Genomic DNA, 288,358 nt, shown 5'->3' on the forward strand with positions numbered 1-288,358 from the left:
ACCTATAAGGTCCTTCTCTTGTTAACTCTATTTCTTGTACTCACTATTTTTTACTTTTATTGATGATCACACTCGATTTACTTGGTTTTACTTGCTAAAAAAAAAAGGATAAAGCATAACCTACTTTTCTAAAGTTTAAAGCTCTCATTAAAAATCAATTTGACACTAAGATTAAGATTGTACAATCTAATTGGGTTAAAATTGTTGTATCTATATATTTTTTTCAAAACCCCATCTTGGTCATGCTAAGATGTATTTAGGCAAGCAAGTATACAACACACCACATGTTAATGAGCAATACGATTTCTTGCCTGTGTCAATTGTCAACTCACCATGGTCATGACTTCTCACCAAGTCCCCAAAAAAGTTGGAATTAAGAGAAGATACAAAGAGAGAGTAGGAGGAATTAAGGGAAGATCCAAAGACAAGTTTTGCAACACTAACAAGTGGTGACTTACTTTGGCCAAGTTGATTTTCAAGAAAAATGGACCATATTTAATACTTAATTCAGTCACACAAATCCATTCATTTTACTTAACAAAAATGTGGAAAAATAATATAGGTTATGTTATACCATCAAATTTCAAACTCGTGGATTAGATTGAAATTAAATCTTATTGGTTAAATTTATATTAGTTGAAAGTAATTAGAGTAAATGATCAAGTTCTTTTACAAATATGGTCATATTACAAGATTGGACCCACTATCTCAAATCTTAATAGGTTATTAGATCATGTCATCAATGGAGCACTACAAGCTAAAAACAAATCATTCCCAACCGGTGAGAGGGAAAGACGGTGGGCTGGGGCCTGCAATCGGAGCCCACACGTGGGCCTTAAAATTGGATTGGACCAGGCTAATCCTAGACATTCTTAGAAGTTAGAAGTTAGAACCTAAAACCCCTAGTATCGGCCTATATCGAAGTTTGATTTTAAAAACTGGAACACCTGTTAAACCCACCCTGAAGTTGGAGATAAGAAGAGGAGAGAGAGGGAGAGAGATGGATTGGAGTTGTTGCAGTAAAGCTCCATTATCTAATCTTGTTCCATTTTCCTCGTTTACCTCATCCCACTCCCACCAACATCTTGCTCTCTCATCTTTCTCCAAGTCCTCTTCCTTTACTTGCTACGCTGGCATCAGGTTGAAACACTGGCCTCTTCACTCTTCGCTCACCACCAAATCACAGCCACAGCTCCATTCTCTGGTTTTTTCTTCTTCCTCTTTCGCAAATCACATTTGCCGGGCGGCCGAATACAAATTTCCCGATCCAATTCCTGAATTCGCCCAAGTTGTAAGTCCGTTACTTTCTTCTTTTTCATTTTCTTATTTTATATGTAATAGACTGAGAAACTCTCTGCGATGATTTTTTGTTTTCGTTTTATCTTTCTGGGTTACAGGAGACGGAAAAGTTTAGGACCCATCTTATTAACAAATTCTCCAAGAAAGATATATATGGAGATTCTGTTGAAGAAGTTGTTGGAATCTGCACGGAGGTAGATTTTCTTTCTCTCTCACAAATTTTCTTTTATTTGCACAAGTTTCTGGTTTGTTGGAATGGGTATGACTCTAATTTAGTAGGAAAATAGAGGTTTGTCTCGTTTTTTTGATGGATACGAGGCTTGATTGTTTGTTATTCACCTTCATGAATTAAACATGCGTAGCATATATCCCCATATGATGTGGCCTCCTTCAAGGTTGGACTACTCAATCCTCATTCCCCTTTACATGTGTGAGGCACCACTTTGGCATTTTAGTTTGAGAAGTAAACAGCCGTCTAAGTGAAAATAAAATCTCAATTTTGTTTTCATTTTTGTGCTTTATCCTTTTGTTTAGTGATTAAAAACCAAAAAACCATGAACTCTATGCAGATGTAATGTTGTTTATGCATATCTTCTGAGGTTTACCTTTAGTGAAGGGTTTGTGCATTGTTGAATGGCGGGTGTTGGGTTTTGTTTAAATATGTATAACCATTACTAATTTTTCTTTAATAACAATAAAAAGAATGGAAGCAAAAGAAAAATGACCAAATGGCATTCATTCCTGTGTCAAGATAACTCTCACAATACATTCAACTAAAACAGTGGATCAAATATGTGGATCAAAAAGCTTGTCAGATCCCCATACCACAAGTCATGCCACAATGAGATGACCGAAAAGAAATTTACAGCCATGTGGCTAATACCTCTTGTACTGTACAGTCTCATAGAGGAAAAACACATCTTCATTACCATACATGCTTTTGCTTTTGTTGCTTTTTCTTTATAACATATCTTCAAAGGCATTTCTAGGCCACCCAACCAGTTACCATTTTCGAGCATGGATATAGGTTCATGTTTCTAATGAGTAGATCCCCAACTTTCCCAAGTAGGATAATGACGATACATATTTAATTTGTAAGAATTTTTTTACATGATAAAATTATAAGAAAATTTTAAATAGTTTCATATTAGTATAATAAAACTTAATACCCAATGTTAACAGGAAACATCTCTCTCTCTCTCTCTCTCTGGAAAACTGTTGCTAGAGCTCTTTCTGCTTTTTTTCCTTGTATAGCAATTTGTTTACCAATGTGTAATGTATTGTGGTTTTAACAACAGTGGTGCAGAATTCTTGACCCCCATACATTTCTCACCTTCTCTCCACTACTCATCTCATCCACCCTATTTCCATCTACTCCAGAGCTTAATGGTCCATGGTACCCATTTTCCCATTGAAGCTCGTGATATAAGAAGTTTACTGTAAAATGCCATGAGATGTTTCCAATGAGAGCTCAAAAATGCAACTGGTTCCACTTATTAATTACTAATCTTACTTTAGGAACACCCTACCACATCAGAGAAAAGTCTCACAGTCCTCATCCATATACAGCTTCAAGTGGTAATGTGGACATTGTTTGCCAATCTTAGAATCGGTTGTCTTATCATAGTGATTGGATTAGCCACAAGTACTAAGAATTTTAACAGTTAATACCATTAACATTATGAGGGAAAAGAAAAAGGACTGAAATTGCCTCCAGCACAAATTTCCAACTGAACACAAACTTGGGATATTTAGGTATCTGCTTGCAAAAGAATAAAAGAAAGGTTAAAAGAGAAAAAGGGTAAAAAATCAAAGAATTGAAAAATTATTTGCTGGTTGTCACACTGGTGAAACCAAACACTAGTACTTTCAGCAAAATAAGGGGAAATTGTGTAAACGGTTTACAAGATTATGTTATTTTGAAATAGGACTCAATTACAGTTTGTATTTATCTTTTTCCCTTGGAAAGAGAAAGTATGGGAGATACTTCTAAATGACATCCTTATTTAATTATCAAGCAATCTTTCACGTAAATATAGATACTTGAAATATCTCTTTGTGATTCCTCTCTTGAAGTTGTTGATTCAAGCATCTCCTGTACTTAAAACTCGTCATGTTAGAGATGTATTTTATGGGACCTTAGGTAGTTCGTTTTCTTATTCTGCCTTTGTCAAGGCTACTTCTCTTGATTGGATATGCAGAAAGTGTAAAAGGTGCTGAGCTATTTTGCTTGTGATAATACTCTGAACAGATTTTCAGTACTTTCTTACACACCGAGTATGGGGGTCCTGGGACACTCTTGGTCATTCCTTTCATTGACATGGCTGATACTCTGAATGAACGGGGTTTGCCTGGATCACAAGCTGCCCGTGCTGCAGTCAAATGGGCCCAAGACCATGTTGACAAGGACTGGAATGAATGGACTGGTGATGATGGTAATTAATAGGAAAGCCTCCTCATGTTCAAGTAATCATTACGAGTATTGATTAGGTTGTGAGAGCTCATGGTGCAGTTTTGAAATCCTTAATTCATGCACACCGTGTAAAACCGACTGGTGACTTTAAGTCACTTGAGGATGTAAAAGTTTTGCAGGTTTTGTTCTAATTGAGATTTGGCAAGAAAGTTTATGAACTTTTTGCTGTTGGGATATTCAGTGCTGTGCTTTGAGAAGAACTTCAATTGAAGGTTTTATGATGTGGAAGATTGTTCTAATATCTTTTCATCTTTTGTTACTCAATTTACAGAGGCAATATACAGCAAATGGATTCATGATCTTCTGTTTTTAATGCATCCAATGTTTTTGTTTTGCTGCTGGTATAAACTACTAAAATTGAGATACCATCCAACAAACAACCAGGATTTTGACAAATATCAATCCAAAGCTGGATTTTCATTTTTTGGAGAGATCAGTTCTTGATATTTCTTAGACCCTGTTGGTATCCCAACTCTCGGAGTGGTACAAAATTCAGAGACAAGGGGTGGGACTTGAGGTGACTGATATCTTTCCTGGAGAATTTTTGGAACAAGCCTGGTGGCATTGGGAACTTGAATAGGGTGGATATAGCAAACTATTGGAGAAGATGATGATATACAATTGAATCCGAGTCTTCCTGAAATGTTCATAGAACGTTTTTCGGGACTTCCATTTTCCTAATAAAGTGGGTCATCTAAGTAGTATAGACTAGCTTCCCGACCTCATATTTTACTAGAGAAACTATGCTACTAAAAATGTAGAATGAAAAGAATACTATGATTGAAAAATCGACGCATAGTCTCTTAATAAGTGTGGAACATAATATAACATTATATTAGATGTAATTAGTTCATAATGAGGCCATTTGGATCCAATCTCACAGAAAACTGGCTGCTTCAGGCATCAAGTACTGCCTAGTGTTTGTTCCCTTGGTGCTTCATGGGATGCATTATATCTACTGAATGCAATGCTTTCCAAGTGCTTTCTATTCGTATGCCTGGCACTTTATTTGGATTATGACTACATTCTAACAATTAGCGAGACACTCATCCTCTGATGCAAGTGAAGAATGTATTATAAGTTAGCACTCAGCTCTGCCGGGGTCAGTTATGGGATTCATCCATATATCAAAATCAAATTGATGCACATTTTTGTATCGTCAACAGGGTGCAATCCTTATACTGGGCCAACAGACATGCATGATATTCCATTGAGAAATATATAAACTGGTAAACATGTAAAAATTATTTATTTTCTCCAGTCTCACAGGGCAATCTTTCACCAGTGTCTCTGACCAAGAATGATATTTGGGGTATATTGCGGTAATCTTGATAGTACAGTGCATGAACAACTTTACATTTGATTATACTAATCAAATATGATCGACTCCAATCTGGTGTTTCTTTCTTATCTCTATAAAAGCCTCAAGCATCTCTTTCCCTTGAAAACTAGAGAATCTTGACACAATGGTACCACGAGGGCTAATCACGAATCTGATCGATTCTGGTCCAACATTTCTTCCCTGTCTATGAAACGCTCAAGCATCTCTTTCTCTTTCAAAACCAAGCAATCTTCTTCTTTTCCAAACCAGTCATACCGTCGCTTGGCAACATAATCATAGATAGCATCTCTTAAAGGAGTCGGGATTATCAAGAGCATGCTTAAAGCAGAGTAGGGTAATGGCAGGTAAGACAGCACTCTCAGTGCAGCTGCAAAATCACATGAAAGAATCAGAAGGTGTTCACTCTCATATGGGGAAAATATGAAAGGAGAATCACTAAGAATCTAAATGATAATATTCGCCATTCATGAGTCCTATGTAAACAAAATTCAGCACCAACAAGCAGCAATATGGTTCAAGTCTATGAAGGGGACAAAACATGGTGACTTTATTTTAACAAAAATCAACACCAATGAGGAAGCAATAGAATTAATGTAGCAAACACCAAATAGTTGCAATAACTCTCGCCCTTTCCCTTTTAATGTAACTGATCCATAGATCCTATAAATAGATGGTTCAAGACAAACAGTTTCTGAATGCCTAATAGATTTAATTTGACAAGTACTTCCATTCATCTTCAGAATCCCTTGGTATAAAGTATACCAGCATATTATGCATGTTAGAACACATTAATTCCGTGAACAATGCATCTGAATGGCAAATACAGATTTCACCAAATATACTCTGCCTTAATGATTTCAAGTGGTGCCACCACCATGTCAGTATTCCCATCATCCATCCTGCCCCCAAATTGTGTTGAGTTTTTGGATGCATACCCAACAATTGCTTGTTCATACACTATTCAATATTTAATATGTTGGTTGGTAAGGAATCACTAAGCACCCATGGGGTTGAAGGGATGTTCTCTAACTAATATATGTCTAGTTAGTCAAAGAGTAGTTCTAGGCCTCATGAGTGGCTTCTTTCTTAAATGAGACATCAGGATTGAAGTTAGCATCACTCCCCTAAAAAAAATGCAAATGGAGAAGGGTTGATCTTAAGATTGACAAAAATGTTGATTTATTCTTGCAAGATGACTACAAATCAAGCAAACCCAAATGGAGCTCAATACGTAGATAGGCTAGGTTTCGATTAACGATCATAAAAAAATTTCTGTTAAAGAGAAAAATATTATGTTAGAGATGTAGAACAAAGGACAGAGCGAGGAGACAAACCAGTGGAGGCCTGGTGGTATAAACCCGGGCCTTCAATGAACAAAAAGCGACGGAGAACATCCTCTCGGTCCAGGCCACATACTCTCAAGTATGGTTCAGCAGCCTTAGACTGGAGGCAACAGAACTTGATCTTCCTATGCTTGTCTGCTGCAATAACCCTTTTCACTCCTGCAAAATTAAGGGATTGTGACATAAACCATTTATCAATCAGGGAATTTCTACCCAATTGACAAAAACAAAAGAAACGAAGCAACTGACCGTCTTTTTTCTTATTTAACTGAAGAATTCAATTGGCCTTTCGTGAATTATAACAGAAATGCAAATACCCTAGAAAACAAGAAGAAAAAGAGAAGAAAATATTGATGTAATGATGCAATATTACCTTGGTGGCAGAGATGGCAGACGCCATCGTAGACCACCACCCGTGGCTGAAGGAGGGTGGGTATAAGGGGCTTAACAGGGGGAGGAGGTGAGTGCTGCAACAGCAGATCATCGCCAACAACATCAACGGGAGCACCAGAAAGAAGACGGGACGGCGGTGAGCGAGAAAACAGGGAATGAAATGAAGGAGAGACCGTCCTTGTTATTTTCAAGCTTCCACCGCCTCTCAATCTCGGCAACATATTCAATGTCATTTGCATTTTTCTCTTCTCCTTCCTCAAATCAATTCGGTGATCAGCTGCTACATTGAAGGGGCATGGGCGGTGTGTCAGAGAAGCTGTTTTTGGAGGCCGCGCCTTCCACACTCGTATTCCTTTCTGGTTTCTCCAATTCTCCATATACCGAGTCGGTTCCCCGGCAAAAAAGCCCATTGGGCCCTAATGAGCTGGACTTCAGTTCACCATCTCTCGTAAACTATTTTTTTTAAAAGAAAATCCTAAAAAATAATTAAAAAACTTAAATTTTTTTTTTTTAATTATCTAATGTACTTCTTGAATTTCAAAACCGGTTCATAAAAATAATAGTTTTTCGAGATCACCTCATGTATATAATGATAATGATAATAGAGCTAGAAAATTAAGAAGTCTGGGGTCATTTGCCGGAAAATATTCTAGAAGCTTTTTCAAAAGAGTACATTTTGGGAGACGAGTTTTTGCAATGCGAGAGTTTTGGTATCATGCAAGCTTATAAAATACTAAATTATGCGAAACTTCCTGACAAGGTGCAAGAATATGTTAAATAGCATAGAGATTCGAGAATGTTGGAAGGTTTGAAGAGTCTCCAGAAATTGGGGTCAAGTGTAACGCTTTCCATAACAATTCAAAAAAGAAAAAAATAAAAATTAATTTCTTTTAGGAATGAAAATGTACTTAAAATCCGAAATATGAAAAATAATTTAATTCACATCCAAGATTTAGTGTGAGTGCATTTCAAAGTTTGCCTATTAAAATCTCTTTAAAAATATTATATACAGATGAAATTTTTAAGAGCACACCAAACCCAGAGTGAAATTAATCCATAATTTTATTACTTGTTCTCTATAAAATTATTACAAATTTGTATACAATGCAAAATATAAAAATAAAATTAAAATATTATCCATATCTTAAAATAATATGTCATCAATGATTGTGAGCTTATACAAAACCACAACCTTTTTCATAGTGCGTCTCACTATATAAAATCAACTACAATCCAAAGTCTAATTCTAAACATTGATTACATTCCATTTCATAGAATCAACCATACTCCAACGTTTATACACATTCTATGAAGTATCAACCTCATGTTCATAATCTACCCTCTTTTAAGTCTCATATCATTTGGCTATTTGATAAATTTTTTACAAAAAAAAAAATTAATTAATTAATAAATAAATCCTATTTTAGAAAAGAGAATTATTTTCAACAACAAATTCCAATCAAAACCTTTGATTTTCAAGAAAGACGTGTATTTTAGCCATGGCACCAAGACCTGTAAAACTCATTTGTACAACAGGCTTCTATTTTTTCAATTCAAAGGTTTCAAGGGTTTTCTCTTCCTTGGCTTATGTATTTAGCTTTTATAATGGAAATACTAAACTTAGCAACATAAATTAGACTTCATTAGTCTACGTCATAGAAGTGCTTAGAAGAGGGAAGGTCCATGACAACAACATAACCCAAAAAATTTCATCCCAATTCACATGGTCTTCATATGATAAGACAAACAAAACAAGCATGAATCAACATAAGAGACATGATCTTCAACCTCCCTGCACCCAAAGATAAACAAATAAATAAATAAAAGAGAAAGAAATTGAACCTCACCAACACAGAAAGTACTTCTCATCCAAAGTAAGCAGGCATATTGGGTCACATTATGCCTGGTTCAATCAGCGCTATGGGTAGACAGAGTTGCCTTCTTCCTTATCATTCACAAGATGAATATAGTTTATCTAATACAAATTGAATGCCAAAAGGCATAAGACAGCAGCTATTTATGCTCAAAGGAATATGCACGGATCAAATAAGAAAGTTTCTTCCCAGTCATTCCCACCTTGTGCAGCCAATTTCATGTTTTGTTGGAATCAAGGCACTATAAGATAGAGTTTCCTCATGCTCTGCTGAGTTTTGAAAACCAAAAGCAAGTAACTTTGGCCCTGGTGCCAATCGAGAGCTTTAGTTCAAAATTGATACATCTTCAACATAGCACCGCCAATTACACTGGAAAGTTAGGCATGCATGCAGCCAGTATTGTATTGCCTCCTGACACAATGTATGTAACTGCAGAAAGACAAATTCACAGTTGAGGGAGTCTTCTAAGCATTGTAGGCATACACACCCTTCAGGTTTTGATCCACGAAAACAACGCCATGTACCTAAAGAACAACTTTTAGTCCAAAGCATACAATTTATTGCACATGGTTTACAAATACAAACCTGAAACATATCCAGCAGCTACAATCCTTTGAGCTACTACTCACACACCTCCTGAACTTCACCGACTGCAGCCATAGAGAGATCCCATGAACATTCACAAAGCCGTTGAATAAAAACTATGTAAGATGGTTAAAGAAAGCCTAATAGTCTCACCAGCAAGATGGACGGCCAAGTTTGCTTGAGCATCGGCCTCAGAGTTTAATCCCTTTAGAAAGTTGTATGACAAAATATCAGAATGTTGCAAAGAACCAACGTAGAGGTGAAAAAGAGCAGCAGCAGGTAAATTATAACAAGTAGGATCCTCAAAAACTGAAATGAAGAGATGTAACTCATTCAATAAAAAATTACTGTAGTTCATAGAATGACAATAGCCCACAATCTAAAGCATGCCAAATACTCGGCAATTATTCCATTTTGGAAATAACAGAAGCATAATACAGAGATCCTATGGGTGTTCAGGAAAAAGGTGCACCCTAGAAATGGTTCTGAAAGGGCCCCATTACCATTATGTTTGCAGCACAAGAACATTACTACATTTTCAGTAATAATTCTATGCTGCTCCTTCAAAACAAAGGAAAGGGACTTCCCTTTATATTTTTATAAATCACACTTTTAGATAGTAGGCCAGGGTTACTATCCAAGTTAAGAAGATTATAGTCCTCTGGAGAACCATATATCAACCACATCTGGTTCTAGCATTCACATCAGTAAGCTAACCACTGGCACAGAAAACCAGTTCAGTCTTTATAGGATCTGATGAAAAATGTGACTCCAGATCTCATTTGATTTCTATTCAGTGTAAGGAGGCCTACATGATTATGCTAAAAGCCGAAAAGTAAGAAAAGAAGAAATTGTACAAAGCATATGTAGTAGGTGCACCGGTCAGATTGTTAACCAGAGTTACAAACCTGGAACCTCCAGCCTTATTCCATCCCAGCTCATCTAAACTCAATCAAACTGAGATGCCCTGGGAAACTAAACCTGACTGACCAATGGGAGATTGATTTGGTGAAGATACCAGTTTTATTTGGTAGAAAATGAAATTTATTAGAAGGGAAAAGAGAGTACAAAGACAAAGAAGTTCCATAAGAACAAAAAGAGAAAATCTGAAAAAGACATATAAGCAACCGTAGAAGAGAATGCAGGCTTACTATACCATACCACTAAAGTGGCAGGGAATTTTCAACAATGTCTTCTAGACGAACAGTCAATGGAGTCTTTTTTAATATGAGCTTCTGAATATAATTTTTTTTTTCTTTTTTAATTTTAATGGTGGGTAAAAAATGTTTTGATTCTATTGGATAAGAACTTTTTTGTGGAAGACCATTTAACTATTCCTACTCCAGATTCCCTGTGCAAGAATTACAAATCTGTGTTAAAAATGTGTCGGTAAGACTTACTAGACAGTAGGAGCATGATATAACAGCTGTTTAGCTACAGTGTAGCTCTTTGGTGTTAGATACCAAATATTGCTTCCTTTTGCTTTTCCAAGGATCAAAACCTACTTCACTGTATTTCTTTACATCTTCAGTCACCATGTTATGGAAAATATATGAAAGCAATGCTGCACAAGAGCTTGAGATGATTTACAGTGGCTATAATGCCTTTCTGTTGTATTTAGGGTGGTAAAGACACCACCCTAAGAAGGGCAATGTACGAGGGCATCTTTAGGGTTCAAAACATTGTTATCTGTCATCCCACTAGTGTTATTACTCCAAGGAAGCTTTTATGATGGATTATTAAGATAAGCATTGGAGAAAAAAACATGTTCTAAAACTGGAAGCAGAATGCCACAGAGCATAAAAGAGGAATGCCATAGAGCATAAAAGAGATGCAGATTCTATTTCACATACCCTTAGAACATGATTGATCTCGACCGAAAGGAACTCATTCTTCAGTTTTTTAGCCTCCTTACACAAGATAGACATGTTCTTGTTTCTTGCCTTCCAGAGACCCTGAACCTGTCCCATGAAGCATCTTCATTTAAAAAAAGAGTTGAAGACACAAACACACACACACATCAAAGCAAAACAAAGAAAAGAAAAAAAGACAATGACGATAATGAGGTGCAAAATAATAAAAGGAATGCTGCCACAAATCAAACAAGTTACTAGGGAGATCATTACAATATAAACTAACTGATTTACGAGCATAAGGACCTCATTCAAAAAAAGAGTTGAAGACACACACACAACAAAACCAAACAAAAAACAAAAAGAAAGAAAGACAATGACTATAATGAGGTGCAAAATAATAAAAGGAATACCCCCACAAATCAAACAAGTTACTAGGGAGATCATTACAATATAAACTAAAAGATTTACAAGCATCAGGACCTACAGGTGAGAAATTGATATGATCATCCAGGTCGATACGAAGTAGGAACAAAAGTGTGGCAAATAGAACTCATACTTGATCTAAAGCTTTCAAATGGAAACATCTTTTCTTTTTTTTTTTTTTTTTTTTTTTGGTAAGTAAATAAATTTCATTAAAAAAAGAGACTCTAAGTATACAATACCTATACACACCCGCCTTCAAAAAGGCCAAAAGACAAAGAGAACCGAATACCACAAACCTACTTAGAACCTAACCAATCAATAAAATTAGCTATAGTTAGAGGGCAATCGTCTATGAACAACTTAGCCTCAGCCCAGAAAGTAAAAATAAAAGAGTGTTTCGGTCTCTGAATTGACAACGATTCATCCTTGAAAGCCAATCTATTCCTCTCCTTCCAAACGGTCCAAAAAATGTGAAGAGGAGCAGCTCTCCACGCCTTCTTGCGATTTTTGCCCAGGAAAAAACCATTCCAACTTAGAAGGGTCTCTTTAACTGAAAAAGGCAAAACCCAAGACACCCCAAATAAAGCAAAAAGAAGATCCCATAACGCCCTTGTTCTTGAACAATGAAGAAGAAGATGGTTTATGTTCTCCTCTTTCTCAAGACACATAAAGCATCTATTTGCCAAGGTCCATCCTCTTTTCTGGACCATATCCAAGGTTAAGGCTTTGCCCCACGTAGCCTCCCATGCGAAGAAGCTAATCTTGGGCTGCACATTCACAATCCAAATAAAGCTTGAAGGAAACAAAGATGAACCACCCGCTTCAAGGGCTACATAGAGAGACTTGACCGAGAATTTACTACTCTTGGTTTCAGTCCAGGACACCATATCCTCCACATCCTCAATAACTCTTTTACTCTAAAGCCTCTCCATAAATCTTTCCGCCTCCTCTACCTCCCAATCATTGAACGCTTTTAAAAAACAGGGGTTCCAACCCCCCCAACCCCCCTCATCCAAGGGATCCCATATATCTGCCACCCACGCTTCCTTTTCAACCGTCAAAGCAAAAAGAGAGGGAAATGACATACACAGAGGAGACTCCCCACACCATCTATCCCTCCAAAAACTCACCCTTCTCCCATTACCAACTATGTAAGCCAACCTATCACTCACCAAATTCCAATCCACCCTTATTCCTTTCCACAAACCCATACCATGAGCCTCTCTCACTTCCCGCGAGCACCATCCCCCTCTATCTTCTCCATACTTCCCTTTAATCACTTGATTCCACAAGGCCTCTCTCTCATTTGCGAAACGCCAATTCCATTTAGCAAGAAGAGTCTTGTTGAGAAGGGAAAGGCTTTTGACCCCTAATCCTCCTTTCGACTTACTTAAACACACCAACTCTCATCTTACTAAATGAGGCTTTCACTCCAGATTGCCCCCACCCCATAAGAAGTCCCTTTGGATTTTCTCTAATCTCCGTCTAACTGAGCTTGGTAAGCACAACAATGACATTAAATAGATGGGTAAATTCGATAATGTACTACGAATGAGAGTCGTCCTTCCTCCCTTGGATAAATATTGTCTCTTCCACATGGTTAACCTTCTTCGAAAGCGCTCTTCCACACCATCCCAAACTGTAACTGACTTAAAAGGAGCACTCAGGGGCATTCCCAAATAGGTGGTTGGAAGACTACCCAGACTACAGCCAAAATCCCAAGCAAGATCATCCATATTCTCCACCCTCCCTACTAGAATTAGTTCACTTTTTTCCAAATTTATTCTCAATCCTGAAGCAGCCTCAAACCACATAAGAAGCCAACTGAGGTAAGTCAACTGATCTTGTGAAGGTTTACAAAACACCAGTGTATCATCAGCAAACAACAAGTGGGAAATTAGGACCCCTTCTTCGCTCCAACCCTTCACCCTACAACCTGATAAAAAATCTCCCTCTAAGGCCCTTTTGATGAAAGCACTAAAGACCTCCATAGCTATGACAAAGAGGTAGGGGGAAAGGGGATCGCCCTGTCTCAAACCCCTGGAGCTTTGGAAGAAGCCCGTAAGGGTTCCATTGACCATCACTGAGAAACTTGCAGTGGATATGCACCACTGAATCCACCTAATCCATTTCTCCCCAAAACCCAATTTCTTCATGACTGTGAGAATAAAATTCCAGTCCACTTTATCATACGCCTTCTCTATATCTAGTTTGCACAAATGCCACTCTCATTATTCTTAAGGGTCGAATCAATAGCTTCATTGGCTATCAACACTGCATCTAGGATTTGTCTACCTTCCACAAACGCCCCTTGAGCTTTGGAGACCACTTTTCCAACCACCTTTTTTAGCTTATTGGCTAATACCTTGGCCAGCCACTTGTACAAGCTTCCCACCAAGCTTATAGGCCTATAATCCCCTAAAGCTTCAGCCCCTGCTTTTTTTGGAATTAAGACCATGAAGTTTGCGTTTAAGCTTTTAACAAATTTACCATTTTCGTAGAATTCCTTAAAGAAACTCATCACATCAGCCTTCACGAAATCCCAAGCAAAATGCCAAAAAGCCATAGAGAATCCATCTGGTCCCGGGGCTTTATCCCCATATCATCCCACTAGAGCGTCGAAAACCTCCTCTTCCGTAAAAGGAGTCTCCAATGCACTAGCGTCCAAAGACTCCCAACATCTCAAACTGCAGCCCGGTAACAAAAGGGCGTCATTCCCCCGGGTTAGACAACAACGTCTTAAAAGCATTGGCAATCCCTTCCTTAATATCATTCTCCTCCGTAAGCCAGGCTCCATTAATCTTAATTTTGTCCACGTTATTCCTCCTCCTGTGTGCGTTGGCCATTTTGTGGAAGAAACCGGTATTTCTATCCTCCTCTTTCAGCCACACTTCCCTAGATTTTTGCCTCCACGTGATTTCTTCAAGTAAGACCATTTTTTATATTCTTCCTTCACTTCGTTTCTAGCTTCCAACTCTTCCAACAACAGCCTACCGGTTTTCTCCTTTACATCCCAATACTCCATCTGCTCTAGAGCCGTATTCTTTCTATATTCAACCCTTCCAAAGGTGTTTCTGTTCCACTCCTTCAGCTTAGCCTTCAAAAATTTTAGTTTTTCAGCCAAGATAAAACTTGGGGATCCACTGAAGCTGCCTTCCTCCCACCAATGCTTCAATAGATCCTTTACACCTTCCACTTTCGACCACATATTCTCAAATCTAAACGGGGTAGGGCCTCTTCTCAGGCCCCCTCCCTCCATAAGAAGCAGAAAGTGATCGGACACGAGTCTTGGAAGAAGAAACTGCCTCACATCTCCAAAGTGACTGTCCCACCCCTCATTAACCAAAAAACGATCCAACCTTGAAAAAGACTGGTTATCCGCCCCTCCAGTCCAAGTAAAAGGGCCCCCAACCATGGGCAGATCCTTTAACTCTAGATCTTCTATCACTTCTGAGAACCTTCTCATGATTGAATTCAAGCTCCCTCCTCTGCTGCGCTCTTCCAGTCTCCAAATGGCATTAAAATCCACTGCAACGCACCATGGCCCATTCCAAAGCCCCTTAATGGCCCCCAGTTCTTCCCAAAAACTCTCTCTCTTCCTCCTCAAAGTTGGCCCATAAACCCCTATAAACGTCCATATAAAACCATCCTCGCAGCTCTTAAAAGTGCACGAAATAGAGAACAATTCTTTTTGCATGTCAACCAACTCCAACACCCTATTGTCCCAAAACACCACTATTCCTCTGGCGGCACCCCTTGAGTCAACAACTTCCCATTCAAGGAACCTGCCCACTCCTAAACTCCGAACAATGCCCGTTGACATTTCCTGAATCTTGGTTTCCTATAGGCAAACCAAGTCCACCCTATTTTTCCTAATCAAAGCTTTGATCACCTTCCTCTTGTCGCAATTATTAGCCCCTCTTACATTCCAGGTAAGCATGCGGAGCTTCATTTAGACCTGCTCGTGCTTCCCCTCCCCCCCCCCCCTTTCTCCTCCTCCTCCAATATAGTTCATAGTCCATTCCAATTTTCTCAATTCTCTTTCGAATTTTGACGACTCGAATTTCCTCCTTTTTCTACCATCCAACTTACCTTTTTGAAGCTTCCTCTCTTTCATTCTTTTGACAAAGAACAATATTTCTCCTTCAAATCCCTCCATCGGCATTCCTAGATAGCGGCTAAATTTAGCCAAGCTACTAGATTGCCAACACAGATCCCCCTCTTTACCCATCTCTTCCTCGTCCTCTTGGGAGACCCTTTCCAAAGCCCCCTCTGAAGTCTCCTCAGAATTCCCAGACTCTCTGCCCACCAAATCCGAGACCTCAACCTCCCTTCCATCCGCCAATATCATCCTTAACGGGCCCATAACTGCTCCCCCTTCAGCATCTGAATCTTTTCCCCGGTCGAAAACCCTAGCCATGACAACACCTTCCCCATCCCACCCAGAAGGAGTAGAAAAGAGAGAGATATCCTGCTTCCCCAAAGAAGACAAAGGATAAGAGATTTGATCAGAATACCTAGAAGCCTCCTCCAACAACGCCTCGTCAGTGATTTCTGAGAGATTGACGGCCAGACGAGGCAATCCCAGCTTGGACCCAAACAAATCCCCCTCCTGCTCTCCGCCACCACTGTGCCGCCCATTGGGAGCCCTAACCCCTTTTGAGATCTTCAGAGTGGGTCGTCCCTCCCCCACCAGGCCTTTAGAAGGCTTCGAATTGGGCCGGCCCATCTCCTCTAAACTTTTAATCTCTTGGCCCTCCACAGCGGGCTCTCTTTCCCAACCCGATTCTCCTTGCCGGCCCAATGGCAGATTTCCTCCAGGCCCAAAGCAAGAACTCTTCCCCCAAGCTGAAAACCGGTCTCCTGTTGTCCTATCAGCCTCTGTTACTACTCCCAACACAGTACCAGAGGGCTGAGTTTTCTTTCTGCAGCTTCCTTCACCTACCTTGCACGTCTCAGCCACTTTTGCAGGTTCCCCATGCATCTGTTCTCTCACCATTTTGAATCCAGCGTGTGAATCTCCTTCTCCATCATCCCAAACCTCTAGCTCCTTGCCCTTTTCATTTCTAATCACCGAAACCACTTCCAACAGCCCTGGTTTCACCTCCCACCATAGCTGGAAAGCATAACAAAGTGATCCCACTACTACTGGCATGGAGCTCGACCACTCTAAGCCTTCAGATCTCACTGATATTCTGGCCCACCTTAGCTCCTTGAAGTTAGCAGTGTTTTCATCCACTGCGACGAACCCCCCGCAATAGTCCCCTATCTTTCTAAAAGCTTCCGGACTCCAAAAATGCAACGGCAAGCCCACAACTCTCACCCAAACACTCTCGGCTCTCTCGCCATTTTGAGAACACCCCACTTTTGGGTCCCACCTGTCCAAGTGCAGAATCGATTCCTTGAACCATCGGTTTCCTCTTAAAAGCACCTTGTCTGCCTCATCTTTATTCTCAAACTCGATCAGCAAGAGAGGGCCCCCTATCCTCGCAAACTTCAACCCTCCTTTAATATTCCACAGGGTTCTCCCCCAACTTTCAAGAGCAAACATATCTGGATCCGACAATGGAGTTTGTCCCCATCTTCCAACCAGACATCGGTCCATTAACTTCCTCTCACTTGTGATATCTTTCTCCCCCAACTATAACCATACTGTTTCCCCTACCTTTTTCACTCTTGATTTCACCACATCAACATAGGATTTTTGGGCTTTTCCCTCATATTCCCCAACTGTACTCCCTGTCCCATAGGAAGCAGCATTTCCCCTAGGCTCATCCCGAGACAAAACACCAAGGAAACGAAGCTTTTCAGCCAACAAAACCCATCCTCCCAAAATACCTTTTCCTTCTGGAAACACTAAGCAATATCTCTTTGATTCCAAGTCAACCACGGAACACAATAAGAACCTACCTGCCTCATTTGCTTGACTTTCCAGCTTAAACCTCCTTTCTCCATCTTCCCACCTTTTAACAAGACCCTACACAATATCACCCCTACAGCAAGCCTCCACCCCTTCCAACAAGTAGCACAAACTAAGACTTCCAAACCTAACCCACGAAGTAAAGCCTCTACTCCTTTCCACAATGATTCCCTTACATCTCTCCCCATGCACCTCTACAGAAATTTCAAAGGATTTTGAATCCACTGCAAACCAACATCTACTCCCTTCCAAATATATGCATAATAACATGAAGATAATAATGACCAAATTCTAACATCTAGGAAGGATTCAAATGGAAACATCTTAAATCAAACTTCCTATGGATTTTGGTCAGCAAACAGTATTTGGTCCCTAAAGTTATAGCTGTAACAGGATAGATGAAGCAAGTTCCTCACTCTATGACAAGATAAGAGAGGGGAGGAGTTGATGGGTGGGTGGGGTGGAATGAAGTTTAAGCATGGATACCAATGTTCCCTCTCTGTTTGATAAGGATGATACCAATGTTCCCTCTCTGTTTGATAAGGATGATATAATCCTCTCACTGTCCTTGTGGAGGATCCGCAAATTTTGTTTACAACTTCGATTGCTAACAAGGCTATTGGTTTAGATAGAAGAGTAGGGGAGGGGAGGGAAGCCGGGAGGTTTGGTTTGTAAAGTAGACATTTTTTTTTATAAATAAATGTCAATTGAACATGGAGAGGATGGGCTTAGGTTAGGAATGGAATGATTGGATCAAGTTTTGAGTTTCAACAGTTAGGTTCTCAGTTTTGGTAAATCGGACACCTATCAGTTTTTTTGGACGCTTGAGAGGTTTGAGACAGGGTGATTCCTGTCACCCTATTTGTTTGTGTTAATGCTGGAGGCCATAAATTGTTCCTTTTCTAGGGCAAGGGAAGGAGGTGTTACTTAGGGATTGAAGGTGGGGATCAAGAAGGTGAGGAATGGAAATTTCTCATTTACATTTTGCTGATGATACCCTCTTATTTTATCAAACTTGTTCAGAGCAGCTGCTATACTTGAGATGAACATGTCTCTAGTTTGAGGGTTTAAAATGAATCTTGAATAATAGCGAGTTAACTCCTATAGAGGAGGCTCTTAACATGGAGAAGCTATCTACTTTCTTGGCTTGCAGAGTAGGTAAGTTGTCTGCCACCTACTGAGCCTTCCATCGAGTTCCCTGTTCAGCCTCTAATGGTATGAATGCAGTTGAGGACAAACTTCATAAAAGTTTGGCCCCAAGAAAATTAATGCCTTTCTAAGGGGGGCAAGACTTGCACTTTTAAAGAGCGCTCCATATAGCTTGTCTATTTATTACTTGTCTCTCTTGTTCCTAGGAAGGCGAATTAGGCTTGTGGGATGCTTTCAAGAAAAAACCTCACCTTTTGAAATGGTTGACTTAGTAATCAAATAAAAAGATGAGAGGATCAAGCATTAGAAGCCTATCTATGCTCAACAAGGCATTGCTTGGAAAATGGTGTTAGAGATTCACAAGGGAGTAGGACTGTCTTTGGAAACGTGTTATCTTAGGGAAGTTTAGGGAAGAGTTAGGTAGATGGTTCTCTAGAAGAGGGATAGAGGGCTTTGGGGCTGGCTTGTGGAAAGTGATGACAAGAGGTTGCAATGAGTTTCATGTAAGAACTTAGGTGTAGGTGATGGCAAGAGAGTTAAATTTCAGCATGTGTGTTAAGATGCTTCTCCATTATTATTATTATTATCAAGGCTGTAACAAAAAAAAAAAAAAAAAGAGCTAAATAAATAATAATAATTGTTACAGACTTAATAATAATAATAATAATTTGCTTTTATATGACAAACTTTACTTATCAACAAGTTTTTAGGTGTCACTTTTATACGATAATCTTTACTTATCAATAATGATAATAATTGTTGAGATTATAGGAGCGATCATAGGAAATTATGGGAATATTTTTTATTTATCTCATTTTCTTTTGTTGTTATAGGCTTATTAATACCCTTGTACCTATTTCAAAATATATAGAAAATATGAGATGAACATTCTTCTTTTCAACATGGTATCGAAGCATAGTTGTCCTAGTGCCACCATCCTCCATGATACCACCTACTTGTCTATTTTCATCTCAAAGTCATTTTACCTTGTTGTGAATGTTTTTACAATTTTTTTTTTCTCTAAGTCTCACTCAAATCTTGAGACAATTCTTTCTCATAATTATAAATGAAAACACGCCAAGCAAAGACTCACATTTCTATGACCCTATGACCTAGTGACAAATTAAATAGGTCTAACTATCTTCTATGATCCCAATCAATAGAAAATTTCATTAAGGGCACATAGTAAAATTTCTCATATTTGGTCACCTAAGCCTAAAGGTGTAAGGTTGCTTAAGAATATACTAGCTCCCTCATAATCCAATTCTAAAGTCGACTGAACAATATGTCACTATAGGGAATCAACTGCACTTCAATATCCTATGATATTAAATCAAGATATAAAGTTCAAATCTATGACATACTAACAATTGCATGCAAATTTCCCATGAACTAGTTTTTGTAATTTAACGAGGTGAATGTTTCAACCTTTTAAGATTACCTCTACCATCCTTGAATTCAAGTTCTCATATGTGATCAATTGACATATTCTAACTTTTTAAGAGCATATGTGAAATTTCACTTAAGAAATTACTGCAACCACAAGTTTCATAATCACTTGTCCTTGAGATCATCTAAGATGACACACTATCTCAAACTTATAAGATATTATGATGTCTATCTTGAGAATACCTATTGTCACCTGCCTTGATCAACAGTGACCCAATCCATAAGGAATATATATTACCTTAGGTCTCACCCATAGGTTAAATTGTCAAAGTCACTAAAAATCTCAACACTAGCTCAATATTCCTCATGGTTAAGAGCTCATGCAATATAATAGCTTGGCGAAGTTATGACAACTTGATAACCAATGTCATAACTCATTGTAAATTTTGTCCAATGTGCAACCATACACACTAGTGCACTCATCATGGGAACTTCATCCCGACAAGATAAGTCATCCTTCCTATTGGGAGATACTACAACCTCAGATGGATTGTTTAAATCTATAAACTAGGTGTAAACTTTTCTATATAATTCCTAAGGCACCCACTTCATGTACAATGCAAGTGATGCAGGCATGAATGCTTACCATAGATTATGCATAAATAAGATAGTGAAAGGAGAACCAAAATCATACTATAAATATTAATGAAATTCATTTATTATTACATCATTTTATGCTTTTAAGGATTCTTTTTTTTTTTTGATAAGTAAACACATATATTAGCAAAAGACAAAGCGCCGCAAAGCATACAGGAAGTATACGAGGCGACGAAGGCCTCACAACAACAACCAAAAGAAACAAAAAAACCCACCAACCCTTAACTGGAGGCTATCTATTCTAGGAAACCTATAAGGGAACGAGGCTCCGCAATGCTTTTAAGGATTCTATCCTAACAAGTATATGAAAGAATCCCGAGCTTCCCATCCATTGAGAGGTAGTAGGCAGGACTCAAGATACCTATGCATGACATATTCATACTTACAATCAATATTATCAAAACTCCATGTCTTGGTACCAATATTGTCTCAAACAAGATGAGATTCATTTATCTAACAATACCATAAAACCACATCGATCTTCATTTCGGTATCGAAGGACCATTACAATGTAATATGTATAAATTGTTGATATTTAATTAAATCAAATATTCAATTTAGATTAATATTAAGTGCACTCTTGCAAAATTTATATTTCTTATCTACACACACATGATATTATTGTTGGATATCACAAATAATATCAAACATATGACTTAGCTTTAGAATAGCATGGAAATAAAGGTATTCACCAGTGTCTTTTGTCTCAATTCTACTAAAGATTACATTGGTTGAAATGCATTCTTTTGCCACAAATGTTTCTCGAATATTAACTCAATCAAAATCTCTACTCTTGCCAACAAGGTAATAGATCAATTCAACAATTTTATTTTTTTTTATAGGTAAATATATATATTATAAAAACACTTGGAAAAGGCGCACCAAGTACACACAGAGTATACAAAATGCGTCAAAAAGCAAGCAATAGGAAAAGAGAAACAAACCACAACCCAATACAAAAACAATGTCCCAAAGTTTTAAAAAACAGAAGGCACCCATATGACCAACTTGCAAACAAACCAAGTTTGTTAATTAGTGAATGAATAGAGCCTCCATATCTCCTACCCAACCACTCTTCAAAACTCTAGCATGTACCCTCTGAAACCAATTTCCACTTGCTCTTCTGACGACTCCTCTCTTTTCTTTTTGATTCATTGTAATTAACCGAGTTGTGCAACTTCCAAAGCTCCCTCCCAAAACAAGACATAGACAAAGATCTCCTCTCAATACTCGAGGCCCTCACTCTATGCCCTTTCAAGCTTTCAACTTCCTCAAAAGGAATACAACTTCCTTCTCAAAACTATCCATTGGCAATCCCAAGGACTTACTAAAAAAGATGAATTCCTAAAAGAGGAGAGACCCCCATCTCCCGTAATGTACTAATTAAGGTCATCCTTTCCTGGAGCCCCTCCTCACTACACAAATCAAGGACAACACACTTTGCATATTCATAAGAGTTTTTTGGGACATCCACAAAAGTTCACAACCACCACCCTTGCTTTCTAAAGAAAATCCCTCATCTTGATCCTTCAACAGAACTAAGCACTTAGACAAATCCATCGATGCACCCCTGTCTTTGAAAATAGAAGAAGGGAAATCCCACCCCCTAATAATAAAGCAAAATACAAGGCTTTATCCATGAAACCTTCTGCTTCACACAAGTGAGCAACATCTGCAGATGACACTCTCTCGCCAATGATATGCATTGCTGCAGAGAAGCAAAGGTCTCAGGGAAGCCTCTAAACCCATGCTTCCTTCATCAGACAGTAGTGGAAGCCTCTTAAAAGAACCTTGGGTTTGGCCCAATATAAGATTGCACCAACCCTCTATAGGAATAGCTTAGCTCGAGGCAGAGGGGGGCTTCCCTCCAAGTAAAAATGAATAGTTAGAGAACAAAAACCTAAGGAAAGAGGTTGGTCCAAGTCAACAAAAAAAATTGTAGGCCTAAGGCACTCAGGGCCTCCCACCTCTTGGCTTGTAGGAGAAAGAGGCCTTGATACTGCTTGGCCCTCTAGCCTAACTCGAGCCAAAAAAGAGGCTCATAGACCATCCCCTCAACTAGCCCCTCAGCCTCCATATTTCTATCGCATGCAAAAAATGTTGAGCCTACTAAGACTTAGGGAACATGCAAACACTCCTTGGGTGGCTCTAAACTTTTTGCACGCTTCCCAACCTCAACCCCCATAGTCCACCCTACGTGTGGCCTCCCCTCACTATCATCCCTGACCTCCATCATCCTGCAAACCTCCAGAAAAACCATTAACGCATATGGTGGTATCTCCCACCATAACTGAATAGCGAAGACTGAAGACCCTACCACCCATGGTAATATTAGGATTGACCAGAAAGGAAATGAAACTTTGATTCATCACCTTAGCAACACTTTTCGCACTAAAGGTCTTGGTAAACTTTGTTATTTTCCAAGCATTGAAGTTGCAAGATCAAAGAAAGGAAGTTGTTTGTCTTAAAGGAATTACACTCTTGATATTTTAAGAAAATATAGGTTCTCTTGCTACAAAACCTATTATTACGCCAATGGAAACCAATCAAAAGTTGATGAATGATGGTGGGTTAGTGGATGATCCTAGATGGTATAGGAGAGAAGTGAGAAAGCTGATTTATTAAACCATTAGTCAGCCAACAATCCCTTACATGGTATTGTCAACCAATTTATAACCACTCCATAAGTTTCTCACTTGAACATAGTTATACAAATTTTGGAATATTTCAAGAGAAAACTTGGTTGTGGTCTTTTCTATCGATCCAAATTAGTTTGATTAGGTAAGATCTCCCCATGATAGAAAATCAACACTGGTCATTCATTTTTTTTATGGTAATTTCATAACATGGAGGAGCAAGAAATAATTAGTTTTGGCTTGTTCTAGTGCAAAGGCAAAGTATTGGGTAACAAGAAATACACTATGTGACCATACTTGATTGAAAACCTCTTTGAAAGAAATTGGCATACCAATATTAAACCAACTCTCTATTGCAACAATCAAGCAGTCATTTATATTGCTAGCAATCCTATTTTTCAAGACAAAAAACATCAAAGTAGATTGTCAATTCAATTGCTCTAAAGTGGGACAAAGGAAATCCTTAATTTATATTATCAAAGAACCAACTAGCAAACATCTTCACTAAAGCTTTTTCATAAGAAGCCCTTGACTTTTTTGTGACAATCTAGGAGTTGTTAATATCTACTCTCTAACTTAAGGGGGAGTATTGAGATTAGAGAACTGATTATAGAAGAAATTACTGGAGATATTCTCAGAAAGATCGTTGGAAAGATTGTAAGGAAGTCTAAAAGGAGAAATTATAGGAATATTTTTTATTTATTTACTTTTCTGTTCTTGTTATAGGTTTGTAAATATACATGTAACTTCATTCAAGATATACAAAAATATGAAATGAATTCTCTTCTTTTCAACAACAATAATAATAATAATAATGACAACAACGATACTAATAACAACAGTAATAATCTCCCACTATCTCAACCATAACATAACAATAAATCTTGTTAGCTTTGCCCGACTAATAGCAATAACAAGAAGAAAATGCAGAAAAACAGAAAACATAATTAATCAGCATAGAAATTAATGTAAATTAAAGATGCAAATGCAGAAAGTAAATAGATGTCATTCCAAGTAAATATCAAACAAAATATTAAAGAACAAATATAAAACAAAATTACAGCAGAAAAGTAACAAAATTACAGCAGAAAAGTATTATAAAACCAAGTAAATAGATGTCATTCCACACCCCATACATATCAAAGAAATAAAAGTACCTGCATACAGACAAGTTTGGAATCTCCTTGTACACGAATACTTGTATAACCTTTTTTAAGAGCATATTTCAACCCTAAAATAATAGCTTGATATTCAGCTACGTTATTTGTTGCTAAGCCCAAACCTTCACGCACTCTACAGATCTGTATACAAAATGCAGGATTAGAGAGATACAGTAAGAAAAAGGTACAAACCCAAACAACTAATGTGAATACCACTCTTCCACTGTCAGATCGCAGCACAGCTGCTGCACCAGCTGGTCCAGGATTCCCTTTTGAAGCACCATCAAACTCAACAACACAGGAACGCTGCACATAATTACTGGATCAGGTCTTGTTGTTTTAGCAAAAATTTGTGAAAGAATTCTACTCAACTCAGTAATTCAACAAGGCCTTCATCCCAAATACTTGGGTTTGGCTACAAATTCATGCACCTAACCCTGAAAGACAATCAAAAATCTTTCATCCATCATTTAGCATAATCAATGTTGCTAAGACCTATGGTGGAGAGCCATCCACTGACAAAAAGGACTAGTTAGTCTTAGTTAACGAACAAAGACAAAGAAGAAACAAACAAAGTCTAGCAACCATCAGGCTTCACCATGTAGTCCACCTACACAATCAGAAAATAGTGCTTGAGCCTCAACACGATCTAATTTGATATGCTCTTTCAATGGATCAGTTGTAATAGGTCTTGATTCAACTGCTCCCTGCCAAAAAGGAAGAATATAAAACAAAGAGCATAAACTATCAAAATCTTAGAGGATAAGTCTTAACTTACCACTATTTCTGTTTTTATGATAGACAACAAATCATGTATTAATAAACACTAAAAAGAGGAAGCGCACCCTACGTATATAGGCAATATACACAAAACTACCCAAAGCAAGTACCAAACAAAGAAAGAGTTAGCCTACAAAAACGGGGTATAGCTAACCACAGTAAAAAGCATCTAAGAAATTCAAAATCGAGGGAGATGTGGGAGGAGTTAGCCGTTGTAAGGAGGCTTTGGGATGAGCCGTGGTGATTAGCAGGTGATTTTAATGTGGTGCGGTTTCCAATCGAAAAGAGTAATTGTAGGTAGATGAAATCTGCTATGAGAGAATTCTCTAGCTTTATTAATAAGTTTGAACTTGTAGACCCGCCTCCTGGGGGGAGGGGGGGGCCTTGGAGTGGAGGGCAAGGCAGCTCGCTTAAGGCTCGATTGGACCATTTCTTATTCTCTGGTGATTGGGAGGATCTTGTTTCTAGGGTGATGCAACATTTTTTTTGCTACCAAGACCCGTCTCTAATCATTGCCCCATTTTCTTAGATTGTGGAGTGAGAAAAGAAAAAAGTCAATTTAGAATTGAAAACACATGGCTAAGGGTTGAAGGCTTTGCGGATAGAATTAAAGAATGGTGGCAGACTTACAATTTCAGGGGCAGTCCAAGCTTTGTGCTTGCCAAGATATTAAAAGCTTTGAAAATCGACCTAAAGAAGTGTGATAAAGAGGTGCTTGGAAATGTTTCAGCTAGGAAGGATGCTGCTTTAGAACAGATAAACTACTGGGATAATGTAGAAAGGCTAAGACCCCTCTTTGAAGAGGATAAGAGAAGTCAAAGGTCAGCTAAAGATGAGTATAGTCGTTTAGCCATCCTAGCAGAGACCTCTTGGAGACTGAAATCAAGGGCCCTCTAGTTGAAGGAAGGGGATAATAACACCAGGTTTTTTCATTGCATGGCTAATGAAAGGAAAAAAGGAAATTTTATCAACAGCCTTACTGTTAGGGGGATTCACTTGGAAAAAGAGAAGCTAAAAAAGGGGATTAACTCCTACTTCAAACTTGTGTTTGAAGAACCCCAAGCGAGAAGACCTAATGTGGCTTCAGAGTCATTAATGAGAATTGACGCCATGGATAATGAGGGATTGAAGGGTCCATTTTTAGAGTAGGAGATGACCAAGGCAATGTTAGAATTGGGGGGTGATAAGGCACCAAGGCCAGATGGGTTCTCATTGGCTTTCTAGAAGTTTTGCTGGCCTATAATAAGTGGGGAAGTGATACAGGTATTTGAAGAATTCCATTCGCAAAATATCGTAGTTAGCAACCTAAACACAATTGTTTTAGTCCTCATCCCAAAGAAGGGAGGGACAGGTGACATATAGGAATTCAGGCCAATTAGTCTTATGGGAAGTCTCTACAAACTTCTTGCAAAAGTCCTAACTAATAGACTGAAGAGGGTGATCAGCAAAGTGGTGTCGAACAACTAGAATGCATTTGTGGGGGGTAAACAGATTATGGATGCAACCTTGGTAGCAAATGAGGCGATCGACTCATGGAAACAAAGATCTAATGCGGGGCTGGTTTGCAAGTTGGACATAGAAAAAGCTTACGACAATGTAAACTGAAAATTCCTTCTTTCGGTTTTAGAGAAGATGGGTTTCAGCCCCAAATGGAGACAATGGATCCTCTATTGCATTTCTACTATAAGAATGGTTGTTTTAGTTAATGGCACTCCCACAAATTTTTTCTTGACACATAGGGGGTTGAGGTAGGGGGACCCACTTTCACCTTACCCATTCGTTTTGATTATGAAAGCATTCAATAGATTAATTGCTAAGGCTGAGGAGGGAGGTTTTATTAGGGGTGTTAAGATCGAAGGTAGAGGGGGAGAAGGGGTTCAAGCTTCTCACTTATTATTCGCAGACAATACTTCCCTCTTTTGCAAGGATGATGAAAATCAACTGAAATATTGGAAATGGATTATCACTTGTTTCGAGTTGGTTTCAGGACTCAAGATAAATTTGCAAAAAAAATGAAATCATTCCAAAAGGGGACATGGAGGATACAGACAAAGTTGTTGTCCTGTTTGGGTGCAAAGTGGGGAGATTTCATACTTCTTATCTAGGTTTACCCCTTCGAGCCCCAGAGCAATTGGTGTTTGGGATGTAATAGATGAGAGATTAAAGAGGAAACTGGTTGCATGGAAAAAAACAATACCTATCCAAAGGAGGAAGACTCGTTCTTATTAAGAGTACTCTCTCAAGCCTCCCGGTCTATTTTATATCACTTTTGTAATCCCTAAGAAAGTAAGAACCAAATTAGAGAGAATTCAAAGGAACTTTTTGTGAGGGGATACAGAAGAGAGGAGGAAGTTTCACTTGGTAAATTGGGCAGAGGTTTGTAAGGATAAAAAGCATGGAAGGTTGGGGCTAAGGCACTTGGAGGGTCTTAATCAAGCCTTGTTAGGCAAATGGTTATGGAGATTCTCCCTTACGAGGAAAAGTCTTTAGAGGAAAATCATTCTTGAAAAATTTGGGAAGGTGGAGGGGGATTGGACCATTAGAGAGGTGAAGGATTCTTATGGGCTAAGTCTTTGGAAAGACATTAGAAAAGGCCGAGAAAAGTTCACTCTTAGAACCAGCATCCACATTGGAAATGGTAGATGCACAAGATTTTGGTAGGATAGTTAGGTTGGGGAGATTAAGTTGAAGGATGTTTACCCAACTCTTTTCAAGCTTTCTCCCCACAAGAATGCAACAGTGGCATATTTATGGGGAATGGGAGGGGGTGGAAGTGGATGCTGGGAGGTTTCTTTTAGAAGACCCTTCCAAGATTTGGAGCTATAGGAAGTGTCTCGATTTTTGGAACACATCTCTTCTTCAAAAGTGCAAGAAAGGAAGAACACTTTAATTTGGGAAAATGATGGGACGGAAAAGTATAGTGTCAAGTTTTATTATATTTCTCTAAGGGCTAATAACAATTTTTTATTTCTAGCTAAAGAGGTTTGGGGATCAGGCGCTCCTCTCAAAACTCATATTTTTGCTTGGGAAATAGTGTGGGAGAAGATATTAATTGTAGATATGTTAATGAAGAGAGGATGGCCCTTGGTTAATAGATGTATTCTTTGTAAAGATTGTGAAGAGTTAGTTGATCATATTTTGATTCATTGTGATAGGACAAGACAACTTTGGACATTGCTATTAACAACTTTTGGTTTGGTTTAGATGTTTTCGGCTTTAGTGAGAAATCTTCTCCTAAAATAGAAATTCAAGGGACTAGGGAAGAAGAAAAGAACAGTTTAGTGGATGGCTCTGATTTGCTTATTTTGGTACATTTAGGGAGAGCGTAACCAAAGGATCTTCAAAGATGAAGAATTGTTGGACCAAATGCTAAGGATTCTTTTTTTTAGATCCCTTGTGGAGTGGTCCAAACAATTGTTGGATTTGGAGATTCTATCTCATTTGATTTTTATTGAGACTCTTTATTGTGGCTACCCTTACTCTTTTCTAGGTTTCTTCTTTCTTTTCCAGTGCTTGGGTTGTTTTTTTTTATATACTGCCTATATACATTGGGTGTGTCCCTTTTTTTTGTGCTTCTTAATACAAGCTTTTGTCTATCAAAAAAGAAATTCAAAATCGAAGGGTTCTCCAAATCTAAAGAATCCTAGGACCACTCTAAAACCAATCATATGAAGAAATCCTTTAGTCTTTTATCAAAAAGCTCTTCATCTTCGAAAGTCCTTCAGTTATGCTCTTTTCAAATACACCAAAATAAGCAAATCAAAGCCAAGCGCCAAACCGCTCTTTTCTTAAAATCTAACCCCTTTAATTTCCATTCTAATAAGAGATTTCTCACTAAGGCCAGAAACACCCAAACCAAGCCAAAGACTACTAACAAAAAAGTCCATAACTTACCACTATTTCTAATCCCATCACTTCTTGTGAACTCTCTCTTGGTAGATCCTTGCTCAATATTTCACCTTTGGAAGAAGCTGTTTGCTGAAAGAAAACAGAGAAACTTTGAGAATTCTTTGAGTCACCAACTCACACTTCTTCAAGTACCAAAGACATAGGAAATCATTTAAAATAGTTAAATTGGAAAAAACTATCCTAGTGTATGGAAAACATTTTATCATCTAAACAAAGAGCTATTTGTCTGGTTTCAAATAAAAAATGTGTTTGTTTTGTGGTTGATCATGATAAACACTATACTACATTGACATACAAAAAACAAGTGATACAAACTTGTCAATGTACTGGTTAGATACACTAAGAAGTAATGGTATTTGTAATTACATAGAATCAACTCAGCTCAACTCCAATCGACCTGACTTGTCTAGAGTTTAAGCTTTGTGCAATCCAGGCTCAATCCAAGAGAGTAGAGGAAGACTGCATTAGGTAAAAATCAAGCATATGTAACTTAATATTCAAAGCTTTATGAACATGAATCCTATATTAAATGCAAGTTTTAAAGTAAAAGGTATTTCCTATTTGCCCATCAAAAGAAATTAACGGAAAAGGTAATCTAGCCACAGAAAATGAAAAATTGAAGCTATGTGGTGGATCTTGAATCCTGAATTTCCAAAATTGTCTGCTAGCATTCAAGAGAAAGCAGAAGGACCTAAAAAAAGGAAGGAATGTAAGTCTGACAAGTTATACCTGCCACTGATGCCATGGACTTCCCTAAGTAAATTCATTTCAAACTTTTTCAAAACAATGATTTGAAAGAAGGTTATCAAGCTCAAAAGAACAATGCAAACTGTTATATAGTTCAATATTTCTTAGCTTATACCATAACACTTTATTAATTGGATTTTGGGGCTTAAATGATTGCATTGTTCCTCGTAAGTGGTTAGTATAGGGTTTCACTCAATGGATGGCAAGTGGTTAGTATAAGAATGCAAATCATCAACTCCATTTTAAAGGTCTTTTCCAATGAAGATCATCTCAACTAGGCCCAGATGATTATTTCAATTCAAATATTTGCATGTGAGGTGACCAGTCATCTCACCTGAAAAGCGCAAGGCATGAGTTTTCCGAAAAGATCCTCTTTCAAATCTGCAGCTCTGATGGTGTAAAGAGCATTCCTAAGACCACGGGATACCAAATATTCTTCAGTGTCCTTAGGTAAATAATATCCTTTGTATATGCTAACAGGCGGATCACATATCTATCAGGAAAGAAAGACCAATTAGACCATAGCAAATCATAATCCGCACAAAAAGGAAAATGATGCATTTAAATCTCTTACATCTTTCCAAATTCAGGAAGAAAACAAAGCAATGTAAACTTGTTCTATCATCGAATTTGTGTTGATATGCTGGCAAGTGTTGCCTTCCAGCAAAGTGAGACGAACCAAACCTAAGTCCGCTCAAAAGCATTTAAAATATTGTAGAGCATGATATACATTGTGGACCCAAATTCTACAATTTTAAGCTTTTTTTTCAGGAAAATCAGTAGTTCAACATGGTATCAAAGACTTGTTTGGAGGAAGGTCAAATGTTCAAACCTCACTACCCATGTTTATTTCTCCAATTTATTAAGTCTACATGTAAGCCTAAAAATGGAGGCTACATGTGAGGAAGGGTGTTGGAAAGTATGATATACATTGTGGACTTAAATCCTACAAAATTAAGCTTTTAAGAAAATCGGTAGTTCAACATCAAGTATGTGCAATGTAAAGTTTTGTTTTTTTTTTTTTTTTTTTTTTTGATAGGTAAGTATGTGCAATGTAAAGTATCTCAAACAACCATAGACAAAAAGAGCAGAGAGACAAGAATTTTATTAAATTTAAACAAAAGTTTAAGCATCAAACTTATCTCATGAGTTTGAATCTTTGTTCTCATTGAAAAATTAACATATATATGTGTGTGTGTGTGTGTGTGTGTGTGTGTGTATGCATCTTTCATACTTGTAGAATAAATGGAAACTAAATAAGACAATTGGCGTACTCCTAAAATTCTTCCAACAAATCATACTACAAAGCCTCTAAATTATAACTTCCATAATTTAAATAGTCAACTAATTTAAATATGCACAAAAATCAGGAGTCAATTGTTGGATTCCAACAGATCATTCATCAACCAATCTGAATCACCAATGTGATGTTATAAGAATTTTAAGTCCACAGAAAAAATCAGGAACAGAGAAAGGAAAAGAAGAAACATGATATTTGACCAGCAAGTCCTCACATATTATATTTGGTTGGTAAGTCAGCTGGATCTTCTAATTGCTACCAGACACTCTAGGTGTGAGATGACTTTGTAATGAGAGCCTTACACCCCCGTGGGATGCAAAGCCTTAGCCTCAAGTTTATGCTTCAAGGCATTTCCTTGTTTTCTGTCTCAAGGGATAAGCCTTAGTAGCCTCTTCAAAAAAGGGTTAATTTCATTCACCTCTCCTAAGGTTTTGGCTAAATGCACCTAGTCCCATTATTTTAAAATTTCATCAAATACATCTCCTAACTTTCTTATTTATTATTTTCATGGACCTCTCAAAATAAAATAAGGGAGATATTTGATGAGATTTGAAACCAATGGAGGGTAGATGTATTTAGTCAAGACCCAAGTGGGTGAGTGAAATGAACCCCAACTATGATACGTGTAAACATAAATTTGAGTGCAAGACCAATAAAATGTACTCAAACAAATGCAAACGAGTTTACGACAGCAAATGATTAGGCAAGAAAATAATTACAGAAGATCCAACTTGAGCTTGGCAATCACTGAAAGTCTTGTAAACACCAACAACATCCCCTTTCCGAACCACAAAAAATGCATCCTTCTCTTCTTCCATCACAGGTTTAGACTCTAACTTTTGAGATTGCGATTTGGCTCCACGCCCCCGAGATGAATAGCTCTGAACACGAAATCTCGTCAACATCAACTCTAAATTATTTGTTTTAACATTAGCATTCTCGAAGTTAATTTTCCATGATGAGGTAGAACATCCATATAAAGAGCTCTTAGCAATGAAACGACTGGTTTTTGAAAGTATGGCCGAATAGTAGGAAGAGACATGCGGCAGGCAGTTCATTACAGAGTAGTTTTGCCCGAGTGGTCCAGATTTCTGCCAGAATTAAATCTTTCATATTAGAATCACTCCAAAAAAAAAAATTCCTATCAAAAAAATCACTCCAAAAAACCAATTTTATAAAAGCAAATAAACAGACAGTGAATGACCCTTTGGTTCCTACAATTAAAGAGAGAGAGAGAATTGAAACCATTTTTTTCCATTTTGTTGGTTTCCCGAAGCGTAAAAGTCAGTTATACAAAATCATATGGTATTCTGAGTAACCAGACAACAGAAGAACAGAATCCAAAGGTGCAGAACAGAAATGTGAATGAAACCCTAGGCGTTAACGTATCGTAACATACCCGAAGAAGCCGTGGGCAGAAGAGGAGCCGTTTACTGAGCGCAGCCCCGGCTAGAGAGAGGGAAAGGAGAGAGGGGGACTGGGTTGTGCTCTTGGGTAACTGGTTCAGGGTGTGGGTGGGTAGGCTTTTTTGGTAGGTGTAAAGGGAATGGTTGGGCTCTTTCTATAGAATTTGGGCCGAAGGTCCCGTAAGTGACGATCGGGCCCCCAGTTCATACTTTTTAGGGTTCCAAAGCACACTGATGGATTTAAGGGTCTCTTTGTTAATTGCTTTAAAAAACCATTTTCTATTTTTGAGAATTTTAAAAAATAGAAAAATATATTTATAATCAAAAAACAAGAATAACATTTTGCTCTTAGAAATAAAAACATGATATTTTCTAAGAATGTATTTTAATTGTTTTGACTAAATCCCGTTTTAAAAAATAATGGAACAAATACGAATAATAATTAAAAATAGAACGCCACATATAAAATTTTTTTTTTAAATATAGGAAAAAAATTAACAACATTTCAAATTTATGAATAAAATTTTGTTTTAGAAAACATTCTCAAATAAACCCGAAGTATTTTTCATCAAGTCGTAGAGCCCATTGGTAAATTCCGAAAATTTTGGTTGATTTACATTCTTAAAAAAAGTTATTGCATTTTTCTTGTGTAACGTCCACACTCAAGATGTGCAAAAGGATGGTGTCTAGGGCACATATGGGATTCAACATTCTTTTGCAAAAGTCACTTAACCTGTTTTTCCTTTTATCTTGAATAAGTTTTGTAGTCCCCAAATGGGAAGATTTAGATGGTTGCCTCTTAAAGACTGCTGCTTTGGTGAACTCCATAGAAGTTATATACAGGCGCTTCTCCATTTTTTAATAGGCCAAAACAGAACTCATACAACATCCTGGAAAAGAAAAAGAGTAAATAAAATGGAATTTTGCTAGGTTGCTTTACAAAATTCGGTGATTAGAAGTCTTTTGTTCACTGAAATTGTCTAGAAATTCGCAGGAGTGGTAACAGCTTACACAAAAAGGAACAACATTTGCCTTCATGATCAAGCAGTTTACACTTAAGTTTGCAATAATGGTCCTTCATCTCAGTTGATCTCAAATGATTTGAGTCCACACTGTTTAGCCCTGTTGTTTTGTAGTGTTTGCAGCTTTTACTCCATACTTGGAGAACACATCAGTTAGCACAACTTTCTCCTTGATCCTTAACCTGCATCATGAGAAGTATAATTTTTTACTTTTTATTTTCCACAAGAATAACAGTGAAAACATGCTTGCCAATAGATGGCAGAATGCTGGTAACAAAAATTTAGTGTTACCTATTTGCAGATCCTGGAAGTTTCAACACTGGAGCCTTCTCTTGGTTTTTTTGGGCAATTTGCTTTTTCTCTAGTTTCTTCTTTTTCTTCTGCTGCTTTGAGGATACTGAATTGGTTGTAGGCTCATCTCTCGTTTCCCTCCTATCATCACCATTCAGCTCTGATGTTGGAATCTTCGACTTTGGAACCGTCCCCCATTTCCCTCTGGCAAGCGGCCTTCTCTCAAGTTCCTCGATACTCTCTAGCTGCTTTGAGGGCAATGAATCAGCTATAGGCTGCTGTCTAGGGTCCATGCTATCACCAAAATTCTGCTCAGCTGCATGAATATTTAACTTTGAAACCTTCCATTCTTTTCCTCTGGCAAGTAACCTTCTCTCAAGTGCCTGGATATTCTCTAATGGCTTGGAGGATGATGAATCAACAGCAGCCCCTACTCTTTGATCAGTAATATCACCATCATTAAGCTCTGATGCTTGAACCTTCAACTTCAGAACCTTGTCCCCTTGTTTACCAAGTGGTTTATTCTCAAGTGCCCAGATTTCCTCTAGCTGCTTTGAGGATAATGAATCACTTGCAGACTCTATACTTGGTTCCAATCTATCATCACCATCCATCTCTGAAATACTGAAAGATTCCAAATTCTCTCTCACATCTTCCCTTCCCACTGTTATCTGCTGCTCATCATCCAGGGCATTAGATTCATCAGAGGCGGTTTCCTGCCATGTATCCAAGGAAGTAATATCCATGTCGAAATCAGAAGCCATGTCCCCTTCTAAATCATCTGGACCATCAGACTTCTCTGAGGCAGTTTCCTCCCATACATCTAATGAAAAATTATCTATATCAAAGTCAGAAGCTGGAGTTTCATCAAAACTGGGAACTGTTGACTGGGGATCAGTGAAGGTGCTACCTGCTGATTGCTCATAAGTAACATTGGGAGAGCCTGAATTCGTTATTTCACATTTTATCTGCTTCTGAATCTTACCAAAAGTTATATTTTGTTCGGAAAACATACGTACAAACCTGCCATGATTAACAAAGCATAAGTCAGCAAATATTTTTATCAGATACAGTAAACAAATCAGGATCTCCTTGGACAAGCACTGAAGTCTATCCTAGACAATAAGATGCAAAATTTCGATACAGATATGACTTCCAGAATACATATATGCAGAACTTGTTCAGCCCAACAAATAGTCCATCACCATTTGTGTGTCTATGTGTGTATGCATGTGAGCATAAATTTCTTTCCCTGTCTCATCCACACTTGTAGCACAAAAGCCATCTGCTCTGACCATCAATATATTGCTAACTGCCTCTAGTAATTATTTCAGCTGTTGGACAAGAAATTCAGTTCTGTGAAAATAGATGTCCAGTTTTACCATGATGGAAAATATGCAAATTGAATAAAAATTTGCATATTAATCTTCACTGGAAGTGGAGTTGGAGATTGCGGAAGAGAGGGAGCCCCTTTGGAAACAAATCATTATTGGGAAGTTAGGAGATGAGGAAGGGGATGGTGTTCGAGAGGAGTGAGAGGAGGTTACGGTGTGGGGGTGTGGAAAGCCATCAGAAATGAATGGGAGGGTATAAGAAGTAGATCTCACTTTATAGTTGGGAACAGGAAGAAGGGTTAAGTTATGAAAAAACTTGTGGTGCAAGGACCGAACTTTGAAAGAAGCTTGTCCTAATTTATTTTCGTTGGCAATAAACAAAGATGGATGGGTGTCAAAGGCATGGGAGGAGGGTAGGGTTCAGGTAGTTGGAGCCCTTGCTTTTCAAGACATCTTAACAACAGGGAGATGAGAGAAGTGGAGAATTTGTTTTGTAAACTACAACCCTTAGTTGTTCGAAGGGAAGTGGAGGACATTTGAGTTGGAGAGAAAGCAAGAACCAAATCAATTAGATCTCTTTATTGCTCCTATACTAGGGCTTCTAGAGATCCTTTTCTGTATAGTATTATTTGGAGGCCCTGGGCTCCAGTTTGCTTGGGAAGCATCTTGGAGCAAACTTCCGACTCTTGACCAACTGAAGAGGAGGGGTTGGAATATCTCGAATAGGTGTTACTTGTGCAAAAAAGAGGAGGAAACTATGGATCACCTACTCCTAGTTTGCAACAAGGCTAGAATGTTGTGGAACTTGATTTACTCCCTTTTTGGCGTGCAGTAGGTTATGCATCCCTTAATTAGAAGGAATTTGTTAGGTTGACACGACTCTTTTGTAGGTAAAAAATGGGAGAATGCATGGATGGCTGTCCCCTAATGCTTATTGTAGATTATTTGGAAGGAAAGGAATAGAAGAGCTTTCAATGACGTTGAGCGGTCCAACAAGCAATTAAATCTATTTTCATGTATACTTTTGTGAATTGGGCTAGGGTGTATATAGAGGATCATATGTTGTCTTTAATTGATTTTGTAGATAGCTGTTTGTCAAGTAAGGGAAAGACTTTTTTTTTGGTCTCCTTACTTCCTAACTTTTTTTGGGCTTTGGTAGTATACTCCGTGTGTACTTGTTTTGCCATCTTTTTGGCAATTTTAATGCAAGCCCCTTTTATTACCTATCAAAAAAAAGAAAAAATTTCCAAGGCAGTGTACCTAATAAAAATTTGTAATTTTCTTCATAGTGATAGTAGCATTCATCCTAAATACTTTCCAAGGACAAAGAATGGTTCGGTGTCACTTGACTAATGTCTCATGCCAAGAAAGAATATACCAACAAGGTTGGTTTGTCACTGTTAAGGGCTATGCACAAGAAGTATATTGTAGCACACAACAGGGTTTCTTTTCTTAAACATGGTTTACCTATTTACGTCGTCCTCAGTCTTGAGATCAACAAAAGCAAAGCCTTGCAAACAGGATCCCTAGTCTTCTTATTTCCAGAGACTGCAGGGATTATATTAACTATACCAGGAACTCCTTTAAAAGCCAACTGCAGATCTCTATGGATGTTCTTTTTCTTAGGAAGGTTCGCCACACGTACACGAAATGCATTTGCAACAGGTTCAGGTGCTGCAAAATATGACTGCACCATCAGAATCAAGGTAAAATGTCATGCACCGCCATAACTTAACAAGAAAATAATACTTAAACAGATCCAGTTGCATCCTTGAAAAACTCAGCTAAGAAACATGCAAAAGCATCCATCCAATGATGTGAACCTAGGATAACTAAAATCCCATAAACACCATCAATAAGCAGAGACTGAAAGAGAAGATAGTGGTTAAAATAGGGACTACATATGTCAAGTGCAAGATCCTCCATCATGAAAATGATTAATAGAATGCTCTTCATTCCTCACAAGAGTAGTGTTCAACTAATGTGATGGCACAGCAACCAAATTCAGGATCATGGAAGTACTTAATGATGGAAAATTTTAAGTTTAGGAATTAATGAGATCATAACTAGTTAAGAAGAGGTCGAGAGGATTTCAGTGGGCAAGAGCAATGCGGCAAAAAGAACAAAAATATGTTTTGTTACTATGCAATCATTCATGGTAGTCAGGAACATTGCGAACCAAGGATTGACTTAACTTAATTATGCATGACAAAAGTAGTTTATATTCTGATAAAAAATAACTCAAAACAGTTGAGAACATCTTAAAACTTTCAAAACCAATAGTAGCCCAATTACTTGGTTTCCACACAATCAAAATAAAGGAGCAAGTGTCACATCAACTAGAAAAGGTAATGTTAAACCACCAATTTAACTCAAAAGCTTAAGCTGTTAGACATTAGGTTAACCATATACATCAAGCTGACTAAGGCTAAAGTTGGAAAGTGTCTTTAAAATGTCAATTTTTAAGTCCTTAATAATTTCTTATTAGAAGATTTTCTTTTGAGGAATTTTACCCATTCTTATAAAGTATCTTATTGTAAGATTTCCTTATAGAAATATGCCTCTTCTATAATTAGGCAATTGATTCCCTATATGGAAATATTTCTATTTTGTGAAGAAAAAAATATAAAAGGACATTTTGACCAAAAAAGAGTCCTTTCGGGTATACAATTAGGGCTTCAGGATTTGAAAATTCTAAGATTGTAACCTCCTTGCATAATGTTCATTGTTGTCTTCGACCATATAAGTAGGCTTTAGGTCAAACCATGTAAATCCTCATGTGATTGTCGTGTTTTCTATTTTTCTTCATTTTTTTTACTCCCTATTATTGCTTTTTGTCATGGTTTATTACAACAAACTATATTATAGCTAACGTTGTTAGACTTGTAATAAGAATAAAGTTCAGTTTAATGCATCCCCTATTGGTCCAATAGGGGTAGTCTCACGTGTTGAAAGGTAGAAAGGTTCTAACTATAATGTTGTTTGACGAAGAGAAAGCTGAACTTATAGAGAAAATGCATAAACCTGTTCTATTGTGCCTAGATAATGAAGTACTTCACAAGCTTGCATAAGGTTGCATAGAGCTACTGTCCTCATAAAGGATGTTAAGGTGGCCTTGGATTAAAAGCAGTTGAAGAAAAGGTGTTTGAGAGTAGAAAAGAAGGCTTAAGTGAAGGCTTTTTAGTTGTTAGTGAGAGAACAAGAAAGAAAAACCATGATAATGAAGTGTGGGACTCTAGCTTTGGTCAAGGAGGTTGGAACCTCAGATTTTCTAGAGACTTTAATGATTGAGAGTTGGATTTGATAGGGGAGTTGCTGATTTTGTTGAGGGATTGCAGGATACCTTCAGAGGAGGATTCAGTTTTTTGGAAAGGTGAGGAAAGTGGTATTTTTGGGGTTAAGGACGCTTATATTCTGTTGATCGCTCCCAATGACTTCACTTTCCCGAAGAAGAACATTTTGGTGGATAAGGCTCCAACCAAAGCTATTTTTTTTGCTTGGGAGGCCACTTGGGGGAAGATTCTCACCCTGGATAGGCTTCAAAAAGGGGGATGGCAACTCCCCAATCGTTGTTTTTTGTGTGGTTGTGAAGAAGAAACTGTAAATCATATTCTTTTACACTATACAGTGGTCAGGGTCCTTTGGGAGATCATACTCACCTTGTTTGGGGTTCCGTGGGTGTTCCCAGAGACAGTTAAAGAAGTGTTGTTCAGTTAGAAGGGTCCTTTTGTGGGGAAAAAAAAAGGAAAAAGATTTAGAATTCCATCTAGTTGTGTATTTTTTGGACGGTTTGAAAGGAGAGGAATAGGTTAGCTTTTAGGGGGGGGGGGGTTCTTTAGCTATTCAAAAGCTCAAAAATTCTTTTGTTTGTAATCTGTGGAGTTGGGCTCGGGTGTACATTGGTGAGGAGTCCTTGTCTCTCTTAGGCTTTTTGGAGTGGCTAGCGTCCACTTAAGGGCTGGTGAGGTTGTTTGTTTTTTGGTTTAGGCTACTATGTATACTCCCTGTATGCTTTGTGGCTTTTTGTCGTTTCTTATTCTATTGCTTGCTTATTTAGCAAAAAAAAAAAAAACCATGATAATGAAATGTTTGTTGGTTTAGATCTAAATCAAAATCCACCAGAAATGACAAGTGCTTCAATTGCAATAAGAAAGATACTATATAAGAAATTGTTAAAAGCACAAAGGAAAGGAAAGGAAAGGAAAGAAAAAGGAGAAAACTTCTACTTTTGGTGATGCTGCAATTATGGAGGGAAGTTTAGATAATGTAAATGTCCTTTTAGCAACTAGAACTCAAATGATGAGTGAATCTTTTATTCAAGGTGTTCCTATCATATTTCTCCAAATAGAGATGAGTTTCACACCTACCAATCTATAGATGGCGGAAAGGTTTTATGGAAAATAATGTGGTTTGTGATAGACACAATTCAAATTAATATGCATGATGATATTGTGAGGACATTGACTAATATACATCATGTTCTAGAATTTAAGAAATTTTCATTTCCTTAGGGATGATTGAATCCAATGGGAACACACAAAGTTGGAGGTAGATTCATAAGAAAGCTACTCTTCTTGTGATGAAAGGTAATGGTCTTTATACATTCGCAAGTTACCAAGGTTACAAGTGTAACTGCACATTCAACATAAAATTCATTTTTAAGAAACTAATAGACAATGACATATGTAATTTAGGTATATGAGTCAAAGAAGGCTGACAGTTTGAAACAAGTGGGGTTTGCTTTGTGGAGAGAAAATAGGAGGGCTGAATTTTGTTAGCATTGTGTGTTAAAAAAAAACTTATTAATTCAACATAAGTGTTCAACCAAAGGTACATATGATTTTATTCATTAAAATCTTGAGCATCCCTTCAATTTGCATCATATGGCAGTGAAAGATATTCATTAACCTTCATTGTTGACTGCTCTAGAAAATCTAGGTGTATATCTTGAAACACAAGAATAATGTTGTTGGAAAGTTTAAGCAATAGAACACTATGATCAAGAAGTAGAATGAGGAACATATCAAGCACTTAAGAACTAACAATGACACGAAATTCTAAGAAAAAGTTGTGTGATAACACACATTTAGGCATACTCCACAATAAGTGATATTGCAAAATGAATGAAAAGAACTCTAAAGATAACATGGTGAATGCTTTCTAACGCGGGGTTATTGAAGAAATTTTGGATTGAAACAATTAATTCAAATTGTTATCTTGACAATAAAGAAGATGCATTACAAGAGCAATAATATAGCTAGAAACAGATGGAGGAGGCTGATTAAGCCATCTCAAAGGTGCGCTAATATGGATTTAGTTGCTTATGCACTTAGCATGGTAAGAAATATTAAGGAAGGTGAGCCTAATACCTATCATAAGGTCACAAGATCATAAGTCATGCTTAGTAAACAGATCATTGTAATGGAGAATTTGATGGATGTAAATTTGTTCCTACTTTTTAGTTTAAGTATTGTATGGAGTTAATTTGTGTCTATAGTGGCTGGCCCTTTGGGACCGTGAATAAATTTCCTAGGTACTTTTGAGTCTCTTATGCTATGTTTGGTTATGGGAAAGTACGAAGGAAAGGAGAAAAAAAAAATGCTAAGAAAAATTATTCTCTTATGTTTGGTTTACTATGGAAAATACGAAAAGAAATCAAATATAATTAAAATTAATTATAAACTTATACATTTTCAAATTATTAATCTTTATATAGAAGAGAAAAATAAGTTTAGAGAATTAAATCTATTTTTTTATTTTTCTTTGCTTCTTTTTTTCTCTCTCTATTTTCTTTTCCTTGCATTTTCTCTCAAATTTTCTCGGAACCAAACATAACCTTAAGCTTAGGAATTTGAATCAAGATAGAGATTGATAAACATGCCTTAAATTCCCTCTTGAGTAAATTTCTAAGTCCTTTATATTTTCGTATTAGGAGTTATTTTAGTAAAATAACTTTCCTATTCCTATAACGGAAGTATTACATAGTAAAATTTTCTTATAAAAATAGGTTTCTTCTATAATTAAACAATTCCTTGTAAGGAATATTTCCATATAATGTGGGAAAAAATATAGGACAAGATGTTAATTGAGTCTTTTTTGGGTGTGTAATTGAAACTTTGGGATTGACAGTTTTAGGAAGTATTGTGGTTGTTTTGTTGCATTTTTTGTTTTTGTTCTCTTATTTCTTCCCCCTATTATTATTCTTAGCCATGGTCCATTATAAAAACTAAGGTAACCATATTTTGAGTCCCTTTAAACTAAATGTTAAACTTAGGTTTGCTTAATCTCGTGTTTTGATGATAAACAAAATAATATTTGGATTCAACTATATTTATGTATGATATGCAAGAAGATCTTCTTGAAATTATCAAGAAGAAGATACAAGAAGAATGAAGAAAATGGTTATGAAGTTTATTAGTAGGACACTTTATGTAAAATGATGGGTGCACTAAGTTAGGATTGCATATTTTTGTTAAGCACCAAAACATTCATCCATAAGTTTTTAATTGGTTTTATACTTTTACAATTTGGATGAAAATCATTTTGAGGATGAAAACACCTACCCAACCTAGAAGATTATGCTAGACATCAAGCTTTTAATGAAAATCTTTTAAGATTTTTTAAAGACGTTATCTACTTAACCGAAGTGCCTTAAACTTGAAAATTTCTCAAAATATCAATTAAGACTTTATTAGAAGGTGGTCTGCATTTACATGAGTTAGTTAAAAAAGGTCTTAGCCCCAAAATATGCAAAAACTTTGAAAAATATTGGGTTAAAGCACATGTGGATGACCAAACAGTCATCCAGATGTCATGTCGATGACCAGGCAGTCATCCAGTTGTCATGTGGATGTTTAGGCGATCATCCACTTGCTATGTGTAAGATCATGTGGTTGTTGGCTTGGCAATGTGGACAACCAGGTGGACATCCACATCTGTTTTTTTGGCCTCTAACAACTCTCTGCACCTCATTAAATGCTCTAACGGCTAGTATGTGAACGGCCATGTGGACGTCCAATTTTGGGAGACTTATTTCTAGTAACTAGTTTGACCTTTGAACTCCTATATAAAGGCTCTATACTTCATTTATAAAAGATATAAGAGTTTCAAACTATTATTCAATCATCTTTTAAGCCTTAGGAAGATATTTTTAGTGCATTGAGCTTAAACTTTCGTTTCATTCTTAGTGTACCTAATCAATCTTAGTTTTCTTTGTATCCCTTGAGGAAAATTTTGTAAACTAGGGATGTGTATTAAAATTTTCAATTCTTGTAAACCTTGTGAGGTGAGCTCAAGTGTGGGGTATCACTTTAGAGGAAAATCTAACTATGAAGTATCACTTAGGGTTTGTTAAGTGTGAGGTATCACGTAGGATTTGCAAAGTGTGAGGTATCACATGGGGAGTTCAAGAGTGAGGCATTGAGCAAAATTGTAATTGTAAGTGCTCATAGGATTTGATTAAACCAAGTGTAAAGCTTGAAGGCTTGTGTTGAAAGAACCGATAATGGAGGCCTCACTTGATTGGAGCATGAGAAGAGTATGTAAGCCGAGTTACACCGAAACACTATAAAAATCTTGGTTTACATTCTCTTTATCAATTCTTTATTCACTTCATGTAATTATTTGATTTATTGGTATATGTTATATTATTGCGTATTTGTCTCTTAGATTCATCTAAGTTAAATTGTTTAAAAATACCAACACCGAAATCAACCCCTTCTTGGGTGTTTACACTAGTTTGATATAACTATAATCCTAACACTTACATTTTTTCCTTCGTGTCCTAAAAATTGTCATATTATTAAATTTGAGCTAATAACTAGTAGGTGCTTTCAATGTCCCCCATTTCTACATTTCTAAAAGGTGCAGTACGCGAAGACGACAGTTTGCGAAAAAACCAAGAAAGAAAGAGGAAATAGGTATGCAAGAATGACAAGCACAATTCTCAACACAAAAAAATGAGGAAATGGGTTAACAATGCAGCGAACTATACAAAAACCATTCACATAATATAATGACAAACCTTTCTGTCCTTTATTGTTAGCTTTCTCGGAATTGGGGTTCACAGGATTCTTCTTAAGCTTATCGATATTGGCCAGCTGAGCCACTCTGCTCTGCTTTATTTCTTCAAGCAACTTGTCCTCAATATGAGTATCATACACTTTACCTTCACCAAATCCAGTTGGCTTGTTATTAAACCACCTCATCATATCAGGGAAAGCTATAAATGCATCTTCATCATCGGACTCGTCCCCATCATCACCAATACCATCCTCATCTAATGGGGTACCGTCACCGTTTCTTCGCTTGCGAGCAGAAACACAAAACCCAATTCGCTCTCGACCAAGAACAACACGAAAGCCCAATTGAGGTTCTCTTAATCGATGAATTGAAGAGAGAAATGAAGCAGTCGAAGATGCATTTACTGAGAGAAAAGGGAGAAGTGGTTGGTAGGTTTGGTAGGATTGGAGGGTTTTGCTTTGGGATAGGAGAGAAGAAGTGGTGTTGTGCAATGTGCAGAGTCGCGGACAGCCTCCTAGGCCAAGCATCTTAGTCGCTCGAGCTGCTTCTGCTTCTTACTGGATGATGTTCTCAGACGATGTCAGAAGAGCTATTTTGTGAGAAGATTGTCAGGGACGATGGGATAACTCCAAGTGAAACATCGTCGTTAAGGTTAAGGCCCAAAGTTCCGTCGGACTAATTTTCTATTCAGCCCATACACATCATCCAAACAGGCCTTACAAGTTACACCTTTACGTGGGCCACTCAAAATGGGCTTCAATTAGGCTTGTGTGGGTAGGCATTTAGTTTATCCTTGTAGGCAGTAACCCGGTGGAGGGAATTTTTCAAGAGAGGAGCCATGGCCCACCAGGCCCATGGGCCATACCCATAAGATGCTTGCACATAGACAGGTGTGGATGGGTCTTTTGCTGTTTATCTAAAGGAGTAGGCAGAATAATTCAATCATGACAACACCCAAATGGGCCGTCTCAGAAGAGGTAACAAAGATGGGCCCTACCAGGAAGGGCCCATAGAAGAGTGATAGTTGAGAATGTAAGAAAATCCAAGGGCCGGGAAGGCCCACCAGTGTCCCACTCACCAAACAGCATTGAGCAGTTAAAAGAGGGCAAATCTCGTCCCTGCAAATTGAGCACAAGCTGCCCCAAACACCCCTTCAACTACACAACATCTCGGTTCCCATTTCAGCTAGTGTCCTGCCTCCTCCAACTCAGCTTGGCCTCACATTCTAGTCACAATCTCTTTTAGTACAAGCTGATTCCCTTTTGTTGATTTGATTGGCCTTTTACATGCCTTGAAATAGGCGGAAAATCACCTCCCCTCCAATCATATTCATACATTTGGGGATTAAACACCCTAAGTAAAATATCATCAAATCCTACCCACCACCCTCACTTTAGGCAAAAAATCAAGTGCTGGCCCTGCACACCCTCAACATAACCTCAGAAAGGGCAAAAAAGAAAAGAAAATGGGATAAGAGGAGGAGAAGGGCAGATGAGAGGGGAATGATGACCCCACGACTAAGCAGCTTCCGTTTGTTCACGGGAAGCCTGATTCCAATTAATGGGGTTGGGGTCAGGGCTCCGTAGATATTGGTATTAGGTAAGAAGAGCTTTCCATCAAAGTCTAGAATCTTTTCATTTGATTGACACACCCACACCACTCAAGAATTAGTCAAATGGGAGGGTGAGAGCTGGGAGAGAGCATTCTCCTTCAAGCCAAGTTGGCCCATCAACCCCTCTTCACCCCCACCCCCCTTAACCCATATTTCAATTCACCACCACCCGCTCTCCATATTATTAAAACCAAAAAAAAAAAAGTATACATATATATATTGCAGGAAAGAGCCCTGACCATGGACAAGCCGGTTTGTCACCTGTACAAACGCTAGCCCATATTTCAAACCTCTCTTTTGTTATTGTTACGTTGTTGTATTTTCCTCTTGTTGTAAATAGCAGGTATGAGCCTTGGCCCGCCCCCTCATGCATCAGTGGCATTGATGATAAAGAGTAACTGGACTAGAAAACAAAAATAAATTTTCATTTTTAAATGTTGGAAAAATAAATAAATAAAAACAAAACCAAAATTATTGAGTAATATCGTATTTCCAATAATATCCCTGTGACGAGACTGATGCCAACATTACGTGTCTTGGATCTTTTCCCACCCCCTAAAACTCATTAAAGTGCCATCGACTTGTTTGTCTCCGACGAGATTACATCGTACATCATTAATTATATATGTACCAAGTTACAGAAATAGGTGTGCTGGGAACAGATTTGACTAGGAAAGGTATAAAATTGGTTAAATCAGCGGATAATATGGCATAGAATATAGGGTTTAGGTAGAATCTATGACCTGTTGTAGCCACCCAGGGAAAAAATTTCAGTTCATGATTGTTGGTGCAAGCGCAGCAATTATAAACACGCTCCAGGATGACATAAAGGGAGAGGCGGGGTTCATTATTAAATCACGTTCGTAGTCGTCGTGGCCGTATCATATTGTTAATCCTCCGCTTTCTATAAAATCATCATTATTTGCACTAAATAACCCAACAAAAAAAAAGGAAAAGAAAAAAACCTACTATACCTAAACGTCAGAACCACAGTTCCAGGGGGATAAGTAAAAGGGTCTTGAATTTTTTGCGGGTGGATGCGTCCCAATACATGGCACCGACCAAAGTCCAAAAGGCAGAAATGGGTCCTATATGGTTGTTTTGAGAACCCCCTAAGTCCAGATAGGAACTCATACCAGAATCCAAAGGTATCAAATATGTAGCTCATTTGCTTTTCTTCCATCATCAAAGTTGGGTCAATTCAAAATTTTCCTTTCACTTTGTCTAACGAAAAGGGAAAGGAAGAAAGAAGGGAAGAAAAAAAGAAAGAAAACCCACCCACCTAAGGCCCTAATAGACTAATTGTAATAGCCCCTGTGACTTGTGACTCTATGAGAGGCAAATAATACAAGGATGAACTAGAGAAAAAGAAAACACTGTGCTGAAAATGATGTTCCCACTATGCAATTTTTTTTCTTTTTAAGTAATTAATGATCATATTCAGGGACCAGCCCCCCTGCTACACTGGCCATGTCTCCTGTGAGCCTGTGGCCTTGCCCAATTAAAAAAAAATCCCACATCCAACACATCCCCATTTCTCCCCCCCTAGCATATGGGCAGCAATGCTCACTTCCTCTGCCACTCTGCACACATGAACATTGCACAATTGTGAGGTCATCCACTTCAAAAACAAAACCCTTTTCAACTCTTAAAACAAGAAAAAGAGAGCTTGTGAGGTATGGAGAGCCACTAAATTTGAAAGTCTAATTGAAGCAATAATGGTTAGCTATGTGAAGCATGATTTGGAGTCTTCTACTTTCTGCTTTCTACAGCAAAGATGGTTGAATCCTTGAATCCATATTTGATTGTGTCCATGCTGCCACTACATGTTGGAATTCATGGAGTCAAATTTGTATGATGCATGGTTCCAAGAAGAAAAGGGCCACACCTACCAATCTAATTTTCTGAGTGATCTGTCAGTGTCTACTACTCTACATCTACTCTACTTTAATAGTATCATAAATGAATGTCTCCCCTCCTCACACAATTTGTTAATATAAAAATAATTGAAGACACCCTTTAATCCAATAGTCTCTAGGTTTCATGGCATGTCACTTGGCCGCCTGCACCAACAGCCTTTAATAGATGAACCCACCCAATTGACTATATGATCAGTCATTTATCATTCATTTCCCTGAATGGGCCTCCTTATCCCTAATTTTCTTTTATTATCAGAAATGAATTACTATAAAATAAAAATCTAAACCTGCCCCTTTGACAATCATTCTAGATATTGAGGTCCATCATGAAAAAGTAAAAGAAGATATAGGGTGAGATTTGTACAAAATTAAGACAAAATTTCCCACTAATGATAAAAATTAAAATGTCCACATCTGATTGGAAAGTCATTTGGTACCCATTACTAGATATCATAATTAAAGGTGTTGAGGAGATTCTATGAATATTGGAAGTGTCTCTATTATGTTTTAGTGTTAGCATTTAAAGGTATAAATTAATTATGAGAAGAAATTCAATATTTAAGATATGGAAAAGAAAAGGTGGCACTCAAAATTAATGGATCCATAAATTAAATCTTAGACCATATGCCATTAATTGTATTAATTATACATAGTCTGATACCTATAAATTACTAAATGAAAGCCAACAAGTTGTTGAAATTTCATGGAAACTCCAAATGATCCTTAGAAAAATGTGACATTTCATGAGTTGTCATCACAATTATACATGTGAAACTTGAGTTTAAAGTCAAAATAGTGTTCTATGACCAAATTATTAGATATAGACATTATTTTAAATTTATGGTTAAAATAGTCGTCCTAACACTAAAGTCAAAAAATGCATTTAATTGAAAATAAATAATATCTATACGATTGGAGGTGAATTATTATAAATGATATCAGAGTTGATTACGAACTTTAATATATGAATTTGTTTGATCCTATAAAAAGCATCTATTTGTATGACGGAGTGACGGTGATATCCTACATCGAATATAAAAAAAATTATTTAAATTATATAAATATGAATTCTTTTTAATTTTATAAATATTTTTTAAAATTATGAAAGTTAATTCAACATAAATAACATTTACATGATTGGAAACTAATGTTTAAAAATGGGACCTAGGATTGATAGAAGCCCCTAAACCCCTACCTCTTAGGGCAAATTTTCCCCTTGTGGCTAGGAATCATCATTACTACATAGGCTCAATGTTTGTGGAGTCTCTGTTGGTGCAAAGAAAAGTTTGGAGCTGTCCAGCATTTTGAAATTAAATTTATTTTAAAAGTGATTAAAGACAAGAAAATAATAATAATAATTTGCCTTTCCGGGATTTGGAAGAGGCCGTTATGAATCTTTTGATCATCATCAACATGGAAAGGTAACTTGATAATTTCACTGCTAATCTGAACAAAAAAAACGCGTGAATGAAAAAGGGGACAGCCTATGAGATGAGAGCATGTGCAGAATGCAGTACTTATTTTTATTTTTTTAATCATTTTACTAACCTTTTTGATGAGTTCAAAATGTTAAATCATATCGAGATGCTCCACCAAAAGCCAGAGGGTACTTTGATGAATTAACAAAAAAATAAAATAAAAGCACTTTCTCTCCTTATGATATTGCTGGTTTTAAATCCAAATCTTCCTGTACTCTTGCCCCAAGCTTTATGACCTTCCATACAGTTCATGTTCTGTAAATCGATGGAATCTTTTTTTGTATCCTAGAAATGACATCAGACCACCTCTAGAAATGACCTCAGATCAGTAGCTCGTCCAACAATCATGTATCCTTCGTTCGTATACCTTTTCAAAAGGTAGCTTAGGACTCCCACCACCTACGGCGAATTAAACTCGGCTACAACTTGGACCGGTTGGACCGAGTTGCGTGGAACTCAACTTGAATCAAGAAACAATCCATTCAAATTCAATCCAATTCAAACATCACCTCATTTTTTTAAGCTTTGATTGAGTTCAAATTATTCAAGTTAGACCCATGTTTATGTTTATTGGGTTATATAATTCAAATTTTATTTATAATATTTTTAAAAAACTTTTTTAATGTATTCATATGATACTTTAAATAATAAATAAGACAAAATCTTGAAATAATTATAAAAGAATAAATATAATTTATATATTTTATAAAAAATGAATAAGTATAATAGAATATCATTTAGTATTTAAAAAAATAGAAAAAATTAATAGTGTTATATAAGATGATATGTATTATAAATATTATGAAAACATTAAATCGGGTTTAAGTTAGACTCGAGTTGTTTGAATTTTAACTTGTGTTCAACCTAAATTAAGTTTGAGTCAAAAAAACTTGATCCAAGTCCAAATCGAATATTAAAATGATTATCTAAATCCGTCCAACTTGAGTTAAGTCGGATCAACTGATTAAGTTACACCCTTAAGCATCATATTAAATTATCGATTTTTCTTAAAGTTTAAACTTATAGTATTTTGACTAAATATACATATCATGTTTTTTATTAAGAACTACTTTTTTTAACCAAATAATTATAAAAATTATCATATTTATCTATAAAAATAATTATCTTTAATATAATTAATTTTTAAAATTTAACTCACATTTAAATTATTATTAAGATGAAAATAAAAATTAATTTATTTAAGGCCGTTGCCATCCATATTCCCAGCCACACATCCACTTACAATTTGGGCCTGAATTTTATTACTTTCCATTTGCCTCGTTTTATCATCAAACCTTGGCGACATTGATGTTATGTCATTATAGTAAATGTAACCTTCCTCAGCAATGAAGGATGAAGCTTCAACATGAGAATTATATTTAGGTCATATTTGAATATACTTTTTATTTCATATTTTTAAAAATAATTATTTTTGTATAAAAATATAAGAATTTTATACAAAAACAGAAATTTATTTTATTATCTTAAAAACCCTTTTCGAAATTAAAAAAAAAAATTGACAAAGTTACTTTCTTAAATTTTAAAATATGTTTTTAACATCTACTATAAAAATTCTTATATTTTATATAAGAATTCTTAATTTGCTTTAAAAAAAAAAAACCTAAAATTCCCTTTATTCATATTTTTAAAACTTGATTTAAAAATTATTTTAAAGTTATATAAATATTTATATAATTATTTTTAAAAATAATCTTCATAAAATAACTAAAAATGATATTTTAAAACACCTCATTTTTGTTCTTAAAAATAAAAAATAGAAAACAAATTTTGGTTATCAAAATGAGTTGTTCAAGTTTCTTTATTATGAAAAATAGAAAATTGTTTTTAACCAATGATATATATATATATATATATATATATATAGTTTTTTATAAAGTTGTTTTTTAATTGGGCATATTGTCACGGGGCAATCCAACGCTAAAGAAAAACCAAAGGATAACCACCAATTCTATAACTTGTCAGCTTGTGAAGGCCAAAGGGCTCTGAGTTTAACGGTTTATTCTTTGCCGCGTTCGAAAAAGTGAGTCTCAAGTTTCAAGTAGTAATTTACGAAATAAAGTTGAAGAGACTAAAAGCATAATTATTAATTTATTACGAAATAAATGAAAAATTAATTTGTGGAGAAATGATTTTCTTGACTTTATAATCCCTTGGGAATTAAGGCCATGAGGCCATGGTGGAGGAAAGCTAGTAAAGCCGAACGATGGGGGTTGTTTTATTGTCTGAATAGGAGAGAAATGGGTTGCGTTGAAGCGGGCAATAATGATACCACTGAAAAGATTTTGAGATGATTATAGTCATATCAAAATGCTGAAGATGCCACATGCCCATTCTCTCTACTGGCCACTAGGCGTGTGGGTCTTGGGGTGGGGAGCCCCTCCCCCGACCCCATCTATATTATTACACTTGTGATTCTGTAGGACGCGTGTACGGCTACTAACTCCACAGTTTAACACCCTCCTCGTTCAACCCTCTCTTCGTTTGGGGAGTTAGGATAAGGCGAGACAGCTACGGAGGGGAACTTCTGTACCACCGAATCTGGCGGGAAAATATATACGTGGAAAATATCCCACCTTTTTCCTTTCGTTTTTTTGGAATATTCTTCACCATCCACCACCTCCTGTACAAAATATTTGCTACGTTTCCGTTACATTTTGGCATTTGATCTTCCTCATTCAATTTTAGAAAGATGAATCGGTAACTAATTAAAAATTTTAAATATATTTATATTTGTATAAAATAAATTAAAAAAAAATGTTACCTCGATCAAAAATATCTTTAACTCGGTTATGTTTTATTGGAACATTCGGATAGTGAAATTCTAAAATTCTTCTTTCAATTGCATATTGTACGAAGAAGAACGGTTTGGTACCAAAGTTTGAACCCTTTCTCTCCTCTACGACTCGTCAATTATATCTCCTTATTTACGGAAATTTGAGAAGAAGGCAAAATGAACTGTTACATAACATCATGCAAGTACTGAAATTGATGGTACATATAAGTTGATAATAATTTCTACTCACTTAAATTAGTGGAGCAATGGGAATTGAGTCGACACGGAGATAAAGAAAAGGGCAAAATATTTGTACAAGGTAAATAAAAAATTTAAAAAACAGTGAAGAGGGGAGAACTAATGAAGGATTTTGGAGGGGCAAGTGGTAATTGTAATTTGTAAGTGGGTGAGGGACATTCAACATTGAAGAGTGCGAAGGGAAGTGAGGGAAGTGTGGAAGCTCACCAGCTTGTCCGCCACGTGACATTACAAGATTCGTAGGGGGAGGTGAGTTACCTAACGTCCCCCTCATCTCAAGTTTCAACATATTATTTTAAGCTCCGGCGGCTCTCACTCCCTCCCATTATGAGCGTTCAAAACCTTTTTCTTCGTCTAACTTTTAATCTAATAATTAGTGAACACAGTTCAACCATTTTGGTTTCCAAGTGGAAATTTTCTTGCAGGAAAATTTATTCCCTTATTTTCTTGTCCTTTCCCTCGCATCCAAAATTTACCGGGAAAAAAAAAAGAAAAAAAGAAAAGAAAAGCAGAACACAACACCTCATATTTATATCCTGTGAGACAGATAGGACCTTCAAGCTCCAGCCAAACAGAAACCAATACTTTTCACGCAAAGATTCCGGCGAATTTTCCGATCACTTCTTCCGCGATGGAAAGAGAATGAGGTGCTATCCAACGTCATGTCACTCTCATACTCTGACCGCTTCTCCGACCTTCTCTGCGGTGAGGACTCTAGCATCTTATCCGGCGACTTGCCGGAGTGCTCTTCAGACCTCGAATCTCCGGCTGATATTGAGGAATCAATAGCTGGATTTATTGAAGATGAAAGGAACTTCGTGCCTGGATTCGATTACTTGGCCAGGTTTCGGTCACACTCGCTGGACGCCTCCGCTCGAGAGGAATCTGTTGCATGGATTCTTAAGGTACGATTCTCAGAATCTGATCATCTTTTCCCCCATCCATTCGCTAACGTGTGTAGGTGCCTATTTCCGCTTTATCAAGGCCTCCTACGGTCGGGTTGTAAGTTGCAGAATATTACGATAAATACCATCGAACAGTGTTAGTCTACGTGGTTTTGACGCCGCTAGAATGCGCTGGTGGAATCTCTCTCCTACACCAACCCACAGACGGCAGTGGCCGGATCTGAGTGGTTGAGTTCAGAGCCACTATTCGAGATGTCTTAGGGGCGCATTTTAGCTTCGTCTTCGGCCAAAGATGAGCCGGAAGATGAGATATGAGTTTCTCAGCCGTCCGATGAACGGCCAGATACGAATATTTGGCATCAAGGATTGCCAGCCGATAGTATAGATTATTTAGAACATGAGGATTAAATAACTTAACATGGAGGTGACTGACAATCGATCAACTGCGTGTTCCGCAGGTGCAAGCCTACCATGGTTTCCAACCACTAACGGCGTATCTCTCCGTCAACTACTTGGACCGTTTCCTCTATTCTCGCCGTTTGCCGGTGAGCTTCTTCAAGGGCTGAATTAATCAGAGATTATGCTAATTATTATTATTATTGTTGTTGTTCTTGCTATTCCCAAATTTTAATGGATTAATTTATGTTGACTTTTCAATTGTGAAGAGGACTCCACTTGTATGATGTATATACAGTGGAAGGGTAGTGCTGGAGTCCTCCAGAGGTGCACGCACTCCTTCCTGAAACTCTCTGATTGAAATTCATAATTATCAATCACTTACTATTACTTTGTCTAATTGCATGACAGATTAACTTTTTAGTATTATATACTTTTCACCTTCCATCAGCAGTAGGCCAAAAAGTGGAGCATAAAAAGAATTGGTTTTTTTGTTTTCTTGACTTACAATTAAATTCTGTATAAAACCGATGGTGACATCATTAATTAGTAGTGTTACTGTTATATTACTGTTACTATTCATGTGAGTTTTAACTTATAGTTTTGATGATTTTAGCAGCAAACAAATGGGTGGCCACTGCAACTCTTATCTGTTGCTTGCTTGTCATTAGCTGCAAAGATGGAGGAACCCCTAGTTCCTTCTCTGTTGGATCTCCAGGTATTTGTCTCTATCTCATCCAACTTTATTTTTGCATTCTGGGGGTGTACTTGGTCAAACTTAACAGCATTGTACCATTGACTAATGGTTCATAGGTTGAAGGTGCAAAATTTATATTTGAATCAAAAACAATTCGTAGGATGGAGCTCCTTGTACTTGGTGTTTTGGATTGGAGACTAAGATCGATAACACCTTTCAGTTTCATCGGGTTCTTTGCATACAAGCTGGATTCAAGTGGAAGTGTGATTGGATTTCTTATTTCCAGGGCCACGCAAATTATCTTGTCTAACATCCAAGGTAATAATTCTAGTAACATGCACGCACTGGAATGTATATAGAAATTGGGATCTTATGATTGAGTCAAGTGATTTGTTATGTGTGCAGAGGCGAGTTTCCTGGAGTATTGGCCGTCATGCATAGCTGCAGCAGCCATACTTTGCGCAGCCCATGAGATTCCAAAGTTGTCGCTTGTTGATCCTGAACGTGCAGAATCATGGTGTGATGGACTGAGCAAAGTAAGGACATAATTATGATTACTGTTGGGCCTATGTTTAACGACAAACAAGCTATTATGTATGCCAACTTGGAAACATATCAATTTTTGCAGGAGAAAATCATCAGTTGCTGTCAGTTAATGCAAGAAATCACGGTTGACAATAACCGGAGGAAGCCTCCAAAACTCCTACCACAGCTTCGAGTAACAATTCGGGCCACAGTTAGGTCGTCTGGCTCCTCATCCTCATCTTCCTCATCATCCTATAAGAGGAGAAAATTAAATAACTGCTTATGGGTAGACGATGACAAGGGGAACGGCGACTAAGTGGGAAAGAACTAAAGCAAAAGAAAGGGAGGGAAAATAAAAAACAAAAGAAGTGGTGGACCAAGGTGTCTAGAATCCTCAATATTTTTTTGGAGGGTTTTGAGGATAAATTGACTCAAGTGATGTAGATCATCAGTGTATATGTATGTATGAGAGTTTGGGAGATTTATTAATTTTTTTTGGTGGGAGTTGCCATTCATTAATGGCTTTGCAGATTCCCAAGGGTGGGGGATTTGTTACATATTTTTTCTTTTTTTAAATTTTGTGTGAGAAAGTGAGGGAGAGAAGTGTTTAATAGTGGAGTCATGGAGCAGGAGTATGAAAGGAGTGGGGGATTGAAAGTCCAAGCCAGCATTGATTGTTGAATGAAAGATTGGGGATGGTGGGACCATCCTACAGGAAAAATCAATGGGAGTTATGAAAACAAGGAATTGAGCTTTGAAGTTTGAGCTGCTCATGGGATGTAAGTCAAGCTTCTCATCTAGCCACCATCATTGCTTCAGCATCTCCTGTTCTTGATACGTGGAGAAGGCGAATAAAAAAAAAGGGGAAAGCAGGAATGGAAAGGGAATAATATGGCTCCAAAATAGTGTAGACTTTTGAGTGGTATGTGAGCACAAGCTTATGAGAGCGTGCCACATGTGTGTATGTGTGCTTTTTTGGCGGGAAATGCCTCTTCTAATATGGCCTCCTCAACCTTTAGGCCTAACCATACTGAACTCTTGGATGGAGTTCGCGCGTGTGGTGGTCGCACGTGTGTACTCTTCTGTTTTTAATATCTCCAATTTTTTTTTTCTTTTTTGACAGAGAGGAGAAGAATTCCTCCTTTTGGTGGCCCAAGAGTGAGCTAATAACACAAAGGTCTTTGGGGCCTTTTAATGCGTGTTGTTGTATTTGGATTCATCAATGTAATGTTTATATTATTAATCTCGATAAATATATATATTTCTTTCAATTTGATGCCTCTGTGCTTTTTTCTAGATTTCTGAGTATGCACGTGATTGACAATGCAGAGTTTGTAGGTATGCCATTTGTTTTATCAGTATGCGAAAGAACTTTATTGAGAAGAGCGGTGGAATATTGCGAGGCATAGGTGATGGAGTTGAGTGAAGTGAATGACCCATGGCCGGTCCCGCGTGCAATAAATTAACATGGTTAGTTCAATGAATACGACTCCTTTGGCATGCAAGTGCCCTCTTGTGACTGACCCATGGCTGTTCTCCCATCTCCTTTAGATTTCAGACAACTTTGCCCCCCCGCAACTCCCATCTACTCTGCTCCACCCTCCATCCATTGGATCCCCAACATGGTACCCTTGATTCTCCAAGCGGGTCACAAGGGAAATCATAGGAAAGAGCCAACGCCTTAAAGCTGCTTTTATTTACAGAGTCTCTACACTACAAGTAGAAACAGCCCAGCAATGAAATTGTCATTTAGCCTCCGCTCTCCGACACCGCTTCTAATCTTTCTTTCCTTCTCTCTTTTGGTTGCATACATACACTCGCTTATATATTGCACAATGCCCCTTTACATCGGGGCCAATACACTTTAGGCAGTACTCCCTTTCTGATGCGGTCTTATCACCGTGGCATTGTGAACCCTCCTCTCTCACCATCCACACACATCAAACATCTCGCACTCGCACATCAATTCCACACCATCACTGCTTTCTTAATGGACCACACCACACCAAGCAGCATGCATGGTGACAATTCTTGATCCGTCCTTTTTTTTTTTTGCCTTTTCACTCACCCTTCCCCTTGGATCGTTCATTCCTGCCCTAATTAATATCATCTTAATCAATTCTTTTTTCATATAATCAGAGTCAACACTTAATTAATTAGGACCACTCAATTATATTAATTTGAGGTTGCAATCCTAATTAATTAAGAATAGTACTGAATTTAGGGAGGAAAAAAAGGTTCATCCTTGATGCTGCATTCTCCTGGGTATTGGATTCTTGCCTGAGCAACATCATCTTTTTACGCATCCAGGCTTCAATCAAGGAAAGCAAGGGCCACCTGCTTGATACATACTTCACGGCTACTAAAGATATTTGGATGATCCATGTCATATTCATTATGAGTGAAGAACAAAAATAAAATTAAACCTTTTTAGTCTGATCCAAACAATGGGGTTCCCACACTCCACTCTGTTGGAATCCACTTGATGAGATAATATTGCGAATTGAATGAGATGCGGTTCTTCCCCATTAGATCACATCAGTGGGAGCCACGAATTCTTGGACTATATCACCCAATTAGAACATTATTTTACCACGGTAAAGAAAATGTAAGGCTGCTTTGTCCATCATCAACAACCCAGGAATGATAAGCTTATAATAATAGCCCAATCCATATGGACATGAGGAGTGACAAGAAATTGGGTTAACTAAAAACCATTATTAATCCGACACATAATAGGACAGGCCATGGAGTGCAATATGATCAGCTGATTCAGCACCCTGACCAGTTACCTCCATTATTCAATTTAGTCCTTGGAACCCGCGTATGAACTCACGCATGCTTTATTGTTGTGTTTTTATTGAATATTATATATTGCTTTCAACACGATGTTAATGGAAGATATATCCTACAAAAAATGTGTTGTTATATTTCTGATTGCCAAAACACCATGACCCTCAATAGTGACCTTTGAGGAATTATTCACTGGGGCCGCCACTGTTAGACCAACTAATCGAGAGGCTATGTTGTAGGTAACGTGATGCTCTCTCAATTGGTGACAAATTTACGTTGATGGGAACGTGAAAGTTGGGGTTCCTATGCAATGGGTTCCCGATATTATCTTTATTCCCCCATTATAAAAGGTCACATGACACAGAAATGAAAGTTTATTTGGGCCTGGGGTGGGTTACCTTAATGGCTATAATTCACCCATAATGGCATAAAGGAAGAATGAAGTGTAATAATGAGGATGAACAAGTTATGAGTAATGACAAGGGCTGAGTGGGCTACTTTATTTGAACTCAAAAGTGTAAGCGTCACCACCCCCCCACCCTCACATGGTTTCTTTTTTCTCAAAAAACAAAATGCCGTTTCAAGGGAGGAATCCTAAGTATAAACCCAAAAGCCAAAAATACTTTTTTTTTTCCTCTTCCAATGAGAGGCAGGGTTTTGGGACAACAGGGAACAGAATCTAGCTCTTTACCCACTCTTTCCTTCTTTCCTTTATTTTTTCTTAGGGGAATTTCATCAGCTTTTAAGTGGGCATGACAAAGATAGAGGACCCTTGGAATTCAGCTTTTATACAAGAACTTTAGTTGTGAACCATGCCCGTGGGGTTGCTGTAAAAGTCCATTGGCCCCTGGAGACTAAAGGGTTCAAAAGCTAGAATGATTCAGAAATCTCAGATATGGTTTGTGATTTTATGCTGAATGCAAGACAGCACCCAGTGTCCCCATTCTATGTCAAGTTTCAATAACAAAAAGAAAAAGGGAAAAAAGAAAATAAAAAGGAAGTATGAAAGAATCTCTCTTATACGTGAAACTTCATATTTTGTCTCGTCAATACTGATATCTTTTCCACATATCATCATACCCATTCCATTCCTCCACTGTTCCACTTGGTATCCACACTTTAAACAAACATCTTTTAGCAAAAAATTAGTGACAAATCTCCGGTTTACATCATGATGTCGAGCATCATGAAACTGATTGGCCTTCATTATTCTCGTAACCATAATTGATTATCTTGGCCTATATGTATGATGCTCATCAGCTTGTCCATGCGATATATTGCAGCTTTGGATGCCATCAAAAGAAAACGAAAGATGGAGATAAGGGGCTCCTACCGAGGGAGCGTGTATGTCGTGTCGTTCTTTATATCGCTTTGTGATAGTGCCCTGGACCTCCATTGCAAGAGTGGAGACAAAAGAGTCATCTGTTTAATCATCAACAACCACACACTTCTCTATCCCCTCATTACACCTTCCATACCCCATATCATATATTTCCATATCTCCATATCAAAACCCTTCAACCTTTTTGGGTGGAAATTTGTGAAAGTTGTCCACTGTGTAACTCTTTTTCTGCCCACAATAAACAAATCGAAAAATTATGATTAGCAAAGCCTTCCAAGTTCCAATGCATGCACCAAGGGATTAAAACAAACCCCATGCATGTTTTTCTCCTGTGGAGTAATTTCATAAAGGTGGGGGGATCCAAAAGAGAAGGAAACCGTGTGTTGGCCGAAAGCTTTTAACCCAACAACACTAGGGCGCTGTTAATCAGAAAAGATTACAAGGATTAGGGAAAGTACACACGGGTTTTTTGAGATTAGACTGATTGCGGATGTGGGTACAAATATAGCTTTATCCATTCGCTCTTTAAGTATAGTAAAGATTAAACATTTTCACTTTTGTCACCTTTAGCACTCAAAAATCCAGTCTAGAAACTAGAAAGATGATGATGGTTACTGTTTAAGCGCATGTCCACATAGACAAAGCCAAAGCTTTTCACAAATGCCTGTCCGCACTCCGCATCCCTAATATTGGTACATGCGTAGCCATGCAGTTTATTCATTCACTATTCTAACTTTTGTGGCTTGTCCACTAAAGCAGCATTGAAGAAGAAGATTTTGTTTTTACTTTTGTTTAAATTTTTTGACTTTAGAAAACAGAAAAAGAAAAATTATATAGAAAAATAAATTGATATAGTGCATTCCACATCAAAATCCCACATTGGAAAAAAAAATCATCCAACTTCACGACAAGAAAAAGGGGACTGCAGCGTGAAAGCCATGCCCCGGCCCCCAGTGTACAACAAACTTTTGATTTTTATTAATACGAGTACAACGTAATTGTGCTTAGTTGGGCCAATTCCACATCTATCAGGCCTGAGCCACTATGACCCGTTTAGGATTGGCCCCAATTAGCCAGTCAAACTATGGGTATGTTTGTTGGGCTTGGATAGTTTGGACTCGTGGTCAATCAGGTTAGAATTTTTGGGGTTCGGCCCAATCAGCTATTCATTTATCAATGGGTTGTGTTGGGTTGGGTGAGAGCGAGGTCCCAATGGCTCTTCAAACCTCATTGCTTGATTCTGTCCTCCGAATCCCTCCCGCCAAAAACTGGCCAAGCCCAAACATTCTTATCCTACGCACACCCTGTGTTAACGTACACCCATCTTCCTCCCCACTCCCAATTCTCTCCCGGAAAATCTTTCCTAAACCCCTCAGAGCTTCGACGCCCCAAAAATACGTTTATCCTGACCCAATTCCCGAGTTCGCCGAAGCTGTACTCCACTCTCTCCCTGTTTTCTGTCTCCAAATGTTTGATTTTTTCGGCTTAAGCATGTGTTCTCTTTGACACATTTTTTTGGTGTTATAACAGGAGACCGAGAAGTTCAGGGTCGAGCTTCTCAAGAAGCTATCCAAGGAGGACACGTTCAGAGATGACCTCCATGCGGTTGTAGCGGTCTGTGCACAGGTACTGCAGCCTTAATAATTATTGCTGGGTCTTGTGTTATTTCCGCAGTTATGCATTATTATCCTGCACTATGCTCGGCCACATTGATGGGCTTAGATAGAATCAGTTTTTCTCTACTCGGTGGGTAGCATGAATTTGTGATTGTTCCTCTTTCTATTTCTTTTATCATTCATTCATTTATTTATTTATTGNACTTTTGTTTCATATTTTTAAAAATAATTATTTTTGTATAAAAATATAAGAATTTTATACAAAAACAGAAATTATTTTATTATCTTAAAAACCCTTTTCGAAATTAAAAAAAAAAATTTGACAAAGTTACTTTCTTAAATTTTAAAATATGTTTTTAACATCTACTATAAAAATTCTTATATTTTATATAAGAATTCTTAATTTGCTTTTTTTTTTAAAAAAAAACTAAAATTCCCTTTATTCATATTTTCTAAAACTTGATTTAAAAATTATTTTAAAGTTATATAAATATTTATATAATTATTTTAAAAATAATCTTCATAAAATAACTAAAAATGATATTTTAAAACACCTCATTTTTTTCTTAAAATAAAAATAGAAAACAAATTTTGGTTATCAAAATGAGTTGTTCAAATTTCTTTATTATGAAAAATAGAAAATTGTTTTTAACCAAAGATATATATATATATATATATATATAATATATATATATATATATATATATATATATATATATAGTTTTTATAAAGTTGTTTTTAATTGAGCATATTGTCACGGGGCAATCCAACGCTAAAAAAAAACCAAAGGATAACCACCAATTCTATAACTGTCAGCTTGTGAAGGCCAAAGGGCTCTGAGTTTAACGGTTTATTCTTTGCCGCCTTCGAAAAAGTGAGTCTCAAGTTTCAAGTAGTAATTTACGAAATAAAGTTGAAGAGACTAAAAGCATAATATTAATTTATTACGAAATAAATGAAAAATTAATTGTGGAGAAATGATTTTCTTGACTTTATAATCCCTTGGGAATTAAGGCCATGAGGCCATGGTGGAGGAAAGCTAGTAAAGCCGAACGATGGGGGTTGTTTTATTGTCTGAATAGGAGAGAAATGGGTTGCGTTGAAGCGGGCAATAATGATATCACTGAAAAGATTTTGAGATGATTATAGTCATATCAAAATGCTGAAGATGCCACATGCCCATTCTCTCTACTGGCCACTAGGCGTGTGAGTCTTGGGTGGGGAGCCCCTCCCCCGACCCCATCTATATTATTACACTTGTGATTCTGTAGGACGCGTGTACGGCTACTAACTCCACAGTTTAACATCCTCCTCGTTCAACCTTCTTCGCTTGGGGAGTTAGGATAAGGCGAGACAGCTACGGAGGGGAACTTCTGTACCACCGAATCTGGCGGGAAAATATATACGTGGAAAATATCCCACCTTTTTCCTTTCGTTTTTTTGGAACATTCTTCACCATCCACCACCTCCTGTACAAAATATTTGCTACGTTTCCGTTACATTTTGGCGTTTGATCTGCCTCATTGAATTTAGAAAGATGAATTGGTAACTAATTAAAATTTTTAAATATATTTATATTTGTATAAATTAAATTAAAAAAAAATGTTACCTCAAAAATATCTTTAACTTGGTTATGTTTTATTGGAACATTCGGTTCTAAAATTCTTCTTTCAATTGCATATTGTACGAAGAACGGTTTGGTACCAAAGTTTGAACCCTTTCTCTCCTCTACGACTCGTCAATTATATCTCCTTATTTACCGAAATTTGAGAAGGCGGCAAAATGAACTGTTACATAACATCATGCAAGTACTGAAATTGATGGTACATATAAGTTGATAATAATTTCTACTCACTTAAATTAGTGGAGCAATGGGAATTGAGTCGACACGGAGATAAAGAAAAGGGCAAAATATTTGTACAAGGTAAATAAAAATTAAAAAACAGTGAAGAGGGGAGAACTAATGAAGGATTTTGGAGGGCAATGGTAATTGTAATTTGTAAGTGGGTGAGGACATTCAACATCTGAAGAGTGCGAAGGGAAGTGAGGGAAGTGTGGAAGCTCACCAGCTTGTCCGCCACGTGACATTACAAGATTCGTAGGGGGAGGTGAGTTACCTAACGTCCCCCTCATCTCAAGTTTCAACATATTATTTTAAGCTCCGGCGGCTCTCACTCCCTCCCATTATGAGCGTTCAAACCTTTTTCTTCGTCTAACTTTTAATCTAATAATTAGTGAACACAGTTCAACCATTTTGGTTTCCAAGTGGAAATTTTCTTGCAGGAAAATTTATTCCCTCATTTTCTTGTCCTTTCCCTCGCATCCAAAATTTACCGGGAAAAAAAAAAGAAAAAAAGAAAGAAAGCAGAACACAACACCTCATATTATATCCTGTGAGACAGATAGGACCTTCAAGCTCCAGCCAAACAGAAACCAATACTTTTCACGCAAAGATTCCGGCGAATTTTCCGATCACTTCTTCCGCGATGGAAAGAGAATGAGGTGCTATCCAACGTCATGTCACTCTCATACTCTGACCGCTTCTCCGACCTTCTCTGCGGTGAGGACTCTAGCATCTTATCCGGCGACTTGCCGGAGTGCTCTTCAGACCTCGAATCTCCGGCTGATATTGAGGAATCAATAGCTGGATTTATTGAAGATGAAAGGAACTTCGTGCCTGGATTCGATTACTTGGCCAGGTTTCGGTCACACTCGCTCGACGCCTCCGCTCGAGAGGAATCTGTTGCATGGATTCTTAAGGTACGATTCTCAGAATCTGATCATCTTTTCCCCCATCCATTCGCTAACGTGTGTAGGTGCCTATTTCCGCTTTATCAAGGCCTCCTACGGTCGGGTTGTAAGTTGCAGAATATTACGATAAATACCATCGAACAGTGTTAGTCTACGTGGTTTTGACGCCGCTAGAATGCGCTGGTGGAATCTCTCTCCTACACCAACCCACAGACGGCAGTGGCCGGATCTGAGTGGTTGAGTTCAGAGCCACTATTCGAGATGTCTTAGGGGCGCATTTTAGCTTCGTCTTCGGCCAAAGATGAGCCGGAAGATGAGATATGAGTTTCTCAGCCGTCCGATGAACGGCCAGATACGAATATTTGGCATCAAGGATTGCCAGCCGATAGTATAGATTATTTAGAACATGAGGATTAAATAACTTAACATGGAGGTGACTGACAATCGATCAACTACGTGTTCCGCAGGTGCAAGCCTACCATGGTTTCCAACCACTAACGGCGTATCTCTCCGTCAACTACTTGGACCGTTTCCTCTATTCTCGCCGTTTGCCGGTGAGCTTCTTCAAGGGCTGAATTAATCAGAGATTATGCTAATTATTATTATTATTGTTGTTGTTATTGCTATTCCCAAATTTTAATGGATTAATTTATGTTGACTTTTCAATTGTGAAGAGGACTCCACTTGTATGATGTATATACAGTGGAAGGGTAGTGCTGGAGTCCTCCAGAGGTGCACGCACTCCTTCCTGAAACTCTCTGATTGAAATTCATAATTATCAATCACTTACTATTACTTTGTCTAATTGCATGACAGATTAACTTTTTAGTATTATATACTTTTCACCTTCCATCAGCAGTAGGCCAAAAAGTGGAGCATAAAAAGAATTGGTTTTTTTGTTTTCTTGACTTACAATTAAATTCTGTATAAAACCGATGGTGACATCATTAATTAGTAGTGTTACTGTTATATTACTGTTACTATTCATGTGAGTTTTAACTTATAGTTTTGATGATTTTAGCAGCAAACAAATGGGTGGCCACTGCAACTCTTATCTGTTGCTTGCTTGTCATTAGCTGCAAAGATGGAGGAACCCCTAGTTCCTTCTCTGTTGGATCTCCAGGTATTTGTCTCTATCTCATCCAACTTTATTTTTGCATTCTGGGGGTGTACTTGGTCAAACTTAACAGCATTGTACCATTGACTAATGGTTCATAGGTTGAAGGTGCAAAATTTATATTTGAATCAAAAACAATTCGTAGGATGGAGCTCCTTGTACTTGGTGTTTTGGATTGGAGACTAAGATCGATAACACCTTTCAGTTTCATCGGGTTCTTTGCATACAAGCTGGATTCAAGTGGAAGTGTGATTGGATTTCTTATTTCCAGGGCCACGCAAATTATCTTGTCTAACATCCAAGGTAATAATTCTAGTAACATGCACGCACTGGAATGTATATAGAAATTGGGATCTTAAGATTGAGTCAAGTGATTTGTTATGTGTGCAGAGGCGAGTTTCCTGGAGTATTGGCCGTCATGCATAGCTGCAGCAGCCATACTTTGCGCAGCCCATGAGATTCCAAAGTTGTCGCTTGTTGATCCTGAACGTGCAGAATCATGGTGTGATGGACTGAGCAAAGTAAGGACATAATTATGATTACTGTTGGGCCTATGTTTAACGACAAACAAGCTATTATGTATGCCAACTTGGAAACATATCAATTTTTGCAGGAGAAAATCATCAGTTGCTGTCAGTTAATGCAAGAAATCACGGTTGACAATAACCGGAGGAAGCCTCCAAAACTCCTACCACAGCTTCGAGTAACAATTCGGGCCACAGTTAGGTCGTCTGGCTCCTCATCCTCATCTTCCTCATCATCCTATAAGAGGAGAAAATTAAATAACTGCTTATGGGTAGACGATGACAAGGGGAACGGCGACTAAGTGGGAAAGAACTAAAGCAAAAGAAAGGGAGGGAAAATAAAAAACAAAAGAAGTGGTGGACCAAGGTGTCTAGAATCCTCAATATTTTTTGGAGGGTTTTGAGGATAAATTGACTCAAGTGATGTAGATCATCAGTGTATATGTATGTATGAGAGTTTGGGAGATTTATTAATTTTTTTGGTGGGAGTTGCCATTCATTAATGGCTTTGCAGATTCCCAAGGGTGGGGATTTGTTACATATTTTTCTTTTTTTAAATTTTGTGTGAGAAAGTGAGGGAGAGAAGTGTTTAATAGTGGAGTCATGGAGCAGGAGTATGAAAGGAGTGGGGGATTGAAAGTCCAAGCCAGCATTGATTGTTGAATGAAAGATTGGGGATGGTGGGACCATCCTACAGGAAAAATCAATGGGAGTTATGAAAACAAGGAATTGAGCTTTGAAGTTTGAGCTGCTCATGGGATGTAAGTCAAGCTTCTCATCTAGCCACCATCATTGCTTCAGCATCTCCTGTTCTTGATACGTGGAGAAGGCGAATAAAAAAAAAGGGGAAAGCAGGAATGGAAAGGGAATAATATGGCTCCAAAATAGTGTAGACTTTTGAGTGGTATGTGAGCACAAGCTTATGAGAGCGTGCCACATGTGTGTATGTGTGCTTTTTTGGCGGGAAATGCCTCTTCTAATATGGCCTCCTCAACCTTTAGGCCTAACCATACTGAACTCTTGGATGGAGTTCGCGCGTGTGGTGGTCGCACGTGTGTACTCTTCTGTTTTTAATATCTCCAATTTTTTTTTTCTTTTTTGACACAGAGGAGAAGAATTCCTCCTTTTGGTGGCCCAAGAGTGAGCTAATAACACAAAGGTCTTTGGGGCCTTTTAATGCGTGTTGTTGTATTTGGATTCATCAATGTAATGTTTATATTATTAATCTCGATAAATATATATATTTCTTTCAATTTGATGCCTCTGTGCTTTTTTCTAGATTTCTGAGTATGCACGTGATTGACAATGCAGAGTTTGTAGGTATGCCATTTGTTTTATCAGTATGCGAAAGAACTTTATTGAGAAGAGCGGTGGAATATTGCGAGGCATAGGTGATGGAGTTGAGTGAAGTGAATGACCCATGGCCGGTCCCGCGTGCAATAAATTAACATGGTTAGTTCAATGAATACGACTCCTTTGGCATGCAAGTGCCCTCTTGTGACTGACCCATGGCTGTTCTCCCATCTCCTTTAGATTTCAGACAACTTTGCCCCCCGCAACTCCCATCTACTCTGCTCCACCCTCCATCCATTGGATCCCCAACATGGTACCCTTGATTCTCCAAGCGGGTCACAAGGGAAATCATAGGAAAGAGCCAACGCCTTAAAGCTGCTTTTATTTACAGAGTCTCTACACTACAAGTAGAAACAGCCCAGCAATGAAATTGTCATTTAGCCTCCGCTCTCCGACACCGCTTCTAATCTTTCTTTCCTTCTCTCTTTTGGTTGCATACATACACTCGCTTATATATTGCACAATGCCCCTTTACATCGGGGCCAATACACTTTAGGCAGTACTCCCTTTCTGATGCGGTCTTATCACCGTGGCATTGTGAACCCTCCTCTCTCACCATCCACACACATCAAACATCTCGCACTCGCACATCAATTCCACACCATCACTGCTTTCTTAATGGACCACACCACACCAAGCAGCATGCATGGTGACAATTCTTGATCCGTCCTTTTTTTTTTTTGCCTTTTCACTCACCCTTCCCCTTGGATCGTTCATTCCTGCCCTAATTAATATCATCTTAATCAATTCTTTTTCATATAATCAGAGTCAACACTTAATTAATTAGGACCACTCAATTATATTAATTTGAGGTTGCAATCCTAATTAATTAAGAATAGTACTGAATTTAGGGAGGAAAAAAAGGTTCATCCTTGATGCTGCATTCTCCTGGGTATTGGATTCTTGCCTGAGCAACATCATCTTTTTACGCATCCAGGCTTCAATCAAGGAAAGCAAGGGCCACCTGCTTGATACATACTTCACGGCTACTAAAGATATTTGGATGATCCATGTCATATTCATTATGAGTGAAGAACAAAAATAAAATTAAACCTTTTTAGTCTGATCCAAACAATGGGGTTCCCACACTCCACTCTGTTGGAATCCACTTGATGAGATAATATTGCGAATTGAATGAGATGCGGTTCTTCCCCATTAGATCACATCAGTGGGAGCCACGAATTCTTGGACTATATCACCCAATTAGAACATTATTTTACCACGGTAAAGAAAATGTAAGGCTGCTTTGTCCATCATCAACAACCCAGGAATGATAAGCTTATAATAATAGCCCAATCCATATGGACATGAGGAGTGACAAGAAATTGGGTTAACTAAAAACCATTATTAATCCGACACATAATAGGACAGGCCATGGAGTGCAATATGATCAGCTGATTCAGCACCCTGACCAGTTACCTCCATTATTCAATTTAGTCCTTGGAACCCGCGTATGAACTCACGCATGCTTTATTGTTGTGTTTTTATTGAATATTATATATTGCTTTCAACACGATGTTAATGGAAGATATATCCTACAAAAAATGTGTTGTTATATTTCTGATTGCCAAAACACCATGACCCTCAATAGTGACCTTTGAGGAATTATTCACTGGGGCCGCCACTGTTAGACCAACTAATCGAGAGGCTATGTTGTAGGTAACGTGATGCTCTCTCAATTGGTGACAAATTTACGTTGATGGGAACGTGAAAGTTGGGGTTCCTATGCAATGGGTTCCCGATATTATCTTTATTCCCCCATTATAAAAGGTCACATGACACAGAAATGAAAGTTTATTTGGGCCTGGGGTGGGTTACCTTAATGGCTATAATTCACCCATAATGGCATAAAGGAAGAATGAAGTGTAATAATGAGGATGAACAAGTTATGAGTAATGACAAGGGCTGAGTGGGCTACTTTATTTGAACTCAAAAGTGTAAGCGTCACCACCCCCCCACCCTCACATGGTTTCTTTTTTCTCAAAAAACAAAATGCCGTTTCAAGGGAGGAATCCTAAGTATAAACCCAAAAGCCAAAAATACTTTTTTTTTTCCTCTTCCAATGAGAGGCAGGGTTTTGGACAACAGGGAACAGAATCTAGCTCTTTACCCACTCTTTCCTTCTTTCCTTTATTTTTTCTTAGGGGAATTTCATCAGCTTTTAAGTGGGCATGACAAAGATAGAGGACCCTTGGAATTCAGCTTTTATACAAGAACTTTAGTTGTGAACCATGCCCGTGGGGTTGCTGTAAAAGTCCATTGGCCCCTGGAGACTAAAGGGTTCAAAAGCTAGAATGATTCAGAAATCTCAGATATGGTTTGTGATTTTATGCTGAATGCAAGACAGCACCCAGTGTCCCCATTCTATGTCAAGTTTCAATAACAAAAAGAAAAGGGAAAAAAGAAAATAAAAAGGAAGTATGAAAGAATCTCTCTTATACGTGAAACTTCATATTTTGTCTCGTCAATACTGATATCTTTTCCACATATCATCATACCCATTCCATTCCTCCACTGTTCCACTTGGTATCCACACTTTAAACAAACATCTTTTAGCAAAAAATTAGTGACAAATCTCCGGTTTACATCATGATGTCGAGCATCATGAAACTGATTGGCCTTCATTATTCTCGTAACCATAATTGATTATCTTGGCCTATATGTATGATGCTCATCAGCTTGTCCATGCGATATATTGCAGCTTTGGATGCCATCAAAAGAAAACGAAAGATGGAGATAAGGGGCTCCTACCGAGGGAGCGTGTATGTCGTGTCGTTCTTTATATCGCTTTGTGATAGTGCCCTGGACCTCCATTGCAAGAGTGGAGACAAAAGAGTCATCTGTTTAATCATCAACAACCACACACTTCTCTATCCCCTCATTACACCTTCCATACCCCATATCATATATTTCCATATCTCCATATCAAAACCCTTCAACCTTTTTGGGTGGAAATTTGTGAAAGTTGTCCACTGTGTAACTCTTTTTCTGCCCACAATAAACAAATCGAAAAATTATGATTAGCAAAGCCTTCCAAGTTCCAATGCATGCACCAAGGGATTAAAACAAACCCCATGCATGTTTTTCTCCTGTGGAGTAATTTCATAAAGGTGGGGGATCCAAAAGAGAAGGAAACCGTGTGTTGGCCGAAAGCTTTTAACCCAACAACACTAGGGCGCTGTTAATCAGAAAAGATTACAAGGATTAGGGAAAGTACACACGGGTTTTTTGAGATTAGACTGATTGCGGATGTGGGTACAAATATAGCTTTATCCATTCGCTCTTTAAGTATAGTAAAGATTAAACATTTTCACTTTTGTCACCTTTAGCACTCAAAAATCCAGTCTAGAAACTAGAAAGATGATGATGGTTACTGTTTAAGCGCATGTCCACATAGACAAAGCCAAAGCTTTTCACAAATGCCTGTCCGCACTCCGCATCCCTAATATTGGTACATGCGTAGCCATGCAGTTTATTCATTCACTATTCTAACTTTTGTGGCTTGTCCACTAAAGCAGCATTGAAGAAGAAGATTTTGTTTTTACTTTTGTTTAACTTTTTTGACTTTAGAAAACAGAAAAAGAAAAATTATATAGAAAAATAAATTGATATAGTGCATTCCACATCAAAATCCCACATTGGAAAAAAAAATCATCCAACTTCACGACAAGAAAAAGGGGACTGCAGCGTGAAAGCCATGCCCCGGCCCCCAGTGTACAACAAACTTTTGATTTTTATTAATACGAGTACAACGTAATTGTGCTTAGTTGGGCCAATTCCACATCTATCAGGCCTGAGCCACTATGACCCGTTTAGGATTGGCCCCAATTAGCCAGTCAAACTATGGGTATGTTTGTTGGGCTTGGATAGTTTGGACTCGTGGTCAATCAGGTTAGAATTTTTGGGGTTCGGCCCAATCAGCTATTCATTTATCAATGGGTTGTGTTGGGTTGGGTGAGAGCGAGGTCCCAATGGCTCTTCAAACCTCATTGCTTGATTCTGTCCTCCGAATCCCTCCCGCCAAAAACTGGCCAAGCCCAAACATTCTTATCCTACGCACACCCTGTGTTAACGTACACCCATCTTCCTCCCCACTCCCAATTCTCTCCCGGAAAATCTTTCCTAAACCCCTCAGAGCTTCGACGCCCCAAAAATACGTTTATCCTGACCCAATTCCCGAGTTCGCCGAAGCTGTACTCCACTCTCTCCCTGTTTTCTGTCTCCAAATGTTTGATTTTTTCGGCTTAAGCATGTGTTCTCTTTGACACATTTTTTTGGTGTTATAACAGGAGACCGAGAAGTTCAGGGTCGAGCTTCTCAAGAAGCTATCCAAGGAGGACACGTTCAGAGATGACCTCCATGCGGTTGTAGCGGTCTGTGCACAGGTACTGCAGCCTTAATAATTATTGCTGGGTCTTGTGTTATTTCCGCAGTTATGCATTATTATCCTGCACTATGCTCGGCCACATTGATGGGCTTAGATAGAATCAGTTTTTCTCTACTCGGTGGGTAGCATGAATTTGTGATTGTTCCTCTTTCTATTTCTTTTTATCATTCATTCATTTATTTATTTATTGCACTTGGGTATGAATTCATTGTCATGTGTTTGTGGGAAAAGAAATTAGAATGGCTTCATTTTCTTATGGGTTTAAAGTTAAACCCACGCTAATTAAGGGAGCGATTTCAAACATAACCTATTTGAGAAAATGTGTAACTGAAGATATGTTTTGCTTAATATTATAGGTATGGATGAGCAGGTCGGGTTTATTCTGAAATTCGTCTCAACTTCTCAACTAACTTCTTATGAATTCATCACAAGCTCATCCTGCATCCATTTACATTGGTTTCATCTATGTAGAACAGACAATATTAGAATCCTGAAAAAGTAGAATATGCACAAGCTGATGACAGAGTTATAAAATTTTCTATTTGAATTTTATATAATAACAGTTATAACATATTGGAAGATGAAACTCAACAGATATAATATATAAAATTGTATTATGTATACTTCTTCTTCTTCGTCTTCTCATTGTTATCTTTTCGCTACAGCCATTTTGTTTTTTTCTGTATAGTTAGATGTTGGCAATGGTCATTGGCTCATTGTTGTCTTTTCTCTACAGCCATATTGCACTCAGGAGAAGTGTCCAACCAGTGTGTATGTTTGCATTTCCTAGGAGTGTCATTAAGGTAGGAGTTAGGACTTGTGTCTAGGTCAATATTATGAGTTTAATTATCTTATATTTTCTTATAACTTATTAAGTTCATCATATTATAAACCTGTTTGGAAGTGATTATGTTTAAAATGCTTTTTGTTTGTAGCACTTTTATTTAGTAATGCTTCTATTAAGAGTGCATTTGATACTGATTTTAGAAAGTGTTTTTGGCATTTCTAGTACTTGGAAATTTTTATTTTCAAGTATTAAAAAAACTAAAAACACTTTCTAAAATTACTACCAAACGCACTCTAAAAATACTTTCAATAAAAAACACTCAGTGTTTGGATATAAATAAGAGTTTTTGATAATGTATTATATTACAAAAATATTCCCAAATGGGCTCTAAGTATTACTATATTGGTTTTTATCAACCATTTTCTTGTAACTAAGGTCTAGGCTTGTGCTTAGTTTATATATCATAGGAGTTTGTTAAAGGCTGTTAGTTTAGCCTATAAGCTAGAGTTGCAATTTACTTACTACAATAATATCAATTGAAATTCAGGCTTATCAGATCTTTCTAGGAGATATGGAAAGACAACTTATCGTACAACCCATTAGTGACTACCTAATTGTGAATCATGACCTAGCAACAACACTTGGCCTTGAAGACAGAATGCTCCATCTCCCTAATTAATTAAGCAACTAATAACCCCTATGGGAAACCTATAGCTGACAAGTGTTATTGCTGTAGTCAATCGGGGGATTGCTCCAATGTGTGTCCATTTAGGGGATGGGTGATATGGTGGAGGCTGCGAAGAAAAATATGAATTCAAGTGTAAACAACAAGACAAATAAAACGTGTTAAAGGGGCCAAAGTAGATGAATGTAATATACAAAGATTTAGGCTATGAGAAAGAAGGTAATCGTCAATGCCATGATACTTTTAGGGTAAGATGCAATGTTTTAAAAATCAGATTGGACCGACTAGATGAGGTTCAACTTTTGACTAGTCCCTTTTCTAGCTCGCCAGCATATTGGATTGTTTTCCTAGTTAAATCGGTGAATCAGCTGGTTGAACCGACTGATCTTGCAGATCGGATAGTTTTGTAAAGCAATTTTTGGAAAAATCAACTATCAAGTGATTTTCCATGGTGATTTTCTAGATCATTATATGTGATTTTCAAAAGTTGATCAAACACCTAATTTCACAAGACAATATTTTAATCATTAAAAAGCACTTTTAACCCTCTCGAAAACATTCCCAAATAGGCTCTAAGTATTATTTTACTGGTCTTTATCAACCATTTTCTTGTAACTAGGGTCTAGGCTTGTGCTTAGTTTCCATACCATATGAAGTTTGTTGAAGGTTGCTCTTTTAGCCTATAAGCTAGAGTTGCAATTTGCTTACCACAGGAATATCAATTGAAATTCAGGCTTATTAGATCTTTCTAGGAGACAAGGATAGACAACTTATCATACAATAAAACCTACTAGCGACCACCTAATTGTGAATTTGGATCTAGAAACAACACTTGGCCCTTAAGATAGAATGCTCCATCTCCTTAAATAATTAAGCAACTAATAATCCCTATGGCAAACCTATAGGTTGCAAGTGTTATAGCTTTAGTTAATTAGGGGATTGCTCTAATGTGTGCCTATTTAGGGAATGGATGATATGGTGGAGGCTACAAAGAAAAAGAGGAGTTTGAGTGTGGACAACAAGGTAAATAAAAGGTGTTAAAGGAGCCAAAGTAGATGAATGTATTGTACAAAGATTTAGGCCATGAGAAAGAAGTTAATCATTAATGCCACAATATTTTTAAGGTAAAATGCAAGACAAGACTAGTCGTGCAGGGATTTACTTAGATTTATGGAGTGGATTATTAACAGACCTTTGCTTATGTTGCAACACTTAATACTATAAGGGTTCTCCTATGTCTTGTAGCAAATCTAGACTAACCACTACACCAATTAGATATAAAGAATCCTTTTTTTAAATGGAGAATTGGATGAAAAGGTGTACATGGACCTACCGCTGGGCTTTGAGGAGATGGGAAGTTCTAACAAGGTATGTAGACTTAGAAAGCCACTTTATAGTTTGAAACAATCACCAAGAGCATGGTTTGATAGATTTAGGAAAGCAATCAAGAGCCACGATTTCACCCAAGCCCAAGTAGATCATACCTTATTATTTAAATATTCTTAGGATGGTAAGATCACTATCCTAATAGTCGATGTTGATGATATCATGCTTACAGGAGGTAATATGAGTGAGAAAGAAAGATTGAAGTGAATTCTTGCAAAAGAATTTGAGATCAAGGAATTAGGAAAGCTGAAATACTTTTTTGAAACGAAGGTTGCTAAGAGCAAACAAGGAATTTTGGTCTCATAGAGAAAGTACACTCTTGACCTCTTTGAAGGAAATTGGGAGTAAACTAGTAGAAACACCCATGGAGCTAAACTACAAGTTTGGACAAAAATGAAGGAGGGACACCCGTGGATAAGGATAGGTATCAAAGGCTAGTTGGTAAGCTTATCTACCTAGCACATACTAGACTCGACTTAGCTTTCATTGTAAGTGTGACAAGCTAGTGTATGCATGCACCTTGTGAGGAACATTTAGAGCCAATGAATGGAATATTGAGGTACTTGAAGAAGATTGTTTTTTAGATATTGAGGTAAGTGTGGCAAGCTAGTGTATTGAGAAGAGAGAGAGAGAAAAGGGAGAATCCTTAATTATTGTTATTGAAAAACTGTAAAGAATACACATTGGACTTGGGTATATATATACATGTTAGTGGGACCCACAATACAATAAGGAAAGAAAAGGAAAAGGAAAAGTAAATAACCTAAATAACTATACACTATCTAACATGTATGAATAGAACATTTAGAGGCAATGAATAGAATATCTAGGAAATGAATTGTTTTTTGGGAAGAGAATAGAGAAGAAGATTGAAGCTTTTATCAACACTAATTAGGTTGGGTTAGTAGAAGATAGGAGTGTTGGGAACTCTGGATTACTTTGTTTCTAGGCCTTGGATCTTGTTAAGTGCATGAAACTACTTCTCAGGCTACTAGATCCTATGCACAACAGAAACATAGCATATAAAAACTTTTATATGATCTAAATTATGGGTTTAGAGTGCTTACCTTATATTTGGATGTTCCCAAATCAAATCCTTGCAGTGAAGATTGTCGTTTGATGGTGTGGTGGTTGAAAGCGATCTTGTAAACCTCTGTTCTTTTGCTCAATGACTCTTCCTTGAAGCTGTACACTCAGATGTTGGAAATCTAAAAGGTTGAGGTTATGGCTCTCTCTCTAAAACGTAGAGAAAATGGTGGTAGAAACTTTAAAACCCTAACCTCATATGGGGTATATATAAGGTTCCTATTTGACTTAAGTGACTTGAGCCCACCTTGGGCTTGGGTCACTTAATTTAGCCCAAAAAAGGTCCTAATTGGTTAATTAATCTAATAGGGGTCCAATTAATCAATTAATCTAGTCCAGAGATGTCATTCATTAATTTTTGTGCAACCTTGCGTAATTACCAAAACGCCTTTATGTATATAAGTGAATCAAGAACCGATCTAATCCTCATAAACCATGTCATCATGACATATGAGATTAAACATGAACCATTAGGACCCATAGGATAATATTGACTCTCCATAATCCAATTTTAAAGTTGACACAATATCTTATTACAGAGAGTCAACTGCATTCCAGTACCCTACATATGTTACAACGAGACATTAAGTGTTTGGGTCATTGACATGTTATCCACTGTATATAGTCTCCCTATGAATTGGTGTTCGTAATCTAATAAGGTGAAAGCTATCAACCTCACAAGATCACCTCTACCATTCTTGAGTTACAAATCCTCCAATAGTGTGATTAATTGACATATCTTAGCTTACTAAGAGTTAATATCAAGTTTCACTTAAGGAACTATTATGGTCATAGTTTACCTTAACAGACATCCTTAGGATCACCCAAGGGGACACACCGTCTCAAAGTTCATGAGATATTATGTTGTTTCTATTGAGAATACCTATTGCTATTGGCTTCCATCAATAGTTATTCAATCCATTAAAAACATATGATCACTTTAGGATCTCATGCATGGATCAAAGCCACTATTAACTTTGGCACAAACCAATATTCTCTTAAGGTTGAAAGATAATACAACATAACAACTTGGTAAAGTGATGACTACCCAATAACCTTGTATCATGACTCACCGTAGGTTCTGTCCAATGTGTAACTATACAAACTAGTGCACTAACCCTTGGAACCCCATCCTGATGGCCAAGACTAATCATTTCTCCAATTAGAAGGTAGTGCAATTCAACCTCAAATGGATTGCTTAAGTCCATGAACCAACTATGAACAAATTATCTACTTGTAAGGAATTTATGACTTGGATCTTTTGTACAACTCCTAACACCTAAGTGTTGAAATTTGGCATTCAAAGTTAGGGTTTTTAATTTAGGAAAGTATTTTAGGAATAAAAAAGGAGAGATCATTTAGGATGATTCAGTTTCCTAATTTTAGGAGAGAATCAAGCTAGATTGATATTTTCTTATTCAGTCATTTGTGTATATATATGTGTATGGTGTGTACCTAAAAAAATCAATAAAGGAATTCAGAAATTCTTCATGGTATCAGAGCCAGTTTTCTGAAACCCTAATCCCTTCTGGCCACCTCTTATTCAGGCCATCATTCATTCCGGCCAAATCTCTCTGGCCATCTCTCAATCCTACCATCTCTCTCTCTGGCCATCTCTCATTCCGGTCATCAATCCCTGTTCTCAGAGCCAAGGGAGAAAACGCTTTCCGGTCGGTCGAATCGTCGTCAGAAAACATTCACCGTCGGCGATTTTTCCGGCGAACTTTCCCGGCGAACTTTTCCAACGACAGTTTTTTTCACACCGCAAGGAGCGTCTGGAGGAGATTTCCAACTTTTCCCAAAACACCGGAGCCAGAAAACCATCCACGCGTCGCCCCACGCGCGTTTTTCCCGCCAGCGACTGCATCTCACGCGCCGGCGCGTGAGGGCGCGTGAGCCACTTTTCGGCGACGCGCTTCCTACTCCAAGCTCGCCTGACGCCGACCAGCCACCCTACGTACATGTTTTTGCCATCCAAGCCCTGCACGTGCCTCTTTTGGGGTTTTTTTGCCTCCGCGAGCCCTCCGATCAGTTTTTCCGACGTCCTCCGGCTATTTTTCCTCAACTCCAATCCCTGCACGTGCCTTGGGAAGTGTTCTTCTACCTTTCCGGTCCATGACAAAATACGGAATGGCATCATCACAAGTATCCAACGTCACGTCACCAGAATCAGGAGGTAGATCTGAAATTCCAAACGTTGGTGGCAGTGATTCCTCTCCTATTCTCATCACAGAACACAAATTAAATGGCCATAACTATTTACAGTGGTCACAATCTGTGTTGCTGTTCATTTGCGGTAAAGGAAAGGATGAGTACCTCACTGGAGAAGCAGCCATGCTAGAAACTACAGAACTGGGTTTCAGGAAGTGGAAGATTGAAAACAGCATGATCATGTCATGGCTTATCAATTCCATGAACAATGACATAGGTGAAAATTTCTTGCTATTTAGGACTGGAAAGGACATATGGGATGCAGCCAAAGAAACTTATTCAAGTTCTGAAAATATTTTAGAACTTTTTCAGGTTGAATTAGCCCTACATGACTTCCGTCAAGGAGAGCAGACAGTTACTCAGTATTACAACACACTCACAAGGTATTGGCAACACCTTGACTTATTCAAGACTCACTCATGGAAATGTCCTGATGATGCAGCAACATACATGAAAATTGTGGAACAAAAAAGACTGTTCAAGTTTTTCCTAGGACTAAACAGGGAATTGGATGATGTTAGAGGCCGAATCATGGGCATTAAACCCCTGCCAAGTCTCAGGGAGGCTTTTTCAGAGGTTAGGTGTGAAGAAAGTAGAAAGAAAGTGATGATGGGATCCAAAGAGCAACCTGCCCCAACATTGGATGTCTCTACCCTTGCTGCTCGGTCATTTAATAGTAGTGGTGGAGATCGTCAGAAACGGGATAGGCCTTGGTGTGATTATTGTAAGAAACCAGGCCATTATAAGGAGACTTGCTGGAAGCTTCATGGCAAACCGGCTGATTGGAAACCAAAGCCACGGTCTGACAGAGATGGCAGAGCACACGTGGCTGCCAACTCTGAGAGCACATCTGTTCCCGAGCTGAGTCCATTCAACAAAGAGCAGATGGAGATGCTACAGAAACTATTAAGCCAAGTTGGCAGTGGCAGTACTACCGGTGTAGCCTTCACTGCTAATTGAGGAGGAATGAAGCCGTGGATAGTGGACACAGGTGCTTCTGATCACATGACAGGAGATGCTGCCATTCTTCAAAATTACAAGCCAAGTAATGGTCATTCATCCGTCCATATTGCTGATGGTTCAAAGTCAAAAATTGCCGGGACAGGTTCTATAAAACTTACTAAAGACTTATATCTCGACTCTGTCCTCCATGTTCCAAACTTGGATTGTAATCTTTTGTCCATTAGCAAATTGGCCCGTGATCTCCAATGTGTTACTAAATTTTATCCAAACTTGTGTATTTTTCAGGACTTGAAATCGGGGAAGATGATTGGCAGTGCTGAACTGTGTTCCGGGCTCTACCTCCTCTCATGTGACCAATTCTCAAACCAAGTCTCTCAAGCAAGTTGCGTACAGTCTCAGAGTATGTTAGAGTCTTTCAATTCTGTGTCAAATTCTAAGGTCAATAAAGATAGTGAGATTATAATGTTACACTATCGCCTTGGTCATCCTAGCTTTGTTTACCTTGCAAAATTGTTTCCCAAATTATTTATCAATAAAAATCCAGCATCTTATCACTATGAAATTTGTCAGTTTGCAAAGCATACTCGAACAGTATATCCTCAAATCCCATACAAACCTTCGACTGTTTTCTCTCTAGTACATAGTGATGTGTGGGGTCCTTCCCGGATAAAAAATATTTCTGGCACTTGATGGTTTGTGACATTTGTTGATGATCATACACGGGTAACATAGGTTTTCCTTATGAAAGAAAAGTCAGAGGTCGGGCACATTTTTCAAACCTTCCATCTTATGGTTCAAAATCAATTCAATTCCAAAATTCAAGTCCTCAAGGCAGATAATGCAAAGGAATACTTTACTAGTAGTCTCAGTACTTATCTTCAAAATCACGGCATTATCCACATAAGTTCTTGCGTTGACACCCCATAACAAAATGGGGTGGCTGAACGCAAGAATAGACATCTCTTGGAGGTTGCTCGGTGCCTTATGTTTTCCTCTAATGTTCCAAACTATTTCTGGGGGGAAGCTATTCTCACAGCTACTTATTTGATTAACCGTATGCCATCTAGAGTGCTTACCTTTCAATCCCCACGTCAATTTTTCTTAAAACAATTTCCTCACACCCGTGCAGCCTCTTCTGATTTACCACTCAAAGTATTTGGTTGCACGGCATTCGTTCATATGTATCCTCAAAATCGTAGCAAATTTGCTCCTCGAGCCAATAAGTGCATTTTCCTAGGGTATTCTCCAACCCAAAAAGGGTACAAATGCTATTCTCCAACCAACAAAAGATTTTACACCACCATGGACGTCTCTTTCTTTGAACATGTCTTCTTCTATCCCAAATCTCATGTTCAGGGGGAGAGCATGAATGAACATCAAGTTTGGGAGTCTCTTCTTGAGGGTGTACCTTCTTTTCACTCAGAGTCACCAAATCCTTTCCAATTCGCGTCCACTGAGTTGTCCACACCCATACCGTCATCAGTCCAGCCAGCCCAGCACACAAATGTTCCTTCTCCTGTGACCATCCAGTCTCCCATGCCTATTCAACCTATAGCCCCACAACTTGCTAATGAGAACTTACAAGTTTACATTAGGAGGAGGAAAGACAGGAATTAGAACACGGATCACAGTCAACATGTGGCCAATATATTGACTCTAATTCAAGTCTTCCTGAAGAGAACATAGGTGAGGATAGGGCTGGAGAGGTGTTAATTCCCAGCATTGATGATTCTACTCTGCCGATTGCATTGAGGAAGGGTGTTAGGAGATGTACAGATCATCCAATTGGGAATTATGTTACATATGAAGGGCTATCACCATCTTACAGAGCATTTGCTACTTCTCTTGATGATACTCAGGTTCCCAACACAATACAAGAGGCATTAAAAATTTCAGAATGGAAGAAGGTAGTACAAGATGAGATTGATGCACTTGAGAAGAATGGGACGTGGACTATCACAGATTTGCCGATTGGGAAGAGGCCCGTGGGGTGCAAGTGGATTTTCACCATAAAATACAAAGCAGATGGATCAGTCGAGAGATTCAAGGCTCGTTTGGTAGCTAGAGGGTTTACACAATCCTATGGGATAGACTATCAGGAGAGTTTTGCTCCTGTTGCAAAACTGAACACTATCAGGATTCTTCTCTCATTGGCTGTCAATCAAGATTGGTGTTTGCAACAACTGGACATAAAAAATGTGTTTCTAAATGATGACCTAGAAGAGGAAGTCTACATGGAAATACCACCTAGTTTCGAAGGAAGTATGACAAAGAATCAGGTTTACAAACTCCAAAAATCCTTGTACGGCCTTAAACAATCTCCCCGAGCCTGGTTTGATAGATTCACAAAAGCAGTCCTAAAGTTGGGCTACAAACAAGGTCAGGCTGATCATACTCTATTTGTCAAGAAGTCTCATGCCGGGAAAATGGCCATATTGATAGTCTATGTTGATGATATTATTCTATCTGGGAATGATATGGAGGAATTACAGAATTTGAAGAAGTATTTGTCAGAGGAGTTTGAAGTTAAAGACCTTGGAAATTTGAAATATTTCCTTGGTATGGAAATGGCTAGATCAAGGAAGGGAATTGTAGTCTCTCAAAGAAAATACATACTTGATCTTCTTAAGGAGACCGGTATGCTTGGATGCAAACCAATTGATACTCCTATGGATAGTCAGAAGAAACTTGGTATCGAGAAAGAAAGTACATCGGCAGACAGGGGGAGATATCAGCGGCTCGTCGGGCGTTTGATTTATCTCTCACACACTCGGCCAGATATTGGCTTTGCAGTGAGTGCTGTAAGTCAATTCATGCACAGCCCCATTGAGGAACACATGGAAGCAGTCTACAGGATTCTTAGATATTTAAAAATGACACCAGGGAAAGGTCTATTCTTCAGAAAGACAGAGAACCGTGACACTGAAGTATACTCAGATGCGGATTGGGCAGGAAACATCATTGACAGGCGGTCCACTTCTGGATATTGTTCTTTTGTCTGGGGAAATCTTGTTACCTGGAGGAGTAAGAAGCAATCAGTTGTAGCCAAAAGTAGTGCAGAAGCTGAGTACAGAGCTCTTGCACAGGGAATCTGTGAAGGGATTTGGATAAAAAGGGTTCTTAGTGAACTGGGGCAAACGAGTTCATCTCCAATTCTGATGATGTGTGATAATCAGGCAGCTATAAGCATAGCAAAGAACCCCGTGCATCATGACAGGACCAAGCACGTTGAGATTGACAGACACTTCATCACAGAGAAGGTGACTAGTGAGACAGTTAGATTGAACTATGTTCCTACCAAGCACCAAACCGCAGACATCCTCACCAAAGCTTTACCTAGGCCTAACTTTGAAGACTTAACTTGCAAGCTGGGATTATATGATATATATTCTCCAGCTTGAGGGGGAGTGTTGAAATTTGGCATTCAAAGTTAGGGTTTTTAATTTAGGAAAGTATTTTAGGAATAAAAAAGGAGAGATCATTTAGGATGATTCAGTTTCCTAATTTTAGAAGAGAATCAAGTTAGATTGATATTTTCTTATTCGGTCATTTGTATATATATATGTGTATGGTGTGTACCTAAAAAAATCAATAAAGGAATTCAGAAATTCTTCACTAAGTCATGTACAATGTAAAAGATGCAAACCAGAATATTCATAAAGAATAATGCATGGAACAAGGATGGATAAAAGTGCAACTTATTTATTGTTAAATAAACAATAAACTTCACATTTGTTATATCATGTCATGCTTTTAGGGATCTATCCTAACAAAGAGGTTTACCTCAGGATCTTCCATATTTGTTTAGAGAAATTTGGTGACATGACGAAGTAAAAGGCTGAGTGTAATTACTAAAAGTAGCGTTGAGGCCAAGTTTAGGTCTATGGCTTAATGATTTAGTTGAATTTGATGCTAAAGGAGTGGAGAATGCCTTCACACAATCCTATGAAACTCCATTGTGACAACAAAGTTCCCATAAGTATAGCTCACCCCTTAGTCCATTATGGTAGAACAAAGCACGTAGAAATTGATTGTCATTTCATCAAAGAGAAGATAAAAGAAAGGCTAATATGCATCACTTACATTACTCAAAGCAATAGATTGTAGACGTCTTAGAAAAGGCTTGTTGAGACAAAACTTTGAGGATCCAACATACAAGCTAGGAATGTTGGACTCTTTTTTCCTAGCTCGAGGGGGAGTGTAGAGAATATTAATTATGATCAAGTTTGTTATGTTTTAGTTTTATATATATATATATATATATATTTTTTTTTAAATTTTAAAATATAGTTGTTGTAGGTGATTAGGAAGCTTTATCTCTCTGAAGTTTCAGTTCCTATTTTTTAGGGATTTACTTTAGCCTAGATTCTATTTGGTTGTTAGGTTTTTTACTATAAATGTATTGGTTTTTTATTCAAATAAACTAAGAGAACCATTTCATTTATTTTCTAGTCTCTATTTACAATTAGATGAGTGAATATGAGAAGGGGAGGAACCTATTTTATTATCTAATAACTTAAATATTTATCGTGGTGAAGAAGGTAGAGACGTAGATGATGATGTCATAAGTCGTATAGTTAATAGGCATACTAGTAAAACTAAATAGGGAAGAGAATTGAGTCTTGTTGTAAAGATAAGGCTCCCATAAAGTTTTTTTCAAGTTCCAGTGACTACGATAATGAAAATGATGTTGGTGACAATGATGATGATAGGAGAAGCAACAATAATGGTGGTAGATCATCTAATAGTGGTGGTGGTGGTGGTGGTGGCAATGGTGTGGCTATTACGTTAGTTAAGCAAATCCTAGCATGTCATTGACACAAGGAAATAAAAATTACTATGCTACACAAGACACAAATCATAGACATAGACTAGGAATATGAGAATAGCGAAAAATTTAGAAAGACTAGTACATTTTTTAACAATGATGATTTTTCAAGTGGACATGATTAATATAGACACAATTATTAGGGTGTTGATGAGCACATGCGAACTTTGGATGTAGGATCAAGGGAGCATTTTTGAGTAGACAATGGATCATATCATAGATTCTACCAGTACTTCAAGTAGAAACTATTATGATCCAATTCTAAGGATGCATCACAAGGCATATTCAGATACTAGGATAGATATGATAAATCTTCAAGTAATAGTGGCATTGGGTATTGAGGTTTTGGATACTATTATCATGGTGTTGAACCCAAACAACCTTCAAAGTTATATTCCTGATTGGATCATCTAGCCAATCATTTCAACTAACAGATTTGAACTATGGACAATTCCTTTCAACTATATTCTTACTGTGGAAACTATCATCCCAATTTATACACTCGTTGTAGGAATGATGATGATGATGATTTTGAGCCCCCATGTCATTTAATGTAGAATTGACTATAGATTGCATGCCTTTTAGTAAAAATTTCATTGAATTTGAAATAATTTTCAATCCTTAATATTATCATAAATAACTTTGAATGCATACTTTTATAACTATTTAGACATTAATAAATATGATGCAAGTTTGTTTTATTAATTTTCTGAGCTCATTTAAATGCACCTTTTTTTTTTTGATAATTTTCACAACTTTTTTATAATTTTTTGAGCTTTTTAACTAGCTTATTGTGCATATTGCTCAATATTGATATGAGATATTGAGATTGATGCACCTTGGGACCTCCTAAGTTAATGACCAAGACCATGAACTTGAACCATGTTGTTAACTGGCCTACAACCCTTCTTTCTTCCTACATTATTTCCTTTGCTTCTTGTGTTCATCTAGTTTCATCCTTTCGCTTATGGCTAGAAGATCAATTTTACCAAAATCATTGTGTTATATGATCAGACATCTGTGGACATAATCATGCTGAAGTAATGTATAGAAGTAAAAAGGAGTGAGATTTCATTTGATTGTGGTGTTTATTTCTTTGTTTAGGTATACAGTCATTAGGACTAGAGAGTTAGAGTTGTTCATCTGGGTAGAGGTGGCTAGATAAGGAGAAAAAAATTGATTCCTTAAGGGGAGGATTTTAGGGTCACCTGGTGCATGAAACTTCTTGGTAGCTGCAAATTTTCTGATCTAATTTAATTGCCTGCCTGAAATTGTAGCACATAAATATACGTGGCCTTTAGAACTCATTAGAGGCAAAAGCTATATCTGACTTGCCAAATGGTAAAACACTGAACTTTATGCATGTTCTCATCTCCAGGTTCTTGAGCTATACATGAGATATTTATGGCTTGACATGGTATGAGCCGTAAAAGTCAATAATGCGAGCCCATCAAAAAAAAAAAAAAAGGTCAATAATGCAAAATTCTGCAGAATAACTCTGGACAAGGTCTCAACATGGATGACCAAAACTGGTTTGTGCTACGAGGGTGAGGAAAAAAACTTAAGTGCAATTCAGGTGGAGAATGCAAATCTAGAAGCTGTCCTGATAGGTATGCTTAGGTATATATGAGGGTGTTGCTGTGGATTCAGGAAAGAAAGGATGGTAAGTGATCTTACCTGGAGGCAAAGTGACTGAATACTGAGTCTAGATGGAAGCTGGTATATATATCAGGGTTTGGTATCCAACATTTTTCTTGTCCCAAATGTTCCAGAGTTGATAGAAGGAAAATGTTCTTAAAATTGCGTTTTCTGGGAGGAGTCATTCTCACTGCTAGTTCAATTATAAAGTCTTTGTATAGGAGAAAAGAAGCTGATCTTTGTAATCAATCAATTAATCTAAGTGGTTGATAATTTAATTGTTAGATACACTGACTGTAAGGTTTCAGTTTTCAGGATTGATAAGTCCATATTAGATGCAGAATGCAGATGCTTGGACATACATCTAAGGACTGGAAAACTCAAATTCCCTTCATTTATCCATTATGAAATTGATGGTTGCTTGGACTTGTCTGAAGATTTCAGCCTAGGCACAATTATTGATAAAATCTACTCTGCATTGGAAAATAACTCACATTTTCTTCAGATAGCTAAGTGATCTACCAGTCATTGACAGTTACACAAGGTCACATTGCCTTGACTATATGTTTATTCATGTTATCATGAAAAATATTCCCTTGTGTCTTGGAGTATCTGGAACAAGTGGTTAATTATAGTATCCTCCTAGGGATGGAATTGATACTGTATTTGTGACATCGATTTATTGGCAGGAACATAATAGAGGATTGAGTTGTTAAAAGGAACTCCTGTTCAAAATTCCCTGGACGATAATCAGTAGAGAAAAAAAAAAAAAGCAGATTTTGTATCTTCCTTTTGTAGTTACAGGCCTACACTTGTTAAAAATGACTTTGACCATATGTGGGAGAGAAAAAAAAAAATGCTTGTTTTTTATCTTCCCAGTAGTTACAATTTGAAATCATTTTTTTTTTCTCCCCATTACATCCACATTATCTCTTAAGGCTATAGGACAATGGGGTTCAACATCAGGGCATGAACCTTGGCTCAATCCTTCAGGGGTCACTGTAATGGACAATGATATTTTAGGATACAAAATAAACAAACAGGTGTGTGGGCTTGCAACGTGGTGTTCATCATCATCATCATCATCCAAACATTATCTGATTATCAAACTGCTTTGTGGTATTCTTATTCGAGAATGAAGAATGTTAAAATGACCAATTTAGTCTTCCGGTTAACCAACCTGCTTGATCTAGTTCGTGCCATCTTTTTTCTTCTCTTTTCTTAATGGAATAATTCCCTTCCTAGTTCCAGTTGGTTAGGGTTTCCAAATGCTAATTTATTATGAAGATCTGTACTCATCTTCCCCTTCTTATCTACTTGACTTGAAAACAGTGCAATTATTGACTTGCAAAAAGAAATATCTAGGGCTCACAAGAAGACGAGCACTATCACCTAGACGGTCTCGATCAAATAGTTATGAATTTTTGTGCCTGTTTTGCCATGACTCAGATCACCTGTATGTGTGGCGCTTTAAATTCATACTCTAAATATTCAAATTTCAAATATGAATCCTTGAAGAACATTGTTGCTAACCAGATTGTAGCGTGAAAACCAGATATTTAGTGAATTCTTGCACAAGGAGTATGGAGGACCTGGGACACTATTAGTTGAGCCTTTCACAGATATGTTGGTTGCTCTCAAGGAAAAGAAGTTGCCTGGAGCACCTTTGGCTGCCCGAGCATCCCTGTTATGGGCACAAAACTATGTTGATCAAGACTGGGAAGTCTGGAACTTGAAACCGAAACCACCCAAGTGACTGTTTTTCAATATTTTTTTTCTTTTCCAAGTTTTCCTCCTGTTGTATACTATCTACTATCTCCTATCTATCAAGAAGATACTCCACCACAAACTTAAGTTTTAAAAACAACGTCTGATCCATTGCACTTTCTTAGCTATACAGAGATCTTATTTACTCAAAATGGTTGGAATGTGGGATTTGTTGACAGTGGCTTATAACAGCTTGGTACTACCACTCTCCTGGATGTCTTGCGTCTTTGTTTCCAGGTTTGAGGAAGACCAGCAGTGAATGTTTTGTGGCTGTCCATTGCAGTTTCCACTGGACATCCTGCAAGTTAAAATTGGAAGAAGAATCAGCTTCCAGCCTCAGAGATGCTCTGCAATGAGGGTCGCCATGATTTTGACCTTGCCGCTGCAGCAGAAGTCGTTGATGCTGTCCTCGGTCGGTGTCTTTCATGGTTCACCACCTGGAATTTTGTTACAAATTGTAGCATTAGTTCATGTTTCATCACCAAGACACTTTGATCTGCTGTCATACTCTATTCTCTCTAATATGAAGGTGGGCACATTCTATCACACAAGGATTTGAATGTTTCCAGAGGAAACCAAGTCATTGATTTGCTAAAGGAAATCGTATGTGTGTTAATAATTAGTGAGTGTTATTAACTCCCTTATTATTACATGTCAGGAAGCGTCTTTCTCTTCTGTTTCATCTATTTGAACTCAGAAGTTCATAGATTGGAGACTTTGATAACGCTTCCAAGTTCCCATTACAGAGTTCAGCGACAGATAGGGTTTAACCCAGATTTGTAACCAGCTAATGAGATTTACCTGATTGGATTTCTCCATTTCAGACCTTCCTCCATCTTCTTCACAACTTGAACTCTGCCTCTCCGCCATTCCCTGTAACTTCTCTGCTGATTCCACCTGGTTCTTCTTCATCTTCGCATACTTCTTTGCCCGCAGCACCTTCATAACCTCTATAACCAGAGAGGCCAAGTTTAAAAATAAATAAATAAAGGAAAAGAAAAGAAAAAACTCAAAATATCGCACACTCTAGGGCAGGAGAAAAGCAAAGCGGTAGAAAGCAAACCTTGAGAAGTGATGAGGCGGTAGGCATGACCAAGAACAAGAGTATCGGTGGGGCGGAGAAGCTTAACACGGGTGAAGCGCACAGTCTTGTTATCAGGAGTGTCATGATCTTGAGGGATGGGCAATGGAATGATAAGAGAAACATAATGTCCCGGGTTCATTCTCATCACCTCTCCCGCACTCACCGTCCAATACAACCTCTCTATCCTGCCGCAAGGATGCTGTATGACCAACGCAGCTGCATCTATGGCCTGGCAATTCCCCATCTCTCTACCTCTCCTCACACACTATCTCTGTCTCTCTCTCGCACTCAATGAAGGTAGAATACAAATGTCTGAAGAAGAAGAAGGAGAAGAAGAAAATAGATAAGGAGGAAGAAAGAAGGAAGGAGGTGAAGTAAGCAGGAGTCACTTTCCAAGTAGAACCCACCGCACTCCCATACATATAAATGGTGAACATGGGTCAGGCCGGCCCAACTAATTCATGGTACGTGGGTCAATTCATTTTTAAAAATGTAATTAATACTTTATTTATTTATTTTGTGAAATAGAGAAGTTGAAAAAAGAAAAAGAAAAAAAAGAAAAGAAATGAGGCAGCAGGGTCCCTGAGATGCAGGTGAGGGTGCCAAGTGGTGGGAGGCCGAGGTTGGATGGACATGCTCGGCGGTGTCGACGTGGTCAAGGTTTGGACTTTGGAATGGAGAGACGGCCCGTTAATCATGATGTGTTAAAAACTTACAACTTAAAATAGTAAACAAAAGCCAAATCGTGGGTGTGAGATTCCTTCGTGAAAAGACAAAGCCCACCCACCACCATCTTATCCCATATATTTCTGCTTCACTTCCAACTCCTAACAGCTATGCCTATTTTGGATTTGAGCACCCTGTTTCGCACTGTCCTTTCCTCTCTTTTACTTGGGATATTTTTTCCTTTGTGCAACCATGCTTTTGTATTTCCTCATTTGGGATTTGCCTCACATCCTTTCATCTCATTATTTTGTATTATCTCCCTTAGGATTAAAGCAAATTTTAACTTCTCACGCAACCCATTGAAAGTCAAGACTACTAGTAGGAATTTTATATATCTTGAAACTTTCAACTTTTTATTTAATTTAGAAAATGAATATACATATTACATATTGTACAACTCATTAAATGCCTGTGGTCCTCACTCTGGGCTTTTTCTACTCATACACCTCTGTTCAATACAAACTTAAATTTGAGGGATTAATGGTATTGAGGCCACCCAAATCCAATGATTGGAGATCATCTTTATTTTGATTTTGGTCTAACTTATACAATACGTCGGAAAATTTTTGTTCTTCCAAAGACAAAATAGTGGAGCAATTATCCTCATCTTTTTGCCACTTGTTATCTTAGGTGGGACCCATTGATGTTTGGTCCCAAATTTCCCCATCTTGTATTTGCAATAAGTGTAGAAACAAACAGGGTGTGTACATAGGCAGCACTTTCACCCTGACTCAGGGACGATGACTTTCTGATTTGTTTTAACTTTTTCCTTCAAGCCACAATCTGAACTGCAAATCTTATCATACATGACGAAGAATTCTTCACATGTTATGATTACCAGTGTTTTGAACCATTTGGTCAGGAATCAATGATTTTATCATCAAAGCAGATGCCACTAGTGTTCTCTGATAGGGTGTACTCAAACCAAGCAGTCTCCCATTCATATGGCTCACTCTACTTTAATGCCAACCCAAATAAAGCAAAACATATGCAAATTAATATATGCAAGTAAAGTTTCCACTATCTTTTGCATGGAATATTAATTCCCTAAAAGCTTCAACATCCAGTGCTGCTCAACTGAACTCAAAGTGGCATCGCTTGGGATTCTTACTTTCTAGTTATGCTTTTTGATCATAACATTAGCAGGCTATAGGCCTTGTGGAGTCTGTGGAGTAATCATTAGAACCCCATCTCTTATTTAATTATCATCTAAGACATGATAACACAAATAATTAGCACTCAAGGCGGCCGCTGCCTGCCAGCATTGATCAACTAATGGTGCTGTGCCTGTGCCCCAGATCTTATAGAACAGTGGGGAAGAAAGGAAAAATAAAAAAAGGGTTCGAAGAAAGAGGAATCAGATGAATGGGTTTTCCCTTTTCCACCGGATGGCTCATTATTAATATGCTTAACGCTCCAGAGGAGGCCTGACTTATCAGGGAGTTAGGACAGAGATAATCTTTGTGAAGATCTTTGACTCCTGTAAATCTACCTCATGTTAAACAATTTGGATCCCAAGGTTTGAAAATTTGCTCTATGATTCACATGTGTAAACATCTCTGTTTAATGTCAGTCCATGTAAGCCATGTGAGGTGTTGGAGATCTTTGGTTCAAATATTAAATGATGAATGGACTATTTCTTGTTCAAACATGACTGATGTAGGGGACTACAGCCATTAATATTAAATGAAGGTGTCTTAACTTCTTATGGCTATGGTGTGAGGCAGGCATTAATATTTAAATGTTATGGGTCTCATTTTTCTACTACCTCTGCACCTTATAATATATAAGTGGAGGGAACTCAAACCATGCCTTGGTCACACATTGGAGCTTGTGGGGCAGCATTGTTAGGTCTTGTGTGTCTGTACCTGGGCCTTTAAACATTCCGACTTCTAATTAAAGGCCTTCCTATCAAACATTCAAGAGTTATTGTAAGTGGGGTTATTCTTTTTTGGTTGTGAAGGACATGATTAAAAGTTGCTTTCCTCACATTCCTCCCCTATAATACAAAACACCACCAAGTATGCATTCAAGAGTATTTTAAAGAATGTCTGATATTAAACATATAAAAATGCACTACACACTGTTGGAGATCCAAACGACAAGATGGAAGGGAAAAGAAAGCTCAAGGAAAAGAAACCAATTGATGGTATTCAGAGATGTTCATGAACTAGCAGTAGGTCGTACTAGACTATAACATCATGTTTGATGTATGAATCATATATAAAGTTGTACAGTAGTACTGTATATACATTATTAAGAGGAGATGGATATACAGTTTCTTGGCAGGCACATACATATATATATATATATATATATATATATTGGCCAAACTCTGACCATGTCCCATATAGAAAATCTATCACTAGCAGGCATAGGTGGATGATTTACTGTCAAAGACGGAAGCATCTCAAAGCCTGTACTTTCTCACTAAGCAAAGGGAATAGATTTCTTGGGCTGTGAGTGGGTAGATATGAACCTTCTTTTTTATTTCTTGTGACTCTTCAACAACGCATTAAACTTTGAATTGTAATGATCAATCATCGGTATATTCTCTATTATTTAATGGTGCATGTAATGGTCCTAAACTTGATAATGCAGCATCTCCATTGCATTTCAGCTAGTGGCAAAAACAGTTCTCTCTCTCTGCCTTTTTTTTTTTTTTTTTTGGGTGATTTTTTCTTCTTCTTTTTTTTTTTTAGAAAAAGAATCAATCTTTAACAAGGGTGATGGGGACTCATCTTATAAAAGATGGCCATATGTTTTTGTATGATATGAAAGATACGGCCAATTTTTGTAAAGCGTTTACCTCTTTGATGGAAGAGTTGTATGCTTTTCCTTGATTATGATCAGATTAGGATGCATATTATTGAGGAGAAGCGCCTTCTCAAACACGTAATGGGCTCAGCCTACCCACAAGGTGCTGAGATCGAGAGAATTTTTTGAAGGATGGAAAATTGCTCTTGTAGTTGCAATCAAGTGTATGCATCATAACAACAACTCTAATCAAAGCAGAGAGAAATTTCATGGCTTTTATCATATTAATCCCCTCCAATGGAGGAGATGACTGGAGATTCCACAACAGAAATATAGAGAATCTAAAGAGGCCCTTCATTGCTTTGAATACACTACAAAACATCTCTTTGCTTAGATGAGTCTTGGAATAATGGTAATGGTAAGTGGACAACTGACTCCAAACCCAAATTGCTAGCCTAACCGACATGGGAAACTGACAACAAAAGGTACTGTACATAGAAAGAAATATTCACACGGTTTTTACATGGCTATATATATAGATGGGGATTCAGGGGCATTACCTTTGATCCTCCAGAGAGGACCCCCACCCCCACCACCAACCCCTGAAACCTACTTGGCAACTACTATTCCTTGGAACCTTTGAAGCCCCACCGGTCCATTTTAATAGCAGTGGACCATAGAGGGATATTGACAGAATTGCAGACCCAAAAACACAACCCCATTGAAGATTGTAAAAAGTGATAGCAGCTGAACAACTGGAAATCGGACCAACTTTATTTCACAAAGTGATGCTGCCCTACATCTCCACTCATCCATGTCTTGCATACAGATTTCAAGTGTCTCTTTTCAGTTTAATTAACCGATCGGAAAAACATTGTGTGCTTGATCCAGTGATAAGCGGTTGGAGAGCACCATGATAAAACTGTTTGCTGCGGTCATTTTAGGGTAGCTGGTGTTTATGGGCAAATTCATGCATGATAAAAAGTTTTCCACTTTTCATCACTTTATGGTCGATGATTGTGATGGTTCCTTTTCATGCAATATTACGTAACGTTAGAGTTAATTGCCGCATAATCTGAATTATTGGTTAGGCAGGGACATTGGTTATATGAGTTGGAGAGATCAGAAATGGACACAAGCAGTCTTGTTGGCCACCCTGTCCCCCCTATGATTTGGACTAGTATATCACATCCAGCATGGGGCTGCCTCTGTTTTTGGAAACACTTAACGGGTTATCATGGGGTAATTATGCCCACATTTCCACACCTTTAATTAGCAGAAACATTGGGATTAGGTCTCCATTAATCCACATCAACTTATCCCCATTTCCCTTTACCGTCTCATTTCATTGAAAGGGAGGTTTATAACTTAATGATTTATTGAGTTGCATAATGGCATCATGTGATGAATGAATGAGAGAGTCATATTGGTATCGCTGTGAGAAACAGAAAAGCAATGGTGTGATTAAAGATGGAGGAAAATGATTTGACGCCCCAGAGGGGCCACACTGTGCCCTATGATTGTTGGCCTTCCCTCAATCCTTGAAATAGTATCCCTACTGAAACTTCGTTTTCTGTTGTTGGGGACAATAAGTATTTACAGACATCCCCAACCTAACTGCCTAAGCCCTTGCACAAACTGCATACATTAACTGCCCCTTACCTGCATGTGACCATGTCCTCCTCCTCTAAGCCCACATTTATGGCTTTCATCCTCCACATTTCGTCTCATCTCACTGCAAATGAGAGGATGACATTATAAGATGCAAACCCATATGTTTTTTCCTTCATTTTCCTTCTCTATGCATCTCTCTCTCTCTTTTCTTATCTCACATTTCACACAAATATTATACAGCTACGAAAGATAGAGGAATGATCAACCCGGTGACGTGGTGCATAGTAGGCTGTCCACATGCGCGGGCTGCACGCGCATGTCACGTGGCAGAAGTCTTCTTCACGTGTCCGTTAGTCTGTCCCTTGGCTTTGTTTTTTAAATTTAAAAAAAAAAAAAAAAAAAAATCCTCACCCTCCAATCCAAGTTGCCTCCTCCTGTTAAAATATTGGTTTGACCATGCCCCAAAAAATATAAGAAATCCAAGCATTTAATAAGAAAAACCCCGAAATATAAAACAAAAAGTTTATAAGCGTGGTCAACTCTATAAAACAATTGTTTTCTAACCTCTGACCTACCGACCTCTGTCTTCTGGTCCTTGTGTAATCTTCCAATTGTCGAGGTGCATTGAATTCTAATATGCCAATTGGGCCCAGCCTCTGGACCAGGCCCGGTTAGACAAATGGCCCATTGCTACTAATAAAATTTCATCCAATCTAACAAAATTATAACCCAAAACAAACTAGTTCTGTGGCATTATGCACCATCACCAAGGCAGTTTTGGCTTGAATGCAATCTTCTTAAACCAAATGACCAGATCATAACTCAGATTTAGTTGTCTTGTGGGATAAATTGAAGCAAGAGTCACTATTCCTTTCAAGCTAAAAAAGAAAAACTTCATGGCTAATAGATGGCTACAGGCATCATTACATCTGAATTTTCTTGGAGAGAAGACTAAACCTGTGCATGTTTCTAAGGACTGAATCTTACTGCTTAAATCTCCTGTGCCCCTTGCCTCTTAATCGCCTGCAGCAAAATCCCTTTTTCTAAATCAACCAAATAAGAGATGGTAGATGGTAGATGGTAAATTTGCTTGCAGTCCATTCCATAACCAGTTCAATAATCTGACACATGGGATAAGAAAAACAAAAATTACTACTAGTAGAAGTGCTGCAAAAAGAGATTTATTTATAACTGCAAGTTTGTCTTCAGTAGGTGAAAATAGAGATCAAAAAAAGAAAAGGGAAGGAAAACTAAATAGAAACCATGCTATAGTGCAATACCCACAATGATCAATTGAGGATCAGACCACCTAGGAACTCTCAGTCACACTGATGGGAAAAACTTGTTAAGATTGAAGGGAAGAGAATAGAACTCCTCGCTTCTTGAATCTGTCTTGAATGACCGGAATTTCTCCCACCAAACCATGCCTCTGTCCTTCCTAGTTGTATTGTCTTTACGGTGCAGTGTGCTGTCCAGGAAGAGAGCCAACAACCCCGCTACAAATGCTTCTGACGAGAATGGCACATTGATCATATCGTTGAACTGCCAAGGTGTACAAATTCGTTATTTTTCTTCAAGACAGGATTGAAATAAGCAGGATTAAGAAAAGTTGATGCAAGAATTTGCATACCCATCTTGCTCCAGTATGCACAGGACCATAACCATTGACTACTCTGTATTCATTGAAGTACTGTGGGATTGATAAGCCCATGAAAATAGAGAAGCCTAGAACGAACTTTGTTTTAAAGCTATTTAAATTGCAAAACTGAAGGAAGCTGAGACCTGCTGCACCTGCTCATGTGTAAAGAAAAACAGATGTCAAAACTTGAAATGATCTTTTTTTCCTTCTTTTGTGGGCTTAGACTTGAATTGATTCATGACATGAGTGTCTGCTATGTTATAAAACATACCAACATAGGCAAAGAAAAGGCAATACAAAGCAGCAATGATCGGTGGTGGGATTGAAGCAAAAACAGCTCCGAACTTTCCTGCATACCCATGTGTGTTAACAAATATTTATGGGATGAAAGCTTGAGAGAGAGAATACCATGAATAACATACCAAGTATGGAAAAGAAGATCATGAATCCAGCAGATATCTGCACAACCCTTCGGCTTCCAACACGTGTAAGAGCTAACAGACCAGCATTTTCACTGTAGAAAGGCCAATCAAAGTTTTCAACCAATCCAAAAAAGGAATTCCATGCAATTGATAGACCAAAATTGTTTCTAAATGCATGTGTTTGGTACACAAATCTTACACAGATACGGATGATCCAGTTCCAGTTCCAAATATCCCAGAGAACAAAATGCCCACTCCCTGAAATCAGCAAAGCAATAACACACAAGAAAAGAAAAACAAATTCCCATCAGTGATTAAGCAGTCATAACTAGCAAAATTGAACCAATTTGGTTACATAAAATCCATTGGGCAGTAAATCTCATATGCAAGCTTGGGATGATTTTAAATATGTCCAGTTACCTGCCAACCAACACCTCGGCTAAGAATTGTAGGTGGCATCGGAGTTGCACTGGCATACCTTGACACGGCAATGAAGCCACCAGTTGACTGGTCAAAGATAAAAGATTTTGTAGGAAACGAGTTACTTCCAAAGGATTTATGTAATTACAATCTGCCAAGTGCTAACTGAATGTGCTAAAGCACAGTGAGAATGACCACAAAGAGAAACTAACAGCAGAAAAGCTATTGCACACAATTTTTAGTTGAAATTCAGGAATGCACATTAAACATTAAAGCATCACATGAAGTTACTAAGAAAAATGAGGAAAAGAAAAGGCCTAGAAATGTTTGCTTCCTGAAGGGTTCAAGATGAAATAAAAGAACACAAAAAGGGTCATTCTGTGCCTACACCAGGGTTAGAGAAAGATATTCTGATGCAATCATTAAACTGAGATGTGACTGCTTATCAGAAGAATATAAACTGAGATGTGAAATTCTGAAAGAAAAAAAAAGGATGATGGGCAATATTCTCCATAAGCATCTCTTCTCCCTGACTATTAGCTCTCAGAAAAATGGGTTGCTGATAATGCATTATTCTCTCAGCATGCATCAATTGTCGCCTCTACAAGAGGTTGTGAATGATGCATCCAGGTTATATCTCATAAGCAGAGGGTAGAAGTATGCTGACCTCTACAAGAGCAACAAATGAAGCAGCCATCATAGCAAAAGCTTCTCCAGCATCAAATGTGGGAGCTCCCCATTGAAATGGATATGGAACCCTTATCCTGGGCACAAAGTATAGAAAAGCAAGGAAACCAAAATGGTTGTCACATTAAAGCATTAACACTTAGACAATCAACTTTAACCCATGACTATAGAGGACATAACATTACAAAAAGATCTGGCATTTACCACTGGCCTTACCATGGAGCAGCACCTATAATTCCGGCCCGATCAGTTCGGCAGCTTGCTTGAGTTTTTGTTCCCGTGTTCTTATAGGCTCCACCAACAGTGAGTAGATGAGCATAAATCCACACGAGCACCACCGAGAATATAACAGCAAAGCGGTCGAAAACATGTTTTTCCGACCGTATTATATGGGGAATATACTGGAAAGAAAAATTAAAACATATTGAAACTGCTTAACAACATTTCATCTGAGGTGAGATCAAGCATTGGCAACCTGTTTTAAATGTTTCTACATACTGAGGGCAAAGGATTAATTTAAAATCAAGATGTTTCAAATGTTGAATAGAAAGAGTAATTAGAAATTCAGAGAAATCCAGCTTTAAAAGAAAGAATATGTGATAAATTAACATACCTGTGAAAAAATTACTAGCACAATGAGCTGTGGCAGTCCAATCTCTATGCATCTTGCAAGCTAGAAGCCCAATACAAGAGTCAATCACCAATACCAGAAAAACATACAATCAAGCGTGCAGTGTGACAGATAGACCGATTTTAATATAATTATTTCCAAACCAAAAGCACCAGATAAAAACCATACCACAGGAAAGCCCAACTCATAGAGCCCAAAGCCAGACAGAGCTACCAAAGGGACTGCAGACAGAGGACTTAAGAACCTGGAGAATCAAGGGCAAAAAATTAATAACAATAATTAACAATATTTTAGAAGCTTCACCTTTATCATAAAACCATGAACTTAAGAGCCTAGACAAGCATAAAAATAGAACTTCAATCAACATAATTTTCAGAAGCTTCATTGATACAAACTCCAGACATTGGAATTCAACTGTTTTTATCATCATAAAAGAAATGATGTTGTATCAAATTAAGATAGGAACTTGAAAGAAGCCAATTAGTTTGATATCCAAAACAAGTGATAAATGGTTCATCCACGCCTTTTGCATTGTAAAGTGAAAGGAAAAACACTACCAAGACTTTTAGAGCTTCTAATCACATGGCAAGTTTTTAACTGACCTTGTCACATTGCGCCAAAGGCCACTGAAGCCAATGACTATTTGAAGTGTTGAAGCAACAATAAGAGCACCCTGAATTCCTCGCATTATCTTTTCAAATCTCTGCATATGCATCATAAAGTAGGTGATTCAGGACTAAACTAACATAAAAAACTAGTAAGGCAGTCCAAACAGGGTAAGGTTGCAATCAGGTGACCTCCTGAGGATTCACAATGTCACTGTATCGACCAGCCAAAACAATTGAAATTGTTGTTGGCACGAAGGAGAAAGAGCCACCAATAACTGCAGGCAATCGGGTCCCAAACAAAGTTTGACACAATGTGTTCAAGCCAGCCACGAATAGTAATGTCTGAATAACCTTTGCTTTCTCCTCCTGGTATGTACACCGACAACTTAATTATAAAGATGGTGTGTCGTGAAAATACTTGATCATAAAGATGATGAATTGAGATTTTGCACATGACCCATTAGACCAGAAACTTAATGAATCAAATATCAGTAGCAGTTTGTTTGGAAGTTACTGTCCTAGTGAAGCCTTACATTTCCTCCACCCATCTGGGGAACAAGAGAGCTTGGAATCAGAACTGTTGTGCCAAGCATCACCAAGTAATGTTGGAAGCCAAGTAGGATGGCCTCAGCTGCATCAAGAAACATCCACAGTTTACCATAATCCAAGGAGGATTATCCACAGAGAAACAAATGTAGTTCAGAAAATAAGTAGATAGAAAAAAAAAATTCAAAGGTTTTCCGACCCAAAGAAGTTCTATCAAGTTCATCAAATGCAGCAAAAACAGAAGAATATGAATTTCCTACATGAAGAAAAAAAAAATACAAAGTAAATGGGTACAAACAAAAGTATGAAAAAACTAAACAAGTAAGGAATTACATCTTTGTGACCATAAATAAAAGATGGATACAGAAAAATAAAGAAGAAATACAAAAGAGATCAAGGTCCAAGTGAAAATGATTATATGGAACAGAGTCAAAGGAGACCTATATGCGACAAAGTGCATCAAAACCATTTGAAATAAGGAAAAAAAAGAGCAAAAGCAATTATTAACAGTGCATTACAAGAATCATTCTGTATCTGGGACCGAAGGAATGCAACAGAGAAACGAATAAATAAAAGAGAAAAAAAAGGGGGGGAAAAAACAGCATGAACATTAGATCTTGCAATATTTGGGAAAACATTTATTGCAGTTTTACTTTGTTTTCCTTCTCTGTGTTTTCGAGCCAACAAAAGAAAAAGTAACGGAAGAATGAAGATAACACAACAGAGAATCAGAAAAAGAAAAAACTCACGCCAAGGAGGAGGACTGGTAATGCAGTAAGCAATGTTGGGCAGTTGATCTTTAGCCGGATGAGGCTGCAACTCGTCTTGTTTCGGCGGTGGGGCATGTCCTCCACCACCTCCACCTCCTCCTCCACCTCCTGCCATTCCTCTCTCACTTCTTCCTCTTCTATTTCTCTCTACAGCACCCACCAACAGTTAATCAACACTTACACAATGGAATAACCAAATCTCCAAACAAAACCCAAATCACAAATCTCCCAAACCCCAATAAAATCATTTTCTAAAAAAGAAAAACAAGAAGAAAAACACTAAACCCCAGATATTTCAACACCCCAAAACAGCCATATACCAGCTTCATAGAAACCAACTCACACGGAACAAGGTTAAGCAAAAACGAGAAAAACGACAATACAAAATAAAATCAGATTTGTAGCATTACAGTGACAGTCTCTCTTCCCTCTGGCCGCCTTCAAGTTGACACGAGAACAAAGAACAAAGCCCAGGTGCTTGTGTAGCACAAAAACCCCCAGTAAGAAAGAAAAAGTAAAAAATAAAAGAAAAGAAAAGAAAAGAAAAGAAAAAGGTGGCCAAACCAAAAGCAAGAGCCAAACCAAAAATACTCCCCCTAAGCCAAAGGAATCTCTCACTTGATTTTTTTAACTATTTTCTTCGTGGGGTCTTCCCTTCTTTTCTGCAATCACGTAAAGATAAAGACTTAAAGCATCTCCACCGTCCCCCTTTACTGATTTTACTTCCATTGATAAAGAAAAGAAATGTGGAAAAGAGAAATATTAAGTAAAGTTGGATTGTTCAAAATATATATATATATATCAAAAATTAATCCCATCTTATTAAAACTACTTTTATTTCTTATTTTGTAAATACGTGAGAAGTGTAAAGCTCGTGTAGAAAGCAATTGATTGATGTTTGAGTTTTTTGTGTTCATACTTGGAAAAAATACGTACAGCTGCAGAACTACAATTTTAATGCCTTTTGTCTTCTCTATAGTCTCTAGTCAATCTGAATGCTTTCACTTTCTTCTGGATTTTGTAATGCAGTGGAAAGGGAATGGGTTGGACTGTGTAAATTAAAAGAAAAATGAGGATAGATTTGTAAGAGTGTAGGGTCCTTTTCCTCTGGATCATTGACAAGCGTATACACAAAGCTCAATCTGTCCGATTGATGCACTGGACGACGCTTGCCACTGAGCTCCTCTGCCTATACGGACACCAGACACGTCTTCCCTTCTCTCTATTCTTCTGCATTCATTCCTTCATGCTCCCACAGACTTGATGAATCCCAATATTAAACTTGAGAAATTGGTAATCTTTTGAATTTTACTCTTTCCTTGCTAAATCAAAACTTCTTTTTGAGTGATATTAATTAAGGAAACAGGATATTCACTACTAGAAAAATAAAATTCTTTATTTTATAGTTAAAAAAATCGAGGATATACTCAATAGTCCAACCGGTCAAAGCGAGCAAATATGAAAAAGTATGGTACTAGAAAATATGATCTCAATAAATAACATATAATTTATCACTGACGAGACCTTAAATTTATTCATCGATTGTTGTAATTAGTGTGAAACATTGAAGTCCAATTAATTAAAAATATTACTTTCAATAATTTTTTGTCTATTGTGAAAATTTTTTTAAAAAAATGGATATGCTTGTTTTGTCGTACGTAGCGGAAGTTTCGGCGGCCCTCGCTTTCAACGACTGAACCTAGTTCCTCCAACTTCCAATCTGTAAGTTGTAAGTTCTAAACCTCCCATTCAAGCAAACACTGAAAGGTTTGATTCTCCGTCCCCACTCCCCACCTCTTCACAACATCATTATGCTCTAAACATATCGTACTTATCTAAGCAAACACTTCTCGAGTTATAGTTCCATAATGAATGAAAGGACAGGGAAGAAAAAGTCACTTCTCTTACTTTGATCTGCACCACTAATCTCTTCAAAAGCAATATTTTATTTCTTGTAATCGATGGACATGGACCCACATTGATATTCAAAGCCATGCTGCTTCGGCTTGGCCCTCCACCCACCACTTCCAAAACTCTATTGTAAGTGGGCTTTTCACTGTAGCAAACCAATGTATACCCTTTTGAAAGATGTAAATTTACGTAGTTGGTGCACTTTTTTCTTATCAGAGAATAGCTTTTGGAGGGTTGCATGCTTGAAATGAGGATTAGAGTGGGTTTAACAAAACTTTTATTTTAATGGTTTTTAGTAAAAATATTTTTAAAAGAATCATCTATAAAATAAAATTGTTTTTATAGATTTTTAAAAATATTTTTAAAATTTTATCAAATATTTATTTAAAAAAAATACTTTTTAGGTAAAAAGTGCTTCCGAGGATAACCGAGTAAAACCGAATTTGTTCGGAATTAGAGATATGATAAAGCATTGGAGAGGGCACTTTAGATTAAAGAAATATGAAGTACTTTAGTTGGGTTGTAGTGTCATAAAACGTTAAAGGAAAATAGCAAATGGGTACTATTGTAAAGAACAAAGAGACAGAGATGCCACCAGAGCAGGGCCAACTGCGACGTCCTATTCCCTTGCTCCCTAAGAAAAATGGTAAACCACTGCAGCCAAGGCACTTGGCAGAGTAGAGCCAGTGGAGCACCGGCAGACTCGTCTCAGGAGTCAAATCCTGTAAACTCTTCAGGTAAGTAATCCCACCCATGGCCGATCCGTAAAAACTGCATGAAGTTCATTTGACAATTGATTTTGCTCAATTTTTTATTTTTTTTTAATTTTTGAAGTAATATAAGTTATGACTTAGGCCGTCGTCAATACTAAAACGAAGCTGAAATGTAGCATGGGAAGTGAAGGCAATAAAGGAGGCAGGCGTAGGCTGGATGCAGGTCTTACCCTAATATGGACTGATTTAGTTTTTGGCCATATTCTTCACACCCTCCAAGAGTCACGTTGAGGGGCAAAATACCAAACTTTCCAATCAATGTAGGCCCTATCGCAGTAGAGAGTTTGGAGGCCTCTATGCATCTCGTGACCAATCTTCAGAATGCCCATCGGCTTCAAAAAACTTCCCCTCCACCACTTGGCCTCTCTTTTTCCCCCATTTAATGTTTATGCTAATTGTGAATGCCACCACCATAAATTTTTTGGTTTATAGCCATTTGATTACACATCAAATCACTTTGGGATTTTTTTTCTCTCTTTTTTTTTTTTTTTTGAAAATTGTCGTAAGGTTTAAACAATATTTGAAAAAATGAAATCAACTTTTTATTAATACAAAGAATAAAATTAACATTTAAAAAAAAATAGCGACTAAAATACTCTATTTTAATAGTTTTTATAATTTTTTTAAAATAAATTTTTCTCTCCTACTACTTTTCTTTCTTTTAATACAACTGCTTTTCTTTGCTCCAATAAAAAAACAAACTTAATTTCTTTATTTTTTTTATTTTAATAATCTAACATTTGTATTTTATATTTTCTTTTGTATATAAATTTACTTTTTTAGTTATTCTGAAATCATATCTACATCATAAATTTTTTAAGCAATCTATATTTAAAAGACACTAGCCAAAAAACCAAATCAAAACAAAAAATAAAAAGAGAATAATTTTAAAAATATATTGATTGAACCCATAAAAAATAAAACACATAAAATGGAAAAAATTAAGTAATTTTGATGCAAGAGATAGGTCAAAATGGATAAGAATTCTTGAATAAAAGAAAGTAAAGTTGCATGATATGATGGGTGTTGAAAATTAGAGTGAATAGAGTTTTTGAGAGGACCGATAAAAAGAAAATTACTGTTTTAAAATAGTTTTAGAACATATTTTATTTGTTTGTCGTTGTTTTGATTTTTTTATTAATTATTTTTAAAATAATAATATAAATACAAAAAATAATTAAAAATAAATCATTGTATATATAAATTATTTTTAAAACATACTTAAAAGTATAAACACAAATAAAAAAATATTTCAATTTTCAAATAGACTTTTGTTTTATAAAACATAAAAAAAACTCAAAAATAATTCTATAAAGTAAATTTTGAATAGTTTTTTAAAATTGTTTTATGATGTTTTATGGAACAAAAATTTATTTGAAAATCTAAAATATTCCTAATCTGTTTTCTATATTTTTAAATATGTATGTGATGTTTTATTTTTAAACATTCTCAATATGTATATAGTTGTTTTTCAAAATAGTCTATAGAAAATAAGTGAAAACAATTAAAATATGTTTTTACAAAAAAAATACTTCATTTTTTATTCTTATGAACAAAAAAAACTGTTTTTTGTGTTTTCCTTTCTTTTTTTTTCAAAAAATAGAAAATTATTTTAAAAAACAGTTACCAAAAAATGGTTTAAGTGTCCATTTGTATAAACTTTCTATTTTTTATTTTTGAAAAAAAAAATAGTAATAACTTTTATATAAAATATAATAATAGCTAAAGACTTATATTAACTTTCATAGAAAATATAATAATAGTTAAAGACTAATATTGAAAATATAATGGCTTTAAAAATTATTTAAAAGAATTTATGTATCAAATAATTTTTAATACATTAAATTTAAAAAATAAATAAATAATTTTTATAAATGTAAAATAATTCTACATATTTCGTGTTTTTCAAATAGAATTTATGTATCCAAATGAATACTAAAGCCTTGTTTGGTACTTGTGTTTTTGAAAACCGTTAAAAAAAGTAGGAAAGGGAAAACAGGAAAATGCGCTTAACAATCAGAAAACATAAAACAATTTATGTTATTAAAAACAAAAAATAAGATTTTTTTTCATAAAACATTTTTAACTATTTTCTTAAATTTATTTTTTTTAAAATATAAATATAGAGAATGATTAAAAATAAAGCATTATTATAAACCCTAAATTTTGTCCTCTTAACAGATACTTTGAATCTTACTTGATGCCCTACTCTGCTTTATGCCTTCGCTTAAATTTTGTCCTTGGTGGTCTGTTTGCTCTCTAATTTATTTTCATAAGTTTTATCTCTTAATCTATACTATCCCAAAATTTAATAAATAAAATATTTTAAAATTTAATTTAAAAAAAAAATTATATCCATTAAATTACTAAAAGTTTCGTATCATTTGCAATCATCCATATTTACCTACATTCACATCCATATATAATCAAATATATATAAGGAAATAAAAAGCACATATGGAAATAAATAAAAAGGGTTCCACGGCTAAGGAATATTTTTGCACAATAAATTTTCGAATTGTGCATGAGTGTCATGGTCTTAACTTGTCATATCTTGTCGCCAACTTTTGGCATCAAAATTTGTCAAAATAATGTCCAAAATTCAGAAGAATGCATCACCAAAATTAGCAACTTTCTGAATTAAAGTTCAGCATTTAGATTCCTCCATGTTCAATCCTTGAGGCACCAGATTTCTGCCTCAAAATCAACTTAAAAAAAAAAAAAAAAAAAACTCTAATTCATGTGATAGCAGTAGCCCACTATGGTGCCAATATCCAGCAACAAAACGCACCATAAATCTGCTCATTATCAATCAATAGTGGCAACCCATTATATGCCAATTTCTAAACCCAATACACTCCGTTAGAAAATATTTTTAATTTTTTTAATACTTAAAAATTTTATGTAAACTAATCATTTCTTTCTATGTAAATTTGTTGTCCTATTTTGGATATTATCAAAGTACACTCCTTGCACCCTTTGATTTGTTTGATCCTTAGCATGTTGTAGTATTATTGAATGTCTTTATTTGTTTAGTTTTGATCTTATGATCTTCTAGTATATATAGCTCATATATCATCAGCTTTTTGTTTTTCATCATTATGCCTTGTAGTGTATTGTTTCTTAGTATTCATAATCTATTAGTTAATTACCATAATTTTCTCCACTTATTTAGTAAAAACCTCTTTAGGGCTTAGAGGAGTGATATTTTATGGTACCTTTCTAATAAGTAACATAACTCTGGATTTAAACTCGGTTTTTCATAAATATGTTTTTCCTTAAAAACGAGTCACTTTAAAATTTTATTTCTTATTTTATTTTTAATTTCAAAATAAATAAAAATACGTACTAACTCCAATTTTTCAAAGTCAGTTTTTCACAAAATAAAAATAAGTTTCACCATCAAGTGAGAATACATGTGATCAACTACATATGAAAGTTATTTTTAAAACATACTTAAAAATATGAAAAATAAGTTTAAAACATTTCAAATTTTCAAACAAACTTTTGTTTTACAAAACATTAGAGAACAATTTTCAAAAACTATTCTCAAAAACCATTTTTTGAAACCATTTTCAAAAACACTTCCTAAACATAGCCTAGGATTTTTGGGTTTCGTAAAAAAGTTTCAAATAATATTTAATAGTTTAATAAATTATTGATAATACAAATACTTATGTGACATTTTATTTTTATCCAATTTAAAATTTTGCTTATATGAAATTTGAATTTCATAAAATAAAAAATTTCTTATTATTAGATAAAAAGTCATCAATTTAATTTTTAGTTATAGTATGTTGTGCGTGCTAAAACTTTAATTCAAACAATATTAATTAAATAATACAAAGATAAAACAATTCACACAAAATTACATAAGATTTTAACGTGGTTTGATCAATCATACTTACATCTACAAATGAGATAAAATCATTTTACTATATACTATAGAGAATATTAGAAAGGACAAAATCAAATATAATTATTGGATTTTTGAAACATCCAATTTTTTTTTCAATCTTTGTATTTATACCTTAAACCATAAACACTTTCTTGGATTGGGCTTTGTTGATCTCATCTGATTAGTGTCTAGTGATAGATTAAACCTTCTATGGCATTTGACCACCATCACTTGGGTGACCCATTCACCAAGCTTAAGAGTGACATTGTTGCACACCCCCACAATTCCTCCCTAACACGACACTCGACTCTAATACCAATTCTTAGATCATGTTTTGACCATTTCATCTAAAAACCAATTAGTGTGTAGTGAAGGTAGGTTAAACCTTTTATGGCATTCGACCACCATCGGGTGACTCATCCATTGGGATTAAAATCAACATTGTTGCACCCCAACATAATAAAATATAACAAATCATGAAAATATTAATGGTTGGATTTTATAAAAATATTCAACCAAAAGTTGGACAAAAAAAGATACAAACAATAAAAAGTTATTTTGCAAAAGAAAACAAGATATGGATGATATAATTTGTATTATTTAGTAATACTATCACAAATTTGAAAGCTCATTTAATACTAAAATATGATTAATTAAGTATTTAAGATATAAAATAAATAACTACATATGTATGTATTTTATGTTTAAAAATATTAATAATTTTATTTACAAATTTATCTCTCTCTATTTAATTTGAGTACAAAATATATAAAGAAAGACTTACTAATAAGATTATTACGATATTTTTTATATTTTTAATAACATGTTAAATAAATTTTGAAAAAGAAAATAATTAAAATAATTTAATCAAAATCAAAGTTTGGCAAGGACAAATAAGTTATAAATATATACCAAAAGTAATACATTCTCAAAGAGCCTTATATTCTCCTGCCAATCAACTGTTATTACAAAATCAAGTAACCCCTCGTCGTACATTTAATCCCACACAAATGACCATGAGCCATGCCACCAACTGTTTCCTTACATAGGCTAGCCCATCCCAACCCATTACATCAATTGAGCTGGGCTCTCGAACCAGCCATCCACCGGTCCATTAGATTCTACTACCCTAAACCCAACCTAAATAACCCATATCACACATGACACACCATTGGTCCATGGGCTTCCCACCCGCCGTGCCCTTAGAGGTGTTAAGCCACCAGCCCAATCTGTTGTAGCAATTGGGTCGACGGCTGGGCCAGGAGCCCACCCCCTGTTAGATTCTTCTAACCAACCAGACCCGTTTAGTGTTGATTGAAAACTAAATATTCTGTCATTTTTTTAATTAATTAACAAACTTATAAAAAATAATTAAATAAAAAATGAAATAAATTTTTTATTCTTTTTAAAAAATATAGTAACATCATGGAAATTCTATACATATATTTATTTTTAATAAAAAAATTATATATCAAATTAAAAGTAATTAATTATTTTTTTACTATTTAATAAACAAGCATATATTATTATTTATTGAAGTAGTGAGTATGACCTAATCTAGGATTTATTTGACAGGTCTTTTCCTAAAATTGTAATAAATAAAAAAATTATTAATTCTATTTAACTAGAATTTCTTAAAAATAATATTTCTTAAACTTTTAAGAAATTAAAATAATAATTTCAGATGAAATTTTTAACTCTTATCAAATTAAAATAAATAAAAAATTATAGTCCTAAATATATATATATATTATCTAAATCACAATGGATGAGATTATTCTTATCCATTGTGGGTGGATTTTTTTTTTTTTTTTTTTTATTCAGGTCAATATCTCTACAACGTCAACTTGTCAAACCTGGCACTCATTATTCATATCCAGTTTTAACATTAAATTTTCTATTATTTACGATTGTGCCACCATATGCCAGAAATCTTTAAAGAAAGGAAATGAGAATTCGATAAGTATTAGGAGAAAATAAGGTTCAAAAACAATCACAACAAAATTACATCCCCACCTTTATTATATAGTATAGAAACAACAAATATTTTAAGGAAGTTTAAATCCACCTATGATCTCTAACCCCTAACTCATCCCATCTGTTTGTTCTGAATTGCCAAGCACTTTTGTCAACAGATTCATCAGGTCCTTAAGACTCGCTACCATGGAGCCTAAATTCATATGACTCAATCCATAATTAGAATTATAGAAGTTGATAACCCTTAACATAGATCACATGCCATTATTGAGATTTTGATCATAACAGCAATATATCAGCACTCGATATTTCATTCATCTTATATTTTAGCATTTAGCTAACCAACTGCAATAATACTTATTTTCAATTTATCCTCAAGATGGGAAACCCTAAAGTGGATCGATGACAAAGACAGAAAGAAATCAATCGGCCCTGAGATCCAAGTAATTTTGCATGTTAGACTGCATTTTCCATAGGAAACATGTAAGCACTTTGCAACAGTCTTAACATGTGATCTCAATAAACCCAGAAAAACTGCTTCCAATCTACTCAATTAACAGGACGACGATTAAAATAATCAGCAAGGAGCAGCGCAGTGAAAGAATTGCTACAACTTGGTTATTTCTTGAAAACTAAGCTGTTTCATTAATTAAGCTTTTAGATTGTCTTGGCCAATGGATACTATGTTCTTCTCAGTAAGGTAGGGTACAAGCAACGAACCCTCATCATAAGTATTACCTTACGATCCTTTTCCCAGCAAAAAGACAACAGAAAAGTGAAACCATCACTGCCCAGCAACACGAGCTTGCAACCTCTTCCTTTCAAACTCAAGCTAAACGGTGCAGGGAAGGACAGAAAACAAAAAAAAAAAAAGGAAAAAAAAAGGAAAAGAACAAACAAAATGATTCTCCTTGTTAAACTTTAAGCATAATCAAATTTGGTTTTCTTCAAGCTTCTTACCACTTTCTTCACCCGCTCATTGGCAGCAGGAGTTCCTCCACTAACAGATTCAGGGAGATACGGACTACTGACACGCACTTCATTCATCACAACTATGGCAGTCTTGTCCCAGCGCACAGGAAGCCTGATTTTATATCAATTGAATCAGTTAAAATTAATAACAGGTCAATAGTAACATCTTCCTAGAAATTTCAACAAAGTTCTCAATGATGTGAGAACCATGGCCAACAAACTAAAATTAAAAAACAAAAATAGAACAAACCATGTTGCATGTTGGAGACATTGAAATCTAACCCAGAGCACTTTAATTCTCATATTACTAATAATTTCATGGTTCATGCACACAAAATATCATATCATGCATATAAGCACAAGTACAAATAGGAGTAGAAGGCACAAACAACTATTTTGCTAAGCAGCATTCAACAGTATTGGAAAATAAAATTACAAATACAGGTTATAAAAGCTACAAGCCACTTATCGAACATTCCAATTCACGAGGGAACCAAAGGACTCATTAAAGTCAATGCTGTCCATAAGTGATAAGTCAACTTCATATGGGAAGGGAAATAACTTTGAGGAAGCATACAAGGGAAGAGATCACCTTTTTATCGAAGAGATTTTTATTTTTTTTCAATCAGAAACAAACTATTCATTTCACAGAACTGTAAAACCATATACAAAAATCTGACCTGAAAAAAAGACCTGAAGTAATGAGACTAAACAATGTTTTGTTGAATAGACATGCCCATAAACAACTTGGACAGTAGATGGGAAGGGGATTAACTTGAAACTTAAAAAATTGTAATTCCATAATTAAAGAATTTGAATCTTGGAAAGTTTGAAGGAGAAAAATAGACATGAGAAGGAGGAGAAGGAAAGAAAAGAGCAAGGAAAAAAATTAAAATCCCAAAGAATGCATTTTTACTTGTTTGGTTATTGAAGCAAAAAACAAAAGGAAAATAAAATGAATATGAGAAGGACCTAAAACACCAATATCTCCATAATAACCAATATGGGAGACAAATATAGGAAAAGTGGACACAAAAGCAAAAACAAAGAAACTCAGGTTAGAACAACACGGCAAGCACATCAATGGCAGCTACATGTCCATCATAGGATGTGGACCCTAAAATTTCTGCTATTCAATGATACCACATGTAGAACACAAGAGAAGTTAGACAAAAAAATAAAAAAAATAATAAAAAGGGAATAACACAGGTGAAGATAGACTTGTGGTGAAAAGAGAGAGTTGTTCTGTGTTATGAAGAGCCCCATGATTTTCTTCCCCACTTTTTTCTCAACTTTCCTCACCTTTTTTTTTTTAGGAAAATAATAAGGAAAATATTTTAATCTTTTCCTTAGTATTTTCCTTCATATATTTTTTCCCACATGATTTTAAACATCATCCAAACATGGGAATGTGATTTTGCTTGCCAGGTTTTTCATTCCTTTGCATTTTCCAAGTTTCAAATATACCCTTATGCTATGTTTGGTTCTAGGAAAGCACTCAATGAAGTTAAAAAATGTTAAGGAATATGTTTGGTGTACCATGAAAAATATGAAAGAAAATCAAATATAATAAAATTAATAGAAATTATGCATTTTCAAATTCTTTAATCTTTATATAGAAGAAGCAAATTAAGTGAAATGAGTTTGAATAAGTATATAAAAATAACCTATTAATTTTAAATTTATTTTTTATTTTTCTTCTATTTTTCCTCTCTATTTTCTTTTCCTTGCATTTTCCCTTAAAATTTTCAAGAGCCAAACATAGGATTCAAGAGAAAATTTCAAATTCAAGGATGATTTAAAGGTTAACAAACTTGGCATTTATGAGCTAAAAGGTATGATGTTTCAGATTCCTTATCATCTCCAGAGCTGCATGAGGAAGCCAAAAACAACTGCATCATGTAAGATCCACTTTTTCTGAGGACACGTGCATTCAGTAGGTGTTGGACTTCAGTCTAAATTGTGCTGACAAGACCTTGCACCTTTGCAACTCCCAATTCTAGGCTGTTTTTACATAATATACATTTTAGCAATTTATAAAAATTTAACTTGGAATAGAGGCAGGAAAAGAATTCTCTTTTTCCCTATCATGATTCACAAAGCCTTTTGGTATACAGTCACTGAAAGATTTGGTGAACTTCACTACATACAAGATGCCTCATGCAAAACCAAATTATACACCACTAGTTTTTTTAGAGGGGCCTCTGACTTGCATCCTGTTCCTTAAGCAATAGAAGGCTCACCAATCTGCATAAAAATTAGCTTCTTTCTAGACATTAACCTCTTTGCAGCTCCAGTCTCTCCAAATAAAATTCCTAGCATTCATGCATCGAAATTGCATATGGGTTAACTTCAAATCTCCTCTACAGACAGTGTTGATACTCATTCAATGATTAGATTCAGGAATATGATCCTACAAAATATACTTCCCCAACATGAGCTTTAAGCCTGGGCACTATATTGATAGCCTTCCCAACCCTAAACACAAAGCATCTCGCTTACGCATCTTGATGAACTGAAACTGGCCACCCTAACTCCATTTATATCTTCTTAGTAGACTCATAAATATTTTCAGCTGCAATAAATTCATATCTGACATTTTTGGACTCTAAATCAACTGTGCCTAGTTCATTCAACACCTCTCTATGCATAGAAACTCCATCTCACCATTATAAATTTTGAAGTTGAACTTTGTAACTAGAGTATCTACTTCTTCTTATTTATTCATTTATTTATTTTAATAGGCATACAAGATGTATTAGACAACACTGAAACAATGGGGTGCACCCTATGTACATAGAAGGGTATACAAGAGGCATCCTATAAACAAAAGGAAGGGTGGATTGTAATTGGCTTTTGAGATTGTGTCAGGTTTGAAAATTAATCTGTAAAAAGGTTAGCTCATTCCAGTGGGGGAGATGGAGGAAGTGGATAATTGGCTTCTTTTCTCGGTTGTAAGGTTGGAAGGCTTCCCACTACTTGGTCTGCCCTTGGGACTGGGATTGACTCATAAGTCTTGCATTTTGTGGGATGCTGTCGAGGAAAGATTCAATAGGAGATTGGACTCTTGGAAGAAGCAATATTTGTCAAAGAGAGGTAGATTAATTCTTCTGAAGAGTACTCTCTCCAACTTTCCAATCTTAGTTTATGTCCCTCTTTTCTATTCCTAATAAGGTGAGAATCAAGCTAGAAAAGATGCAAAGAGATTTTTTTGGGGGAAATATTTGGGAATGCAATAAGGTGAACTTAGTGAGTTGGTCTAAGGTTTGAAGATAAAAAGTTTGGAGGTGTGGGTATTAGAAGACTAGAGGTTCTTAATTAGGCCTTACTTGGCAAATGGTTGTGGAGGTTTTTCCCTTGATCAGGAAAGATGATGGAGGAAAATTATTCAAGGAAATTATTGAGGGGGTTGGGGCAAAGAGGATAGGACAGTTGGCTAAGGGAGAGCTATTTGAAAGTAGCATTTTCTCTGCTGTTTAGTCTAGCCTCTCATAAGAATGCTATAGTTGTAGACCTGTGGGAAGGGAGAGGTAGTGGAGGTTAGTAGTTGGTGTAATTCAAAAGACCCTTCCATGATTGGGAGTTGGAGAGCGTATCCTAATTTTTTGCTTAGGAAATTCCTTCTTATTGAAAATCTTGATATTATGCTCTTTATCAACCTCACCTTTGTTGAAGTCTCCACTAACTCTTCCTCCCTAAAAAGATGTCAAACTTTCACTATCCATAATGCCAATGCACTTGAAGAAATCCTCCTCCACATCACATCTCCTATAATAATGATTCTCAAACATAGATTGGAAAACTACAAGATCCCACCCTTCAATTTTGCATGATCTGAATGCCAAATATAATTCCCTCTTCAGCATGCGTTAGACATATAATGGAAAAAATTAGTGCTTTAATCCCCTTCATTTGGCCATAGAAACCTAAATTTTCATTTGCATGAGTCGTCTTCCAAAATAGCTAGGTTATTGAGTTAATTTTTTTTTACCAAATTTTGGTTCATCTTGTCCCTGTCAAGCAATAGAGCTTTCCTGTCTTTACTAACGAAATATCTTATCTTGGGTAGACTTGCTTCTTTTTGAAAGGAGATATTGTCAAAGACCTATCCATTCCATTTCCTTACATCATCTTCCAAGGCTTGTGGTATCTCAACAAGCACAAACTAGGTTTTCACCTAAATTTATAATGCTGCCATGAAGACTTGACAAACTACCTACATCCTTTAACTTTCAACCATATGTTTTTGAATATAAAAAGAGACTTTCTGCTTTTGACACCCCCATAATCAAGCAAGTTAAGAGAATGATATGATATTTGCCTCGGTAGTGTCACTTAGATACAAAATAAGAATGCTCCTCCTAACCACTTGAGAACAAAAAGGGATCTAGATGAATTTAGAGAAGCCGTCCTACCCTCCACTCCAAGCCACCACCTACTAGAAGTAGGTCACCAAAAACTCCTTATGCACTTAGACAAACCCCTTATAGCTGATGATAAATCTCTATAGCTTCTCTTTTAAACTTGATGACGAATCATATTAAAACCCTTAACTAAACACCAGGGCTCTTCCCACAACCCTCTAATGGAGCCTAACTCCTCCAATGTCTCTTTTCTCACCTTCTAACTCAAAGGTCCATAAATCCCTATGAACACTCAAATGAAATCATCTTCTGATTTTTTAAATTGAAAAGATAGAGAATATGATGCAACCTTTAAATCTAAATACTCTAGAACTCTAGAATCCCACATCAAAAAAATCCTTCTTATTTCTCATTAAACCCCTAGCATCAAGAGAAGCCCATTCTAATTTCCAATCCACTCCCAGATTTCTTAGTAACCCAACAGTCATAGAACTGACTTTGTTTTCCTGGTAACAAATCAAGTCTCATTTTTTAGCCCAAACAAAAGATTTGATCACCTTACTCGGATTGTAGTTCTCTCACATTTCAAGAGAGACCAAACTTTTTCATTAGTGACCTCCTTTAGCTGCATTCTCCACTTCTTTTCTTGCATTTCCATCATCATTGATAGTATATAGTTTTATGAGTTGCATTGTCATTCCTTAAGCTGATTTTTACTTTTGTCTTCCTTAATCAAATTAAACTACTGAGACCCCTTTTTCACTTCAATCTCCATTAGAATTCTTAGAATATTATTTTCATGGTCTTCCTTAGCTACCCTTGCATTTTTGAAAAACTAGAGTAATTTCTTGTCTGGTTTAAGGGATGGATTTAAACCATATTTTGTGTTCCCCTTCAACAATGATAGGGGCATGCTAGAATCTTCCACCGAGGGTGAGAGACAATAAGATCCCCAAAGCAAGCTTCCCTAAACACTCTATCATTAACCTTTATTCTAGGGAATAGGGTTTAGAGTGATTTTTGAAAATTCAATACATCGTTTATTCGTAAGAATTATTTGCAATGGACCATTTCTAATTGAAGCCATGTTGGATTGATCCACCATTGTTGACTCCATTCTAACATTTGGATTTTCATTTGAATCAACCCTCTGCATCTCAAACTCCTTGAAAGATAAGGGAATATCAGTCGTTAAGCTACATGTGATAGACCTGAGAGACAAGTCGCGTGATCTTAACTTAAATTTCTTCACATAAAAGGCCCACCAACCTAAGATACTTTGAAGACCCATTCCCAATGTAAAGGAGAAAGGGTCTAGGTCCAAAGAAAAAACTATGACATTCCTTTACAAACTCTTGCCATTTTCTTTTTCACACATTTCAATAAAAATAAAAATAAAAATAAATAAAAAATAAAAGAGAGAGAGAGAGAGAGAGAAAGAGAACTTTGAAAGCCCACTTCCATTCCCAAATACTTAGGGGCACAAGATGTATTAGACCCTCTTTAAAAGGCTTTGCTTAATTCCACTAGCCCAAGTCTAAAAGATATCCTTACTCTTGAAACCCACTTTCAAATCCACCTCTCCATATCCCCTAGGTCCACACAACTCTCTAATACAAGCATACCACTAGGCCTAACATACTTCGGATGCTCCAACCCAATAGACTCTCCCCTACTTATGGCCCAATCGCCATATGCGCTAGTGGTTTCCCCTTATAAGTCCAACAAGCCATCCTAACCGGTCCATGTATGGCATTTGAGTGGCACATGCAACCCCCTTTTTTCTTTTTCCCATCAACAAACTTCAATGATAGACTTTTAAGGGGATATCGAATCCCATCTACAATCAAAAGGCCCAAGGAAGGGCATAGAAGTCATAACCTCTCTATGACACTCTTTCTCTTTGATAGTTGCATGTCCTCCTTTGGAAAGACCCTCTTTCCCACATGCATTAGGGCCCATGAATGTGCCCACACTTCTTCAATCTCATAACTCCCTTTTTCGTTTTGAAGAACGCTTGATGCAGCTCTCAATGCTGCTGCTATCTTTAAAGGCAAATACCATATTGAATCTTTCCACTATAATGGAATACGAAAGGATGCAAAATCAACTACCAACCCTAACTTACATGGCACCTCCCTATCCCATGCAATCGCGCATGTGTGTGTGTGTGTGTGTGTGTGTGTTTTTTTAATTTTTTTATTGTTTCTTTACCAAGATTCTCACCCACAAGAAATTTCCATCAAATCTCTATTTCTTCATCCACCACTATAAAGCCTCCACTTATATCACTCACTTCCTTGAAATTTTCTCTCCCCCACAATTGCACCAGCAGCCTAGGCAATTTCACCCATGATTCTTTTCTCTAAATGTCAGGTCGTCCCATAGGAGGACCCCACTTAAAGACAATCTCCTTCTAAAACTCTTTGCTTTACCACAGGAATAACAGCTCAAACAAAAACAAGGAATTGTTCAACATTACCACTTTCATCATCCATAGGTTTTCCAATAAAGGTTTTTCCCATTGTTACACATTAGCCAACTTTGGTGCAGAGTTGGCTTTTAGTCCCCACCTGCTCACCAAATCAATACTCACCATTCCCCATCTATAACTACATAGCGACCCCTGCCCTTTTAGATTTCTCTTGATAGCTTCTGCAAAGCAAACTCCTTCCAAGACAAGGAAGTGACCTCCTGTATATTTATTAAATTATTTGGCTTAATCTCTGCTGCTTTTTCGCCATTACAACCCACTATACTGCAACTTTTTATTTCAAAGCCATTGCAACCCATCCCACTTCTCCCTTGAACAACCTTTTCTCCTTCCACTTGCAATAGTCGTCCAAAGACTCTAGCAGCAAAAGCCAAACCCCTTCTGCTGGTCAGAATCCACCACATGCCCTTTAGCTCCTTCCACAATCTCCCATTCAACCCAACCCTAAACACAATTTGTGATGACCCTAAACCCTAAACACTACATTGGTTGGAAACTGTTTGAACCTTGAGCACTATGAACAATGTTACCACATCACAAAGAAAGGGACCAGCTGGGGGACATTTCATACTTCACTTTAGTTCAGTTATCTAGTAGGCTAGTAGCATGGTATTGATGACTTAGGTATCGGCCCAAATAACATTTACATAGACAGATATAAGTTTGTGGGTGGAGTGGAAGAGGAAGAGAGTGGGTGCTAGTGAGTTGGTTGCTGAAAGGTTCTAAACTATTGGATTCAGTCTCTTCTATCTTTCCATAATAAGTATACTAATTTGGTTGACAAGGTTTTATTAACGGAAAGTGGCTTGTCTGGGATTTCTTTGTTCCACATATGTATAAACAGTTGTAAATGAATGTAAGGACGGATATATGTGTGTGTAATGAACTCAATATGCACCCAACAATAAAAAGGGGGTACTTCCAAAAACATTTAGAAATTGCAATCGCTTCTATATAATGTTCCATAACAGGTAAAAGACAAGTTCCCCTCATGAATATTAGTAGGGTAGATGCAACATAAAAATATCACTCAATGCAATAAAAAAAAATTCATCTTCACCGAGTTTGGTGAAGAAAATTCTGAATTGAAACAAAACATACATCAGCAAAATATTATACCAAACAATCAAAAGGGTTGACAGAGCACTTACGTCTTAGAAAGTGCATCAAAAATGTTCTGGGCCTCAACAGTAACGCCCACTCCTATCCTCTCAGCATCTGCCTCCGCTTGTCTATAATTCACCCATCAGATCATAACAAAATCAGAAAAAGAGAAACAGAAACAAAAATAAAATAGGATTAAGAGCATTTTTTTTTTATCACCTTATGGCTACTTCTTCCCTAGCTTGGAGTGCATTAAGATCAATACAGCACTTCTTGGGATCAAGAGGGTCTTCAGCTTGACCCAAGTAAGAGAACTCCTTTATATAGTTAGCCTTTAGCAGCCTTATATTCCGGCGTGGTCCAGAGTCCGAACCCTCTTGTGCTAATCAAAGCAAAGTCATGGAATTCGAAACACTCGCATTTCTAGGGTTTCCCTAACACAAAGAATCAATTAAACAAAAATGAAATGGAAATAAAGAAGGATATGAAGGACGAGGATGTTGGAGGGTCGATCGTAGGTGATGATTTGGCCTTCAAATTCGTCTCCCAGGGAGGTTTTGATGGAGAGGATGCAACCCACCGCGAATTCATCTCCACTGCTGGCGTCCATGGCCGGTGATACAGTGATACTAGCCGCCCCTACAGCCAAACCAAATCAAAAGGCGTTACGTATGTGGAAATGGATCGGGTCATAAATATGGGTTCATTTAGTTTGGGCCTTTCTTAGGTCTATCGAAAATGGGCCAAAACTGGGCCGTTGGGCTTGTAATTTTAGAAACTACTTCGTATCTTCCATTGTTTGGAAAATATTTTTGTTGTTTTCTTTTAATTTCATCTCTTCTCAAAGGCTAAAACCATATTTAAAATATTTTTCATATATCCTTAAATCTCTTTAATTTATACTCATATTTTTTTAATTCCATCTTCAAAATAAATAAAATATATTAGATTATTTTATATATACAAATATATTATATATTCTTCCATTGCAAATCTTAATCTACCAAATTTATATATTTTTCTTTAAAACTTATTTATTTGGGATGGTAATAATGAAAGATGTTTATGTAATTTTATATATTAAGTATTTTTGGTCTAAAAAGTCCCATTAAAAAAAAATTACTTCCTTTTAGTAGACTTTTCTAAGTTTACATTTTCTTTTCATATAATTTTTCTTTCTTGGTTATTTTTTCTTAATCTCTCTATACACATTTTAAAATTAAAAACATACAAATTAATATTAAATCTTAATTCTTGTATTATGTTGAAGCAAGAAGTTACCTAAGTTGATTTCATTACAAGTTTCAAATTATAAATACCTTGTTAGAGATACATTTCCTTAATTAGTTTCAATTTATTTTCAAAATTTTCTCTAATATTAACATGTATTTATTTTGGAAATAGAAATGAGTTCATCCATATAAAATGATTTCAAGTTACAATATAATCACTCATTTGCTTTAATTACTATCTTTTGTTCTTAAGCTTTTTGGTTCGGGCAAAAATTGAGAAAATACTTTTTCTTGTATATTTTTTAAAAGACATAATGATATTATAAATACAAACAATAAAAAGAACAGGAAATAATTCTATATACAATAAAATGCAATAAAGATTCTTTAAATAATGCAAAGCTCACATTGTAGCTACATAATGGGATTACCTAGGCTTGTCAAGAAATTGACTAAAGATTTGCATACTACAAGTAATGTTTGGTCTATTGATTGTTTAGCATGACAAACAATCCACTAAACATCTATATTGAGTGGCATCAATCAAAAAATTTTAGTTTGTTTGGTTGAGCTTCAGATTTTGTTCCATGGGTGTTTTTGAAGGTCAATAATCAAGGTGGTTAAACTCCTTAAGAAGCTTTAGTGCATATTTTATTTAACTTTGATGGATCTCCTTCTTGGTGTGTGCAACCTCAATATCGAGGAAATATTTCCACTTTCTAAGATTTCTCAACTTAAAATGATTTTGTAGATTTTCTTTTACTACAATGATCCTTGTGATGTCATTACCCGTAATGAGAATATCGTCAACATAGATGATGATGAATGTAAAGGAATCATTCATGGTTTTGGTGAATAAAAAATAATCTACCTTGGATGATGTATATGTTGTATTCTTAAAAGTAGTAGATAGTTTGGCAGACCATTGATGCGATACTTGTTTAAGACCATAAAGGGGTTTCTGCAATTTGCAAACCAAGTTCTTTGTTCCTAATTACTTGAATCCCATTGGAAGTTGTATATATACTTCTTCATGCAGATCTCCGTTAAAGAACGCATTACTGATATCAAGTTGGTGAAGGTGTCAATTACGGATAACAACTATAGCAAATAGACAACACATGGTTGTGAGTTTTGCAATTGGTACAAAGATTTTTTGATAATCAACTCATTCTTGTTGGTTATATGCCACTAAACGAGCCTTATAACATTCAATTGAGTCATTTTGTTTATGCTTAATTTTGTAGACCCATTATCATCCTATTGTCATTTTATTCATATACAAAGGTGCAAGAATCCATGTTTGGTTGACCTTCAAGGTTTTGATTTCCTATACTATTGTTTTTTTCTAATTCTCATTAAGAACAATTTGTGTTAAAACTTTTGAGTTTTGCTATAGAAGAAATGGATACTAAAAAAAATTGATATGAAGCAAAGCATTTATCATGTAACAAATATTTATTTAATAGACAATAAGTGCTCATTTGACACACAAAAAAAAAAAAAAAAAAGACTTTAAACATGGTGGAGCACAAGTGGCCATTTCACAATGATAGTCACTAAGGTAAGATGGAGAGCATTTTTCACGAGTTGATCACCTAACTAGTGGTTGAGGACAAATGGATTCTAAAAAAGATTCATGAGCACCATAATATGTAGAGTTGGCATTTTCGGTATGCCTAAAAATTGGTTTTTGTTATTCCAAAAGAAAAGACACAATCAGTGCATTTGGAAACATGTTAATAGTCTTGTTTAAGGGAAAAACATTATGGTAAAAGACAAAACATTCTCTTGAAATTGAACATCTCTTGAAACAAAAAAATCTTTTAGTGTTCAAATCATATAGCTTATAGCCCTTCTTACCGTATGGATAACTAAGGAAAACACAACGAGAGACTCTTGTATCAAACTAGGTTTTTCTAGTACTAGTATTGGTTGTGAAACACGAACAACCAAACACTCTCAAATGATTATAAGAGGGAATGGATCCAAAAAGCAACTCATAAAGTGTTTTTTCTAAAAGAAAATGGATAGAAGTTCTCTTTATTAGGTATGTGACAATCAAAACACACTTACCCTAAAAATGAATTGGGAGGTTAGCTTGGAAATGCAAGACTCTAGCAACATTTAACAAATGGTCATGTTTTCTCTCCATAACTCCATTTTGTTGAGAGGTGTTGGTGTAACTTGTTTCATGGATAATTCCCTTATTTTGATAAAACTTTTTCATATCAAATTTGAACTCATTATCAAAATGAATGATTTTAATTTTCTTGCAAAATTAAGTTTCAACATGAACATGAAATGATAGTAAAAGTAGGCAAGTTTCACTATTATTTGCATAAATCCAAGTGCTCCTTATATAATCATCAATAATAGTAAGAAAATAATGAGCCCCATTAGAAAAACTTGTATGGTATTTTCTCCAAATGTATTGTGAATCAAATCAAAAGGAGCAACAAATTTTTTCTTACTAAAAAAAGAAAAGGAAAAAAGTTTGTTTAGCAAGATGACAAACTTTACATATTTGAGATTCAACAAAAGGATTAAGACCATAAATATATTTAGGAAATAATTTGAAATGACTAAGACTATAGTGTCCTAAACATTGATGTCATGAGGTAGGATTAAAAAAGGATGCGACTTGAGAGCATTTGGGTGTATCATAAACTGACTTTATAACAAACAGGCCATCATGTAATCTATTTGTTTCAATGGTCTTCTTTAAGGACTGGTATTGTATAAAGCAAGTATCGACGAAAAAAACAATCAAACAATTGACATCTTGGATAATTTTTGCAACAAATATTAAGTTGACATTAAAACTTAATACACAACACATTTTTTAAAACAATATTGGAAGTCAAATGAATGATTCCAATGTGAGTTGTGGATGCTTTTGAACCATTTGGCAGTTGAAAGTTTTTAAAACTGTCACACCCCATTTTTTTTTATTTTTTTTTTCAACTAAACAATTGATACTCAAATACAGTATAAGTGTTCTCAAAAATTTAAATGTTGAGTTTCTACTTAAATTTGTTCAAAAAGAGGATATGCAAAACCTGTTATAATGAGTACACCCTGTATTAAACATTGTGACTATTAAGTTAACAAAAGAAACTTGTACTACATTAATTTACATATATCCAACCCCATTGTTCACTACATGTAGCCCATACTACAAGTGTATTTGATAAATATATACATTACATCATTCCAACAAAAGGTTTAGTCTTGATACAAAAGGCAAGGCCTCAAAAGACTTTCAATGTGAGCAAACAACATCCAATCACAATAAAGTATTGCTCAAGCATTATTTCCTGCATAGGTCTTCTGACCTGCATCTAGAGGTGGAAGGATAGGGTGAGTTCACAACTCAGTAGAAAAGTTTATAACCATCCTAAGTATATCCTTAAAAACCATGAATTAAACGTTTAATAGTATGCATGATAAACATTTCATAACCATTAACAAATGTGTAATCATGTCAAACATGTATGCATGTGTTTGTTGGTTTCATCATTGCTTTTCCCCATCCATCCTTTCACAACTGATAAATTGCTAACTCCCAACAATCTACACAGCAGATACAATGCTCCACAAGAAACTCGATCAATATAATAATGACTATTCTGGGACATCACCCAAGGGCAAGTCATACTCCATGTCTTTTGGGACTCATACCCAAGGGCAGGACCAACCCCGTGTCTTTAGGGACTAAAACCCAGGGCCAGGACCAACCCCACACACCCACATCGGAGTGTCTTCCTCGAGGGCTTTAGGGACTTTCACCCAAGAACCCACGGTCCCACATAAACAATATATCAATTGATAATGCTTGTAACATCACATAAACACTTCCCACCAATCAATTCTCTAAATATCATCTGTGATAACTCCATATCCTTCTTGCAATGCAACCCCACCATGAACCATTTCGACAACACAAACCATGAATCTTCATACCAATATACGTTCCAATATCATGGTAACATTTCAATGCAATAAAACAAGATGCAATGACACTTTAAAACATTTTATGAAATCATAGAAATAACATGAAATTCCAACAAATAATTCAAGGAAAAAAATCAAATACACCATAGAATAGCATAAAATTCCCTACCTTACACCGACTTCCTTTTTGTGTTTCTTCTAAGTAGGCGATCTTTGCCTATTACGAGGAACTGAAATGAAACAACATAATTTATGTTTTAGTTTATTGTTGCAAATTTTTAATTCTCACATTCTCTAATCTATATCCTACATGTTTTCAAATCAAATTTGAATTGAATTAAACAATATTTACAATGCATATTAATTTCCCTAATTAATTACCAAACACTAATTCTTTTGATTTTCTTAAAGCCTAACCTATTAACAAATCCCAAGTGTCCAAATAACCCAATTCATCACATGTTTACTAATCTATTTTTCAATCAAACCAAATTAAACAAAGATTTATGCTGATCTTACCATTAATAAAATACTTTAATCTTTAATTAATTGTGATTTTTAACTAAAACGGGTTTATAGCTAATTATACTCAACTTTTACACAATTTTTACCGTTAATTCTTTTCAACATACCATTAGGAACCAAAATAAACGAAAATTACAAAATTAAACAACTTGTTTACCTCAAATCTACACTTTCTCTCTCTAGATTCTCTCTCTAACCCAAGTTGCTACAGGTGAAATGGTGCAAAACGAGCTGCAACCCCCTTATAAAGGGGTTTCCATGCACCCAAGCACGAATCCACCCAAGTAGGAGGTGGCATTCCACTAACTCCAATTTCCCAATTTTGCACTTTAGTCCTTCAAGTTATCAAAAATAAAACCCATAATTGCCCATTAGTCCTTTAGGTTTTCATAACCCTAATTAGTCCCTAAGAACCTAATAAGCATGCTTAGGTCATTAACTAATCCCACTTAACCATAATCAAAGTTTAATATATAATTAAATATGATTAGCACTAAACTAGTTTTAATATCTAATTAAGCAAGCTTAAAGTTAAATACTAAAATAATCATTATTGCCTATTTAATTCATTAGTACTAGGTGTTACAAAAACAATGTGAGGTGATATAAGAAATGAATGAAGGAGAATATACTATGTGTTTAGTTGCACCATAATCAACAATCCGAGAAATGGAGTTTGAAAAGGAAATGACATTTAAAGCAATACCTAATAGATTACTTTGTGGAAAAGTGTTACTTATAATGTTTGAACTTGGTTGTAAACTAATTAAGGTTAAAATTTGTTGCATTGCTCTGGAGTGAAGGGGAAAACCTCAGGGGTGAACATGGTAGCAGAAACTTAGTTGGTTGATGTTTGATTTGGAAGAGACTGATTTTTTTGGTTTGCTCCCTTGTAAAACTTATGGCTTGGAGGGCACCCGTGTAGTTTGTAACATTTTTTTTTGAATATGTCCTTACCTCCCACAAAAATTACAAATTGGTTTTGAGTTGCCTGAGTCGTTCTACTTCTTACGTTTTCCTAAATAGTTATTTTGTTTTACAACGAATGCAATGTTGTCTTGTTATGATGGTGGTGCCCTTAAGATTCCCCATTGTCTCTTTTCTTGAAACAACAAAGAGAAGATCTTTCCAACCACCGGAATTGGGTCTATTTGACCACATACACCCATGTACATTTCATTTGACCCATTAAAAACTGCATGGTACGATCTCTACCTTCATAAGCATTTAGAGTTTTGTTAGATTCATAATTGCATAGTGGTATAGGATAATAAATATTTAACTCGTCCCACAAAACTTTTAATTTGAATGATAAATAATCATAGAATCATGACCTTATGATATTGAAATGATCTTTTTTTGCAGTTTGAATATACAAATTCCATTAATTTGTGAAAACCTTTCTTTAAGATCCTTTCATAAGTCTTTTATCATTTTTGCATAAATCGTGTTTCTTGCAAATTCTAGAACGATGGTGTTTATGATCCAAGATGTAACCATGTCATCACATTGCTTTCAAAGAACGTAATTTTCATCAGCAACAAAAGGTTTGGTGATAGTTCAATTAACAAATCCAAAGTTATACTTAGTGCTAAGAGCTATGATCATTGTTTTGCTCCATATGGTGTAGTTGTCTCCATTTACGAGATTAGACACCAATGTAGTTCTAGGATTGTTTGAGGGATGCAAAGTGAAGAAATGCTCTTGCCATTCTTCCCTACATCATTCTTTTCAATATCTGTTTTGTTAGCAATAAGAACAAATATTAAAATAATAAATGTTGGAAAATGGAACAAGAACAAAAAAAGTTTATTGGGTTTGAAGAGGTGTTGTTGCTTTGATACCATGACTAAAATTTAGAAAATACTTCGTCTCATATATTCTTTAAAAGATACAATGGTCTTGTATACAAAAACAATAAAAGGAAAAAGAAATAATCATATATACAATAAAAGACAATAAAGATTCTCCTAAGAATATCTCCACTCGTAACATAAAGAATCGAATATCTCCGTATTTCCAACAATATCTCCATACGTAACATGGAAAGTCAAATATTTCCATATCTCCAATAGGTTCAATTAAGTATTAAAATAAAAAACAATATCCAACATAGATACAATCCCACTATTTGGAAAACATATCATTCGATTGTTCAATTTGAGCATCGTTAATACTTGAAACTCAATTCAATCCTTGCATATTAATATTTACAATTAGTTAGGACATGATATCGAGTTTGTGAATTATTACAATCTTTTTATGAACCAAACTATGGAAAGCAAGACATTGTAAGAAAATCAATTGAATCAAGTGAAGTAAGCAGAGTTAGATCAAGTTGATATTGAATCATACAAAAGGGGCGACTTGGGTATTGGATTCGTTCAAGTTGTACCAGACTTCGTCTATACTTTGAACGTAATAGAATCACTACTTAAGAAAAAAAATGACTTTTGTAGTTCAATAAAAAAATTTGCAAAAGCTTTTGAGAAAGTGGTTAAACGAAAATGATTCATAAAAAAAGTTTGATAAAAATCGAAAAAAATGAAGACAATGATAAGTTTGTATCAAATCAAGAGTAGTTTGAGCATTGAGTGATTGAGTTTCATTTGAAACCTATAAACATTAAAACCCTCATTTAGATCCTAGAAAATTATCAAAAAACAAAGAAACCAAAACCTTGAATTCTTTTGTTCCTATCATGCATAATGAAAAGATAAAACAAAAACATGTAATAACAAGTACATGATGAAAACTTTTGGTTTCTCTTATTTTCCCATATTTTATAAGTATTTAGAGAAACTCATAAGACATTAAAAAATAAACCATATAGATTGTGAGTTCTCACAATTACTAAAGTGGGAATGGAGAGAGTGAAGGTATGGATGGTGAAGACCGTTATAGAGATAAAGTAGATTTCTCATGCACAAAAAGGGAGAGACATGGAAGGCCACTTAGTAGAAGGCAATGGCCATTGAATTGGAAACAAAAAGGCACATAAAGGGAGAGATAAGAAACACCACTTAGAAGAAGGTAATGACCCCTATATAATTGGAAAACTAAAAGCTAACGAAAAATAACCACATTATAAAATATTTGAAAAGGCATTATGGTGGGAAAGTAGTATTTGAAAAGGCATCTTCAACGTTATGCCATGAAATTAAATTTTTTACACAAAAGAGGAGAGACGTGGAAAACCACTTCAAGAAAGGTAATAAGAAAAGTCATTGCAAAACAATGTGCATTGTGGTATGAAGGTTGTATCTAAAAAGGCATATTCCACGTTATAAAATATTTTTATACAGCAAAAGACATTTTCCACATTATAACTTGAAGTTATATTTTTTACACAAAAAGAAAAAAACATAGAAAACTACTTAAAAGGAAGGTAATGAGAAAAGTGAATAAGACAATTATCTATAGAAATTCAATAGACAATATCAAAATAAAAATTTCAACCTTATAAATAAAGGGTTCCTCTCATTTCAAAATATATCTTAGAAGAGCAGAGAAAATTTAAAGAGCTCTTAAAAAAACTCCCCAACAATTCGAAGATTTCTCGAAGAATCAAAGAAGATTTAAAGCTCTATTAAAGAAAAAAGTTTTTTTTTTGAAGATTTACACTTTATTAAAAAACTTTATAATTTATTGTTTATTAAGGAAACCGTTTTTTTATTCAAAATTAACTATTAAAGAGCTTAAAAGGATGTTTATCTTTGTAAGAAGAATAAGAGGGTATATTAGACCCTTAAATGATCAAATTTACAATTTTATCTACAATTTCTTCATTGGAGAGAAATTGTGTATGGTAAGAACTTGAGAAATTGAAAATCATTTTTTTTAATGAGGTGAGCCGCACCCTTTGATTATTATAAATCGATTTATAACTTCTTTAAAACATGCTTATTTAAAATTTAAATAAAAACCCATTCTTAATTATTTGAAGTATACATGCAACACTAAAATAATAAATCACATCTAAAATTAAGTTTTTGCACCTATAATTTTAAAATATAAAATAATATTAATTATTATAGCAAGCTATATATATTGTTTTTAGAATTCATATAAGTGAACAAAAATTATAAAGTAGAGATATAATTAAAACTACATAAGTAATATTATAATGAAGATTAGGGAGATTGAAATTCAAAATTCATTCAAAAACAAGAATTATTTATGCTAATAAAAGCATTAAAATAATGCATCAATTATAATAGCATTTTATTTTCTTGTTTTTTTCATCACATATAAGAATTAATTATATTAAAAAAGAAAAAAAATTATTTGAAATAAGTTTTTTATAAGCTTTTACAATTAAAAACTATTAAAGTAAAAAAGCCAAAAAATAAAAATAAAAATAGATCAAGAGATAAAATAGATAAGAAAAAGTTGTCAAAAAGAAAAGAAAACACCTGAAAAAAAATAAAAAAAATAAAATAATGGGTAATGGTGGAAAAAGAAAGGGAGTTGTGATTTAATTAAAAAAACAAAAATCATCAAAAACTTTGAAGTCTCTTCCTTTTATAAATCTCATATATTCTAAATACCAAGTCTCCTTTGAATTTACCTTTTGTTTTTTTCTTTTTTAAAAATTTCAAAATATAAAATAAGTCTACTTTTCAAATCTAGTTTTTGCTAATTTTTTTCTATTTTTAAAAACATAGACGGTATTGGATTGAAACCTTTAAAGGGTGTTTGGTACGTCGGAATAGTGAATGAAAATGAATATTTTATTTTCATTTCTATTTCTTAGTGGATATAAATTAATTTAATGATTCAATTTATAGAATTTGGATGAATCTAGGAATACGAGATTGGAATGATTATTTGTTTCCATTTCAATGTTTGATAATAATAGGAATGAAAATGAAAAAAAAAATTACAATAATATCCTTCCATATAATTTAAAATAAATTTTTTATTTTAAAAAAATAAAATTTGAGAGTTTTTTTGTTATTAAATAATAAGACTAAAAAAATATATATACTCAATAAATAAAAAATTAACCATAAAAAATTATATAACCCTAATGTATAGATATTCAATTATTATTTTTATTAAAAATCTGAATAATTTGTCATGCATGTTTAAGTAGTTATAAAATTATATTTTACAAATATATATATATATATATATATATATATATATATATATATATATATATATATATATATATATATATATATATATATATATATATTTATTATAATATTTAAATTATATTCTAAATGTCGTAGAAGGTTTGATTGATTCAGTCTGGGAGAATCACTTGTTGCATAGAAGTGGATGATGAATGAGTCTCTAGTTTTACAAAAAATATAAACATGGGGCTTGAAGAACGAGATAAAAGGGTAAAATAGTAAATATATGTTATTTTATATTATCAAATGGGTTTAATGAATCAGAATACCACCTACTTTTGATGAATTCAAATCCGACTTATAAGTTGGATTTGATTTATGCTTGATTAATTTTTATTACATTTCTGACTTCTTAATATTTATCCAAACACAGGAATAAGGGAGAAAATGAATGAGATGTTTATTCCCACTCCCTATTTCCATGTACCAAACACCTCCTAAAGGACTTTAAATTAATTATTTTATTTCTAAATCTCTTCATTTTAAATATAATATAAATACATTTTTAGTAGGTCTAAATAATTTTTTTATAAAATAATTGTTTTTCATTTATAATCTTTTCAAAATAATTTTTATGGTATAAATAATGTAAAAATATAAGTTTGCCCCTAAAATTTTTTTGGTCATAGTCCATTTGATTTTGAAATTCTTTAAATGTTTTGAATTTTGAATTTAATTAAGTAGTTAATATAGAATAACTACACAATTATTTAAATATATGTTATTTAATTGTTATAAAATTTGATTTTATTCAAATATTTGATATTTTACCAAATATTTTTTTAGTGGTAGGTATTTTTATAGTTTGAATTAAAGATTTTTGTAAATATTTAGATTTTTAAGTTTAATTAAATATTTATTAATTTAGAGTTTAATACTTAAGTTTTAGTGATGACATTTTAATTACATCATAGATAATTTTTAAATAAAAATTTTATCATTATTAAGTGATTTATAAAAAAGTCCAAAAACATTATCGGTGAAATAATTAAAATTTTCTAAAGGTTTTTAAATAAAATGTTTCAAAAAATGATTAAAAATGTTTTAATAAGATCTTTTACTATCTTTTAAAATTTGCTTACAAATATTATTTGAATTTTTGATAAATTTTTAATAAAATTTAAAACTCTTTTGTCCATGTTTTTAGTATTTTTTTTATTTAATTTATTATATTATATTTTTTTTATAGTGCTAATAATGGCTTATTTTATGGGTTTTAAAATCGGAAAATTGATCTATATTTATTATAATTTATAGATTTTTTATTTTGCCCCTCAACCAAAATTTCTAATTTCTGCTGCGCACTTGTCTAAAAGCGCTTGCATCTGACCAATAAGATCCGCAAACCAATTATAATACCCTTCCCTCCCTTCTCTTGCCAAAGCTTCCCTCCAATTGCAGAGAAACCCTAAATTCTTTTTCACTGCACCACACCAAATCCTCTCCTGCAAAACCCCGACTTCTGTTAAACCCTAGGGTTAAGGGATGACTTTGTGAGAAAGTCTAGAAAAATCCGAAAAAGAATGGGTCGACCTGAGCCTTGTGTCTTGTTCGCTCAGACATTCGTTCATCCCCAACTAGACGAGTACGTCGACGAGGTAAGCAGTTTTTCCGTGTTACTAATTTGGTATGATTTTAGGTTCCCGTTCTTGTGGAGTCGGGTTTTGCTTGGTTGCCAGGAAAGTGTGGGAGAAGGGAAGAAAGAAAAAGAAAGTAATGTAGTCTCGGACCTTTCTGTTTTTGGAGACAGGGGAGGATTTAGGACTAAGATGAATTGTGCTTTGTCTAGCATCGCTAATTGAATAAGTGGGGTTTTTATTTTTTTCTATTTTTTTTTCTTTCTTTTTCAAAATCAGACCATACAGTGGAATATTAAAGATTTTATTTTCTATTATTTTTCTCCGTTTTCTGAAACAAGTGGGTTTTTTTTTTTTCCTTTCTTTTTCAAAATCAGACCATAGAGAGTGGAACAGTAAATATTTTATTTTCTATTCTATTTCTCTGTTTTCTGAAACAAACAAAGTGGCAACTGATGGGTGGAAATCATATTTGCATATCTACCAACAGTGAGGGGATATCAAAACTTGTATGGAAATATTAATATTTTCACGGGTCGATCATTGAGAACAAAACAATATGGAATCTTGCGGTTTTGGGGGGCAAATGTAGATGGCTCCACAAATCCTTTCATGGATTTGTGTCGTAGGATTCATACAAGTAAGGAACTCTACGAGGGTTTGAACTTTGCAGACTTATTTAGAATTTTGTGGTTTTGGGTGGCAAATGCAGATGTCTTCTTCCATGGGATTTTTTTTTTTGATAGGCAAGAAGAAAATATGTTAACTGCACCTAGCAAAAGGGCATGCTGAGTCCTTTAAGAATTGGTATCATAGGGTTTTGGTGGGAAAAGAAACTTTATGAGGTTTTGAACTTTATGGGGTGGGGCTTTGGAAGGAAATCAATAAGGAAGGTTTGTTGCTGCTCAATAATGTTTCCTTCTCTGTGGGGGGATGGCAAAAGGGTGAGGTTTTGGAAGGATATTTGGTGCGGGAATAATTCCCTTTGCGAGGCCTTTCCCTCCTTGTTTGCATTAGCAGTTTCTAAAGATGCGTGGGTAGTGGACTGTTGGGATTCAATGGGGGAAGAGGGAGGGTGGATTCCCCGCTTCTCTTGACCTTTCAATGATTGGGAGGTGGAGGAGGTGGAGAGATTCCTTTCGACCATTCAAGGAAAGAGGCTGAATGCTGATGTGGAGGATAGGATGGTGTGGAAAGGGACAAAGAATGAGATTTTCACTGTAAAGTCCCTTTATAATTCTCTTGATCATAGCTGTGCAGTCCCGTTTCTGTGGAGCATTATTTGTAGACTGGATGTTCCTATAAAGGTGGGTTTTTTTTGCTTGGGAAGCTTCATGGGGGAAGGTTCTTACTCAAGATCAACTCAAGAGGAGGGGCTGGATTTTAGCTAACAGATGTTCCTTGTGTTGTGCTGAAGAGGAGACGATAAATCACATTCTTGTTCATTGTTCCAAGGCGAAGGTTTTGTGGGATCTCGTGTTTTCTTTGTTTGGTTTTAATTGGGTCCTTCCGTTTACGGTTAGAGACACTCTTTTAGGTTGGTGTGCTTCCTTTAAGGACAAGGAGCATAGAAAGGTTTGGTGGACAACTCCTCTTTGCTTAGTTTGGACGGTTTGGAAGGAAAGAAACATGATAGTTTTTGATAATGAGGTCTTGTCGATTCAAAGAATGAAAAATTCCTTTGTTTGTAATCTATTTTCTTGGGCTAAGTCTTCTATAGTTGTAGGTCCCTTATCTTTGATTAACTTTGTGGACTGGTTGGGTTCTTGTTGAGGGTCGGTGAGTGCTTGTCTCTGTTTTTTCTTGTTTTTAGGTGACTCTCGTATGCTCCCTGTATGCTTTGGGTCGCCTTTCAAGCACCCTTTATCTAATATATTTTTGTGGGTTTATCTATAAAAAAAAATCTTCAAAAACCTAAGGGAATTCTAAAAATATATGATTATGTTTTGATTGCTTGGAACCCACTAGTGGGCAGCTCTCCAAGCCTTTATAGCTCATAGATTAATGTTTTCTGTCTAATGTTTTTTTTTTTTTGAATTTTTTAAATAGATTTCTAACTCATAGTTGGTTTATTCGTTGCTCACCACTAATATGTTTATTCCTTTTGCAGGTAATATTTGCCGAACCTGTTGTGATCACTTCGTGCGAGTTCCTTGAACAAAATGCTTCTTCAGTTTCTCCAGTGATAACACTTCTTGGGTATGCAGCACCAGTTTCTGTGGCTGATTTTTGTGATATTCCTGGAGAATGCATGACTACCTAGTAACTATTCTGTGGTTCATGTAATAATAATAACTTGGGTATGCAGCACCAGTTTCTCTGGCGGATTTTTGTGATATTCTTGGAGATGCATGACTACCTAGTAACTATTCTGTGGTTCATGCAATAATAATAATAATCACTCTTGAATTATAGGAACCTGATTTGTCAACCAAAAATAATATTTGGTGTATTTTTTATAAATTGAATTTGATCTCAAAAGACTTCTTGTCCACCTCACAACAATAATAATGACTTGAATGATAGGAACCTACTTTGTCAACTAAAAATAATATTTGGTGTAGTTCTTATAAATTGAAGTTGATCTCAAAACACTTCTTCTCCACCACACAATAATGATAATAATAACCTTCTCCCCCTATCTCTTTGTTATAGCAATGGAGGTTTTTAGCGCTTTTCTCAAAAGGGCTGTAGAGGGAGGCTATTTATCAGGGTGTAGAGTCAAGGGAAGAAGTGAAGAAGGGGTCCTTATATCCCATTTGTTGTTCGCCGATGATACTTTGGTGTTTTGTAAGCCGTCTCAAGACCATTTGACTTATCTTAGTTGGTTGCTTATGTGGTTCGAGGCCGCTTCGGGATTGAGAATAAATTTGGAAAAAAGTGAACTCATTCCTGTAGGAAGGGTAGAGAATATGGATCACCTTGCTTGGGAGTTTGGGTGCAAAGTGGGTAGTCTGCCGTCCACATATTTGGGGATGCCCTTGGGGGCTTCTTTCAAATCAACATCAGTTTGGGATGGAGTGGAAGATCGCTTTCGTAAGAGGCTAGGAATGTGGAAGAGGCAATACTTATCCAAAGGAGGGAGGATGACCTTAATTCGAAGCACGTTATCGAACTTACCAATCTATCTTATGTCTTTGTTGTGCCTACCAAGTGTAGTCAGACGGAGACTAGAAAAGATTCAAAGGGACTTCCTTTGGGGGGTGGGGGTAATTTGGAGCGAAAGCCTCATTTAGTGAGATGGGAGGTGGTGTGCTTGAGTAAGAAGAAAGGGGGCTTAGGGGTAAAAAACTTATATATTCTCAACAAGGCCCTTCTTGCTAAATGGAATTGGCGGTTTGCTAATGAGAGAGAAGCTCTATGGAATCAAGTGATTAGAGGGAAATATGGAGAAGAGAGAGGGGGTTGGTCCACTCGGGAAGTGAGAGAGGCTCATGGCTTAGGGTTGTGGAAAGGGATAAGGATGGATTGGGAATTAGTGAGCAATAGGTTGACTTTCATTGTTGGTAATGGAAGGAGGGTGAGGTTTTGGAGGGATAAGTGGTGTGGGGATTCTCCTTTGTGTTCGTCCTTCCCGTCTCTATTTGCTCTGACTGTTGAGAAGGAAGAAAATGTGGTAGATGTTTGGGATTCCTTGGCGGAGGGGGGAAGGGGGGGTTGGAATCCATGCTGTCTAAGAGCTTTCAATGATTGGGAGGTAGAGAAAGCGTCAAGTTTCATGGAGCGGTTACATCGTCATAGAATTATTGAGGAGGTGGAGGACAGGGTCTCTTGGAATGAAACTAAGAGTGGTAAATTCTCGGTTAACTCTCTATACTTGGCCCTTGAAGCAGGGGGTTCGGCTCGGTTTCCTTCAAGCCTTATTTGGAATGAGAATGTGCAGCCCAAAATGAGTTTTTTTGCATGGGAGGCTACGTGGGGCAAAGCACTAACTTTGGACAAGGTGCAGAAAAGAGGATGGGCTTTGGCAAATAGATGTTTTTTGTGTCTTGAGAATGAGGAGACCATAGACCATCTCCTTCTTCATTGTTCAAGAACAAAGGTTTTATGGGATCTTCTCTTTACTGTTTTTGGGGTTTCTTGGGTGTTGCCTTCTTCTATTAAATAAACACTTCTAAGCTGGCATGGTTCTTTTGTGGGCAAAAAGCGTAAGAAGGTATGGAGAGCGGCTCCTCTGCACATTTTTTGGACGGTTTGGAAGGCGAGAAATTGCTTGGCTTTCAAGGATGATATATTGTCAATTCAAAGATTGAAATACTCCTTTATTCTTTCTCTTTGGGCTGAAACAAAATTGTTCATAGTTGATTGCCCTCTAACTATAGCTAATTTCATAGATTGGATGGGCTCTAATTAGGGTTGTATTTTGGGGCCTTGTGTTTTGTTTTTTTAGCATTTTCTTGAAGGAGGGTGTATAGGTTTGTAATTCTTGAGCCGCCTTCTTGGTGTCTCTTTCTTTCTTTAATAGAATCTCTTTTACCGATCAAAAAAAAAAAAATAATAATAACTCTTGAATTATAGGAACCTACTTTGTCAACTAAAAATAATATTTGATGTAGTTCTTGTAAATTGAATTTGATCTCAAAAGACTTCTTCTCCACCTCCAAAACCTTCTCCACCTACTCTCTCTTGCCATTTTTACCCACAACACCTATGAAGGTACAACAAATTTGTATATACAGGTACTTATCAATTTTTTTTTTTCCTTTTTTAGATATAGGTACAATAAATCTCGTGATGATCGTTTGGTTTGGAGAGTCTATTGGAGAGGCTTATTCTCTTTGAGGTCTTTTAAATTTTCTGTGTCTGCAGACGTTAATAACTTGTTACATTGGAGAGACTTAGGTTGTAGCTACCCCCTCCAAGGGGTGCTCCTTTGCACGGGAGGCAGTGTGGAGAATGGTAGTAAGTATCTACCAACCCTTGGCTCTGGGTTGATCTCTTGTTAAAAATCTGGAAGAATCAGCTAACCATGTTTCATTCATTTATAGTTAGGCTAGAAGTTGATGGGCTTTCTTATTCTCTCTCTTTGGAGGGTGCTTTCATGGACAATCAAAGTTTTTCTTGGGTGACATGATAGACATGTGAGAAAGAAGCACTAGAAAGACATAGAAAATGTCCCCCCTTATATCCACTTGGGTGTTTGTGGAGAGAGAAATGTGAAGACTTTGAAGGTATAAAATGGTTGGATTTGGCTCTTAAAGATCTTTTCTTTGAGATGCGTTCTTGAAACACGCTCAATCACATCTGATGGGCCTTACATGCTCATAAACATAGTTTTAAAAGGCATGCTTAAAGCACGCCTAGGCTCAAGGCGCAACCACTCCCTAGCTATAGCGCCTTGCCAAGACATGCACCTTGTTGAAGAGGCGCGCCTTGTCTACTTTACTTTTCATTTTTAAGCACTTTTATTCTTAAAATTTCTAATTCTATATTAAAATTTATATAATTTTATTATTTTTTTTGTTGAATGCTTTTTTTAAATGTTTGAAATCTTAAATTTTTTATTGACTGGATTGGATTTGGATCATATTTTATAAAATTGATATGCATACTAGGTCAGGTTTCACTTCACTTAGGTGCACGCTTTGTGTTGTGCCTTGTGCCTAAGCTAGAGGATACTTTTGCGCCTTTTAAAACTATGCTCATAAAATGGCAATTCTTCGTGCATGTAGAATGCAATTGGTTCATTGGTTGTATTTGGCTCTTAAAGATCTTTTTCTTTGAATTTTTTTTCTCTTCTAGGGAGTGGGAGATGTAATTTGTATTTCTAGATTTCATAGATTCTTTAGGTTTGGGGTAGGCTGCTTTATGGCCTCTTGTACTTTCTTGTTTTGGATTTATGGTGCATTTTATATACTTCCTTGTGCTTGTTGCGACCCCTTTTTGTTAGGTGTTTCTTAATATATTTCTTTTTGTTTGGCCATTAAATAAAACAAGCGGCACCTAACAAATGGGGCACAACCATGACTGATAGGAAGTGTGCAAGGAGCAACCAACAAGTAAACAAATAGAGGAAAATGGAGAAAATAAAGGGTCTAATGAGCCTTCGGCTAGACTTGATCATTTATGTTACGTGAAGTTTTAATACAATCTTATTAAAATATCAAATTTTGGTCAAGCGAACCAATTTTTTTCTTAATTTCTCATTGTAGGTTTTATCTATTCAAAGCTGAATTCAAACTCCTCCACTCTCATCCTCTCACAAGGCCGTATAACAAACACGCACACATATGAACTAACATTAATTTAAGTGGGTTTTATATTGAAACTTTTGGATGGTCATCATTGCAAGAGAAGCATACTAAGATTTGACTTTTTTTTTGGCGAATGATTTTTAAATTTAACTTTAAAGAATATATAGAATCTTTAGAGAAAGGAAAAATACAAGGAGGCTATGGAAGGATCTTCTTTGCACTCTATTAACCATTGTGGAAAAGGGTAGTGATTATAAAAAACAAAGGATTCAATGACCCTACAAATACAAGTGAAACCAATGCATATCTATTTGTGGTAAGTGATGCATCTCTCTTCTATAAATGGTAAATGAGGAACAACTTGTGTCATCTTAAATATTATTGAGGTATATTATTTTCATTTTAATGGTTTGGCATTAATTTATTAAACTTGAGCTATTGCTCTTAAGTTGCCTTACAATATGCAAACTATTGCATTATTGAATGGGTGCATGCTCATTTCCATTAGTGTTTAACTTTCAAATTTGTGGTTTACTATGCTTATGCTTTGATTATGTTTTCCTTTTTTCGTTTCCTTCTTTTAATGCAATCTCATGATAGAGGGGGCTGTATAAATTGTTAGCTAAGGTGCTAGCTAATAGACTCAAGAAAGTGGTTTCCCCCGATCAGAATGCGTTTGTCATGGGGAGACAGATTCTAGATGCCTCTTTAATTGCAAATGAGGTGATTGATTCATAGCAAAAAAGGGGAGAGAAAGGCCTAATTTGCAAATTGGATATAGAGAAGGCGTATGACAACGTTAACTGATAGTTTTTGCTGAAGGTTTTGCAAAAAATGGGGTTTAGGCCGAAGTGGTTGGGATGGATGTGGAGTTGTATATCTACAACCAAGTTCTCAATCTTGGTGAACGGAGTACCAGTTGGGTTCTTTCCAAGTTCTAAGGGGCTGCGTCAAGGGGACCCTTTTTCCCCCTATCTTTTTGTTATGGGAATGGAAGTGTTGAGTGCTTTAATTAGGAGGGCTGTTGAAGGGGGTTTTATCTTTGGGTGTAGCATATGGCGAGGTAGAAGACAGGCTGTCAATATTTCACACTTACTCTTTGCTGATGATACAATCGTTTTCTATGAGGCAAAGAAAGAGCACTTAACGCATTTGAGCTGGATTCTCTTTTGATTTGAAGCTGCTTCATGGTTAAGGATTAATCTGACCAATAGTGAAATATTACTGGTTGGGGAGGTGGAAGAGGTGGACGAGATGGTAGTGGAACTAGGGTGTAGGGTGGGACAGCTGCCTGCAGTCTACCTGGGGCTACCTTTGGGGGCGCCAAATAAGGCCTCTTCCATGTGGGATGGGGTGGAAGAATTACACTTATAAAGATCACGATGGCTAGTATGCCCTTGTATCAAATGTCCCTTTTCCGCATGCCAAAGTTAGTGGCAAGGAGGTTAGAAAAGTTGCAAAGAGATTTTTTGTGGGGAGGGGGTAATCTAGAAAAGAAAGCCCACTTAGTCAATTGGGAGGTGGTTTGTGTGCATAAGGAATAAAAAAAGGGGGGGGGGGTGGTTTGGCTTAAGAAATCTAGCCCTCTTGAACAAAGCCTTGCTTGGAAAATGGTTATGGAGACTTGCTTGTGTTAAGGAGGGTCTTTGGACGCAGGTGCTTATGGCAAAGTATGGGGAAGAGGATTTTGGTTGGAAGACAAAGAAGGCAAATGAGGTGTTTGGAGTAGGGGTTTGGAAGGAGATTTTGAAGGAATTTGTTTGGTGCTGGGAAAATTTGGCGTTTAAAGTGGGAAAAGACACCAAAATCAGATTCTGAATCGATCTTTGGTGTGGGTGTACAGTGTTGTCCTAAAGATTCCCGCATCTTTATGCTATGGCTGTGCACAAGAATGCCACAGTGGAAGAGATGTGGGACCAGAATTTCGGCCAAGGCAACTGGAATTTAAGGTTTCTTAGGGACTTTAATGATTGGGATTTGGACATGGTTGGCAATTTGCTTTTTGCTTTGAGGGGTCACAGGATTACTATGGAGGAAGACTTGGTTTTTTGGAAGGAGGGAAGAAATGGACAGTTTAGTGTCAAGAAAGCGTACAGCCTGTTGGTAAGCCCCATTGCTGCCGTTTTCCCAAAAGTAATGTTTGGGTGGATAGAGTTCCAACCAAAATTGTGTTTTTTGCGTGGGAAGCTGCGTGGGGGAAGGTGCTTACTCTTGATAGACTTCAGAAAAGAGGGTGACAACTTCCTAATTGTTGTTTCTTGTGTGGTTGTGAAGAGGAAACGATAAATCATATTCTAATACATTGTATAGTGGCCAGAGTGCTGTGGGATATTGTTCTTGGTTTGTTCAGCGCTCAGTGGGTTTTTCTAGAAACTATAAAGGATGTTTTATTTAGTTGGAGGGACTCTTTTGTGGGGAAAAAAAAGAAAAAGATTTGGAAATCCATTCTGTTGTACATTTTTGGACGGTTTGGAAAGAGAAGAATAGACTAACTTTTAGGGGGGAGGGTATTAGCAATTCAGAAGCTTAAAAATTCTTTTGTTTGTAATTTATGGGGTTGGGCTAAACTGTATATTGGATAGGAGCCGCTCTCCCTTATAGGCTTTTTGAAATGGTTAGCTTCTAGTTAAGGGTTGGTGAGTTTTTGTTTATCTTTCTTTGGTTGCGAGGCCTTAGCCGTCTTGTATACTTCCTGTATACTTTGTGGCTTTTTTGCCTCTTGTTAATACATGCTGCGTTTATTTATCAAAAAAAAAAAAAATGATAGACATTTTCTTGTGCAGGGCTACTTCCCCACCTTCATTTGCTTTGGAGGTTTTTGTTCAGAGTGAAGGGGAAACAAGGTTTAGGCGCTTGTGTCAACCTTTTCTTTATTCTCACTCTTCATCAAATGTGCTAGAAGTTGAGGTATTTACTATATTTTATGTTATTTTTTTATGAGAAACAACAATGTTATTCATTATGTTTGGAATCAAAAGGTTGCGGAATCCTCCAAAAAATCTAAATGAAAGGTATGTAGTAACCTCCAAAATACAAAGTAAACCTAATCAATTGTGAATAATTATCACCCATATGGAAAAATACAAATAAAAAACATTACTTGCTAACCCACATCTTTGAAACTAAAAACTGCAATCCAATCAAGTTGAACCACATTAAGGGGAATGCCCTTAAAAGTTGTGGTACAAGAGGCCCAAAAGGATGCGAAGAAATGAATGATGTCCCAACAAGTCCTTTCCTTCTCCTAAAAAATCTTAGCGTTTCTTTGCCGCCACACAACCTACATCAAAGCAAGACAAGCGGTTTGTATAACCTTGCCTCTAATGGAGTTTCCTAATCCCTTATATGAAATGATCATCATATTATAGATACTTTAGGAGTAACTTTGTCTAAATTAGCCAATTTGAATAATCTATGCCATAGCCCTAAAGTCAAAGGACAAAATAGGAAATGATGATCTACCGTTTCATCACTGTCCATATACACCAAACAAATATTAGAACTGGGGACTTTGTAGGATCTTCTTGACTATAGCATGTTATTGGTATTTATCTTCTTATGTGTCACTAACCAAACAAAGGACTTGACCTTAAAATAGACTTGGGATTTTCAAACAAAATTCGTAGGGAACAATGGAACTGGATCAACATGAGTAGACAAGACTAAAATGAATGACTTTACTATAAATAATGAGATGAATAAGTGTAGTGGGACTTTGCTATAAATGAATGACTTTACTCATTTACGATATGTTCTTCTTTGTTATCCCCAAAAGAGTGACATCTAGATTGGAAAAGATCCGAAGAGACTTCCTTTGGGGAGAGGGGGCTTTGGTGAATAAGTCACATTTGCTTAATTGGTCAATTGTTTGTATGGAAAAACAAAAAGGGGGGTTTGGGTTTTAAAAGCCTTTCACTTTTCAATAAGACCCTTTTGGGGGAATGGTCTTGGAGATTTGTAAGGGAAAGGAATCCTCTTTGGAAACGGGTAATTGTTGGTAAGTATGGGCTATAGGAGTGGGGTTGGTCCACAAAGGAGGTGAGAGAGAGGTATGGTGTAGGGGTTTGAAAGGCAATTAGAAATGGTTGGGAGGTTTTCAAAGATAAAACAAATCTTCAAGTTGGCTTAGGGAATCAGGTGAAATTATGGAAAGATAGGTGGTGTGGGGATTGTCTTTGAGGGATACATTCTCAGGCCTTTATGCTATTGCTTCCTCTAAGGATGTTTGGGATGGGGGTAGTTAGGGTCCAAGGTTTATTAGATAATTCAACGATTGGGAGTTGGAGGATGTTGATGCCTTTTTTGGGAGGTTGCATGACTACTCCATCGTTTTGGGTACTGATGATGCCATGGTTTAGTTGGAGACTAAGAATGGAGATTTTTCAATTCAGCCCTTGTACTTCTCTCTGGCAAGTAGGAGAGCGGAGCCTTTCTTGCGCAGTTCAATGTGGAACTCTTAGGCCCTTGTAAGAGCTAACTTTTTTGCTTGGGAGGTAACTTGGGCTAAGATATTGATCCAAGATGAGCTTAGAAGGAGGGGATGGAGGATGCCAAACAAATGCTACATGTGCGAAGAGGAAATGAGAGATCATATTCTTTTGCACTGTCTGAAAGCAAGCATATTGTGGCAACTGGTTTTTGCTCTATTTCATGTATGGTGGGTGATGCACTCTTCTTTGAGAGGGGTGCTCTTAAGTTGAAGTGGCTTCTTGGTTGGCAAAAAAAGGAAAAAGGCTTGGATATTTGCTCCTCTATGCATTTTTTGGTTTATTTGGAGGGAAAGAAATAGGAGAGCTTTTGAGAGGATAGGGAAAACTTAGATCAAACAATTAAAAGTTCTTTTTTGCATCTCTTTTGAGATTGGGTTAGAGTGTACATGGGGGATAATATTACTTCTTTGATAGATTTTCTGGATTGGTTAGGCTCCCCATAGGGTGCGGTTGCTTTTTGTGTGTATTCACCCTTATTGGTTTTTGTATATTTATACATTGTGTATACCTTTATTTTATACAATATCCATTTACCTATATAAAAAAACAGACCACGCTCTTGCATTTGGAATGGATGGAGGTAAATGCAAATGAGTAAGAGGGAACATTACGCTTTCAAGATTTTCTATCTCAAAATCAGAAAGGTTATGACGGAAACTAAAGTTCCAAGAGAAGGTATAAGTAGTTTCGAGGATTGACGCAATAGTAAGGTTTTTACTTGTGATGATTTTGAATAGACTTGAGAACACAAAGGTTGATCCCCCACCACTAGTCTTCCCAAAAACGGATTCTCACCCCATCTCCCACCACAAGTTGAGTATATTTGGTAAATTTTGGAAAGATCTGTGCAATGGCTATCCATGGGCAACAATGTGACTACTTGATTATAGTGTTGGCTTCCCACTCATTAGTATGTGTCCCATGAATGTTTAGAATAACCTAATGTCAAAGAGTAAAACTTTCCTTAGAAAACCTCTAGAGTCATTTCTCCTATCAAAAAAATAAAGCACAATTCCTCAAAATAAATCTTTCCAAATCCTAAACCCTCTTTGACTTTAGACTTACATACTAAGTCCCAACTAATGAGGTGATCTCTCTTGTGCTTTCTAGTCCCTGATCAAAGAAGATCCCTTTGCAAATTCTTAATTTTTAACACCACTGAAGAAGGGATCTTGAACAGGGATAGAAAATAACTAAGAATATGAGGCAAGCAAGAATAAATAAGAGTTATCCTTCCACCTTAAGATAAGAAGGCTTTTTTCTACCCATCTAATCTTCGCGAAATTCTCTCAATCATTGATTCCTAAAAAACACATGACTTTGAGGCCCCCCCCCCATTGGGAGACTTAAATAGGGAATTGACCAATTTGAGGCCTTACAATCAAGCAACAATACCAACGTAGTGAGATGATCTTGATCAATGTTGATGTCAGAATGAGTACTCTTATCCAAATTTATCTTAAGCCCAAACACTAACAAAATGATCTTAAGGGTTTCTAAACCTTCCGAACAAGGTCTAGAAAAGAAGATAGTATCGTTTTCAAGTTGCAGATGAGACACTCTAGTCATACTTCTTACCTAGAATGATGCCTTCCACTAACTCACTCTCCTCAGACCTTTACATCATCCTACTTAACACATCAGTTACAATGGTGAAGAGGAAAGAAGGTAGTGGATCTCCCTGTCTTAGGCCTCTAGAAGCTTTAACCCGACCTTTGACATTTCCCTTCACTAGGATTGCAAAAGTTACTGAGGATAAATAGCCCCTCAGCTAAGTCCTCTATCTAGAACTAAATTCTTTCCTTTTGAGTAGCTGGTCTAGAAAACCCTATTCCAAATGATCATAAGCCTTTTCAAAATCAATTTTGAAAACTGCCCCTTCTGCTTTGGAGCGTCGTTTCTCATCCACGATTTCACTGGCCATCAACATTGTATCCAATATTTGCCTTCCCTAAACAAAAGCTCCTTGTGTAACATGGATAGTTTCATGATTATTCATTTTTGCCCTTGAGGATTGACTCAAGTGGTAAAGAGATGAGGACGGTTTGTGGAAGGTTCTAGGTTTGCCAATGGGGACAAAAAATTTACCTATCAAAAAAAAAAAAAACATGGATTGTTTCATGAAGAACACCTTGTAACCGCCATGATAAGACTTTGATTATGACCTTCGCTATTTCATTGGCTATGTAACATTTTATGTTATTTTTCCAACTGATGTTAGCAATTTTTGCTACTTGAACATTCAATTGAAGGCCTTGTGACATCATGACCTCAAGCTACTAATTATTTTGTAGAAATTTTTATGTGGTGCAGTTTCTTTTTTGTTTTTGTTATCTACATGTGGGCTACTTGCGGTTATAGAATTGCTTGCAGAAGCCTCCTTGATTTTCTCGCTATAAATAAACTAAACTAAAAAGCCCTCGATTTGATGTGTATAGTGGTCCAACCTACCACATGGATCCCATATCCAGGAACCCAACCTAGTAAAAAGTTTTGGCAATGGATTGACCATGCGTGCCATTTGAACCCCAAAAACTTGTGATATAGCCCTTCCAATCGAAAGAGGTTTCCCTCTGGTTTAGCTATTAGTGAAGACTAGGCGATCAAAGAAGTTGTTTTGTGCATTGTGTTGAACGGTCTTCTTTCAAGATGGCAAGGATGAAGCTTGACTTAGGTAGGGGGACTGCTAAATCCACTACTTTGGCGTAGTGACTGCTCATATAAAAGCTTTGGGGGAAGCATGGTGTTAAATGAGGTTTTTTTTGATAGGTATGGTGTTAAAAAAGGTTAGAAGCGGGTTCTTTGCTTCATATTCATTCATTCATTAAAATTAAAGAGCTAGGGTGGCAACAAGAGTCTCTCACAAACTTGAGTTCAAGACCTCTGATTCAAATCTGATCGAGTGTCCTAGTTTTTTTTTTGTCCAAAACTAGAACATGTATTGTTCTTGAGGAGGATTGGTACATAGTGACAACAAGTTGCCACGTCGCATGAATGTTTCTAAGGAGGAAACATGTTCACACTGGAAACCATGTAGAGCATGATCCTCTTAGACATGTGTTAAGTCACTTCTTGACTGGTCCAGAATTTTGAAATATTCTTTTCCCACATAGTAAACATGGCTTACATAGGCAACATGCAATGCACACATAAGAAAATTTTTCTTTATAATACTGGTTTTAAACGAAAAACCATGTTAATACAATATGAACATTAATATGTACATATACATTGGAAGCATGAATTATAAGGTAACGTATAACCAATTGCATGAAAGATAGTATGATTTAAAGAATTTAACCATGTCATACCATCTAAAAACGTTGGATACTAGAGTTTTAAGCCTAAAAATTTGATTTTATCTCAATTATGAATTTCTTTAATGAATATGTGATATTTAGATATCAGAATAAAATATAATCATACAATAGACATATGATGTGCATGGAAAACTGCATAAGGAGTCCGAAAGAAATTTTGCAGATGTAAAAATCATAGGATTAACAAATTCACCAAATATGAAAGAACAAATGCATGGTTTTACTTGGACCAAACACTACCTTCTCCCAAGGGTACATTGGCTAACACTTTGGTTTCAGGTCCATGATAGAACACACACTGCTTCTTAATGAACTCCTCAATGACTTGAGGGTTTTTGGTCAACTATCATGAATAAACCACAAGAGTTAGGCTCTTGGAAAGGTATAGGAGAACAATGGCAATATTGTTCTAGGGTGCATCTCAAAAGATTCAACAAAATAAGGCATATATTTGATAAAAAGAGAAAGAAAAAATAAAAAAAGCAAAATAAGGCTTATTGATACTCTAAAAACCCTAGTGAACATGACTGGTCACGTGAAAAAAAAGTGAAATAAAAATATGAAGAAAATAATGAACAAAGTCTCAAGTGCTTGAGTGCTCACTAGGGGTGTTTAAGTGCTCCTCTTCAAGTTTTGTTTTTTCACCATATAAATTTTACATAGCATAATAAATATCAATATATGCCTTTTCAATGTCATTATTTATCCAAAAAGATCTAACCATACTTACATGAATGGCTCTAAGTCAGAACTAATGATGATCTCGATCTTCACAAGCCAGTGTAAATTCAAAGAAGCATGTAAAGTGTATTCAGTAATGTTTGGAATAAAATTCTCAACGTAGACTAGCTACATTTTTCAAGTTTCTTCGTTTGAGGGATGTAATTTTTAGTGTAGAGATTTATCTAATTTGGTTAAAACTTAAATTTTTGCTGTTTAAAATATAATTATCTAGCAATATATGTTTACTTGTTGTATCCTTGCTTGTTCGTGTCATTTTTCTGGATTTGTTGAGTCTTTGATGTGTTGAAAAGTGGTAAATCTTGGTGGATTGTTTATTGGGAATTTCAAATTTTACTAAAATTTGAAAATTTGTTTGAGTGATTACTAGAAAGGATTTTATGGTTTGTTCTCTGCTCTTTCTTGTATGACTCTTTTCATTATATCAATAAACTATTAGGGGTTCATGCTAAAACCCCATTAGCTTAAGATGACTTTCCTAAAAGTGGGATGAAATGATCATTGGATTCCCAAAACTAAATCAAGGACAAGACAAGTTTAGCATTTTTTTTTTGATAGGCAATGATGTAATTCATTAAAAAAGCAAAAGTATGACAAAGTACATCGAAAGTATACAAGGAGAGTGCCAAAGAAAACAATAAAAAAAGAGTTAAGGAGCAACCAAGGTAGGGTTGCAAAAATACCTCTCTCCCTTGATAAGTATCTAACCACTCAACAAAATTCACTAGAGACATTGAACCATCACCTATGTATAACTTTACCCACAAGAGAAGAGTACTAAGAAATATGTTTTTCAAACTCTGGATGGATATCTCCTCATTCTCGAGACATTCGATTTCTCTCTCCAGAAAGTCCAAATTATGCACAAAGGAGCAACTCTTCAAACCTTCTTTCGCTTTTCTCCCTCACCATGGTTGTCTAAACCTAAGAAATCTTGAATAAAGACAACCATAATTGCCAAAGAACTCTTGCCTTGTGGTAATGGAGAAGGATATGATCAATTGACTCCTCATCCATTTTACATTGGATGCCTCTATTAACTAGTATCCACCCTCTTTTTTTATAGTTGGTCAAGAGTCAAAACCTTTTCTCAACCATGGTTTTTTAAAAATTAGAGGTAAAAGGGGAAATATGGTTGAAAGTTTCAGATTTTGGCAAAGGTGGAAAGATATACTGGAGGAGCAATAAGATGGTGCCGAAAATCAATGATTTTTCATGCTTTTTTTGTGATTTTTCACATTTTTTCGTTTTATTGTTGATTTATTGGCATTTTAATATCAGTTCTTGGGTGACATGGTGACATGGGTGAGGGCATGCTTTTCCATTCGAGAATACTTTTTGTTTGATGTTTCTAAGGCTGCAACTTGGTGGGTTAGGTCAGGTTGAGGGCTAATCCAAGCTCAACCCGAACTTGCAATGAATCAACCTGAAGTATGGCCCAACCCAACTTCTAATCCAATGAACCCAACCCGAGCTCAACCCATGCTCAAATTATTAAACTCAGGCTGAATTCAGGTTATGCTTGGGTTGAACCTTTGCCATTGAAATCTATTCTATTGTCCAAACTCCTCCTACACTGATTGGGAAAAAAAATCCACGAAATATCTTAATTGTCACTCCCATTGGGAATGGAATGAGGGAGGAGTCTTTGTTTGCCCATGCCTATAACTTCTTACCCCTCTTATGGATAGCCGAAAAATGAATCCTATTCCATTCCACTTTTCATGCTTCTAGAAAGGAGGGATAAAACACTTAACCTATTCAAATCGCATTCAATTTGTGCTTAACACTAAAAATCTAAAGGATAAACAACAACTCTAAAACCACCTTTCTCATTCAAGAAAGCTCGAGATAGAGATGAAAACTTGTTGGATTTCATATCTATAGTTGAGTATATGGAAGAAATTAGTGTGAAGAAGGAGACAATGGAAGCTTTTAAAAGTGGTGGCAGCGTTGAACGGTGGCGACAACATGGTACAATTGGGAGCTAGGGCTTGTGCTGTGGGTATTTTCAGTTTTGGGAGCTAGGACTTTTTACTCTGTGTTGAAGAATGGAAGGATAGAAGTAAAAGAGTTATGCCTTGCACTAGCATGCCCTGCACCTTAGCAAAAAAAAGATGTATGTTTTCAAGCTCCCGATCATTAAGATTTGATGTATGTTTTCAAGCTTCAAATCATTAAGATTTCTAGTAAAGCAAAGGTTCCAACAATCCCTCTCCCCTGTTTGCTCCCACAAATCCAGCACCCAAGCCTCCTTTGTTGCGGCTAAAGAACATAGAAAAGGAAAGGAGATATACAAATGATCCTCCTTGCACCACCTGTCCTTCCAAAACTTTACCCTCCTCCAATTTCCCATGATTAAAGATACTTTGTTATTAAAAGTATCGGAAATATTGGATGGAAATCAGGGAAAAAAAAATCAGTTAGATGGATATTGATTAAAATTCATAGAAATGTTAGAAAACACTTCAAGAAATGATACAACCAACAATAATACACATATTGAAGTTGTTTTATTGATGACACAATATATTTAATATAATTTTTTTGACATTCAACGATACAATGCAGAATTTGAAAATGTATTTAATATTAAAATGATGATCTATCTTTGGATCTATTCTAGGATATAAAAGAAATGATAATAGATGAATGATTATTTTTTTTATTTAAAAATATTTATAATTTTATTTACCAGTTTATGTTTATCTTGTACAATTACTATGCAAGAGATATTAAAATCTCGTTAAAGATGTGGCTATTTCAATATAATACATTCTTGTTTAAAAGATGCGAGAGAGAGAGAGCGTGGGCGACCCTGCGAGCGAAGAGGGAGAAGGGGATAGCAGGGCGGAGAATCGAGGGAAGAGGAAGAGAAAAAGCTTCGTGGTGGAATCAAAGGAGTTTGAAATAGTGTCTGAGGAGAAAAATGGTAAGAGCTTTGCCATTATCTCGGAGAGCAAGGGAGGGGTAGTTTCTTGGGTCCGGCTAGGGCCGGCGAGTGTGGGTCTACTCTTAGAAGGGCTGACACAGTGCTTGAAGGACGGAAAAGATGGCAAATGGGAGAAAGGGTGGAAGGAAAAAGGGAGGGTCTACTCTCTGGTAAGAGAGACTAACAGGGCCGGGAGTTTCATCCGCTTGGGGGTGACGGATCAGGAAAAGAGGAGATTTGGGATTTGCATACCAAAAGGGAGAGGGGAAAAGGGAGGATGGGTGTCGTTGTTGGAGTCCCTCTTGTGGGCTGGATTTCGGCGCGAAGGAAAAGCAGTGGAACAAGGGCCAGGGGAGTCGGGCAGGTCATATGCAGAGGTGGCCAGGGGCTCGGGGTTAAGGGATTCCGCAAGGGTTAGAGTAGAGCTGAAGGAGGAGGATATACGGAGCAACGTGAACAGACTGAAGCATTGTCTGATAGGGAAATGGAAACCTAATTCGGCTTGCGAAGAAGATCTATCGAGGCTGGGGTGGACAGCGGCAAGAGCGTGGAGATTGAAAGGAAAGTTAGGGCTGGCCAGACTGGGAAAGGGCTGCGCTTTGATGGAATTTGAGACGGTGGAAGAAGCTAAGTGGGTCCTTGCCGCGGGGGAAAGATCAGTGGGAGGACTCCATTTGGGCTTGGAGATGTGGAGTCCGAGATTTGGATGCGTTGCAGAGGATGAAGAGAGGAAGATGCGTGGGTAAGGATCATGGGGCTCCCAATCTCGTTGTGGGTGCCGTCGGTTCTGAGGAAAGTGGGGGATGAGTGTGGCGGTTTCGTAGGAATTGATCCTCAAACAGAAAGGAAAGAGGATTTGGAATGGGCAAGGATTAAGGTTAGGATGAACGGAGGCTTCTTGCCGAGTTCGCTGGAGATTGGGGTGGAAGGGGAGATGTACGTTGTATCCCTGTGGTGGGAGATCCTGCCGGCATTGAGAAGAAACCAGGGGGATGGGCGTGAGGATGCTGGACGGGGTGATCGCTTTCCACGCGCGGGTTGGTGCGTGGGAGAGAAGCTGGGCGCTGGAACCAAGGAGCAGCGCCGGTCAGAGGAAGTGACGGGAGAGCAGGTGGGAGGGGAAGGGGGAGAAGTGTTTGAAAAGTGGGCCCATGTCGGGCGGGTGGCCCGACAGAACTCTGGTCCAGCGGGTGATGGGTCAAGCTCCTCTGGATCGGGGCTTGGCCTCGTGGGCTTGAAGCGGGATAGCGGGCCAGTGTTCCAAGGCCCAATGGAAGCAGGTGGGTTAGAGTGTGGGCCGGCTGAGGTTCAAGCCCCTGATGGAATGGCGCTCCTGGCCCATGGGCCTGATGTTTCGGCTGGGGGTCTTCTGGGCCAAAGGCAAGCCAAGCTCATGGGCATAGGCCATGAAGAAAATCTGGGCCTAAAAATGGAAGGGGATTTTATAAAGTGTCGCGAGAAGGAGATCTTTGGAACGCAGATGCCGGCTCCCCTGTGCTCCATGGCAGAGAGAGCGATCGTGGAGGAAGCTCTCAGGTACGGGTCCTCTTTAAATCTTAGGGTTGGGGATTCTTCTCCCTCTTCTTCTTCTCTTTTTGGTCGGACTCCGGCGAGGGAGTATTGCGACCTTTCTGGGGATTTAAGGGTGAGCCGCCAGCAAAAAACAACATAGAAGATGCAGCTTCAGGGGGGGAGCCAGCGCGAAGAGAGGGCTGTTGGGATTTAGTTGCGATTAATGGCGATGCTCTTGAGGACCAAAACCCGGACTGGATGCCAGCCGTGTCTGGATCCCAGGCCCAAAGGAGTGTGAAGGAGACAGATTGGGAAGAAAGCAGCTTGGCTAAGTTCAGCAAGCTGTTGGGTTTTTCAATAGAGGGATTGGAGAGGGAGATCTTGGATTTCCTGTCTAAAATAAGGAAAAGACGGGAAAGGATACATAGCAAGGGATTATTGGAGAGAACTAAATTTGAGAGGGAGCTCAAAAGGCTGGAATGCTCAGTCAAGTACAAGGGGAAGGAAAAGAAGAATAATTCCATGAAAGATGGAGGGGGCCAATTGCTGTTGGGTTAATGAACCTCAACTAATGAGCTGGAATGTGAGGGGTGCAAATGACGTCAACAAAAGAAGGATTATTAAGTCTGTAATTAGAAACAGAGGGTGGATTTGGTGTGTATCCAGGAGACAAAAATTCAGTTAATGACTGATGGGGTGGCGAAAAGCTTAGGGGTAGGGAGATTCTTAGACTGGAGAGCTATTGCAGCTGCTGGTGCAGCCGGAGGTGTTTTGGTTTGTTGGGATAAAAGGTCCTTGGAATTGTTGGAGTGGGAGGAGGGCATTTTTTCAGTTTCTTGCAAATTTAGAACTGTGGAAAATGGGGCAACTTGGGTGTTCACGGGTGTGTATGGCCCCTTCAACAAAGAGGATAGGGAGTGTTTCTGGAATGAGCTAGGAGCAGTGAGAGGTCTTTGGGGTGACCCATGGTGTGTTGGGGGTGACTTTAATGCTATTCTCGCGCAAGGAGAAAGAAGCAGGCAAGGGAGGGTGACCTCAGTTATGAGGAGGTTCGCTCAGGTTATGGATGACCTTGAGCTCATTGATCTTCCCTCCAAGGGGGAATTTTCACGTGGAGTGGGGGGCTTCATAACCAAGCCTGGGCAAGGCTTGACAGATTTCTGGTCTCGTCCAGATGGCTTGACCAGTTCAGCAATGTGACTCAGAAGAGGCTATCTAGGCCTACATCAGACCACTTTCCAATTACAATTGAAGGGGGTGGCAAAAGAAGAGGCCCTCACCTTTCAGGTTCGAGAACATGTGGCTAAAAGTGGAAGGCTTTAAGGAGCTATTGAGGAGTTGGTGGCAGGGGATATCGGTTAGAGGTAGGGCTAGCTATAATTGGCAACAAAACTGAAGGAATTAAACAAACCTTAAAATCTGGAACAAGGAGGTGTTTGGGAATTTGGAGAGTAATAAACTGGCTGCTTGCAGCAAGTGGACTATTGGGACCAAGTGGAAAGTGAGAGGAGGTTGTCTGAGGAGGAATTCTCTAGAAAGAAAGAAGCAAAGAAGGATATGCTAAGTGGGTCATGCTGGAAGAGACTCACTGGCGGCAGCTATCTAGGGAGCTGTGGCTAAGAGAAGGGGACAAAATACGGGGTATTTTCATAGAATGGCAAATGCGCACCGAAGAAGGAATGCCATGGAAAGAGTTAAAATCAGGGGGGCCTGGCTGTCAGAGGAGAATGCAATTAGGACCGGGATAGTAGACGCCTTTCATCGGCTATTAACGGAAGACTCGGAGTGGAAGGCAGATATAGGGGGTTTAAATCTGAACCAGATTACTCAACAAGAGGCGGACTTCTTGGAGCGGCCTTTCATGGAAGAGGAAGTCCACTCGGCTCTAATGGACATGAATGGGACAAGGCTCCAGGCCCGGATGGCTTTACGGGAGCTTTTTGGCAATTCAGCTGGGAGTTTGTGAAGGAGGAGGTGTTGGAGATGTTCAAGGAATTCCATGAACATAACACCTTTCTTAAGAGTCTCAATGCCACGTTCTTGGTGCTGATACCCAAAAAAGGAGGAGCGGAGGAGCTGGAGGACTTCAGGCCGATCAGTCTTTTGAGCGGATTATACAAACTATTGGCTAAGGTGTTGGCCAATAGGGTTAAGAAGGTGATGGATAGAGTGATTTCATATGACCAGAACGCGTTTGTAAGGGGAAGGCAGATTTTGGACGCGTCCCTAATCGCAAATGAGGTGATTGACTCATGGAAAAAAGAAGGAAAGAAGGGCCTAATCTGCAAACTAGATATTGAAAAGGCGTACGATAGCGTCAATTGGCAGTTTTTGATGAGGGTAATGGAGAAAATGGGTTTTGGGGCCAAGTGGAGGGAGTGGATATGGAGCTGCATATCGACTGCCAAGTTCTCGGTTTTAGTAAACGGGGAGCCAGCTGGTTTCTTCCCTAGCTCTAAGGGACTCCGGCAAGGCGACCCCTATCTCCATATTTGTTTATCATGGGGATGGAGGTGCTGAGTGTCCTGATTCGAAGGGCTGTGGAAGGGGGCTGCATCACTGGATGTAGAATCCAGAGGGGTAGGGGCAGGCTGTTAGCATCTCTCACCTCCTCTTTGCGGATGATGCCATAGTATTTTGCGAGGCTAAGAAAGAAGATATGACCTGTTTGAGTTGGACCTTATGCTGGTTGAAGCTGCTTCGGGGCTGAGGATTAACTTGGCTAAAAGTGAGATTATTCCGGTGGGGGAGGTGGAGGAGATCCGGGAGATGGCTGTGGAATTGGGATGCAAGGTTGGGCAGCTGCTTCAACCTATCTGGGGCTGCCCCTGGGTGCGCCAAATAAAGCTAGCTACGTGTGGGATGGGGTGGAGGAACGGATGAGGTGGAAACTAGCCTTGTGGAAGCGGCAATATCTCTCTAAGGGTGGTAGAATCACCCTTATAAAGAGTACATTGGCTAGCATGCCACTATACCAGCTGTCCCTATTCCGTATGCCTAAGACAGTGGCGAGAAGACTAGAAAATTTGCAAAGAGACTTCTTGTGGGGAGGGGGAAGTTTGGAGAGGAAAGCTCACCTTGTCAGTTGGGAGAGGGTGTGTGTGAGCAAGGAGAAGGGGGCTTGGCTTGAGGAAACTAGTATTCTTGAACAAAGCCCTCCTTGGAAAATGGGTTTGGAGGTTTGCTCATGCTAAGGAGGAAATGTGGAAACGTGTTCTTGTGGCTAAGTATGGACAAGAGGAATTTGGGTGGAGAACTAAAAAGCAAATGGGGCTTTTGGTGTTGGGCTTTGGAAGGATATTATGAAAGAAGCAGATTGGTGTTGGAACAATATGGCTTTTAAGGTTGGAAAAGGCACCAAAATCAGTTTTTGGAATGACACTTGGTGTGGGGATGTGGGGCTGGCCAGGAGATTCCCTAATCTCTTTAATGTGGCTGCACAAAAAGTGCCACTGTGGGGGAGTTATGGGACCAGTCTGCTGGCCAAGGAGGCTGGAACCTTAGGTTTATTAGAAGGTTCAATGATTGGGAGCTGACCCGGGTTGACGAATTGCTACAAATCTTAAGGAGTCAAAGAATATCCTTGGAGGAAGACTTGGCTGTATGGAAGGGGGGAAAAAATGGGAAGTATGAAGTCAAGGATGCGTATGGGTTGGTGACCAGCCATAGCATCCCTATGTTTCCCAAAAAAGAAGTCTGGGTGGAGAATGTTCCTTCCAAGTTAGCGTTTTTTGCTTGGGAAGCGACTTGGGGAAGGGTTCTTACTATTGATAGGCTTCAAAAGAGAGGATGGCAGATGCCTAACAGGTGTTACCTTTGTGGTAGTGAGGAGGAAAATGTAAATCATCTTCTTATTCAGTGTACAGTGGCTGGAGTGTTGTGGGGGATGGTTCTTAGCCTGTTTGGAGCCCAGTGGGTTTTTCCAGAAACTGTTAAGGAGGTGATTATCAGCTGGAAGGGCTCTTTTGTGGGCAAAAAGAGGAAGAGAATTTGGAGATCCATACCGTTATTTATTTTTTGGACGGTGTGGAAAGAAAGGAATAGACTAGCATTTAGGGGGGGGAGCTTGCTATACAGAAAATAAATATTCTTTTGTTTGTAATTTGTGGGGGTGGGCTAAGTTGTATAATGGTGCGGAGTCCCGCTCCCTTATAGGTTTCCTGGAGTGGCTAGCCTCCAGTTGAGGGTTGGTGGGTTTTTTGTTTGTTTTTGGTCTTTTGTTGTGAGGCCGTCGTCGCCTCGTATACTCCCTGTGTACCTTGCGGCGTTTGCCTTTGCTAATATATTTGTGTTTACGTATCAAAAAAAAAAATCTCGTTAAAGATTATTGTTTTGATTTTAACCTCTGTAGTTTCTGTTTTTTTTTTTTTGGTCTTTCTTTAACTCAAATAATTGTCAACTTACATTTACAGTCACTAGACTTATTGATAGAAAGAATCCTTTATGTTCTCTGATAAATGAAATTCTTCAAATAAAAAAAAAAATGTATACCAAATCAGACATAAGCCCAAAAACAGAAAAGAGTAACTATAATCTGGAAGGAGAAGAGTTCTGTCCCCTGTGACAAACAGTTACTCTTTTGGTTTAACAACCTCATTTGTATAATTTTGTGCTCAAGTTTCTTGTTAACTAATCTGTAAGTTATTTTCATATATTGGTGGATTTCATTTTAGCCTAATGGAGTTTACAATTGTGGTGATAATCATCTCTTTGGTTCCCTGTGCTGCCTGTGCAAATATAGAAAAAATCATTTGTTATTGTTCTTCTCTTTCTATTGTTTTATGCTTGAGAGAACTATGTCCCAGCTTCAATGCTTATTGAGACTAATATACTAATTTGTTGCAGGCTGTAGTAACTAATCATCTGGTTGTTAGGGGCAGCTACCGCAGCCTTAGTTTGGTCATATATGGAAACACTGCTGAGGACCTGGGGCAATACAATATAGAGTTTGATTTAGATAGCTCTTTGACTAATGTTGTTTGTTCCTCTGAAGGGAAGCTTGATGACCTCCCTCCTGCATTACATTCAAAAAATCTAACAATTGAGGAATCTATATCCTCTCTGAAGGCGTTATCCCTACCAGTTGCTGCATCTGATATATCTATTGAGATTAAGCAGTTTTTACAGTTGATGTTCAAGATATTGGAGTTGACAAACCTTGGAGATGCAGTCCATAAAGTTTTAGACACTGTTGTCTCGGCAGCCTCTTCTTACAGTGCCCATGACTTGCACTATGCAGCAGTCAATCAGAAGAAATTCACAGAGAGTACCAATAATAGCAATGAGGAGTCTCATTTTGTTCTTGATGCAGCTAAAAAAGAGCTTCTTGATCTCTATAAAACCCTTCAAGATGAATCAGGAAATTCATCTGTGGAGTTATTGGAAGAATGCAGTTTTCTTGAATCAGAGATTGATTTGGCTTCTTCCAAAGAATTAATGGATATGTTAATCCAGCATTTTCTCTTCAAAAGGAACTTCCTGAGTGTTGGACATTACCACCTTTCTCAGGTGATTTAGACATGGTTTGCTTTACTCAATGCTTCATTAAATGCAAAACATATAAGGAAAAGAATGTGCTCTTTCTCTCTCTCTCTCTCATGTATAATGGTTAATTGTGACATATATAAGTAAAAGAGTGTGCTTTCTCTGTATGCGTGCACCTAAAATAACCAGCTATGAATGGTATCTGTTACTGATTCTGTGCTTTGATTTTCAGAAGAAGAAAGTGATTTTGGTGTTGAGTGTGGCACTTTTCTTGTGCTCTGCTAAAGAGAGCTGCTTTCAGTTTGTTAATGGTGGTGGAATGGAGCAGCTTGCTTGTGTGTTCAGTGATGATTTGCAGAATTCTACAGCCATTACATTAATGCTACTTGGAGTTGTTGAGCAGGCTACTCGCTATTCTATTGGTTGTGAAGGGTTTTTAGGTTGGTGGCCCCGTGAAGATGACAACGTCCCATCTGGTATTAGTGAAGGTTATAGTCGATTATTGAAGTTGTTATTAGAAAAACAGCGTCATGATATTGCTTCTCTTGCAACTTATGCCCTTCATCGCTTGCGTTTTTATGAAGTTGTTTCTAGATATGAGGTATGTTCTCAGACTTGGTGTAGAGTATTTGTATCGTGTGTATATATATAACATTGTGTGTTTGTGTGACTTGGTGTAGGATATATGTTTTTTATGCATGTATATGTTGAATATTCTTGGTAGAGTTCTTGTGGTGAAATGTATGTTTGCATGTATATAGCCTTTTGTGTTATTTTGTTGCAGGATATGTACTTGTGTGTATATGTGTGTGACATATTCTTGGTAGAGAGCTTTTGGTCATTCGTTGCTTTGGCAGTGTGCAGTACTGTCTGTATTGGGAGGCCTTTCTACTGTTGGTAGGGTTACAGGTGCAACATTGGACATGCTCATCAGTGCTAAAGTGCAACTTAAAAAGCTCCTGGTCAGTTGAAACCTTTTATTGCATTTTTAAAAAAATTGGTGTGTGAAACATGTAGTTGTCACTATCTCTTTTGTATATATATCATGTAATTTTAAATTATAATTTCTTAGTTCATTTAATGTTGACATGAATCAATGCAGAAATTGATAAACTCACGTGGTCCAATTGAAGATCCTTCTCCAGTTGCCTGTGCAAGTAGATCATTGATTCTTGGTCAAACAGAAGGATTGTTGTCATATAAAGCAACTAGTAACTTGATTGGTTTGTCAAATTGTTGCTTTTCAAGTCGGGATATTGACATACATTTGCTATCACTTGTCAAGGTATTTTTGCTGAATAAGTTCTTTTGAGGATTATTTTTATTTTTATATTTATATTTATATTTATTTTTATATTACTTTATTTTATTGTTTTATGTGTGCGTGCTATTTTTGTATTCCAAGCAAATTAACAAATAATGGTTATGCTGGTTCTTTTAGGTAAAAAAATACTATAAAAAAAGATATCATATTAGTAAGGCAATTGTCTTTTACTTTGTTCTGTCTTAAGGAAGATGGATCTGTTTATTCAGATTAGTAGAATTTGTTCATGACTCTGAATGTAGTTTTGAATTTTTCTGGCCTCTCTAGAATTAATGGCAAGTTTTCCATGACTAAATTGCTTGGCATAGAATAGACCATTTTTTGTGTAATTATAATTGTTATAGGTACTCAAGGAAGACTTTTTCCCCCCCTTGGAAATTCTAGGTTGCCTAGGTACTTTCTATCCCCCCCTCTTCTCTTTCTCTCTCTCTCTCTCTCTCTCTCCCTCCCTCCCTCCCAAACTCCTGTTTCCTGTTTCTTCAAGGGTCTCCTTCTCTACAACATACCCTTAACCTAATGCACTAGAAACACTAACCTTAATGCTCAATTGAAGTGTTGGATTTCGGAAGATCTTGCATCTCTCTCTTGTTCTTTTGTGTTTCGGGTGCTTTTTTTCTCCCCAACAACCCTTAAGCCAATCCACAACAAATCTTTAGCTCCCCTTGGTTTTTGATTCTAAACCCCTTAAAATCACTTTTCTTAAATTTTTTTTTTCATTAATGTTCTTAGGTAGTTTCACCCACTTTGATAGCTATTTTGATAAGTAGGTAAGATGTAATATTTTAAAAATGTTCAATGTTCTTTTTTCTGTACATAGGAGATGGTTCAATGTTTCTTATTGATTTTGTTGAGTAGTTGGGTACTTATCAAGGGAGGGAGGTATTTTCTCTAATTCCACGTAGGTTGCTCCTTGGCTCTTTTCTTGTTGTTTTCTTTGGCTCTTTGTATGCTTCTGGTGTTCTTTGTTGTGTTTTTGCATTTTTGATGAATTTCATTGTTGCCAGTAAAAAAGAAAAGTACTTTTTCAAAAATAATTTTCGGAGAATAAGGATATCTACTTTAATATATTTTAATTTATTCAATATGCCGTAAAATAATTTGAGATACCAACTTTGGACTTATGATGAATATTAGTTACTAATTAATAATTTATCTTTATTTAATAATGTACATATTATATTATGTTATTAAAGTTTTATATTGAATTATATAGTAAATTGTAAATATTTTTGATGTATGAAATTATTATATACACATTAATATTTGATCAAATTTTATTTTATAGAATAATATTACTTTAAATTATATTATTTATTATTTTCCAAATAATTTAATTTTTTGGATCAATTTTTTTTAATATCTGAAACTTGTTGTTGAATCTCCTATATTATAACAGATCATTTAAAGAATAATATTGTTGTAACATTAATGAGGGCATCATATTGAATGTTAGTTGATACTCTTTCGTTGTCGATGTGTAATATTTGTTGAAATTTATATTTGATACTATTTATTCTAAAATATAAAATAAAAAACTATTACTATAAATATTTACTTCAAATTGATTACAATAGAAAAATGAAATTGCTTTTTTTTTTTTAAGTTGTTTTTTTTTTTAAAATGAGAATATTAAGAATTGATTTTTATATGGTATAATAATTTATTTAATTAAAGACTATTCATATATATATATATATATATATTAATATGATCAAGAGGGAATTAAAATTGGTAGAGTTGGGAGCCATTAGAGGTCTTTGGGATGGTGCTTAACAGGGAATTTTAATGTGAATTAGGTTTCTCAGGAAAAGGAGAAATTGCCCCTAGATTGTCCATTGACATGAGGGGCTTTTAAGAGATCATAGAGGCCTTGAGTTTGAAGGAACTTTGACTAGCTGAAGGGTTATTCATATAAAGTGGTGGTCAGAAGTTTCGGTTTTCTTCAAGGCTTGATTGCTTCCTACTGTCAAATGCTTGGGAGGATCATTTTTCTAGATTAACTCGAAGTGTTTTACCTAAATCGGGCTTAGATCACTCCCCCATAGTTCTAGATGGTGGTGGGATGAGAAGGGGCATGTCTCCTTTTAGATTTGAAAATATGTGACTTAAAGTTTTACTTATAAAAAAAAATTGGAGTCCCTATGCCATGTCAGCTTTTGGGACTTAAAGTAAAGAGAAGTAACCCTTTCTTCTGAAGATTTTGAGGCTAGAAGTTTAGTGATGATTGAGTTTAGCAAGTGGGCCCTATTAGAAGAATCTATATGGAGGTAGTAATCAGGTGAACTTTGGTTAAAAAGAGGGGGGTAAAAACACCAAATTCTTACACAAATGACCTATGTTTGGAGAAGACGAAATTTCTTGTCCAAAGTTAAAGACTGAATGACTGTTTGAGGAAGCAAATATAAAGGAAATGGTATTTTGGCCTTCCGTCACAAGTGGGTATGATGGATCAAATGGTGCATTTCTATGAGAGCTCAAGGGTTTGAGGTAGGGAGACCCTCTTTCCCTATATCTTTTCATTTGGGAATGGAGGCTCTCAACTAGATTTTGAGGAGTGCCAAAGAAGGTGGCTTTGTTTTGAGCTTCCAAGTAGGAGGAAGAGGAGAGGAGGGGATGAAAGTGTTCCATTTGTTCATCGATGACACCTTTGTCTTTTATGATGCTTATGGAGTGCATTTGGAGCACCTTAGTTGTGGCTTCATATGGTTCAAGGCAATGTTTGGCTTGAAAATAAACATGGAGAAAAGTGAGCTTATTCCAATTGGGGATGTCACAAATGTGGAGGATCTGGCTTCGGTGTTGGGATGCAAGATAGGAAATTTATCTTCCACATACTTGAGCCTTACTTTGGGAGCTCCTCACAAATTTGTGAGGGTGTGGGAATCCATAGAGGAGAAGTTCCAAAGTAACCTCTCCTTGTGGAAGAGGCAATACCTTTAAAAAGTAGGAAGACTCACTTTGATCAAGAGCACATTGTCAACCTTGCTAATTTATTTTATATCTCCCTTTGTCATTCCAAAAGCATGAGCTGAAGGATAAGAGCCAATCTAAAGGAATTTTCTTTGGGGCGAGGGAGTGCTTGAGAAAAAGCTTGATTTAGTCAAGTGTTCCATTGTCTATGTGGATACGAAGAGTGTTGGTCTTGGTATCAGAAGCCTTCTTACCCTTCACAAGACCTTTCTTGGCAAATAGAATTAGGGATTTGCTAATGGGGGAGACCTTTTGGAAACAAGTCATAGTTAGAAAGTTTGGAGTGGTTGAAGGGAGTTAGTGTTCAAGGGGGGTGAGGGGTGGCTATGAGGTGGGCTTGTGGAAGGCTATTAGATGGGTGGGAGGACTTTAGGTGTAGATCTTATATCATTATGGTAATGGCATAAAGAGTAAAATTTTTGAAAGATAGGTAGTGTTGGGAAAATTCCTTCAAAGTGTCAATCTTGGAGTTATTTCCTATAGTTGTGGTAAAGACTCTTAGATAGCAAAAATGTTGGAGCAGGTAGGAGAGGAGGGTCGATGGAGTCCTCGCTTCCGTAGACAATTCCATGATTGAGAATAGGGTTCTTCTAAGTTGAAGTCGGTGGGGGAGGGACTTCCTCTTTTGATGGCCTATTTAGTAAGTTGGTTAATTTTAGTAGCTATGTAGGAATGCTAGTCCTGGATTTTGAATGGGAGATTATCTCCCCCTTGAGGAAGATAAAGGCAAGGAGAGGGTGTGGTGTTAGTGTTTTGGGTGGAAAAGGAATCCAAACTTGTCTTCCTTTTTAAGAGTGATATCTGGAAATTGGAGTGTTTGGTTAATTACAAAAGCTCTCCTCTATTAGTTAAGAGAAGGGGGAGAAACATTGGGGATCCAACTCTTGTTGCATGAGGAATCAAAGGTGTTTTAGTTGTTGGTTCTATTAGCGTTTAAGCTAGAAAAGGGTTGTTTATTGGTGCTGTGAGCAATGGGGGCAGGAGAGTTTGCTAGGGATAGATTGGTTTCTAGGTTGTTAGGGTGGTGTTTGTGTTTGGATTTTTTTAGTTCATGCTTTTCTCTTTCTTTTCTTGCAAGCTTTTAGGTGCCTTTTGTATACTTTGTGTGTATGTTGATGGGCCTTTTCCTAGCACTTTTATGTGTAATTTTTTGGACTAGGTTAGAGTGTGCATTGATGATTCCTCTATGTCCATGACATAGTTGTGAAAGGCGCGTCTAGGCTCTGGGTTGTGCGACGCCACCCTTTAGCGCCTTGCCTGAAGGCAGGCGACGCCCCTTCACGAAGGCGCTCGCCTCTGGCAAGCCACAATGTGGTCCATAGGTGCGCCTCAATTCCCTATCTTCTTCTTCTTCGGCGACAGGTTGTAGAGGGTAGGGAGAAACACTAATTTCTTTTTTTATTTTTTGGGACCAAAATGACATCGTTTTGACCCTTTTTATTTAAAAAAAAAAAGGCTCCAAAACGACGCCGTTCTGGAGCCTGTTCCTTTAAAAAAAAAAAGGCCAAAACGATGCTGTTTTGGCCTTATTTTCCCTTCCAACTCCCTTTTTGGTTGTTTTCAACCCGACAAGCCTCCCAAATTTTGCCCTAGCCTCAGCAGTGTAGTGGAGAAGTGAAGAAGATGAAGAAGAGGAGGTATAGTGGGGTGTTGCTGGTGGTATAGTGGTGTTCTGGGATAATAGGGTGTTGGAATTGGTCGACTTAGAAAAGGGAGTGTTCTCAATTTTTTGCCATTTTAAGAATTGTGAGGATGGTTTCATTTGGACTTTTATAGGGGTTTATGGTCTGACCCTGAGGAGAGATAGAGAGTGTTTCTGGGGTGAGTTAGGTGCCATAAAGGGTCTTTGGAATGGGCTGTGGTGTGTTGCTGGGGACTTTAATGCCATCTTAAGCCCCGAAGAGCACAACAGGGGAGGGAGTTTGAATTCTGACATGAGAAGGTTCTCAGAAGTGATAGAAGACTTAGAGTTAAAGGACTTGCCGCTGCTTGGGGTTCCTTTTACCTGGAGTGGAGGGGTAAACAATCAGTCTTTATCAAGGCTAGATCGATTTTTGGTTAATGAGGAGTGGGACTGCTGTTTTAGTGGTTTGAGGCAGTGTGTCCTCCCGAGACCTGTGTCTAACCATTTCCCGATTCTTTTAGACGGAGGGGGTCTGAGAAGAGACCCCTTCTCTTTTAGATTTGAGAATATGTGGCTAAAATTGGAGGGTTTTAAGGATCTTTTGAAGTCTTGGTGGGAGGGGGACAACTTTAGTGGCTCTTCAAGTTTTATTTTGGCTGAAAAACTAAAGGTCTTGAAGTCTAAATTGAAGGAGTGGAACAAAGATATTTTTGGTAGGGTTGAATACATGAAGGATTTGGCTTTGGATCAGGTAGAGTTTTGGGATGCTAAGGAGAAGACTAGTAGACTGTCTTTGGAAGAGTTGGAAGCTAGAAAAGAAGCGAGAGAAGAATATAAAAAATGGGTTTTACTAGAAGAGATTACTTGGAGGCAAAAATCTAGGGAAGTGTGGTTGAAAGAGGGTGACAAAAATACGAGCTTCTTTCACTAGATGGCCAATGCTCACAAAAGAAGGAACAATGTGGACAAAATTAGGATTAATGGTGTTTGGCTTTCGGAGGAGAATGAAATCAAGGAAGGGATAGTCAATGCTTTTAGGTCTTTGCTGTTTAACCCGGGGGACTGGCGTTCTCCTTTATCCGGGTTGCAGTGTGAGACCTTGGAGAATATGGATGCTTGTGCTTTGGAGGTGCCATTCACGGAAGAGGGGGTGTTTGGTGCGCTGCTAGGATGTAATGGGGATAAAGCTCCGGGGCCTGATGGCTTCTCTATGGCTTTCTGGCAGTTTGCTTGGGACTTTGTGAAGGATGATGTGATGAGTTTCTTCAGGGATTTCTATGAATACGGTAAATTTGTTAAAAGTCTAAATGCAACTTTTTTGGTCTTAATCCTAAAAAAAGCGGGGGCTGAAGATTTAAGGGATTTTAGGCCTATAAGTTTGTTGGGAAGTCTGTACAAGTGGCTGGCCAAGGTTTTAGCCAATAGGCTAAAAAACGTGGTTGGAAAGGTGGTCTCTAAGGCTCAAGGGGCTTTTGTGGAGGGTAAACAAATCCTTGATGCAGTGTTGATAGCTAATGAAGCCATTAATTCGGTCCTGAAGAATAATGAGAATGGTATTTTGTGCAAACTTGACATAGAGAAGGCATACGACAATGTGGATTGGTATTTTCTTCTCACAGTTATGCAGAAAGTGGGTTTTGGGGAGAAATGGATTGGGTGGATCAAATGGTGCATATCCACTGCAAGCTTCTTTGTGTTGGTTAATGACACCTCTATGGGTTTCTTTCAAAGCTCAAGGGGATTGAGGCAGGGTGATCCACTTTCACCTTATTTATTTGTGATTGCCATGGAGGTTTTTAGCTCTTTTCTTAAAAGGGTTGTGGATGGAGGTTTATGTCGGGTTGTAGGGTGAAGGGTAGGAGTGAAAAAGGGGTTCAAATTTCTCATTTGTTGTTTGATGATGATACCTTGGTGTTTTGCCAAGCTTCTCAAGACCATCTGACCTACCTTAGTTGGTTACTTATGTGGTTTGAGGCCGTGTCGGGGTTGAGAATAAACTTGGAAAAGAGTGAACTCATTTCAGTAGGGAGGGTAGAGAATATTGATGATCTTGCTTTGGACTTTGGTTGTAGAATGGGTAGTCTTCCGTCCACTTATTTGGGCCTTCCTTTGGGTGCTTTGTTTAAGTCAGTGACTGTATGGGATGGAGTGGAAGAGCGTTTCCATAGAAGGTTGGCCATGTGGAAGAGAATCCAAGGGAGGGAGGGCGACTTTAATTTGAAGCACTTTGTCGAATTTACCTATTTATTTTATGTCCTTGTTGTGCTTGCCAAGCTCAGTTAGACGGAGACTAGAGCAAATTCAAAGGGATTTCCTTTGGGGTGGCGGTAACTTGGAGCGAAAGCCTCATTTAGTAAGATGGGAGTTGGTGTGCTTAAGTAAGAAGAAAGGGGGTTTGGGGGTCATATGTCTTTTGATTCTCAATGAGGCTCTTCTTTGTAAATGGAATTGGCGTTTCACAAATGAGAGAGAGGCCTTGTGGAATCAAGTGATTAGAGGGAAGTATGGGGAAGATAGAGGGGATTGGTGCTCTCAGGAAGTGAGAGAGGCGCATGGCGTGGGGGCTTTGGAAAGGTATTAGGATGGACTGGGATTTGGTGGGAGCTAGGATTTTATTCCTTGTAGGTAATGGGTGGAGGGTGAGTTTTTGGAGGGATAGATGGTGCGGGGATTCCCATTTGTGTGTGTCATTTCCTTTCTTGTTTGCTTTGTCTGTTGATAAGGAAGTGTGGGTGGCGGATTTTTGGGGCCCCTTGACTGAGGGGGGTTGAAATCCCTATTTTTCAAGAGCCTTCAATGATTGGGAGGCGGAATGATTCTTGGAGCGGCTTCATGGGAAGAGAGTGCTTGGAGATGTGAAAGATATGGTGTTTTGGACTGAAATAAAGAGTGGAAAGTTTTCGGTCAAGTCTCTCTACCTTGCTTTAGAAGCGGGCTGCCCTTCTTTGTTTTCTTCTAGCTGCATTTGGAATGTGTGGGTGCAGCCCAAGATTAGTTTCTTTGCGTGGGAAGCTACGTGGGGCAAAGCCTTAACCTTGGATCTTGTTCAGAAAAGAGGATGGACCTTGGCAAATAGATGTTTTATGTGTCTTGAGAAAGAAGAGACCATAGACCGTCTTCTTCTGCATTGTTAAAAAACAAGGGTCTTATGAGATTTACTCTTTACTTTGTTTGGGGTGTCATGGGTGCTGCCTTCTTCAGTTAGAGAGACTCTCCTTAGCTGACATGGTTCTTTTGTGGGCAAAAAGCGCTAGAAGGTGTGGAGAGCTGCTCCTCTCTACATTTTTTGGACGGTTTGGAAGGCGAGAAATAGAGTGGCCATCAAGGATGATGTGTTGTCAATCCAAAGACTTAAATACTCTATTGTTCTTTCTATTTGGTCAGAGGCTAAGTTGTTTATAGTTGACTGCCCTCTAACTATAGTTAATTTTATTGATTGGTTTGGCTCTAACTAAGGTTGTTTGCTTGGCCAGCTGGGTATTTTTTTCTTTTTTGGCCTTTTTGGCGGTGAGTGTATAAGTATAGTATTGTACACCTTGAGTCGCTTTTTTGGCATCTCTTTTTATATGAGATTTTTCTTTATCTATATATATAAAAAAAAATATTGCTTTGTGGATTCGGGTGTATATTCATGGGAATTCTTTGTCCTTAATTGATTGTATAGATTGGTTGAGTCCTTCCTGAGGGTGGGAGCTGTTTTTTGTTTTCCCTCTTGTTTTAATTTTTGTTTTTGTTTTTCTAGCTCATTGTATACCCCCTGGCGTACTCTTTTTCTCTTTAATACAATCCCTAACTTACCTAAAAAAAAATAAAAAATAAAAATCCTTATCCACTTCAAATGGACTTTTAGCTTATTCTCTTAGGTGTTCTCCTTGTTCTGTGTTTAATTGGTTCTTCCATTTCAGTTAGAGGCTTTCTCATAAGTTGACATGTTGATTCTGCTGAAACCAAGTGAAAGGTAATGTGAAGGCTGGTAAAGTGTAATAGGAGAATCTTTGAAATCAAGGAACAGTCAAGCTGGGTGATGAATAATGTAGTTATTAAGACTTTGTTTATATGGTTGGAGTTGGACTAGGATTTGGGCTCTCCTCCTTTCTCATTGTTAGACTTTATTGATAGTATGAGGATTAGTTAGCTTGATAGTTGTTTTGTTTTATGTGCAGGTGCACTACTTCTATAAATTGTGTCTACATGGGTTGCTCCCCTTTTTGTTAGATGCCTTTAATGTATCATCCTTTTTTACCTATAAAAAAATAAAAGAAAAAATATAGTAATGCTATTTGTTGACTTCCTAACAATTACTATAAACAAACTGGTCTTATGGTGGTATCACAGATTCTTTTCCCTTCAATTCTCTTCAATTTGACATTGTATTGTTTGTGGGACCCTTTGGAAATTCCTTCTTCCATCCTACTCTAGTGTTTTAGGTAGCATCCTTCTCACTTACTATGTTTGATCTAGGTTTATGAAAATGGGCACTATTTGGTATTTATTTGCTGTCAGTCGCCACCTTTCCCTTTTTATTCCCAATTTTACAACATGTTCTCTCATTTCTACTCTGACTCTATGATATTGCATTGCATGTATCTTGATTTAGCACCTTATATTACCCTCAATACTAAAGCATTTCTTTGTATCTTAATTTTGCAATTCCCTAAACTTACAGTTCACTTGATTAAAACTAGTTTGTTAGCAAACAACATACTCACATGACCTCTTTCAGGTTATGACCTATCATTTTATTTAGAAAGCTTGCAAAAGCATAGGAGCTTATTGCTGACTGTTGATGGATGCTGTTGTAATCTGAAATTCAGTTGTATCAACAACTGTTCTCATGCTACATGTATAGATCATGTGTAATTTATTTGTTATTTGCTCCACTCATCTTTGATAGAATAAGCCATGGTATTTCTCAAAGGTCCTTCAGTGAACACTTATTGTAGGTACAAGGCTATAGCCTAATGTAAATTGGTAGGGTAGAATAGGGTTTGTGTGTCTGTCTCCAATCTAACGGGATGAAACTTGTTGTATTGAATTGAGTAAATAGGTACATAATGACTTTGAAATGATGAGATATATTGAATTGAGTAAATAGGTACATAATGACTTTGAAATGATGAGATATTAACCTGTGGAGTTCTCCTTTGCATGTCTAACTTCTTTTTTTCCTATTGGAAAAATGTTCAAATTCAGAGAAGGGTTTCTTCTTGTTTTCCTATTGGAAAAAGGTTCAAATTCAGAGATGGGTTATTTAGAAATATATGGTTGGGGACAGAGAATGGGTTAGTGTAATATGAACATAAAAGTGGGTTACTTAAAGATATTGCTCAAAATTGGGAGATTTTTAGCCATTTAATAAGTAAAATATATGATGGGATTCCAAGAAATTCATTTTGTTGCTTCCAGCATGATGTGTGCGCCATCTGAATATTTTGCTCTTGCTCCACTTTCTATTCTTATCTATTTAGAAAAGGATTAAATCTGTATGTTAATGATCCCTTGAGTTTATATGATTATTTTTATTTGTGTCACTTATCTTATTTCTTCAATATGATCCATCAATGTAATTTTAAACCCAACCTCATGGAAGTGGATTATGAAAAGCAGTATATTGCAAAAAAAATATATTTTGACAGAAATTTAATTATTAGGATGGTTGTGATATTTGGAGTGTATGAATGGGGGTCTTTGTTATTTAAAATCTATATTGAATATTTTGAAATGTGCTTTGGAAGAATTCTTAGCAGTTTAATATTTTGAAATGTGCTTGCAACCAGGAGAGAGGATTTCTTCCTTTATCAGCTGCACTGTTGTCATCTTCTATCTTGCGTTCAGAAGTGGGACATGCTATGGACATATTTGTGGACATTACATCATCTATTGAGGCCATCATTCTGTCTCTTCTTTTTTGTCGCTCAGGTTTTGTTAATGCTTCATGTGATATACTCTTTATCAGACGTTCTTGTGGTTAATGTGTGATGCTCTTTTTTTCAGGGTTAATCTTCCTACTGCTTCACCCTGAACTTTCTGCAACAGTGATTCTTGCCTTAAGAGGTGTCGATGACTTTCATAAGGAAGACTGTGCTCCTCTTCGATATGCATCTATTTTAATTTCCAAGGGTTTCTTTTGTCGCCCACGGGAAGTTGGCTTGGTCGTTGAGATGCATTTGAGAGTGGTTAGTTTCCTTTTGGGGTCTATATTATGTCTTTTTCCTTGATTCTGTTTGATCTCTGCCCCTCTTTTACTGTGATTTGTTGCAGGTTTTTGGCTAACTTTATCAATTTTCTCATGCTCTGATGCAGGTTAATGCTGTAGACCGTTTGCTTTCTTCAACTCCACAATCAGAGGAATTTTTGTGGGTGTTATGGGAGTTGTGCGGTCTTTCTAGGTGAAACTTGTTAATTTATTTGGTTACTTTTAGACCCAAACCAACATGAAGGTTTTTAACTGGCAGTTGTACCGTGATCTGCAGGTCAGATTCTGGGCGCCAAGCTTTGTTGGCTCTAGGACACTTTCCGGAGGTATTTGTGATTCTATAACAAGCCATATCTACTGCTGCATGCTGAAATAATTTTTAGTTTTGACATTTATTATGTTATGTCATCATAAATCCATAACAAATAAAACTTGTAAGCTTTTAATTGTCAATCATACAAGAACATTTACATATTCAAATCCTGTTTTTCCATTTAGCTCTATCTTGGGTCATCTGGTCTGTTGAATTCTGGGTAATGCCCTTTCCTGCTAATCTGATCACTGGTGCGGTAATGAGGCGCTGTCCAAAATTTTTCCTCAGTTATTTGCCTTGGCGGTGCATAGGAATGCAACGATTAATGAGGTGTGGGACTTTAGCCTTGGTCAAGGGGGTTGGAATCTTAGATTTGCTAGAGATTCTAATAATTGGGAGCTGGATTTAATAGGAACTTTGTTTAACATGCTGAGGGACTTCAAGATCTCCCAAGAAGAGGACTCGGTGGTTTGGAGAGGTGGGGGTCAAGGCACCTTTGGAGTCAGACATGCTTACAACCTGATGGCTGCTCCCAATACCCTCGCCTTCCCGGTTAGATGCATTTGGGTGGACAAGGTCTCAACTAAAGCTGTCTTTTTTTGCTTGGGAAGCTACGTGGGGGAAGATCCTCACATTGGATAGGCTTCAAAAACGAGGGTGACAGTTTCCTAATTGCTGTTTTTTGTGTGGTTGTGAAGAGGAAAATGTAAATCACATTCTTTTACACTGTACAGTGGCTAGGGTCCTCTGGGAAATTGTCCTTGCTTTGTTTGGGGTTCATTGGGTGTTCCCAGAGACAGTCATAGAGGTGTTACTTAGTTGGAGGAGCTCTTTTGTGGGGAGAAAGAGGAAAAAAATCTGGTATTCCATCCCGTTGTGTATTTTTTGGACGGTATGGAAGGAAAGAAATAGATTAGCCTTTAGGGGGGGTTCTTTGGACTTACAGAAACTCAAAAATTATTTTGTTTGTAACTTGTGGAGTTGGGCTAGAGTGTACATGAGAGAGAAGTCCTTTTCGTTTTTAGTCTTTTTGGAGTGGCTAGCGACTACTTAAGGGCCGGTGAGGCTGCTTGTTTATTTTGTTTTTTGGGTGTGGCTGCGTTGTATACTCCCTGTATGCTTTGTGACAGTTTGCCCTTTAATACAATTTGTGCTCACTTATCAAAAAAAAAAAAAAAAGTTCTCTGGTTGCTCCTCTCCAGTAAATCGTGGAATGTCTACCTTAATATTTAGATTCTAATCATGATCTGTAGTACAATGAAATGTTGGTTGCCTCTCCAGGGGTAAAACTCCACCTTCTTCCTCTGAAAAGTCCCCTACAGTTTGTTGGAACTCCTCAATAGCAAGTTGATTTCTCAAAATTCCTCCACTGGTAAGTTTGAATATTCTGCCTTGTTTGGCCTCCAATGGTGGAATTCGGAGCACCACTAGACTTGGCATAGGCTAATCAAGTGTTGGCATTAAGGAGTGGAAGACAAATGGTTGCTTTCTCGGAGGGAGAAGGAGCTCCGAAGGGGGGCAAGAGCTGGTTTGCTGTGGAATCAAAGACATTTGAGATCTCCATTGAAGAGACTCGAGGCAAATTGAGGGGGGTTATTCTGGAAAGAAGCAAAGGCTTCTCTTCTTGGATAAAATTTGGAGAAAAGAGCCTCAGTTCTCTGTTGGAAGGAGTGGAAGATTGGTGTAGAGAAGAATCAAGCTCGAGGCGCCTTAGAGTTTGGGAAGAAGGAGGAAGGAAATATAGGTTGGAGTGTCGTTCAAATGTTGCAGGTAGGCATTTGCTATGTTCGGTGAGGGACTTGGAGGCGAAGAGGTTTTGTCTAGTTTTCCTAGAAGGTAAGGGCTTAGTAGGTGGGTGGTTCATGCTGGCTCAGAAGCTAAGAGCCCTTGGAATTACTAATCAACCCATGAGGAATGTTGAACTGGGTAATTCCACCTCTGTAAAGGAGGATTATAGAGGTAAAGGAAAGGAGAAAGGGAAAGGAGTTATTCCAGATGTTGTGAGAATGGAGATAGGGGAATTAGGGGAAGCTTTATGGGTGCATGTTGGTGAGCAAGACTTGACCAGCAGGGAAGTGCAGCTTAGTCGCTGCTTGGTAGGATGTTTTGGTGATAGTGTTGAGGCCGTTCCGTCTTTGTCCTTATTGGAAGAGTGGGCGTATGAAAGGTGGTCTCTCAAGGGAGGTTTAAAAATCTCCCGTTTGGGTGGAGCCTTAGTGTTGTTCGAATTTGAAGATAAAGTGGAAGCGGACTGGGTGCTATTAAGGGGTAGTAGAAGCTTTCAGATGAGAGAGTTTTTCTTGCAGAAATGGGGACCTGAAGTGGGGTGTTGCAGAAATGGAAGCCACCCAAAGGAAGTGTGGGTGAAAGTAGTCGGTCTACCACTTCACCTTTGGAGTAGAGAAGTGTTCAAGAGTATAGGAGAGAGATGCGGGGGATTCATAGCTGTGGATGAGGATACAACCTTTTTCTCCGAGCTACAATGGGCTAGTATTTTGGTGAGAGCTCCTGGGAAGATTAGACAGGGTTCGTTGCAGGTGGTAGCCGGGAATTGTTGTTGGACGGTGAGTCTTTGATGGGAAAATCCTCCATGGTTTTCGGAGGTGGTAGCAAGATCAGCCTGGTTTAATGAGGAGAGGCGGGAGGTCAGGGATGAGGGAGGGAGGGAGGGAGGGAGGGAAGGGGGGGGGGGGGGGGGGTGCAGGGATTCACGCGCCAGTGGTAGCGTGAGAGTGTTTCAAAATGGTAAAAGTGAGTTGCAGGCTCGGGGGACAGAGGAGCAGTTTGAGTGTGGCAGAGGGCAAGGTGAGGCGGCAGGTGCAGAGGTGGCAAAGGGAAGGAGGCCTTTCGCAGGTGATTTGGGCCCTTCTAATAGCGGGTTTGGGCCCAGAAAAGATAAGGGGCAGGCTTTAAAAGGAAATAAAGATTTGGGCTTAAGTGAGGAAAGGTTTTGGGCCAAAAGCCCACTATCCGTTAGTTTTAAAAAGGCGGGCGGGGGGTGGGCTTCTAAGCCCACTTCTGGTATGGATTTTGTGGAGCGGCCCTCCTCGGCTAGGGCTTCGTCAGTTCCCGCGGAGGTTGAAGGGGGGATGGAACCGGAGCTCATGGCGTTCCAAGTTGAAGATGCCGTCGAGTTGACGCCGCGTGGATGGAGAGTCACCAACGAGGCTCTGATGGAGGAGGCTTCCAGGTACGATGCTGGTCCTACTCCTCCTTCTCAGTTGGGGCATCGGGGATACTCCTACCATTCTTCTTCTTCTTTTTCGGGCAACGCCGGGGCTGTAGGGGCTTCGGAGGGGTTGGTTTTTGGTGCGGAAGGGGAGTTGGATAGTTATGAGACTAGAAGGGGGAGAAATAGAGCAACGTCGGCTTGCGGAGACTGGAGTGGACACCTTCGGGACTCGGGTGATGCCGAAAGAGGAAAGGAGCTAGCTCTGGTACCAATTGGGGAGGTTTTTATGAGTCTCTATGAGGAAGAGGATGCTTGTCACATAGAAGAAGGGGGAAGTGGGGAAGGGTGGAGTACCAGTAGCCTTGCGAGATTTAGTCACTGTTTGGGGATGCCGACGGAAGGCTTCGAAGAGGAAATCTTATATCTCTTAAGGAGAATGAAGGGGAGAATGGAGCAAAAGGGCATGGAAGGGGTGACTATGAAGACGAGTTTAAAATCTTCAAAATCCAGTAGGGAACTCAAGAAGTTGGAGTGGACTGTTAGTTACAAAAAGGCAAAAATGGGATCTAGCATGGGTATTTTTGGAGGGGCTTCAGGATCAGGGTGTAAATGAAGATAAGAATTACGTCATGGAATGTGAGAGGGGCTAATGATAGGGATAAAAGGAGGATTATCAAGTCAGTTATTAAATCCCAGAGAGTGGACGTGGTTTGTATACAGGAAACTAAAATTAAAGAAATGACTACGGGGCTTGTTCGAAGTTTGGGGGTGGGAAGAAATATAGAGTGGAGAGCAGTCAACTTTAGGGGTGCTGCTGGGGGTGTTTTGGTGTTTTGGGACAATAGGGTGGTGGAGCTGGTGGGATGGGAAAAAGGAGTGTTCTCAATTTCGTGCCGGTTCAAAAATTGTGTGGATGGTGTTGTGTGGGTGTTCACTGGGGTGTATGGGCCGGTTTGCAGTGGTGATAGAGAGGAGTTTTGGGAAGAACTTGGGTTAGTTAAAGGGTTATGGAGTGACCCTTGGTGTGTGGGAGGGGATTTCAACTTGGTAAAGTTTCCAGAGGAGTGTAGCAGGAGAGGTGGTCTTACAGCTTCTATGAGGAGATTCTCAGAAGTGGTAGAGGATCTAGAGCTTAGGGACTACCCCTTGAGGGGGGGTCCGTTTACTTGGAGAGGGGGTTTGAATAACCAGGTCCAGTCTAGGCTGGATAGGTTCTTAGTGACGGATAATTGGGATAATATGTTCAATGGTGCTGTGCAGGGCATTCTCCCCAGACCTGTCTCGGATCACTTCTCCATCCTCCTAGAAGGTGGAGGGCTGAAGAGGGGACCTTCCCCTTTCAGATTTGAGAACATGTGGTTGGAGGAGGAGGGTTTTAAAGACAAGATGAAGACGTGGTGGGGGAGTTTAAATTTTATTGGGTCATCCAGCTACATTTTAGATGCTAAATTGAGGCCCCTTAAAAATATTCTGAAGATTTGGAATAAGGAAGAGTTTGGGTTAGTTGAGGCTAAAAAGGGGGAAGCTCTTAAGCAGGTTGAGTATTGGGATGAAAAGAAGAAATATGATGCTCTAAATATGGAAGATTGTGAAGCAAGAAATGGAGCAAGGGAGGCCTACAAGTCTTGGGTGATAAAGGAAGAGATTTTCTGGAGGCAGAAGTCTAGGGAGTTGTGGTTGAAGGAGGGGGATAATAATACCAGATTCTTTGATAGGATGGCGAATGCTCATAGTAGAAGAAATTGGCTGTCCAAGTTGAAAGTTAATGGCTGTTGGCATTCAGAGGAAAATAACTTAAGAAACAGTGTGGTGGGGGCGTTTCAAGAGCTGTACCAGGAGGAAGAGGGGTGGCGCCTTAGTGTCGACGGGATCTCTTTTATGAGGTTAGATAACTATGAGGCTGAGGGGTTGGAGATTCCTTTCTTGGAGGAAGAGGTGTTAGCAGCTCTTACGGACCTAGGCAAAGACAAAGCCTCGGGGCCAGATCGCTTTACAATGGCGTTTTGGCTTTTTGGGGGGGATGTGGTGAAGTTTGAAATTATGGGCTTTTTTAGAGAATTCCATGAAAGGGGCAAATTTGTGAAATCCCTAAAGGCTACCTTCTTGGTTTTAGTCCCTAAGAAGGGAGGGGTAGAAGATTTGAAAGATTTCAGACCGATTAGCCTTGTGGGAAGCCTTTACAAGTTGTTGGCCAAGGTGTTGGCAAATAGAATCAAGAAGGTTATGGGAAAAGTGATTTCAGAACCCCAAAATGCCTTTGTGGAGGGTAGACAAATTCTTGATGCAGTTTTGATTGCTAATGAGGTTGTGGATTCCAGATTGAAAAGCAATCAAGGGGGCGTGATGTGCCAATTGGATATAGAGAGGACCTATGATCATGTTGGCTGGAAGTTCTTGTTGGCTGTGCTAAAGCAAATGGGATTTGGGGAGAGATGGATTAAGTGGATAGAGTGGTGTATCTCAACTGTAAGATACTCCGTTTTGATAAATGGCTCTCCTTCCGGATTCTTCCAAAGCTTAAGGGGTTTGAGACAAGGTGACCCTCTATCCCCTTACCTGTTCGTGATAGCTATGGAGGTGTTTAGTTGCTTAATGAGAAGGGCCATCAGTGGAGGCTTTTTATCTGGATGGAGGGCTAGAGGTAGGGGTGGAGAAGGGATTCTGATATCTCATTTGCTCTTTGCGGACGACACCTTGGTGTTTTGTGAGGAGTCTTAGGATCAGTTGACGTATCTAAGCTGGCTTCTCATGTGGTTTGAGGCTTGCTCAGGTTTGAAAGTTAACTTGGAGAAGAGTGAGCTTATTCCGGTGGGGAGGGTGAATGATATAGAGGATTTGGCTCTGGAGTTGGGTTGTAAGGTGGGTGGTCTACCTTCCAGTTATTTGGGATTGCCTTTGGGGGAACCTTTCATATTAGAGGTGGCATGGGATTGTGTTGAAGAGAGGTTTAGGAAAAGGTTGGCTATGTGGAAGAGACAGTATATTTCCAAAGGGGGAAGACTCACCCTTATTCGGAGCACTTTTTCCAGTTTGCCGGTTTACTTCATGTCTCTTTTCCTTTTGCCAAGAAAAGTAAGGATGCGGTTGGAGAAGATTCAGAGGGACTTCCTGTGGGGGGGAGGTGCTCTTGATCAGAGGCCTCATCTGGTTAGGTGGAATCTGGTTTGCCTGGAAAGGAAGAAAGGTGGTTTGGGGGTAAGAAACTTAGCGTTGATGAATAAAGCTCTCTTGGGTAAGTGGAATTGGCGTTTTGCCATTGAAAGAGAGGCGTTGTGGAAGCAAGTGATCAGTCATAAATATGGTGTAGAGGAGGGGGGTTGGTGTACTCGGGCCGAAAGAGGGAGGCATGGTGTAGGGCTTTGGAAAGCTATTAGAAAGGAGTGGTTAGGTATGTATAGCAGTTTAGCCTTCCGTGTGGGCAATGGTTGGAGAGTGAGATTCTGGAAGGATAAGTGGTGTGGAGATGAGCCTCTCTACGAATTCTTCCCTTCTCTTTTTGCCATTTCCCGGGCTAAAGACGCGTGGGTATCGGAAGTGTGGAACCCAGATGGTGTAGGGGATGGTTGGACTCCTCTTTTCTCAAGGGCGCTTAATGATTGGGAAATTTAGATGATGGAACAGTTTATGCTTAAAATCCAAGCTTGTAGGGTGCAAAGGGAGAACAAGGATAAGATGGTTTGGACAACATCTAGAAGTGGTGTTTTCTCAGTCAAGTCGCTCTACTCTACTCTGGAGCCTGGTGGTTCAGCTATGTTCCCTTATGTTGGTATTTGGAGAGCGTGTGTGCCTCCAAAGGTAGCTTTTTTCGCGTGGGAAGCATCCTGGGGCAAAATCTTAACTTTAAACCAACTCCAGAGGAGGGGTTATTCTTTGGCAAATAGGTGTTTTCTTTGTCTTGTTGAAGCAGAAACAGTGGATCATCTTTTACTCCATTGTGTTATGACGAGGACATTGTGGAATCTTCTTTTTTCTCTCTTTGGTGTGGAGTGGGTTCTCTCTGGTATAGTTAAGGAAACTCTCCTTGGGTGGCATGGAGCGTTTGTGGGGAAAATCGGTAAAAAGGCGTGGCAAATGACCCCCTTATGTATATTTTGGTCAGTTTGGAAGGAAAGAAATTTGTTGGCTTTTGGGAATGAGGTGTTGTCAATCCAAAGGTTGAAACATTCTTTTGTATGTAATATGTGGTCATGGGTGAGGGTGTTTATATTTTTGAGCCCGCGGTCTTTGGTTAGCTTTTTTGAGTGGCTAGGATTTAGTTATAGGTAGGGGTTTCGGCTCGCTTCCTTGGTTTAGAGTCGAGGGGCTGTTTTTGTATACTCTTTGTATACCTAGAGGACACTAGTTTGGTGTCTCCTCTTTCATTTTAATATACTTCTCTTTACTTATAAAAAAAAAATGGTGGAATTCGGAGCACCAAAAATACCAGATTGCTCCAACCTAGCGCATAGTTGCTTAAGCTGTTGTTGCAAGTTTGCAAACTCTTTACTGTTTCCTGCTGATTGTGAAGATGTAGCATTCAAATGATTCCCAGACCTAGCCATTGATTCAGAACAATCATGAATCCGGATCAAAGGCTCTGATACGAATTAATAAAAGTTGAAAAACTATTATAGCTACTATCCAAGTAGACTACAACCAAGTTACTCCAAACACCGTCCGAACCAAGATTTCTTAAGGAGAAATCTAGAGAAAACCCTTTGCATAAACTGCCACCAGAAACTTCTAGACAAGCAATTAGTATATTTATTTGGGAAAAATCTTAAAAAATCTTTACAATAAGTAGGTTCTTCCCTTTTATGATGATAGCCCTTAACTACTTTCTGATGGTTTCCAGGGTACAATTAGTAGCTTTTATATATTCATTTGCTATAGTTCTAGTAAAACAAAAAAAAGGCTGACCTTTTGACTTCTAATTTAATAATGAACCTTTTCCATGCAAACTTTTGACTCTTAAAACTTGCTATACATTCTTTGTTAATGACTGCATCACTTCATGACCTCCCTACAGCCTGTTAATAAATCTACAAAAGGCTACTCTTCTCTTCCCAAATGGCTGCCAACCATAAATAGAAGAACCTGAGAAACCGTTCTTTTAGTTTTAGATCTGGAAGTTCATTTTGTTAGAAGTTCTTGTGGTTCCACTCCCTCCATATACACCACACCAAGCACAGCCTCCATATCATCCTTCTTCTCCTCACAGACCTGCCATGCGAACTAGCTAAATCCCTGTTTATAATCTTAACATACCCAAACCTCCCCAAAATAATGAAGAGGCTGTAGACCCTTTGCAACAGAACAGTCGATCAAAAGCTTGTTTGCCATTTCCTTGTTCCTGGGACACATGCACTGATACATGAGAGCCCTCCCATGTCTCATTAGTTGGTATCGATGATTGTGACCTTTTCCCACACTTGAGTCCAGTCAAAGAACTACTGGAAGGAGTTAGAGTTCCTCATGCTGCAGCCAAGAAGCAGAAAAAGAAAAAGCACAAAAAGAACAGAAAAGAAATTCTTCATGGATGGGCACTCCATACAATCTTCCACTATGTTCAACTCTCAATCAAGAAGCCTCCTGATGAATATTAGACTCCAATGCCCCCTTATTACCACCCTAATTGTTTATAACTACATGTTTAAATCATTTTTGTAATAAATTTTATTTTTGATTTTTTATTAATTTATTTAATTCTTTATGCAGGCTGTGCTTGTTTTGATGGAAGCATTACATTCTGTCAAGGAATTGGAGCCGGTTACCACCACTGGTGATAATTCTATAGTTTTCTTTGAAACTTTTGAAATTTTTGCTTGTTAACATATATGTTAAACCTGCACTTACTTGAATTAAATTCTGGATATTCAGGCACTTCACCGCTAAATCTTGCAATCTTTCATTCAGCTTCTGAGATATTTGAAGTTCTTGTTACTGATTCAACTGCATCTTCTTTGGCTTCTTGGATTGGGCATGCTATGGAGCTTCATAAAGCTTTACATTCCTCGTCCCCTGGATCCAATAGAAAAGATGCTCCGACACGGCTATTGGAGTGGATAGATGCTGGTGTAGTTTTTCATAAAATGGGGTAACTGGTCTTCTACGATATGCTGCTGTCTTAGCTTCTGGAGGAGATGCACACTTAACTTCAACAAGCATTCTAGGATCTGATTCGATGGATGTTGAGAACGCTGTTGGAGATTCTTCCAGTGGTTCTGATACTAATGTTATAGAGAATCTTGGAAAACTCATTTCTGAAAAATCTTTTGATGGTGTTACCCTTCGGGACTCTTCTGTGGCACAGTTAACAACAGCATTTCGAATTTTGGCATTCATTTCAGAGAACTCGGTATGAAGTAAACCATTTTTAGCTTTTCATCTGTATAATAGGAGTTGATTTTCACCTCACTAATCATTGTTTAATTAATGAAGGCTGTTGCAGCTGCTTTATATGATGAAGGTGCAATAATAATTATCTATGCAGTGCTAGTTGACTGCAGATTCATGCTTGAGCGGTCCTCTAACAATTACGGTGAGTTATGAAGTCCTATTTGTTTTTAGTTGTTTGCCTGATAATTTAGTGTATGATGACAATCAGATGCTTGCATCATAAAAAAATGAGTTATGCAGCAGGTATGTTGTCAACAAAAGTTTTTTTGATATTCGATATTCAATATTCATATAATGGGAAGTTTCTTCCAGTCTGTATCCTGTAGAAAGCACACATCCGTTAAAGATGTGAAGAAAATATGCAATTATTTCTGGGAACCCGTCTGTTTTTGTTTATGACTTACATAGTCTCAAGTCTCAACCTTTTTGTTGTTTGGATTGTCAATTAAGTACACGAAGTTGGGTCTCCTGGAAAATAAGCAAGATTCTTGCATAAATGGTGTTAAATATAGCCTTTATATTTATCAGTGTGTACTATATCCAGTGTTTGTATTGAAATAAGTAATCCAGGTATTTCATGGGTTCTTCCAATCTTGGTGAAGGTGACTTTGTTGAGTAGAGATGGTTCTCTTAGTAGGAAGCATGGAAGGTGGACCCTATGAGTATCTAGTGTTTGTGGAAGCAGCATGATTGATGGGTTTTTGGAGTAGAGATGGATTCAGCAACTGAATGATTGCTTTTAGAAATCACTGTCGAAATGATTGAAAATTTTTCTGTCTGATGCATCTTTCAAGGAGAAGAGTTCGCACTGTTATATATTTTCCTGATAGGTTATGGTCGGTTTGATCTCTGTTTTGAGGAGTCATTTGCATTTTTTTTCTCCTTATATGGGTATCGGGCATTCCTTGTTTGCATGTTGTGTACCCGGGTTGAAACCCTTTTGTTAGGCATATCTTTTCATTTGGCTTTCCAAACAATTAAAAAATTAAAAAAAAACCCCAGTTTTGTTGCTTATATATTAGTGTGAATTTCCGTAGAGAAGTAAAAAATACATTTACATACTCCAAGCCTAGAGATGTAGTTATATTGAGTGGTTAAAAACTAAAACAATGTGCCCCCAACTGTTCAGTGCATTATATCAGAGAAGAAAAAAAATACATGCACATAGTCCAAGTCTAGGGATGTAGCTATATTAAGTGCTTAGAAACTAAAACAATGTGGTCCCAGATGTTCAGTGAATTCTGACATCACAAACTGTTTAGCACTTTAGAAATAAATTGCAGTTTCTTTCCTGCTGTTGTTTGGAAAGGGTGCAATGATAGACCTTGTTGAGGGTAGAAAAGAAGTCGTAATCTCTGTGGTCTTATTGTCCTTTGAGCTTGGTTTCTGCTCATTCATTTCCTTCCAAAGGGAAATTGGGGCTTCTAATATTCCATTGAAGTGAATTTTTTGTTGTGGGATGGTGTGGGAGAAGATCCTCACCATTGGTTAACTATGGCTCGGGATTGGTCTCCTTTAATTCGTGGTTGCCTATGCAATCATGGGGAGGAATTGGGTTATAATATTCCTACTTAGAAGGTTGTGGTCTTCATTGTTCTCTGTGTTTGGTCCCATTGGATTCTTCCTAGGGTAGTCAAGAAGGTTTTACTTGAGTGGCACAATGGTTTTGTGGGCAAGGAGAGCAAGATGGTATGGAGGAGGGTTCCTTTGTGCCTGTTATAGTGCATGTGGCAAGAATGGAGTAAAAGGACTTTTAAAAGTCTAAGAGCCTGTTTGATGGTGCTTCTAGTTGAAGTGTTTTCTTCTATAGTGTTTATGTAAAAAACACTTTTATAAGAATCTAGAGAAGTGATTCTAATAGAGTTTTTGACAATGTGTCACATGAGGACAAAAATGCTTTTAATATTATTGAATTACCAAAAAAGACATTTGGTTTTAAAAACAATTATAAATTTTTCATTACAAAAGAAAGACATTTACAAATCTCAGCCCCGGTTATGCTAAAGTCTTGGAAAAAGAATACATATGAAGGTTTTGTCATAGCTTCTCTATTATTTGCTACAAGAAAAAACAAAGTTAGAGATCAATCATAGCAGTAATTGTCCGATCACTCCGACTACTATTTTTTCATTTTCTTGGAAACCAAAACAACAATAATTATTTAAAACCTTAGAAGGCAAAAGCCTCCACTTGAGTTGTACAACTATTTTGTTTAATGGAGCTCAATTTCTTCACTTATCTTGGAAACCAAAAGAAGGAAAAAGGACAATGCAACACAAATTAGTTGTTCATTCCTTGCCCCCATTTTCCCCAGCAACCAAATAGAGAACAAACACAATCTTCATCCAAAATCAAGATTGAAAGCAAAAATATTCATATATACCTTTGGTAGTAGAAGGATTACAATGGGTTGAGGGAGTGACTCAACGGAACGAATCAATGTCACTATGGTCGCTCTCTTGCTGATCTGATCCTGAGATGGATCAGAACTGATGATGCTCCAATCCTACAAGATGTGGGTAGCCTTCTGAACTAGAGCTGGCTTGGTGTCCTCGATGCAACAAGACGTTGCTTTTCTCATAGCTGCAATCATTGTAGAAGGTTAGCAAGGTCACCAAATCCATTTCAACAATTCTCTCTAGCAACAATCTTTTAATGGAGAGTGAAGAAGGAAGAGGAGAGTGAAGGAGGAAGAGAAGAGTGAAAGGGAAGGGAAGGGCATCGGGAAACACTTGGGCGTATTTTAGGAATATTTGTAATTTTTTAATGTGTATTTTAAAAGAAACACCTCCCAAGTGCTTCTCTAAAAATCACTTTTAATTGTTTTTCAAAATTTTCAAAAGTGTTTTTAAAATATTGCCAAACACCTATTTTTTATCTTAAAAACTCTTTTTAAGTGTTTTTAGGGTTAGAAACACTTTTAAGAAGCACAACCAAATGGGCTCTAAAAGGGTTTAAAGTTTGCTTAAAAGATTTCATTCTCAAAATTTAATTTTCATAGAATAAAGGTTGATGAGTGATTTGATTTTCTTTTATAGACTTTAATGTGCTAGGCCAAGGGGTTGGCTGAACTTGGCAGTTTGTATTTCTCCTGTTTCTTTGTTTTTTTATGCACTTTGTACACATCCTGTGGGATTGAGTTAATCTTTTTCTGTTTCTTTTGTTTGTCTAGGTAATTGTTAATAGATGTCTCTCTTTTACGTATCAAAAATAAAATCTACACCTAAAAAGGTTGTGCTAGGTCTTTGATAGCTTAAGGAGGCTCCTTTCTTACTGTGTCTAAACCTTAAATTTGAAAACTGCTATGTGGTATCCTGCCCAAATGGGGATTGTGCATGCTATTTGAGATCATAGTGGAGGTGTGAGTAGGGCTTCTTTAAAGCTTGCTTGTGGTTTGGGTTGTATTGCAACTGAAGTTTTAGCCTTGCTATAGAGCCTGTCTAAAGCAAAGCTTTGTGGGATAAGAAAGGGATTTGAAGATGGTCAGCTCTTTGTTTTCTCTAAGGAAGAGGTGCTAGAAGATGGGATGCATGGATTCGTGTATTTGGCATGTATTAAAAGAGTGAAAGTGCTCACTCTATTGGACAACCTTAAATAGTCAACCTCAATTGGCTAAGCTAGGAGTTTCCTTATTAGAGGTTTTTGTAAAGGATTTCCTTTCTTTAAAGCAATTTCAGGATATATTAGCCTTTTTGTAGATCTGTTTTAATATCGATTTATATGTTTTTCTTTCAGTGATTGGAGGATAGTTCATCCCTCCTTGTACCCTATTTCCTCTTATTAAAGAATTATTGATTAAAATGTGCAATCTTTTCTTCAATGTCTTCAGTTACTGGTTCTGAGGGTAGGGACTTCTGATAAGTTTGGGATGGAGACTAGCAAATGCAGAACAACTTCTCAGCCAAATCTTCCTCTAGCTTTTTGAGTCTGAGGGTGTAGGGTTCTTTTCTCACCTAGTGAGTTTTTATTAAAATGTGCTTTACGAAGTTAGATTCTATGCTTGGTAGACAGTTTGGACGAACATTTTTATTAGCTAAAGAAATTGGGTTGGCCAATACCTAGTTGGTATTTCTTTTGTAAGTAGCACAAAGAGTCTGTCAATCACATTCTCATTCATTATGGGTTGACATGTGACTCATGGTCTTCTTGTAGGTACTCCCTCACTCCATCAAGGAGTTGTTGATGGGTTTGTATGGGAGGGTTGTGGAAATGAGTTGTAAAAGGTTTTTGAGTATTGCTCCTCTGTGCTTTGATTTGGACATTCTGGAGAGAGCAAAATAGATGTTTTAAGGGTGTGTGAATCCCGGAGGCGATGTTGACAAGTCTTTTTCAAAATAATTTCTTCTCTTGATCTAATGTTGCTTTGGTTTGTAATTTCGGCTCCATTCTTGATTTCTTTGACTACTTAGCTAAGGGTTAAGGAATTGTCTTTGGTTTTGTGGCCTTTAGCGCTCTTTGTATACATTGTGTGTACTTGGGTTACGCCTCCTTTTTGTGAGGTACTTTTAAATAATATTTTTCTTGCCTGTCCAAAATTCCCAGAAATGCTTTGATCCAAGTGGAGCTTGAGCACAGAACATGCTTAGCAGGACTTGAAATTCTTGTGTTTCAAATGCCATTTGACTCTTTTTTCCCCCCTCAATACCTTTGTGAATTTTGTTTCTCCTTCAAAAATCCCTTCAACTTGCTCTAAAAGACCTGGTCTCTTTGGTATCTCTTTTTGATTTACAATTTTGATAGGTAAGTTTGCCTTATATTTTGATGCTAATCTCATCCTAGCATTCGTCATGACTCCATATTCATACTCGATGATAGTTCAGTTGGTGGTAATTCATTCATAGGATCTAGAAGGGGGCTTCTTGTAGAGATGTTGCTCTTTTGGTATCAGGTGTCACGAGTTAATATTGTCATCTTGATATTTGTCTTTGTCATTCTTAAGTTTAACGAATATTACTTTATCTACAGCTTGTTGAGGTTTTCATCGTGGTGTATAATGAAAACCTTATTTTTTGCTTATTACCATTTTTGAAACATAGAATCCTAAGCTTGTGTCTTGAAATTGTCTTGCCCTTTTACATTATGATGGTCAGACATTGGTTAGTGATATATGTGATCTTAATGAGATTTTTCAGTATTGCTTTAATAATGAATACTTCTTAGGTTTCCAGTTGATAAAACTTGGATGGGCTTGATGATTACTATCATCAGTTTATCCACAAAACATATGATTTGTTTGTCTTCGACAGATTACCTTGTTGATGAAGGCACAGAATGCAATTCTACCTCAGATCTGCTGCTGGAGCGTAGTCGTGAAAAGAGCCTAGTTGATCTTTTGATACCTCTTTTGGTATTGCTGATCACCCTTCTGAAGAAACTACAGGTGTGTTGCATTGCAATTTCTAGTTTTTCATTTAGAATGTGTTTTTCATATATTATCTTCTTGTTTCTCATTTGGAAATTTATTTAGAATAAGAAAAGAACAGAGAAAGCAATATGAAAAATTTTGGCAAATGTTCTTGAAACTCTTTTCTAGTGGTAATTACTTTGTCAGGATGGATCATTGAGCTTCCCTCAATTCCAAGTCGGCTGGAATTATAAAAACATAAAGGCTACAAATTAATGTAATTTTACTTTCTTTGAGAAACATAAAAGTGTTGGCCTGAGGCAGAGGGTCAGCATTAGCCTTTGAGCAAGTTCTGGTACCTAAAATATTTTCCTTATTTGTGTTTCTTTTTGTCAAAAGGAACTTACAAGATTTTTTTTGGGTTTTTATTGCATTTGACTCAATTTCCCAACTCTTACTTTGCTTGACCTTTAAAATGCATGCACCTAATGTTTTGTTTCAAAGCGCATTATTTTTTTTGATAGGTAAATTTTTGTCCCCATTGAGACTTGAACCTAAAACCTTCCACAAACCCTCCCCATCCCTTTACCACTTGAGCTAGGCCTCAAGGGTAAGCCCATTATTGAGTCAAATCAGAAAACAAAGCCAAATTTATTCTTTTAGCAAACATATGTCCTTTAAGGTTAGGGGCCACCTTGTTTAAATCTGCAAGTTAAAGCATGTGATGTGAACATCATAGATTGCCAAAGATATTAAAATCCTTCAACAAATGGATGAAGCTGGAGTGATGTGGCTTGTTAAAGGCCTCATATTGAATTGCTCAGATTATGTTATTTTAATTGATCTCTGGTCTTATGATTAATAGTCCTCCAATAATCTTAGAACAGGCGTAAAGGATAGACTTGGTAAGAGTCAACACCTTCCTAGGTTCTTTTTATGGTGTACAATTTGTGGCTAACCCTTTTGGTATTTGGGTTCTTTTGGTGGAGATAATTAGTATTAGATAGGTGTTGGACGAGTCATCTTTCCTTAAAAGGGAAGATTTAGTTTAATATAGTTGAATTTATTCATCATTGCAACCTAATTCCTCATTTGAGATTCTTGTTAGCGTGGTTCCGGTTTTGGCAAAATCCCTCAATTTTTTCATCCTTGGTTGAAATTGAATCTCATTGAACTTTTCCAAAAAATGGTTGATTCCTAAAAAAATCACCAATAATAGTCACTTTATTTTTAATTTATATCATATTTATCCCTTTAATTTTTTATTTAAAAATGTTATAAAGAATTATTGAATAATTATCTCTTTATTTTAAAATTATTCTCATATTTATTCATTTACTTTTATTTTAAAAAATAAAAAAATAAAGTTATCATGAAATAGCGAACAACTAACATATCTAAAAATTTAATAAAAAAATAAAATTTTTAATATTATATAAAATATGAGTTTTAAATAAAAATTAATTTGATATGAGAAATTATAAATACAATTTTTAATAATTTTAATGATTTAAGTATACTATTAAACAAAATTGTCCAAGTTTTTTAAAGAGACTTTTAAAAAGAATTGTCAACTAAAATATATTTGATATGAAATTTTATTTAAAAAGATTTAAATGATTGAATATTTTTTATTTAAATTGTAATAAAAATGTTTCAATAAAATTGATAATTTCATTGGTATGCTTTAAATTTTTTCAAAGAAATGAATATTAATGGATTGAAAGTAATTTAAAATAATTTTAGTTGAAAGTTAGTTAAACATAGATTGATTAACAAGAAGTTGAGTAATTTTAATTAAATTTATTTACTTTCAAGACGTTATATATATATGTATGTATGTATGTATGTATGTGTAATATTAATTACAACACTTTTAAGTTGGTTTTTTTGATAGAGACATTGTTTTAGGGGAAAAATTTAAACTATTTGATATCTGTAATGTGTTTTAAGTATTGAAATGTAATATGTTTTCAAATAATGAAGTTCAATAAAATAAAATTTATCTCGAGCTCAGTATTCATTATTCACTTTTTAACCTGAGTTTGTTATTAACACATTGTATTCTTCATGAATGTTACTAATTTTGTCATACATATATTGTTTTGTTAAAAAACTAGTTTAAAAAATCTTGACCTCCACATTAGCATTGAGGATACGCTTTCAAAAGTCATATTTCTCATCCATGCACATTATATTTTGTCCATTGTTTCAAATTTTATTATACATATAATGTATCTTGAAAGAACAACTTCAATATATGCATTATTGCTTATTTGATCATTTTTTGATTTTTTTTTTCAAGATTTCCATTGATCAATTTCTGTCTCACTGAAAATTTTTTCTTGACTTCTTGTCCAATATTTCCAAAACTTTCATAAACTCTAACCACTGATATTCTTTAACTTTCTGATATTTTCATCCTTGATCACACCATGTGTTGCTATGTCTACCTGTTGCTTATCCAATGGTCCACTCTTTGCATCTAGAATTGGTGCTCCAACAATTGCAAAGTTGGTAGGCATTTGGTTATGAATTTTGTCTATTCTTATTCTTGTTTTGGTTTTATTTGTCAAGACATATTTTCCTCACTTGTTTGGAAGAAACTCCCAACAATCTAAATTTGAGTTGGAGGGCAACTAGGATTTATGTAAAATTGATTATGAAAAGGTTTAAGATAAGGTAGTATAGGAGATCTGTTTGTGGCAAAAATTTGGGTTTTGTGGACAGGATTAGGGAAGCTTAGAATGTTGGAGTGACTAATTGTACGTGTCTGTTGTACATTATTTTTATTAGTTAATTTACTGTCTGTTTTATTTTTGAATGATGCCTCATCCATTCTTTGTATTGACTCATAATTTTCTTCTTTGATAAATTTTTCTTTTGCTTTTCTTTGTTTTTTGTTTTTATTTTTTATTTTTTTTAATGGGGGAGTTGTGGTTGTCGGGTGGTGGATTGTATGCAGGTTTATTTGATACTTTTTGGCAACACAAGAACCAACTTGTTTTGGATTTTACTATATTTGGATGTACAAGGTTCCTGAATATCCCTCCATCTGTTTTTAATTAAAATTGTGCTTATTCCTCATTCCATTTGTAGGAAGCTCAGGAGCAGCACAGGAATACAAAACTAATGAATGCCCTTCTACGATTGCATCGAGAAGTAAGGTAATTTGGAAACTGTCTCCTATTCGCCTTTTGATAACTATATTGTATGTATATATGAGCAAATCATTGTGATTGCAGCCCAAAGTTAGCTGCATGTGCAGCTGATTTGTCCTCTTCTTACCCTGATGCTGCACTTGGTTTCGGGGCTGTCTGTAATCTTCTTGTGTCGGCACTTGCTTGTTGGCCTATATATGGTTGGACTCCTGGCCTTTTTCATTCTCTCCTTGCCAGTGTTCAAGCTACTTCATCTCTGGCCTTGGGTCCAAAGGAAACTTGCAGTTTGCTATGTATTTTGGTATGCAAGTCTTTCATTTTCATTTTGCTTAGAGAACTTCACCGATGATAGGATTTTCAATACTGTGAAACTTGAAATTAGGTTGACATGTTATGAACAAGTAATGCTTCTTCATTTCACTATTTCTTCTTGTTGAGGAATAATTTTTCAGTTTGATATCTCCTGGTGATGCTTTTTTATTTCATGAACTATTCTTGGTTATATGCAATATCTTGAATTATCAAAAGCATCTATCAAATGAAACCTCATGGAACAGCAGTTAAAATACCTTTTTCCTACTTTTCTTCTGCAAGAATGATTTATTTCCTGAAGAAGGTGTCTGGCTTTGGAAGAATGGAATGCCCTTGTTGAGTGCTGTTAGGACATTGGCTGTGGGGACATTATTAGGGCCTCAGAAGGAGAGAGAGGTTAATTGGTATCTGCATCCTGGACACCCTGAGGTGCTGCTTAACCAATTGACACCGCAGCTTGACAAAATTTCACAAGTTATCCTACATTATGCAATGACTGTATGTGATTTCTTTCCTTTGGTACTATAGGAGGGATTGGGATGGGATGCAGTAATAGTGTTTTTCTGGATATGCTTATTCCTATGTCTTCTGGTGTTTCTCTAATGTTATTCCTGTGAAACAGTCATTGGTGGTCATACAAGACATGCTTAGAGTTTTCATAATTCGAATTGCCTGCCAAAAGGCTGACAATGCTTCTTTGCTTTTGCAACCCATCATGTCATGGATACGTATGCGCCTTTCCGAGTCATCTTGTCAAACAGATGTGGATGCTTATAAGGTGATTATATTCTCTCTGTTGGAATTTTCCAAGTCCAAGGCTTTTAATATCTCCTCTGTTTTTCACTTATCAAAAAAAAAAAAAATTATCTCTTCTCTGTTTTTCAGATTTACAGATTGCTTGATTTTCTTGCTTGCTTGTTGGAGCATCCACGTGCCAAGGTATTCCACCCCTTAAAAGCTATCAGTGTCAAAACTTTCTTACAAATGAATGATCAGATTTACAATCATTTTTCCCCTTATCAGCCACTACTATTAAAGGAAGGTGCCATTCAGATGCTAATCAAAGCACTTGAGAGGTGTGTTGATGCCACTGAATCAGATGGAAAACAGTTGTCAGATGGTAGAAATTCTGCTAAATGTAGTCTCACTGCATTCAGTTGGTGCCTCCCTCTATGCAAGTCCTTATCACTAATTTGTGACTCTCATATGTCTCGGCATTACATTGGGAATTATGCTAAGTGAGTAGATGATGCATTTGTTTTTACATTCTTATTTAACTTTTTTTTTTTTCTGTGGAAAATATTTTAATGACGGTTTGTGGAAATTCTTGTTGTGGTTCTCTTAGGAATGATTTTGAACACTTGAGTAGTGAAGATTGTTCATTGATTTTGCCCTATCTGCTGAAGTTATGTCAGGTAACTTGTTGTTTCTCTCCATAAAAGAGGGCTTTATTTATTTGAATTTTTTTCAGGTTTTCCCTTATGGATGAACTGGATTGTTACTGATAATATACATTGGCTTATGCTTTTATTATCTGTTGCCATGGAGCCTATTTTTTTTTATTACACTTCTTGTCTTCATTAAATGCTTTTTCTTTACCACATTGTTATGTACAAGCAAGATGATTCAGCAATAGGCTTTTCAGTGCTGATTAAAACAACCGAATCAGCACCATGATGTTTTTTTTGGTACGAAAAGTTTCTTTGGATTTTCATACCATGGATGGAAGGATCAACCTGTTATACTTATGGAATGTGTGTGTGTGTATTTCTTGGTGCATGCATGCCCCTGCCTGTGTTTTATGGTTTTTTCTTTCTTGTTATGTATGTGTGCACCTGTGTGTTGCTGAATTATGTATAGTTCCTGGATGCTTTCATTTCTCATCATCTATTGGTTTTGGTTTTCTTTTTGCTTTCTTGGTGCGTGCGTGCATGTGTCACTAAATTAGTTATGATACCAGGATGCTTCCATTTCTCATCATCTGTGGTTTTTTTGTTTTGTTTTCCCTTTTTCTTTCTTGATATGTGTGGGGGTGTGAAGAATTTCTGAATTCCTTTATTGATACTTTAGGTACACACCATACACATATATATACACAAATGACTGAATAAGAAAAAATCAATCTAGCTTGATTCTCTCCTAAAATTAGGAAACTGAATCATCCTAAATGATCTCTCCTTTTTTATTCCTAAAATACTTTCCTAAATTAAAAACCCTAACTTTGAATGCCAAATTTCAACACTCCCCCTCAAGCTGGAGAATATATATCATATAATCCCAGCTTGCAAGTTAAGTCTTCAAAGTTAGGCCTAGGTAAAGCTTTGGTGAGGATGTCTGCGGTTTGGAAATGCTTGGTAGGAACATAGTTCAATCTAACCGTCTCACTAGTCACCTTCTCTGTGATGAAGTGTCTGTCAATCTCAACGTGCTTGGTCCTGTCATGATGCACGGGGTTCTTTGCTATGCTTATAGCTGCCTGATTATCACACATCATCAGAATTGGAGATGAACTCGTTTGCCCCAGTTCACTAAGAACCCTTTTTATCCAAATCCCTTCACAGATTCCCTGTGCAAGAGCTTTGTACTCAGCTTCTGCACTACTTCTGGCTACAACTGATTGCTTCTTACTCCTCCAGGTAACAAGATTTCCCCAGACAAACGAACAATATCCAGAAGTGGACCGCCTGTCAATGATGTTTCCTGCCCAATCCGCATCTGAGTATACTTCAGTGTCACGGTTCTCTGTCTTTCTGAAGAATAGACCTTTCCCTGGTGTCATTTTTAAATATCTAAGAATCCTGTAGACTGCTTCCATGTGTTCCTCAGTGGGGCTGTGCATGAATTGACTTACAGCACTCACTGCAAAGCCAATATCTGGCCGAGTGTGTGAGAGATAAATCAAGCGCCCGACGAGCCGCTGATATCTCCCCCTGTCTACCGGTGTACTTTCTTTCTCGATACCAAGTTTCTTCTGACTATCCATAGGAGTATCAATTGGTTTGCATCCAAGCATACCGGTCTCCTTAAGAAGATCGAGTATGTATTTTCTTTGAGAGACTACAATTCCCTTCCTTGATCTAGCCACTTCCATACCAAGGAAATATTTCAAATTTCCAAGGTCTTTAACTTCAAACTCCTCTGACAAATACTTCTTCAAATTCTGTAATTCCTCCATATCATTCCCAGATAGAATAATATCATCAACATAGACTATCAATATGGCCATTTTCCCGACATGAGACTTCTTGACAAATAGAGTATGATCAGTCTGACCTTGTTTGTAGCCCAGCTTCAGGACTGCTTTTGTGAATCTATCAAACCAGGCTCGGGGAGATTGTTTAAGGCCGTACAAGGATTTTTGGAGTTTGCAAACCTGATTCTTTGCCATACTTCCTTCGAAACCAGGTGGTATTTCCATGTAGACTTCCTCTTCTAGGTCACCATTTAGAAACGCATTTTTTATGTCCAGTTGTTGCAAGCACCAATCTTGATTGACAGCCAATGAGAGAAGAATCCTGATAGTGTTCAGTTTTGCAACAGGAGCAAAAGTCTCCTGATAGTCTATACCATAGGATTGTGTAAACCCTCTAGCTACCAAACGAGCCTTGAATCTCTCGACTGATCCATCTGCTTTGTATTTTATGGTGAAAATCCACTTGCACCCCACGGGCCTCTTCCCAACCGGCAAATCTGTGATAGTCCACGTCCCATTCTTCTCAAGTGCATCAATCTCATCTTGTACTGCCTTCTTCCATTCTGAAATTTTTAATGCCTCTTGTATTGTGTTGGGAACCTGAGTATCATCAAGAGAAGTAGCAAATGCTCTGTAAGATGGTGATAGCCCTTCATATGTAACATAATTCCCAATTGGATGATCTGTACATCTCCTAACACCCTTCCTCAATGCAATCGGCAGAGTAGAATCATCAATGCTGGGAATTAACACCTCTCCAGCCCTATCCTCACCTATGTTCTCTTCAGGAAGACTTGAATTGGAGTCAATATATTGGCCACATGTTGACTGTGATCCGTGCTCTAATTCCTGTCTTTTCCTCCTCCTGATGTAAACTTGTAAGTTCTCATTAGCAAGTTGTGGGGCTATAGGTTGAATAGGCATGGGAGACTGGATGGTCACAGGAGATGGCTGGACTGATGACGGTATGGGTGTGGACAACTCAGTGGGCGCGAATTGGAAAGGATTTGGTGACTCTGAGTGAAAAGAAGGTACACTCTCAAGAAGAGACTCCCAAACTTGATGTTCATTCATGCTCTCCCCCTGAACATGAGATTTGGGATAGAAGAAGACATGTTCAAAGAAAGAGACGTCCATGGTGGTGTAAAATCTTTTGTTGGTTGGAGAATAGCATTTGTACCCTTTTTGGGTTGGAGAATACCCTAGGAAAATGCACTTATTCGCTCGAGGAGCAAATTTGCTACGATTTTGAGGATACACATGAACGAATGCCGTGCAACCAAATACTTTGAGTGGTAAATCAGAAGAGGCTGCACGGGTGTGAGGAAATTGTTTTAAGAAAAGTTGACGTGGGGATTGAAAGGTAAGCACTCTGGATGGCATACGGTTAATCAAATAAGTAGCTGTGAGAATAGCTTCCCCCAGAAATAGTTTGGAACATTAGAGGAAAACATAAGGCACCGGGCAACCTCCAAGAGATGTCTATTCTTGCGTTCAGCCACCCCATTTTGTTGTGGGGTGTCAACGCAAGAACTTATGTGGATAATGCCGTGATTTTGACGATAAGTACTGAGACTACTAGTAAAGTATTCCTTTGCATTATCTGACTTGAGGACTTGAATTTTGGAATTGAATTGATTTTGAACCATAAGATGGAAGGTTTGAAAAATGTGCCCGACCTCTGACTTTTCTTTCATAAGGAAAACCCATGTTACCCGTGTATGATCATCAACAAATGTCACAAACCATCGAGTGCCAGAAATATTTTTTATCCGGGAGGGACCCCACACATCACTATGTACTAGAGAGAAAACAGTCGAAGGTTTGTATGGGATTTGAGGATAGACTGTTCGAGTATGCTTTGCAAACTGACAAATTTCACAGTGATAAGATGCTGGATTTTTATTGATAAATAATTTGGGAAACAATTTTGCAAGGTAAACAAAGCTAGGATGACCAAGGCGATAGTGTAACATTATAATCTCACTATCTTTATTGACCTTAGAATTTGACACAGAATTGAAAGACTCTAACATACTCTGAGACTGTACGCAACTTGCTTGAGAGGCTTGGTTTGAGAATTGGCCACATGAGAGGAGGTAGAGCCCGGAACACAGTTCAGCACTGCCAATCATCTTCCCCGATTTCAAGTCCTGAAAAACACACAAGTTTGGATAAAATTTTGTAACACATTGGAGATCACGGGCCAATTTGCTAATGGACAAAAGATTACAATCCAAGTTTGGAACATGGAGAACAGAGTCAAGATATAAGTCTTTAGTAAGTTTTATAGAACCTGTCCCGGCAATTTTTGACTTTGAACCATCAGCAATATGGACGGATGAATGACCATTACTTGGCTTGTAATTTTGAAGAATGGTAGCATCTCCTGTCATGTGATCAGAAGCACCTGTGTCCACTATCCACGACTTCATTCCTCGTCGATTAGCAGTGAAGGCTACGCCGATAGTACTGCCACTGCCAACTTGGCTTAATAGTTTCTGTAGCATCTCCATCTGTTCTTTGTTGAATGGACTCGGCTCGGGAACATATGTGCTCTCAGAGTTGGCAGCCACGTGTGCTCTACCATCTCTGTCAGACCGTGGCTTTGGTTTCCAATCAGCCGGTTTGCCATGAAGCTTCCAGCAAGTCTCCTTATAATGGCCTGGTTTCTTACAATAATCACACCAAGGCCTATCCCGTTTCTGACGATCTCCACCACTACTATTAAATGACCGAGCCGCAAGGGCAGAGGCATCCAATGTTGGGGCAGGTTGCTCTTTGGATCCCATCATCACTTTCTTTCTACTTTCTTCATGCCTAACCTCTGAAAAAGCCTCCCTGAGACTTGGCAGGGGTTTAATGCCCATGATTCGGCCTCTAACATCATCCAATTCCCTGTTTAGTCCTAGGAAAAACTTGAACAGTCTCTTTTGTTCCACAATTTTCCTGTATGTTGCTGCATCATCAGGACATTTCCATGAGTGAGTCTCGAATAAGTCAAGGTGCTGCCAATACCTTGTGAGTGTGTTGTAATACTGAGTAACTGTCTGCTCTCTTTGGCGGAAGTCATGTAGGGCTGATTCAACCTGAAAAAGTTCTGAAATATTTTCAGAACTTGAGTAAGTTTCTTTGGCTGCATCCCATATGTCCTTTGCAGTCCTAAACAGCAAGAAATTTTCACCTATGTCATTGTTCATGGAATAGATAAGCCATGACATGATCATGCTGTTTTCAATCTTCCACTTCCTGAAACCCGGTTCTGTAGTTTCTGGCATGACTGCTTCTCCAGTGAGGTACTCATCCTTTCCTTTACCGCAAATGAACAGCAACACAGATTGTGACCACTGTAAGTAGTTATGGCCATTTAATTTGTGTCCTGTGATGAGAATAGGAGAGGAATCACTGCCACCAAGGTTTGGAATTTCAGATCTGCCTCCTAATTCTGGTGACGTGACGCTGGATACTTGTGATGATGCCATTCCGTATTTCGTCATGGACCGGAAAGGTAGAAGAACACTTCCCAAGGCACGTGCAGGGATTGGAGTTGAGGAAAAATAGCTGGAGGACGTCGGAAAAGCTGATCGGAGGGCTCGCGGAGGCAAAAAGACCCCAAAAGAGGCACGTGCAGGGCTTGGATGGCAGAAACAGGTACGTAGGGTGGCTGGTCGGCGTCAGGCGAGCTTGGAGTAGGAAGCGCGTCGCTGGAAAGTGGCTCACGCGCCCTCACGCGCCGGCGCGTGAGATGCAGTCGCCGGCCAGAAAAACGCGCGTGGGCGGCGCGTGGATGGTTTTCTGGCTCCGGTGTTTTGGGAAAAGTTGTAGATCTCCTCCAGACGCTCCTTGCGGTGTGAAAAAAACCGTCGCCGGAAAAGTTCGCCAGAAAAGTTCGCCGGAAAAGTCGCCGACGGTGAATGTTTTTCTGACGACGATTCGACTGACCGGAAAGCGTTTTCTCCCTTGGCTCTGAGAACAGGGACTGATGACCGGAATGAGAGATGGTCAGATTGAGAGATGGCCAGAGAGATTTGGCCGGGATGAATGATGGCTTGAATAAGAGGTGGCCAGAAGGGATTAGGGTTTCAGAAAACTGGCTCTGATACCATGAAGAATTTCTGAATTCCTTTATTGATACTTTAGGTACACACCATACACATATATATACACAAATGACTGAATAAGAAAAAATCAATCTAGCTTGATTCTCTCCTAAAATTAGGAAACTGAATCATCCTAAATGATCTCTCATTTTTTATTCCTAAAATACTTTCCTAAATTAAAAACCCTAACTTTGAATGCCAAATTTCAACAGGGTGTTTCTTCTTGTTGTCTATATGGTTTTTTGTTGGTGCACATGCACACCATGCTTGTGCTTCTAGTTTCTCTTGGTGTTCATGTGTGCACCTGTCTGTGTGGTGTGTGGCTGAATTAGGGATAGCTGCAAGATTTAAAGCTGAAAGATGTATGAAGTTAAAGAGAGGATGACTCCTTCTCCTCCTTAGGACATGCGTCCTCATCAAGCTAAGGAATCTTATCTAAAATCTAATCATGATTTTGTGAAAGATTTGGGTCCATCTAGTATGATAAGTTGTATTTATAAATAGATATATTGTTGTGAAGGAGGCAACTTCACTTATGCTTTCTAGCCTGTGTTGAGAGTGTTCTCCCTCATTGCAAGTTTAGTGTGTGAGCACATATAATTACCCGTTCTTAGTTAGAATTTGGAACTAAAAATCTTATCTAAAAATTTAACAAGTTTATTTTTGTGGACTTTGTAATAAACCTATTAATTAAATTCATATTTTGTTATATTAAACTTTTTAAAACTTTAGTATTTTATGTTTTCATTTGGTATGATATAGTTTAATTCTTTAAATCCTACTATCTTTCATGAAATTAGTTATATGTTACTCTATATTTCGTACTTTTGATATATATGCACATGTTTATATAGTCTTTCTACTTATTTTACCCTATATAAAAAAGCTTATGCTACACAATAGGATACATGATGTGGAAAAATTTAAAAGCGATACACGATATGTTTTGCATGTTAACAACTACTGTTATAATAACTCGATTCTTTCATTTCTCTTCATTTGTGGCGGTGGTTTGGGCCCTATCAAACTCGCTAAATGCTTCTCTAAGCCTTTTTGTTGTTGCATACAGACTGGAAGGCGGTGTTGTTCAAAATTCCAACGTGGTAATGAAATACCTTTTTGTCGTGTATTGATAAAAGGGCTTGTAGGAGGTTAAGAAATCTCAATATTTCAAAAGAAATCTCAATATTTCAAGAGAAATTCCTCAACAAAAGAGATTGTTGTTGTCAAAGATTTTTATAGGATTGTATCCCCGGATGATTTACGGTTTTTTCTCCTTTATGTGTGTGCTATCATGTGCCCATGTGTGTCATTTTTTTTTTTTTGTGTACTACCTGGATGCTTCCATTTTTCATCATTTGTTTGTTTTCTTTTCCTCCTTTATGTGTGTGTGCTCATGTGCCCATCTTTGTCATTGATTTGGTGTTACTTGGGTGCTTCCATTTCTTGTCATATATCAAAATGACCATCAATATTTAGTTTACCTTGATGTTTCCTTTTCCTTTTTATTTCATTTGTTGAAATGACCATAGGGCTTTGTTTATCCATGCTAGGCTTTGAACTTATTTTTTGTTAGCTGTGGGATTTGAGTGCATGTCTTTTTGGAAACTTGAATTGGGACCTTGCACAAGTTATTGTTAGTGTATATCATCTCAAGGATGAAAATGGTGATGGACAAAAATATAGATGGTTCGATTTTAAGGAAACATTGATGGAAATATTGATATTGAATCAAAATATCCGTAAAAAAAAATGAAAAAAAAATCCTAGAAATTGACCAAAATAACATGGATTTGAATGAAACCTTGAAAACTAACAAAACAATCAATAATGCACAAATTAGACTACTTTTTAGTTGTTCAACAAAATTTGATTGTACTCATTGTTATTTTCTTTTTGACAAACATAACAATATTTTTTTTTTCACACTTGATTTTAATAATTCACTCTAAAAGAAACTATTCACTAATATTAATCAATTTATGAAATTTAAATTTGTATTGACAAAAGCTTTATATTGGTGCTTTGACGTTTTAAACTTCATGAAAGTTGGAATAAACGAGCCTTCTATTTATACTACTAGTAACCTGTTATTCTATTTGTAAAATATAGACCCCCTTTAATAATGGACAACATGTTTCTACAATTTTATATTTACAAATATGATTTGTTTATGACATGATTTTTTTTCTATTCAAAAGCATGGAGAATATGATGAAAGAGCTTCTCATTTATAGAATAATTATTTTATTAATAGTTCATTATTTAGTTCATTACTTTTATTCAACTTATAATATTCAGTTTACAAAAAATTACTTGTGATGATGTTTGTTGGAGAAGTTTCGGTAATTGATTGAAAACTTACTTAGAAAAATAGTAAGTTTGTTGAACTTCAACAAATGAAATGTATAAATGTTCTTAATTTTATAGAAAATACATAAATATTCTTAGTTTTACTAAAAATTATATCATATAAATCACTGTATTTGTTTGGATGAACAAAGTGTTAAATGAAATATTTCCTTGATTTTTGGTTATTTAAAGTGAAAATATGCTATATTTCCTCATTTAAATTGATAAAATTAAAGGGATAAATAACCTATATTTAAAGTGATAGCTACCCTATACATTTCACCAAAATTCTTGCCAAAATCAGTTCATCGATTGGATTTCTTGAAGATAAAAGATTAGTCATTGGGCGCAAAGAGAATGGGGTCCAATTTTTTTTTCTTTTTTTTTTTTAAATTGGTGATCTATCCCCAATTTATTGGCTATTTTCAGCAAGAGAAAATGAGAAATTGTTTTGATTTGTTGGCAGCCAATCTTTTTCCCAATAATCAGTGTTTGATTTTTCTTCTTCTTCTTCTTCTTCTTTTTTTGATAGATAAAAGGGTAACTATATTAATCAGTGATTTATCACCTACACTAGCAGTTTTTTGCTCAAAAAGGTTATCACCTCTATTTCAATATTGGCAACTGAATTTTTCGACATATCAGCAATATTTCATCCAAGAGTGTCAATTTTTCAAACTGCACATATACACTTGCACACACCCACTAGCACATAAAGCGATCTGTCAACTTGTACTTGCATAGGTACACCTGTGTACACAAGACTTCACATGCACTGAGGCACACACTCACACACATGCAGAATATAGTGGAGGTTGATCAACTAAATATTATTGGTTTTTTTTTTATAACTATATATATATATGTCTTTTTCATTTGTGGAGCTAATATTTCTTACTACTTTTCTATTATTTTCCTTGATTTGTTAGCTCCTTTCCTCTCTAGTGCTGGAGTTTTGTTTTTTTTGCCCCTGAAAATTATGTTTTCTTTAACAGCTTTTTCTTTTCATGGTACTTTGTTTTTACAGCTTACCAAAGCCGATTGCCTATAATAATAGTGTACTCCTTTCTTGTGTTCATGATTGTGATGGAGAATGCTCTTTTTCGTTTCACAGATTCTACCTGTTGGAAGAGAATTGCTGGCTTGTCTTACAGTTTTTAAAGAATTAGGTTCATGTAATGAAGGTCAAAATGCCCTGATGGCTGTTTTCTTGCGAGCTCGCTCTAGTGATGAAGAACTTGAACTAGAAAAGGGGCATGAAAGAGGTGGGACCTATAATGTTCTTAATGAATATGAATGGATGAAGTTGCCTCCTTTACTATGTTGCTGGACAAAGTTATTGAGATCAGTTGACCCAAGCGATAGTTTTCCAGCCTATGCAATTGAGGCTGTTGGTGCATTGTCCTTGGGTGCTTTGCGCTTTTGCATGGATGGAAAAAGGTGAGCATCCTTCATGCATTGGTAGTTACTTGTAGAATCATTCCATTTTTTTGTGAGGTTATAATTTGATGTTAATAGGTCTTGTTTAGAGTGATTTGTTACTGTCTTTTTTAAAATTAAAAAAGAAAAAAGAAAATCAAAATCTTCTATTAACACGTAACTTTTATTAGTGGGATACCTAGTCCATGTAATGTGATGGAATAGGTTGAAAATAGAAAATAACAATGCTAAAAGTGTAAACAAGTTTTAAATGATAAGTGACAATGTTTATTTGTATAAAGAATAAAATAATTAAAAAACAGAGCTACCTCTGGTTAATAAATCTTTCTTTGATTATTAATAAGAAATTGAAATCAGATAATTTCACTTTCTATTTTCAGAACTAAAAATTATACTATAAAGAAAGGGCGCATGGTCAGATTAGAAACAAGGAAAGTAGCTGACACTGTTTTTGGGTGCATGAATATGAAGCCGTTCTATAAAAGACATTGGGGGAACATGGCATTTGATATGTTGACTAAATTAGATCAGCTGTACCAATTTCATCATGATTTGATGATTTTTATTCATAAGGTTTGAGGATTAGTTATTTGGAGACTGAAAGCGCAAGGGAAATCGCTTTTCAGAGGATGTTAACTGATGGAGAGATGTCTGATCTTTAATGTGACAGAATGAGTTTCCCTTGCTTGTATTGTATGGATTTCCTTTTGAGTAGTAGTGATAAACTCAAATTGGTTGGGAGAATAGTACACGTGGTTTGTGCAAGAATCAAGGGACAAATTAGAGGATGGACATGGCATTGCTTTGATAAGAAAAAGCAACAATTAGAAGAGGCCCTAGGATTTATGTTACTCTGATTTGTGACTTGAGAGTGCGTGTTTAATTATGTTATTTTGAAATTTCGTTTAACTGTTAAAATATAAAAATTATCATGATAATCTAAGTTTTTATATCTTTTATATATTAATAATAATAAAATATAAGAAAAATATAAACCTATAAATGAAATTTAAAATATTTTTAAATAAAAAATTGTAAATATATCATTATTTCTTTTATTTTATTAAATACATTTGAGTTAGATAAATTAGTCTAAAATTTGTTTTTAAGTTCTGCATATTATTATCGAACATCACTAATTGTGTCATATATATATATTGTTTTTAATAAAAACAATCTTTTTTTTTGGAGTTTTCCCTAATATTTCTGAGTATTGACCAATATCTACCTCACTGATATTTTTTGGCAAAATTTTCATTGATATTTTCCGATATATCCCGATGTATCCATAAAATCCCACCACTGATATTTCCATGAAAACCGACATTTTTATCCTTGATTAGAAGTAGTCCACTACTAGTTTCCCTACTAAATCATCATGAGTTCCCTACTAAATCTTGAGTGGTATTCTAGTTTCAAGGTTTGTTTCCTTGGATGTTCAGTTTTATATATAAATATATAGATTTATCTTTCCAATTTTCAAGTAGAAGACTCTACTTTGTCCTCCTGCATAACTGCATTTATGAATGTTCTTCTTAAGCTCTCTAATTTTTGCTATGGTTTCTTCATGTCAATATGAATGTTTCTTTTAATACATTTTTTCCTTCACATCATTTAATGCGCTAAAAATAGCTTTTTTCTTGTTGATTAGTTTGAACTTGGATAGGGTTTTCGCAATGAAATTCCTTTTTGGCCTACCTCATGATTTGAGTGGGATGGATGATTTTCCTGAAGAAAACATACGATACATACAGGAATTAACAACACTGTTAGGTTCAAAGGTTACTGATGAGGACTATTCAGCTAAATCTGATATGAAGACTACACTATGTCGGGTACAACCATTTTCAAATCACTCTTCTTTAACATGCTTATTTTTCCTCTTGAACTGTATCACTTCAGCACCCAACCAAGATGATCATTGATTTGCAGGCTTCAGATTATGCAAAGTCATTGTTGTTGATGTTGCAAAATCCTGCTGGTTCACTTGATTTGGGTGATATCATTTCTAGTGAAGATGTTCCTTTATCACCAAATGATGTTATACTTTCTTCAAGGATACATCAGATGATCGATAACAGTGCTGAAAAGGTAGAAGATTACTGTTGCTTAGGTGGGCTTGAAGATAAGTTTCTGTGGGAATGTCCAGAAACTTTACCCGATAGATTGTTGCAGACAACTCTTCCAGCAAAGAGGAAAATGTCATCACTGGAGGGCCCAAGTAGGCGTGCCAGGGGAGACAATTCCCCAGCTGAAACAGTGGCCCAAGGTGCATTTTCACGGGCATTGGGGCCACCCTCTGCCTCTTCAGGTCCTAGCCGCCGGGATACCTTTCGCCTGCGCAAACCAAATACAAGCAGGCCCCCTTCTATGCATGTGGATGACTATGTTGCCAGAGAGAGAAATGTAGATGGTGTTTCCAATTCTAATGTAATTGCAGTTCAACGCATAGGAACTACTGGTGGGAGACCTCCATCAATTCATGTAGATGAATTCATGGCCAGACAGAGAGAACGCCAGAACCCTGTGGTGTCGGCAGTTGGGGAGGTGGCAGCACAAGCAAAAAATGCTGCTCCGGAGAATGATGCAGATATGGAGAAGTTCAATAAATCTAGACAGATAAAAGCAGATCTTGATGATGATCTTCAGGGCATTGATATTGTGTTTGATGGTGAGGAGTCCGAACCTGATGAAAAACTACCTTTTCCCCAACCAGATGATAATCTGCAGCAGCCTGCTTCTGTTATAGTTGAGCAAGGTTCTCCCCGCTCAATTGTTGAAGAGACAGAGAGTGATGTGAATGAAAATAGTCAGTTTTCTCGCTTAGGTACACCACTTGCATTGAATGTGAATGAAAATCCTGAAAGTGAGTTTTCTTCAAGGATGTCAGTTTCCCGCCCTGAGAGGCCATTGACTCGAGAACCCAGTGTTTCTTCAGAAAAGAAGTATTTTGAGCAGTCTGATGACATGAAGAACGTTATCCCTGCTATGACCCCTAGCAGGTATGATTCTGCCGGAGCAGCAATTAGTTCTGGGTTTCCTGCTTCTACCTATGGTAAAGCTTCTGCATCATCTGTACCATTAATGGTTGATTCTAGGATGGTTCAACCTAATTTCTACTTGAAGAACAGTTCACAGCAAGCTGGTAATATGGCTCTAGCTACAGGATCTCAAGGACTTTATGATCAGAAATTTATGCTGAATCAACCTCCTTTACCTCCAATGCCGCCACCACCAACGATCTCACCCATAATATCTCAAGCCCCTGATCCTGCTCTGAGTCAATCATCTTCATTTGTGAACACTGCAACAGATGTGCAGCCACCACTGCCCACTGCCTTCCAAGTAAGAGAAAGATAAACTGTAGCAAGAATATACCTGTTCATGCTTCTGCCGCAGGCTTCTTGTCTGTGTCTTGTTCATCTACATTTATGGAGTTACTCAATCCTCCTTTTTTGCAGGTTCAGTCGGAGTATCTTTCTGCTTTCACCAACAGTTCTACATCATTAGCTTCTTCCCTTTCAATGCCAGATTCTAAATACTCAAGGGCCTCACTCTCTTCACCCAGTGGATCTGCTAGGCCTCCACCTCCACTTCCTCCTACCCCACCTCCTTTTTCGGCTGCTCCATTTACTTTAGCATCTTTAAAAGTTTCTGTTTCCTCATCGTCAGTATACAATCAAACAAGTGGTGCAACAACTGATCTTCCTCAGATCTCTGGTGCATCTTTAACTGATGCTCGATTAGGCAACCTCTCAGCATCAGGGACTAGACTTTCTTCTTATCCTCCTCCACTAGTGCCTCCCTTGGTTTTCAGTAGGCCTGCTTCAATACCTGTAAGCATTTATGGAAGCACCACAACTCAGCAGCAGGGCGAGAATCCATCAAATACTATACAGAATCCTCCCATTCCTCAACTTTCCATTCAATCAATACAATCTTTTGCTCAGTTGCAGCCACTGCAGCCACCACAGCTTCCACGTCCCCCACAGCCACCTCAGCATCTTAGGCCACCTGTTCAACCTTCACAACAACCAGAGCAAGGGGTGTCTTTACTACAGAGTCCAATTCAATTGCCAGTGCAGCCATTACAGATGTTGCAACAGCCCCAAGTTTCTCCTCTTCATGTCTATTATCAACAGCAACAGCAGGAAAACTTTCCACATGTGCAGCAACAGCAGCAAGTTGAACATGGCCAACATCAAGTTCTACGTCAGCAAGGAGATAGTTCATCTCAGCTGGAGCAAGATTCAGGGATGTCATTACAACAGTACTTCAGTTCCCCTGAAGCTATTCAGGTTTTTATTATATATACCCCTTCCTAAAGAATTTTTCGGAGTATTTGATCCAAACTTCCAGAATTTCTCTCTAATCACTATTGTTCCTGCCTTCATGACAGTCTTTATTGTGTGATCGGGATAAACTTTGCCAGCTCTTAGAGCAACATCCCAAGTTAATGCAAATGCTTCAGGTTTGTTATTCAACTTCTGGAGTTATTACAGTAGTGTTAACCTTTATCGTGTAATAGTGATGGAAGAAAGGTAGCACATGTAGAAATGAACGTAAGAGGCTGCATGGAAACCAAACTTTCGTCTGAAGTGTAGCTTTATTTGGCTTGTTTCAAGTTGTATAAAGTTTTTTTATTTCCTTGGCATTTTATATGTTTGAGGTGCTGTGCCAAATTGGCTTTATTTATGGGATTCTTTTGTGATTTATGTCTTGTAAACTAATGCTGTGCTTGTATCCATCCAAGACCTGATTGTTTTTCTTGTGTTTCATCAGGAAAGGTTGGGCCAGCTATAACAACATGAATAGAGAAATCCAAGGATGTTTTCATCTCTTCACAAAGAAGATACCCCTCATGACGTTTATCTTCCTCTCAGACCTGTAAAGTATTGCTCAGATACCATGTAAATACTGTCACAGTCCCTATCTGGAGCCGATATCCCATGCTGTGGGAACAGCCATCACCGATCAGCATTAACCCTTTGCGAGCCCTTAGTCATGACTTGTCCACAGAAATTTTGTATCAATGTTGTACCGTAATATAATTTTGCATGGAAAACATTGTTTTAACAGTCTTCCATGCCGCATGTTAAATTATTCTTTCTTTTTTTGGATTAGTAGGAAACGGTTTGAGACAGACGACCGGATATGTTTCCAACGAGATGCCAAAAGTGCTATCAGAATTCCTGCAGCTGTTTCAAATATGTAATGTGTCTCCAACAACCTAAAAACAAACCCATAGGCCTGGTGTAGTTTATGTGAGCAGCAGCCACTTGGGAATTCTAATATCGAGCGTAAGGAGGAATGGAGGTTTCGTTGAGGGCTTTTTGTGGATGGTACCAAATGTTTCCCAAAAGTTGATCTTGAATCATGGATTCTCGGAGAAACCATGATTTTTGATAGGGTTGCAATTGCCATTTTGTTTTCTTGAGTTAGGCTTATTTATTTTGGGTGTCTTTCAACATACGAAGAGGAATGGCTTGATCGAGAATGGTATGAGATTTTTGGCAGATAGAAAAACAGATCCTTCAATTTCGAGGCATGAAAGCTTCCCCAGAGTGCCATGATCTGAGAAATACCCTTTTTGTTTATGTGATATCTACAACATTCCATCTCCAGGGAAAGCGAGACGGTAGTTTTTCGAAGGCATAAATTTTTTATTTTTTATTTTTTATATAGAATTTTACTTTTTTCTTTTAAAAATATAAAGTAAGAAATATACGGAAAATGCTTAATATCCTTAAATATTAAATTGTTTGCTTTTCAATATTTTATTTCTGTTAAGAAATTTTAAAAAAACTCTTAACAGTTTTATTTTAATTATGTTAGGTGGTTTCAATTAATTATTTTTATCTTTCAGCAAAACTTTGTTTATTGAGTCAAAACATTTAAGAAATAGGTAATAAATAAAAAATAAAAAAAGCAAATTATTTAAAATTTGAAAACAAGTTATTTTCTAAAAAAAAAAAATCAGAAAAACAGACAACACCCTTAGTGTCCATTTAAAATAGTAATAATTAGTAATAACTTTTATTTTATATACAAAATTTTACAGACTTTCATCTAAAATATATTTAAAAAAAAAAAAATTGAATATTAAACAATTTTTACTAGCATAAATTTTAAGTTTCTTTTGAAAAGTAATCTACAAGGAATTCCAATGTTGATCTTGCTCTTGTTCTTGTTTATGCCAGCTTCCTTAACCACAAGCCCTAGCCAAAGACTAGAGTCTACAGGGCTTGAAATTCCAGAATTGCCTTCTGAATTAATCCATCCATCTTTTCAGCTTTCAACTGTGTCAACAAACACCAACCTGGATTCAGATTTTCAACTACCCCGGGACACTCATCATTTGAGTGAGGACACCGACGAGCAGCTGTGTCTTGGACTCTTGGTGGGTTACACCCAATTCACATCCAACCGGAGGTAACTTTGCAAGTCATGAGTCATGACCATGACACCGCCAATATTTATGGGCTGCCACCACTCCCAGCCCAAGAGGTTGCTTCTCAGGAGATGTTGTGGCCTATTTCCATGCTTCAGAATCAGTCGACCTTGCCAGCTCTCCAACCAGAAGCTGCTCAAGATCCAAATGTACTAGTCACTGCTGGTAACTGGAGCCCATTTGATTTGTCATGCTATGAATCCTTCCGTCGACCTTGAGAGATCCCATTTTGCTTCATTGTCTTCTTATTTTTAATTGCTATACTATCTTGTATATAATGGAAAGTTTATAATGAAATAATTTACAGGTGTAAATAAATATATTCTTTCTTGCTAAATTTACAATAATAAATAGTTCCTAACAGCCATGTTTAATATCTGGAGAGACTAGAGGTGAGTCCCATATTGGGATTTCGTCTACTGCTTATCATATGATGGCTCATATTGGAACAAAAAGCCTCATCACATGAAAAAGAATAATAATCTATAAGGCTTTGGTGGGACAAGTTTTCTGAAAATAAGGTTGAACAGCTTATGCAATGGAGCTTGAGGACAAATATGTACCTTTTTGGTAAAGATTACGAGTGTAAGGAATGTGAACACAAAATCAATATGCAAGTGTGAGCAATGACTGAACTATATTCAAGACCAAGAAAGACCAGAATTTTGTTCTAGTACATGATGCAATAGGCTAAAAGGACTGCCACATGCAAAGGAGGAGAGACTTGAAACTAAATGACTCAACAACAAAGACAAAGGCATGGCTTGAAGCCGAACATATTTGAAACTCAAAGTTAAGATACAAGGTGACCAATTGTACAAGTGCGATCTACGACTGAACAAAACTAGACATGACTGATCATGAAGGTGTGACCTAAGATTGAACAAAACTAGATGTGTTTGATCGTGAAGGTGTGACCTATGATTGAAACAAAACAAAACGTGATATAACCAATAGATATAGATGCGTCCCACAAACAAAAATAGGATTAAACAAAACATGACATGATATGATTGTGGAAACAAGACAAGACATGACTAATTGTATAAATGCGACTCGAAACGGAAATAAGACAAAATATGATTGATCTTGAAGGTGCAGTTACCATTGGAACAAAACTAGACACACTTAAGATAAAACCCTTAAAAGCATGAGATGATGTAATAAACTTTTGAATTTTATTTATTAATAAAGTTCCATTTCACTTTTATTTATCCTATTTTCATACATTATACCTTGTAAGCACTTTGACCTCCATATTTTACATTGTACATGACTTACATGCATTAGGAGTTGCATTGTACAATTGGTTCATGGGTTTAGGCAACTCATTAGAAGCTGTAGTGCACCACCTCCTAATTGAAGAGATGGTTGGTCTTGATTATCGGGATGAGTTTTCCATAACGAGTGCATTAGTGTGTATGGTTACATGTTAAATAGGACCTACGGTGAGTCATGACTTAAGGCTGTCAAGTAGTCATGACTTTACCAAATTGTTTCATTGTGTTGTCTCTCAACCTTGAGTGAATATTAAACTTGTACTAAAATTAGTAGTGACTTTGACCTATTGGTGAGATTGTAAGCTGATCATATATTCCTTATGAATTGGGTTACTATTAATGGAAGTCGGTAACAATAGGTACTTTCAATAAAAGTATCATGATATCTCATGAGATTGAAACAGAGTGTCTCATTAGGTGATCCTAAAGAGGTGTGTTCATGTAAACTATGACCCTAATAGTTCTTAAGTGGAACTTGACATTAGCTCTTGAAGAACAAAGACATGTTAGTTAAACACACAATATGAGGATCTGTAACGCAAGGATAATAGAGGTAGTCTTGAAATGCTAATAGTTTTTATCCTTTTAGACTATGAACACCAATTCATAAGGAGACTGAATGCAATGAATAACATGTCACAAACTTGAGCACATAGTATCTCATTATTATTTACATAGGATACAAGAGTTTAGTTTATTTTTTGTAATGAGATGTTGAATCAACTTCAAAATTAGATTATGAGGGAGATAATATTCCTATAGTTCCCAATGGTCCCCGCTCTGAGCTCATATATCTTGTTGGCATAGGTTATGAGGGTCAGATTTGCTTTAAGTTTAGTTTTGTGCATAAGGGCATTTTGGTAATACATAAAGTTGCACAAAGGTAAGTGAAGAAAGTTTTCAGATTTGGCTAATTGATTAATTGTTATGTTGTATTGGGTTAATTAATCAATTGTGACTCATTTTGGGCTAGATTAAGTGACCCAAGCCCTTAGTGAGTTCAAGTCACTTAAGCCCACTAAGAAACCTTATAAATATCCTCTTAGGGGTTAGAGTTTCCATAACTTTTTCTAAAGATCCATCTTCCACGTCTAGAGGAAAAGAGCCATAGTCTTCACCATCTTTTACATCCTCATTGGAAGTGTATTAAGATCAAGGTTTGAGTCATCAGTCATAAGATTTGGAGTTTATGAGACTTTTGTGACTTCATTCTTTATCTTTATCATATGGTTTTGATTCAAAACATTTGAATCTAAGGTATGTTTTTCATTAGCACTTTTTGAATCCATTATAAGTTTAAAAATGTAATTTTTTTTCGTTATGCATTAGATTTAGGAAAGCCTAGGATAGTCAAGAATGTTCCAAACTTGATATGGGCTTGGGAAATAGAGTGATCCAAAATTTTCCTATCGACTGGTATTAAAGCTAGGATAGTGAGCATTTTAGAACCATTGCATAATGTGCTAACTTTGTTTTGCAAGGTAATTTGTTTATTCCATGGCCTTAGAGATAATCAACGTGCATTCTATATTATAATCTTGTTATAATATGATGATTATAATTGTAAATGCTTGTTGTTGGGTTATAATAATTATTTGGATTGTTGTTTACCTTTTCCTAGATGAGTTCTAAGCCTCATAAAAGGTATAAGATTTTTATTCTTTTGTAAAAATCCATTTTTCTTATTCTTAGAATAGTTTGTAAACTCCTTTTAAAGGAGTATAAGGTTTTTTATTTTTAATGTAAAAATTCGGTTTTTACCATTCTAAGTAACCTTTGGAAAGTGTAGGAGCAATTTGAAGCATCACAAAAAGAAGGAGAACAACACCTAAATTGATTCTCTAAGCTTTTCTCCCTTGAGAGAAGAAGGAAACCATTTTGTTTGAAAAGGAAAGTTTAAGGATATGGAATATGAAAGTAGTCTCTCTTTGGCATAAGAGTTTCAATTCAAGTAATAAATAAAAGTCTTGGAAATTCTTTAATGGATAATTTATTTTAAGATGGTTACCAAAATTATCTCAAAGACTTTCTTCCAAAATATTAAGTGGAAACGGGCCATAGATAAGCCCACAACCTTCAAGATCAAACCCATATTAATTTTGGGCCCATTACATTCTAAAGATGGAGTGACCCAAGGAATCAAGGGATGTAGTTTATCCTAAAAAGACAAGACTATATATGTTTATAGTGGGAGTGACCAATCTTAAAGATGAAACTCTTCACTTGGTAACATTGATGTTAAGAATCTTAGTCCACTTAGACATGAAGTGGTAGAATAATCTAAAGTGGTTTCACTTACATGTGCTAAGAGTTGAACACAAAGTTATATTAATCAATGCATTAGGATAACCTTTTAAGGTTTAAAACAGGTTGATTAATTAGAGGTCTCTACCTAGCAATAAGAGTCATGACTTGCTTAAAGTAGACTTTATTCTTATGAAACTAGGATACCTTACATGGATTATAAGAGCGCCACATTTTTGCTAAATTAATTACCATATTTTCCTTGAGAGCTTAGTTTCTTTATTAATGTATGAAATTATTTTGTTTATTATAGGAATTATGTCTTAGAACCCATCACCCTAATTCTCACTAATAATAAGTTAATTGGACATAATAATATTGATTGGAAAAGAAACCTAGACATAGTGTTCACAATCAAACAACTGAAATGGGTAACTCAAGAGGTTGTTTCACCCGTTCCTAATGAGTTTTCTACGCAGGAAGAGAAAAATGCTTATTCTCAATGGCAAATGATAGATGAGAAGGCCCATTGTATCATACTTGGGTCTCTCATAATGTGTTGCAACAACAACATATGGGCATTGTCACTACCTATGAGATTCTCTTGAGCCTGTAAGAGATGTTTGGTGATAAGGATAGGCTAACTAGTCAAGTTGCTCTAAGGACCATCATGAACACCGAAATGATAGAAGTAACTCCTGTTAGTGATCATATGATTTGTATGTTGCACTCTTTAACAAGATAAGGATCCTTAGAGCTAAAATTGATGGGAAAACCTAAGTCAATATGATCCTGGAGACCTTACTGGATTCCATCAAGAAATTTAAGCTCAATTATGCTATGAATAAGTTAATGATGAGCTTGTTAGAATTGATAAATGAGCTCTATATAGTTGAGGGGATTCTCAAGGATTTCAAGAGTGTTCACATGGAAATGAAAGATTCTTTAGATTTTTCTCGTAACAAGAAGAAAAAGAATTCTTTTAAGAAATCCAAACAAGGAAATAACAAGGCCAAAGAAGAAAAAAACAAGGGTAAGGACAAGTGTTTCATCTATGGCAAGAAGGACCACTAGAAGAAGGAATGCCTTGATTTCTTGAAGAAAAAGGAAGGTATGTTCCATTTACTTTTAGTTGAGCCGTGTTTGGTGGTGGATTCCACTACTTCATGGTGGATAGATTATAAGACCAACGACCATATATGTAATTCTTTACAGAGATTGCCACTAAAGAGAAGGTTGAATGAGAGAGAGATGTACTTGACTACGACATTTATAACAAGTATAGTTGTGCAAATAGTGGGAGATGTTACCTTAGTATTGGAGAAAAATAAACATGTATAACTCAAGGGTTGTCTTTATATACTTGAGTATATAAAGAATTTGATTTCAATTTCTAGTCTAAATAAATCGGATTATTCAATTTATTTCAATAAAAAATGTTTTTATTAGAAATAATGATTCATTTATTTTTTGAGGTATCTTGGTTGGCAATCTCTTTCATATTACTCCTCTATTATTGTTATTTGTTGTTGAAAATAATCATGTCTCACTTAGGAGGAAAGTACCTAACATTAATCAAACCTATCATGACATCTACACCTAGGTCATATTAATCTAAATAAGATCCATAGACTAGTCAAGTTTGGAGCATTGCACTCATTAGTTCTAGAAGACCTTCCAGTTTGTAAATCTTGCAAAGAAAGTAAAATGACCAAAAAACCCTTTACTACTAAAAGGTTTGAACTAAAAAATGTTTGGAGTTAGTGCATATTGATGTGTGTAGACCTTTTAATGTCCAAGCATATGGAGGGTATGAGTATTTCATCACATTCACAGATGATTACGCTAGATATGATTATGTTCACCTTATGCATAACAAATTCGGTGCCTTGGATAAATTCAAGGGATTTTAGGGCAGAATCAGAGAACCAATTAGGTAAACACCTCAAGACACTTTGATCTGATCAAGTTAAAAAGTAAATGTCTAATGAGTTTGATCATTTTCTTAAGGAACATGAGATTATATCCCAATGAAGTGTTCCTGGTACTCTACAACAAAATGGAGTAGTGGGAACAAGATATTGAACTCTTACGGGCATGGTGAGATCCATGATGAGTTTTTCAACACTTTCTATGCTTTTTTAGGGATATGCCTTAGGAACTATAAGATATCTTCTTAATCTAGTTCCATCTAAATCAAGTACCTTTGACTCTTAAGGAGATGTGGACAAGATGTCAACTTGGTTTACACCATGTTCACATATGGGGGTGCCTAGCATAAGTGTTGAAACCAAAGGTGGATAAGTTGGAACCAAGATTAGAAGTTTGTTAGTTTGTTTTATATTAAAGAGGTACTAGGGGTTATTACTTTTATAGTTGGGTTGACCAAAAGGTATTTGTGAGTAAAAATACTAGATTTTTAAAAGATGAATATATGATGAGTAATAAGGTTAGGAGTAAGGTCGATTTGAGAACATTAGATGAGACTCCCATAATAGCACAAACTACTATGGATCTAGTACCAACCATTCTCGTTTCTAGTACACCAATGCCTCATCATAGTAGGAGGGTTGTTATACAATTGGATCAATTCATGTATTTGGGAGAGTTTTTCGAGGCCATTATAGAGGAATATGAGATTGATCCCATATATTACAACAAAACAATGAGCGATGTGGATGCACATGTTTAACAAAAGACTATGGAGGCAAAGTTAGAATCTTTGTATTCTAATCAAGTCTTGAAGTTTGTAAAAGCACCTGAATGATTAAAACCCATAAGGTGCAAATCTGTCTATAAGAGGAAGAAATGAGTATATGGAAAGGTTGAGACTTTCAAGGCTAGACTTGAAATAAAGGATTATAGTCAGAAACTTGGTTTCAACTATGAGGAGGCCTTCTCACTAGTAGCTATACTCAAGTCCATCAAAGAAAGGGGCATATGGAAAGGTTGAGACTTTTAAGGCTAGGCTTGTAATGAAAAATTATAGTAAAAAACCTGGTTTCAACTATTAGGAGACTTTCTCACCGATAGCTATGCTAAAGTCCATAAAAGATACTCTTATCCATTGCAACACATCTCAATTATAAGATATGGAAAATGGATGTCAAGACAATACTCTTGATTAACAATCTTGGCAATAACATCTATATGATGCAACTAGATGGTTTCATAGCAAAGAGCCAAGAGCATATGATATGCAAGTTGCATAAATCCATTTATAGATTAAAGCAAGCATCCTACTTATGAAACAAACATTTCGATAAGACAATAAAGTCTTTTGATTATAATCAAAATGAGGATGAACCTTATGTGTATAAGAAAGTGTAGGGAATCATGATGGTCTTTATGGTCTTGTATGTTGATGATGTTTTACCCATTGGCAATGATCTAGGGCTATTTTTATAAGTGAAGATCTGGTTATCTACTTAGTTCTAGATGAAGGATCTGAGAGAAACGTAGTATATTTTTAGGATTAAGGTCTTTAGAGACTGCTAGAATAGGAAATTGACGTGGTCTCAAATTGCCTATATAGATAAGCTTTTGTTCAAGTATGTGATGTAGGATTCCAAGAAAGGTTTGTTACTTTTCAGGCATAAAATTCTTTTTTCTCAAGGTTGGTGTCCTAAGACAATTAAGGAGAAAGAGCGCATGTAAGCAATACCCTCTGCCTCCGTAGTTGATAGTCTTATGTATGTGATGCTATGTACTAGACCATATATTTGCTTTGTAGTAAGTATGGTAAGTAGAAATCATTCAAATCCAGGTTCAAAACATTGGACAATTGTCAAACATATACTAAAATATCTTAGGAGAACAATGGATTACATGTGTTTGTGTTCTAGAGTGACAAGTTAGTACTTAGAGACTACATAGATTTGGACTTCTAGTATAATAAGGATTCTCATTGGTCTATCTTTGATTTTGTTTTTACTTTTGGTGGTACAACTTTAGTTGGAGAAATGTAAAGCAATTTTGCATTGTTGACTTCACTATGGAAGTCAAGTAGGTTGTAGCTTTTGAAGCAGTAAAGGAACCCATTTGGCTTGAGAAGTTCCTCATGGAACTTTAGGTCGTACCATTGGTTGTACAACTTATGATATTGTTTTGTAACAATGGGACTGTGACATAGTATAAAAACCAAGAAACCACTAGAAAGGTAAACATAGTAAGAGAAAATACAACTTAATTTGTGAGATAGTTCAAAGGGATGATGTAGTGGTTGAGAAAATACCTTTTGTGTATAACCTAATGGATCATTTCACCAAGATATTGACAAGATGAATCTTTAATAGTCGCAAGGATAACATAGGTGTAAGATGTGTACTTAGTATGCTTTATAGGCATGATGCCTTGAGGGCTAGTGAGAGATTGTTAAGATAAAACCCTTAAAAGATTTGAAGAAGTTATCCCTCTAATTAGGAGGTAGTGTACTACAATTTCTAATGTGTTGTCTAAACCTATGAACCGACTATAAAAAAGTCATATATTTGCAAGGAACCCGTGACTTTGATTTTTCATGCAACTTTTAATATACCTAAGTCACATATAATGCAAGAAATGCATATCAAAATACTTATAAGGTATAATGTATGAAAATAAGATAGATAAAAGTGAAGAGCTCTGCTCTTGCAATTGGGTCGTTGCGATTACCTAAAATTTTATTAATAAATAATAAAATCCAAAATTTTATTATATTATATCATATTTTTAAGGATTTTATCTTAACATTAATAAAATGAAACCTTCACCTCCTACACTATTCATCCCAAGAAGGATTTTCATCATTTTGTAAGCTTTTATATTATTTCTTCCTAATTGAAACAGGTGTTGTAATTTTATTTTCATAGTAGATATTTTTTTATCTTGTCCTATAAAGATTTTTTTTTTAAATTAAAAAGGTTTTATTATGCAAGTATTTTTACCCATTGTTTTATTTATTGTTATAATTTTCTTTTATTATATTTTCAAATGATCGGTACTTATAATTTCAAAGGCATGCGGCATTGCAGGTATTGATGGAATCAGTCGCTCCATCCATCTCGTAAATTAAAGCAGCCCTTAAAGACAAATCACTGCTGCCACACCCACTTAGCTGGTTGCCTTCACGGTGTTTTCTGGGTAATTCAAGCGAAGCTGTCCTCCCACCAATGGTTGTAACTTGTTATAAAAATATGGAAGTGGGACAACATTTTCTTTTGTTTATATTTGGTTTGATGAGCCATACTCCGTGTCATAACTCATAACCCTGCGGACAAAAGGGCCGAAAGTGCTGGGTGGCCCCGGCACCATCATTTTCAACTCCGGGAGATGAGGTGGTCACCACTCTCCACTAGTCCAGGGCCCAGGCTCCACGCTTCTGCTCTCATCACCATTGTTTGGTCACTGCTCACCACTCTCCATTTTCTAGTTAGCCACGTTTCTTTTTCTGTCCTTACACAGGCTGATGATTTGGCTTCCCTTCTTCCAAAGCTGGTATTATTCGCAGGGACGTGGGAGCAGCTTAGTCTTCCCAATATTATATCTTTGGCATTATTTTTTAGAGGAAAAGGAGCCTTGACTTTCTTTTCTAAATTTGGATAATATGAGAGCTTCTTTGACACAAAATCCTAAAGTGGAAATTTAAATTTAATTTTTCGAATTAATATTGATTTTTTAGTTTAAATGTCAAAATAAAGTATTAATTAAATTCCACTACACCATCCCAAATGTATAATACTTTAATATAATGCTATTATTATTTTGACTTACGAAATAATATTATTAAAAATCATACAAAATTTGGCACATCATGCGTTTCATATTATCATTATAATATTTCATTTTTTTAAATTTTTAGTTTTTTGGTTTTAATCGTATTTCAATTATAAAATCCGAACGAATGTAGATTTTAGGTTTAAATACGGAAAAAAAATGATATTCACCGTTGATTTGGTAGTGATTTTGATTCAACAATTTTATTTTATAATATATTCATTACCAGTGATTTTATTTGAAATAATTTTTAAAAGCAATCATTAAATATTTAAATATAAAAAAATTTGTTTTGATAGTATTTTTATACTCCATTACAAAATAAAAAAAGTAATTTTTAAAATAATTATATGGTCATCACTTCAAGTGATTAATTATATAGAATTTTAAAAACGATTTTCAAAAGTTCACAAAAGTCATAATATTTAAAAAGTTTATTAAACTCATGATTTAAAAAATAAAAAATAAAATAAAAAAACATTTTTAATCATCTCAAAATCACTCTCCAAGTGGCTCTAAAATTTGTTTCATCGTAACGATCTACTCCCTCTTTTATTGATATTGTCCCCATTTTGGATTCTAATCCAATAAATCACTATTTCAAGTCAAACAAACATAATCCTACACCACGATGATCGATTCTAATACCATTTTATAATAATTGACTCTCTTTTATGTAAATATCAAGGGTTCTAAATTTAATAAATTCTCATTACTTTAAAACACGATTATATAATTACAAAAATTCATTATATATATAACATCAAAAACATTTTTATCTATCCAATATGAGTATCATATATATTGTTTTTTAAAATTATAGCTTCGCTCAACCTTTTCTTTTTCCTCAAAGTCCTTTAATTTTAATGAAGATGATCATTTAAATCACATTTGGAGGAAATGATACAAGCAAATTCTCTTTTTGGCTTTCTTAATCATTTTTCTCTCTCTTAAATTCATTGATTTTAGTTGCTCTAATCTTTTCTTTATCCTCCGATTATGCAAAATTAGAATTTAGCTATAATTGTTTTTTTTACATACTTCAATTCTTTTAGATACGCATATAAATTAATTTTAGTAATATTTTGTACACATTTTATTCAAAAATATTGTGCACATCGGGCTTGAGGACTTCCTTGCATGTTATATAATAATATAATCTCATCTTATTAGGATAGAAATGACCTACATAAAATAAAAGTGCCCCAAATGATTTGAATGAGATTAAAGCTTATTTGATTGTTGTTTTGAAAATTTAAAATATTTTTAATTTATTTTTAATATTTTTAAATATATTTTAAAAATAATTTTTATGTTTAGTGTTTTATTTTTAATTATTTTATATATTTATATAATTAGTTTTTAAAAGAGTACTTATAAAACAATTAAAAATATTATTTAAAAACATTATATTTTTAATTTTTAAGAAAAAAAAGGTTTTTATTGTAAAACTTATTATAAAAAAACCTTTTTCCCCGTTTCCTATAAAATTTGTTAGAAACCCGTGAGTCGTGACCAATAGAGTGAAATCGGTTTCATATGTTATTATATTATTATTTTAAAACTTTAAGGTAGTGATCATCATGAGGAAAGGACAAGATTGGGCGGGAGATTTAATATGAAAGACACCTGTCTTGGTTTTGGAAGAAAAGTCAAAGCCAGTCTTTGAGGTTTATAAGTTATGACAATAAAAAATAAAAAAGAAAGCAAGAATTATTTCTTAAATGAATCAATTAATAAGATTAGGTGGCCTCAGAAAGCCGCCCATCACCTACTCCTGTCTAAATATTTTGTCCATAAATTTCCTTGTGTAATTAATATTTTATTTAGCATCAATTATGCATGAATTATTGGCAGTTAGGGCGCCTTAGTCAATCTCACTCTTTGCAAATGAGAATAAATATTTATTCTAATTTTTATTTTTAATAACATAAAATAGTTTTTTGATTTCTTAACATATTTTTCTAATATATTTTTTAAGAAAAAAAATTATTTTCGAAAACGGTTATAATAATTCCAAATAACAAAATTTTAAAAATAATACTTATAAAAATTTTAGGCCTTCTTTGAATAAACCTACAGGAAGTTGAAATTCTTTTTTAAATTTAATATGCGCTTTTATAATTATTTGATTAATTTTATTTAAAAGTAAAAATAGTTTGGTATAAAAATTAAGAAAATATTATTATTTTTTATTTATAAAAACTGTATTTTGATTTATGTAAAGAAAGATTATGTTTTTAAAAACTTTTATAATACTAATGTTGGGATCCGATCTGTGCCACGCACCCATGTTGCCAGCCACAAGTGCGGCCGATGGACCGTGTCCCACTATTGCAAGTCTGCAACCATAGGAGCCCAGCATCAGATCTTGTTTTCTCTCCACCATTGGCACCGCCTCCACGTTTCTGACTTGAGATTCGGGGGGGGGGGGGGGGGGGGGGGATCGCTGAGGCTTCCTCGATCATTCCTTCTGTTTCGAGATCTGCCTGGAAGTTCACTGGTTCCCGACCCCATCCAAGTATTCTATTATTTTTGTTATCGGCTTTACCACGAGGAAAATGTTAAGGAAGCTGTAGGTAGACGCTATAATCAATTGGAAAGAAGAAGAGAGGCAGCCAGTAACGAGGCATACACATGGTACTTGTATTTACTGCCAAGGTACATTTCACCGTCTCATGATGACGATTATGAGTCCTTTTCTTGACTTGAAGTAGGAGGAGACTTGTGAAAAAGGAAGCATTCAGTCGTTTGGGGCCACCGTCACGGATTTACATATTTTTCCTTCTAGTTTCATGTAAACATGACAGCACATGCCCAATCCGTCATCGGTGGATCGGTGTGTGATGAACAACTCTCTCCCATTGACTTTCCAAGCTGATTTCATCCATTTTCATATTAGCCATCACATGCACTCAGGGCATCTGTGTTGTGCCAGGGCCTTCCTGGAGTTTGGAAATGGGTTGCTATCATCTTACTTTAATATAAAGCAATGGCCCTTTCCACATTTTAATGTTGATATGAGCACTCCCGATTTCACATGCCCTTACAGGGCCACATGGTCTACTTGATCCAGATCTAAGTTGGTTTAAAGTGACATTAGTAAAAAATTATTTTGCAAGTTTGGATGAAGTATTTGTGTTGGTGGAAAAATTAATCAAAATAACCCCTACTGTGCACGTTTCTCCTTGGATGTGTTGGTGACATTCTTTTATTGGGTTCTTGGAATCTTCCTCCAATCTATCAGACTATCACCTCACAGAGTGAAGGACAATTATTATTGTTTATGTTGAATAAAATATTTGTAACTGAAAAGACTATTATATCCTCATGATTCCACCCACTAAGAAGGGTAATGTTGGTTTTTCAGTGTTTTTAACATCAGAGATAATACCATTTTTATAAAGTGGAGATTCCCAAAATGAATGCCAGTACGAAAAGCCCAAAAGAAAAAAAAAAAAGGGTTGGGCTAAGAATGAATACAGTGTGTTAAGGGTTGGAAGACAACGACGGTAAACGCCAAGGTCTTGAAATTAGTTAGCCAGCCAGAGATAATGGGATTTTTATGGGACTTTGACTGAGCCACCCCACAAGCCTCTCTCTCTCTCTCTCTAGGGCTGCCAACCCAACATAATCCTTCGTTTCTGAACCTCCACACTCCTCTCAGACTCCCAGAATCTCAGCTCGACTCCTGAAAGAAAGAGAAAAGAGGGGGTGAAGAAATGGGCATCTCAAGCCCATTCAAAGACCAAACCCACCCTTATACTCTCTCCAAGAGACTCTTGCCTTATGCCCTTTATGCTCTCTTTCCCATAGCTCTCCTTCGCTTGTACCTTCACCCTCCCTCCCTTCCTCAGTCTCCCATCGATCCGCTACCCAATGTCAATCCCATTATCTTCCCCTCTTCTTCTTCTTCTTTTTCTTCATCTCCTTCTCAAGGTACGAACCAGTTTTCTGCTGAAACCATTTGGATGTGTTTGTTTGTTTTTATTGCCTTTTGATGGCTAACAAGGACTTTTTTTTTTAATGTTTGCAGAAGAGGAAAGCGCCTACGAAATTCCATGCGACTACACAAATGGCAAATGGGTCCGTGACAAGTTGGGTCCTTTGTACAATGGCACGAGCTGTGGCACAATCAAGGATGGCCAGAACTGCATCAGCCATGGCAGGTCTGATTTGGGTTACCTCTATTGGAGGTGGAAGCCCGATAAGTGCCAGCTTCCCAGGTTCGAACCAAAGACCTTTCTTCAAATTCTCCGGAACAAAAATTTAGCATTCGTGGGAGACTCCATGGCTAGGAACCAACTGGAGTCTCTTCTATGCATGCTTGCAACTGTTTCTACTCCTGATCTTGTTTATCGAGATGGTGAAGATAACAAGTTTCGTCGATGGCATTTCCCTTCTCACAACATCAGTGTATCAATCCACTGGTCACCTTTCCTTGTAAGAGGCATCGAAAAATCGAACTCTGGTCCCAATTACAACAAACTCTACTTAGATTACGTTGATGAGAGGTGGGCAGGGGATATGGATCGTATGGACATGATTGTCTTATCAATTGGGCACTGGTTCCTACACCCAGCTGTGTTCTACGAAGGGGATTCAGTACTAGGTTGCCATTACTGCCCTGGCCTCAATCACACAGAAGTTGGATTTTACGAAGTGTTTGGGAAGGCATTTAGGACTACACTGAAGACCATAGCTGAAAGACGAGGAGCTAACGGCAATCCGATTGATGTAATAGTGACTACATTTTCTCCCTCACATTTTGAAGGCGATTGGGACAAGGCGGGTGCTTGTCCCAAGACCAGGCCATTCAAGGAGGGTGAAAAACTGCTGGAAGGAATGGATGCCGACATGAGAAGAGTAGAGGTAGAAGAAGTGGAGGCGGCCAAGGTCAATACAGAGCAATTTCCTGGGTTCAGGGTTGAGGCTTTGGATGTCACCAAATTATCATTGATGAGACCGGACGGCCACCCGGGACCCTATATGCACCCTTTTCCATTCGCTAACGGGGTCAAGGACCGAGTCCAGAACGATTGTGTCCATTGGTGCTTGCCAGGCCCCGTAGACACTTGGAACCAGATATTACTAGAGGTGATGAAGAGATGGGATGATCAATCAAGGAGACGAGTCTAATTTATTTGTTTATTTATTTTTCTTTTTCTTTTTTTGGGTATTCACAGAGAGCAATTGCAGCTAGCGTGAAGTGGTGGGATCTGTTTCTCTTCCAAGTACGGTCAATTTGGATGGTGAGTATTTGTTCAAAAGAGGGCCACAAGAGGAGATAAATGATTATTGGCTTGTTTTGTTTTGTTTGTGCTCTGAAGATAGAGAATTGATGAAGGAAAGAGAATGAGAAGGAGCTGCAGGGATGGGAAAGACTGTGATCTTTTTGGAAGACTTTGTGGAAATGTACAAATGGTTTTAATGCTATTTCGTGGGAAAATTTAAAGCACACTGGCAGTTTTATTGTCTGGGAATTCCAGAATGCGATCAAAGATGGGCTGGAATTGAGTTTTGTCTGAGAGGAATGTTTGGATGTAATTAGCTCTCTGTCTTGCTTCTGATTTTACCTCCCCTACTCTTGAATATATATTATATGATCCCCTTGAGATTTTTCAGTTACAATTATGTACTCTGATCATCCCAGAAAATTACCCTCGGATGCATTTTCAATGTAAATTGATACAGTCCAAATCCTTGTGCATAGGATCCTGTTCTCACCAGACTTGAATTGATCAAGTCTACTCCAGATGCAAAGTAACACTTAATAATAGGAGTGATTCATTCAAACTAGTTTCTTCTTTTTGACCTTTCAAAATATCATCTAGAAAATGGTAGAATGTGGAAATTTCTGTAGGTGCTCCCCTCCTTGGAATTTTTCCCATCACACCCTTATGCGGCTAATGGGATTGTAAAAGACTCCATTCCATTATTTCCCCATGAGCTCAATGAAAGTGTGTATACAGAAACACACAATAAGCATAAGTTCGAGCTATAGTCTTTGAAGGTTGGTTGCTTGTGGGTTACTAGAGATCATCCGAATCAACTTTACTTAGCTTATCAAGGAAGAAACCTGCAGGATTGGGCACTTTCTAACCGAGAGGGCTGGAAAAAGTTTAGAAAGGACAGTGATGATGCTTGCCACTTATATTATACTCAATGCTTTACCTCCCCAGCTGCAAGATGGTGTCCACTTACGACATACATGCCCATGTCAATGTGGACAACGTATCATGGATTACGCCCTGATTATAATCATCATCCTCCAGGGAATATATGGTAAGATTTTATCTCTACTTTTCAGACTTCCTCTAGCAACCAAATGAACCAAATGTTCATGTGCGTCTTCCTAAACAGGCCTTTCATTAAATTGTTTGTCAATTCATCTGAAAAGTTGTCTTGAAATAGAAAAGGACTCATGACCTAATTAGTTAGAGATTCTGATACTGTCAATTCACCTGGAATAAGTCACACATTAGGTGTTGAATAAACCTCCCCAGTTACAAAAATATGAGATTGGCGATTAGGTTTGCCAATTTTTGAGTTAGGTTGTTGTGCCCCATTATCTATCTAGTACACAAAGCCGAGGTCTGCGTTCCAATAGGACTCTCCAATTTAAGTGTAAAATTATCTAAAAAGTCAGACATAGTAGGTCGAGCTTAACTCTTTGTCCCTATACTTGGGACTGCTCGCCCCTCATTTTAAATGTGATCATTTCATGACATTACAGCCTCACATCTGATTCGTTAGGTAACCAATCAAGTCAATCCACTGGGACATATCAAAGTGGAGATCTCAGTTATATGATGTCAAATTTAAAGTTGCCTCTTAACTATAGGATGAAAGTAATTATTCACATGAGGACCTGGATTTAAGATGGAAGCAAGATCAGAATGTGGTGCAAAGCTCACGCACTTTTTGAAACCAACCACAAGGGGCTCACATGAATAGCAGCTCTCCTACCCGCCCACGGAACACTTTCCCACTTGGTTCTTTAATGCTACTTGTTTGGAGCTTGAAATCCGAACAACAAATCAAGGCTGATATATGAAGGCTTCAACTAGGGAAGAACGAACCAACTAGGCTCTGTTCATGTAATGGGACTCACTTGACCACGAAAGGTACTAAAGTAGAAAAAAGAAAGAAAGAAAAGGAAAGAACAATAAGGTAAAGACAATGGTTACATTTGGAAATTTTAGGAGGACAATTGAAGTAATACTTATGGTCAAAGGAGATGTCCAATGGGTCGTGCTAGGCTGGCACAACCCAATTTTTAGCGGGCCATTACGGGTCAATGTATGAGGCCGGTATGGCCCACTTAAAAACCATGTTGGGCTGCCATACAAACCAAATGGGTGGCCCGACATGGCCCATAAGCCCACAGGCCAATCGTGTCGTGTCGTGCCGTGCCGTGCCGTGCCGTGCCGTGCCAACGGCCCATGACCCATAGGTTAGTCACTTTATTAAAATTTTTAATTTAATTTTTTAGGTCATTTTGTCTTAATTTTTTCATTATTGAAAGAAATTTCTTTTTGTTACTTTAAACATTTATAATAATTGTACATTTTATTTTTTACATTTATATTTATCAAGTTTGTAATTGTAAAATCTATAGAAATGTTAATTTTTTTGTTTTTAAAATAGTAAAAAAATCATATTTGAATTTGATTTTTATTTATTTATCAAAATAACAATAAATTTAAAATATTGGAATATAAAAGCAAATGAAAAATAAAAAATAGTTCTTTTATTCAATATTTCAATAAATTACATGAAAAAATAGCGAGGGAAAAAAAAAGTGAGAATTGCATCACTATAGTTTGAGTACATTCCAACTAGGCTGATATTCACTTAACTATCATTCATATGCATTCTTAACTTTTAAAAATTAGTTACATTTAATAGATTTAAAAGAAATAGACAACATATAATTTTTCAATTTTCATATTCACTATTGTCTTCTTATTCAATCTTCATTCTTCATCTTCAATCGTCATCAATCTCTTGAACATCTTTGTTTGTATTGAGATCCAATTTCTCTAGGTCTTCCTTATATTCATCTTCCAAAGTTTAGAGCCCTATGCTTCCATCTTCCCAATCTTTCAAACATGTCAAGGCTTCAAGCATCTCTAGTGTGGGACTTGTCCTCCTGTCTTAAATTATATTTGCAGCTATAGAAAAAGTAGATTCTGATGTTACAGTAGACATCGGGGGGGGTTTGTAGATCACGTGCTATTTTAGATAGCACAGGAAATATGGATTCATAAGATTTCCATAAGTTCATGATATCATTTTTTTTTTCATTAGGGGATTGATAAGTATGAACGGTAATCAATATCTAAATATTTTGAAAGATCACACTTACTTGAAGGACAAACTTGTCACTTTCCCTTATCTAATTGCATAAAGAATAGATTATTTTCAAATGTAGATGAAGTTATAGCAATTAAAGAGGCATTACCATTTTTATTTTCACAATATTTATATGAGTTGTTTAATTGTTTATATATCATACTTTTTAGTTCGAATTGTTTGTTCATATAAGTAGCTATGAAATCTAAAATGTTTTCTACACCTTCGACCTTAATCCTTGGATTCATATAAGCAACTAAACAATAAAGTGTTAGAATAGTCTTCCAATATTTAAAATTTTTATTTTCCATTTTTTCACATATTTCACTAAAAAAAGGGCATAGTCCTTATATTTTTGAAACACATCACTCATGTTGCAAATGCATCTAAGTATTATACAAGATGTAGGGGTATATACAATACAACACATGCTAGTAGTATCATAAAAAGCCTTTGAAAATTAAAAAAAAAAAAATTTCCAATCATTCGAAGTTATTTTAATTTCACCTACCTTACTATTGACATAATATGATATTATGTTATTATACCCTACACAAGATTTTAACATTAGGTGGGTAGAATTCTAACAATGATGGACATCACAATGGAATTTTCTCTTCTTCAAACCTACCGATTTACATCAAGCATTAAATTTTGGTAATTTGCTAAATGAATCAGTAAAACATAAAGCAAACCGGAGAGCCTTTAATGAGAGATATATTAATTTTAAACCATCTTGTACTATTAAATTAATTATACGACAAACACATCTCACATGAAATATCTTACATAGTGGACCTTCTCTAATTGTTCTTTTAAATAAATCTATGACACTTGTATTGTTTGAAGTATTATCAAAAGTAATTTTGAAAATTTTGTTTTGTATGTCATACTCTGTAAAAACACTTGTCATAAAATCATCTAAGGCAACCCATTATGAGGATGAAGTATATTACGAAAACCTAATATTTTCTTATGTAATTTCCAATTTAAATTTGTATAATGTGTTGTCACACATGTAAAAAGATTATTATGTTGATTAGTCCATATATTTGAGGTCACAGATATGATACCACCATGATTATTAAATTATTCAATTATTAATTGTTTTTCATTTTTTTTAACATTTAATTATATCATTACGAGAAGTAGTAATAGGAACTCTATGAAATGTACAAGTCTGGGATCTTCTCCAAATGTCCATGGAAGCCTCATACTAGCTACCATTCCAACTAACCCTTCTCTCATGAATTCTTGATTGTATATAAGATATAGTAGATCTTATTTCAGTTTGACTTATTTGGGATTGCCTAGGGTCTTATGCACCATGTTTTTTGGTACATGGTTCGATATGTCTTTTATGGTGACTTTTATCACCACTAAATTTGTAATTATATGTTTTTATTTTTACAATATTTACATTATGTTAGATTTTCTACCTTTCCTTTTGTATTTTGTCTATTTATTATTGAAGTGATTCCATACTATAGATGTGCATCTCTTAACCTTAGGTTTTTTGTCTGTAAGATCAGGTTGGGAAAGGTTAAAGGAAGGGACACTAGAGGGGGGTGGGGGTCTCCTCATCTTCAAAAGAATTAAATTCATTTCAATCATCAATACCAAAGTCAAGGTTTTCAACATCTAGCTAATGGAGATCCATTTTTAATTTTAGTGGAAAAAAATAAGGTAAAAGAAAGAAAACAATTAAATGAAAATATAAAAAAAAATAAAATGAAATAAGTAAATATAAATTCCTTAACTTTATAATGATGAACACTTGTATAGTTAGTAGATGTCCTTAGCACAAAAGAACTTATAACTAATGAACACTTGTGGAGAGTAGATAGTTTGAAGCCTTGAATTGGAGCATTTATAGAGAATTTAAACTTAGAGAATTGTAAACAATGTAAAAAGAGAGAATAAATAATTATGTGAGGAAGAATTAAAATGTGATGTATTTATAGAAAGTTATTGATGAGTCATTTACTTATTTACCTCTAAAACTAGTCGTTATATAGTTGTTGAGAGGGGTATTATAGATATTTGATATAAAATATTAATAGTGAGTTATTTACTTATTTAGCCTTTAAACTAGATGTTATGTAGTTGTTGGAAAGGGTAAGACATTTGACACAAAAAAGTAAAAATAACTGTTAATTCACTTTTTTACCTCTCAAACTAGCCATTATATAGTTGTTGAAAGACATATTATAAACATTTGACATGTAATAAAAAGGAAAAAAAAGTAAAAAAGTAAGAAGTTATATTTGAAAGGGACAAGTGGGTCGCACGATAGGCTGACATGACGAGCTAACATGAATGCACGACGGGCCATTTCATTAGGCTTAACACGACTCGCTCTTTTGGGTTGTGCCGACTCAACCTACTACAGTAATTGGGTCGTGCTGGCCTAACCCGACCTTTTGGAGTGTCGAGCCATGGGCCAAAATGGGTAGCGCGACCCATTGGATACCTTTATCCACGTATAGTGGGTAGGACACACTTCCCCATACATTATCAAGGAATCAAACCTATTCTTGGTTTTATTGGCTTGGTGCCCATTTTGTTGGGTGATTGAGATGAAGTCACTATAACTTTCTTTCATCCCCTTAGGTTGATTGTCATCCTTTGTTCGTGCTTGAGGGGAATGAACAAGTCTTTTATCAGTGCCTTATTTCAAAAAAAGTGCATATGTAGTTAAGGTGTAGTCATCACATGGGGACCATGGGAAAACTTGTACTAATGGTTTTCACCCCCTAAAGAAGCTAAATCCATTTTCCAATGACTCGCTAGTTGATTCTTGGCTATATTAATGGTTAGCTTGAAACTAACATAAGAGAAATCTAGTACTTAAATCTTGTTCTTTTTCTACTTCATTTTTTTTCTTTTACAACTTAAGTGCTAAATTGACCACCAGAAAGGAACCATCGAAGTACTAAAATATGATATTTTCTTTTGTGTGTAGAAACTCCCAAAAAAGTGTGAAGCTACTTGATGAATAGATTTACTATAACTATTGGCATAATGGAAGTTTGAGAAGTATTGTTGGAAAATTTTGCTCCAAAATTTAGTGTTGTTTATGGGAACTGACTAATAGATAAACCATTCCCCTATGAAAATGACTCTTGATGGATGAGATGCTCTACATGATAGTGATAGAGCCTCTACCTTACAAGAGCAAGTTAGAGCCATCATTGCCCAATTAAATATATAATACGGAGCATTGTTGCCAATATGAATTGATTAAGCAGACTATGTATTAACTGCATGTTGAAAACAAACTTCTTTAATCATTGTTATTTCACCAACTGATGAACTTGGTCATCATTCTCACACTCAAGATCAACCACCCTTAATCAATCCATTTTATTCGATCAAAGTCATTTTAATTTGCACCAACCTATGCACAAGGACACATAATTTAGTTAATTTCATCATTATAAGTTGCCTTGACGGATTTGTGCAAGTTTTATGAGAAAATAAAATGAAAACCAACATAAATGGAGCAATTTTGGAGGATCTTGCAATTTTTTTCACAACCCAACTCACTACCCATTCCACTACCCTAGATAGCAAAAATGTCTAGCCTACCAACTTAGCAAATTTTTCTTTTTAATTCCTTTACCTTGGGTGGTGAAGTAGGTTAACAAATCATGTAGTCCCCTCCAAATGACCTTTTCTTCACCAAATTCTCATATTTTATCCTTGTGGAAACATCCTAAAAACCGAGAACATCTTCATATTTACTCACAAGTAAGGAAATCCTCATACCCTAGCAAAATTAAGCGGCCATTGACCTTCATTCTTCCTAAAAAGCTTCTAGTTGGAGTATTTGATACTCCTAAAGATCTATAGATAAAGAAGCATAAAAACCAATCACCAACCAACAAAGGCTGACCAAGCTTGGTAAGGATGAAGATAACCTTGTTAAGGAAGATATGCTTAGATGGTTGTTAATTAACTTTCTATAAATAGCTTATAAGGGAGTAAGGAAAAAGATATGCAAAAAGACTAAATTTTTAAAAACATTTTTGATTTGTTTCCCACTTGACATGTATCACAAACTTTATCTTTTTGAAAATAGATTTTCGGAAGGCATCTTACAAGTTTATTTTGTTGAGTTGGAAAATGAGGTCTATGTTAGCATGTCCTAACTACCATGCCACTACCAACTTTGATCATGTATGCTAGAAAAGATTTGTTATGACCATCATACTTTTGAATATCAATAGTGTAAATATTGTCATTTCTAGAGCCTATGAAAATAGTTTTATCATTTTGAATGTCTTTAATGATATAATATGATGCTTCAAAAATTACTTTAAAACATTTGTCACAAAGTTAACTAATGCTCAAAAGATTATGTTTTGAACCATCAACTAGCAACACATTTTCAATAAGGAAAGAAGTGCTATTACCAACTTTTCATGCCTAATTATTATTTCCTTTGTATTGCCTCCAAATGTCATATAACCACTTTTCTTCTTTGTGAGAAATACAAGCTTGGACTCATCTCTAATCACTTGTCTTGAACATTTACTATCTAAGAACTACTTGTTCTTCTTTAAACCCTACAAAAATAACTCAAGTAGATTTAGGTATACTTATCTTTTTGGATCATTGGGGGTTAGTATATTTAGATTTTCAATCCAAATCTTTTTTGTTTTAAAAATAGTAACATTTTGAGAACCATTTCTAAGTGAGCAAATGATACTAATGTATCATCCTCTTCCACAAAAGTTGTAAATAGTAGGACTTGCATTAGAAGATTCATTTATAAAATAATTTTTGAAGTACTTTTGATTCTTAGAGGACTTGTATCCTAGTCTCCTATTGTCACACATGCTTTTTTTACTAGCAATAATTATATCAAAAATTTTTTTACCACAAGAGAAAATTGAAAGTGAGGAAGGTAATCACTCATTCTTCTTTTACAAAATGTCATTTTCTTTTTCTAAGGAAGTCTTGGCATTTTCCATGTTTGAAATTTTTTTCTTGTAAATTCTCAAGTTCATTTTCAAGACTTTGAATTTTCTTTTGAGTGAAATAGTTTTCAAACCAATTTTTTCAAGATCCTCGTATAATTCTTTAAAGCATCTTGTAGATCATCATAACTGAGGTTTGAGTTTATCTTATCAAGCTCATCAATAGCCATGAAACATATGTTTGTCACTTTTTTCTCATTCTTTTCTTTAGTGGAATCATCTTCACTATCATCCAAGTGGCAACAATTGCTTTCTTTTTTTTTTTTCCTTTCTTGACTCCACTCTTGTAGAGAAGGTAAATCATATTTAATATGTCAGGGCTTCTTGCACTTGTAGCATATTAAGTCATTTTTCATTTTCTTTTCATTTGATGAGGCTTCCTTCTTTTGAGAATCCTTTTTTGAAGTGAATCTTTGTCCTTTATATTTTTCATCCTTCATAAATTTCTTGAATTTCCTTGTGAGGAGAGCTAGATCTTCATCTTTTTCACTATCATTCCCTTCTTCAACATCTTCCTCAATTATTGAAGCTTTAAGAGAGCTATATTTTTTTTCTTTTTGTCCTCAACATCTTAATGACTTTTTATAGTGATTTCATGAATCATCAATGAACCAATCAACTCTTCCAAAGGTAGTTTAGTAAAGTATTTTGCCTCTTGAATTGCTCTAACCTTGGCTTCCCATTTATTGGGAAAAGATCTCAATATCTTTAGTACATTCTCGAATTCTTTGTAGGTCATTCCGAAAGCTTGAAGACCAGTGACAATATTGGTGAACCTTGTAAACATCTCAACAATGGTTTCATTATTATTCATAGAAAACAATTCGTAAATACAAATAAGTAAATTAATTTTAGATTCCTAGCCTTCATTTGATTTGTTCATTTCAAGTGGTCTATAATTTTATCCAGTTAGCTTACATTAATAAATATGATTATATTCATTTCTATCAATAACATAATATAAAAAATAAACAACTTTAGCATTTAGTTGATTTTTTCTCTTATCAAGCTCATCTAATTCTTTCCTTGGTTTTGGAACAAACAGTACATTCTCTACTTTTGTTGGAATGTTAGGACCATTTTCAATGATATCCCAAAGATAAAAATCCGTTGATTGTAAAAACCAAATCATTTTTTTTCTTCAATAAGTATAATCGATCCTTGTAAAGAATGAAGGTCAAGTGGTTGAAAAAATCTTCCAAATGTGGTGAGTTTTATGGGTTAGTCATATCCTCTTAGATGGTTAAGTCTTAAATAAGAGGTCTAACTCTAATACCAATTGTGAAATACAACTAATTTGATTAAGGAAACACCCAAGAGGAGGAGAGGGGGTGAATTGGGTAATTAAAACTTTTTAGAAAACTACTTAAGTTGAGTAATAATTAATGCAGTAAAAGTATATAAAGAGGGAAAGAGATATGTAAACTTGTTTTTATAGTGGTTTAGCAAATTTGTCTAAGTCCACTTTCCTTAAACTCATTTTTAAGTGAGGATTTCACTGGTCCAAGGTTTCCAATACAAGCTTTCAAATTTTACATTTAGATTCAATGTTTTCAGAACCGAACCGGTCATTGAACTGGAAAAGTTACCGGTTCACGGTTCATTGGTCAAACCGGTGGTCAAACCGCGGTCGAACTGGTGATGTCATAAATATATAATTTGTATTTTATTAAAATTAAAAATAATTTAAAAAATTTTATATAATGTTAAAATTATAGCATTTCATTTTTTTGTATGTGATATATCTATTAAATGATAAACATAAATAGAAATGTATTAATATATCAAATTTTATTAAATAAAATATGTATAATATTTACATATGATAAGAAAATTATAGCATTTAATTTTATCTACATATCTATGCATTTTATTATTTTAAAATTTTAAAAATATTATATCAATTAATTTATATTATTTTCATATTTATTGTTAATAATTATTATAAAAATAAACATGAATTTAAATATTTATATTTGCTTAAATCATAAATGTTTTATTTTATAAAAATTACCAAAGAGCATTAATATAAAATATTGTTTCACATAAATACCAAAGGAGTTGTGTAGCTTGATGGTGGGCTGCTTCTTTTGTAAAACTTGGATTCGAGGTTCAAATCCTCACAATGCATCACTTCCATTTGTTATTCTTTATTTCTTTAAAACCAAATCCCACATCCCACATCGAAAACTCACAAATTTAATGAGTTGATTAAGCTCTATAAATAACCCACATAGGCCACAGTTGATTGAAGCAATATGCTCAATAGGTTGCCTGGTGAAGGGAAGATTGTAGGCCCAGACAAGGCCCAAGTGTATTTTGGACAACTTTCAGGTGTGACCAGTTCACAGAAAATTGGACGATTTGTCCGGTTTGACGGTTCAACCGATGGTTCGTCCGATTCGAAGCCCCTTCCGGCTCAAAGGCTGAACTAGACCGGATCAGTGTCCGGTCGACAATTGAACCGATTGAACCGGCCGGTCCGTTCCGGTTTTTAAAACATTGCTTAGTTAGATTCAAGGGTTCTAATAGACACTACAAGTATCTTCAAGCTCAATAATAACTTGAAGCTTCAAACACTTGATCTTTTGTAAGTAAGGAATGTTTAATCATACTCAACCTAACTTAATAAAGGTTCAATACAATGGAAGTTATGATGAAAACAAATGGGTGTACTAAATGATTTACAAGTGATGAAATTAATACATTTGAGATTGATAGCTTTGAAGGAGAGAAATAATTAGGTAGGTAGGTTAATGCAAGTGTTCTCTACTCAATAAATGCATAGGAGGTCTCAATTTATAGGATATCAATCTTGGGCACCTTTTTCTATAGAGATAGGCCTCGATCGATTGAGCTCTAGTTCAACTGGTTGTATAGTCGTTGACCATTAAAGGAATTGTAGGTGACTTTTGGTATTTTCTAAGATTCTACTAACCCTTAATTAAATCTCAATTAGGAAAGGTAATGTCTCTTCCAAAAATACAAGTAGAAGAGAAAGAAAACATTTTGGTTCCTTGATTGATCCTCAACCCAAAAAGGCAAACCAGTTGAACCGGTTCCCAACCGACTGAATTAGTTTTAGAAAGGTCTTGATTGATTGGGCCAAAGTTAGCCCAAAAGCTTCCTTTTTTCAATTCAAACTTTTCAACACTTATGCAACTTATCTAAAAACCTTTGTAAGTCAATTTGAAATAGTTTTGCCTAAGGTTTTTGAAAATTAACTTAGTTTCAAATAAATTATAAATGATTAAGTTCAATTTTTTTTTTGAAAACCGAGTATGAGTGAATGCATGAAAAATAATTTTAATCTTTAGTGCACCTAAAAGATTCATCTTATAAATTTATCTTAGAGTTGAAGAGTTTTCAAACATCCAAGTCCTCAAGTTCTTTGAATCCCTTTTAAGCAAACTTAAGCTTTCTTTTGACTTTCTCGTTAAAACTTAAAACTTTACTTGATTTAAAATTGTTAGTTATCATCAAAACTTATTTAGGAGAACCTTTAGACATGGTTTTAAAAACCGGACTGGACCGATCGGTCATGGTTCTAGTTTGGTCCGATCAATTAGCCTGGAAAGAGGTTGAACTGGAATCGAATCGGTTGAACCCGACGATTCAATTCCCCCCACTCCCCGCCCCCTTGTGCTGTTAGGATTTATTTCAAAAAATAATTTATATATATATATATATATATATATATATATATATATATATATATATATATATATATATATATATAAATTACATTTTTTTTTTCATTTTCAATATGTCTTTATACTTAAATAGTTAAATACAATTTCTTTTACCATTTTCAATATATTTTCATATTTAAATAATATATATTTTGTTTAATAAATTTAAAATATTAATACATTCATATAAAATGAATAAATAATATCATAAATATTATTAATTTTTAATTATATATATTTTAAATATTTTAAAATTATTTTTAATTTTAATAAAATATAAATTATATATTTATGACGTCATCGATAATCGCGGTTCAACCACCGGTCTGACCAATGAACCATGAACTGGTAATTTTTTCGGTTTAATGTCCGATTCGGTTCTGAAAACATTGCCTTTAGGTGAACACTATAAATAGCATTAGTAGGAGTTAGCCATATTCTAAGTAAGACATGCCTTTTTATGGCTCAGATTTTGAATTAGGTTTAATTTCTTTGACTCCTTGATTGTTTTTGAGCATTTTACAAAGCTCACCTCTCCCTCTCTCTCTCTCTCTCTCCCTCTTTCCCGCTCTTTCTTTTTTTCTTTTGTTTTCCTACTCCCTAGCTTTATCCTTTTCCACCTCCCCAGCTTTCTCATTTTCCTCTTCTATTTCTCCTTTCACTTCCTAGTACCCTAAGAGAACCAATTTGAAAATTGAACTCCAAAGATAAACTTTTCTGGTGTGGTGCTTGGTGACACTGCAAGGGGTATGAGGATGGATTATCTATCATATCTTAAATACTCTGAACATTTACCAGGATCAAGAATTTTCTTTCATTGATTGGCCCTGATATTTGTATAATAATCTATTCAAATATATTCCCTGAGGACAACTTGACAAGGTGGTGGGGCATTAACTTCTCTTAAAAAGGGATTCTTTTTTAGGCACTCCCAATGGCTCGAGACGAGCACTAACTCTCCATTTCCCACTCCTTGTTCTCAAGACACCTATCAATGATCCTGAACGCTTTGATTTTAAATAAAAATATCCCTTTCAAGATAACTTGAACTGGTATATGAATGGTACCTCTCAAACCCTAAGGTGGAAGCTGTATTGAGGTTCAAGACGCCACAAACTTTGAAGATGTAGTGGACATTTGGATATCATTAAGCTAGATGGACCTTGACAAAAATGGAAGAAGTCCCACATAATAGTGGGAAGAAAAATCTCACCCCTAGTTGACCCATGGTGCTTTGTAGTTGAACAGGAAAGGATGGAAAGCTAATGACAAAGAGAAATTATTCCTAAATCGCTGAAAATTGGATGAATCATCTCCTTCATCCTCTGAAGGTACTGCAAATGAAAAAACCCCTATTTGATGCCCTCAATTTGTCCCTTTCACTCTCTTCATACTCCAATCTCGTAGGAGTTTCATGGAGTTTAGGTTTCCATCTCCCTAAACATCCATGAACATGTAATAAAACATGATAAAAAGGTGACACATAGAACTAAAGAAAATTCTATGTATGCCACTACAAAGGGTCCAAGATCCAACCTTGAAACCTAAAGGAGATTGAGGTCAAGAACTCAAATTGCCCTATTCTCTCATAATGAAGTTCAATTTTTTGAACAATTGACTAGTAAAAGAAAGAACGATAGAAGAAAACTAGAGAGAAGTAAATTGATGGTGAAGGTGTAAAAAAAAAAAAAAAGTGAATACAAACAAGGGATAGAAGTAAAAAGAAAATAAAAGAAAAGTTTCATTTAAGCGTAGAAAAATGAAACTTAAGAGATTGGAAAGGACTTCTTAAGTGCAGAAGAACTCAGTACAGGAAATTCGTGAAGTGTTTGAAATGACTTTGATGAGGGTATATACAAGAACTTGAATGATAGTGAAAAAATGCCTTAGGCAATGTGTGACAGTCTATGTAGAGAGAGAGAGAGAGAGAGACCATAATGAGTGATAAAATTAATAATCGGCAAGGGAAAGCTTATCATTCCATGTCACCATATGTAACGTGCATACCACATGGAAGAAATCTTAGGGAGACTCAAATAAAAGGCTAAAAGCTAAATGGTCTCTTTTAAAAGTTCTCACTCCATTGCTATTAAAGAGTGCATAAAATAGAAAATGGTGGGAGGCATCATTGAGGGGTTGAACCCATAAATGATTCTATGAGCTTGGTGCCCATCTTGTCACGTGTTTAAGATGAAGTCACTATTACTTTCTTGATTGTCATTCTTTATCCATCTTTATGGAGAACAAACAAGCCTTTCATTGATGTCTTATTTCACAAAGGTATGCGCATTGTTGAGGTGCAATCATTGCCATGGGAACCACGGGAAGACCTTGGCTAACAGTTTTCACCTCACACGAAAGGTGGACCCACGTGTCAATGGCCCATTGGTTCATTTTTGGCTATATATAGGTGGTTAACTGGTGATTAAAACAAGATAAATCTAGTAGTCAAAATCTTCTCCTTCTTTTACTTTCCTATTTCCTTTTACAACTTAAGTACTAACCTCACCATCAGAGCACCCAAATTTGGGCTTTTTGTCTATATGCAAGAATTCCTAGAAGAGTACACAGCCACTTGGTGAAAGGATTGTTGTAGTTGATGACAGAGTTGCAGGATGGAAGCCTGAGAAAAAGTGGTGTTAGAAAATTTTACTCCAATACTTGGTGAATTCAGACTTCACCTCATTTCTATGCTGCAATATCCAATTTGTGCAATAATTGACTAAGGTAAACCATTTTTGAGTTAAATCAACTATTACATGCATTGTCAATGTGGAATTATAACAACTCAAGTAGGCATGACACATCTACATTGTCACTTCGTATAGGAGGGTGTGTTCAGGAAAATGTTGAAGTGTTGTAGTGGTACCTAGCTATTGAACAAAAGATATGAACTGTTGAATATGCATGTATTGTAAGATTTAGATTGTTGAAGAAGGATATAAATGAATGAGACCAAAATAAAAGAGTACAAATAAGTTAATAGGATTATGGTATAAATAATGAGGCCTAAAAATACATAGTACTATCTGATTGATGAAAAAGTATATTTTTGTCCTATAACCAGACCTGTGTGTTTATGACAAACTATTTGTGGCTGCAGGGGGATAAACCGTCGACCCACAGGATGGATTATCTGGCACATGGGTTTGAGAACTTATTCCAGGCCCAAATCATGCTCCTCGTGGGTGCTGCCCTTTATAATATGCCACAGTATCTGCATCTAGCTCAGCCATTCATTACTTGCGCCATTTGAATCTTAATTCCTTTGAAAATTTAATTTGTAAAGGGAACATTTAGGTCTCTCAAGAAACTGAAGGGGAGGATTAAAAAAATATGAGACTACCACATCTTAAAACAGGATAACACCTTTTTTTCTTTTCTTTTTTTTTAAAAAAAAAAAAAAAAAACTGTTTTGCCATCAATACAAATGGAAGCATAGTGAACATCAAATATTAAAGTCATTCCCATTCCAAAGACATTGACTAGAAACACCAGGGCCAATTGATTTATAAAAGCACCAACCATTGACATGGAAATTTTGCATAAATCCTTTTAGTAATCTCATCTCTTCTATGCATTAAGTGCAGAATGTTTGATCGTGTTCATGAATTTCTATATCAAGTTATTCAGTGACACACAACGAGAAATTTGTATACAGAAACAAAATTAAAGTTTACATAAGCAAGTCAATACTTAGCCCCATTTTTGCTGCACCTGTCTAACCATCTCCGGTCATGAAAACCACTCCAAGTTTTAGAAGGAAAGTCTCAGGTATCAGTTGTCTCTCTTCAGGCCACAACCCTGGAGATTCGCTGACAAGACTGTTAATGAGCATGATCTCTATATTGAGCCCAAATCCTGCAAGCCTATAAGAAAATTGGTTGAATCCAAATTCTCCATCTACCTTTCCACGTGAGCTGCATGCTTTTAGGAAAATTGGTTGCTCAACAAAAAGACGGTAGCAATTTTTTTGAAGATATTATATGACATGCCTTCATTTCTGTCCACTCATTTCCAAAACTTATCATTTTCACACATTAAGTCAATGGACAGCATAAAAAGAGCTTTGCATTGATGGAGATAATAAAGCAACTTTTCACATTAGTTAGCAGGCTTGGCATATCAGTCTCGTAAATAAAGACCATCCTTAAAAAAAGGTATGAAAATATTGATCATATTCGTTAGTTGGTTTAGGTTAGGAGTCCCGTGATATAAATTATATATGTATCTGTATCCTGAATGTGAATGTTGTTTATCTGCTACACAACAGCAGGGGTTCAGTTGGATAGCTATAAATGATCATTTCCTATCTTCAATTCACATTGGAAGGCTAAATTGACCTTATAAAATTTATGTTATCCGTCCATTTCCATCGTAAACAAAAGCTCAGCAAACTCATTGAGGAAGACAATAACCAAAATCACGCGCACACACAAGTAGAAAATTAAGACCCAGTATTCCGAGTGGAGCACAACAAAACAATAACTTTAACAAAAAGGAAGACCCTTGACAACAGAAAAAGGAATTCCTCAAGTTTTGCAATGAAGTTTTATAATTAGGCTGTGATAGTATCACGTAGGAGACAACCCCCATCAGAAGGGAGACACACATTCGTTATATAGTTTATAACCACGCATGAATTAATCAAAGTACGAACTTAAATATAAAACCAGAAGATTCAAGGAGACCACAATGAAATCCTCAAAAAAAGTTATATCCAAGAGAAGAACAAAGACCTAGATAGCAAATCATTTCAGAGCAATCAGTCAGCATGCTGATAATTTTGTCTCTGTATAATGAACTTCATGTTGATGACTGTTTTTCCATGATATTTTTTTATATATATGGTTTAAATGTGCTTTTATTTTGAATTTTTGCTTTGTTTATGGGATGAGATGGTCATAAATTGATACCCTGTTTGAGAAATATGTTCATAATTTTATAAATATTGAAGTGTTCTTTGGTAGGAATGTCCAATGTTTTCACTTTCTACTATTCTGAGGTTGATGGTTGGCTTTGATCCACGGCATGGCAGGACTTTAAAATACAAGTTGCCCTAATATGATCGTTGTCTTCTTGTCTGATTTTAATCCTAAAGGCATCGTGTAGGACTCTCAATATAAAACATCTCAAGAGACAATCTGTTGTCAACTAGAGCATTATAATTTCAAAGAGATGACACAGAGGGGGAATCCTACATCTTAGTCCCCCGCATGAATTCTGCAGGTTCAGTTTCAACATATGTTTCAACAAGCCCCGCTGCTTAAACAGACCAGGAGGAAGATGATTTTACAGCAGACCACCGTAGATTGGAAGATTGTGAGAGAACAAATACAGGGACTACTTAGCTAATATGGAAGTGAAAATTGTTGTTCGAATCTGAAAGGTAAGAAAGTGCAAATGCGGCATGTATTGCAGCCCCGATGGGAAGCACTTCCTCATCGAGGACGTAGTAAGGGCTGTGTGGAGGATATGTGGATCCTGCCTTCTCATTTCTCATGCCTAGAAAAAGGAAGGATCCAGGTACTTTGTCCAAGTAAAAAGCAAAATCTTCACTGCCCATGCAGACTGGAGATGTTTTGGTGTTTTCTTCACCTACCATTTCACTGCAGACTTTTCTTGCATGTTCATAAATCCTCCCATCATTTATAGTTGGAGGAATTGTGGGCAGTTCCATTCCTGAGAAGTCAATCTCAGCTGAGCACCGATGCACTGCTGCTTGTGCTTTGATAACCTGGCACAGAGGCATGAACATAAAAACTAGTATCCATTTTCCATAAAAAGTACTTTTTAACTTGATTTTAGTGTCCAGATGAGTTTATATATCTTTTTTATTTTTTATTTTTATGGATTTATCCAATGTCACGAGCTGAGATCTCTACACATTGCAAAGAACATGAAGTTCTTTCTGGATTATATTAGCTAGCTATCAGTTCATATGAAGATATGCTTTGATTTTTTTGAGTACTCAAAGCTAGCGATAGTTTCACGTGTTTATGTCATAAACACTTTGTGGAGGAGATAGATCGGTTACCTCTTCTATTCTGTCCCTGAGTGCATAGAAGCTCTTCTTGCTGAAGGCTCTAAAAGTTCCAGTTATAGTAGCTGCATCTGGAATGACATTAAATGCAGTCCCTCCATGGATCATGGCTACAGAAACCACCTGCAGTACTAACTGATTCTAGTGAGAAGTTGAGGGTTTAGTCGGAAATGAAATAAAATTAAAGAACTTCGGCTACTTCATTGCCTGATCAAATGACTGAAACCATCTGATCAAGCTCTTAGACATGACTGATAATCAATAGTACCTGATGATCCAAAGGATCTGTCTCCCTGGAAACAATATTTTGCAAACTAACTACTGATGTGGAAACTGCCAAGATGGGATCAATAGAATGTTGTGGAACTGCTGCATGACCCCCTCTTCCACTGATCTTTGCCCTGAAGCCTCCACACCCAGCTAGAAATTCTCCAGATCGTGCAGCAACAGTGCCTGTGGGATACTCAATAACTGCATGAACCCCAAAGATAGCCTCCACATTTTCAAGCGCTCCTTCTTGGATCATGGCTTTTGCACCTACACCACGTTCCTCTGCTGGTTGAAATATGAGAACAACAGTTCCCTGCATTAGAAGGAGATGAAGTTAGATATATACTAATATCAAAATTTCTTTCAGAATTCAACTTTACCGGCAATTCATCTCGGATTTCTTGAAGTATTTTTGCCGCACCAAGGAGCATTGCGACATGTGCATCATGTCCACAGGCGTGCATTTTTCCGTCTACTTTGCTCTTATGCTCCCATTCCACCATTTCCTGCATATGGCTAGTATAGCTAAGTGCCAACTATATAAAAAAACCTAATAATTACACTGCTATACTTCTTGATATTAACTAAGACTATATAGCAATCTGGACTTTGGGAATAATAAATTAAAAAATAAAAAATGAAATTTAGACAAAGTCTTATATTAACTTTGTGTCAAATTGATGAATCGAAAAGTGATCATGTTATTTTTGGAGATGCATCTAAAATTTTGGTAAAATGCAAAGGTAAAATCCTAATTTGTTCGAAAAATATAAGGATCAATTTATCTAGAATGTCTACATTGTCCCCAACATGAAAAATAATACATTAAGTATGGGTTAACTTTTAGAAAAAGGTTATGATATTCATATGAAAAATCAAAGCCTTTCAATAAGAGATTCCAATTTAATTGCTAATGTGCCTATAGCAAGCAATAAAATGTTTTTATTAAACTTGCAAAATGATGTTGTAAAGTGTCTAAAATCTTGTGTTAATGACTCCTCTTAGATTTAGCACTTAAGATTTGGTCATCTTAATTTTGGTGGATTTGAATTATTGAGTAAGAAAAATATGGTGAGAGGATTACCTTCTATCGATTACCTAGATCAATTATTTGAAGGATGTCTACTTAAGACACATGCCTACAATGGTTTTCCAAAATAAACAAGTACAATAACAAAGAAGTCTTTGGAGCTTATTCATGTGGATGTATGTGACCCAATTCATTCCAACTCTTTGATAAGAATAAATGTTTTTTGCTTTCACTGATGATTTTAATAGAAAAACTTAGAGTACATTTTTTGAAGGAAAAATCTAAAGTATTTAGTGCCTTTAAGAAATTTTAAGCACTTGTTGAAAAAGAAAGTGACCATAATATAAAGGTAATGAGATTTGATAGAGGAGGCGAATTCACATCAAAAGAATTTAAACAATATTGTGAAAATCATGAGATTTGTTGGCCTTTAACAGTTCCATATACTCCACAACAAAATGATGTAGTTGGAAAAAAAAATGGAATTGTTGTTGACATGGCTCAAAGCATGTTGAAGAGTAAGAAGATGCGTAAAGAATTTTTTTATCAAAGCAATTGATTATGCAGTTTATTTGTCAAATTGTTCTCCTAATCAAATTGTATGGAATAAAACACCACAATAAGCTTGGAATTGAAGAAAGCCAGGTATTTCATATTTAAGAGTATTTGAAAGCATTGCATGCACTCATGTGCCAGATCAAAAGCAATCAAAGTTGGATGATAAGAACAAAAAAATATGTTTTCATTGGTTATGACTCAAGCTCCAAAGGTTAAGTTATACAATATGAATAATGGAAAGATCATCACATTAGTAGAGATGCCAAGTTTAATGAAGAAGAAGCATGTGATTGGAGTGCTTAAGAAGGGAACTATGATACTCTTCCCTAATATGAAGAATAAGAACAAACAAAGGGAAGCTTACAAGAGATTAGTATTTCACTTTTATCACCACCTTCATCAACTCATGAAGTTCAACAACATGATCCTTATTGGAAAGTAGTGAAAGGACACCATGTTTTAGAAGTCTACAAGAGATTTATGAGGTAACAACAAATCAAAATGATCTAACCTTCTTTTGTCTTTTTGTTAAAGAAGAAATTCAAGACTAAAGATAAAAAGATGCTATGAATGAGGAAATAAAAGCAATAATATGAGGAAATAAAAGCAATAAGGAAGAATTTCACATAAGAACTAAAATCCCTTCCAAAAGGAAAAAATATTATTAATTGGAGTAAGATGAATCAACAAGGCAAAGAAGAATGTAAAAGAAGAAGAAGAGAGATACAAAGCAAGATTGATAACTATGGGTTACAAGCAACAACAAGACACCCACTACGTGAATAAGATATCAATGGTTACATTATCGAAAAATCAAATGTTCCATGATGAAAGAAAGTACATCGATACAAGAAATCATTTTACTAGAGAGTGCATTATGAAGAAAGATGTGCAATTAAAATTTGCAAAATCTCACAATCCAATTGCGAATATTTTCACCAAACTCCCAAGTTTGTTTGAAGACTTTAGAAGGTTGAGATTGCTAATTGAAGCCACAAATCTAGTTTACAGGCCATGTTGGAAATTAAACTTGATTTAGAAACTTTCAAAATATGAGAACTAGATTCAGTTTCTAAAAAGTCAAGGGAGAATATTTTATTCTAAGTGTTTATATTTAGTTTCTATTTATGAGTTGTCAAGTCTTAGAAGGTTTCAAGATGTTAGAATTAAAAGTTTCTATTTTGTTTAGTATGAGTAGTTATAAATAGGAGATTATGTAATGTTTGAATAAAAAGAGAGAGAAAGAGAGTAGTAGAATACTATGAAGTTTTTAATTCTCCCAAATTTATTTCTTTTGTAACCGTGTATGTTTCTCTTATCAACCTTGTTACTCCAACTAAATTGGTATCAACCCTTCCACATATCCGATATACAAGTCAACTATTGATCAAGATTTCAATATATAATCATATCCTAGATCCCTAACGGAAGGCATTATATAACCAACAGCGGCCAAAAACAACACCACTGTGTGAGTCTATGGTGATTAGTCCACAGTAGTCTTCTTTCTGGCTCATTCTGCGCAATTGCTAGGGTTTCAAGCGTGAATTTAACATTCATAGTAACCCAACAAAAAGGAATACACACACATAGAATAACCTTTTTGGTGAACCCAAACACGATGAGAATACAAGTAATGGGGCTGACCTGAATAGGCAAAGCATCCATATCTGACCTCAGAGCAACAAAAGGTTGAGACCCTGAACCAATGGTGGCCACAACCCCAGTCCCGGCTATGGGCCACCGATACCCAATACCCAGCTGCTCAAGCTCACGCCTAATGAGCGCGCTTGTGGCAAATTCCTCATATGCAAGTTCAGGGTTCTCATGAATCTCCCTCCGTATCCTCTTCATCCAGTTCACTGTAATTGGATCATTAGCCAGCCCAGTTATGTGCTCTTTAGATGAAGAATTTCGGTGTGGTAATGTGAGAGAATTCAGAGAATACTGCAAGTTCAAACAAGAGAAGGAGGGGGTGGTAATGGGGAATAGGAAGAAGATGAGGAGGAGCTGTAGAATTCCCATGGCTAAGATCTATGAAAGTGAACCCCACAAACTAAGATTTTATGTCTGCTCAGAAAGGCTGCGCCGTAAATTTCTGTTACTCTAATATTTGGTTAACAAGATAAAATAATGGCTAAGGAGTTAAATTAAGCATACTTCCCCTTTTTAAGACTTTCTGAGAAGGCGATTTTACACCCAGTCAAAGATGGGATTTTTCTCAATAGTACGGTAAATTAAAAAAGTTATGCTTAAATTATTGTAATAGAAGAAGTTATTACAAATATACGGTAGTTTTTGCCACATAGGAGAGAGGATTTGCCACTTAGGAGAGAGGCGAGAGGAGAGAGGGTTAACGGATAAATTTTTTTTAAAACCAAAATCATCTTTTCAAAATTCAAAAGGAAAATCGTTTCTTCAAAAGACGAGTTCCACGAAAGAAAAAAAAAATTTAGTATTTAAAAAAATTCCCCATTTACAAGGGAACTCGTCTCTTCAAGAGACGAGTTCCATGAAAAAAAATATATATATTTTTAAAAAAATTCCCAAATTATTATCTAAAAAAAACAATTCCTCGAGGGAACTCGTCTCTTCAAGAGACGAGTTCCCATGGGAAAAAATAATATTTTTTTTAAAAAAAATATTTTATTTTTTAAAAAAATAAAATTCCCAAATTAAAAAAGAAAAAAAATTCCACAAGGGAACTCGTCTCTTGAAGAGACGAGTTCCCATGGGAAAATTTTTCTTTTTTTTTTTAAATATTTTTTTATAAAAAAATTCCCAAAATAAAAAAATAAAAAAATAAATTATTCCACAAGGGAACTCGTCTCTTCAAGAGACGAGTTCCTATGAATTTTTTTTTTTTTTAATTTTTTTTAAATACCTAAATTAAAAAATAATAATAATAATAAATAAAATTCCTTAAGGGAACTCGTCTCTTCAAGAGACGAGTTCCTATGGGAAATTTTTTTTTTTTTAATTTTTTTTTAAATACCTAAATTAAAAAAAAAAAAAAAAAAAAAAAGACGAGTTCCCATGGGAATTTTTTAAAAAAAAAAAAAAAAATTTATAAAAAAATTCCCAAATTACAAAAAAAAAAAAAAAAAAAAAAATTATTCCACAAGGGAACTCGTCTCCTGAAGAGACGAGTTCCCTTGTGGAATTGTTTTTTTTTTTTTTTTTTTTTTTTTTTTTTTTTTTTTTTAATTTGGGAATTTTTTTATAAAAAAAATATTTAAAAAAAAAAAAAAATTTCCCATGGGAACTCGTCTCTTGAAGAGACGAGTTCCCTTAAGGAATTGGTTTTTTTTTTTTTTTTTTTTTTTTTTTTTTTTTTTTTTAATATTTGGGTATTTAAAAATAAAAAAATAAAAAATAAAAATTTTTTTCCCATAGGAACTCGTCTCTTCAAGAGACGAGTTCCCTTATGGAATAATTTTTTTTTTTTTTTTTTTTTTTTTTTTTTTTTTTGTAATTTGGGAATTTTTTTTATAAAAAAAATATTTAAAAAAAAAAAAATTTAAAAAAAAAAATTTTTCCCATAGGAACTCGTCTCTTGAAGAGACGAGTTCCCTTAAGGATTTTTTTTTTTTTTTTTTTTTTTTAATTTAGGTATTTTAAAAAAAAAAAAAATTTCCCATAGGAACTCGTCTCTTGAAGAGACGAGTTTCAAGAGACGAGTTCCTTGTGGAATAATTTATTTTTTTTTTTTATTTTGGGAATTTTTTTATAAAAAAAAATATTAAAATTTTTTTTTTTTTTTTTCCCATGGGAACTCGTCTCTTCACTTGAAGAGACGAGTTCCCTTGTGGAATTATTTTTTTTATTTTTTTATTTTTTTTGTAATTTGGGAATTTTATTTTTTTAAAAAATAAAATATTTTAAAATATATATATATATTTTTTTTTTCCCATGGGAACTCTCGTGGAATTTTTTTTTTTTTTTTGTGTAATTTGGGAATTTTATTTTTTTTAAAAATAAAGTATTTAAAATATATATATATATATATATATATATATATATATATATATATTTTTTTCCCATGGGAACTCGTCTCTTGAAGAAACGAGTTCCCTTGAGGAATTGTTTTTTTTTTTTTTTAAATAATAATTTGGGAATTTTTTTAAAAATATATATTTTTTTTTCATGGAACTCGTCTCTTCAAGAGACGAGTTCCCTTGTAAATAGGGAATTTTTTTAAATACTAATTTTTTTTTTTTCTTTCATGGAACTCGTCTTTTGAAGAGACGATTTTCCTTTTGATTTTTGAAAAGATGATTTTGGTTTTAAAAAAAAATTATCCGTTAACCCTCTCTCCTCTCTCCTCTCTCCTCTCTCCTAAGTGGCAAATCCTCTCTCATATGTGGTAAAAACTACCGTATATTTGTAATAACTTCTTCTATTACAGTAATTTAAGCATAACTTTTTTAATTTACCCTACTATTGAGAAAAATCCGTCAAAGATGAGGGTTCGGAAACTATTAGCCTATTACCCTTCCGTTATTGTATTGGATGATGGGACGGTTCACCAACTGTACTTATTTTCTCACTCACCATTTTTTTCACATGTCATAACTCTACAGCCCTCACTCCCCTTACTTTTTCTTCCTTTTCCCCCATCATTTTCTCTCTTTCTTATCCCACTTTGTTTCTTTAGAGCTAAAAAGAGATTAGAGGGGGAAAACATTGTTTTTTTCCTAATTCTTTTGAGAAAATCTATACTACTTTTTAATTTCTTATTTCTAAAAATATCCTTAGGAATTTAATCTTTTCATTTAGTTATGATTTTAATTACTAGAAATAACAAAAACTATTCCTAAATTATCATCACAAGCCTAAAAGTAATTCAAATTTTAATTTTTTCTATACTAATAATCAACTTAAATGGGAATTTAAATATTATCTATAAAAGTACAAGCTGTTTATCACTTTCTTGTTTCTTTTTCTTTTTCAAAAATACCTTTATCATTATAATAATCAACTTAAAAGGTAATTCGAATTTTAGTTTTTTTTCTATACTAATAATCAAATTAAATGAGAATTTAAATATTACCTATAAAGGTACAAGCTCTTTGTCACTTTCTTTTTTTTCTTTTTTTTTTCTTTTTTTCAAAAATACCTTTATCATACTAATAATCAACTTAAATATCGATTTTCATTTAGTTAGAGTTTTAATTACTTGACATAACATAAACCATTCATGAAATTATCATTACAAACCTAAAAGGTAATTTAAAATTTAATTTTTTCAATACTAATAATCAATTTAAATGAGAATTTAATCTTTTCAATACTAATAATCAACTTAAATGGCAATTTAATCTTTTTCATTTAATTAGAGTTTTAATTACTTGACATAACTCAAGTCATTCATGAAATTACTATCATAAGCCTAAAAGGTAATTCAAATTTTAATTTTTTCCATATTAATAATCAATTTAAATAAGAATTTAATCTTTTTATTTAGTTAAAGATTTTAATTACTTGACATAAGAGTAGTCATTTTTGAAATTGTCATCACAATCCTAAAAAGTAATTGAAAATTAAATCTTTTCATTTACCTCAAACTTCTATTTGATTCATCAACTATTTCAATAGGGATTTAATTTAAGGTTTTAATTACTTTTCTTGAAATGTTATAATTGTAAAAATAATATGATCATTATGCTTATAAATGTAGCAGTTCCACTAACAATATGGAAGGACAAGCCAACTATATTGAAAAAAAGATCAAGAAGAAACTTGTCGTATTATTGACATATAAAAGAGGAGAAAAACACATGGTATCTTAACATCGAAGCAAGCAATCACATGTGTAGTTTCAAAAACATATTTGTGGAACTAGATGAATTGAAGAATGGTCATGTTACTATTGGAGATGCATCTAAGATTCCAATAAAAAGCAAAGGTAAAAGCCTAATTCATTTTAAAAATAAAAGACATCAATTTATCTCAAGTGTCTACTTTATGTCAAACATGAAAAATAATATATTAAGTTTGAGTCAACTCTTAGAAAAATATTGTGATATTCATATAAAAAATCAAAATCTCTCAATAATATATCAACATGCCAATTTAATTGTTAATGTGTCTATGACAAGAAGTAGAATGTTTTATTTAAACATTCAAAATAATGTTGTAAAAATGTCTAAAAACTTGTCAATGATTCCTCTTGAATTCAACACTTAAGATTTGAACATCTTAACTTTGGATAATTAAAATTATTCATATATATGTGAGATATCAACTTGGGTAAGAATGAATTATTCAAATCTTAATGTCTAAAATTATTCATCTTAATTTGAACATCTTAAAATTACAATATATATATATATATATGTGTGTGTGTGTGTGTGTGACCAAAATTATTCAAACTCTTTTGGTAAGAATGAATATATTTTTCTTTTCATTGATGATTTTAGTAGAAAAACTTGGTGTATTTTTTGAAAGAAAAATATGAAGTACTTAGTCCTTTTAAGAAATTTGAAGTACTTGTTGAAAATGAAAGTGACCATAATATAAAGGCAATGAGATAAGATAGAGGAGACAAATTCACATAAAAAGAATTTGAAAAATATTTTGAAAATCATGGGATTTGTTGGCCTTTAATGGTTTCATATTCTCCATAACAAAATGGTGTATTTGAAAAAAAAAATAGAACTATTCTTGACATGGTTCAAAATATATTAAAAAATAAGAATATGCCTAAAGAATTTTGGGTCGGAGTGGCTGATTATGTGCTTTATTTGTCAAATTATTCTCCCAATTGATGTGTATGAAATAAAACATTGTAACAAGCTTGGAATGGAAGAAAGTCGGGTATTTCACATTAGAGAGTATTTGGAAGGTTTGCATATGCTCATGTGTAGAATCAAAAGCAATCAAAATTAGTTGATAAGAGTGAAAAATATATTTTCATTAGTTATAACTCAAGCTCCAAAGGTTAACAATAGAAAGATCATTATAAGTAGAGATGTTAAATTTAATTATGAAGAAGAATGTGATTGTAATGCTCAAGAAAGTAACTATGATACTCATCTTTATGAAGAAGAAGAACAAATGAGGGAAAACTTACAAGAGAATTATATTCCACTTTCATAACCATTCTATCAACTCTTGAAATTCCAACAATGTCATCTTTATCGAAAAGCTAAGTGAAAGGACATTATGTTTTAGAAGTTTATAATAAATTTATGAGGTAATAGAAAATCAAAATGATCTAATCCTCTTTTGTCTTTCTACAAATTATGAACCAGTAGATTTTGAAGAACCAATTCAAGACCAAAGATGGAAAGATGTTATGGATGAGGAAATAAAAACAATAAGAAAGGATGACATATAAGATCTAAAATCTCTTCTAAAAAAAAAAAAAAAAAAAAAACAATTAGAGTAAGATTAGTATACAAGGCAAAAAATAATGTAAAAAGAAAAGTAGAAAAATACATAGCAAGAATAGTGGCTAAGTGTGACATCTCACATTGGATAGTGAGGAAAGTTTTTAGCATTAAATAAGTATGGGCTTTTCTTAACTCTGTAAATGCGTTTTAAAGTCGTGAGGATCCCTTTGAGTCAAAAGCGAACAATATCTATATGGTTGGATGCGGGTTGTTACAAATGGTATTAAAACCAATCCCCGACCTTGATGTGGGGATTTGTTTAACCATAGGGGTAAGGATTTGATTGGTCATAGGGGGTGTTTATTTGTTTGGTCCCACAATCTTATGGGACACAATGTCCTCGTTGTGCTTACAGGAGGGAATGTTTGTGACATCCCAAATTAGATAGGAAGGAAAGTTCTTGACGTTATATAAGTATGAACTCTTCTTAACTTTGTAGATGAGTTTTAAAGTTGTGAGGGTCCATTTGGATTCAAAGCAAACAATATCTACATGGTTAGGTGCGGGTCATTACACTAAATGTGTTAGAATTCAACTCCTAAAATCAAGACATGATATAACAAGGTTAGACTCGATTGTCCCATTGTTATCCCTTTCATTAACATTGATTTGAGTATTCATTACATATCTCTTATATCGCACATAACTTGGGTGCATTATGAATTATATAGAGGATACAAGTTATAGGTTCCTTGAAAGTAAATAAGTTGTCTACAATCAGTTCATAGATTTTAGTAATCCAATAGAGATTATAGTGTACTACCTTTTAATTAGAAGAATAACTTGTCTTGGTAGTTAGGATAGGTTTCCTATGGTCGATACACTAATGTATGAGATACACACTAGATTGGGTGATTGATAAAGGTCGGTACCAACAGTTATTCTCAATAAAAGCATCATGATATCTCATAGGATTGAGATAGTTTGTTCTCTTAGGTGATCCAAATGACATGTGATCATGAAATCGATGGTTAAAATAATTCCTTTAATGGAATTTGATATATGCTCCTTGAAGTTAAAGAATGTCAGTTAATCATATAATAAGTGAGATATGTAACTCCAGAATTAAGAAAATTATCTTAATATGTAATAACACTATCTTGTTAGATTACGGATACCGATTCATAAGGAGTCTACAAGTATTCTTTGTATATTATTTATGTTGAGTGTTCACATAAGTATACATTGCCTTAATATGATCTTTGTTGAGTGTTCAATATTAATCCTAAATGCATGTTGTACAATCATACAACCTGTTGTGAAACTTAAGCTTTAATTTCAATGCAATAACATTAAGGGGCCTGAATTCTGCAGGTTCAGTTTCAAAATATGTTACAACACCCTCCATTACATTAACAGACCAGGAGGGAAAATCCTACGTACTGAAATGTGCAGGACAATGCATTCTTTGTATATTATTTCTGCCTGTTACCTCCCCAGAAAATCGTTTTCTTCCTGCATTCTCTGAAGAATTCCCTTCGTCTTGCTTAGGAGAGCAAATAAACAAAGAAAATGACTCTATAAGAGACCACTGTAGAATGAAAGATTGTGAGAGAATAAATACAGGGAGCATTTAGCTACTATGGAAGGGCGAATTTTTGGTTGAATTTGAAAGGTAAGAATATGCAAATGCTGCATGAATTGCAGCCCCAATGGGAAGCACTTCTTCGTCAATGCTGAAGTAAGGGCTGTGTGGAGGATATATGGATCCTGCCCTCTCATTTCTCATGCCTACTAAAAGGAAGGATCCAGGTACTTTGTCCAAGTAAAAGGCAAAATCTTCACTGCCCATGAAGGATGGAGATCTTTTTGTGTTTTCTTCACCCACTATTTCAATGGAGACTTGTCTTACATGTTCATAAATCCTCTCATCATTTATAGTTGGAGGAATTGTGGGCTGTTCCATTCCTGCGAAGTCAATTTCTGCTGAGCACCGATGCACTGCTGCTTGTGCTTTGACAACCTGGCACAAAGAACACGGATATAAAACTTGTATTCATGTCCATAAAAACCTCTTTGAGTTTAGTCTCCAGATGAGTTTATATATACATTTTTTTGTGACAGGGGACCTGATGGATTTACCCTGTGTTTTGAGATGCGATCTCTATGTTTCTGAATTACACACATGCATGCTTTAATTTTCTTGACAGCATAAAAGCTACTGATATGCGTTTATGTCATAAATCATTTGTAAAGTACATAGATCATTTACCTCTTCTATCCTTTCCCTGAGGGCATAGAAGCTCTTCTTGCTGAAGGCTCTGAAAGTTCCAGTTATAGTAGCTGCATCTGGAATGACATTAAATGCAGTCCCTCCATGGATCATGGCTACAGAAACCACCTGTACTAACCAATTCTAGTGAGAAGTTGGAGGTACAAGAAATCTTGTTAATTTATTACCCGATCAAATGACTGAAACCATCTGATCAAGTTCTTATACATCAGTTGAAAATTGACAGTACCTGAGAATCCAAAGGATCTATCTCCCTGGAAACAATATTTTGCAAGCTAATCACTGATGTCGAAACGGCCAAGATTGGATCAATAGAATGCTGCGGACTTGCAGCATGACCCCCTCTCCCACTGATCTTTGCTCTGAAGCCTCCACACCCAGCTAGAAACTCTCCAGACCGTGCAGCAACTGTGCCTGTTGGATACCCATGCACTGTATGAATCCCAAAGATAGCCTCGATATTTTCAAGCACCCCTTCCTGGATCATGTCTTTTGCACCTACCCCACGTTCCTCCGCTGGTTGAAATATAAGAACAACGGTTCCCTGCATTAGAAGAAGATGAATTCAGGTAGAGCCAAGGGAATTGAACTAGGATATGGTATAAACAGGCCGAAACTCTAATATCTGAGACTTCTATCATGAGTCAACTTCACCTGCAATTCATCTCGGATTTCTTGAAGTATCTTTGCCGCACCAAGGAGCATTGCTACATGTGCATCATGTCCACAGGCATGCATTTTTCCATCGACTTTGCTCTTATGCTCCCATTCTACCATTTCCTGCATATAGCCAGCATAAATGATACTAAACTACATTTCTGAGAACAAAAAAACAAAAACGAAAACAAGAACGACCCTCAACTATGAAACTACAATCCTACAATTCTTGAAATTACCAAAATAAATTAGTGATATGGACATTGGGGATCATAGTCTCAAAATAATATTGAGAAGGCTTCAAAAGAATTCCTGTATTAGCTTCTGTATAAGTTGATCTTACAGTTCCTAGTAACCATTTTGTCTAAACAAAAAGGATCATCAAGTGGTTGATTTCCTTTTCAACAATCGTACAATCTTAGCAACAATTTGAGATGGAGATGAAAGCTAAAGCTTCCTTGCTTCGTTGCCGCAACTGTTTTAAGTACCTAATCTCTTTGGGAACTTGAAAATTTACCTTTTTTTCTTGTACTTTCACTCTTATTCTTGGGGTTCTTGGGGAAAGCAAACAGAGGATGCTAAAAAACTACCCAAGATATGATTAATTCCCTTCCTTACTGGCCACCAGCCTGCAACTCCCAACAGTGGCACCATGACACCACCGAGAAATGCAACTTGCTAGTATTACCAGCCACATTTTTTCCCTAACAATATGAATTCTTAGTATACCTGATTACAACAAACGAAATCCTGTTGGGTCAGAGCTACAGTTTCTAAAATGGGAAACTTGTTTTTTGATGGGCCATTTGGGAAATATATGTTTTTTGGAACCCAACTTTATGAAATCTGAAAATCAGTTTTTAATGTGGAAAATTATATATTTTTCATGCACTCTGACCCGGCTGTATATTTTGTGCCGAGATTGCCCTCTTTTTTTTTTCCTCCCGTGCCCACCATCCGCCTCTCCCTCCCTCCCCAGTGAAACCGGCCAGCACTTTGCCGACGTCATCAGCGGCCGCCACTCACACCTCTCTCCGGTCAGCAATCTCCCCTTTCTCCCTTTCCCTTCCCTCTTTCTCTCTCTTTCCTTCTCTTTCGACATCACCAAGAAGGAAGAAGGCGATGACAATGGTGGAGAACTAAGGCCGAAGGGAAGAAGGCACGGCTGGTTGCCATTAACGGTGACAACCAGCAACTCTCGCGGTTATTGACAACAACGACGGCGGAAGCACCAGCGTAGGAAGAGAGGGGAGCACCACCGTTAACCTCTACCTAGAGGTGAGCTTGCCCTTGCCCTTGTCGGCCTCCCTCTCGCCCCTCCTCAACGTCTCTCCCTACGTTGGTGTTTCTGCCACCACCGTCAATTACCGTGAGAGTTGCTGGTTGTCACCGTCAATGGCAACCAGTCGCACCTTCTTCCCTCCAGCCTTGGTTCTCCACCATTACCACCCCTCTATTGGTGATGTCGAAAGGGAAGGAAAGAGAGAGAAAGAGGAAGGGAAAGGGAGAGAGAGGAGATTGCTGAGAGAGAGGGGAGATTGTCGGGAGAGAGGTGTGAGTGGCGGCCGGTGATGACGCCGACAAAGTATCGATCGGTTTCACTGGGGAGGGAGGGAGGGAGAGGCGGATGGTGGGCACAAGAGGAAAAAAAAAAAAAAAAGGCAATCTCGACAGAAAATATGCAATCGACTCATAGTGCATGAAAAATATATAATTTTTCACATTAAAAGCTAGTTTTCAAATTCATAAAATTGGGTTTCAAAAATTGGGTTTCGAAAAGCATATATTTCCCGACTAACCCCATCAAAACACAAGTTTTCTTCTAAAATTATGGTGTTTCTGATGATCAGCTAATTCTAACAAACGATATCCTCTTCTTCGATCAGAGCTACAGGTTCTGAAATTTGTGGTTGTTTCTGATGACAACTTGGCTACTCGTTGAAATTAACTGTTGATCAAGATTTCGATATATAATATATCCTAAAGTCTAAAAGAGGACATTACATCAACAACAGCGGTCAAGGATGGCGCCGCTTTGTGGGTCCATCACGATTTATTCGAAGGACTCTCCTATTTCCGAATTATTCTGCGCAATTGCTACAGTTTGAAGCGCGAATTCACATAATTCACAGCAAATCCAACCAAAATAAAAAATGGGGGAACTTAGAATAGGCCTATTTGATGAAACCAAACAAAATGAGAACACAAAGTAACGGAACTGACCTGAATAGGCAAAGCATCCATGTCTGCCCTCAGAGCAACAAAAGGTGGAGACCCTGAACCAATGGTGGCCACAACCCCAGTCCGGGCTACCGGCCACCGATACCCAACACCCAGCTCCTCAAGCTCACGCCTAATGACCGCGCTTGTGGCGAACTCCTCATATGCCAGTTCTGGGTTCTCGTGAATCTCCCTCCTTATCTTCTTCATCCAATTCACTGTAAATGGATCATTAGCGACTCCGGTTATGTGATCTTTGACTGAGGAATTCCAGTATGGTGTGAACGAATTAAGAGAAGGTTGCAGGCTCAAACAAGAGTAAAAGGGGTTGGCAATGGAGATTAGGAAGACGATGAGAAAGAGCCGTGGAACCTCCATGGCTGAGAGCTTGAAAATGGATAGATGGATCAGAACTCGAAAGTTATATTTTTATATACACGCCACAAAGGATATGTCAAATACAATAATACTTGCATTATTTTACAATATCGGCAACCCGACCCTTATTTATCACATGTTCCAAATTTCATTTACTCTCCCTTGTTTTGAATAATTGGTGCGGAGGGTAGAATTCTCAAAGGCCGGAATCACACCATCGCACGCGTTTACTTGTACCATTCACTCTCTCGAAGGGGTCCCACCGAATAGATAGGCATGCGATGCTCAAATGGCGGAGGCTGGGAAACTGCAGCACCACGACCCCCCATGGTGCTGAGCAGCAGGAAGGATTCTCTTTCTATGGAGGAGAGAGAGAGAAGCCAGAGCGAGTGAATGGTGGTTGAATTGGGGGACCCCAAAAAGGCACGGAAATGAGCACGTGCTGAAAAAATGGGGTTTGGATGCGATGTGGTGGCGACAGCAGCACCCACGTTAGTGCGTCACCCTGATTGGAGAGGATTTTGCCTTGAACGGAATATCCGTGAGTGCTGTTACTGCTGTAGTTCCAGTGAATCACGTGCCCATCATCTTCGTTTCCACGTGAATGTACCTTAGCATATTATCAAGGGTGTGTTTGTCTCCTCCTTTTCCCCATTTGAAATCCTTCAGTTGCGGTCATGCATGTTTCTTATGGAAAGATTTAAAACACTCGTACTTTCTCAGAAAACGGCCTTTGCTTAATGTAGCTTCGCCATTTTTCCTCTTAAGCTATAAATGGAATTCACGTGCTTCAATTATATCTTCAACATTATTATTTGCCCGTTTACTTTTAGGTGATGAAAGGATTGATGTGAATTAATGTATGGAGGAAGCTCACCACTATCCTACACAACCCTTTCAACGATTATAATCAATGTTTTAGAATCGGAACCATGATTAAAATGAAAAAATTATTGATTAACGATTCGATGTTTGAATCGCGATCGATCGAGTGACATCATAAATATATAATTTACTTTTGATTAAAAATAAAATTAATTTAAAAAATTTAAAATATAATATAATTAACATTTTTAATAATATTTTATTTTTAAGATCCGATATACCAAATTATATTATAAAGATAAATATAAATATATTAAATAAAATATATATTTAAGTTTATTTTATGTTTTTTATTATTTTAAAATTATTATACTATTTTTGTACTTATTATTAATAATTATTCTAAAAATAAACTTGAAAGTAAATTTGCTTAAATAGTTTGTTGGATAAAATTTTGAAATAAGTATTAATGCCGCAACATTAGTAAGTTATAAAGCAAAAGGTAACTTGTTATTTTTAATGTCCTAAAGGACCTTGGTTCGAGTTCGATCTAACATCGGTTTGTTATAAAACATATCTTCACTATATATACATGGCACAACCACTGTAATAGCAAGCTAGGCTTAGGCAATTAGTAGCTTCAACCTTCTTACTAGTAGCTTTGAACAAACTGATTTTGGTCAAATGTAGTTAATCAGTTTATGGAAAATCGGATAGTTAGTTTGGTTTGGCATTTTGATCATCGGTTTGTTCGGTTCAATGTTGGTCCAATTCAAAGGCAGTTCAATTAACAGAATCAAATCGGAAAGACCGTCGACTAATGGTCCAATCCGTTAGATCGACCAATCCGATCCGATTTTTAAAACCATGATTACAACAATTGTTTCTTTCAAAATGTAATGGGATTACACTAATTTATTTTAAATCTTCTAATAATTTGTTAAATTATATCAATTAATACACATTTTTATATTGTTTTCCGCATCATTATATCAATTATGAATATTTTATTAAAAATGAATATATGCAGATGGATTATTCTCTAAAAGATATAGATTTTTAATTCAAAAATATATATTATTTATTTTCTGATAAAAAAAAATTAATAATCTATTTTTAATTGATGAAAAATTGTAATCATATCAGTAAAACAATTCACAATGCACCATCTAGTTAAACTAACTACTAGCCGTTGGACTTTTGATACACTAATAGATGACCGTTAAGTTCTAGAAGTTCAAATGATCGAGCAATAAGTCAAGATTTCCACCTTAATTGGTTGAAGCAAATTTGTGTCAACTTCAACATGTTCAATCGGGGAATAGTAACTAGTTCAACTAATTGTCTATGTTATCACAAAATATTTTGAAGTAAGAATATTTTGTTTGATTTCTTAAATTTTAGCTTTTATCACCTTCAAGATTTAATAAAGAAAATGCCAAAAATTTCCCTTCAGCCTTTTCTTTAACTAGTTTTTAGTAACCCCCTAGGGTTCAACTGGTCGAGTGCTCACATGATACTATAAATTTAAAGTTATTTCACCTAGAGACTTGACATCAATGACAATATAATGAGTCATAAGATCTATCCAACTTGAACAACACCAATCCATTTATTGACATAGACAAGGTTGTATTTGGTAATGGTAAAGCTCTACCTATTTTCAATATTAGCACATTTATCATTCTTTCTAAAATCCTTCATCTAAATTTTTTTTTTTACATGTGCCACAAATCTTTTGGTATTAAGAAACTTTGTCTGCTTCTATCAAATTTTATTCTTTCATTGTTAAGCATCTATTATCAAAGTAGGCATTTCTCCAAGGTAAGTTTGATTTTGAGGTCTTCACAAGGTCTCTTCATCATATTCAATAGCTTCCAATTAAAGCCCTTTCTCTCCCACTTCAATTACTTCATCTCTTTCTTTTTTTTCCCCAAAATAAGAACTATGGTCTTTGGCATTATCATTTAGATGACCCTAGTGCTCATGTTGTCAATCATGTTTTACATATTTTTAATAAGAACCCTTGATTGGACCTCAAATATGTGCTCCAATGGCACATAATGACTATGATTTATGAAATATAAAAGTTCAAACATCTAAATTAATTCAAATTGATGCTAAGACCGTAATTATGGATCTAACTTTTATTTTAAGATTAATATGGATTTTGAAGGATAAAAATAATGTAAGTTGCAAGAATTGTTTTCAACCAAGGTAGAATAAAGGGGTAAATATGCGTAACTAAGAAACTTGAGACTTTTGAACCATGAAAAATCCAAGCAAAGGCGAAATAAGTCATGGATATGAAATAATAGTAATGAATATTATAGAGTGAGTTAGAGAGTGAGCAACTATGAAGGAAGAAGTTTTGAGGTCATGTTTCCAAGTTCAAAGGAAAATTTAGCTTAAATAAAAGCAATTGCATCACACTTAACATTGCATCGAATTTTGGCCATTTTAGACCAAGCTACATTTTTTAAGCTTGAGAATTCAAGAATCTAAAGCTTTAAATAGTACATAAATCAAAGTTGAAACAAAGGGGATATAACCCTTTGAAGATAATTGCACAAAATAGATAGAAACTAAATTCAAAATTCAAAATTCAAGAGAATTTTGGAATTGAACTTTGAATGGCAAAATAAGTTGAGTTTGAAAATTTTGAACTCAATATCCAGATTTCCAACTAAGCTTCCAAAATGTGAACCAAACCCTTATAAGTTTCCCCTACTTTGATTTTTAGGCATCTCAATCACCAAACAAACCTGAGAAGAGTTTGTCAAGCTCAAGATTCATGAATTTTATGATTCTAAGATATCTTTAATATTTTTTTTTTTTGTTTCTAAATATGTGCCTAGGTTTAGTTTTTAGTACGATTTAAACTCAGTTGCTTATAGAAGGGAAAAAAAATGAATGTAAGGAGAGAAATTAATCTCTCCTCTTCAAACTCTTTAATATTTTAGGTTTTCTTTTATGTTTTATTTTTCCCATTTTATTTTATTGGCAACCAAAAATGAGTTGTAAGGAGTTGGCTAATTAAATGGATCTAGAAATACTAACAAAGTAAAATCCAAATAAAAAGTAGTGAGAACATGACATAGTTTTTTTATTTTTTTTATTTTATGTTTTCAAGTTTAAATTAGTAAAAATAAATCCTTTGTGTTAGTTTACCCTATAGAGAATTCTTAACAAGGTGCTAATAATTCTTAGGAAGACTTTGATCATTAATTACCTTAATTTGACCATGTTGTTAACAAATATGAAGGTTGAATCTACAAGATAGATATAAGTTTTTTATTGAATAAAACTGAAAACCAAAATGAACTATCATATTTAATCAATTTAAGAGATCCACTTCAAAAATAAAAATTTAAATTTCAAATGCAATATTAATCATAAGATTCAATTTGATTTCAAATTAACTTTAATCCTAAACCTTAGATTTTACAAAGTCCTCTCTTTTTAAAGATTTAACATTGTTAAAATCTCTACAATACTTTCTTTTGTTTTATTTATTTTACTAAATATATTAGAAGATTTTTATCTATATATTTATCCTTATTTATTTAAGTTTTATTACTTTTAACAAACAATTAATCATTTTAATTTAAAAACAATTGAACATATTAAAGTTGATCTCAAAATACAATATCTTAGAATACTACAAAGTCATGATAACTTTATATATATATATATATATATATATATATATATATATATATATATATATATATATATATATATATATATATATATATATATATATATTTGCCTAGGTTATCAAGTATTTTGACTTCAGTATTTTAATTGCAACGAAAATTTACCGTTAGTCCTATTGTTTCTAATTCAATTTGTGAATCTTGTCTAATGGCCAAGATCCATTAGTTACCTCTACAATCTCTAATTCTCAAGCAATAATCTTTGAATTGTGTAACCTCTAAGGTCCTTCTCTAATAAAATATATTGATGATACTCGTTATTTCTTATTATTTGTTGATGATCATACTTGCTTCTTTTGAATCTATTTACTACAAACTAACTGATTTTAAAAACTAATTTAACTTAAGACCTAAATTAACTTCCATCTAATTGATTGTTTAAATCAAAATAAAACAACCTTAAACAAATTTGATTTGGTTCGGTTCAATATTTCCATCACTTGGTTGAATTTTGATTTAAGCATAAATCAATTACATCTATTCCCACCAATTTTGTCTTCAAGAACCAACTTAACCTAGCCGTTTTGCACCTCTACGACCAAATCTGCTTTCAAGACAACCGTGTTTGGACTTGGTCAATTTGAAGATGAAGGAAAAATAACTCATTCTTTTATCTCCAAATTTTGAAGTAGGGCCATGTTGGGGCCAACCTCTCTCCTATACATGTTGATCCAAAACTTGGCCAAATTACAAAACATTTTGGTAGAGTTTCATCTTTGACCATATATGAATTTTGATAAATCGTTAATATCTTAATTTAGAGTATGTTTGATAATTATTTTATGATATATTTTTAATTTTGATAATATTTAAAAATATTATAGACACTTCTTAAAATAATTTTCAAATGAATTTTAAATCATTAAATTAAAATAGTAAATTAACAACATGGGAGAGGTCTTGATCTTCGGAAGGAAAGGAGCCAAACCCGGCAATCCACTAGTAGGAATTGACCTTGCGTTGCATCAAGGAAAAAGAAAAACACAAAAAGGAAAAAGGAAAAATGGAATACAAGAACTCCAAACTCTCTCATTATCGTCTCTCAGTCTTAGGTAAAGTCCTGTCCAAATATATCCATAAGACTCCTGCAATCCCTCTGTTCCACAAGAGACTCAGCTTCTGACTCGTGTTGCTAACAAAGTTTTCCACACCCACCAATTCCCACAATGAAAATGGGATTTCTCTATACCTCCCTGCTCTCTCAACCCATGGCAATGCCTCTCCTCTTTATGGCACTAGCGTTTTCATTTCTTCCCCACACACAATCCAAGCTCAGCGCCGCTTACTACGACAAAACATGCCCTCTGTTCAAACCCATTATGCGGGAGATCATAAGCACCAAGCAAATCAACGACCCCACCACAGCTGCCGCCACTCTCCGCCTCTTCTTCCACGACTGCATGGTCGAAGGCTGCGACGCCTCCGTCCTCATCTCCTCCAACTCCTTCAACACGGCCGAGCGCGACGCCGACATCAACCTCTCCCTCCCAGGCGACTCCTTCGACCTCATCACCCGCGCCAAAATCGCCATCGAGGTCCAGTGTCCCGGCATTGTCTCCTGCGCCGACATCCTCGCCATCGCCACCCGTGATCTCATCGTCATGGTCGGCGGCCCCTACTACGAGGTTCGCCTCGGCAGAAAAGACGGCTTCATTTCTAAGGCGTCTCGAGTGGACGGCAACTTCGCCACATCTTCCATGTCTGTATCTGAAATGCTCTCTCTTTTCGAGTCCAAAGGATTCACAGCGCAAGAAATGGTGGCCTTGACTGGTGCACATACCATTGGCTTCTCCCACTGTAAGGAGTTCAGCCACCGGCTCTACAACTTCAGCAAAACTTCTGAGTTCGATCCAACCTACAACCCTAAATATGCAGAAGCCTTGAGAAAGCTCTGCGCAAATTACACTTCGAACACAGCAATGGCGGCCTTCAACGATGTGGTGACGCCCAGCAAATTCGACAATATGTATTACTTAAATTTGAAAAGGGGGTTGGGGCTATTGAGTACGGACCACGCTCTGTATTTGGATTCCAGGACAAGGCCCTACGTAGATCTATATGCAGCGAACCAGACAGCCTTTTTTCAAGCCTTTGCTCATGCAATGGAGAAGGTGAGTGTTCATAAGATTAAAACTGGAAGGAAGGGAGAGGTCCGGCGCAGATGCGATTCTTTCAACAATTTTAAGACTTCCTGAAAACCCACAACAAAATATGGTGATCCTTTGCATCATGTATTCTATGTAAATGATGATGACAACGTACATGAGCTACTTCTTTGTCCTTTTCTTACCATTTTCTTTTGACCTTATTACGGAGAGTCCCTGAAGATCATGCTTTTCTTCTAAATCTCATCCACATCAGCCCGCGAAAAAAGGAAAAGGGGCAGTTATAATATACCTACCCTCTGCACCAGTTTCTCAAGAGCGGGAATTTTGGCTCAATTGTCTGTTTACCCAAACATAATACTGACTTTGAAACTAGCCCTCTGCTCTTTTTTGGTTTTAAATTAGAATGAAACTATTTTCAAAATATGGTTTTAAATAAATTAAAAAATAAAAGATGAAATATAAGAGTAAAGGAGAACATTTTGAACAAAAGTTTCAAAAAAATTTCACTAAAAATAATATTTGTGACCTAATTAAACTCCAAAACCATGTATTTGTTAAGTAAAAAACTGTTATTTATATCCAATGTTTGTTTTTTTATTAAATAAAATAAAAAATCAAAATATTTAATTTTTTTTATTTAGTTAAAAATAATCATTGATATCAACAAACATAACCAAATTAAACCGACTCAAAAGTTAGTTCCCTAGTATAATTGGACTATTTGGTGCGGCCTATATAAAAAAGGGTCTCTATGCTTTTAGAAAGCAAGTGAACTACTCGGTGCCTATGTGGGAGTCCTTATAAAGAACCTCTTGTATTCCATTGAAAATCAATAAAATACGGAGAGCCCCATAATCTATGTGTGTATCTTGTGGCTTGGAGGAAGATTGGCCTAGAGTATGTCTAGATGCCACACACGCAAAAACTTTTATTATATTGATCGGGAAGAGCTCCATAATTTGTGTGTATCTTGTGGCTTGGAGGAAGGTTAGCCTACAATGTGTCTAGGCGTCGCACAAACACAAAAACTTAAGAAGATTCAGAATTATGTCAAGTTTACTTTAATTATATTGATTGATATTAATATGGTATTTTCAGTTGAATAGAAAAAATTAAAATATTAATTTTTTTCTATTCAACCAAAAAACAAACACAATCTTGAACTCCTTGTATATCCATTCATTTTTCCTTTTTGTTTAAAAAATAAAATTATATATTCAATATCTACGATACCCTCTTATCTATCCCTCCATAACCCTAATCTTTTCTACTCAATTTCTTCATTTTCTTCCTCCTTAATTTTGTGTTAGTCGTCACCAGGCCGTCAATCACCCCCAATAGTCTGACCGTGTCCCCTACAAAAAAAAAAAAAAGGAGGATTAAAGAAAGGGAAGAAATTGAAGAAATTAGGAAGAAAAGAAAATCTCGAAATAGAGAAGAAAAAAAATCAGGGTTTTGGAAGTGGATGAGATGAGGATAAAGAAAGGGTATTTTGGGTATTGAATATATAAATTTTATTCTTTAAAAAAAAAAATAGGAAAAAGGGTAGGTGCACGGGGAGTTTAGATAGATGCAAATAATAATTCTTTTACTAGATAAACCTTATCTAAAAGTTTCAATGTATGTACAAATTCAACACTCTACAATAATATAGATTGGATATTGTATTTTAATGGAATAGGATTAGAAGATGGGAATTTTAATAGGACTGAAATGACACTCGCTATTTTTTATTCCAGATGTGAAACCAATTGAAGTGGAATCTTGTAAAATAACATACAACTTAGATAATATTTAATATTTAAGAAATGAAATGATGACAGAGATATATGACAAGGGAATGAAGTCATGGAGGCGTCATCAGCTGAGGGCGGTGCCAGCTTGAGCATGATAAGGACTTAAAACAACATTTAAATATTCCACATGTTGCTAATCGCACCGCCTCACACGACTCAGACCTTGTGACTTGGGCAATCCATTGTACAACTTTCGGTCCGGGCGAGTTGGCAACTATAAACGTGTTCGTTGTGAAAATGCACAACACAGCCCAAGCATTTCGTTCAATGGAATTACGAGTTCCGTCTAACTCAAGGGGAGACACGGAAAAAAGGAGCACGACATAATTGAAAGGGGATAAACACAGACACAGCCGTCTATTTTTCCGTTGCAATTTTTGAAGTCTGCTTCATAAACATCATGGGAAAAACGTGACTTGACTTTTGTTAAGGACGAAACAAACTTGAAGAGTTCATGATGCCATGGGAGATAGAGATATATTGCTTTTATTGTATTTATTTAATAAATTAATGGGATGAAATAAGCCTTAATTTATGCATCTAATCCTTCCCATGTTTTTACTTTAAAAAAAAAACACATTTATTATATAAATTCTTTTAACTATTTTAAGTATTTACATGTAAAAAAATTTTATAAAAATATACTTAAAATATTTTTATCCTGAATAAGGTCAATAAATTTCAAAATTTAGGTTTCAATGACTTTTTGAATTAAATAACCCTTATTTATTTATTTTGTTCGTTGATAAATACATGCTTTCACTTTGGGTCTAAAAATCAAGGCTGGCGTTCCCAGCTATCGCTACGTTCTGGTTTTTCAGGATGTAATGATTTCGCTTAAAGGACCTTCAAATGCCCTCAAACTCCAACCAATTAAGTGGCCTGGATTTGGATCAGCAGTTGGGAACACAGCCTCAATTTAACATTCAATAGCCAGCCCCTCATATTAGGCACCGACGATGATCAGAGGCAGTAGTAATTCCACTGCTAATTTTCATCAAACGATGAATGCTTTCAATCATAGTCGTATAGCTAAGAAACAGCCCTATTTTTAACCCTTCGTCTCAATACACAAACAGTTTACAAAGCCACTGGCCTCAACCACTGTCTCTTGGATTAATGAACCACGTAACAAGGACAAGAAGGAATAAGAAACAAAAAATTCGCCACTGCCTGGGATTTCTCATTAATTACAGTGGATTAACTGACCTCAAACAGTTTCATGAAGCTGAAAGTATGCCTCGATGCCCATGGATCCCCAACCACTCGGGTGGATTCAACCTGCTCCCATATTATTCTTGGGCTTTTAACCCAAAAATAACCCATCCTAAGAGTCAAGGCAAGGAGCTTCACAAATAAATCATGCAATTTACAGGCAACAATGCTGAGAATACTGGGAAAATAGCTAGAGCATATGACCAAAGGCAGCAAAAAGGAAAAAGAAAATAATTTTACAATAACAACCGAGTTGCAATCCTTTACATGCTAGAGTAATGGAGTCGTTCCACCTGAACCATCATCTCCACTTCATCTTTGATGAACAACAGTCTGGTGCAGGATTTGCTTCATATATTTGGCTTACACAAATGTGGAACCACTGCAGACTGCAGGCAATATATAATTTATCACTTAAGTGTTCCCGGTTTAAATTTTTCCTGTACCATTAAGGAAACTAGTTCTTGAGTATAATTAAACCTAATGTGAAAATGGGAAGACAAATCATAACAGGAAAAGGTTCTGCCAATTCTCACCCAATTCAGCAAGGCTTGCTCTTATCCACCTTTAAGTGGATGTTGTACCATTTCTTTTTCTTTGGCCTTTCCCGGAACGCAGGTTTCTTATCTTTCACTTGACCGTCATCTTTCGAATCTTTCGAAAGGCCCCTGTTCTTGCTTCTACTTCGTTTTATTGATGGAGCACTGGAGTATGAGGCATGAATTTCATTCCTTTGCTTGAGAAGGTCATCAATCTGCCAAACCAACATCAATAAGTCAAGAAGAGCCAAAACAGTACTATCAAAAATAGAGAGTTCAGGCACAAAGCTTTTAGTGTTGGAACTGACGGCTTGCATTTCTTGTGCATATCTACTGGTCATCTCAGTAAATTGTGTAAGGACCTGTCAATACTTTGAAACAATAAGCACAAAACAGGAAGGGAAAATGAAGTACAAGAAGAAAAAGAAAGGTCCTCTCATGGGCAACATAATGCTTTCGACAAAGTCCATACCTCTCGGTATTCGGTTTCAAAATTTGAGAGTTCCACCCTTTTTGTTAGTATTTGGGCTTCCACAGCTCTAAGATTTTCCTTCTCTTCTGCAAAAGGAGCTGTGCAAAGTGCTTCTATTGTGTAGCTTACACTCTTGAAAAAATTGTCACCTAAAGAAAGGCACCAGAATACATGCAAAATGTAGTAGTTAGGTCCATGCAAGTACACAATTAAGAAGAATGAACCCTAAACTGGACATAGAAGGTCCCATAAAGAAGGAACAAAAAACTGACCATAAACAGCAAATACATGGGTACCAGCCTTTAGTTCAGTCATTTCACAAGGTTGGAACCCATCCAATCTTTTGAAGAAAGCAGAATCTGGATCCTTTGCAGCTGCCATCTATAGACAGCACAAAACCAAATGTAAAATTGACGAACAAAACCAACACCAGAGAAAAAGAGCTGACTTAAATATCTTTACAATATTATTAACTCACCGAGTTAACTGTTTGATCCAACCGATAAACAGGGAAACCAAGAAAATACATTCCAGCAGATGTAACCTTTCCTGTTCTGGCACTGTCCTCCTACACCAAAATTAAATTAAATAAAAGTTACCTCAAGTGAAATAGTGGTACGAGCATGTCCTAACAACAAATTCACTAGAAGATGCCAATTGAAACTTTAATAAATCAATTCAATGAAGCCCTAATCCCAACCAAAGTGGAAAGAACAGAAAAATAAGAATGGCATCAAGATCCAGGATCCCCAAACTTGCATCATGACTACCAAACAACTAAATAAAACTAGGGCATCCAAATGTTGTGATCAAGAAGAGAGGAGACAAATAAGAATATAATCAAGGGGAAGAAGATTATCGCTTAAAAATTAATTTTGAACATTGGTGAGTGCATTGTTATGGCACAGTATTCAATTTCTTCAACAAAGGTGCCAAACTTGCCCTTTAAATTCTACCCCATGTCTCTTGTATCATTTTGTATTGATAAAAGAAAAGGAACAACTGCAAAGGGAGGAAAAAACCTCCTTGAATGAAAAGATATGGAGAAAACAAAATGAACAATGAAAGAAACCAAGAGTAGTATAATAAGGGAGAGAGAAAATCGAATCTACAAAACACAGGAAAGAACAAAGAAAGCAAAGAACCAAAGGAACTGTTAAAACAACCTAAGGACTATTTGCTAAGGAGATGATACCCTCCAATGAAGTTCACATTTGCATTGAGGAATCACAATCCATTGGTTATGTTGAATTGTGTAGAGCCTAATTATACTATACACTTTTTTGCATAACTGTAGATCAATAAGGTTAATGAGGAGAATAATGGGGGGATGTTGAGTTGTGTAGAGCCTAATTATACTATACACTTTTTTCCGTAACTGTAGATCAATAAGGTTAATGAGGAGAATAATGGGCTCCCCCCACTTGTGGGTTCAAGGGCATGAGCCCCTGAGGAGAATTTTTTAAGGGATATTTTAGGTATTCTATACATATATTAGTTTATCCTAATTTTCATGTTATATAAGGGATTATTAGGATGACTAATTTTAAATACGTGAAAATAGAGGAGAGGCGATTATTGTAAGGTGTGAGATCATCCTGTATTTTTGGTGTATGTAGCTCTCACATTGGGAGTGAAATACTATAAATCCTATGTGTGTTTTGTCTATCTTCTATTTCTTGTTTATTATTGGCCTCATAAATAGAGATTTGTTTCTAACAGATTAGACCATACATAAGAAAACTCATGATTTCAAAAAATTCCAATTGGAAGTGAGCTCAAAATAGGCATAAGCTGCAAACTATAAATCGGATTATTGTGCAACCAGAAACCAAGTGTGGAATGCAAGTGCATCTTGTAGAGTATCAAAGAAGTTATGTCAAGAAAATCTTTCATTACTTCAGTTCTAGAATCCAGCTGTTCTTCATTTGTAATTTAGATATCATCGTAGAGAATTCAAATAGACTGTTCTATATCACCCAGATGATGCATCCCCCAACAGAACTGCAGTTGAAATGACCTACCTGTAGTGAGAGGTTTAGTCCACCACCTTCCTCTTGATCAAAATACAATAGCTGCACAAAGCCAAGACTGTTACTCACAGTGCAACACTAGTAGTGATAACATCTTGGTAAAAATTCATGAAACTTTTCAATGTAAAAATATCAATAGAATGCCAGAAGAATTTTACATATCTGAATTTAAAAAATTTATCAAATATATATATATATATTGGAAATGTGAAAGAATTCGATACCTCATAGTTGAACAATTCATGCACAAACTGCCCTTAAAAAAGGGTAATAAAAGCTTCAATGTGTGAATATTTTTAACTTAGATTAGAATTGCATTAACTGTGGTTTGACAGTTCAATGCCAATGGTCCCTACGATCAAACTATAATTAAATAAATGCCATTTGGAGCAAAAGCAATAACCTAAAAAGCTTAAGCAAATTTTCTTTTTTTCACATAAAGCAAAGATCTATCAAAAATAAAAGCAGGGTAAAACCCATGATACATGAAGTTCTCATATTCCTGAAAACTTTTGCTAGCTACCAGAATTAGATAGAGAAACTACTGAAGAATATCACAAAACCTACAAGACATTAAGAAGGCGAAAGCACATCCATAAACCTAAAAACTAAATACTTAAGCCAATGTTTCGTTAAGGAGCCTATGATAACAACTTCAGAGTAACGTCTTACAGCACAAGACTTGGAAGATTGGAATCCCTTCCAAAAACAACCCAGCAAACAATAATGTGTAATTCTTCAAGAACCTTGTCGCTTAGTTGTTTGCACTTATCCAACCTCAAAAAAGATTAAGGCTATGTTCGATTCCCGGAAAATTTGAGGGAAAATGCAAGGGAAAGATTAACTCACCAATATAAAGATTAAATAATTTGAAAATACATAAGTTTTTAACTAATTTTAATTATATCTGATTTTCTTTGGTATTTTCCATAGGACAACCAATATGAGAAAATCATTTTCCTTGGCATTTTTTTTTTCTCTCCTTGGTATTTTCCAAGAACCAAACATAACCTAAAATTCATTTTCAGCATCAGTCGTTCTAAGCATGTCATAGTAAACAATAATGAAGCATTCTCCACAAATGTTGTTGCTTAGTTGTCTGCACTTATCCATCAACCCAAAAAGAGGTTAAAGATAGTTCTCAACCTTCACCTAACTCACCCCAAAATGAGAGAACTAAAATGCCCAAAGATCAGAAGTCATAGGCAATCAAATGTGGCACATTGAAAACACATGGCCTAGGTGCATAGGTCCACATGGACTCATGGACTGCACAAAATTGGATATCAACAATCTCTTATCTGTTTTAGACTTAGTACGTTTTATTCTTATTCCTAAGAAATGAAAACAAGAGAAAAGTAGACAATCCCTTTTTCCCTTTTTGATATGCAAAAAAGTAGACAATCTCTTTTTCCTTTTTTGATATGCAAAAAAGTTGACAATCCATTTTTTATTATGTTCTTAATTTATAAATATATTTTATTATTATAAACATTATTTAAAGAGTTGGTTTTTAAATTTGCACAAAATTCTAAATAATTCATAAGACAGCCAAATGCTAGAATGGGAATAAAAATTACCAGAAATTTCAAAATGTTGACTTCAACAAAGCATTAGAATGACAATCTCATATCACACTCCTAGCTCATTTTCGAAAGTATGAATGTATGATCTTCATTGAAACAATCACACCCTAACTTCTTCAACCAGCCCCTTTAGTAAACTAAGCTAATCCTTTCACAGTAGAAACCATAATTTCCCCTTCTTCACTCAGACCAAAAATCTCCACTACAACAACACAAATCACACCACTTTCCTCCATAATTTATTCACTTTGTTCCACATCTTCAGAGCCACTTGTATGCACTAGATTCACTAGCATGACAAGCCAAACTCCATAGGTCTATTAGAAAACTCCAAATTCACAACATGATACTTGAATTCCATCACAAGCCCTGTGCAAAGAAGTTACCTTGTAGCTTCTCAGCCCATAAGCAACTAAAACTGGGATGGACATGACTTGGTCCTAAATGCCATTGCCTTGAAAGAGGATTCTACCAGTATCCCAAGATTGTAGCAAGAGGCTTCACCAATTTGATTAACTCCTTTTTCACGATGAAAGTTGTAGTTCTCATATTATAATATAAAACCACCCTATGTTAAGCAAACACAGAAGTCACCATGTGAAGGTGATAGGACCAACAATAAGGGGGAAGTGCTAGATCAAAGCTTTGGATTAGGGTCCATGCCTCATCTAATAATAACCAAGGAATGCTGATACAAACAAATAAACTTCCATTAGGTCACAATTTTAAATTCCAATAAAGTTGCACACTTTCAAACTAACCTTACGTAACTAACATGTTATCAAATGGTTATTTAAGACCCTCCAACATAAAATAGATTAGAACCTTTTTTATAAGTATGGATTTAAATTAAGATTAGGGAAATTCACCTCAAGCACCTACCCAGCTTACCTAAATAATGTAAAGAAATATGTTTTTGTTTATGTTTTCTGCATGCCACATGAACTTATAGGCAATTGCCGCTTATATTAGTGCAACATGTGAGCCCTATGAGACATGAGTTAATCAATGATCATTGCAGTTTGTTAAGCTTTTGGTCTTGAGACTGTTGTAATCATGCCATGAGCATAGGTTTAAAAGGCTCAAGGTGCACCAAGGCGCAAAGTCCTCTTGGAGCCTAAGGTGCAATGCGCACCTAAAGCATGGGCTTTAGTGAAGTGAGGTGCACCTTATTTTACAGATATTTTTATATAATATAATCAAGTGCCCAACAACTTTCCTCTATTTTTCCCCTTCTTCTTCGTCTTCTCCTCTTCTTCACACTGTTCAGGAGGCTAGGGCATTTTTTTTTGTGTTTTACAAGTCCAAAACGAGCATATATTTGGTTTTGGAAGAAGAACAGGCCAAAACGGCATCATTTTTGGCCAACTTTTTTTTAAAAAAAAAATAAAATTAGACTCCAAAATGACATCGTTTTGGAGCCTAATATTTAATAAATTAAAAATTAAAAAAAAAGGGAAAAAACAACATTGTTTTGGCCCCTGTTCTTTTAAAAGAACAAACCAAACGATGTTGTTTTGGTATAAGGAAATTCAAAAAACAAAACCCTCGTCGTTCTCCCTCCAACTCGTTATCGGAGGATAAGAAGATGACCAAAAAAAAAAGACGACAGAGGATAGAGGAGCACCTGTTGGGGGCGTTGCGCCTGGCTGAGAGGCAAGCACCTTACATGCCTAATTAGCGCCTCCGTGAAGAGGTGGCGCCTGCAGTCAGGTGAGGCGCTAGAGGGTGGCGTCGCGCCACCTTGAGCCTAGGCGCACCTTTCACAACTATGGCCATGAGTTTTGTGTCATGTTTGTAGCTTTGTCTCCTTCCATGCCACAAATAGGAGGGGGATGTTTTGGCAACCTAGCCTAGATACTCATCCCTTCGTTGGAAAACTAAACTTATTGGGATGCCCATGAAATGTGGATGCTCACTAAGAGCAAATGCCAAGGAAAGAATACGATTATTTCACTCCATTAAGATGAAGAGGTTGACACAATGACACAACTTTAATACGACTAAAGCAAAAATAGATTGATTGTAGTCATAGTTGTTAACTCATAAATTATATTGTGTATCATTTTTCTATTTTGCCATATCATATCATGTCTCGTAAGTCTTTTTATACAGTAAAAAATAAATAGAAAGAATATGCATACATGTAAATATATATATATTGGAAGCATGAAGTATAGAGTACTATATAACCAATTTTATGAAAGATAATAGGCTTCAAAGAGCAAAATTATGTCATAGTGAATAAATGGGTGTTGGCAAATAGATGTGCTCTTGGAAAATGCAAAGAGGAATCAATAGATCACATTCTCACTCGTGGTCCCGTAGTAAGATCACTTTGGCAGCTTTTGTTTTCTTTGTTTTGCATTGCTTGGGTCCCTCTTTCATCAGGGAGAGAGAGGGACACCCTATTAGGTTGGTGTGGTTACTTTGTAGGGAGGAAACATAAGAAGGTTTGGAGAGTGGCTCCCCTTTGTATTTTTAACAATTTGGAAGGAAAGAAACTAAAGAGTGTTTGACAATAAGGAGCAGCCAATTCAAGCATTGGAACGTTATTCCTTAGCAATCTTTTGTCATGGGTAGCATGTACATGGAAATAGACTCAATGTCTCTCATTGATTTTGTAGATTGAGTGGGTTTTTGGTGAGGGAGGGAGTACTTGTCTTTTGGTTGTCCTCTTCCTATGAGGTTATGCCCTTTGGCACCCTTTGTATACATCCTGTATACCTTGGTGTACAGCATCCTCGTTCATCATTTATAAAATTTAACCCTTTACTTATCAAAAAAAGAGAAGGGTTAAAATTATGTCATACTACATGAAAACGTTGAATACTAGAATTTTGTAAAATTCAATTTAACCAAATATGAGTTTAATGCAATGATTTATGATACTTATAAAAATAAATAAATAAAATAAAAAAAATGCATTGATTTATGATAAACTCCACCAAAGTTAACTTTTTGAACTTTTAAATATGATTTTTAGTTCCAAATTATACCTAGGTATATGTGCTTGTATGTGTTGTGGATATGTTTGTCTTTACGTGTCATCTCCAAAGTTTCAATTTTACACTCATCATCATTTTTCCTCACCAAAAAGAAAAAACTTCTAAAAAAAAAAACTAATATATTAAATAAATAAAAAATTTGATCATCATCATTTTCATTGTCAATATCAAATAAAATTCCTCAATATTTATTTTTAGAATATATTTAGTTTTTCATATAGGATTATTTTACCTTTATCACTCTCTTTTATGATAAATATTTAATATTACCATACATTTTAAACAATTAATATAATAATTCTTTCAAGAAAAAAAAAATTGAATTTGATTTTTCTCAAAAATTATCAAAATAGTTGAAGGTGTAATATCATTCTATCATATATTGTATCGTGTGTTATATGCATATCATAAGATATATTTATGATAAGATAGGAATTGTGATACATAACAATTTCCATTACAAATGTATCATATTCAGGATCAAAATCTCAGCCAAGATTAGTACAACTCGGCCTAGTCATATCCACCTCGACCATGGCCGGTACCAGGTTGATACCCAAGTTCAATATTTGGTTGACTTGCAAATAGAATCAGTTGAATTGGAGATAAATCAACCGTCTTGAAGCAAATCAAATAGCCACTTTGATACAACTCCAAAATTATGCCAATATTGACCCATTCGGGCGATGGATGATGGAAAAAATGGTAATGTTGGAGCCAAAATGGTGGAGAAAAGAAAACCAAAACCCATAAAAATGAAGAGTTCATGCATCTTTATCCTTCAAACTTCGCATTTTTATAAGGTTGTTTTGTCTTCAGTTTAGAGCCTTCAAAAATGGGAATTGTGCAGAGAAATAGAGAGTCATCCATTTAGGAGTGATATGGGTATTGTGAGATGAAATGGGTCTTGTGCAAAGAAGGGAAATGGGTATTTGATAAGGTGTATGGGTATTTGATAGGATTAAGAATTTAGCTTTTGAATTATGGACATTTTTTTTAAGTAGATAATGAGTATTTGATGGGCATTTTTATTTAAATAGATAATGGAAATTTGATTAAAATTAGGATTTAGCAAATAAATAATGAATATTTAGGTTTACATCAAATAAATAGGAAATGAATATTTATATAAAAAATAAAATTAATGAATATATTGGAAAGGAAAAATGATGTTTATATTTTTAAAGATGATTCATGGTTGTAGTTTTTAAAAAATTCAAAATATTTAATTTAAACAAATTTGTTGTGAAAAATAAATTCACTTTTTATTATTTTCATCTTCAATAAACATTTACTATTAAATGATTAAATTTTAATATTGTTATAAATCATTCCAAAGAAATGCTTTTATCACAATTTGAATAATTTTATATATAATAGAAATTTATTTTATTAAATTTTTAGCCTATCTATTTGTATTTATTTTTGAAATAATTTTTGCAATCTTTTAAAAAAAAAATTAAGCTTTTAAACAAGAATCTTTTATGTATCACCTAATACCAATCTAACACGCCATGACCGATGTGCCTTGAGACCCATCGAGTCAATGATTGACACTACAACTTTGAACCATGATCATATCATAACTGTAGTAATTACCCTTCCCTTTGAGGTAGTAATAGGGAGATTTACTTTTCTTTGATCAATCTTAATACTTTCAAGAACCACTTCTATCTCCTTAGGTCAAAGTATAGTTGCCTTTTGGTCACATCATCATAATGATGATGAGCATGCCAAAAGTCCTTGTGCACATTAGTGGTGTCTCCAATGTTTCTAGTGCCTAGTCCTTTGGGATTGATTTAAAAATCTTGAATTGCTAATTAGAGATGAAGGCTCAACAAGTGGAAATAATATATTAGACAAATATGAAAATAGTCTTGGCCAATTTGAGAGAAGAAAGGTCTAAAGGGTGTACCTCCAAATTAAGGACAACGATCACAATTCAACTCCTACATAAAGAATTCCTCCATTTATAGGGAAAGTCTGAAAATTCACTAGAAACGGCTAACCAAAGAATCCTGCACACTATTGCAGTATCTATGAGTCTAAATACAGATTTTGAAAGCTAAACAAGCAAAACTCTCCTTGGAATTACTTTCAAACTCAAAAATCCATCTCTCCTATCAATCTCTTCCCTTAAACTTAAATACTTCACCATCCAAATGACTATCTTCTCTTACTCAAAACCCTTGTATAAAAAATTTTCAAGTCCATATCATCCATACATCTCTTGCCTTAAGCTTAGATACTTCAACATCCATATGGAAAATTTCAGGACCATTTCATCCATAATTCTAATCAATGTGGAAATTTTATCAACATTAGCTAACACCAAGAGGATGTTTTATTTTATATCTTAGAAAGTTTTTCTATAAATTTTTATGAGTCAAGTTTCATATAATTTTACAGGACACTAAAAGCATAAAACATAGAAGTTACATGTGGTTTTTTTAAAATTCTATATTTTTTTATGAGTGAAATTATATGTAGTTTTTATAGAATTAAGAGTATTGGAGATCAATAACCAACCCTACCTTGAACTTGCTTTTGTCTGATGATTGGACTCGACACACAAATCCAGTTTGTGCTTCCTCCTCTGTTAGTGTAACAGAATAGAAATGAGCACATTGCTTTTCTACCTGTTAAAGGGTATGAAAGATTCAAATGGGCACACTACAATTAATTTTTAGAAAAAGATTGTTGGACCAGGGATTTCAATTGCTTACCTTCTTAACCACTGGTTGCCCCAGTGGAAGTGGTCGAACAGTCACCACGCCATTCAGGGCATCCTCCAAGACTGTTGCTGATACAGTGGTCTTGATTGGTACACCAAGTTTACTGTTTACATAATAAGAACAGAACTCAACACATTATTTATGGGGCTTGCATGTGTTATGAGAATGATCTACAAGTTTAAATAATTAAAAATTAAAAAATAAATAAAAAATAAAAACTGAGGAACTAGAGGTCCAAGTTTAAAAAGACACACCTAAAAAGAGCAGCAAACATAGTGTTCACAGCTCCCAAATTGGAAAGGTCTAGCTCCAATTCTTGGCCTTCTGACTCAACAGCCTGAAAAAGAGGACATCAATATTATGTTAGGAAATCACCAAATTAAAACAAGCAACAAAACGGGTTAAAGCCACAGTTTAATCATTTTAAATTGTTAACAAATGAAAATTTCAAACTTTCAAAAAAACTCCAAACTATAGTAAGAAGAGACAATACTATAGAAAAACCTGACCTCCTTTACATATCTTACCTCAAAACCTGCAGTATCATACTGACGCCGTTTGTCTGGATCAGACAAGATATTATAGGAAAAAGTGACCTCTTTAAACATATCAGCTGCTTTTGGATCATTTGCATTTTTGTCAGGATGGTACCTAAAATTCCATGCATTAGCATTAATAATAATTTAAACCAGTAAAACATAGAGTAAGTGAAAAGTGTGTTAAAAAAACATCAATGACACAAGATGTTACAAACATACAAGGTAATTACATTAACCCAATCATTAGTTGAGAATTAAATAAACTGCAGTCCTAAAACACGTACAATTACTGGCAGAGCCAGCTTAGGAGCAAGGGGGGCAAATGCCCCCCACAAAATCTAAAAGTTAACACTTAATGTGGAGGATTTTTCAAAAAAATAAAAAGATGAAGCTACTTGCCCCTCATAAAGATATGTAAGTTAAAGAAAAAAAGAAAAATCGCAAATAAGAATCAATTTTCTGTATATATATATATTATTATCTATTACAAGATTTAATAATTAATCTTTAAAGGTTTGAAAAAAGATAAAAACATAATAACCAATTCTCTGTAGTTCAAAAAAATTACATATCAAATTTTTTTAAGTAAATAACTTTTAATTTAAATTACACAATCTTCTTAATCTACTTCAATTTAACTAACTTTCTATTAAAAATATCCTAATTCTTTTTAATTCTCTTACGTTTTAAATAAAGTTTATTACAAAATATATTTCATTTGAATTTTCTTTGAAAATCTTTTCTTAATATTTTGTTTCAGTTATTAAAATTATTAAACTCAAATTTATAAATTTTCGTTACCAAATTAAATTTATTACAACAATTAATTTTATAAAATATTTAAAAATTTGCTAAAATTTTTAGATATTTTATTTATTTGGAATTTTGATCTAATCATGTGTTTAATTTGGTAAGTTAGATTTTCTTAAAAAAAAAATTATAACATTTACTTATATTATGTGATTTTAGACAGCCCTTTTAATAATAAAATATATAAGCCTGTTTAAATATGAAAGTATGTTAATATTTATTTAATTTAAAATTTTGTAATTCAAATATTGCCTACTCTCCCCGGCCAAAAGAAAAAAGAGGGCTGCATTACCATGACTTTTTAATCAGACTACCAGTTAAACTACAAAGAATAAGATAGCCCCCAGTTGATATGGATCTACATATTACAGCATAATGAATCACTTCCCTCAACAATCAACATAATAACCCATACAATCTGGACCCTGGTTAATAGTAAAACTTAATAAATGGATGTCAGGAACTGTTAGGGATGAATTAGGTTCATGAAGCTAGGTAGCATCCATCCCATAGATGCATGAGGAATGAAATCTTCTGACTTCTAACAAGCAATAAACATTCTAACGTGATCCATCCACCAAATGAAACCTGAAGGGAATTAAAATAAATAAATAAGCAGCAATAGAACATTGGTTTCTTTTTATCAGCATTGTGTAGAGGCCTAACTCCTAAAAAGACAAAACATACCAGAGAGGTTGACATCTATGGAAGTTCCCTTATTGCTTAGCCAAATGTGAAGGAAATAGGTTTCTTGCTTATGAAACATTGTTCCTTTTGTGATTAAGCTTCTTGGTCTGACACAAGAAATCATCAAAATCCACCTACTATGAACATTAAGAATTAATACATCTTCACCAGCAAGAAAAACAAGTGATCAAAACCTAACCATAATGAAAATGCGGTGAAGAAACTTATTTGTCTTACTACCAATCAGGGTCCCAATTGGCCACAGTTGTCCCTGCCAAACTTGTCCACAGTTCATCCTAAACTGGGTGGGATCAACCATGCCTATATTGATCAGTTAAGCTGGTTTCAGATTTTAGGCGCAGCAACAAGTTCTATATCTCTGCCAAGGACCCAGCTTAGAGTAAAAATATAGGAGCAAATATATTTGGATCATGAAATCAAATATATTTACATATTTGATAGGCATATTTAATTTTCAAATTAGCTATATCATATATTCATAATCACCGAAATATTTCAGCACCATCTTTGGTTCAGACCAGGTTTAACTCCACGAAATTGCCATTACGCACAATGGGCTGAGCTTATAGTTCAACTAAGCTCTAATCAACTTCAGCACAGCTCAACCCTGTACCCTTAAATCCTCCCACAATTAGCAAAATCGATCATTACTACTAATTCAATCAGTTAGTAGAGTTAAACGATCAAAATTTTACAAGCAACTGCTTCCAATTCAAACCGAACCTGAGTAAAAGAATCTCGAAAAATCAGGTTTTGTTATAATACAGATATTGGATCAATAACATCACAATGAAATACTCTTTTACGGCGCCGACAAATAAATGCTCTCATCTCTACTATGCGAAGATCCAAACAAAAAAGTAGCAAAATTTCATCAATGATATATTGAAGAACATGGAAGCTAAATGAAATCGACACTTGAAAAACAAAGCAAAGCCATTACACGCTAAGAATCAAAATTAATTAAAATGTAAGGGAGAGAGGGTTAAAAAAATTCGCATACTTGAGAGCCATTTTCCGGTAAGCGGATTTGATTTCCTGATCCGTTGAGTTCCGCAAGACTCCGAGAACCTCGTAGGGGTCCCGCCGGAGCTGCTTCCCGGCATCAGTCTTCTCCGATTTGGAACGGTGAGCCGGCATTTTCAAATCTAAATGCAGAACCCTGGAAGCCCAAAAACCGATAATCACTGGGATGAATCTCCCATTTTCCCAAACACTCCCGGAAAAACGGTTGTCTGGGAGCAATCAAAAGGAAGTGAAAAACCCTAAGGAAGATAAACAAAAAAAAATTACGGAGCTTTGGAGGAGAGGGAGAGGGAGAGGGAGAGAGAGACAAGAAGGCGAGAAAATGGAGGGGAAATTAGATGGCATTTTATTGCTAGGCTAATATCTTACATTTTAAAATCCAATGTGCGTTTGCATACAAAACGCGCATATACTTGAAGTGTTGAGTACTCACGCGAGGTGGCGCGTGCGGTGAATTTGGGCCGCTCAAATTTCGGTGGTGCGTAGCGTGCACAGGGCCCAACAGGGCTTATGTCAATGTTCAAAATTGTTGGGAGGGAGCCGCGGAAAATTCATATCAAAGCGACTTAGTACTAAAAGGTAATCTACTCAAAACCTCAATCACAGCTATGTTTTTTCTATGCCTTTATACAACGTATTCTGATCAAAACTCAACCCTTATTTTCATTCCTTTCCCACTTCACTCTCATCATTTCCCATTATATTGCCAAGAAATTTAGGATTGAAATCAATGGCGACAGTTGTTTTAAGATTTCTTCCTCGTCTATTCAACCAGGATAAGACATTTTTTATTTGTCTCTTTATGTAGAAATATCAAAAAGATTTTCTAAATAATTTTATTATACTATTTTGATCTGTTTTACCTTTTTAGCTCACATCCTAGAATTCGATCAGCTTTCATGCTAGAACGCGGCTTTTACCGTGAAGGAGGAAGCATTCATGGAAGGTTTCATGCAAATGAAAGACGCTAAAAGACACCCGGCTTACATCTTGACAGATGTACACACCAACACGGTTTGAAGAGAGTGACCACAGCAACTTTGCCTATGTTTCCCCATGGCCCACGTCCCTCATACAAGGGTGGTGCCCGGCCTCCCCCGCCTCCTCTTCACACCTCTGTGGGGCTGAAACCATCATTTATTAAAATACATAAATGGCAAAAAAAAAGTGGTGTGGTTTTGAGTCTTCTTTCTGGGTTATAATTTTCCAATCATCCCACACTTTCTCCCCCTTTTCCATTTTTTATTTGACTCGATCGGCCTATCATTTACTTGGATGTTTATGGATACCTAATCCACAATGGTAGGTTCAGAAGCTTCCAAAAAGAATCCCATTACAATGAAGTCGTTATATGTATCTGCCATTACTAAATCAACTATATATATAAAACTTCCCATTGTATCTTTTTTCTGTGGTCACACTGATTTGTATCTAATTAAATACTCCATTTTGCAATAATTATAAAAAGCATTTTTAGTTTTAAAAAAAAATGTCTTTTAAAATTAAATTAGGTATTTGACCAAATTTAAGAAACATTTTTAAAAATATGAAAAATTGCATTAAAAAATCATTTTTAGTGTTTTTTGAAAAAAAAATACTTAATTGGTGATTTTGTTAAAAACACTCTTATAAAAAACATTTTTGTTAAAAATATTTTGAATAGAAATATCATCAAATGCATTTTAAGAGTTTGTTTGATAGTAATTTTAAGAAAATTTTTTTAATCAGAAAAACATTTTTTTAAAAAAATTAAGTGTTTTGGTAAATTTTAGGAAACTTTTAAAGATTTGAAAACTAATTAATAGTGTTAAGAAAATGTTTATAGAAAAACACTTTATATGTGATTTTTAAAAAAAAAATATTTTGACTAAAAATAATTTTAGTGAAAGTATTATTTAACGTAACCCAAGTGTTCATTTTGACATTGTTTTTAAAAAGTATTTTTAACTCAAATTTTTAATTTTTAAGAAAAATTAGAAATTTAATCTTATTTAGAAAATATTTTTAAAAATTAAAAAATTGCTTATGACCCTCTTAAAAAAAAAAAATTAACCATCATCTAGGGTTCTAAAGATTGGAATATGATTATCCCACTATCCTTTTAATAGACCCGTATATCCCATAATGATTATTGACCATACTCATTTCTTGAACATGTGGAGGTTGCAACCTATACCACTTTTTATAGTCTCATTATTGGGTAAAAAATCTCAATCAACCGTTATGGTTATTGACAAAGAATTTTTTACAAGTGCAGTAATACTATTCACCACTTCCAAAAATCTATGGGCCCCCGAATCAAATTTCCCATAATGACATAACTTCCACCACTGGTTTTTCTTTTATTGCTGATTAAGGCATCACAAATTTTACCCATCCCAAATCATTTGATGGTAGATAGATGGGTGGTTGATATAACACAACATTGATTGATAATAAAAGTGGGCTCTAAGCCTCCGAATGGACCCACAATAATTGGGAGAAGAAGGCTTCCTGGAGATTTTCCCTCGCATTCAATTTTATTTATTCTTGGGTTGATGATGATGAATCATGATACAGTAAGGCTTTACCCTAAAGCTTAATCCATCTCCAAGTGGTTAATTCATAATTGCTTTGTCTTCAACCTCGAACAGACAAGGTTGTAACTTGTAACTCCTCATTTGTCCTTCTCAAATGTGGTCGCCGACACAATTTTTTTCTTTGAGTGAACGCCATATCCATGATTATTACTTCAGAATTAAAGTGATTTTTTTTTTTTTATCACCTGAATGATTGGAAAATGAGTAGACATGAATCTGGGTTTCACTTCAAACCGGGCATTATTGGGGGACATTGAGAAGTTGGGAAAAAAAATCAAAACTAATGAGAAGTCAATAATTACTATGAAGATAACAATGTGTCTTTTTTGTCTTTTTCTTCTTGTCAATTAACTTATTATTATTATTATTAGGAAAAAAAGTATGATTTATTATTGTTGTTGATGTTACTACGAAGAAAAGTATGTTTTAATATTCGCATTTAAAAAATAAGTGTAAAAATTGAAACTTACTCTTTAATAATTCAAACATATTCTATAATTTTAAAATATTTTGTCTTTTATACACTATTGACTAATGTGTATTTAGATTCCAGACATGCCATCCTACTTGCCAAATAAGCCTGTCACATGTATGTCCGTCTGTCAAGGGAACTTGTGCCATGTGGCAAAACATAAGCACTAACCCTAAAAAAGTCTCATTCCTACCCTTAGTTTTAGAATCTCTGAAAATATTAGAGTTTATTTGATCATGTAATTTAAAAATAAAATTTTATTGAGAAAAATTGTTTTTAAAGACTTTATAACAATGTTTGGATGTTGTTTTCTAAAATCAGCTCTCGAAAACATAGTGAAATAAAAAATAAGTAAAAGTTGTTTTTATCTGTATTTAAAAACATAATAAATGAAAATAAATAAATATCATAAAAAAAACAAATAAATCATACCACTATCTTCTTTCATTCTCTCTCCATCACTTGGTACTAATACCGAAAATCTTAATACATAATTTTCCTTTGAATTACACATGTTTTCTTGAATTTTCTTTAACTTTTTTAAAAAAAATTCATTAGACAAATAGATTTAAATCAAATGATACTTGATACATAAAATTTATTATTTTTTAAAAATAATTTGAAACTCAAAAATCAATTTAATTAGTATTAGAAAGTCATAGAACTCAAATCTATCCGGCTAATATTAGAAAGTCACATGCCAAAGTTTATTTTGAATGGCCTTCCTAGGTTCTTTTTATATATAATTATATTTTTTGTAATTTTTTTTACTTGGCAAATAAACTCTAAATCAATCAAACCTTAATGCATCAGATTTATCAATGAATCTAGTAATTTTTAAAAGTAATTTGAAACTCAAATAAGGATCCAATAAATATCATAAATTTATGGACAAAAATTAGGTCAGATTAATGACTCTATTATTTATGTATAAAACCATTTTTTTTCTTGACAAATAAACTTCAAATCAAGTAAGACTTAATGTGTTTGATTCATTAAAGAGTTTGGTAATTTTTAAAAATAATTTGAAACTCAAATAGTGATTTAATTAATACCAGAAATTTATAAATAAAAATTCGTAGAGAATGACTATAATATTTCTTTTTACACATAATTATATTTTTATAATTTTCTCACTAAAGAAATGAACTTCAAACCAAGAAAACTTTATATTTTAATATTTTTTTTAAAAAATAATTTGAAACTTAAAAAATAGGTCTAATTACTACAAGAAATAATAGAGTAAAATTGATTTATGAGTCGCAACTTTACTATTTCTTATAGATACACACAATTATATTTTATGAATTTTCGCACTTGGTAAATAAATTTTGACTTAGGGGAGACATAATTAATACTTTAAATTCTTTAGTGAATCTTCTAATTTTTAAAAATAATTTAGATTTAAAAATTGATCCAATTAATTGCAAACTAAATTGAAAGATTATGGAAATACAACTAATCCCATTAGTACACACTTAGTAATTATTAAGAACTAACCCTATGTTTGGTTCCCAAAAAGTAATAAAGAAAGAAAAAAAATGTTGAGAAAAATGATTTTTTTTATTTTATATATATTTGGTTTTACAATAAAAATGCAAAAGAAAGTCAAATATAATTAAAATTATTAAGAAACTTATAATTTTAAATTATATAATCTTTTTATAAAACAATTAAATAAGTGATAAAAGTTTTAAAAAGTAAATAAAAATAGTTTATTAACTTTTCCTTCACTACTAGGAGAGTAAGCAGCTTCTATTAGCATTGAACCTAGAGTCAAATTGATCATGTCATGTACAACGTCCATCAGTGAGGGTTCATTAATGTCCATTGATTTAGACTCATTTCCCCTTCCCAACTATGAATAAGATCAAAAGAGGCCAAAAACCCCTAAACCAAGAGCGGAAACAAAAGTCTTTCGATTCACTCCTCATTTTCTCTTAAATAAAGCTTGCCCTCAAGCTATGGGTGGGTTGGGTAGGTCTTTCCTTGTTATTTTGTTTCCACCATAAGAAAGATGGACATAATAAGTATGCATTGCACGTAGAGGATCCATTAAGAGTTTATGTTGTCTTAGTAGGGAACTATATGATCTTTGCCTTTATTGTATTGAATCAATAAAAAAAAAAAAAAAAAAAAGGTCAATGCTACAACCCTCTATTATTTGATCCATCCTATAGGTCCTTGGTTTGACCTCTTATAGTGGTCCTTGCTTTTAATAAAGTGGAATAGAGCCTTACTTGCCTAGTGTGTCCTTTTTTATTGAGTGCCATGTCCGATTCGTTGGGCTATTGGCTTGCTAAGCACTTGCATGCTCCTATCGCTTAGCAAATGGGCAAAGTGCTCATTAGCATTACCTTTCTAGGGCCCCTCACATTGCTTTAGACATGAGTTATGACAACTTCATGTCACAAGATGCTTCAAATGACCCTTCCCATAGGGGTTATATAGAGGGTAGGAAGCTTCTGGAGACTCCTAGAGCCATCTACACCTAGCCATTGATGGGAAGAGTGTGGAAAGTTCTAGAAATACCTAGAGATGTCCACACATCTCTACACTATGGTGGAAGGCATGAGAGGAGTCCAAGGCTTTCTAGAGAATTCTAGGAATCTCTTGTATATTCTTGTGCATAGGTTTGTACATAGAATCATGTAGGAAGTTATAGATTATTCTTGAGTTGTAAGGAACCCTCCAAGGTTCTAGAGAGTTCCATTGGTGCTTATAAATAGGTGAGACCCTCATTTGGCCAAGGCACCACCTAAGAACCTAACCGACCAAGCAAGTGAGTTCCCAAAAGCACTTGTAAAGCTTCCTTTGAGCAATAAAAGCTCAATTCTTTAAGAGTCGCCTATTGCGCCTTCTAAAGCTTCTGAGTCGTGAGCATCTTAGCCTAGCAAGCTAAGCATTGGGAATATGGCTAACTTAGCAAGATCAAGTGTCTTGACTTATCTAAGTGCAGTATGAGCTTAGGAAAACACTAAGTCCGTGACAGTTGGTATCAGAGCGCGACTACAAAGTGGGCATAGTAAAGGAAACATGTCGGGCTCCAACGTGGATGAAACTAGCGAGCAAACTCGTGGGAAGGAGACCAAACCTACTACATAGGGTAGGGACAGGAAGGATAAATCTCATGATGTTGTTGCCAACATGGAGGCAAGGTTAGCTAAAGTGGAGTTAGCCATGACGGACATTCGGGAGGGGTTGGAATTAATTGAGCAATACATGGAAAAGGGTATGAAGGATCTTAGGGAACAAATCCAAGACCTTCGTGAAGGGATGCTAGTCTCATAGGTTCAGTCAGTGTCACACGAGGAGTTTGTGTCCTTCCAAGAAAAAGGTCTTGAGCATGCTTGCTAGCATGGAGTCAAGGATGGAGGATTTGGCCACTCGAATGGAGTCTTGAGACTAGGAGGTTAGACAAGAGTTGATCATCTACAAGGCTGTTGTGTTGGCACGAGTCATGGCCACATAGGAGGCATCTAGGGGTAGAGGTGCTAAAACCACAAGGGTTTAGTGGCAAACAGGATGCCAAGGAGTTGGACAATTTCTTATGGCATATGGAGCGATACTTCGAGGCTATCACACTAACTGATGAGGTAGTTAAGGTAAGGACTACGACCCTCTACCTTACTAACACAACTACTCTATGGCGGCGTTGAAGGTTCGCCGATATGGAGAAAGACATTTGCATCATAGAGACGTGGAAAGACTTTAAGAGGGAGATCAATAGGTAGTTTTACCCCGAGAACGTGGCTTACTTGGTTAGGAAAAACATGAGGCGTCTCAAGCACACAGGCTCAATACGCGACTATGTCAAGGAATTCTCTTCGCTCATGCTTGAGATTCCTAACATGACTAAGGAGGAGTTGTTGTTCAACTTCATAGATAACCTGTAAGGGTGGGTCGAGTAGGAATTAAAGCGCTGAGGCGCTCAAGACTTAGTCACTGCTATGGCAGTAGTAGAGTCTTTAACGGATTACAAAAGGGGATACTCCTCCAAGGTTGAGTCTTTGGAGGATAGTCATGCCACGTGGGGAAGACGAGGTTTCAAGAGACCACATGCTCCTAGAATGAGATCAGGCAAGACGCTTAACGTCCGGGAAAGAAGGGGTAAGGCAGAAAGGAATAACTTTACGCCTAAAATCAAATGCTTTCTGTGTGACGGTCCACAATGGGCACGAGATTGTCCAAAGAGGAAGGTGCTCAGTGCCATGATCGAGGAGATGGAACAGGAGGATGAAACACATGAGGTCGATATAGCTACTAGGTGCCCTCCAAGTCAACCCAAAGCCTAGTACGCCTAAGACCTCCTTACTATCAAGGGTGCAAGTAAAAAAGGCAGAAGGGGAGCGAGCTAAGGTAGCCCGCACACACATGGACAAGGTTACCAAGGGAAAGGTGAACTCGATGAGCAAGAGAAAGCAGCACTCCAAGCATCGACAGTGTAGGGATCTACATCCATTTGAGGCCTCAAATGAGAAGGAGGTGAAAAATATCCTAGCTGAACGGGTCACCAGGAGATAAGGGGTCCCTCTTGTGATAGAGTATCTAGTCTGATGGAAAGGACTACCTAAGAGGCAAGTAAGCTGGGAACATGTAGATTCCTTGAGAAGGTTCTAGAAACACATCGAGAGATTTCAAGAATAGGCAACGACGGGGACGTCAACGACATAGGTAGGGGAAAGTGTCATAAGATGCTTCAAATGACTCCCTCATAGGGGTTATATAGAAGGCATGGTTAAGATGCTTTTGGAGAATCCTTGAGCCATCTACACTTAACCATTGATGGGAAGACTGTGGAAAGTTCTAGAAATACCTAGAGATGTCCACACATCTCTACACTATGGTGGAAGGCATGAGAGAAGTCCAAGGCTTTCTAGAGAATTCTATGAATCTCTTATATATTCTTGTACATAGGTTTGTACATAGAATCATGTAGGAAGTTCTAGATTATTCTTGAGTTGTAAGGAACCCTCCAAAGTTTTAGAGAGTTTCACTGGTGCTTATAAATAGGTGATACCCTCATTTGGCCAAGGCACCACCCAAGAACCTAACCGACCAAGCAAGTAAGTTCCCAAAAGCACTTGTAAAGCTTCCTTCGAGCAATAAAAACTCCATTCTTTAAGAATTGCCTACTACACCTTTTAAAGCTTTTGAGTCGTGAGTATCTTAGCCTAGCAAGCTAAGTATTGAGAGTAAGGCTGACTTAGCAAATCAAGTGTCTTGACTTGTTTAAGCGTCGCACAAGCTTAGGAAAACACTAAGTTCGTGACATCCAGCTCACAACATAGGAGCCTACCCTATAATGCGATGCCAAAGAAGGCTTAACGATCAACAACTATTTGAATTACATTAGATGTCTTTATTTATTTATTTATTTTCATTTTTATTTCATTCTAGTACTTTTCCTTTTTATTTTCTTTCCATTACATTTTCTTTCAAATTTGACTCATTTATATGTTCAAGAAGTTAAATTTTATTTGTTTTTAAAGTTATTTTTAATAAAATATTATTAACAGTTAGTATTTTAAAATTATTATTATTTATTTTTAACAAACAAATTACTACATATTTTACTAAAAACTATTTTTTTAAAAAATTATTTATAATTATAAAATTATTATTTATTTTTAATAAGACTTAATTAAATTTCATTAATATTATATAAATTAAGTTTATAATTTTTATACGAAATCAAACTAGAAAAAGTATTTTTAAAATCAACTTATCCAAACAAGTTCTTTGTTTTTTTTTTTTTTTTTTTTAAAAAAACTCGCCTTTATAAAATGCTAAATTATATATTTTTGCTCTTTAACTTAAAAACGAAGTATATATATATATATATATATATATATAAACCATGGCTAAATGGGCCTTTACTTTCTTTTTCCCCTAGTTATCTCATTTTGTCACTTTATTCTTTGTTCCCTCTTGTTCTCTCGCTCTATCACTTTGTTATCTTGTTCTTACTTTTTTCATTCTCTCATTTTCTCACTATAGTCTCTTTCTACCTTTTTTTTTTATTTATCCTACAAAAGCCCTCGAATCATAAGATTGTATAATTTACAATGTTGATAACATTGGTAAGTATAATAATTAGGAATGCTAAGAGAGATTTGGTGCATGTCAAAATGGTAGTACTCTTGGTACCAAAGGTAATAACCACTTTAATAAAGGGTAAAACACTTAAGCGCCCTAAGTCCGTTGAAACAGTCATGGCAATTCTTCCAAGTTTAGAAATATATTTTAAATGAATTTCAATCAAACTCTAATTTTGAAACTTAAGATATCGAAATTATGACTTTTGCTTATAAATACCTCCCTTGTAACCCTTTGAGGGTTAAAGTTTCAGGTTTAGAGAATCAGACTTAAAGTTCATTGATATCTTAGAGATTGTTAAGAGACTTTTTATTCTTTAAAGGGACTCCTTGTGGGAAAGCCTTATTACCACACCACTCGCGTTCTCTCATTCAAAGATTTAATTATTTGAATTTTTGGTTGAAGACCTTAATCCCTTCAAAGGGAGCGAATGATTTACTAGGGAGCAACAAGTAGTTGCTGCTTCCAGACATGGATCAAGTTGTAAGTATATTGGAGAGTAAATCTTTAGGGTAAACTGGTTAGGTAAATCTGTGTAACTTGATTTTAAATATTAGATTTCAATTGATAGGTCTTAGATCTCGTGGTTTTTTATTTCCATAGTTTGTGGGGGTTTTCCACGTAAAAAATCTTGTGTCTTATTGCATATCTATTTGATATTATGTTTGAATTGCTTAAAATAGGTTAATTTGTTTTAACCCAATATCTTGCAAGGTTATTCTAAAAGGTTTATATTTATTCCTACATCATTTTGGTTGAAAATATTAAATATATTGGATTGATTAGTTAATTGGTTATTGAGTTTGTTGAATTGGTTATCTTATGGTGGTTATACTTATAACCAATTACTGATTTGTTGGGATTATTGTTGAGTTTGTTAGGTTGGTCATTTTGGTAGTAATTATTATTATCCCTAACATAGTTCAACATATACTGTTAATCTTTGTATATCAATTAACCATAAAAATCATATTTTTAATTTGGGTGAAATCCTATTTGAATATCTAGGTTATCTCTATAATATCTTGGGATAATAATATAATCAATTATTCACCCTCTCTTTGGGTGTTTCCTATTGGACTTTCAGTCATTATTCAAATGGTATTTAAGTAATATCCATTTTTTAGGTCACAAACCCGAACTTCATCTCATTGTTATTTACATATGGTATTAGAGTGTAGTTGACTATCTTTAATGAAATGTTAAATCAACATCGAAATTAGACTATGAGGGAATCAATACTCTTATGGGTCCTAATGATCCTTACTTTGAGCTCATATACTATGATGACACAGTTTATAAGGGTCGGATTAACTTTAGGTTCATTCTTGTGCATAAGGATGTTTTGGTAATTATATAAGATTGCACAGGAGATAATGAACAAAGTCTCTAGATTGGACTAATTGATTAATTAGATGGTTATATGGGATTAATTAATTAATTAGGACCCATTTTGAGCTATATTAAGTAACCTAAGCCTTGTTGGGCTCAAGTTACTTAAGTTTACTAGGCAACACTATAAATACCCCCTTAAAAGGTTAGGGTTTCTTAATGACTTTAGTTAGTCGTCTTCCACATTAAGAGAGAGAGAGATAGCCAAGGTCTCTACCCTTCCAAAGTTCACACTTTGGAGTGCCAAGATTGTGGTTTCAAGTCATCTAATAGAGTATTTTGGGTGTACGAAACCTTCAGTCATGTTCTTCACCTCAAGGAATTGATTTAGGAACATCCAGATTTAGGTATGAGTACTTTTTCTCTATATCTTTATCCTAATATAGTTTTTATAACCATATGTTTCCATTGCAATAGATTTAGAGAAGCTTAGGATAGTTTGCATACACCCTATGAGATCTGGGACAGGGAATAGAGTAATTCGGGGTTCCCAAGAGTAATTAATGAAGGTAATAGTAAAACCAAATTTATGGCAGACTAAGAGGGTTTACAATAGGTGGTACTTTAGCTATAGTTGAAGGGAAAGGAATTAGTGAAAGACTAGCCAATAGAGGGAAAGTAAGAACTAGTGAAACTACAGTTGTAGAGAGGATGAAAATATATAACCAATTAAACTTGTTATGTAGGGATAGGAACTCTTGGCTACAATAGTGAAGGCAAATGTAAAGAAAGAAAGAGAGAAATTAGCAACCAAGTTAGATACACAATGGAAAAGAAAAAAAATAAAGGTAGAAGGAACGAAAGAGGAAGAAGGTTAACTCATAATGAACTTAAGACATAACTCAAGCTAATGAGGAGCAGAGAGTTAACAAGAAGAAAAAAGACTTTATGATAGTTGATTGATAGTAACAATAGGGATTTAGTTGGGGGATGTCTAAGCAATATTTCAATTTTTTTTTTCAATCATGTTTTTAAACTAGTTTTGGGTAACTTTGGATATTGGGGGCATGACAAGTTTGGTTAGCTTGGATGTTTGTTTTGGATGTTATAAGCTTATTTTTTATTTACAAACTCCATTGTTTTAATTAATGTCAATTTGATGTCTTAGCTTGTTATGAAACCAATTCATTGCTTTATTTTATGATTCAATAGGAATTTTCCATTGCTTCTTATTTTTAAGAGAATGCTTGGATGTTGTCTACCTCTTGTTTTTAGATAATTGTTTAGGATATTGATTAGCTTGTTATTAGTCAAATAAGGACAAAAAAAAAATTATAACATACAAAAGAAATAAAATGATTTTTTTACATCCATATCAAACTTATGTTACAAAATATATTAGGCATCAACAATAAGGATGGATAAATGCAAGAAGGAATGAAGTAAGGGGTTACATCATGGAAGATGACCATTTGTCAAATACAATGATCAAATCATAATACATTAGACATGGATCATAAAGAACAGGGGCATCAACAATATGTAGAAGCATCATGATCTTCATAATCTTCATATTAGCATCATCATCAACAGTAAAGACCTATCAATAGAAGGGCATTAGTAGTAGCAAAGGCAAGGGCAAGGGCAAGGGCATCACTGAGAGTCAAGGTATAAGAACCATTAGAGGCATATTTGACATTTTCAAAAAAGAAATAAAAAAAAACCCTTTCAACTTCAACGAGCTCTCTTAAATCGGAGCTTGTCATGATGAAAATAATAGAGGACTTTTAGGTTATAACGATGCAAGATTTCCAAAGCATTGCAACTGCTACAATTATGACCAAAATAAACCAATCAATATTCTTACAATGAATAACTATAATGTGCCTACAATCAATAACTACAACACATTAATGAAGAGAACAATCATAATATTAAGCATTAATACCAATACATCTAAGGGTTAGATTGAAACATATATAAATTCAAAGATTATAGTGCAAACTTAAATATTTAAGTAGCGTATTTGGCCTATAAACTAAAACATCACAACCCTTCATCCAATAAACTCATTCACACGTAACAATGATAAGCATTACTAACATCATATAAACAAAAAAACAAAAAATACAAAAAAAAAAAAAATACAAAACAAAACCAAACAAAACATAAGTGCAATTAAAACTTATTTGAATGTTTTTCAAATCTCTCTAATTTCCTCTACAAAATGTTTCACATCAATACAAGAGGATTTTGGCTTTCCCTTCTCTTCCAACTACAAGGGAATTCCCATCTTCAACCCATTTCCCTTTGATCAGGCTCCCAACACTTAGGTTATGTTTGGTTCCAAGAAAATTTGAGGGAAAATGCGAGAGAAAGAAACTAGAGAAAAAAAAGAGAAAGAAAGAAAGAAAATGTGAAGATAAAAGTAGATTTAAAGTTAATAAATTATTTTTGTATACTACTTAAATCACATTTCACAACTTTTTTCTTTTTTATATAACGATTAAATAATTTTAAAATATATAAAATTTTAACTAATTTTAATTATATTTGATTTTTTTCTTTCATATATTTTATAGATAAACTAAATCTAAGAAAATGATTTTTTTTAGCATTTTTTAAAATTTCCCTAATACTTTTCAATAACCAAACATAACCTTAAATAAATTGCAAGTTTTTGTTGAATAAGTGAACGGAAGTCAATTTGGATTTCTCTAGGTTTGCATGATCTTTACAACAACTTTCTTCACATAGTAATATATTCAACTTTTGAATATAACACCAAATAAAGATGCCGTAGGTGGCGAGCACAAACCTTCTTCAACAAAAATTACAAAAATTAGGGTAATTGATAAAAAATTGAGGAGATACCCTTAATCTAATTTAAACTCATTTCTTCCAAAATATTATATTTAGGGTTTGAACAACTACCTCTACAAACCATTGTTTTCACCTTTTCTTCGTAATTGATTTGGTTCAAAATGAATAACAAGTGTAGAGATTTAGGGTTTTTTTAGTTGAGAAGGAAAGAAAAGTGTAGTGCTCTAGGGTTCTAGCTGATATTGTAAGAGAAAAAAATGGGATTAGGACTTCAATTTCAATTGATTATGGAGAAAATGGTGTTTTAACGAGGGTCATGCTCTACTCTGAAAGCAAGCAAGAACATTTTTAGGTTTTGAAAACATTTTAAACAATTACATCATTAGTAGAATAACGGTCAACAACTCTAGTTAATGATCAAAGGGGCTTTAGAATACTTTAAAAAAACTTGGGGACTATATAATTGTTAGATGCCTCAAGGGATGTTTTGTATAATTTTTACTTCACAAAATGTTGTTTCTTACAAATAATTTTTAAATAATAATATTATTTAAATAATAAAAAAGTTCATAGTTAGTCTATATATGCTTGTATATTCCTTCTGATTGTCTTATATTATAAGAGGATGGTATAGGATAATAATGATATTATGAAGAAGACAAAGTGGGCTTACTCATAACGGGTTGCAGTCGAAACCACTATGGGCTCAACGTATTGGACTCAAGATTGAAGCCCACTTTAAGAGGATTTTCCCCCAGCTTAGCTTTTTATCTCTTAAACCCTACGTAGATTTTTAAATTTATTATTTGAAGTTACTTTTGAATTATTTAATTAATAAGAATGTAAAAAAAAATAAAGTAGCATATTATTATGACTGATAAAGAGATTTTTGTTAAAAGATGGATTACACTTTATATTTGAAGCAACATTATTGCAAGTTCATCAAATTTTAGGAAACGTGAATGAACTTTTTCTTTCATTTTTCTTTTTGTCCATTAAAAATAAAAATAAAAACCCTCTACAATTTGCTCCAATGTAATTCATGAACTCATCCCTAAAAATCTTTGTAATATTCTCAAAAGTTTTTCTTCTTCTTAATTACATGGTTGGTGAATATTGAGATTCTTCTTTCCTTTTCAATACATCTCTAAATTTTAACTCAAATCAATTACTTAAAACACATGTTTTTTTTTTCAAGCTTATTTATTCCATGTATTTTTGGTTGAGTATGTTCTAAGTCAGGAATTTTTACTCTTCCCTTTTACATTTTCGTTGCCTATCATTTCTGTCGTGTCTATCCATATAAAAAAATTGGTCAATGTCAACTATAATGATTGAAAATAAGTGAAGCAAACGATTCATATCGAGTTGATTGGTTGAGATTCCGTGCTCATCTCGTTCAATTGCAAGTTCATCAAATTTTAGGAAACGTGAATGAACTTTTTCTTTCATTTTTCTTTTTGTCCATTAAAAATAAAAATAAAAAACCTCTACAATTTGCTCCAATGGTATTCATGAACTCATCCCTAAAAATCTTTGTAATATTCTCAAAAGTTTTTCTTCTTCTTAATTACATGGTTGGTGAATATTGAGATTCTTCTTTTCTTTTCAATACATCTCTAAATTTTAACTCAAATCAATTACTTAAAACACATGTTTTTTTTTTTCGAACTTATTCTTCCATGTATTTTTGATTGAGTATGTTCTAAGTCAGGAATTTTTACTCTTCTCTTTTGCATTTTCATTGCCTATCATTTATGTCGTGTTTATCCATATAAAAAAACTGGTCAATGTCAACTATAATGATTGAAAATAAGTGAAGCAAACGATTCATTCTGATAACTTTGAATCAAATGAATTCCTTTGAATTACTTGACCGTACAAAATTGATCGAGTGGATTGGTTGAGATTCCGTGCTCATCTCGTTCAAGTTAAAGAAATGTGAAAATATCATATATGAACCCATACTCATTTTGTGACCTCTCACCAAAATAAAATGATCTCAATTACAAAATATCTATGAAAAAAAAAATCAAATGTAATGACTTCAGTATTATGGTAAAGAAATGATATCATTCATATGGGTATTGGAGGGATGTCATTTAAAGGTCAAAATGTCATGGGTGAGGGGAAAGGCCATTGGAAGCTTACCGGGTCAATTGCTAAATTGAATGGTTGAAGGCAATATATTAAAGAAAAATAAGTGTAAGGAAGGTTAGATGACTAGCCACCTAAACAATTAGAATAATCACATATTGTTTCAAGAGCACGTGTACGTTTGCATGTAGAATTGTGCACAATTATTTTTTCCTGGGTGCTTATGCCAAATCTAAGCCTATTCATTAATTAAATATCCCGTGCAATTTTAAAACTTGGATAAATGATGTGTCAGCTTCATCAATGAGTTGTCAGAATTTCTTTCTTCGGATTCGTCTCACAAAAAATATGATAAACAGTACTTTTCAATTGCTGTGACAAATGACACAAACATAAACAATAACTAAGAACCAGTCATCCTCCCAAATAACATGTATGGATAATTGCAACATTTTTAAAATAGTTTTTTTTTCTTAATAATAATTCTCGAATACAATTTTCTTATGTTCTAGAACAAGGGTTTATTTCAAAATTTGAAATGTGCTCCATTTGTTTATTGTATATATATTATCTGATGCTTCGTTTTGAATTGTCTTCGGCTTTGTGTGATCATTTTGGAAAGTAATCTTAAAAAAAGAAATAAAAATTAAAAAATGATTAAAATATGTTGTTATAAAAAACACTTTATTTTCAGGGTTTCTCAAAAAATAAACTTTTTTTTTTAAATCTGAAATTTGTTAAACAATCAATTCTTTATATATATATATATATATATATATATATACTAACAAATGAAGACAGATGAAATTTAAATTCATGTCAAACAAACTCTGATATCATGTTAAACAAAAATATGATACTTCTTTAACGTTTTTTATGAAGGGGATAGACAAAATTTGAGTTCATTTCTAACAGATGAAATTTAGTTTCATGTGGAACAAATTCTGATACAATGTTAAACAATCAATGTTTCTAAAAAAGTAAGTTTGCAAGATTTAAGTTGAATATGTATATCATGCTTTCTTAACAAAAATAATTCCAAATTGATTCATAATTTCTCGTTTTTAGATTGATTTGGTGCGTTGTGTTTAGATTGAATTAGATTTTTGGTTATGAAACTCATGTAAGCTTTAAACTCCCAAGAGTATGAACATGATTTCATTACACGTAAAGTTTTTTTCTTTCTTTTCAGCAAAGAAAAATCTTGAATAGTGGGAATTGTTGTTGTTGGAGATTTATTTTTGACTTTTAATATTTTGTTCCCATTATGAGCATTCGAATTCAATCAATGGATGAACCACTTTGTTACTTTTCCATATAAACATATTAAAAAAGAGACCGCATAATAAACACTCTTTCCTACATAATTCTTATTAAATTAATGAAAGCCAAACAAAGAAAAGGTCAGCAGAAACTGTAGAAATGCAGGGCCCTTCATGGATGACTTGTTGAGAAAGGAAAATTATGAAGGGAACTTTCCTGGCTATTACTCAGAGTACAAGTTGTTCATTCTAAGTAAATATAATTCAAGCACACAATTCAAAGCAAAATATATGGAAAACTTGGCTTCCACCTACTACACCAAACTCTAGAAATTAAGTCCACATTCTGGAAGCTCTGCTTGATTATGGTATGCCCACGGCAAGTCTTTGCATTTGTATGATAAAAAATGAACCATAATGGTAATATAATAGTATTATCACTGATCTAATGTTTTTCTTTTGTAATTGCCAGCTGCCTCTGAAGCGAGCGGCCAATTATCATGAATACAAACAGTTTTTTTTTTTTTTTTTTTTTTGTTGAAGATGAAGAAAAAAAAGAATATAAATCATCCATATACTGGAGCAAGCTATATCCCACTTCTGGAGGAGCTTCTGATGTTTGGTTGCACGCTGAGTCCTAACTGAAGATCCAAGGATTTACAGTTTTGCTTTGAAACGGGCAAGGGGGAAGGCTTGATGATGGCAGGCTTGTTCTGTCCGGATCCATCAGCATGTGTGAGAGTGAACATACAGGTATCCTGTTGAAGTGGGAGGTTAGCAGGGGGGGCACACCACTTGGAAAACTGAGACTTCTTGAGATGGGTATCTTGATCAAATGGAGTGAAACTAATCTGAGATTCATCGTCGGGAGATTGGCAGGAGGGATCATAGAACCATAGGGCTGAGCCATGGTAAGTGAAACTATGGTTGTTCTGCAAGGGCTGAAGATAATGGTTGATACTAGCCTTCCTTGCTTGGAGCTGCAACCTCTTCTTCTTCATTCTCTCCTTCTTGTGGGCGTTTTGATGACCCCCCAATGCCTGCGAGTTTGCAAATTCCTTGAAACAATATTGGCACTCGAACTTCTTGTCCTCTGGCTCTACTGTTGAGTTCTTCTCTATAGAGGGTTTTTCCCTCCCAGATGAATCTGTGTTTGAGGAATTTACACTTTCATCTCTTTCCACAGACTCCTTCAGGCAGCTCTCACCTTTCTTATATGGATCAAGCTCAAACCCAAATAACCTAAGCTTCTTCTCAACGCTGGTTCCGGCAGAATCCCCATGTTCTCCATCTGATATGGGAGAAAGGAGGCTAGAACCATCTTTCTCCATCCTTGTTGAAATGAGAAAACAAGTATATTTTGCAGTGGTGATGTACCGCTTTGTTGTTTTGCTTCTCTTCCTTTTATAGTAAACTAAATGGGTTGTCGACATGCATTGCATCTCAAAGAAGAATAGTTTAATAATCATAAACAGCATAAACGTACCCAATGGTCAATTGAAAAGTAGGAGAA

At 35.9% G+C, this 288,358-nt stretch overlaps 16 protein-coding genes and 1 long non-coding RNA gene across 27 annotated transcripts in view; 7 read left to right on the plus strand and 10 right to left on the minus strand.

Annotated features, from left to right (window-relative positions):
* The first annotated feature begins 943 nt into the window (after window positions 1-943).
* On the plus strand, window positions 944-4,071 carry LOC117910817 (protein PLASTID REDOX INSENSITIVE 2, chloroplastic). The gene is made up of 3 exons (XM_034824977.1): window positions 944-1,291; window positions 1,398-1,493; window positions 3,551-4,071. Exons 1-3 carry the CDS (start codon window positions 1,001-1,003, stop codon window positions 3,740-3,742), a joined length of 579 nt encoding a protein of 192 aa, XP_034680868.1. The 5' UTR covers window positions 944-1,000; the 3' UTR covers window positions 3,743-4,071.
* Window positions 4,072-4,951: 880 nt separating this feature from the next.
* LOC117916908 lies at window positions 4,952-7,242 on the minus strand. The gene is made up of 3 exons (XM_034833135.1): window positions 6,831-7,242; window positions 6,449-6,616; window positions 4,952-5,481 (listed from the first exon to the last, which is right to left on the minus strand). The coding sequence occupies exons 1-3, from the start codon at window positions 7,225-7,227 to the stop codon at window positions 5,258-5,260; spliced, it is 789 nt and encodes a 262-aa protein (XP_034689026.1). The 5' UTR covers window positions 7,228-7,242; the 3' UTR covers window positions 4,952-5,257.
* A 1,315-nt stretch (window positions 7,243-8,557) lies between these two features.
* On the minus strand, window positions 8,558-32,745 carry LOC117916876 (putative ribonuclease H protein At1g65750). Of its 6 annotated transcripts, none has more exons than XM_034833085.1 (11): window positions 32,635-32,745; window positions 31,955-32,326; window positions 30,270-30,428; window positions 29,174-29,257; window positions 25,114-25,206; window positions 24,713-24,805; window positions 24,497-24,640; window positions 11,163-11,270; window positions 9,463-9,514; window positions 9,358-9,374; window positions 8,558-9,248 (listed from the first exon to the last, which is right to left on the minus strand). In XM_034833085.1, exons 2-11 carry the CDS (start codon window positions 32,291-32,293, stop codon window positions 9,189-9,191), a joined length of 1,149 nt encoding a protein of 382 aa, XP_034688976.1. In that variant the 5' UTR covers window positions 32,294-32,326; window positions 32,635-32,745; the 3' UTR covers window positions 8,558-9,188. The 6 variants fall into 6 exon arrangements, with proteins under 6 accessions (XP_034688976.1, XP_034688983.1, XP_034688991.1 ...); XM_034833092.1 differs by having other exon boundaries at window positions 8,558-9,153; window positions 9,310-9,374; XM_034833100.1 differs by having other exon boundaries at window positions 9,310-9,374.
* A 734-nt stretch (window positions 32,746-33,479) lies between these two features.
* On the minus strand, window positions 33,480-43,933 carry LOC117925616. Its single transcript, XM_034844685.1, is given in 6 exon segments — window positions 33,480-33,845; window positions 33,955-34,777; window positions 34,865-34,977; window positions 36,756-36,801; window positions 36,804-36,962; window positions 43,312-43,933. Coding segments are annotated over 6 exon segments (1,755 nt in total). The 5' UTR covers window positions 43,838-43,933; the 3' UTR covers window positions 33,480-33,757.
* A 7,837-nt stretch (window positions 43,934-51,770) lies between these two features.
* LOC117923956 (cyclin-D1-1) lies at window positions 51,771-55,165 on the plus strand. Of its 2 annotated transcripts, none has more exons than XM_034842476.1 (6): window positions 51,771-52,276; window positions 52,735-52,821; window positions 53,289-53,390; window positions 53,486-53,687; window positions 53,775-53,905; window positions 53,998-55,165. In XM_034842476.1, the coding sequence occupies exons 1-6, from the start codon at window positions 52,034-52,036 to the stop codon at window positions 54,208-54,210; spliced, it is 978 nt and encodes a 325-aa protein (XP_034698367.1). In that variant the 5' UTR covers window positions 51,771-52,033; the 3' UTR covers window positions 54,211-55,165. The 2 variants fall into 2 exon arrangements, with proteins under 2 accessions (XP_034698367.1, XP_034698377.1); XM_034842486.1 differs by having other exon boundaries at window positions 53,292-53,390.
* Window positions 55,166-62,037: 6,872 nt separating this feature from the next.
* Window positions 62,038-64,361, plus strand: LOC117925337 (cyclin-D1-1-like). 2 transcript variants are annotated; one of them, XM_034844332.1, is made up of 6 exons: window positions 62,038-62,405; window positions 62,864-62,950; window positions 63,418-63,519; window positions 63,615-63,816; window positions 63,904-64,034; window positions 64,127-64,361. In XM_034844332.1, the coding sequence occupies exons 1-6, from the start codon at window positions 62,163-62,165 to the stop codon at window positions 64,337-64,339; spliced, it is 978 nt and encodes a 325-aa protein (XP_034700223.1). In that variant the 5' UTR covers window positions 62,038-62,162; the 3' UTR covers window positions 64,340-64,361. The 2 variants fall into 2 exon arrangements, with proteins under 2 accessions (XP_034700223.1, XP_034700231.1); XM_034844340.1 differs by having other exon boundaries at window positions 63,421-63,519.
* A 4,964-nt stretch (window positions 64,362-69,325) lies between these two features.
* LOC117920132 (protein PLASTID REDOX INSENSITIVE 2, chloroplastic-like) lies at window positions 69,326-85,674 on the plus strand. The gene is made up of 3 exons (XM_034837494.1): window positions 69,326-69,583; window positions 69,680-69,775; window positions 84,917-85,674. The coding sequence occupies exons 1-3, from the start codon at window positions 69,326-69,328 to the stop codon at window positions 85,115-85,117; spliced, it is 555 nt and encodes a 184-aa protein (XP_034693385.1). The 3' UTR covers window positions 85,118-85,674.
* LOC117925672 lies at window positions 85,149-86,567 on the minus strand. Its single transcript, XM_034844742.1, has 4 exons — window positions 86,192-86,567; window positions 85,930-86,078; window positions 85,504-85,565; window positions 85,149-85,426 (listed from the first exon to the last, which is right to left on the minus strand). Exons 1-4 carry the CDS (start codon window positions 86,454-86,456, stop codon window positions 85,312-85,314), a joined length of 591 nt encoding a protein of 196 aa, XP_034700633.1. The 5' UTR covers window positions 86,457-86,567; the 3' UTR covers window positions 85,149-85,311.
* A 5,429-nt stretch (window positions 86,568-91,996) lies between these two features.
* Window positions 91,997-97,568, minus strand: LOC117924690 (nucleobase-ascorbate transporter 6-like). 2 transcript variants are annotated; one of them, XM_034843405.1, is made up of 16 exons: window positions 97,443-97,568; window positions 97,012-97,179; window positions 96,250-96,347; window positions 95,906-96,082; window positions 95,711-95,811; window positions 95,277-95,352; window positions 95,091-95,150; window positions 94,694-94,878; window positions 94,458-94,554; window positions 93,791-93,877; window positions 93,570-93,628; window positions 93,371-93,462; window positions 93,220-93,297; window positions 92,940-93,100; window positions 92,594-92,851; window positions 91,997-92,430 (listed from the first exon to the last, which is right to left on the minus strand). In XM_034843405.1, exons 2-15 carry the CDS (start codon window positions 97,145-97,147, stop codon window positions 92,633-92,635), a joined length of 1,626 nt encoding a protein of 541 aa, XP_034699296.1. In that variant the 5' UTR covers window positions 97,148-97,179; window positions 97,443-97,568; the 3' UTR covers window positions 91,997-92,430; window positions 92,594-92,632. The 2 variants fall into 2 exon arrangements, with proteins under 2 accessions (XP_034699296.1, XP_034699287.1); XM_034843396.1 differs by lacking the exon at window positions 97,443-97,568 and having other exon boundaries at window positions 97,012-97,397.
* Window positions 97,569-105,886: 8,318 nt separating this feature from the next.
* LOC117924231 lies at window positions 105,887-115,174 on the minus strand. The gene is made up of 5 exons (XM_034842852.1): window positions 115,012-115,174; window positions 114,745-114,904; window positions 114,573-114,653; window positions 106,552-106,675; window positions 105,887-106,423 (listed from the first exon to the last, which is right to left on the minus strand). Exons 1-5 carry the CDS (start codon window positions 115,133-115,135, stop codon window positions 106,376-106,378), a joined length of 537 nt encoding a protein of 178 aa, XP_034698743.1. The 5' UTR covers window positions 115,136-115,174; the 3' UTR covers window positions 105,887-106,375.
* A 3,887-nt stretch (window positions 115,175-119,061) lies between these two features.
* Window positions 119,062-120,441, minus strand: LOC117910828. The gene is made up of 3 exons (XR_004650804.1): window positions 120,397-120,441; window positions 119,884-119,944; window positions 119,062-119,101 (listed from the first exon to the last, which is right to left on the minus strand). It is a non-coding gene; the product is annotated as an uncharacterized LOC117910828 (long non-coding RNA).
* Window positions 120,442-126,715: 6,274 nt separating this feature from the next.
* Window positions 126,716-198,949, plus strand: LOC117914234 (protein virilizer homolog). The gene is given in 29 exon segments (XM_034829478.1): window positions 126,716-126,981; window positions 129,071-129,159; window positions 135,938-136,061; window positions 150,995-151,657; window positions 151,866-152,234; window positions 152,491-152,595; window positions 152,736-152,918; window positions 163,329-163,470; window positions 163,546-163,727; window positions 163,855-163,940; window positions 164,025-164,073; window positions 172,930-172,993; window positions 173,092-173,301; window positions 173,304-173,569; window positions 173,653-173,752; window positions 178,857-178,990; window positions 182,054-182,121; window positions 182,200-182,416; window positions 182,710-182,925; window positions 183,050-183,205; window positions 183,313-183,366; window positions 183,451-183,665; window positions 183,773-183,842; window positions 193,187-193,512; window positions 195,164-195,347; window positions 195,445-196,857; window positions 196,974-197,810; window positions 197,912-197,983; window positions 198,295-198,949. Coding segments are annotated over 29 exon segments (6,690 nt in total). The 5' UTR covers window positions 126,716-126,906; the 3' UTR covers window positions 198,316-198,949.
* A 13,810-nt stretch (window positions 198,950-212,759) lies between these two features.
* LOC117924963 (protein ALTERED XYLOGLUCAN 4) lies at window positions 212,760-214,951 on the plus strand. The gene is made up of 2 exons (XM_034843716.1): window positions 212,760-213,180; window positions 213,278-214,951. The coding sequence occupies exons 1-2, from the start codon at window positions 212,964-212,966 to the stop codon at window positions 214,378-214,380; spliced, it is 1,320 nt and encodes a 439-aa protein (XP_034699607.1). The 5' UTR covers window positions 212,760-212,963; the 3' UTR covers window positions 214,381-214,951.
* Window positions 214,952-242,830: 27,879 nt separating this feature from the next.
* On the minus strand, window positions 242,831-247,125 carry LOC117924396 (IAA-amino acid hydrolase ILR1-like 4). The gene is made up of 5 exons (XM_034843034.1): window positions 246,688-247,125; window positions 244,462-244,587; window positions 244,037-244,351; window positions 243,787-243,915; window positions 242,831-243,537 (listed from the first exon to the last, which is right to left on the minus strand). The coding sequence occupies exons 1-5, from the start codon at window positions 247,060-247,062 to the stop codon at window positions 243,148-243,150; spliced, it is 1,335 nt and encodes a 444-aa protein (XP_034698925.1). The 5' UTR covers window positions 247,063-247,125; the 3' UTR covers window positions 242,831-243,147.
* Window positions 247,126-252,634: 5,509 nt separating this feature from the next.
* LOC117912999 (peroxidase 31-like) lies at window positions 252,635-254,055 on the plus strand. The gene has a single exon (XM_034827837.1). It carries the CDS (start codon window positions 252,773-252,775, stop codon window positions 253,799-253,801), a length of 1,029 nt encoding a protein of 342 aa, XP_034683728.1. The 5' UTR covers window positions 252,635-252,772; the 3' UTR covers window positions 253,802-254,055.
* Window positions 254,056-256,558: 2,503 nt separating this feature from the next.
* On the minus strand, window positions 256,559-270,519 carry LOC117918284 (chaperone protein dnaJ 16). Of its 2 annotated transcripts, none has more exons than XM_034834806.1 (12): window positions 270,159-270,519; window positions 267,626-267,749; window positions 267,353-267,435; window positions 267,090-267,201; window positions 266,898-267,002; window positions 259,761-259,811; window positions 258,215-258,304; window positions 258,009-258,117; window positions 257,737-257,885; window positions 257,573-257,626; window positions 257,262-257,479; window positions 256,559-257,114 (listed from the first exon to the last, which is right to left on the minus strand). In XM_034834806.1, exons 1-11 carry the CDS (start codon window positions 270,293-270,295, stop codon window positions 257,267-257,269), a joined length of 1,227 nt encoding a protein of 408 aa, XP_034690697.1. In that variant the 5' UTR covers window positions 270,296-270,519; the 3' UTR covers window positions 256,559-257,114; window positions 257,262-257,266. The 2 variants fall into 2 exon arrangements, with proteins under 2 accessions (XP_034690697.1, XP_034690705.1); XM_034834814.1 differs by having other exon boundaries at window positions 256,559-257,165.
* Window positions 270,520-287,172: 16,653 nt separating this feature from the next.
* LOC117905614 (zinc finger protein GIS-like) overlaps window positions 287,173-288,358 on the minus strand; it is a 5,759-nt gene continuing 4,573 nt past the window's right edge. The window contains exon 3 of one of the 2 annotated variants that reach the window (XM_034818586.1): window positions 287,173-288,287. In XM_034818586.1, coding sequence (XP_034674477.1) covers window positions 287,433-288,287 — 855 coding nt within the window. In that variant the 3' untranslated portion in view covers window positions 287,173-287,432. The other variant, XM_034818527.1, reaches the window with a different exon arrangement.

Source organism: Vitis riparia, chromosome 1, assembly GCF_004353265.1.
Source record: "Vitis riparia cultivar Riparia Gloire de Montpellier isolate 1030 chromosome 1, EGFV_Vit.rip_1.0, whole genome shotgun sequence".
Classification (NCBI taxonomy): domain Eukaryota; kingdom Viridiplantae; phylum Streptophyta; class Magnoliopsida; order Vitales; family Vitaceae; genus Vitis; species Vitis riparia.

Excerpts from the sequence above, each read along its gene's own strand:
- LOC117910817 (XM_034824977.1), top strand. The coding sequence starts at position 1,001 with ATGGATTGGAGTTGTTGCAGTAAAGCTCCATTATCTAATCTTGTTCCA. Across the intron at positions 1,292-1,397 it reads TTCCTGAATTCGCCCAAGTT|GAGACGGAAAAGTTTAGGAC; the intron begins GTAAGTCCGTTA and ends TCTGGGTTACAG. Across the intron at positions 1,494-3,550 it reads TTGTTGGAATCTGCACGGAG|ATTTTCAGTACTTTCTTACA; the intron begins GTAGATTTTCTT and ends TACTCTGAACAG.
- LOC117924231 (XM_034842852.1), bottom strand. The coding sequence starts at position 115,135 with ATGGACGCCAGCAGTGGAGATGAATTCGCGGTGGGTTGCATCCTCTCC. Across the intron at positions 114,654-114,744 it reads AGGGAAGAAGTAGCCATAAG|ACAAGCGGAGGCAGATGCTG; the intron begins GTGATAAAAAAA and ends GGTGAATTATAG. Across the intron at positions 106,424-106,551 it reads ATGAGCGGGTGAAGAAAGTG|CTTGAGTTTGAAAGGAAGAG; the intron begins GTAAGAAGCTTG and ends TGCACCGTTTAG.
- LOC117924690 (XM_034843405.1), bottom strand. The coding sequence starts at position 97,147 with ATGGCAGGAGGTGGAGGAGGAGGTGGAGGTGGTGGAGGACATGCCCCA. Across the intron at positions 96,348-97,011 it reads TACCAGTCCTCCTCCTTGGC|CTGAGGCCATCCTACTTGGC; the intron begins GTGAGTTTTTTC and ends TTCTTGATGCAG. Across the intron at positions 95,353-95,710 it reads CTTTGGCGCAATGTGACAAG|GTTCTTAAGTCCTCTGTCTG; the intron begins GTCAGTTAAAAA and ends TTGATTCTCCAG.
- LOC117924963 (XM_034843716.1), top strand. The coding sequence starts at position 212,964 with ATGGGCATCTCAAGCCCATTCAAAGACCAAACCCACCCTTATACTCTC. Across the intron at positions 213,181-213,277 it reads TTCTTCATCTCCTTCTCAAG|AAGAGGAAAGCGCCTACGAA; the intron begins GTACGAACCAGT and ends TAATGTTTGCAG.
- LOC117916876 (XM_034833085.1), bottom strand. The coding sequence starts at position 32,293 with ATGAACTGCCTGCCGCATGTCTCTTCCTACTATTCGGCCATACTTTCA. Across the intron at positions 29,258-30,269 it reads TCATGCCTTGCGCTTTTCAG|CAAACAGCTTCTTCCAAAGG; the intron begins GTGAGATGACTG and ends GTTTTCTTTCAG. Across the intron at positions 25,207-29,173 it reads TGATGGGATTAGAAATAGTG|GGAGCAGTTGAATCAAGACC; the intron begins GTAAGTTATGGA and ends CCTTTTTGGCAG.
- LOC117912999 (XM_034827837.1), top strand. The coding sequence starts at position 252,773 with ATGAAAATGGGATTTCTCTATACCTCCCTGCTCTCTCAACCCATGGCA.
- LOC117916908 (XM_034833135.1), bottom strand. The coding sequence starts at position 7,227 with ATGGAGAATTGGAGAAACCAGAAAGGAATACGAGTGTGGAAGGCGCGG. Across the intron at positions 6,617-6,830 it reads CTGCCATCTCTGCCACCAAG|GAGTGAAAAGGGTTATTGCA; the intron begins GTAATATTGCAT and ends TTAATTTTGCAG. Across the intron at positions 5,482-6,448 it reads ATACCACCAGGCCTCCACTG|CTGCACTGAGAGTGCTGTCT; the intron begins GTTTGTCTCCTC and ends GTGATTTTGCAG.
- LOC117925672 (XM_034844742.1), bottom strand. The coding sequence starts at position 86,456 with ATGGGGAATTGCCAGGCCATAGATGCAGCTGCGTTGGTCATACAGCAT. Across the intron at positions 86,079-86,191 it reads CCGCCTCATCACTTCTCAAG|AGGTTATGAAGGTGCTGCGG; the intron begins GTTTGCTTTCTA and ends CTCTGGTTATAG. Across the intron at positions 85,427-85,503 it reads ACTTCTGCTGCAGCGGCAAG|GATGTCCAGTGGAAACTGCA; the intron begins GTCAAAATCATG and ends TTTAACTTGCAG.
- LOC117920132 (XM_034837494.1), top strand. The coding sequence starts at position 69,326 with ATGGGTTGTGTTGGGTTGGGTGAGAGCGAGGTCCCAATGGCTCTTCAA. Across the intron at positions 69,584-69,679 it reads TTCCCGAGTTCGCCGAAGCT|GAGACCGAGAAGTTCAGGGT; the intron begins GTACTCCACTCT and ends GTGTTATAACAG. Across the intron at positions 69,776-84,916 it reads TTGTAGCGGTCTGTGCACAG|ATATTTAGTGAATTCTTGCA; the intron begins GTACTGCAGCCT and ends CGTGAAAACCAG.
- LOC117923956 (XM_034842476.1), top strand. The coding sequence starts at position 52,034 with ATGTCACTCTCATACTCTGACCGCTTCTCCGACCTTCTCTGCGGTGAG. Across the intron at positions 52,277-52,734 it reads CTGTTGCATGGATTCTTAAG|GTGCAAGCCTACCATGGTTT; the intron begins GTACGATTCTCA and ends CGTGTTCCGCAG. Across the intron at positions 53,391-53,485 it reads CTTCTCTGTTGGATCTCCAG|GTTGAAGGTGCAAAATTTAT; the intron begins GTATTTGTCTCT and ends AATGGTTCATAG.
- LOC117918284 (XM_034834806.1), bottom strand. The coding sequence starts at position 270,295 with ATGCCGGCTCACCGTTCCAAATCGGAGAAGACTGATGCCGGGAAGCAG. Across the intron at positions 258,305-259,760 it reads GACTAAACCTCTCACTACAG|GAGGACAGTGCCAGAACAGG; the intron begins GTAGGTCATTTC and ends ATTTTGGTGTAG. Across the intron at positions 257,886-258,008 it reads CCATGTATTTGCTGTTTATG|GTGACAATTTTTTCAAGAGT; the intron begins GTCAGTTTTTTG and ends GCCTTTCTTTAG.
- LOC117925337 (XM_034844332.1), top strand. The coding sequence starts at position 62,163 with ATGTCACTCTCATACTCTGACCGCTTCTCCGACCTTCTCTGCGGTGAG. Across the intron at positions 63,520-63,614 it reads CTTCTCTGTTGGATCTCCAG|GTTGAAGGTGCAAAATTTAT; the intron begins GTATTTGTCTCT and ends AATGGTTCATAG. Across the intron at positions 64,035-64,126 it reads GGTGTGATGGACTGAGCAAA|GAGAAAATCATCAGTTGCTG; the intron begins GTAAGGACATAA and ends CAATTTTTGCAG.
- LOC117924396 (XM_034843034.1), bottom strand. The coding sequence starts at position 247,062 with ATGGAGGTTCCACGGCTCTTTCTCATCGTCTTCCTAATCTCCATTGCC. Across the intron at positions 244,588-246,687 it reads TGGATGCTTTGCCTATTCAG|GAAATGGTAGAATGGGAGCA; the intron begins GTCAGTTCCGTT and ends GGCTATATGCAG. Across the intron at positions 243,916-244,036 it reads TAGATCCTTTGGATTCTCAG|GTGGTTTCTGTAGCCATGAT; the intron begins GTACTGTCAATT and ends TGGTTAGTACAG.